General features: G+C 42.3%; 1 protein-coding gene and 1 long non-coding RNA gene across 7 annotated transcripts; one reads left to right on the plus strand and one right to left on the minus strand.

Moving 5' to 3' along the window:
- Positions 1-77,499: 77,499 nt before the first annotated feature.
- LOC137351729 (uncharacterized) lies at positions 77,500-105,937 on the minus strand. 4 transcript variants are annotated; one of them, XR_010969562.1, is made up of 4 exons: positions 105,230-105,937; positions 102,124-102,172; positions 101,588-102,020; positions 77,500-79,175 (listed from the first exon to the last, which is right to left on the minus strand). It is a non-coding gene; the product is annotated as an uncharacterized lncRNA (long non-coding RNA). The 4 variants fall into 4 exon arrangements; XR_010969563.1 differs by lacking the exon at positions 77,500-79,175 and adding an exon at positions 93,176-94,546; XR_010969564.1 differs by lacking the exon at positions 77,500-79,175 and adding an exon at positions 98,866-99,895.
- On the plus strand, positions 105,184-202,418 carry arid3a (AT-rich interactive domain 3A). 3 transcript variants are annotated; one of them, XR_010969560.1, is made up of 8 exons: positions 105,184-105,952; positions 158,087-158,159; positions 170,544-170,727; positions 172,211-172,455; positions 174,656-174,937; positions 188,243-188,332; positions 191,786-198,449; positions 201,267-202,418. XR_010969560.1 is itself a non-coding variant. In XM_068016471.1 (7 exons), the coding sequence occupies exons 1-7, from the start codon at positions 105,266-105,268 to the stop codon at positions 191,938-191,940; spliced, it is 1,716 nt and encodes a 571-aa protein (XP_067872572.1). In that variant the 5' UTR covers positions 105,184-105,265; the 3' UTR covers positions 191,941-202,418. The 3 variants fall into 3 exon arrangements, 2 of the variants coding, with proteins under 2 accessions (XP_067872572.1, XP_067872573.1); XM_068016471.1 differs by having other exon boundaries at positions 191,786-202,418; XM_068016472.1 differs by having other exon boundaries at positions 188,246-188,332; positions 191,786-202,418.
- Positions 202,419-230,131: the final 27,713 nt, after the last annotated feature.

Raw genomic sequence — 230,131 nt, forward strand, 5'->3', positions numbered from 1 at the left:
TTATCTTATATGTCTCTATCAAGTCACCTCTCCTCCTCCTTCTCTCCAACGAAAACAACCTCAAGTCCCTCAGCCTTTCCTCGTAAGACCTTCCCTCCATACCAGGCAACATCCTAGTAAATCTCCTCTGCACCCTTTCCATAGCTTCCACATCCTTCCTATAATGCGGTGACCAGAACTGCACGCAATACTCCAGGTGCGGTCTCACCAGAGTTTTGTACAGCTGCAGCATGACCTCGTGGCTCCGAAACTCGATCCCCCTACTAATAAAAGCTAACACACCATATGCCTTCTTAACAGCCCTATTAACCTGGGTAGCAACCTTCAGGGATTTATGCACCTGGACACCAAGATCTCTCTGTTCATCTACACTACCAAGAATCTTCCCATTAGCCCAGTACTCCGCATTCCTGTTACTCCTTCCAAAGTGAATCACCTCGCACTTTTCCGCATTAAACTCCATTTGCCATCTCTCAGCCCAGCTCTGCAGCCTATCTATGTCCCTCTGTACCCTACAACATCCTTCGGCACTATCCACAACTCCACCGACCTTAGTGTCATCCGCAAATTTACTAACCCACCCTTCTACACCCTCTTCCAGGTCATTTATAAAAATGACAAACAGCAGTGGCCCCAAAACAGATCCTTGCGGTACACCACTAGTAACTAAACTCCAGGATGAATATTTGCCATCAACCACCACCCTCTGTCTTCTTTCAGCTAGCCAATTTCTGATCCAAAGCTCTAAATCACCTTCAACCCCATACTTCCGTATTTTCTGCAATAGCCTACCATGGGGAACCTTATCAAACGCCTTACTGAAATCCATATACACCACATCCACTGCTTTACCCTCATCCACCTGTTTGGTCACCTTCTCGAAAAACTCAATAAGGTTTGTGAGGCACGACCTACCCGTCACAAAACCGTGCTGACTATCGCTAATGAACTTATTCTTTTCAAGATGATTATGAAAAAAAGATGAATGAAAAACAATGAGCAGCACTAGTGCTGAGATAAAGGGAAATCAAAGAAAAGTTGTGTCATTATACCTGAAGGTATTGGTGTCATATGACAATCATATTGTTAAGTATGTAATAAGTTTTCATTAATAGGTGATCTGTTACATATTACAATTATTTGTATTTTTAGTGGAGCAGGGAAAGAATGAATCAGGAACAGTCAAATTTAAAGAAATCAAAATATAGAATGGAAAATCTTATACCGTTTTGCAACATTGTGGACCTTCAATATTTGCCGAGTATATTTCACATGGCTTGGGACAGTTGTAATAAATAAGTATGAAATAGATGAGTGTCTTGTACATATATACATGGTCATGGGGGAACCAGAAAGCAACTCTTTCAGGGGTCTCCCAAACCTATGACGTACCCCTGTATACTGGATATGTCCATGACAGAAACACAAACCACAGTAGCAATGACGTCTACCCCAGCCCCAACCACTAGATCTTCGATGTGCAGGTAGCACAAAGCACTCCACAGAAAGCATCAGTGGAGTGCTTTGTTTGTGCTACAGATTCATACTGCCAATCCCCACACCCTCTTGAATAGATAATTCAAGAGGCAACTACAGAACGCAATGAGAAACAAAGTGGTGATAGCTTTGCAGGTAAAGAAGAAATAAGGAACTTCACAAATGAAATGCTTTTGAAGTGTACTCACTCCTGTGTACAGTAGAAAAGGTTTCCTTTTGTGTCAACATTTTGTGACCTTTCAAAGGGAGTAGTAAGAGCTGCAAGAAAAGACAAAGCATTTCTCCAGAGATGGTGTTAATGGCAGAATAATGAACAGCTCTGTCCAAAAGCAAAAACATGAAAAGCAAGTTTAAGACTGGTAAATGGTAAAAAAAAATTAAAATGCCCGTCATGGTCTGAAGTTGTTGAACTCAATGTTGAGTCCAGAGGGCTATAGAGTGCTTAATCAGAAGATGAGGTGCTGCTCCTCGAGCTTGCATTGAGCTTCACTGGAACACTGCGGCAGGCCGAGGACAGAGATGTGGGCATGAGAGCCGGATGGTGAATTAAAATGGCAAGCAACCATAAGGTCAGGGTCATGCTTTCGGACTGAGTGGAGGTGTTCTGCAAAGCGGTCACCCAATCTGCATTTGGTCTGCCCAATGTAGGGGAAACTGCATTGTGATCAGCAAATACAGTGTACAGTACTGGCTTAAACTTGTTTTTCATGTTTTTGCTTTCAGACAGAGCTGTTCATTCTTCTGCTATTAACACTCTCTCTGGACAAATGCCTTGTCTTTTACTACAGCTATTACTTCTCCCTTTGTCTTTTGTTCCTTGACATCTTTGTCATTTAATCTCTTCTAAATGGTGAGAGATTGCAGAGCTCTGAGATGCAGAGCGATCTGGGTGTCCTAGTGCACGAATCGCAAAAGGATTCAGGTATAGCATGTAATTAGGAAAGCTAATAGAATGTTATCGTTTATCGTGAGGGGAATTGAATACAAAAGTAGGAAGGTTATGTATGCTTCAGCTATACAGAGCATTGGTGAGACAACATCTGAAGTAATGTGTACAGTATTGGTCTACTTATTTAAGGAAGGATGTAAATGTGTTGGAGGCAGTACAGAGAGGTTTGCTAGACTAATACCAGGAATGGGTGGGCTGCCTTACGAGGAAAGATTGGACAGGCTAGGCTTGTATCTGCTGGAATTTAGAAGAGTAGGAGGCGACTTGATTGAAACATATAAGATCCCAAGGGGTCTTGACAGGGTGGATGTGGAAAGGATATTTCCCTTTATGGGAGAATCTAGAACTCGGGATCACTGTTTAAAAATAAGGGGTCGCCCATTTAAAACAGAGATGAGGAGAAATGTTTTCTCTCAGAGGATCGTGAGTCTTTGGAATTCTCTTTGTCACAAGGCGGTGGAAGCAGAGTCTTTGAATATTTTTAAGGGAGTGGTAGATAAATTCTTGATAAGCAAGGGGGTGAAAGGTTATCGGAGATAGGTGGAAATGTGGAGTTCAGCCATGAATTTATTGAATGGCAGAGCAGGCTGAAAGGGTCACATGGCCTACTCCTGCTCTTAATTCGTATGTGCTGTCCTCAGCCCTATCACAGACTGTCCCTTTTGTTCTTCTTCCACTCCCCGCTTTTCACTTGCTCAAAGCATATCTTTGTCTGTTCTGATGAAAGATCACAGACCTGAAACGTTAACTCTGTTTTTCTTGCCACAGATGCTGCCAAACCTGCTGTGTATTTCCAGCATCCGCAGTATTTTGCTTTTATTTATTTAGAGATACAGCACTGAAACAGGCCCTTCGGCCCACCAAGTCTGTGCCGACCAACAACCACCCATTTATACTAATCCTACATTAATCCCATATTCCCTACCACATGCCCACCATTCTCCTATCATCTACCTACACTAGGGGCAATTTACAATGGCCAATTTACCTATCAACCTGCAAGTTTTTGGCTGTGGGAGGAAACCGGAGTACCCAACGGAAACCCACGCAGTCACAGGGAAAAACTTGCAAACTCCACACAGGCAGGACCCAGAACTGAACCCAGGTCGCTGGAGCTGTGAGGCTGCGGTGCTAGCCACTGCGCCACTGTGTCGCCCTTTAGTTCCTTTTTTGTTATTCTTTCATGGACGTGGATATGAACATCACTGGCAAGGTGAACATTTATTGCTCATTCCTAATTGCCCTTGAGAAGGTGGTAGTGAGCTGCCTTCTGGAGCAGGTACACCCACAGTGCTATCAGGAAGGGTGTTCCAAGTTTTTGAACTAGCAACAATGAAGGAACAGTGATATTGTTCCAAGTCACGATGGTGTGTGACTTGGAGGGGAACTTGCAGGGTGTGGTGTTCCCATGCATCTGCTGTCCCTGTCCTTCCAGGTGGTAGGTTTGGAAGGTGCTGTCAAAGGAGGCTTGGTGAGTTGATGCAATGCATCTTGTGTATGGTACACACTGCTGCCACAGTGGTGGAGGGAGTGAATATTTAAGGTGGTAGATGGGGTGCCGATCACACAGACTGCTTTATCCTGGATGGTGTCAAGCTTCTTGAGTGATCTCTACCCATTGTATGTGCCAATTTTTGCACAGCAAGCTTCCACAGACAGCAGTGTGCTAATGACCACATCATCTGATTTAGTGATGTCGGTTGAGGATAACTATTGGCCAACACACCAGGGAGAACGCCCATGCTCTTCTTCAAATAGCGTCATGGGATCTTTTGCATCCACCTGAAAGGGCAGACAGGGCCTCAGTTTAACATCTCATCTGGAAGATAGCACCTCTGGCAGTGCAATACTGTACTGAAGTATCAGCATGAATGATGCGCTTATGAGTCTGAACTAGGACTTGAAACCATAGCCTTCTGTCTCAAAGGCAAGAGTGCTACCCACTGGACCCACAACTAACGTGATAGAATACTGTGTCCTTTTTATGAAGAGCTCTGTGCTCCGACGTGTTTATAAACAGAAAATCACTAGCTGTATTTAATCTCTGTGGATCTTGGTATATATTGTGTTGTGTACAATGATAGACATGAAGCATGTTTTTTATGTCAATCTTGAAAATATATTCATTAAATGTTTTGCTGCATAACATGATCTGGATGTTGAAATGGGTTTTAGATCTCTAATTGCATGTTCAGTCTATTCTACAGTGAAGTAAATTATGGCTCAAATAGAAAATGGCTTGTCATTTCTGACCTATACAGACCTGAAGGGTTCAAGATTGTTGTAAACTGTGCTGAGTTATCTGACCCAATTCAGGCTGGCAGTAGGATTCTATAAAAAGCCTTTGTGCCCTAAGCGAGGGAGTCCAGGCAGTGTTTCCTCTCCTGATCTCTGCCTATTGTTTGTGGATGTCAGATGGGGACAGAATCAGACAGAATCAAAATGGCTGGTGGCTAATAATGGTGTAACCAGGATAGAGTTCCAGAAAGGAACCATCCACAGGAGTTAGATAATGTATTAGATTATTGAGAAGTTTGATGCCCATTGTCTCAATTTCTTATAGAATCATAAGATTTTACAACACAGAAGGGGCCATTTGACCTATTGTGCATGTGCAAGCTCTTTGAACAAACTGTACAATTAGTCCCACTCCCCCAATCTTTCCCTATAACCATGCAAATTTTTCCTCCTCTTTCAAAACTTTGGTGTCGCCTGTGCTTAGATAATATTTCAAACATAGGCAAATAATCACATTGGCAGCATTGAATGATGGATATCTTTGATATGAGAAATCTGTGGCTGGAATGATTGTCTTTATGCCTAGAACCATAGAAAGATTACGGCACAGAAGGAGGCCATTCAGTCCATCGTGTCCGTGCCAGCCGTAAAAACAAGCCACCCAATCTAATCCCACTTTCCAGCAGCTGGTCCATAGCCTTACCGGTAACAGCACTTCAGGTGCATGTCCAGGTACCTTTCAAAAGAATTGAGGGTTTCTGCCTCCACCACCGTTCCTGGCAGTGAATTCCAGACACCTCTGGGTGAAAATGTTTTTCCTCATTTCCTCTCTAATCCTTCTACCAATCACCTTAAATCTGTGCCCCCTTGTAATTGACCTTTTTGCTAGGGGAAACAGGTCCTTCCTGTCTACTTTATCTAGGCCCCTCATAATTTTGTACACTTCAATTATGTCACCCCTCAGCCTCCTCTGTTCTAAAGAAAACAACCCTAGCCTATCCAATCTTTCCTTATAGCTGCAACTTTCAAACCCTGGCAACATTCTGGTAAATCTCCTCTGTACTCTCTCCAGAGCAATTATGTCCTTTCTGTAATGTGGTGACTAGAACTGTACGCAATACTCCACCTGTGGTCTAAGCAGTGTTTTATACAGTTCCAGCATTACATCCCTGCTTTTGTATTCTATACATCGGCCAATAAAGGAAAGCATTCTATATGCCTTCTTCACCGCTCTATCTACCTGTCCTGCCACCTTCAGGAACCTGTGGACATGCACTCCAAGGTCTCTCACTTCTTCTACCCCTTTCAATATCCTCCCGTATCCTGAAGTAACAATAATAGTATTACAGGAATAACAGCTTCAATCTGTTCTTTGTGAATGTTTTCCATTTTTCATGCAACAGTAAACAGCTTGTAAATCTTTACAATGAAAACTTCTTTTTGCACTGCTGTCGTTTGGCTCAATTAACTTTTCAAGTTCTGTCACTGTATTGTCATTTTGGATATCTGGGCTGTTACTTTCATTATTTATCAGTTCAATGATTTTGTTATTTTAAAGAAAAAAGTTGCACAATGTGAGAGGAACTTGGCTTTTAATTTGTTCAGTACATTTGTTCAGCCTTTAGAAGTTCATTTTAGGTGGTGAATAAAATCATATTATATCTGTTTTATCAATTATCTATGTTTATATATGTGCCATTGTTAACAACTTATCCACATCCATGCAGTGAAAAAATATATTTGTGATTTACGATTCCAAGGTTCACCCCACTAAATTAATACTAAAGGGCATTGTACTAGAATTATCTGTGCAATGGATAGAACATGGGCTCTCATAATGCAAGAAGTTCAAAGGGTAGCCACCGCCTTGTTTGCAGAATCTCCCATTTAAAAAAGTTAATAAGAGGTTAAAGTATTATCAATTTTTACCCTGCAATTGCCTCATGTAAGTATCTGACAAGTAAATACTTGTAAGTGAATAGAAATGGCAAATCCAAAAGCACTTTCCATTTCTGCCTGCAGTCCTCTTAACAGAACCATCGGAACTGTTTACTCATTCTCTTCTTGAGGTTCTGAAATGGAGAGAAAGCTTTCTACATCATGTGACACTATTCCAAGAGCCTAGAAATAACTGTTGGTGATTTAACAGTAGACTTAACACCATCAGAAAATATTCCTGTGTCCAGTATTTCAACTGAGTTGTTAACCTGTTTATTTTGAATGGGTTAACATCTCTGATAAAATAGCAGAGGAATTTTTTATGAATATGTTAGATTTTTGTTCACTAAGGATTAAGATTTTTATAATAGCCTAATAACAAACATATGGAACATCTTCACAAGATGACAAGTTACTGGTGAACAGGAAAGACCTTGTGGCCCATCTTGTTCATGCCAGCCAGAGCAACCCTAAATTTCGACATTACTCCATTTCTTAAATGATTCCAGAGTTTTTGTCTCCACCACTAAATTAACAATAAAGGGAACTGTGTAAATCAATATCTGTTTAAGAATGGAATTGAAAGTTATTAGTATAGGTATGGATGAACAAATATAGTATGAAACATTGGGCTGAATTTTGCCAGTGGCAAGCTTGGAGGCGGGCAGGTGTCAAGAAAATAGGGGAGAGCCGCATCAGGGCAGTTGCCTGCTGCATTCCTGCTGCTGGGGAACTTTCCCCGAGCAGGTTGGGAAGCAGCTGGAGGCAGGCAGTCAATTAACATTGTTAAGGCCCCAATTAGAACCAATTTTGCAGCCTTGCTGGCTTTTGCTGGTGGCTGAGTGCCACCTCCAACCATCCCGCCCCTGCCCCCCACCACCATCCACTGCATGTGGAGGCCACCAGCTCAATGCAGGCAGCCTCACTGCAGCAGGCCAGGGGAGGGGGCCATCAGAGCTGGAGGCTCCATGCTCCAATGACAGGCCACAGGCAGGAAAGGTCGCACCCACGGCCCAAATGATCCACCCAAGGGGTCTCCCCTCAGCTCAGAGGGGCCTATTGGCTTTGCCTCTCAAAATTTTTAATATAAATGTATGCTTCTGAGGGAGCCTCCATGTTGATTAGGCCACACCTGCAGTACTGCATACAATTCTAGCTGCCATATTATTAAAAAAAATGTAGAGGCACTGGAGAGGGTGCAAAAAAGATTTACAAAGGCGATACCAGAAATGCAGGGAATTGTCTATTAGGACAGGATGAACAGGCTGAGTCACTTTTCTCTTGGAAAAAGAAGGCTGAGAGGTTATCTAATCGAAGTCTTTAAAATTATAAAGGTTTTGATAGACACAGAGAGAATGGGCTGGATTCAGGGGTCCCGCCGCCATGCCCAAAGCGGGGGAGTGGGGGGGCGAACCTGCTTTGGCTTTTGTCAGCTTAATAGAGACAGCCACCCACCCACCCCCCCAAGAGCTGCTGGCCAATCGGAGGGGTGAGGGTTTGATGGTTGGTGAGGGCAGGTGGCGCTGTTGCCTTGAGGGTGACCATTGATGCTGGGGGTCCCCTCTGTGGGCTAATGATTGCCCAAAAAGGATGGCCCCTGCCCTGGAGCCTGCCAGGAGGCTTCCACGGTTTACCTGGTAGTCTCCCCACGTGGTGGAAAGCCCTCCCCCTCCACTGGTTAAATGCCATTGGAGGATGGAAGAAGCCTTTAATTGGCCAGGTGGCTCAATTGGTGGGAGGCAGTCTGCCACCTTTCACCCTGCTGGCAAGATGGCATGGCAGCAGAAAGATGACAGGCAAACCACCTGCTGTATTTCCGCGCCATCTTGCTAGCCTTCCTGCCTCCCAGCCCGCCCTGAAAGCACTGATAAAATCCAGCCCAATGTTTCCACTTGTGGGGAAGAGCATAACTAAAGGCCATCAATATAAGAGTCACCAAAAAATTAAATAGGGAATTCAGAAAAAAATTCTTTACCCAGAGAGTGATGAGAATATGGAACTTGCTACTACAGGGTGTGGTTGAAGTGAATCGTATGGATGCATTAAGGGGAGGATAGATAGGCATATGAGGGAGAAGGGAATAGAGAATTATGCTGATAGAATTAGATGAGGAAAAACAGGAGGGGTTTGTGGAGCACAAATGTTGACTGAGCTGAAGGGCCTGTTTCTGTGTTGTACATCTTATATAAAAATTATAAAGAAAGGAAGAACATGTACTTAAGTAGCACCTTTCACAACCTCAGGTTGCTCCAAAGTAATTTACAGCCAGTCAAATTGAATTTATTGGATTCATATTCTAGACATTTGCTTGTTTGCTGTTATGGTTAGGCATAGAACTTCATATTTTTGGAATTTTTCTGCGATTGGCTGCCTCCTTCAGGAGACTAGGTTGAATAGAATCCATAGCAGGATAAACTATACAGAGTCTCGGCAAGATATGAGCTTGATGGGTTGAATGGCCTCTTCTTGTTCCATACTTTTTTGCATTCTTTTGTATTTCCTGCCAGTGCCTAAAAAAAGAGGTTCATCCAAGGGTGCCAAAGGATTGAGTGGTTCGAGTTTGTTAACCACCTGTTAATATCGAATTGCAGGTGAAACAAAATCTATGGAAACAAGATTGGACATCAATGAATCATTAATTTGTGGATCATTGCCTAATGCAAGAACAACATTAGTTTCATAATATTTGGCTGTTTCCTTTTAGTATTCTGCAAGTTGTTCACGACCAAGTTGTGAAAGTGTTGATGGGACGGAAATTGAACTGTTGATGCTGTAAAATACTTTGCCTTTGACTTGATACCAATCATGGAAATCCTTGAGTTAAACCAATGGGTTTTAACTCCATAGGAGCTGACCTCCACTTCCTACTTAACACTCAATCATGATGTTCCAAACTCTAAACCTTCTTGGTTATATTTTATTTGATAGCACTTTGTGATCTTGATACCTGTCTCGGTTGTATTTCTCCATTGTATATCACTGAAGTTTGTGTATTTGAAAATGTCAAATAAAAATATATTGCATTAAAAAAATTGGCACATTTATCAATACAGCTTTGTAAGTCAGTTTCCCATTGAATTACATTACAGTGAAGTTTTTCAAAATTTCAGAATTGGTAGAGACAGGGAAGTGAAAACAGCTTTTTAAAAAATAATTTGCAGTACCAGCAGCTGCTTATGTAATCAAGGTGGTCAATGAGTTTATCATCAAGATAAGAAAACTAGTTTTAGCATAGCAAATATGGGGGCAAAACAGGTCGTGTTTTCCAGAGGTGCTATATTGATAGTCCCCAAAAGTACATACGAACATACGAATTAGGAGCAGGAGTAGGCCACTTGGCCCTTCGAGCCTACTCTGCCGTTCAATAAGTTCATGGCTGAACTGATTACTCCACATTTCCACCTACCCCCAATAACCTGCCACCCCCTTGCTTATCAAGAAGTTATCTACTCATGACCCTCTGAGAGAAAAAGATTCTTCTCATCTCTGTCTTAAATGGGCGACCCTTTATTTTTAAACAGTGACCCCTAGTTCTAGATTCTCCCACAAGGGGAAACATCCTTTCTACATCCACCCTGTCAAGACCCCTCAGGATCTTATATGTTTCAATCAAGTTGCCTCTTACTCTTCTAAATTCCAGCAGATACAAGCCTAGCCTGTCCAATCTTTCCTCGTCAGACAGCTCACCCATTCCAGGTATTAGTCAAGTAAACCTTCTCTGAACTGCCTCCAACACATTTACATCCCTCCTTAAATAAGGAGACCAGTACTGTACACAGTACTCCAGATGTTGTCTCACCAATGCTCTGTATAGCTGAAGCATAACCTCCCTACTTTTGTATTCAACTGCCCTTGCGATAAATGATAACATTCTATTAGCTTTCCTAATTACGTGCTGTACCTGCATACTAACCTTTTGTGATTCATGCACGAGGACACCCAGATCCCTCTGCATCTCAGAGCTCTGCAATCTCTCACCATTTAGATAATATGCTTCTTTTTTATTCTTCCTGCCAAAATAGACAAGTCCACACTTTCCCACATTATACTCCATTTGCCAGGTCTTTGCCCACTCACTCAACCTATCTATATCCTTTTGTAGCCCCCTTATGTCCTCTGCACAAGTTACTTTCCTACCTATCTTTGTGTCATCAGCAAATTTAGCAACCATACCTTCAGTCCCTTCATCTATGTCATTTATATAAATTGTAAAAAGTTGAGGCCCCAGCACAGATCCCTGTGGCACACCACTCGTTACATCTTGCCAACCAGAAAATGACCCATTTATGCCTATTCTTTGTTTCCTGTTAGCTAGCCAATCTTCTGTCCATGCCAATATGTTACCCCCATACCATGAGCTTTTATTTTCTGCAATAACCTTTGATGTGGCACCTTATCGAATGCCTTCTGGAAATCTAAGTACAATACTGGTTCTCCTTTATCCACAGCACATGTAACTCCCTCAAAGAACTCCAATAAATTGGTTAAACATGATTTCCCTTTCACAAAACCATGTTGACTCTGCCTGATTATCTTGAATTTTTCAAAGTGCCCTGCTATAACATCTTTAATAATAGCTTCTAACATTTTCCCTCAGACAGATGTTAAGCTAACTGGCCTGTCATTTCCTGCTTTCTGCCTCCCTCCCTTTTTGAATAAAAGAGATACATTCACTATTTTCCAATCTAACGGAACCTTCCCCGAATCTAGGGAATTTTGGAAAATTAAAACTAACGCATCAACTATCTCACTAGCCACTTCTTTTAAGAAGCTAGGATGAAGTCCATCAGGACCCAGTGACTTGTCAGCCCGCAGCTCCAATAATTTGTTCAGTACCACTTCCCTGGCGATTGTAATTTTCTTGAGTTCCTCCCTCCCTTCTGTTTCATGACTTATGGCTAATACTGGGATGTTACTTGTATCTTCAATAGTGAAGACTGATGCAAAATACTTGTTCAATTCATCTGCCCTCTCCTTATTATCCATTATTAATTCCCCAGACTCACTTTCTATAGGACCAAATTCTTACTATCTGTCTTTATATTTCTAGCTAGCTTTCTCTCGTACTCTAATTTTACCTTCCTTATTAATCTTTTAGTCATTTTTTGCTGTTTTTCATATTCTGTCCAATCTTCTGACCTGCCTCCCATCTTTGTGCAATTATAGGATTTTTCTTTACATTTGATACCATCTTTAACTGTTTTAGTTAACCACGGATGGTTAATCCCATCTCTGGAATTTTTCTTTCTCGTTGAAATGTATCTATTCTGTGTACTCTGAAATATCCCCTTAAATGTCTGCCACTGCATCTCTAATGACCTATCCCTTAACCTAATTTGCCAGTTCACTTTAGCTAGCTCTGCTTTCATGCCCTCATAATTAATTGCCCTTATTTAAGTTTAAAATACAAGTCTTGGACCCACTCTTCTCTCCCTCAAACTGGATGTAAAATTCAATCATATTATGATCACTGTTACCTAGGGGCGCCTTAGCTATGAGGTCATTAATTCATCCTATCTTGTTGCACAATACCAGGTCTAGTATAGCCTGCTCTCTGTTTGGCTCCAGAAGATATTGTTCCAAGAAATTATCCCAAACACATTCTGTGTACTCCTCATCTAGGCTACCTCTGCCCATCTGATTTTTCCACTCTAAATGTAGGTTACAATCCCCCATAATTATCGTTGTAGTTTTATGACAAGCTGTCATTATTTCTTCCTTTATATCCCGTCCTACAGTGTGGTTAATGTTAGATGGTCTGTACATCACTCCTACAAGTGACATCTTGCCTTTTTGATTTCTCATCTCTACCCAAACTGCTTCTACATCCTGGTTTCCTGAACTTAGGTCATCTCTTTCTATTGCATTAATACCATCATTAATTAACAGAGCTACCCCTCCACCTTTTCCTAGCTTCCTGTTCTTCCTAAATGCCATGTACCCTTCAATATTCAGGTCCCAATCTATGTCGTCCTGTAGCCATGTCTCTGTAACAGCTAACTGAGCGTACTTATTTATTTCTATTTGCGCTCTCAGTTCATCGGTTTTGTTTCAAATGCTGTGTGTATTCCGATACAGAGCCTTTAGTTTTGTACTTTTATTATTTTTGTAACCTTTAGCCTTATCTGTTGATTTACTTGGCAGGAAAAAAGACAGAAGTGTAATGAGAGAGCAAACTGTGTAACAGCCCCAACAACCAATTTTATCTGCAGCACCTGTGGAAGAGTCTGTCACTCTAGAATTGGCCTTTATAGCCACTCCAGGCGCTACTTCACAAACCACTGACCACCACCAGGCGCTTACCCATTGTCTCTCGAGACAAGGAGGCCAAAGATAAGATACTCTTAGATTTGTACGTTCTGTCCCTTCCTGTCACAGTCTGTTTATCATTTCCCATATTAATACCTTTCTCTCTTGCCTTGTCTCTACTCCTTGACTTACCATATCTTCCCAAATTTGATCCCTTGCCCCCACTGTCCAGTTTAAAACCCTCTCTACTTCCCTAGTTATGCGGCTTGCTTGTACACCGGCCCCAGCATGGTTCAGGTGTAGACCGTTCCAACGGTACAGCCACCACTTTCCCAGTATTGGTGCCAGTGCCCCACGAATGTGAACCCACTTCTACGCCAATCTTTGAGCCACGCATTGATTTTTCTAATCTTATTTACCCTATGCCAATTTGCACATGGCTCAGGTAATAATCCAGAGATTATTACCTTTGAGGTTCTGTTTCTTAATTCGGTGCCTAGTTCCTCAGACTGACTATGCAGAACCTCTTTCCTTGTCCTGCCTATGTCGTTGGTACTTACATGGACCATGACAACTGGATCCTCCCCCTCCTACTGTAAGTTCCTCTCCAGCCCTGAGCAGATGTCCTGAACCCTGGCAGGCAACATAGCCGTCTGCCCTCTTGCCCTCTGTGGCAGAGAACAGTGTCTGTACTGTCCCCTACTACCACTACATTTTTTTTTCTCCCTCCACTTGAATGGCTTCCGGTGCCATGGTCGGGTTGCTCATCCACCCTGCAGCCCCCACTCTCATCCAAACAAGTTGAAAGAACCTTGAACCTGTTGGACAATAGCAAAGGTGGAGGCTCCTGCACTCCTGCCCTCTGGATCCCCTTACCTGCCTTAGCTGCAGCCATACTCTCCTGTCCCTGACCACTGACCAAATCAGAAGATTCTATCCTAAGGGATGTGACCGCATCCTAGTGCAAAATGTCCAGGTAACTTTCCCCCTCCCTGATGCGTCGCAGTGTCTGCAGCTCGGACTCCAGTTCAATGACTCTGTGCTGAAGCACTTCGAGCCCCAAACACTTACTGCAGACATGTTTGCCCTGGATCACACTGGCATCCAGGAGCTCCCACATGCTGCAGCCGTGACACATCACCTGTCCTGCCATCCTTAATGTGTTTTAATTAACTACTTAATTATTTTATTCAGTTATTTATTTTATTTTCCTTTTCTTTATATGTTTTATTAAGCTTACCACTAGTTCCTTTACTATTTTAAATGTTAGGATTAGAATGGACCTTAATCACTTACCAGATACCAAACAGGCAGCTTCTTCCCAAACCAATCACCTACCTGCTTGCCTGTGATGTCACAGCCTACCGGGTACTCACCAAACAGCTCCTTCCACTGCACCAAAGCAAGAACCAAATACTGTATACTGACCCTGGCTGCTTTCTGTTTCCCTAATCTCTCTGTCAATTGTAAAGTCACTCAGATGTCACTTTTCGATTTTTCCCCTGCTCCTCTCCCACTCCTCCCACTGTGCTCCTCTCTCTCTCACTCTGTCTGTCTCCGGTTTCCAACTCTGGGCTTCTGCCGCACTTTTTAAACCTCTGCTCCCGCTGTGCTCCTCTCCCTCTCTCTCTGTCTGTCTCAATTGGCATTGGGATCACAGTGTGCGATTAACCTGCATCCATTGACTGAAATGCAGGCAGCACTAATGATTCCTCTGACTTCTGTTTGCTGTGTGTGACTGGTTTGTTGCACTGCGTGGTCCCTTTAAGAATGGCATGCGGCCACGGATGCACGCATCTTAAAGGGAATGTTGCCTGCACAGCACGTTCCTGATGCTGTGCAGTCATGCACCCAAGCAGTTTAGAAAGAACATTGGGCAGCTTGCCAACTTTGTGTTGCCTGATGTTTCAAATCAATACAGCATCCAGCCAGTACTAACCGTGCTGTTGATTAGTTAGACACCTGACCAGGGAGGCAATATTGTGAGTGGCTAACACCTGTTAAAGCTAGTCTGTACTGCTTAAAGCTAGCTTGCACCTTTTTAAAGGCAAGGTGCATTGTGGCTGGAGCAGGTGCTGGCAGTCATGCAGGAAGTGGTTCTGACCTGTGAAACATTAAATAATGGAACAGCTTGGAAGAAAGCGTGCTCCTAATTTTTCAGACACTGCGCTGGAGACTTTGGTGGAAGAGGTAATATGTAAGAGAGATGTCCTGTATCTGCAAGGGGCCAGGAGGTCCTCCAAAAACACTTGCAGAAGGCAGTGGGAACAGATAGCTGTGGAGGTCAATGTCAGGAATCAAGCTCCGTGGCCTTCGATGCAGTGCTGCAAGAAGTTCAATGATCTCACAAGTGGTCAAGGTCAGTGAATGCATCTTAAAATGTCACTAGCTGGAAGCTTACCAATTACATCGCTAGGCTCAGATGCTCCTCAATTTACCATATCCCCATTTCTCATCTTTTTTTTATTTGTTTGTGGAATGTGGATGTCGCTGGATAGGCCAGCATTTATTGCCCATCCCTAATTGCCCTTGAACTGAGTGGCTTGCTAGGCCATTTCAGAGGGCACTTTAAGAGTCAACTACGATGCTGTGGATCTGGAGTCACATGTAGGCCAGACCAGGTAAGGACAGCAGATTTCCTTCCCTAAAGGACATTAGTGAACCAGTTGGGTTTTTACGACAATCGACAATGGTTTCATGGTCACCATTAGACTAGCTTTTTAATTCCAGATTAATTGAATTCAAATTTCACCATCTGCCACAGTGGGATTTGAACCCATGTCCCCACAACACTAGCCTGGGTCTCTGGATTACTAGTCTATTGACATACCACTACGCCACCGCTTCCCCTCCTCCTACCAACAATCTCTATGAATCAGGACTCATACCTGACATTCATTTGTTACACTGCATGCTCACACGCTTAGCACTGCTGTAAGCCTCACAGCTACATCTCACAGCTTGCACACACTGCCAGCCATTCAACCATGACAGCCACATTAGCCGAATACTTCCCTCTCTCTTGCAGGACAAGGTAGCACACAAAACAAGGCAGCAGGAGCTAACAGAGGGGGGACAGACTCACTTGCATATCCTGACCCCCATGCTGGTCATTATTGGGATGCACATTCCTGAGGCCATGGCCATTGGAGGCATTGAAACCATCCAAGTTGATGGTATCCACATACTTAATTCTCCTTCTCACATCCCACCTCCCTCTCAACCCACACTTTCTTCTGATTCACAAGCTTCAGGTGGTAACGTAAGAACATGAGAAATAGGAGCAGGAGTAGACCATATGGCCCCTTGAGCCTGCTCCACCATTCAATATGATCATGGCTGATCTTCTGCCTCAGCTCCACTTTCCCGTTCACTCCCCCTATCCTTTGATTCTCTGGAAGATCCAAAATCTATCTATCCTAGCCTTGAATATACTCAATGATGGGGCATCCACAACTCTCTGGGGTAGACAATTCCAAAGATTCACATCCGTCTGAGTGAAGAAATTTCTCCTCATCTCAGAGCTAAATGATTGACCCCAACCTGAGGTTGTGCAACTGTTTTCTAGAATCCCCATCCAGGAGAAACAACTTCCCAGTGTCTACCCTGTCAAGCCCCTTCATAATCTTGTGTGTTTCAAGGATAATCTTTCATTCTTCAAAACTCCAGAGTATAGGCACAATTTACTCAGCCTCTAGTCATAGGACAACCCTCTCATCCCAGGAACCAATCTAGTGAGCCTTCACTGTACTGCCTCCAAGGCAAGTATATTCTTCCTTATACATAGAGACCAAAACTGTGCACAGTACTCCAGGTGTGGTGTCACCAAAGCCCTATATAATTGTAGCAAGACTTCCTTGTTTTTTTACTCCATTCTCCTTGCAATAAAGGCTAACGTGACATTTGCCTTCCTGATTACTTGCTGTACCTGCATGCTAACTTTCTGTGTTCCTTGTACAAGCTCACCCAAGTCTCTCTGAACATCAACATTTAGAAATTTCATGCTTTTCTATTCTTACTACCAAAGTGAATAACCTCACACTTTCACACATTGTATACCATCTGTCACCTTGTTTCTCCCTCACTTAACCTGTCTATATCTCTTTACAGCCTCTCTGTGTCCATCTCATAGCTTACATTCCATTCAAGATTTGTAATATCAACAAACTTGGTCTCTTTGTCTAAGTCATTAATATAGATCGTAAATAGCTGAGACCCCAGCACTGATCCTTGCAGCACTCCACTAGTTACAGCCGGCCAACTTGAAAATGCCCCATTTATCACTACTCTCTGCTTCCTGGCCATTAACCAATCCTCCATCCATGTTAATATAGTATCCCTAACTCCATGAGTCCTTATCTTGCGCATTAATCTTTTGTGTGGCACCTTATCGAATGCCTTTTGGAAATCCAAGTATTTTTGACTACTGGCTCCCCTTTATCTAACCTACCAATTACATCCTCAAAAACTCAAATAAATTTGTCAAACATGATTTCCCTTTCTCAAACCATCTTGACTCTGTCTGAATTCCTTAATAATAGATTCCAACATTTTCCCTGATAACTGACGTCAGGCTAACTGGCCTGTAGTTCCCTGTTTTCTCTCTCCTTTCTTGAATAGCAGTGTTACATTTGCTAAATTCCAATCTGCTGGGACCGTTCTAGAATCTAGAGAATTTTAGAAAATCATAACCAGTGCATCCACTATCACTGCAGCTATCTCTTTTAGAATCCTAAGATGTAGGCCATCAGGTCCTGGGGATTTGTCAGCTTTTAGTCCCTTAAGTTTCTCTAACAATTTTTCTCTGCTGATATTAATCCATTTAAATTCCCCATTCTTACTAGCCCCTCGGTTACCCTGTATTTCTGGTATGTAATGTGTGTCTTCTACTGCGAAGACAGGCGCAAAATATTTGTTCAACATCTCTGCCATTTCCTCATTCCCCATGATAATGTCACCCGTCTCTGCCTCTAAAGAACCAATGTTTACTTTATCTACTCTCCTTTTTACCTACTTGTTAAAGCTCTTACCATCCATTTTTATATTCCTGGCTAGTTTACTCATTTTATTTTTTCCCTTTTCGCCAACCTTTTGGTTGCCCTTTGCTGATTTCTAAAACTCCCAATCCTCAGGCTTACTACTATTCTTCACAACATAATAAACCTCCTCTTTTAATCTAATACTGTCCTTAAATTCCTAAGTAAGCCATGGGTGGATCTTTCTTGCCGAGTTTTTGTTTTTTAAAGGAAATGTATTTTTATGGAAATTTTGAATTATTTCTTTAAATGTTTCCCACTGTTTATTTACTACTATACCTTTTAGTCTAGTTACCAAATCATCCTAAGCCAGCTGTCCCCTCATACCTATGTAATTGGCTTTGTTTAAGTTTAAAGATTCTTATTTCGGACTGGAGTATGTCTCTCAAACTTAATATGGAATTCAATTGTATGATGATCACATTTTCCCAGAGGATCTTTTACAATGAGATTACTAATTAACCCTGCCTCACTACACAATTCAAGATCTAAAATAGCTTTGTCTCTAGTTGGTTCCATAATGTATTGCTCCAGGAAACTGTTGCAAAAGCATTCTACAAACTCATCTTCCAGTCTACCTTTGCCAATTTGATTTGTCCAGCCTATATTAAGATTTAAGTCCCCCATGATTATTACATGCCTTTGTTACAAGCTCCAATTATTTCTTTCTTAATGCTATCCAGTGTATAACTACTGTTGGTGGACCTATAAGTTACTCCCAGCAGCGTTTTCTGATTCTTGTTATTCCTAATCTCCACGCATACTGATTCTACTTCCTGGTCTTCTGAGCCAAGATACTTTCTTACTAATGTTCTTATGTTATCCTTTATTATTAGGGCTACTCTATTCCTTTCCCATTCTGTCTAGCATCTAAAAGACGCACTGCAGCAACTCGCTAAGGCTCCTTCAATGGCACCTTCCAAACCTGCAACTGCTACCACCTAAAAGACAAGGGCAGCAGATGTGCAGGAACACCACTGTCTGCAAGGTTACCTCCAAGTCACACACCATCCTGACTTGGAAATATATTGCCATTCCTTCACTGTCCCTGAGTCAAAATCCTGGAATTCCCTCCCTAACATCACTGTGGGGGTACCTACACCATATTATTACGGACAGGTGGTAAGACATGTGGGTGGTTCCCACTGTTCACCCTTCCAACTGACTGTAATCGTGTTTTGTTTAAAATGATGAGTTAGTCTGACTGTTTTACTTGCTAAATAAACAGACAGTGACAGGTTTTCTTGTAGGTTTAAAACAGAAGATTAACTATTCATTGAACAATATTCATTCCCTGAAATGTTCACAACACCCAGCCTGCATGTATTCACTTTCATATTCACTCTCAAGGGAAGATAGAATGAAGGTAAAGGGTACACATTCAAGGCGTGGTAGGTGTTCATGATTTATGGTAAACCTGTTGAATCTTCTAAGCCAGACAGTTTCTTTTAAAGATGCAGGCCTAGGTGTTTGTAGTCTTGAACTTGTTGAGGTGTTGTAGATTTCTGGTGGTTAAGATTTCAGACTGGAGGTGGTGGCCATTTTCAGTTCTCTGTTGCACCAAGCTGAAGTGTAGAATTAGCAGCAAGACTTCTTCTTGTTTAGGCAGGATCTTTTCACAGCGCCTGCCTGGATACCTTCTGTGATGTTGCTGTGATCTCTCCCTCTCTCTCCAGAGGGTTACCTTTTAAGGTCAAACATTCATCGAATTAAAGTCTCTGTTGGTATACATGGCCTTCTACCCTGGTGTGACCACATAATGGACCATGATGTGGATTCATGGATAAATATTAATATCTGGATGAGTATCATTCTGTTATGATGTGTCTACTTCACACCTTCTTTGTCTCAGAAGAAATCCATTCAATTCAGGAATATCTCTTGATGGTTTCAGGATGGGCGTACTCAACACCTCTTAATTTGGAATGTATCTTTTTGTCATTTTGAGACAGTGAGGCAATTTTTGAATATACAGGCCAGGTCATCCAACCTTTAGCAGCCATTTTGCAGCACATTGTTAACTTTTTAAAAAGAGAAGTCAATTTCAAAGAATCCACATTGAATAAAGTTCATATCTTAAAAGTAGGAATATGGTATGTCTTTACTGGGCATGACAACATGGGAACTGCAGTGGTTCAAGAAGGCAGCTCACTGCTTGCTTCTCAAGGGCACTTAGGGATGGGCAATAAATGCTGGCCTTGCCAGCGATGCCCACATCCCCTGAATTTTAAAAATGGGCAATAAGGGAATGCACAAGGGCGATTATTGACTTTTGCATGAAATATGGCATTTTATTCATATATTTGGTTTGGAATATTTATTTTGTGGTGGCAATTGTTTTTGAATTGTGGTCAAGTGGACGCATGATGGTCAGTGACAGGAAACTGATAAGTTAAGGGACTGTTGATGAACGGGGACTTGGTGTTTTAGTCAATGGTATCACACTTGAATGAGTTCTTCATTGTCAGCCCAGCCAGAAAGAGGCGATTTGGGTTGCATTCTCTCTTCCGCTTCCTCCTCTTTCTCCTCTTCTCATGTTCCTGCTCCTCCTCTGCCACTGCTTGCTATATAGCTGGTGACAAGGGCTATCCCCTCACAATGGTGGGGTTGTGCAGCATGCAACAGACCACCACGAACCTTGAAATCCACTCTACCAAATACTGTAGGGCTCCTCTAGAGCAGTTCAGGCAGCGGAAGCGTTGTTTCACCACACTAGTGGTCTGCTCTATCACATTTTGTGCAGCAGCATAGCTTTCATGGTATGCCGCTGCCCATGTGTGAATGGGTTGCGTACTGAAGTCATCATCCATGTTGTCAGCGGATAGCCCTTGCTTCCAACAGACAACCCTTATTGCCCAGTAGCCACCCTTTGGTTTGCCGTGGTGGCTCAAATGCAGCTGGCACAGCAGACTGCAACCAAATGAAAGCATCATAACTGTTGCCAAGATATCGAGCATTGACCTGCATGATTCACTGCCTATGGCCACACACCAGCTGGACATTAAGGGTGTGAAATCCCTTTCAGTTCCAGTATAGGGTAGAGTAGAGATGCAGTGCTCGCAAAGCCACTTGCGTGCAGTCAATGGCACCCTGCATCATGGGGAAGCCTGCAATCCTAGTGAAGTCAAGTGCTCATTCAATATGCTTCTTTCTGGCAAAGAGAAAGAAATGTAATTAACTTCCAATGAACAGAGAGAGTCAGTGACCTCCCTTATGTAACGATGGATGGCAAACTCTCAGATGTTTCAAATATCTCCAGCTCCAGCTTGGAAGGAGCCAGACACAGAGAAGTTCATTCTCACGGCTACCTTCACAGCCACTAGCAATGAAGTCCTTGCCCTGCTCTGAGGTTGCTGCTGTGGCCACAGCAGGTGGCAGATTTCAGTGAAGTTGTCCTTACTGAAGTGCAGATGTCGCAGTTGTTCATCGCTGTGGTTCGGGTAGAAGAATTGCTCCCTGAACAGCCTGAGCAGATATGGCCTCCTGCTGAGTGCCCTTCTCCTCATCTTCCTCTCTTCCAGCAGCTTGTTCTGCTCTGTGCTGCTTCTGCTCATTCTCCAAGTCATGCTGTATTCCAAGGAGAATGCCTACTTGTGCACCGATGTCTGTGAGCAACAGGTTTGTGCAGAAGCCTTGAAGTCGGTAAAAACTCCTTGAGCATCTGCCACACCAATCTGTACATTTTTGCAACTTTGAACAACTATAGAAAACATCAAATACTTGTAGAATTGAAACAACAGCCAGAAGAAATTAACCAGCCTGATGATCCATTTAAATAGCAATGATGGCAGGGTCCTTCCTGCTGTTGAACGTGTTCAGCTGTGCAAGGTTAAGAAAGGGTATTAGCTGGAGCTTTGAACTTCAAAATGGCAGCACTGGCATCAAATCAATATTGCACAAGGACTGACGTCATGATCTGCCGGCTCTGCATACTTCCAGCGGATGTTCACTTTGCATGGACTAACCCTCACTAATTTGGTATCCAGTACAACTCACCCTAAAAGTGTGCGTATGCATGCTGCGGATGCCATTTTGGTCCCCAAACAGCACCTGTAGTGCCCAAACAATGGGCTCTATTGATGCCAATTTCACATAAAAACAGAGGTTAGTGAGCCTGCCAAGACCCTATCCAAATGTAAAAAGACAGCAGAGCACAGATGCAATTCCGATTAACTGGTTGGAATATAAGTTCGGATATAAAAATATGATCAAAATATACAGAAAAATTCATCTTACTAGAGAGGTTATTGCAGAGAACCAAAAATGACCGTAGGGGTGTAATGTTCTTTAATTTAGATACAAAGTTAGAGATTTAAGATTAAAAAAATGAATGTTTACTTTTACCCATCATGATTACAATCATATTTTAATTTTGGTAACTTTTGTATTTTCTCAATTTTGACATCTAAATCCAATTTAGATGCAGCTGGAAGTTCCTCCCTCTTCTGTAAAAACTGGAAGTGATGTGGAGTCTTTGAATGGGAGAATTTTTGAGGTCCCCTTTTATGTGAACCGAATAAAAGTGATAATAATATAATTGTTTCCATTAATAAAGATCAGCGCCCATGATGGTAGTATGATCAGTTGGAACTCCAATGCAGAAAACAAAGATTGGTGAAGAATGGGTTCAAACCCATGTATGCCACTTGCTTAAATTCCCAATCTCAGCCTTGCTACTGTGTAGAGGTGATGAGTACCTTCACCTTAGTAACTTCAAAGCAGAATCTCTAGGCCTCCTATGGAGAATTCACTCAATGGGGCTAGAGAGGAACAGGAAATTCAGCATTATCTATTAAACGACCTCAGATGCCACTGAAAAGGAAAGTGGACCCTTAAAGGAAAGTGGCCAATTTAGAGAACAAAAAAAATTACTGAAGAAAAATAATGCAGAAAAGGATAAGCTGAACAACACTCTGGTTAGCCAGCAATTGGTGAAGACAGGGAAAAGAATTCCTGCCAATTATGGAGTGAAGCAAAAATCAAAAACCCACTCCCTGCTCAATTATAGTATCAGCCTTGGTTCAATGGTAGCACTTTTGCTTCTGAGTCAGAAGGTCATGGGTTCAAACCGTACTCCAGAAACGTGAGCCCATAACCTAGCTTAATATTTCAGTGTGGTATTGGGGTGCTGCACTGCTGGTGATGCTTTCAGATAAGATGTTGAACTGAGGCTCCATCTGCCTGTTCAGGTGGATGTAAAAGGTCCCATGAAAGTGTTCGAAGAAGATGGCCTGGCTAACATTTATCCCTTAATCAACGCCACTAAAAATAGATTAACTGATCATTTACCTAATTGCTGTCAGTGAGTCCTCACTGCATGGAAATTGGCTGGTTTGGCTATGTAACTGTCATAGGGAAAATGCTGGAATCTATTATTAATGAGGTCATTTAGAAAATTTCAATGCAATCAGGCAGAGTCAACATGGTTTTGTGAAAGGGAACTCGTGTTTGACTAATTTATTAGAGTTCTTTGAGGAAGTAACAAGCAACATGGATAAAGGGGATCCTGTTGATATGGTGTGCTTCGATTTCCAGAAGGCATTTGACAAGGTGCCATATCAAAGGTTGCTAAACAAAATAACAGCCCATGGTATAGGGGGTAGCATATCAGCATAGATAGAGGATTAGTTAGCTAACAGGAAACAGAGAGTAGGCATAAATGGGTCGTTTTCAGGTTGGTAAGCTGTAACTAGTGGAGTGCCACAGAGATCAGTGCTGGGGCCTCAACTATTTACAATCTATATCAATGACTTAGATGAAGGGACAGAATGTATGGTTGCTAAATTTGCTGATGACACAAAGATAGGTAAGAGAGTAAGTTGTGAAGAGGACATGAGGAGTCTGCAAAGGGATATAGATAGGTTAAGTGAGTGGGCAAAGATTTGGCAGATGGAGTATAATGTGAGAAAGTGTGAACTTGTCCACTTTGGCTGGAAAAATAGAAAAACGACATATTATTTAAGTGGAGAGAGATTGCAGAACTCTGAGATGCAGAGGGATCTGGGTGTCCTAGGACACAAAACACAAGAAGTTAGTATGTAGGTACAGCAAGTGATTAAGAAGGCAAATGCAATATTGTTCTTTATTGCAAGGGGAATGGAATATAAAAGTAGTACAGGGCATTGGTAAGATCACAGCTAGAGTATTTTCTACTGTTTTGGTCTCCTTACTTAAGAAAGGATATAATTGCATTGGAAGCAGTTCAGAGAAGGTTCACTCGACTGATTCCTGGGATGAGAGGGTTATCTGATGTGGAAAGGCTGGACAGGTTGGGTTTGTATTCATTGACGTTTAGAAGGATGAGAGGTGATCTTATTGAAATATTTAAGATCCTGAGGGGACTTGACAGGATTGTGGATGCTGAAAGGATGTTTCCCCTTGTGGGAGAGACTAAAACTATGGGGCACAGTTTAAAAATAAGGGGTCTCCCATTTAAGACAGAAATGCAGAGAATTTTTTTCTCTCAGAGGGTCATGAGTCTGTGGAACTCCCTTCCTCGGAGACCTGCGGAGGCAGGGCCGCTGAATGTTTTTAAGGCAGAGATAGACAGATTCTTGACAAATAAGGGAGTCAAAGGGTATTGGGGGTAGGCAGGAAAGTGGAGTTGAGTCCACAAACAGATCAGCCATAATTTTGTAGAATGACGGAGCCGGCTCGAGGGACCGAACAGCCTACTCCTGCTCCTAGTTCATATGTTCGTAACAACAGTGTCAATACTTCAAACGTGTTTCACTGGCTGTGAAATGCTTTGAGATAGCCTGAGGATGTGAAAGATGCTATGTAAATGCAAGTCCTTTCTGTTTCTATGCTCAAAATCGAGGTACTACTGCATGAAATAGTTGCAAGGAGGGTTGTCATGTTTGATACTGATGCACCTATATCTAGGGGAAAGCATTGTAACATGTGTGGCAGGAGGTAATGAGCAAAATCAATGCTGTGTACATTAGCCATAGGTCCTGGAAAGGTCTCTGCAAGGAAATGTCAATCAAGACAGAAATTGTCTTGGTAAGGCTATCCAACAGTGCCATTTGCCAGCAGTTTGACCAGGTATGTTTACCACAAAATATTGCCTGTCAACCTATTGAACATTTACTGGCAGTGCTTGCCAAGCTATCAGATAATTTTTTCTTTGCTTACCATGTGTGCCCATACTTCAGCAGGACACACATTCAAGCTGCAAATTACAACTGAAACTAACATCTTAAAAGGACACTATAATAGGTTCTAGAAGACACACATCATATTCTGTCTCCAAGAGGACGTACTGGTGTAAGAAAACTTGCAAGAGCATATACACTGATCGTTTATAAGGTACTAAATTTGGCTGCACTTTATTTCAACTGTTTTCATCGGCTTTTCTTCCGATGGTGGAAAAGTTAGGTATCAGAAGTCGAAGGATGGGCATCTATGCTGGTTGAGTTAGTGCAGAAGATAATGTTGGCAAAGATCTTGTTGAGCCACTTCATTGTGTACACATGGACAGGACTGCTAATGCTTGGGTGGCTCAGGCACTTCGATGATTTACTGGAGATATCTTCTTTGGCTACAGTAGGTTTCCTTCTTTTCCATCTGTTTCATTGTTGAGCTTTTCTGATTGGCAAAGTTGTTTTGCAGAGAATAGACAATAGGTAATCTTGGAGACACCTACAGGACTGTACTGTAATACAAGCAGGCATTTGTCCAGGGAAGTGAAGTTATGTTTCAAGGTGCCTACAATATAGTCCATCACGATCATGGTGGCAACATGGCCCTAAGAAGTGTAGAGGTTTATCTCCAGTGTCTTGGCCAATATTTATCCCTCAATCAACATCAGAAAAAAAGGTTATCTGGCCATTATCACATTACTGTTTGTGGGAGCTTGCTGTGCACAATTTGGCTGCTGTGTTTCATACATTACAACAGTGATTACACTTCAAAAGTACTTCATTGTCTGTAAAGTGCTTTGAGATGCCTGGTGGTCGTGAAAAGCACTACTTAAATGCAAGTCTTTCTTTTTATTGTATTGTCACTCAGCTGCTGTTCATGGTTGTTGTAATGATTTCATAAAACAGGGCTAAAGCCTTGGTCTCAAAGCGCCATTATTTAATTCTGCCTTCTCATTCAAATAGGCCTTATAGAGACAATTGTCTTAAAATGTAAGAATTACGATTCCTGCCTGGCAAGCAGGCGTTCACTTGCATGGTTCTGTGTTGCGAGTCACTGCTTGTCTGCACATTTATAACGTGGAATCCATTGAAGTTAATAAAGGGCATGGATTATGAGATGGGTTTTGAATGATCTAAATTTGTCTGCCTTTCATTAGCTATTTCATATGGGGGAACTGAGTGCAAAGGGCATTCTGTGCAAGATCAGGGAATCTGTCGAAGCCACACTTCAGTATCATTTACAAAAATTTATACATTAAAATAAACTTTAGATTGTCTGGAAGACAGTGATTGAATGATATGAATTGCTGCCTGATTTCCTAGCTCTCGCTCACTCATTCTGTGCCAACATAAATAACCCTAAGCAGAGCTACACTAAGAAAGCATGAAAAAAGAAACTGTCATTTATCTTAATCTATCTCCTTGTTTATACCAAAGGTGTATTTTATTCCTTCTTAGGCTTTCATTTCTCAACCAAAGTCTAAATTGTTGTTTTTTGGGAAAGAAAAAGTTGAAAAAGAACTTTAGATGCCAGAAGAGGTATTCCACCTCTACTTATATCCTCCAGTTGTCCTAAATTACTTTTTTGCTTATTGTTTTTACAAAATACAGGAGAAATACATTTAACAAGTGGTGGGAGTAAAATTATTGTTCTGAAAGGGGGTTGCAGTGATTGCGACATATGTTGGTTTGCACACTAAGGGTGGGATTTCCATTCCAGGGTCAGGACCCTGTTATCACGTTTCACTTCTGGGTCCCGGCTCCACACTGTGCCAGCCACGTACAATTTTAATTACAAAGGAGTTAATTTGCCCAGAATCCCTGCCAGTGGCAATAGAAAGCCTGAAAATCTGACCAAGAAGACATGGCTGGAGATGGCTCATGCAGTCAGCAGCAGAGGAGTGGTAAGGAGGAACTTGGTCCAGTGCAGGAAATGTTTCAATGACCTGGTTAGGTCTAACAAGGTGAGTCCAAAGATAAACCAAAATGGCATGCTTTCTGGTCAGCAGTCAGCAGGATGCCAAAGTGAAGGGCATTGTGAGGGTACATAGCGTTCTCCTGACCATAAGAGAGATGTGTGCATAGAATCATTGAAGACCCATAAGCGTATTTCATCATCTGAGCGCTATTGGACATTAGGCCACGGGGAAATCTGCAACATCCTATGCGAATGAAAAGCTGCAAGTGATAAGGGAGAGAGGCATTGTACCAAAGGTATCTCTTTTCACCTTGCAGGCTAAGCGGGAGAACAATGCCAGGGAGAGTGAGAGGACATGCTTGGATGGTTGGCTCCCCCAGCTCGCATCACTGGTGCATTTTGAGGAGCTGGCCCTTGATCTGGCCAGAATAGAAAGCCACTGCAATGTTGAAAACAGAGAAACAGGAGTCCAACATAGACAAGGTGAAAAGATCTCAACATCCAGGTTCAGGGGATACATGGCAATCCTCCCCATGCAATGAGCTGCCAATGCATAAGCTGTTATCTCAATATTTCATGCAGCTGAAGCAACTGTTGATTGTGCTGATTTCTCAACACTACTTTCTGTTATGTCTGCCACAGAGCCAGTTGCAGTAGTAAGGGGAATTAAGACACTGCCAACCTGTTCTGGAGGAGTCAGAAGCGGAAGACAGTTCAGAGCCTGCATAGTCACATCATTCTTGCACAATCTCCGCTAGCGCAGATACTCGCACCACATTGGGTCCTTGCACGTTATTAGAGATGGTGACAGAGGGTGAAGTGCACATCACTTCAGAGCAGGAGGATATGGGGAGGCAGAGTAGGCTGTGGCCAGTCCCCCTTGGAGGATGGAGGGCAAGCGCAGCACTGCTCAGCAGGGCAGAGATGCAAAGCCTAGGGAGTCATGAAACAGGCCTGGAGATGTGTGCCCACATGTCGGAGTTATCTGAAGTATTGAGAAGTCATGGGATGAGAATGGAGGAGTCCATTCATCTTGTGCTCCATGGTGTCTCAGTGCTTTGAGAGCATGAGCTCCTCCACTGAGAGAAAGGCCTACCTAATGGAGAGCCATATGCAGCATCACTCAGCGTGGATGCATGAACAGCACATTGACATGCACAGAATGTATGCCACAGTCTGTGGAATTGACTGGCCATGGCGCAAATGATGCAATGAAGCATGGAATGGATGCCAGCTGCGTTCCAGCTGGTGGTTCCCTCAAGCAATCAAGGGCACCGTGAAAGGGCTGAGGTGTTGACAGATGGTGATGAAGGGGCCACTCCTCACGGGGCTCTGACATCAATATCCACCACCATAGCCCCTCTGACGGACAAAGCCCTATGACAGAGGCTGCCCCTGCACTGATACCGATACAGCAGCCTTTGGAGGTGCCCTTCCACCCCCCAGAGGCATCTCAGTCCCAGACAGGCACTTGTGAGCAGTCTGCTTCCACCTCATCTTCAGGCACTCGTAGGAGTGGCCATGAGCACAGGCCATCACAAAGGGAATGTTACTTTAAGGGTCACTTGGGTGTTTCTGTTGTAAATAATATTAAACCGTAATTTGATAAAGCACTGTACACTTTGTTTCACTTGTGTGTTTTCATTTCATCATGGCTAAAGGCAGGGGAATGAAAATAAGGATTGGCAAAGCAATAAGTTGATGAAAAATGTATCAGGTGGAGACTCACAATGCTTGTGCCATTGGAAGATTGCTGACTTTTGTTCTTAACAGATGCTTAATCTCACTCAGACAAAGGAGAATCTCCTCTCCAAATTTCCTGCAGACTGAGTGTCACTCAGGTGAACTGCATCTGGATCAGAGTGGCCCGAGTATTGCTGCCATCCTCATAAATACTCAACCTCCTTTTTTAAATTTGGTCTTGGATGTGAGCAGCATTTATTGCCCCTAAACTGAGTGGCTTGCTAGGCCATTAAAGAATCAACCACATTGCTGTGGGTCTGGAGTCACATGTAGGCCAGACCAGGTAAGGATGGCAGATATCCTTCCCAAAAGGACATCAGTGAACCAGATGGGGTTTTATGATAATCCAGAAGTTTCACAATCATTATTAATGAGAATGACATTTTAATTCCAGATTATTAATTAAATAAATTTAAATTATACAAGCTGCTATGGTGGGATTTAAACATATGCCACCAGCTCTTTAGGCCTGGCCTCAGTCCACTAACATTACCACTATGCTACTGTCCCCTCTAACAACATTCTTACAAAGCATGGTGACTGTTCTCTAGTTCTCCCTCAGCCTCCTCCTCATCCTCAGCCTCCTCGTCCTCCGCTTCCTCTTCTGAGGAGCTGTGCCGTTCCAGCGCTTCTCCCTCTTCAAGGTCCACACCTTTCTCGAGAGCCAAGTTATGAAGTGCATAACAGACCAGCACAATGCATGAAACCCTTGAGCGTGTGTACTGGAGGGCACAGCATGCAAATTTCTGTTATTGCTTGTTGTGAGGTTCCCTGTTTGTACAAGCTTTAACCCCTTAACTACTGCTTCCACAATACATGGTGTTAACTGTTCAGGTTCTGGCACGTTGATAGTTCTTGTTTCTAGGGTGATAGTGGGTGATACATTGTTTTTTAGCCCCTGCGAGGCATCTGAGATTTCTTCCTGCTCCTTGTTCCTGCTGAGTTCTGACTCAATTGTTGGGTTTGATTAGTTTTGGATTTGGAACCTGATCGTGTGATTCTTCAGTGGGTAGATCCATCTTGACCTCAGTTTTTTGTTTTCTTGTGATTTTCCCTGTGGCACTTCAACTAGGTGAGGCATTTCCCTCACTCTTGGCTTTCCTGTTATGGAACGTAGAGTCATAGAGTTATACAGCACAGAAACAGACCCTTCGGCCCATCGTGTCTGTGCCGGCCATCAAGCATCTAACTATTCTAATCCCATTTTCCAGCATTTGGTCCGTAGCCTTGTATGCTATGGCGTTTCAAGTGCTCATCTAAATACTTCTTAAATGTTGTGAGGGTTCCTGCCTCTACCACCTTTTCAGGCAGTGCGTTCCAGATTCCAACCACTCTCTGGGTGAAATTTGTTTTCCTCAAATCCCCTCTAAACTTCCTGCCCCTGACCTTAAATCTATGCCCCCTGGTTATTGACACCTCAGCTAAGGGAAAAAGTTTCTTCCTATCTAACCTATCTATGCCCCTCATAATTTTGTATACCTTAATCATGTCCCCCTTCAGCCTTCTCTGCTCTAAGGAAAACAACCCTAGCCTTTTCAGTCTCTCTTCATAGCTGAAATGCTCCAGCCCAGGCAACATCCTGGTGAATCTCCTCTGCACCCTCTCCAGTGCAATCACCTCCTTCTTATAGTGTGATGCCCAGAACTGTACACAGTACTCCAGCTGTGGCCTAACTAGCGTTGTATACAGCTCCATCATAACCTCCCTGCTCTTATATTCTATGCCTCGGCTAATAAAGGCAAGTATCCCATATGCCTTCTAACCACCTTATCTACCTGTGCTGCTGCCTTCAGTGGTCTATGGACAAGTACACCAAGGTCCCTCTGATCCTCTGTACAGCCTATGGTCCTACCATCCATTGTATATTCCCTTGCCTTGTTAGTCCCCCCAAAAGGCATCACCTCACACTTCTCAGGATTAAATTCCATTTGCCACTGCTCCACCCATCTTACCAGCCCATCTATATCATCCTGTAATCTGCCTTCCTCCTCACTATTTACGACACCGCCAATTTTCGTGTCATCTGTGAACTTACTGATCATACCTCCTGTATTCACGTCTAAACCATTAATGTATACTACAAACAGCAAGGGTCCCAGCACCGATCCCTGTGGTACACCACTGGTCACAGGCTTTCACTTGCAAAAACAACCCTCCACCATCACATTCTGCCTCCTGCCACTAAGCCAATTTTGGAACTAATTTCCCAAATTGCCCTGGATCCCATGGGCTCTTACCTACTTAACCAATCTCCCATGTGGGACCTTATCAAAAGCCTTGTCCTTATTCAAATCTTGACAAAAGGTTTCAGCTAACCGTATCTTGGTTGCTTTTCCTTCAACTTTTGTGGCTTTTATCTTATCCTCTTTACATTTTTTGGCTGTATCTGGGCCCTTTTAAATTCTTCTGACTCTATCAAACGCTGACTCTCCCCCAACCCCATGGGATTTTTTGGGACTGCCCCAGCCCTCTGCAGCTGTACAAAGTTTTGTTTGCTCCGTTAGGTTTCTCTAGTCTCTGTGGACTGTTTTGGACCCTCTGAGTACAATACTGTGCTTCCTGCCAAGGCATTGTCCAGCAATACAGTGGCACAGTGGTTATCACTGCAGTCTCGCAGCTCCAGCAACCCGGGTTCAATTCTGGGTACTGCCTGTGCAGAGTTTGCAAATTCTCCCTGTGACTATGTGGGTTTCTGCCAGATGCTCTGGTTTCCTCCCACAGCCAAAAATTTGCAGATTGATAGGTAAATTGGCCACTGTAAATCACCCCTAGTGTAGGTAGGTGGTAAGAGAATTGTGGGGATGTGGTAGGGAATATGGGATTAATGTAGGATTAGTGTAAATGGGTGGTTGTTGGTTGGCACAGACTTGGTGGGCTGAAGGGCCTGTTTCAGTGCTGTATCTCTAAAAAAAAATAGGTCTACCCCTGCATGGGTAAGCTCAGAATGATTCCAACTTTCACTAACTCAGTTATCCCAGTTACCAACTGACTCTGCAGGTAAATTTTAACTAAGGGAACCTTCAAGCATATGCCAGTAAGCCCTTTTACTAATACTGTGGTATTTGTTATGATCTCCGGTGGCATTTCTGTCAGTTTGGTTGCCAGTAGGGTTTGAAAACAACTGGTATCCAAGGATGGTTATCTCCTTGTCTGGTGCCTGGGACATAAAAAGAGCATTTTTCCTTTGTGCGAAAATTTCTGATATGCGCTCTGCTCTTGAGTGATATTAGAACACAGGTTTACCACTTTCAAAGCCACAGACATGGGCTTGACTGCAGCACCTCCTGCTGGTTTTTGGCATACAACAATTGGCCTTGACATGCCCAGGTTTGTCACACTGGAACCATGTTGGGCAGATCCCTACTGTTTTATCACCAGGGTTCCTTCTTTTAAAGGTTGGAGACTGATCAGGTTTTCCTTCCCTACTCTCCTTTTCTCTCCAGCCCATTTCCGCTTTTTCTGCATCCCTGTTTTCTCTCCTTAACTTGTAAGATTTACTGGACCCAAATTTATTCATGGTTAGGGATTTGTGCATTAATTCATGACCATCAGCCATTTTAGCTGCTTCCCTTACTCTTGTGACTCTTTGTTCTTCAATATGGGTTCTTATACTACTTGGAAGGCTATTTTTAAATTCTTCCAGCAACATCACTTCTCCCAAATTTTTGTATGAGGGTTCTAGCTTGAGAGATTGTATCCCGCGATCAAAAGCCATATGTTTAATTCTTTTGAATTCAATGTAAGTCTGTGTGGGTCTTTTCTGGGTGTGTCGGAATTTCTGTCTATATACTTCCAGTACTACTTCATATGCATTTAGAATTGCAGTTTTAGTTTGTTCATAATCAGAGGAACCTTCTTCTGATAACAGGGAAAAAGCTTCAAGAGCCCTACCCATGAACTCGCCTTATAAGAGGACAGTCCAAAATTCTTTCAGCCATTTTAGTCTGGTAGCTATTTTCTCAAAGGCTGTGTTTGCTGACAACACAACCACTAGGTGGCACTGCACTGGCACATGCGCAAATGCAGCCTGTTCCACTAAAATGTCACAGTCTGCTATGTTCAGGCAGCTGCCAGGACTAAAGATGGCATTGCTCAAATAATCACACAAAGGCAATTTAAACCCATGGCAGCACACAATGGCCGGAGAGACTGGGCGGGAGGGGTGGGGGGGCGGAGCGAGCGGGTGGGCGGATGGGGTGCGTAGAGATCGAGCTGGCGGGTGGAGGGTGGAGAGAGCAAGCGGGGGGGGGGTGGGGAGAGAGCGAGCGGGGGAGGAAGAGAGCGTGCAGGCGGGGGGAGAGACTGAGCCGGGGGGGAGGAAACGGGAATAAAACGGCCAGAGAGACCGGGAGTGGGGGGAAGCAGGGAACGAGTGGCTGGAGAGAGTGGGTGGGGGGGAACAGGGAGAGAGCAGGCGGGGGGGGCAGCGGAGAGAGAGCGGGTGGGTGGGGGGAGTGGGGAGAGAGCGGGCGGGGGGAGAGAGTGGGTGGGTTGGGGGGGGGAGGAGAGCGCACCTGCACCCTCCCCACCAAGATCTTCGGCCGCTCTCTCCCCGCTTCCCCGCATTACACGATGATGTCAACTGTGCATGCACCAACCAGTCCTGGCAATAGGGAACGCAGCGCACGCGCAGAGAGCAGGAGCCCGTTCGCGCATGTGCGCAGCTTGGCGCAGTCTGATGACGTTAGCGGCCGGCTGCGTTGTCAAGAATCACTTTGTTTCTCAAATGGGATAAAATATGACTCAACCTCATCCTCATTAAATTTTGGCACCAGTCTTGAGTGTCTCAGCACATCAAAGTTTTGCTCTGAATTGGGGATAAGGTTTGAGTGGCTGGTAGCATTTCCATTTTGGGTTTGCAGTCTCTGTAACTCAAACTTTCTGGATCCTTCCTCTCTTTGCATCTCTCTTTCCTCTTTTTCCTTCTGAAACTGCATCTCTTTCCTTTTCAACTGAAACTCTTTTCCCTCTTTTTCCCTTTGAAGCTGAAACTCTCTTGCTTCCTTTTTCATCTGTAACTGATTCTAGATAGAATTATTTTTTCTGATTCTGATTTTAGACTTTCTTCTTCTAGTTCAGGGATAGGTTTAAAATGGTTGGCTAGATTTTTCACCAGTTCAGGTTTTTTTGCTTTTTGTCTGAAAGAGATTCCCATCTCTGTAGTTAAACTTTTAAAATTTTCAACACTTCATTTGTTTAACTTATCATGGGATATCTCTCCCAGCTCTACAAACTCCTTAGCATTAAATGTGACCATCTCTTTTATTTCTAGCACTATAGAGAAAAAAACAGAAGAATACAAGAAAACTTGTTTGTTTATTTTTCCACAAAGTTAGAAGTCAATTTTCCTCCCGTTTTCCAAATTTCTCGTTTATCTGGTGATTCAGATCCTGGCTTTGAGCCCCCAATTTGTTACGACCACATGGTGCAACATGGGTGGTTCCCACTGTTTAACTCCCCACCTGGCTGCAGCAAGTGTATTTTTATTAGAGTTTAGACCCTTGGTGTTTTATTTTTCAAATAAACAGACGATGACAGGTTTTCTTGTAGGTTTTAAAAAACAATAAAACAATTGTCTATTGATCAATATGCCTTTCTTAAAATTGTCACAACACACACACACACACACACACACACGCGCGCGCGAAGAGACAGCTGGAGAAGAGAAAAAAGGAAGGTGACTTTTAGTGGGGGGAGGTCATGGTAAAACTATTGAATTCTCATGGAAATCAAGCTCTCAATGGGTACAGGCCTGAGATGATTGTTGAATATTCAGTTGAAGATGGTGGGTCACTTGTAGTTCTCACTGCTGTATAATATAGATGTAGGATTCTACAGCAGACCATGTGCCTTCTGGCTTGGCTGGAACTCAAGCTGTGAGGATGTTGCTTCTCTGTCTTTGCATCTCTCTCTCTGGCTGTCTTTTTTTAAGGTAAACTGTGTCACCTCTCACCTCCTGGTAGGAGACATTCTCATCTCTTCCCTATGGTGATCGCACAATGACCCAGGGCGTGGCTACTTCACACCTTCTTTGTTTCAGAAAGAGACATTCAATTCTGGAATTTTTTAGGATGGATGCAGTTGACACCTCTTAGCTTTGAAGATTTGTCATTTGTCTTTGTCAGACAGTTTGAATACACAAAAGGCCCATTCCTTTTTTCTTTAGTGGCCATTTTGGACCATTGTTTTTTTCTAACTAAAGGTTAATTTTTTTGAAAGAAAAAGTCAGTTTTTTATAACTCTTCAGAGTTAATTCATAATTTATAACATCAGACTTCCGGTGTGCATGACAGGTGCAATCAGTGATCCCTGCGACGAAGGCAAATCCCACTGCCCTTTGAGCTTGAGTGCTGCCATCCACCTTGAATTCAATGTGATCGCCTGCCTCTCAAACAAAGCATCTGTTAGCTCTGTGATGTAATGATGTGTTGCTGCCTGCAAGATGCCACCAATGTCTGCTGCTGCTTCTTGGAAGGAACTGGTTGCAAAATGTTGCAAGGCCATGGTGTCATCGATCGTACCTGTCACGCACACCAGAAGTCTGATGATATAAGTTATGTACTAACTCTGAAGAGTTATGAAAAACTGACTTCGCCTTTTAAAAAATTAACCTTCATTTTAAAAAATGAACAATGGTCCAAAATGGCCACCAAAGAAAAAGGATGGGCCTTTTATGTATTCAAACTGTCTGACAAAGACAAAGGACAAATCTTCAAAGCTAAGAGGTGTCAATTGCATCCATCCTAAAAACATTCCAGAACCGGGGAAGGTCATGGCAACAGTTCCTGCGATCCCTCGGATGATCCTCAACGAGGGCACACGTCAGCAACCATCTGCCTGGACAGCCGCAGCCTTTTGCAGCACTGATGCTCCAAGATGTCCAGGTAGCTTCTCCTTTGGCATTAGACCCTCTGATGAGGATATCACCTTTGTTGCTTTCTTGACCTTCATTCCTGACCCTGCACCCTATTGCCCAGGAGTCTGCCTCTGCTCCTGCAGATGCTGCTCCTCATCACTAGTCATTCCTATCTCAAGTAGCTTAATCCTATTTCCTCTTATGTCCTTCCTTGCTTTCGACTGGAAAATGCAGTCTTCCTGAACTCCCCCCACCCCCATGAACTCATGAGGCCCATAAGCAGAAGGACCCGTTTCCCCACCCCACCCCCCCCCAAACAAACGTGAATCCCCCAAAATGCCCTTGTCAAGAGTGAAGAGATATGACAGATAATTCTCCTGACAGTGCAACTGGTTGCCTGTGGATGAGGGCCTTTTCTGAGCCTTCCCTCTTCAATGGAGCCTTTTGTTGCTGTCCTGTAGTTCGAACTGGATCCTCACATTGTTTGTGCCATCTCCTCCCTGTTGTGGTTCAGACCCTGCATAGAACCCATGCCTTAAAAAGAAAATTGAAACTGGCCTCTAACGAGCTGTCAACAAACTTGTTAAGAGTCTTAACTGGCCATTTATCGATCTTGGGCAGGTTGCCTCCTCTGTCTCTCGGGAGAGCCTTTTAAACTTTGAATGTGTCGGTTTCGCTTCGGGAAACCGACGTACTGACCCAAGGGGTGGGTTTAAGCGACTGCCTGCCCCTTTCCTGCCCTCTTATTAAAATAAAATCCCACCCTATATCTGGTATAAATACTGTTTTAAGTACTACAAAATACTGATACAATTGTCACCAACAACCTTACCACCAAGAAAAATAATCTTATTGGAACTAAAATGAAAGCAGCTTCATGCATATTAAATAGGATACAGAATGGAATCTGTATCAAGGATGTAATATATCTTTTGAGTCGAGACAGATTTTTTAAACTTTCATTTATCTGAAACTCAGGAGGCAAAGATATGTTTATTTTACGTTCATTAAACTGATATACAGTGGGATATCTAGTTGTAATTATGCTAGGAAACAAGAGGTCAATTGATAAACATGCTGCCAAATATGGAATTGAGCCAAAATGACCAGGATACTTTTAGACTTGAACTTACGTCTGTGCTGAATTAGTAGGATTGTGATAGGGTCGGTAAAATTGCTTAGCACCCCTGGGCTAGAAAGAAAAGAGATCACCTACACTTTGTTTCTCATCATTAACCAGTGATGTCTGTTGGAAAGTGGGCATGTTAGGCATTGGACAAGAAAAATTTAATCTGCATTTACTTCCCCCATGAGGAATCTTCTTCTGACATCCAAGTGTGTATTTTCTGATCGCTGTTATTTTAATGCCAATATTAATCCACTTAAAATTAATAGGTTATGCCAGTATTAAAATAATGCCACTCGGAAAACCTAGGCTTCACTGCATGACACTAGAGGATGTGCATTACCTGTAGAATTGTACCTCAGCATGAGTAGACATATTCAAGAAATGGGAAAAATTGGATAGGGAACAGGAAACAACAAAAAGAAAAAAACTGGCGGGACTAATTTATGGGTAAGTATACACCATTCAGTGCAGCTATCCTTGAATTCAGTTTTCAATTTTTTTCTGTGTGGGACAGCCTCTGCAAATACTGGCAAACTTCCAGATACTTGTTCTCCTAACTTCCAAAAGTCAATGTCAGGTACCCAAAGGAAAACATTGCTATGATTGCAGAAAATGTTTTTTTTTTAATTGGTGTACTGGTATATGGAAAGAAAAAACTGATCCTGCTATGTTAATGTGAAAACATACAAAAATTTAATCCAGATGGACAGAAATCAAATGACCTAACGGTCCACCAGGATCCCCTTGCAGACTCTTTATGCTCTGGAGATTTCAGTTTGAAAATATATTCTTTAACGATTGCAATAGAATTTTATCTTCATTTGGAGGCTGTTGCAATTTATCTAACCACCAAATCTTATTTTACATCTCAGAAAGTGAGGTTTACAAAATATCTGGGCTATGTTGTCATCCTATTTGCAAAATTACGATGTCTACATGAATGTACTCAAGAGGTATTGTATATATTCAGTTCCAGTTATATAAATTGGGATGAATTTGTCCACGGTTTTACACTGACCTGAAAATCATTTTTATACAATAGCTTGCATATATATAAAACATATTTATTGTAGTAAAATATCCCAAGGTGCTTCACAGGAGAATTATCAAATAAATTTTGACACTGAGCCACATATGCAAATATTAGGGCAGGTGACCAAAAGCTTGGTCAAAGAGGTAGGTTTTAAGGAGTGTCAGGTTCTGATGAAAGATCACTGACCTGAAACGTTAACTCTGCTGCACAGATGCTGCCAGACCTGCTGCAAATTTCCAGCACTTTTTTGTTTTTATTTCAGATTTCCAGCATCTGCATTATTTTGCTTGTATATCGTAATCTATTGCTGCATGTGCGATTGCAACAATTGCCTATCTTGATTACTTCACTTAAATTTAAAAGTTTATAAAGAGTGGTACAGTGGCTAGCACTGCAGCCTCACAGCTCCAGTGATCCAGGTTTGGATCTGGGTACTGTCTGTGTGGAGTTTGCAAGTTCTCCCTGTGACTGCATGGGTTTCCTCCGGGTGCTCTGGTTTCCTCCCACATGCCAAAGACTTGTGGGTTGATAGGTAAAGTGGCCATTGTAAATAATTGTCCCTAGTGTAGGTAGGTGGTAGGAGAATTGAGGGAAGGTGGGGATGTGAGAGGGGAAAATGGGATTAATGTAGGATTAGTATAAATGGGTGGCATGGACTTGTTGGGCCAAAGGGCCTGTTTCAGTGCTGTATCTCTCTATGACTATAACTGAGAGAATCTTACAAAAATAGATAGTCATAGAGTCCTTTACAGCACAGAAAGCCATTCAGCCCATCGAGTCCATGCTGGCTCTCCACAGAGCTATGCTGTCAGTCCCACTCCCTGGCTTGATCCCTGTAGTCCTGCAAGTCTATTTCTCTCAGGTGGCCATCCAGCTTCCTCTTGAAGTCATTGATCATCTCTGCTTCCACCACTCCTTATGGGTAGGGAGTTCCATGTCATTACCACCCACTGTGTAAAAAAGTGCCTCCTCATATTCCCCTGCATCTTTTGCCCAAAACTTTCAATCTGTGTCCCCTAGTCCTTGTACCATTTGTTAAAGAGAACAGCTTTTCCTTGTCTAACTTATCTAAGCCTGTTATTATTTTGTACACTTCTTTTAAATCTCCCCTTAATCTCCTTTGTTCTAAGGAGAACAAACCCAGCTTTTCCAACCTAACCTTGTAACTAAAATGTCCCAGCCCGGGAACCATTCTGGTGAATTTCCTCTGTACCCTCTCAAGGGCCCTCACATCCTTCCTAAAGTGTGGTGACCAGAACTGGCTGCAGTCCTCCAGTTTGGGCCTAACCAGAGCTTTATAAAGGTTCAGCATAATTTCCCTGCTTTTGTACTCAATGCCTCTATTTATAAAGCCCAAAATCCCATATGTTTTAATAACCACTCTCTCAATATGTCCTGCCACTTTCAAAGATCAATGCACATGCACCCCCAGGTCCCTCTGTTCCTGCACACTCTTTAGAACAGTGCCATGAAGTATATATTGCCTCTCCATATTCCTTCTGCCAAAATGCATCACCTCACACTTGTCAGCATGAAATTCCATCTGCCACCTCTCTGCCCATTTTGCTAGCCTATCTATGATCTAGGATGTGTGAAGTTGAACTATTTAATTTTTATGTAATGATCTTACTAAAAATAGGTTTTTTAAATATACAATTGTAACATTCAGCAAAAGTGACCCTTTGTTTTTTGTTTTACTTTGACAATCAAAAGATGTCTGAAATCGTATTTTTGAATGGATTTAGATTGCAACTTTAGTTTCACTCCAAAATGGTTTCTACTTCATAATGATAAAGATTCAGTATAATGCTGGAATCAGATAGAGAGCTGCCTCCAGAGGGGAGCGGTGCAAAACTTCTATTGGCTGTGGCTCAGTTGGTAGCAATCTTGCTTCTGAGTTAGAAAGTAGTCGGGTCAAGTCCCACAGATCTTAAATGTAAAAATCTACACTGCCACTTCAATGCAGTACTAAGGGAAGGCTGTCTTTCACATGATACATTAAACCAAGGCTCTGTTTGCCCTTTCAGGTGGATGTAAAAGATGTTACTTTGGACACAAGCAGGAGAGGTATCCCTGGTGCCCTGGCCAATATTTATCCCTCAATCAACATCACAAAAAACAAAATTAACTAGTCATTATCACATTGCTGTTTGTGGGAGCTTGCTGTGTGCAAATTAGCTGCTGTGCTTCCTACATTATGAGTAACCACATTTCAAAACAACTTCATTGGCTGTAAAGTGCTTTGTGAGATCCTGTGGTTGTAAAAGAGACTATATAAATGTAAGTCTTTCTTTTCTTTAAGAAGAGCCAATCTCATATCACTTGGGTTTGACACTGTATGGAGTATAACTCCAGTACAATGTCAAACCTTGGTATTTTAGAAGCTTATCCAGAATGTTTAAATTCAATCCAATGAATGTAAAATTTAACAGCTGAGATGGGAGCTCTACACATAGGCTCGAAAGAAATGAATGGTATATATCCCAGAGCGCTGAGAGAGGGTAGGGAGGAGATTTGTGATTTATTGACAATCGTTATGAGTCAATGGACACTGGGGATGTACCAATAGATTGGAAACAATAATGTAGTACCTAAATTTAAAAAGGGTGACAAAATAGACAAATGCCACTACAGACCCATTAGTCTTACTCCCATTCCATGTAAAGAAATGGAATTAATTATCAGGAGTAAGCTTGAGGATCATCTGCGTAACAGTAATCTAGTTCACAGCACTCAGCATGAATTCAGAAGGGAAGATCCTGCACTGATCAATCTCTTTGCTTATGTACAAGAGTAGCAAGAAAGCATAATCTGATAACATGTTCACAGGGTGACAGTTAAGGCTGGGAACTCGGATATTTGCTGAATATAAAAATCCTTGGTGAATTGGTGCAGTAATAATTATTTTGTACTAGGAACTAAAGCTACTGTTTAGAAGTGATTTACAGGTCAGTGATAACCTATGGAGAAGTCTTTTTCCTTCCTCATCCAAATTTGAAATTATTTATAGAATTACCTCCCAGTGGACTGTATTAAGCCCTATAATGTGGTGTACCTTGGCATCCAAAAGACTTTTGATAAAGTCCCACACTACCAATTTATATGTTTAATTAGTGAGGATTCATGGTAAATTCCAGGAATAGATAAGAAACTGGTCGATAGCTACAAACAAGTATTCATTAGATGTGTTATGTCAGAGCGGGGGACATACTGAGTAGGGTTTCTCAAGGTTGCATGCTTGCGCCACTACTGCTTCTAATTTACACAAATTACCTGGTTTCAGAAAGTTGATGTGAAGAAGTCAAATTGACAAATGACAACAAACCAGAATCGGCATTTGAATAGGAATAGGCAGCTCATAAATTACAGTATGGGTTGGCAGGATATGTACATAGGCAAAAAATGCTGACAAGTGTAAAATGCTGCACGTAGGAAAGGAAAATAGATGGCACATGCACTCCATGAATCCCAGGAGTCTTGGTAGACGTGGCACTAAACATATCCAACCAAAATAAAGCAGCAATCAACAAAGGCAATAGGATGTTGAACTATATAACTAAATCAGTAGAATATGTCAGAGGAGGTAATAATCAATATATTAATATAATATAATAAAAATAAAATACTGCAGATGCTGGAAATCTGAAATAAAAACAAGAAATTCTGGAAATACTCAGCAGGTCTGGCAATAATCAAACTGTATTGTGATATGGTCAAGCCGCACCTTGAATCCTGTGTCCGCTTATGGTCGTCAAGAAACAAAGGAAACATTCAAATGCTGGAGGTGGTGCAGAGAAGAGCTACAAATCTGATTTAAAGTGATTTAAATGAGTTATGAATAAAGACAGGAGAAACTTCAGCTTTTCAATTTAGAAAAGAGGTGTCGAAGAAGCGATCTCATAGATTGTTAAGATTGTTAAAATTTATAAGATTATTAACCCAGAATATTACTTCAAACTGTGGGAGTAGAACCAGGGGACTGTCAAGCTTACGGAGGGAATAGTGATGAAATATAAAATGAACTGGAGGAATTATGAAATAAAAGTAAACTGTTGAACTAAACTACAAGAAAATGGGCACTTTGATACCTGGCAACATGGAGGGAGAGGTCAGGTGATCCCTGCCTGTAAATGTTTGTCTGTTGCAGACAGGACCAATATTAATGTCTGTGTCACGGAACAGTATTTATTGTCTCCTTGGATTGAAACAGTGTGCCTTTAAGATTCTGTTAAAAACAGTGTACCTTTAAGACAGAGAGAGAAGTTTTAGATTTCTGAGAACAGTGTACCACAGCTGCATTTGTTACCGAGGCAGCAGCAGGAACATGAAGAGGATACATGGTGCAATGTTTCAATTTAACCCTGTGGAAAAAACAGCTAAAACCAGTTTTAAGAGACACCAGCAAAGTGTGCTTACTGGAAGAAAGAGCTGTCTATTTCTCTCAGCAAAAATTCTACAATGAGCTACAGGCCTTGTTAATTGCCTAAGGAGGGAAAAACTCTTTGAAGAGACCATTTGTATTGCTGGAGGCAGCAAAATTCATTTTCTTTACTTCCAATCCAAGAAGTCTTTGCTTCAAGATTGAATCTCTCTTGACCGATTGCGTTTTTTTTGGAATTTGCAGTAAAGTTTTGACTGAGAGACTATCAGTTTTTAAAATCCAAATGGACCCATTGCTAAACTCCTTGTTTAAAGAACTGTTTGATGCCTGCTACTGCCAAAGTGTTTGAATCCCTATTAGTTAAAGGACTGTTTCATCAAATCTGCATGGAGACATCGAGTGGCATTTGATTATTTTTACACTATCAGGAACGTAACCCTCAAAGACTAACAACCCAGTTATTTATTTATTAAGAAACAGCTAATTTTTAAAAACATCACTCATTTTTTTAAAAGAGTGTGTGTGAATGTGGGAGTTAGGTTAAAAATAAGAAGCTTTAAGGTCTTTAAACATAGGTTTATCTTAATAGTGTTTAAGATTTAGTTTTAATAAATAGTTAATTTGTTGTTGTCTAAGGATACCTGGCTTGGTCTGTTTTATTCTGGAGGTTACTAGAGTATTTTGTTTGGCTGTTTTCCGGTTCTGTGGGCAAACTTTAATAATATGCTGCATTCTGTGGAGTGATGGGACTCAATTGATAGTGCGTTGCTCCCACATAGTTCGTAACATATTAGATTGGGCGTCTCGTCCAGGATAAGATTAATTGGAGGAGTCCATTTGGAATCACATTAATTGCTCATCTCTGGGATAATATGTAAATTGGGATCTTGCATCTGGCATCATATTAATTGCTCTCATGTCCAGGATCAATTTAATTGGGGCGCTCGATTGTGTGGATCCAAATGCCAATTATGAAACAAAATAAAAGGAACAAGGTTTCTTGTGCAATAAGGTACAGTCAATACCATTGGAATGGCATTAGCAGTTGCAGCAGAGTTTCTGGGAAAGGAGAATGTGTCCCTCAGTGACTTGACAACTTTAACTAAGAATAAATTAAAAGAATTGGCAGCACAATTGGGGTTAGAATTGAAACCAGGTGCTAAAAAAGCAGAATAACTGACAAAATAGACCAAAATTTAAAATTAGAAGAAGACAAAGAACAAGAAGGTATTAAGTCAGAGAGTGTTTTTTTTTTATTCGTTCATGGGATATGGGCGTCGCTGACAAAGCCAGCATTTATTGCCCATCCTTAATTGCCCTAGAGAAGGTGGTGATGAGCTGCCTTCTTGAACTGCTGTTTTGTCTTCGATGGTGTCGAGCTTCTTGAGTGTTGTTGGAGCTGCACCCATCCAGGCAAGTGGAGTGTAATCCATCACACTCCTGACCTGTGCGCGCTGCAAGATTCCTAGCCTCTGTCCTGCTCTTATAGCCACAGTATTTATATGGCTATTCCAGTTCAGTTTCTGGTCAATGGTAACCCCCAGGATGTTGACAGTGGGGGATTCAGTGATCGTAATGCCATTGAATGTCAAGGGGAGATGGTTAGATTCTCTCGTGTTGGAGATGGTTATTGCCTGGCAACCGTGTGGCACGGATGTTACTTGCCACATCAGTCCAAGCCTGGATATTGTCCAGGTCTTGCTGCATTTCTACATGGACTGCTTCAGTATCTGAGGAGTCGTGAATGGTGCTGAACATGGTGCAATCATCAGCAAACATTCCCACCTCTGACCTTATGATTGAAGGAAGGTCATTGATGAAGCAGCTGAAGATGGTTGGGCCGAGGACACTCCTGCAGTGATGTCCTGGAGCTGAGATGATTGACCTCCAACAACCACAACCATCTTCCTTTGCGCTAGGTACAGATCCAACCAGTGGAGAGTTTTCCCCCTGATTCCCATTGACTCCAGTTTTGCTGGAGCTCCTTGATGCCATACTCGGTCAAATGCTGCCATGTTGTCAAGGGCAGTCACTCTCACCTCACCTCTGGAGTTCAGTTCTTTTGTCCATATTTGAACCAGGATGTAATGAGGTCAGGAGCTGAGTGACCCTGGCGGAAGCCACAGAGAGAGAGAGAGAACAGCGGGAGCAGAGCTTTGAAAAGCGCGCCAAGAAATTGGAAGCCACAGAGAGAGAGAGAGAACAGAGGGAGCAGAGCTTTGAAAAGCGCGCCAAGAAATCGGAAGCCACAGAGAGAGAGAGAGAACAGCGGGAGCAGAGCTTTGAAAAGCGCGCCAAGAAATCGGAAGCCACAGAGAGAGAGACTGCTGGGTAAGTGAGGTAACATATTTGGGCGGTTGCTTTACCCGAAACACTACTTGGGTAGTGTCTCCCACCCATCCTCCTCCTCTAACCGAAAAAACAAGTTCTGTCCGTCGGATTGCTAAGCTAACAAGTTTTGACTTTTTTTTTTGGTTTTCAGTAGATTTGTTGGGAATTTAGAATAGTGGGAATGGAGGTTAAGGCAGTTGAATGTTCCTCCTGCAGAATGTGGGAGGTAAGGGTCGCCAAGAGTGTCCCTGCTGACTGCATCTGCGGGAAGTGCACCCAACTCCAGCTCCTCGAGAACCGCGTTAGAGAACTGGAGCTGGAGCTGGATGAACTTCGGAGGGGGTTATTGAGAGGAGTTCTAGGGAGGTAGTCACACCTCAGGTAAAAGAAGTAGGTAGATGGGTTACCGTCAGGGGAAGGAGAGGGAACCAGCAGGCAGTGCAGGGAGCCCCTGTGACCGTTTCCCTCAACAACAGGTATACCGTTTTGGATACTGTTGGGGGGGACGACTTACCAGGGGTAAGCAATGGGGTACAGGTCTCTGGCACAGAGTCTGTCCCTGTTGCTCAGAAGGGAAGGGGGAAGAGGAGCAGAGCATTAGTCATTGGGGACTCCATAGTTAGGGGAACAGATAGGAGGTTCTGTGGGAACGAGAGAGACTCACGGTTGGTGTGTTGCCTCCCAGGTGCCAGGGTTCGTGATGTTTCGGATAGTGTTTTTGGGATCCTTAAGGGGGAGGGGGAGCAGCCCCAAGTCATGGTCCACATAGGCACTAACGACATAGGTAGGGAGAGAGATGGGGATTTAAGGCAGAAATTCAGGGAGCTAGGGTGGAAGCTTAGAGCGAGAACAAACAGAGTTGTTATCTCTGGGTTGTTGCCCGTGCCACGTGATAGCGAAGCGAGGAATAGGGAGACAGAGGAGTTGAACACGTGGCTGCAGGGATGGTGTAGGAGGGAGGGTTTTGGTTTCCTGGATAATTGGGGCTCTTTCTGGGGTAGGTGGGACCTCTACAAACAGGATGGTCTTCACCTGAACCAGAGGGGTACCAATATCCTGGGGGGGAGATTTGCTAGTGCTCTTCGGGGGGGTTTAAACTAATTCAGCAGGGGAATGGGAACCTAAATTGTAGTTCCAGTGTACAGGATGTTGAGAGTAGTGAGGTCAGGGATAAGGTTACAAGGACGCAAGAGGGCACTGGCAAGCAAGAACTTGGTTTAAAGTGTGTCTACTTCAACGCCAGGAGCATCCGGAATAAGGTGGGTAAGCTTGCAGCATGGGTTGGTACCTGGGATCTCGATGTTGTGGCCAGTTCGGAGACATGGGTAGAGCAGGGACAAGAATGGATGTTGCAGGTTCCGGGATTTAGATGTTTCAGTAAGAACCGAGAAGACTGGTAAAAGAGGGGCGTGGTGTGGCATTGTTAATCAAGGAGAGTATTACGGCGGCAGAAAGGACGTTTGAGGACTCGTCTACTGAGGTAGTATGGGCCAAGGTTAGAAACAGGAGAGGAGAGGTCACCCTGTTGGGAGTTTTCTATAGACCTCCGAATAGTTCCAGAGATGTAGAGGAAAGGATAGCGAAGATGATTCTCGACAGGAGCGAGAGTAACAGGGTAGTTGTTATGGGGGACTTTAACTTTCCAAATATTGACTGGAAATACTATAGTTCGAGTACTTTAGATGGGTTAGTTTTTGTCCAGTGTGTGAAGGAGGGTTTTCTGACACAGTATGTAGACAGGCCAACCAGGGGCGATGCCACATTGGATTTGGTACTGGGTAATGAACCCGGCCAGGTGTTAGATTTAGATGTAGGTGAGCACTTTGGTGATAGTGATCACAATTCGGTTAGGTCTACCTTAGCGATGGGCAGGGACAGGTATATACCGCAGGGCAAGAATTATAGCTGGGGGAAAGGAAATTATGATGCGATTAGGCAAGATTTAGGATGCGTAGGATGGGGAAGGAAACTGCAGGGGATGGGCACAATCGAAATGTGGAGCTTATTCAAGGAGCAGCTACTGCGTGTCCTTGATAAGTATGTACCTGTGAGGCAGGGAGGAAGTTGTCGAGCGAGGGAGCCGTGGTTTACTAAAGAAGTTGAAGCGCTTGTCAAGAGGAAGAAGAAGGCTTATGTTAGGATGAGACGTGAAGGCTCAGTTAGGGCGCTTGAGAGTTACAAGCTGGCCAGGAAGGATCAAAAGGGAGAGCTTGGAAGAGCGAGGAGAGGACACGAGAAGTCATTGGCGGATAGGATCAAGGAAAACCCTAAGGCTTTCTATAGATATATCAGGAATAAAAGAATGACTAGAGTTAGATTAGGGCCAATCAAGGATAGTAGTGGGAAGTTGTGTGTGGAATCAGGGGAGATAGGGGAAGCGTTAAATGAATATTTTTCGTCAGTATTTACAGTAGAGAAAGAAAATGTTGTCGAGGAGAATACTGAGATACAGACTACTAGGCTAGATGGGATTGAGGTTCACAAGGAGAAGGTGTTAGCAATTTTGGAAAGTGTGAAAATAGATAAGTCCCCTGGGCCAGATGGGATTTATCCTAGGATTCTCTGGGAAGCCAGGGAGGAGATTGCAGAGCCTTTGTCCTTGATCTTTATGTCGTCATTGTCGACAGGAACAGTGCCGGAAGACTGGAGGATAGCAAATGTTGTCCCCTTGTTCAAGAAGGGGAGTAGAGACAGCCCTGGTAATTATAGACCTGTGAGCCTTACTTCGGTTGTGGGTAAAATGTTGGAAAAGGTTATAAGAGATAGGATTTATAATCATCTTGAAAAGAATAAGTTCATTAGCGATAGTCAGCACGGTTTTGTGACGGGTAGGTCGTGCCTCACAAACCTTATTGAGTTTTTTGAGAAGGTGACCAAACAGGTGGATGAGGGTAAAGCCGTGGATGTGGTGTATATGGATTTCAGTAAGGCGTTTGATAAGGTTCCCCACGGTAGGCTATTGCAGAAAATACGGAAGTATGGGATTGAAGGTGATTTAGTGCTTTGGATCAGAAATTGGCTAGCTGAAAGAAGACAGAGGGTGGTGGTTGATGGCAAATGTTCATCCTGGAGTTTAGTTACTAGTGGTGTACCGCAAGGCTCTGTTTTGGGGCCACTGCTGTTTGTCATTTTTATAAATGACCTGGATGAGGGTGTAGAAGGGTGGGTTAGTAAATTTGCGGATGACACGAAGGTCGGTGGAGTTGTGGATAGAGCTGAAGGATGTTGTAGGTTACAGAGGGACATAGATAGGCTGCAGAGCTGGGCTGAGAGATGGCAAATGGAGTTTAATGCGGAAAAGTGTGAGGTGATTCACTTTGGAAGGAGTAACAGGAATGCAGAGTACTGGGCTAATGGGAAGATTCTTGGTGGTGTAGGTGAACAGAGAGATCTTGGTGTCCAGGTACATAAATCCCTGAAAGTTGCCACCCAGGTTAATAGGGCTGTTAAGAAGGCATATGGTGTGTTAGCTTTTATTAGTAGGGGGATCGAGTTTTGGAGCCACGAGGTCATGCTGCAGCTGTACAAAACTCTGGTGCGGCTGCACCTGGAGTATTGCGTGCAGTTCTGGTCACCGCATTATAGGAAGGATGTGGAAGCTTTGGAAAGGGTGCAGAGGAAATTTACTCGGATGTTGCCTGGTATGGAGGGAAGGTCTTACGAGGAAAGGCTGAGGGACTTGAGGTTGTTTTCGTTAGAGAGAAGGAGGAGGAGAGGTGACTTAATAGAGACATATCAGATAATCAGAGGGTTAGATAGGGTGGATAGTGAGAGTCTTTTTCCTCGGATGGTGATGGCAAACACGAGGGGACATAGCTTCAAGTTGAGGGGTGATAGATATAGGACAGATGTGAGAGGTAGTTTCTTTACTCAGAGAGTAGTAAGGGCGTGGAACGCCCTGCCTGCAGCAGTAGTAGATTCGCCAACTTTAAGGGCATTTAAGTGGTCATTGGATAGACATATGGATGAAAATGGAATAGTTTAGGTCAGATGGTTTCACAGGTCGGCGCAACATCGAGGGCCGAAGGGCCTGTACTGCGCTGTAATGTTCTATGTTCTATAACCCAAACTGAGCGTCACAAAGCAGGTTATTGCTGAGCACTGTCAATGACACCTCCATCACTTTACTGATGATTGAGAGTAGACTGATGGGGCGGTAATGGGTTGGTTTTGTCCTGCTTTTTGTGTACAGGACATACCTGGGCAATTTTCCTCATTGCCAGGTAGATGCCAGTGTTGTAGCTGTACTGGAACAGCTTGGCTAGGGGCGCGGCAAACTCTGGAGCACATGTCCTCAGTATTATTGCTGGAATGTTGTCAAGGTCCATAGCCTATGCAGTATCCAGTGCCTTAATCATTTCTTGATATCACGTGGAGTGAATCAAATTGGCTGAAGTCTGGCAGCTATGATGCTGTTGACTTCAGGAGGAGGCCGAGATGGATCATCCACTCGGCACTTTTGGCTAAAGATTGTTGCAAATGCTTCAGCCCTATCTTTTGCACTGATGTACCGGGCTCCCCCATCATTGAGGATGGGGATATTTGTGGAGCCACCTCCTCCTGTCAGTTGTTTAATTGTCCACCACCATTCATGACTGGATGTGGCAAGACTGCAGAGTTTGGATCAGATCTGTTGGTTATAGGATCGCTTAGCTCTGTCTATCACATGCTGCTTCTGCTGTTTGGCATGCAGGTAGTCCTGGTTTGTAGTCTCACCAGGTTCACACCTCATTTTGAGGTATGCCTGGTGCTACTCCTGGCATGCCTTCCTGCACTCTTCATTGAACCAGGGTTGATCCCCTGGTAGTGGTAGAATGGGAAATATGCTGGGACATGAGGTTACAGATTGTAGTTGAATACAATTCTGCTGCTGCTGATAGCCCACAGCGCCTCATGGATGCCCAGTTTTGCATTGCTAGATTTGTTCTAAATCTATCCCATTTAGCACGGTGATATAGTGCCACACAACACAATGGAGGGTATTCTCAATGTGAAGACAGGACTTTGTCTCCACACGGACTGTGTGGTGGTCACTCCTACCAATACTGTCATGGACAGATGCATCTGCGGCAAAAAGATTGGTGAGGATGAGGTCAAGTAGGTTTTTCCCTCTTGTTTGTTCCTTCACCAGCTGCCGCAGGCCCAGTCTCGCAGCTCGGTCAGTAATGGTGCTACCGGCCACTCTTGGTAATGGACATTGAAGTCCCCCACCCAGAGTACATTATATGCCCTTGCTGCGCTCAGTGCTTCCTCCAAGTGCTGTCCAACATGGAGGAGTACTGATTCATCAGCTGAGGGGGGGGGGGGGGGGAGCATAGGTGGTAATCAGCAGGAGGTTTCCTTGTCCCTGTTTGACCTGATGCCATGAGACTTCATGGGGTTGTCGGTGCCTAGATCGATGCCGGTGGTCCATCTAGTTTCATTCCTTATTGACTTTGTAGCGGCTTGATATAACTGAATGGCTTGCTAGGCCATTTCAGAGGGCCACTGTAGGTCTGGAGTCAGATGTAGGCCAGACAAGGTAAGGACAGCCAATTTCCTTCCCCTAAATGACATTAGTGAACCAGATGGGTTTTTAACAAAAATTAACACTGACACCATCATTAGACTAGCTTTTAATTCCAGATTTATTAATTGAATTCAAATTCCACTTTCTGCAATGGTGGGGTTTAAACCCATGTCCTCAGAATAATAGCCGTGGTCTCCATTCCAGTCACAATTCCACTACACCACCACCTCCCCTTAATGATGCAGTGATATTGGCTAAGATTCAGTTAGAAATGAAAAAACTTGAGGCTCAAAAAGAATTAAGAAAACTTGAACTGGAAAAAGAGGAAAGGGAGGAAGAGAGAGCATTTCAGAGTGAAAGAGAAGAATTTGAATTTAGGTTAAGAGAGATGGAACTAAGACATAGAAACATAGAAAATAGGAGCAGGAGTAGGCCATTCGTCTCTTCGGGCCTGCTCCGCCATTCAAAAAATATCATGGCTGATCGTCTAATTCAGTACCCTGTTCCTGCTTTCCCCCCATATCCCTTGATCCTTTGGCATTAAGAAATATATTTATCTCCTTCTTGAATATATTTAATGACTTGGCCTCCACTGCCTTCTGCAGTAGAGAATTCCACAGGTTCACCAGCCTCTGAGTGAAGAAATTTCTCCTCATCTCGGTTCTAAATGGCATACCCCATATCCTGAGACTGTGACCCCTGGTTCTGGACTCCCCAGCCATCAGAAACATCTTCCCTGCATCCAGCCTGTCTAGACAAAGGGGTAGTATAGACTCCAGGGAAAATTCGGGTCAGGAAGAATCTAGATTCAGCCCAGGACTCAGCAAAAAGCTCTTTAAATTTATACAAGCTCTCCCTAAGTTTGAAGAAAGGGATATGGAGGCATTTTTCATATCTTTTGAAGAAATAGCCAAACAGATGAAATGGCCAAAGGAAAGCTGGACACTGCTTATGCAAAGCAGGTTCATAGGCAGAGCTCATGAAGTTTATGCCATGCTTCCTGAAGAGGCTTCTGCAGATTATGAGATGGTAAAAAAGGCAATTCTCGCTGCATATGAGTTAGTCCCTGAAGTTTACCATCAGAAGTTTCAGAACTTACAGAGATTGACTGGGCAGATGTATGTAGAATTTGAGAGGGTGAAGCAAATTAATTTTGACCATTGGGTGCGGGCATTAAAGATGGAAACCACGTATGAAAACCTTCGAGAATTGATTCTCTTGGAAGAGTTTAAAAATTTAATTCCTTCAGTAGTGAGAACTCATGTAGATAACCTGAAAGTTTTAAAAGCTAGGCAAGCAGCGGAAATTCCTGATGGTTTTAAGCTTGTGAATAAGCCAAAACCTTTTGTCTGTCACCCCCCATAAACCCAAGAAGGATAGAAAGTGGGAGAGTGAAAGGAAGGCAAGTAGCCAGGGACAAGAAGGAACAGCTGGGAATGCCCCAGGATCACTTCCTCAGGTCAGAAAGGAAGGTGCTGAAGGTAGGAGTGAGGTTTGCAAGCCGAAGTGTTATCATTGCCACAAAATGGGTCATCTTTGTTCAGAATGCTGGAACTTGCGAGATAAACCCATTGGACTTGTTGGGGTACGCAAAGCTAATGCAGGGGAAAAGACTCTGACTAAGAGAGTATAGCAGACCAGGCTATAGCTTTAAAGGCAGCTGTAAAACCAGATACAAAAACTAAACTGAGAGTAGAGGTTAAGAATAAGAACAAAGAACAGTACAGCACAGGAACAGGCCATTCGGCCCTCCAAGCCTGCGCCGATCTTGATGCCTGCCTAAACTAAAACCTTCTGCACTTCCGGGGTTCATATCCCTCTATTCCCACCCTATTCATGTATTTGTCAAGATGTCTCTTAAACGTCTCTATGGTACCTGCTTCCACCACCTCCTCCGCCAACAAGTTCCAGGCACTCACCACCCTCTGTGTGAAGAACGTGCCCCGCACATCCCCTCTAAACTTTGCCCCTCTCACCTTAAACCTATGTTCCCTAGTAACTGACTCTTCCACCCTGGGAAAAAGCTTCTGACTATCCACTCTGTCCATGCCGCTTATAACTTTGTAAACCTCTATCATGTCGCCCCTCCACCTTCATCGTTCCAGTGAAAACAATCCGAGTTTATCCAACCTCTCCTCATAGCTAATGCCCTCCTGACCAGGCAACATCCTGGTAAACCTCTTCTGTACCCTCTCCAAAGCCTCCATGTCCTTCTGGTATACCCAAAGATATCCAAAATTTATAATGAATTTTTGTCAAAAGGGAAAGTAACTCCATATCCTTTAAGTGAAGCAGGAAAACCTATCATTATACTCAGGGATACAGGAGCAACCCAAACAATCTTCCTGGGGAAAGATATAAGGTTTCCAACAGAGAGTGCCTTGAATGCTAAAGTTTTAGTTAATGGAATTGGCGGGGAGTATATACCTGTACCTTTATATAAAGTACACCTAGAGAGTGACTTAATATCTGGGATGGTAACTGTAGGATTCGCCAGAGCTGGCGGGCAGCCATAAAGACAGGGCTAAATTGTGGCGAGTCGAAGAGACTTAGTAGTTGGCAGGAAAAAAGACAGAGGCGCAAGGGGAGAGCCAACTGTGCAACAGCCCCAACAAACAAATTTCTCTGCAGCACCTGTGGAAGAGCCTGTCACTCCAGAATTGGCCTTTATAGCCACTCCAGGCGCTGCTTCACAAACCACTGACCACCTCCAGGCGCGTATCCATTGTCTCTCGAGATAAGGAGGCCCAAAAGAAAAGAAAGAACTGTAGGAGTTGTCCACGGTTTGCCAGTAGAGGGAATTGATTACTCCTAGGAAATGATTTGGCCGGATCAAAAGTATCAGTTTCTCCTATAATTACAGAAGAACCAAGTGAAGTTCGGGAAACGAAACAAATACATGAACAAGTTCCGGAATATTTTCTGCCTGTATAGTCACCCAAGCAATGGCTAAACAGGATCCATTGTCAGAGGCAAAAGTGGCACTACAAACAGATAGCCAAGTACTTGAAACCTTATTTGGGGAATTAGATCATCCAAAGGAGAATGTTTAACAGATCTTCTATAATTGCAGCACAGCAAGCTGATCCAGAGTTATACCGAATAGCACAGACAGCTCTGACAGAAGCTGAGGCGAAAGGAGTTCCAGAAGGCTATTATATGGAAGACAGAGTTTTGAGGAGGAAATGGCCTCATAGATCTGTGGATGAAGACTGGACAGTTGTTGAACAGATAGTGGTCCCACCTAAATATCGCCAGGGATTATTAAGGTTAGCACATGACATTCCTTTTGCAGAGCACAGGGGATTTCGGAAGACCAAATCACGTATAAGACAACATTATTACTGGCCAGGCCTTACAAAGGACATAATGCAGTTTTGTAGGGCTCAGGAACACCTTAAAGCATCCCAATCCAATATGAAAAAATGGACAGACAAGATTGCAAAAACCTGCAATTTTCAACCAGGGGATGAAGTATTGGTGTTGTTACCCATACAGGGAGAACCCTTAAAAGCATGGTTCAGTGGCCCAAATAGAGTGTTCAAAAGAGTGGGTAAGGTAGATTACTTGATTGACACCCCTGATCACTGGAAGAAGAACCAGTTGTATCACATCAATATGTGAAAGCAATATTATTGCAGGGAAGGGGATAAGCCAGTACAAGTATGTCAGGTAATGGGGGCTGTTGAGAAGGAAAAGGACAGTGAGGATGAGGCAGAAGGAGGCTTAGACAATTCTCAGAATGAACCTCCAACTATCAGTTTAGCGAATACAGAATGGCTAGGAAAATTGGACAATATGCTTTTGCACTTAGAGGCAAAACAATGTGAAGACCTAACCAGGCTTTTCACAACATTCCAAAGAGTCTGTAGGGATAAGCCAGGATATATAATCTTAGCCACACATGATGTAGGTATAGGTGGAACCGTTCCATTAAAACAACATCCTTGATGCTTAAGTCCTGACAGACAGGCCCAAGTAAAAGCAGAAATCCAATGCGTGCTGGAAGGCAGCTTAGTTGAGCCTAGTCAGAGCAGCTGGAATTCACCAGTGGTCTTGATGCCTAAACCTAGTGAGTCGGCCCAACTATGCATAGACTACAGAAAAGTCAATGTGGTAACGATGGCAGATTCCTACCCAGTTTCTCATTTAGAAGACTGTATCGACAGAGCGAGCAATGCTAGGTTTCTTACCAAGATCAACTTGTTAAAGGGATACTGGCAAGTTCCTTTGATTCCTCAAGCCAAAGATATATCAGCTTTTGTAACACCTGATGGTCTTTATCAGTGCTAGGTGATGCCATTCGGGTTAAAAAATGCCCCAGCCACTTTTCAAAGATTAATGAATCAGGTGGTAGCCAGTGTTCTCAATGTGTAGTGTATCTCAATGATGTACTAATATACAGTAACACTCGGCAAGAACACTTAAACTATCTAGAAATTGTGTTTAAAAAGTTACAAGCAGTGAACTTAGTGATAAATCTGGAAAAAAGTGAATTTGGAAAAATAAGAGTAATTTACCTCTGACACATAGTGGGGCAAGGACAGGTATTACCAAAAATGGCAAAGGTACAAGCCGTAGTAGGGTTCCCTATCCCTAAATCTAAATGGGAAATAATGAGGTTTTTAGGGATGCACAGTTTTTATAGGACATTTGTACGGAACTTTAGTATTGTGGCTGCTCCATTAACCGATTTGTTACATATCAAGAAAAACAAAGTAGCATGGTCAGATGAATGCCAGTCAGCTTTTGAAAAGCTAAAGGCAATCTTAACTAATGAACCAGTGTTGGCTGCTCCAAATTTTGCTAAACCCGTTAAAATAGTGATCGATGCTAGCGACCTGGGGGTTGGTGCAGTCCTATTGTAGGATGACGAATTGGGCATAGAGAAGCCAGTAGGGTAGTTTCAAGAAAACTAAATTGCCATCAAAAAAAGTATTCCACTGTGGAAAAAGAAACAGTAGGACTTTTGTTGGCTCTCAAACATTTCGAAGTATATGTCCGCCAAGACTATAAAGAAATACTAATATACACTGACCATAACCCATTAACATTTGTGGAAAAATTGAAAAGTGAAATGCTAGAATATTTAGATGGAGTTTGTTGTTACAACCTTATCATTTGAAAATTGTACATATTTCAGGGAAAAACAATGTTCTCGCCAACACTTTGTCATGAATTTAACCATGTTATGTTGTATGAATAGCGATGGTACAAAGAAAATGCTGTAAATTATCATTAGAGTGAATGGGTGCATGAATGTGGAAAATGTTGAGTTTTTTTTTCCAGTTTCTTTTTTTTTGCATTGTAATGAAATGCATTTTAAGAATGGCGTTGCATTTCACCAAGGGCGGAGGTGTCATGGAACTGTATTTATTTTCTCCTCAGATTGAAACAGTGTGCCTTTAAGACTGTTAAAAACAGTGTACCTTTAAGATAGAGAGAGAAGTTTTAGATTTCTGAGAACAGTGTGCAACAGCTGTATTTGTTACCTAGGCAACAGCAGGAGAGTGAAGAGGTCACATGGTGTAATGTTTCAATTTAACTCTGTGGAAAAATAAGCTAAAACCAGTTTTGAGAGACACCAGCAAAGCATGCTTACTGGAGGAAAGAGCTGTCTATTTCTCTCAGCAAAAATTCTACAGAGAGCTACAGGCCTTATTAATTGCCGAAGGAGGAAAAAACCCTTTGAAGAGACTGTTTGTATTGCTGGAGATAGCAAAATTCCTTTTCTTTACTTCCAATCCAAGAAGTCTTTGCTTCAAGATTGAATCTCTCTCGACTGATTGTGTTTTTTGGAACTCGCAGTACAGTTTTGACTGAGAGACTGTCAGTTTTTAAAATCCAAGTGGACCCATTGCTATGCTCCTCATTTAATGAACTGTTTAATGCCTGCTGCAGCTGAAGTGTTTGAATGCTTGAATCTATTGAAGGACTGTTTCATCAAATCCACGTGGAGACTTTGAGTGGCATTTGATTATTTTTACACTAGGTACTTCACCCATCAGGAACATAACCCACAAAGACTAACAACCCTGTTATTTATTTATTCTTAAGAAACAGCTATTTTTTTAAAACATCACTCTTTTTTAAAAAAAAACGTTTAACCATTGATTTTTGAGTGTATGTGTGATTGAGGGAGTTAGGTTAAAAATAAGAAGTTATAAGGTCTTTAGACATTGGTTTATCTTAATAGTGTTTAGGATTTAGTTTTAATAAATAGTTAATTTGTTGCTGTCTAAAGATACTTAGTTTTGTCTGTTTTATTCTCGGGGTTACTGGAGTATTTAATTTGGCTGTTTTCCGTTTGGGTGGGAAAACTAATAATATGCTGCGACCTGTGGAGTGATGGGACTGAATTGACAGTGTGCTGCTCCCGCCTCAGTCATAACCATCTGGAATCAGCTTGAGGAGGCACATTGACACGTAAAACAGCTCATTCCATGCTAACGACTCCTATCATCAGAGATTGGGCTAGCAAAGGCTTTTGCAGACAGACTGACTCTGAAGCCAAGGCCAAGATAATAGGTGTGAAATAACACCTAGTTATCAAAATGGACCACATTCGGATGCCATTATGTAACAATGGTCCCCACATCTTCAGACATTGTATGGACACCCCAGGGGAGAGCATCTTGTGTCACATGACTGAAACCAAAACCCGATGTTTTTACCTTAAAAGAAGTAACTTCACTGAGAGAGGGACAGAAAGCCATTCCAGCCAGAGAAGCTGTGAGATCGATTCAGCTAAGCAAGGAGCCTGCCAGCACTATCTTTCAACTACAGAGGCAGAGAGATTGCAAGGTGACCTTGAAAGTTCCCCATCTGAGAAATTGAACCAGGACTTCCACCATCAACCTCAGCCTGAGTTTTAACCAAAGGAGTCTGTGACACTTCATCAATTCCAAGACAATGAACATTCAGGCTGCAATGCTGTTAAAAATTCCTCCTGAAAATCAAGAAGGTTTCAAAGTTCAACAATCGAACTCTAATTGCATGCTACCCTCTACTCTCTAACTTTTCTGGTGTATATGAATGTGTGAGTGGGTGCGATTGCAAGCATTTTCGGATATTATTTTAAACCTACGAGAAAACCTGTCATTTGTCTGTTTATTTGACCCTTAAACACTCCGGGACTAAACCATTACTTTAAAAACACTACCTGCAGTCAGCTGAGAGGTGAAAGTGGAAGCCACCCACACATTTCTCATCTGTCTGTAACAGATTGGAGGTCTTCAGCCAAGACTTCTTCCACTCCTCGTCCTTCTCTGATGAGCAAGGAGGTCCAAGTAAGCCTTGAAAGGGAGGAGAAGAGGCTGTCATCCACATCTGGGGGCTCCCCTCAGGGAGCTCTGAGTGCGAACACTGACTTCTCAGTCCTTCCACCAGTGAGCCTAGCCCCAGCAGGTGCGACACCTGAGGAGAGACCTGCACCAATGCAGGACATTCTTAGGCAGCCTGGGCCTTCCAGGCCTCAGGCAGCCAGAGGATGTAGGCGCACTTGCAAACACTTTAAGAAAACCACCTAGACACACTTTGGGATTCACAGGTGTAGATAATAAGTAATGTCATCATCAATTAAAAATTCTTTTGTACAAATAATTAGCTATCATTGTTTGAATGCCATGTGCCATTATGCCTTAATTGTAAGTTGCCTACTTCTCTCTTCCCCCTTAGCGCCATGCCAATGTGACCACAGCCCTCAGTAACAAGCCAAAGTGACCATAGCCCTCATTAACATTTGCTCTATCTTGAACACTAGCGCGCATTGCAACTAGTCGCAAGTCAAGGAACACAAATGGAATGCAGGCAACACAATTCATGCCTGAAGATGCATCTTTATTACATTCGCAGTGAGTGGACATCAGGGTGGCTGGAAATAGATAATTATGAGGTTGTCTTTTACGCGTCTTTCAATCTGTCTGGCCTCCAGCACTGTGTCTTCAACATCCATTGCTACTGACCCCTCTCTGCATCCTCCTTGTTGGTGGATGAGTGCTGCTCAGACATCTCATCATCATGCTGGGCCTCCCCCATCTGCAGTGCTAGACTGTGCAGAGCAGAGCAGACCACCACAATACGTGAGACCAGATTGATCGAGGCAGCGGAACCTCATCTTCAGTAGCCCAATGGCCTGCTCAATGGTCGCTCAGGTGGAGCCGTGCCAATTGTTGTGCCTCTCCTCCGCTACATTGCAAGAGTTCCTCACAGGTGTAAGAAGCCAAGTCTTCAATGAATACCCCTTGTCCCTGAGAATCCATCCCTGAGGGCAAGCTGGGGACCTGAAAAGTTGCGGCACCTGGGACTACTGAAGTATGTAAACATCGTGGTTGTTTCCTGCGAAGGGGGTACAAACCTGCAGGAAACGCTTTTGCTGGTCACAGACCAGTTGAACGTTGATTGAATGGTAGCCCTTCCTGTTGATGAAGGTGGCTGGCTGTTTTGGTGGAGTCTTGATGGCAACAAGTGTGCAATCTGTCACAATCTGCACCTGGGGAAATCCAGCGATGGCCCGAGCACGATTGTTCGCTTGGCTTGACTTTCAGGGTCAGTCCGGCAGTGCGCATAGTCACCGGCCCTCTTGAATACGGCATTAGTCACCTCCTGATGCAGCAAAAGGCTGCTGCCTGTGAGACCCCACACATGCCCCTGGTGGATCCCTGGAAAGATCCAGACGCGTAGCAGTTTAGGGTCAGAGTGATCTTCAGAGATGGGATGATCCCCAAATCCCACAGGTCGCAATTCTTGCTGCAGCAAGGTGCATAAGTTGGTGATGACCTCCTTGGAGAGCCGTAACCTTTGTTGACAATGGCACTCAGACATTTGGAGGTAGCTGATATGAGTCCAGTGCACTCTCTGGTGAACGTGGGCCCTTCTTGGCTGGCAAGCTGCTTTTGCTCTCATCGTGGAGCTTTACGGAGAGGCGCAGCTGTCTCTTGGCCCTCCCTCCGTCGGAGGCATTGATGTCCAAAAATACAGGGTGTATGAGACCCATGCAAGGTGACCCGTCAGCCCGCAGATCACTGTCAATGCAGAGACGACCCTGCCTTGGCAACTGAGCTTTTGACAATTCTCTTGGCAGAGTCCCTGATGGACCTCAGAGTCCAATCTTGCTGACGGCCCATCCTCTGTTTCGAAATGCAGCAAGACCTGGGCACCATTCAGGCTTGGTTTGATAAGTAGCAAGTAACATTCCCACCACACAAGTGCCAGACAATGACCATCTCCAACAAAAGACAATCTAACCATCTCCCCTTGACCTTCAATGGCATCGCTGAATTCCCCCATCATCAACATCCTGGGGATTTATCATTGACCAGAAACTTAACTGGACCAGCCATATAAATACTGTGGCTACAAGAGCAGGTCAGAGGCTGGGAATTCTGCAGTGAGTAACTCACCTCCTAACTCCCCAAAGCATGCCCACCATTAACAACGTACAAGTTAGGAGTGCGATGGGATACTCTCCACTTGCCTGGATGAGTGCAGCTCCAATAACTCTTATAAGCTCAACACCATCCAGACAAAGCAGTCCATTTGATTGTCACCCCATTCACCAGCTTAAACATTCATTCCCTCCGCCACCGGCACACAGTGACAGCAGTGTGTAATACAAGATGCACTGCAACGTATTGCCAAGCCTCCTTTGACAGCGCCTTCCAAACCTGCGACTTCTGCCACCTAGAAGGGCAAAGGCAGCAGATGTATTGGAACACCACTACCTGCAAGTTCCCCTCCAAGTCACACATCATCCTGACTTGGATCTGTATCACCGTTCCTTCACTGTTGCTGGGACAAAAACCTGGAACTGCCCTCCTAACAGCATTGTGGGTGTACCTACACCAGACAGATTGCAGCTGTTCAAGAAGGTGTCCCACCATCACCTTCTCAAGGGCAATTAGAGATGGGGAACAAATGCTGGCTTGCCAGTAACACTTACATCCCATGAAAGAATAAAACAAAAAAATTAGATGTGACTAGTTAATCTGTTTTAGTGATATTGGTTGAGGGATAAATATCTAGAAAAGAAACAACCAGCTCTGCTTAAACTAGTACAATTGGATCTTCTATGACCACCTGAACAGGATGATGGGGTCTCAATTTAATATCTTAACTGGTTGTTATTTCCAGTTGATATTTATCCCTTTATGGCAAGTGATGGTATGGATGTGTAGTTGGAAGCTCATATCAGGGTGAACAATGACACCAAGGTTGCGAACCGTCTGGTTCAGCTTGGCTAGTTGTCAGGGAGAGGATGGAGATGGTAGCTAGGGAATGAAGTTTGTGGCAGGGACCGGAACAATGACTTCTGTCTTCCCAATATTTAATTGGAGAAAATTTCTGCTCATCCAGTACTAGTCAAAAAAGGGGCGGGGACATTGAAATATGAAGTGGGTCATCTTGAACTTGAGAATGAGGAAATGGTGAAGATGCTGAATAAGTATTTTGCATCAATTTTACAGAAGAAAGTAAAAATAGAATCATAGGAGTACCTTCGGCAGGATGTTAAAGAGAGGCAGCTGGAGATAAGAGTTCAAAGAGCTCAGTAATAAAATAGGACTAAAAATATAAGTGTCACAGAACCAGGTGGCCTGCATCCTAGCAACTGTGTTAAAGGATTAGAGGGTAGAAAATGTTATGCCCCTGTCCAAGAACGGAAAGAGGGATAAACCAGGAAATTGATTATCGTAACAAGGTTTAATTTTAAACACACCGTGTTTTTTTAACTCCCCCTTGGTGAATCCTTGTTCACTTCTTTCCAATTATAAGGCAATGAAACCAGCACAAACAAACTTTCACAAGTTTAAAGAAGAAAAGTTGAAATTTATTAAACTTAAACTCTAATTTGGTTAACGCCTATGGATACACGACGTGCCCACGCTAGCATGCATATGCAATACACACGTGCAAATAGAGACAGAAAAGAGCAGAAGAAAAATAAAGTGGAAAAGCTTGAGATAATATCTGAAGAGTTGTTGTTATGGTTCTTCAAGCTCATTGTAGAGTCCTTGATTGTAGGTAGATCTTGCTTTTCGTTGGGGCCCAGTATTCTTCTTAAATCTTGTTCGCAATCGGACACTTTTCTCTCTTGGGGTTCATGTGTCTTCAGTGTATTCAGAGGCTTGTGAGAAAGAGATGGGGGCAGACAGGAGAGATCTTCTCAGTCCAGGAGCAAACAGACACTCTGCCTTCAAACTCTCTGTGGCCAGTTCAAAAGAAAACCCTGGAACATCCAGGTAGGCATGTGACCAGCTGAACTAACCAGACCTGGCCCTTGTAGATTGTATCCTCCTTAGCAGGCCCTAGAATGCACTTGCTCACCTTCAATGTCTGTTAGTCTGTAAATGTTCTTTTCCAGCCACGGCTGATCTTTTTAATAAGTCATTTCCTCGCTCCAACAACAGTTAAATGTTCATGACAAAATTGATGTGCCTCATTCTTGGCAGGTGGGGGCCTTGTATGACAGTCTTAACTCGGTTGTGTGTAACCTTCTATATTCCATTGTTATGGATAGGTGGATAGGGGTGTGGGTGGTTTCCACTGTTCTGTCTCCGAACTGACCGCAATTGGGTTTTGCTAAACTGTTGCGTTAGCCCGAGTGTCTTTTGCATCAAATAAACAGACAAATGACAGGTTTTCTTGTTGGTAAAAAAAAAATGATTTATTTTCACACAATTCCTGAAATGGTTGCACCCTCACCCACACAAGAAACGGGTAAGATGTAGTTCAAAGTGAGGTAAGTGTTTGTGGTTTATGGTAAGCCTGTTATATCTTCACAGGATAACAGTCTCTTTTAAAGGTGCAGGCCTGGGTGTTTGTAATCTTGAATTTGTTGAGGTGTTGTAGATTTCTGGTGGTTAAGGCTTCAGACTGGAGGTGGTGGTCACTTTAAATTCTCTGCTGCAGCAAGTTGAAGTGTAGAATTAGCAACAGGGCATCTTCCTTGTTTGGCTGGATCTCTTGCACAGCTCTGACTGGAGTGCTTTCTGAAGGTGTTGGCTTGATCTCCCTTCTCTCTACAGAGGTCTATCTTTTTTAAGGTAAAAATCCATCACATTAGAGTTTTAATTAGGAGACACATGGCCATATCCCCTGATGTGACCACACAATGGACCAAGATGTGGTGACCATGGTTTTTGATAGATGTCTGAATGAGGACCATTCTGTTAACATGGTGCTATTGCACACTTTTGTGTTATTGGTGTGCGCTGTGAGTCTATCTGTCTCCAGAATCCTTTGTTAGTTCATTCATGTCACTAAGAGTCATTAATATGCAATAGTGCTCTTTTCAATTTCAACGGGATTCTCCCCAGAGTTATTTCAGATGAGGTTAGTGAATTCCATCCTTGTAAACAGGTTTGTTGATTTCTAGTCAAGGAGGGGTCCCATGACCACTACTCCATTTTGACTGTAGTACATGTGTCCATGTTCTTGTGGTTTTGTTTAACGGTTGACTTTTTAAGTTCATAATTCTTCCATTTCATTGTTTATTTTATCACAGCTCCTTCTGTGCATGACACCTTCCCACAAAAGGGAAAAAATGAAATTCCTTGGCATTTCATTGTTGTCTTTTTTTTTTGTTTTCTCTCAGAAAGAAGGGAAGTAAAATATAGGTTAGCACACATGTACACATTCATCCCATGCATTCCTCAAGCTTCCAGTCATGACTTCTGTACAGCCTTTTAGGGTGCACACTGTTTTATATTCTGGACCAGGCATCTGCTATAATGTTGTTCTTCCCCTGTATATGTACAATTTTCAGGTTGAATGGCTGGAAGAACAAGCTCCATTGCAACAAATCCTTTTACACTTTTCTTCAACAAGTCAGTTAAAGGTGCAGCTATGGTGCTGAAATGTGGAACAAATTTTCAGTAAAACCCACACATTCCCAGGAAACACATTATTTCCCTCTTTGTTTTGGGAATGGGAAAGTCTATCAGGGCTTGCATTTTTGCTGCCCTTGGCAACACTCAACCTTGGCCTATGATGTGACCTTAATAGGTTACTTTAGCTTTAGCAAACTCGCTCTTTGCTAGACTGGCCACTAGGTGAGCTCTCTGTAATCCTCTAAAGAGTTCCCTTAGATGGTTCAGGTGGTCTTCCCAGGTATAACTGTAAACTAACAGGTCATCCAGGTAGACAACACAGTTGTTTAAACCAGCTACTACCTGGTTTATGGCCTTTGCAAAGTTGCTGGGGCATTCTTTAAACCAAATGGCATTACTTTACATTGGTATAAGCCATCGGGGGTGGCAAATGTTGAAATTTCTTTTGCTTGGATAGTCATGGGGATTTGCCAACATCCTTTCAATAAGTCAATTTTACTAATATCAGTGGAGCTTCCTACACGGTCAATGCAGTCCTCAATATGGGGGATTGGATTTGAGTTTGCTCAGTTTACTACATTAATTTTGTGGTAATCAATGCAAAGACTGGGTGATCCATCAGGTTTGTGTACCGATACAATAGAGGAGCTCCAGCTGCTTTGGCTGGGTTCAATTAAATTGTTGTCCAGCATTTATTTGATTTCTATGCGAACCTGAGCCAATTTATCAGGGCTCAGTCTGTATGGGTGTTGTTTTATTGGTAGGGTCTCTCCTATATCTACATTGTGTATTCTTAGGAATATATGATCCTGTTTGTTCCTGTAAATTTCCTTGAACTCCCTAAGCAGTGGTGCTAGGTCCTGTCTCTGTTGGCCAGAGAGGTAGCTGAATATGACATCTAGTCTGCATAATATTTCTGCATCTTCTAATTTTATGGTGGTGGGGGGGGAGGGGGGTTAAATTTGAGAGTTTTATGGGTTCTCCTCCTCACTTAGTTCATCTTCACTAGGGCTGTCTTCCTCTATTGCACTTACTGTGTGGCATAAAGACCTATTACCCAACCCGAACACGACGGGACCTGACGACACATGTCGGGTTCGGGTTCGGGTCGGGTCGCTCATCCGGGTCCAGCTTTTGGGCTCGGGTCGGGTCGGGCCAGGTCCAGGTCGGGCCAGGACTGGGTCGGGCAGGGTCCAGGTCAGACACACACAGCAAGAATTGCATTTTGCTTTACTGGTAAGTGTTAAAAGTAAAAATACAACTGAGCTGCGAGTCCGGGACGTCAAGGAGGGAAACTCTGAGTCTGTGCAGTGAGTGAGTGAGCATCATGTCATCACGCTCATGCTGCAGCTTCATGCAGATTCGAAGTTGCAAGGTAGGTAAAGGGAACATTCCAGTGGTCGGATCGGATCGGGTAGGGTGCTGGAAAAAATGGAGGGACTCGGGCCGGGTCGGGTTCGGGTTAGGTTTTTTTTTGTGACCTGAGCAGGCCTTTAGTTAGGCATACACTTACTGGTCTATCTGGTTCCTTGCTGTGGTATTGTTTTAGCATACTGAAGTGACACAATCCTTGCTTTTTTCTCCGGTCTGGGGTCAAGTAATCCACTTCATTCTCCTAAGTATGAGTATGGGCTTGCTTGCCTCACTCGAGGAGTATGGGGTCACCTTTCCTTGGGATACAAAATCCTGGTAACTTTCAGGGATTTTGTTAAATTTTCCCGCACTCACAGCAGTAGGTTTACTGGTCTTACTTCCACAGTTAAAACCACAGCCTGCTCTGCTGTGCTTTCCATCAGGGCCCCTACTCCTGCACTGCTCTGGTGTGCCCTGATTAATCCTACAGGTTTTCCCCATAACTTCCAACAGTCAGCTTGAAGGTGATCTGCCTTGTTACAGTGGAAACACACAGGTCTTCGGGTGGTCACTCCTGCTCTCAGCACCGTCATTTTTGGCTTGAGGAGGGCCCCTGTATGTCCAGCTTTCCATTCTTGCACATGGCTGTTTGGGCTCCTGCCACCCTCCCACCTTTCATCCTTTTCGGGTTAGTGCGGGTGACTCAGGAAGGATTTCCCTTGGGGTAAGGGCTTGTGCACAAGGGTAAATTCATCAGCCAGAATTGCGGCCAGCTTGGTTCTTTGAAACTTTTGTTTCTCTATGTGGGTTTTAATAGAAAGGGGAAATTAGTTTTTAAACTCCTCGAGAAAGACCACTTTTCTGAGGTTTTCCTATGTGGGCTGTAACTTAGGTGCCCATGTGCACCGGTCAAAAGCAAACTGCTAACTCTTTCAAATTCAAGGTAATTTTGGTCAGGTTGCTTCTGGAGGATTCAGAATTTCTGGTTGTACGCTACTAGTACTAGCTCATATGCCCCCAGGATAGCATTTTTAGTCATCTCATAATCTGATGAACGTTCATCTGACAACACTGAATAAACATTATGGGCTTTTCCTGTTAGCTTGCTTTGTAATTTCATTTCAGCTGTCTTACAAGCTTTTCAAAATTGACGGAAAATGCTTCTACATCCCCCTCATTAAACCTTGGACTCAACTGGGAGAACTTTAAGAGCTCTGTACACGGTCCTGAGCTAGGGGCAGCTTCCTCACTAGCTGTGCCTTCACTGGGTGTCCTGGGTCTTCCCTAGTCAATTCAAGCTGCCTTAACTCTCTTTCCTCCTTCTCCTTCTGAAAAGCTGCTTCCTTTCCCCTTTCTTGACACTCTCTCTGCTTTCTCTCTCTCTGGAATTCTAATTCTAGTCTCCTCTGTTCTAATTGTATTTTTGCTAACAGTACCTTGTCTGTTTCTGACTTTAACCCTGTTTCTGAATCTTCAAGTTCAAGTGAAAAATGGTTAGCCACAAGTCTTAGGATTTCGGATTTCTTAGCTTTTGAACGGAAAGTAATCCCTAACTGTCCAGCTACATTCCTCAACTCTTCAATAGGTAGGGTCTTTAACCTGTCCAAAGTTACATCACTCTGGCTTAGGAAAGTACTGGCCTAGAATATGGACATGTTAGTATTCTAGCAGTGAAACACAAGAAAACCTGTATTGAAGGTTTTAAATTTTTTACTACGGATCAATTTGGTTTCCCACTTCCAATTTCTCATTTGTCATTGGGTTACAATCCCGGAGTATAGCCGTCAAATTTCTGTTATGGCCAGGTGAGGAGACGGTCGCAGTTGCCCCTCTGCCCTTCCTCTTACTTGACAGCAACAGGGTTTATTCCTTTTCTAAACAGTGGGTTGTGCCTACCACCTCAGTAAGTGTTTTACATTTTTCCTTTAATATGATCATGAAAGAACCAATCGGACAGGTTTTCTTGAGTTTAAACAAGAAAGAGGTGAGTTTATTATACTTAACAATGTAAACCCGATCTAAAGGTAATAAAAAATACGCAACACATTCACGCACACATTCACACAAGAATCATACACACACAAAGAGATTACAGACTGGAAAGTAGGTTTTGTGGTTGGATTAAAGTCCAGAATAAATGAAAATTAAATACAGTCTGTGAGGTTGCATGATTCTGTGGTCTTCAGGCTGAGGGTGTATTCTTGAAGTCTTCGGCTGGTCAAAGTGCAGTTTGTAGCTGGTCCGTTTGGCTCAGGGTTTTCTTTGAGGCACACTTGTAGGCAGCTCTCTTCCCCTGGTCTCGAGCAATATGTAGGCTTGCAGGGTCTACAATCACAGATGGTTTCCAAACTGTTTTTTTCTGGAGAGAAAGACGGAGGCACACAGCCTTTCTGCTGCTGCAGTCTCAGTTACTGCTTGTATCTTTGTTCCAGGAAGCTCCCAGCTTTTCCAGAGATGGACAGAAAGTCACATGACTGCCTCAGTGTATTCTCTGGAACCTTCTGATGAGATATAAGTTCAGAATTGGCACACAGGCCCCAGGATGCCAGTATTTACACTTGGAGGGGTTTGCTCTTTCAAAGTCAATGTGTCAGGATTACCTTAAATGCTGTGTTAATGGAGCAATCCTAGGTAATTCAATTACTTAGAGCAAGCCATTGTTCTGGGTCCAGGCCCCTCAGACTTCTGTCTCCTGTCGGAGGCCTTGGACTGTGAAAGGTATTTCAGATGTAAATTGCGGTGGCCATCTTGGCTTAACTGTAGGATTTTTTCCAATAAAAGTTTAATGTAAGTTTACAACCGATGAATTAATATTTTTCATTTGGCATATCATGTTTTCTTGACAATGCACTACTTCTTGGAATGTTCGGATCATGAAATTAGTTCCTTGATCGTACTGAATTTCTTTGGGCAAGCCATATCATGTGCAAAATTGGGTCAGCCCCTCGACTACGGCTTTGCCAGTGATATTCCTGAAGTGTATGGCTTCTGGGAATTGGGTGGCCATATCCATGATGGTTAAGAGGTATTGACAACCTGTCCTAGTTTTGAGTAGAGGTCCCATGCAATTGATTAGAACTCTACTGAAAGATTCCTCAACAGCAGGAATGGGGATCAGTGGAGCAGGTTTTTTTGTAGGTTGTGGTTTCCCAACAACCTGACAGGTATGGCAGGTCTTGTACATATAGTAAAAACACACATAGCAAAAACACATAAGAACTTAATTAAAACAAAGGGGCCAGTAACACAACAATGAACAGTGTATTGAAGGGAGGATGGGTAAAAGAGGCCACAGCACACAGATGGCCAAGGAGTTGTAGATATGATTAGATTAGATTAGATTAGAGATACAGCACTGAAACAGGCCCTTCGGCCCACCGAGTCTGTGCCGAACATCAACCACCCATTTATACTAATCCTACACTAATCCCATATTCCTACCAAACATCCCCATCTGTTCCTATATTTCCCTACCACCTACCTATACTAGTGACAATTTATAATGGCCAATTTACCTATCAACCTGCAAGTCTTTTGGCTTGTGGGAGGAAACCGGAGCACCCGGAGAAAACCCACGCAGACACAGGGAGAACTTGCAAACTCCACACAGGCAGTACCAGGAATCGAACCCGGGTCCCTGGAGCTGTGAGGCTGCGGTGCTAACCACTGCGCCACTGTGCCGCTAATATGATTATAGAAAAGGTATTGAGGAGGATCCCAGAAACTAGGAGTCATCATGGACACCAGATATGATTAAACTGCTAATAGATAATGGGAAACCGTGAAGTTTTGAACAGGTTCTCACTGAGCCAAATAAGGAATTATCATTATGTCATTATACCAAACCCCGATGAGAAGTAAGAGGGGCGGGTCTTAGAAACAAGATTTAACCCCTGACTGAAACTCAGGAAGGTACGAGAACCCCAGGGAAGAACACTCGAGATGATATCCTGAGCCAGGGGCTCAGAGAACAGCCGCAAGTCCAAGACTGATCACCTCGTGTCTTGACGGGTAGTATACGGTACAAGTAGTGAGAGCTTGTACTTTGATGAGTTTTGATACTGTACAAGTAGTGAGAGCTTGTACCTTGATGAGTTTTGATACTGTACAAGTAGTGAGAGCTTGTACTTGATTTAGTGTGTGAATAAAATATTGAGATACCTTTCACCAATCGGATTCCGTGGATTCTTTAAGAGTAGAGTGCGTGTTAGGCACAACATAATTGATGCCCAAACAGGGACTCGGTTGTAGTGCTATTTTCAAGTTATTTTGAATAGCCTCGCTGAGTTTGAGCTAAATTATAAACGAAGTCTGACGGATTGGATTGGTGAACCTTTGAGTAATTATGGCCCTGGCCAGGCCAGAGTGGGAGTTGGAACTCCAGAAATATTTGAAGGGCAAGTGGCCCTCGTGGATAAAGTTTGCAGTTAAACAGTACACGGGCCAGGGGTCCGTTGGGGTACAGCATTGGGAGGATGCGCATACCCACCAAGCCAAATGGGCGCCTAAGTTAGTGAAAGCCATTGCTGAGTGGCATGATAGGGCCCTGAAGGCAGAGTCAGTTAGTTCAGAACAGGTAGTGCATTTAATCCAATTCCAGTCTCAGGCCGAAAAGGCCGAGTATAGTCGCAGTAAGGCTGAGAGGGAAGCGGACAAGGCGAAGGAACAGCTCACAGGAGTGGAACAGAAATGCTCTGACTTACAGACCGCAATGACGGTTCTGCACCGCTTACAGAAGGAGCAGGTATACCAGTCAGCGGATCATATCAAATGTCAGGAGGAGACAAGTAAACTACAGTCTCAACTCTCAGCACAGAGGGGCATAAGATGCACTTTGCGGATAGGGAGGATGATGACAATGACGATTTTAATCGGGCCAACTTGGCAGATAAGGCCAGAGGGCTCCATGACTAAGTTAATGGCAGAGTGACATAAAAAGACTATATTTTAGTGAAATTTCAAGTGAGTAAAAATAGGCTACTGTGTCTTTTGATTCGAATGTGTGAATGTTGGAAGCTTCCATGTATGAAATTAATGTCCTTGCAATTTGCAGCCTGTGTTCTGTGGAACTGAAAGTCGTTAACTCTTTGTTGTCTGACTTTGATGTTGAAAGAATGAGTCTGTTACCTTTTCTATTTTTACACGTGTATATTTTGTGGGAACCTTGAGTCATGTTTTGGTTGTGAATTAGTTGAACCTGTGTGTTCCTTGGCATTGGGACAGGGAATTTGACGGAGATTTTGGTACTTTGAATTCATAACCCATTACAGGAATCAATTTTCTAAGTTGTTTGGAATTGAATGAGTGTGAAGAGTGATTGTTGAGTGTATTCATTTCAATTTAAGATTGTGCACCCAGTAATGGGATATAAAATTGAATTATATTCTAAGTTAAAGTATTATTTTTATTTTAAAAGTCGGTTTTGCAACTGTGAAAAGGCAATGAACAGTTTTCTAAGAGATAAGCTTCAGCCTTGAAGGTCTGAAGATGTTTGGCAGAAATCCAATTTGAAGTTTAAAACATTGCTTTAATTGGAGTTCCAGTTTAAAATCTGTTCTAGTTTTTTTGGAGTTTAAATTAAAGACATGTTTTACTGACTGTTTTAAGTAGCAAATGACAGGAATTGGATATTGGTTTAAGGGAGAGATGGATAAACAAAGGAGATATAGGAAAGATGCTGTCTGTTTAAAGTTTGTTTAAGAAGCTGGTGTTAAATCTTTTGTTTTAAGAATGTTAAATAACTTTTTCTTTAGTTTTTGGTTTTATTACAGTCATTTGAAAAGGCGCTTGAAGAAAGAACAAGAAAAATGACATAATTTACCTATCTTTAAAAAAAAGCACATGCTATTCTGTTCTGTGTGCAGTTAATAAGTATTATAAGTTAATAAGTCTGAGTTAAGTTTATATTATTAAGATTAACTAACCTGTTAAGTTGAAAAACAGGAAATTTCATTTGTGGCCACAATGAACTTTCAAGTTTATTATGTCAAGTTTTGGAGGAGTCTTCAGTTCCGGACATAAGACGCGTTCATATAACATTGGCAGTTTTGATTTTTAAATATTTATTGCAGCAAATTGGAATTTGGAATCATCTTTGTTATAAAAAATCCTTGGATTAGAAACCTCTTACACAAGATGCTAAAAGTTTGAAAACAATTGCAGTTTAATCTAAAATGCTGTCTTTCCTGATGGAGATGCTTTCCTTTGAAGCTGATAAAGTTACTAATGATTTTGTTGTTTTCAAACCCTAAGGATACCAAAAGGATTGAAAAAAAGTTTAAAATGGAGTGTAGTTCTTTTCGATCAGAAAATAAGGTAACGTAAAGTGACGCAGCTGAGAATGTTTTGCTCCGCCCCCTTGGAGACAAACAAAGAAATTAACCCTGCTGCAGCTATCGCCTTTCCATTTAATCCCCCACACAATTTTTGCATTGCTGAGAGTAAATTTATGTATATTGGACATTATTAAATCTTAAATTTCTAAATTGACAGGTATAATTGGACAAATTAACCCATTGGGCTCAGGGGCACAGCCACAATGGATTCTTTCTTTTTTTTAAGCAGGTGATGGCAGGTTCCAAGGCCACATGAGAACTGATGCAACAGCAAGAGATCCAGCAGCTTGAAGAATTTAAGAACTTAATTGCAGACATCAAATGTCACAGCATCTTTATCAATGAGACAAAGTGCTTGAGAAGGAGAGATAGTTGCAAGCACTTCTGTCTTTAATGTAAAAAATGCAATACAACCAAGTCTGGGCATAAGAAATTGGAATCGATAAACACAATTTAATTGATATGAGTGATTATTTAAAGCACTCCAAGGGAAATTTATCTGATATTTAAGAGGACAATCAAAGTTTTAAAAAAAACAGTTTAAGTGGTTTACTGTGTTGGACATTAGCAATGGATTCTGGTCCATACCACTGGCACAAGAGTGTCAATATAAATTTGCGTTTACGTTTCAGGGACAACAGTACACCTGGACGTGTCTCCCCAGGGATTTCATAATAGTCCCTCGATATTCCACCTTCTTCCAGAAAGTCGGAGTGAAAGTTAAGCCTAAAAAGGCACAGATAATGTAGGAAAAGGTTTCCTATTTGGGAATAGTAATAACACAGGGAAAGCATGAGATAGAGCAGATGCAAATACAGACGATTCTCAAACTCCCCCTACCGCAAGATATTAAAGCCCAAAGATCATTTTTGGGCCTTGTTGGGTATCACAGGAATCTTACTGATGGATTTGCCTTAAAGCCAGCCCCTTTATATAATCTCATGAAAAAAAAACTACTATGTGCCTGGCGGATAATTTCATCTGCTGAGTATTTCCAGCATTTCTTGTTTTTATTTCAGATTTCCAGCATCCGCAGTATTTTGCTTTTATTTTAGTGGACAATTTAATCTACCAGGTGTGTCAGGTTTTGACAGCAAAGGCCCTCAAGGGACCTTTTGTGTCAAAATCATTGGTGGGTATACAAGGGAAGGAGCCAGCAATCAAACCAGCACTCAAAATTTTTTTTGTTGACGGTTCCTCTACAGGGGAGGACGGGATTAGGCAGACAGGGTGTGGATTACATGTGCAGGAGGATGGAAGTCCCAGACTCAGGGACGAATTGCGGTGGGCCTTTCTTGTAAATGTTACTATCGGACAGTGGGTATGTATCGAATGCCCAAAAGGAACCCACCTGGGGGGCCCTCCTGAGTTCCCTGTATGGCAGTGTGATGATAAAGACTGTAAAAACCGATCAATATGTGTGAAACCACAAAACGATAGGGGCTATTGGCTCTATTGTGTTGGGGAAAATAAAAAAGGACAGTTCCAGGTTGTGAGATTAAACGGACAAGAAGCACCAACCTCCACGGTTACCCCCACATCCAAATTACCGACGAGTAAGGTTACGACCCAGCAGCCACAAGTGACTGATCTCCTTTGCCCTGCCTTAACTGCAGGACCAGAAAATGGACTTGTGATAATAAAAACTAATAAAACTGTATATGATAATATACAGCTTGAGTTGGTACCGGTAATATTGAATATCTCAGACATCCAGCTACCTGACTGGTGCCCTGAGAATACCCGAGAGTTGTACAAGGTACTACTATAACAATTGCTGAGACAGGAATTTGGTAATGAGGTAATAATAAACTGAAAGAAACGTAAACGTACTTTAGTGAATAATGCAGCCACAGTCTTTAATACGGGAACTTCAATTGTCAATACTATAGATTTGGAAAGCGTGGACCAGAAGGTTAGGACTCTCAGCCAGCTAGTAAAGGATATTTTGAAAGAGGAAAAAAGGCACAGAGTGGTGTAGCTAAAGTAGGACAGGATTTGACGAATGCATTGACAGGACTGGTGAGAGTACTGGAAGGTCGTGCTCACACTATTAATGATATAATAGAAAAGGTAAAGGAGGTCCACGACATTTCAAATAATGGAAGTGTTTGTAGTACTTATGGTTCGTGGATGTTAGAACAAATGAAGGAAAATTTGAGGCAAATTGATGCGGGTCAGGTACCAGTTTGGATCAATGACACCCAGTTGGAGTACTTAGCTAGTCACACAAATGATAAAATTACCAGGTGAGAAAACTTGTTAAGGTATGGAAAGGTCAGGAGTGTGTAAGTACAGGATCTATGAGTATTGGAGTAGTATTGGGGATAACTTATCCGAGAGATAAGTTAGGGATGCAATTATACAAGGTAGAAAATATAGGGGTGATAAGGGGAAAAGATTACATAAAATACCATGATATTTTACCCTATGTTGTGGAAATTGGAAAAGAGGAAGTTGGAACAACATTCTGAGTGTAGTCTGGAAAACCAGGTGGTCATATGTCCTCACCCTATTTATAAAACAGCAGAATCAAAATGTGGATTTAATGCCACTGTAAATTGACCCATGGAGACTAGGAAAGCATTGTCAGGGCTAACCCATGTGGCCTATATGGGAAAGGGGAGATATTGTTTAACCACTACGGCGAAGGAGTACCAGCATGGATATAACCGGACTTGTCTGTTGAGCAACAGTACGTTTTGCTTCAACCCACAAATACCAACCAGAAGGGAAGATGGAGTTGGTAGACATTCATAAACAAAAGACAGAAATGATAACTGTGACAGAAAGTATTGAGGAGGACTTGACAAATTACCTCCGGGAATACGAATATACTATTCAGCCAATGCCCACGCGCTTGGGTAAAGAGAGCCAGCAGCTAGAATCCATTGCTGTAGTGTACTACAATCTGGAACAACAGTCAATGAAGCTACAAGATGAGATTGATGAGATAAACGATTCTACCTGGTGGGATGACTTATGGAACTAGGGGTCAAATGTGCAGATACACCCCCGGTTTAGAATTATCTCCCATGTCCTGATAGTGGTTTTGGGTGTCAAGGTGATATATGTGACATACTTAATTTGGAAACTTAAGAAATTAATTAGACAATGAGAGAGGATGTAGGAACACAGGCTGGACATTTACCCGAAAGGCAATCAGTATTCGAACTTGCTTTATAAAAGGATAGACAATTAGTTATGCCATAAAAGGGTAATTGTATAACCTATTCATATATACTTAAAATGAATTAATGAATGATCAACATACTCTAAGAATGAAATTGCGACTGTGCTATGTTCGCACAATTGATTGATTGTAATAGTGATTTTTAAATTGTGCTTTCTTCAATATTACACTGCTTATGCTTTTGCTTTGAAAATTAAATTGTAAATGCACAAGTGTATTACCTAAGAGACATGAGAGTGTGATCTCTTGGGCATAGCCCTGCAGGATCAAAGGGGGGACTGTAGGCCCAGTAAAACAGCATATAGCAAAAACACAGAAGAACTTAATTAAAACAAAGGGGCCAGTAACACAACAATGAACAGTGTATTGAAGGGAGGATGGGTAAAAGAGGCCACAGCACACAGATGGCCAAGGAGTTGTAGATATGATTATAGAAAAGGTATTGAGGAGGATCCCAGAAACTAGGAGTCGTCATGGATACCAGATATGATTAAACTCATAATAGATAATGGGAAACCGTGAAGTTTTGAACAGGTTCTCACTGAGCCAAATAAGGAATTATCATTATGTCATTATACCAGACCCCTATGAGAAGTAAGAGGGGCGAGTCTTAGAAACAAGATTTAACCCGACTGAAACTGAGGAAGGTACGAGAACCCCGGGAAAGAACACGCGAGAAGATACCCTGAGCCAGGGAATCAGTGAACAGAAGAGCAGTCGCAGGTCCGAGACTGATCACCTTGTGTCTTGACGGGTAGTATATATACTATACAAGTAGTGAGAGCTTGTACTTTGATGAGTTTTGATACTGTACAAGTAGTGAGAGCTTGTACTTGATGATTTAGTGTGTGAATAAAATATTGAGACACCTTTCACCAATCGGATTCCGTGGATTCTTTAAGAGTAGAGTGCGTGTTAGGCACAACATCCTCAAAAGCATGAACAGGGATCAGTGGAGCAGGGTTTTTTGTAGGTTGTGGTTTCCCAACAACCTGACAGGTATGGCAGGTCTTGCAAAAGTTAACCACATCTTTGTGGATTTGTGGCTAATAAAAATGTCAGCTTATCTGGGCCTGGGTCTTTCTGATACTCATGTGCCCAGCCATAGGGATTTCATGGGTAATTCTCAAAATTTCCCTATGATATTTAGGGGAACTATGATTTGGTGAAATTCTGTCCACTCCTCCGCTGCAGGTTGCTGTGGGGTTTCCATTTTCTCATTAGGATTTCATTTTAAAATAGCAGCACTCAGGCAGTTTCTCTTCCTTTGCCTCAGAATAGGCTATCAGTGCTACCCTTTATAAAACAGGGTCTGTCTGCTGGGCTTCAATTAAGGAGGGTCTGTTCTATACCTCCCCTAGATCTCAAAAAGAAATTTCAGCCAATTAGACCTTGGGGTCATCTGACTGAATTATTGGCTCAGCCTGCTCTGTTGGAGCTTGCTTAGCCATGGACCAGGTTACTACACAGGCAGCCGATTCCAGGGACTTCCTCCTGTATTTTCTCTGTCTCTCTGGCCTTATTTGACTGTTCTAAGACCACTGGAGTTGCTACCACTTTATCTCCAGCCAAAGCACTGCCTAACAGCAAGTCTATTCCGGCCACAGGCAACCCCTACTGTAATTGGTCCAGATACAAAGTCACACTGCAGGTGGACCCGATACAATGGTACTGACATGTATCCTCCTTCGATGCCTCTTACCAGAACCTTTGCCTTGAGCGAACTCTCTGGTGGAAAGGTTATGCCTTTACCAAGCATTGAGGATTAAGTGGCCTCTGTATCTTGGAATAGGACGATGGATTTGCCTGTCTCATTAGAGGGATATGGGGACACATTTCCCTTTGAAACAAAATCCTGATAACCTTCAGGGATCTTTTCTATTTCTGCCTCAGATAAGGTGGTATTCTTTGAGGGGTCCATTACTGTGGTTAGGGTCACAGGCTTGTCTGCCTTGTTGCCTACTTGGACAACCTTTTCTAGGCTAGCCTTGTGAACGCCTACAAAATCGATGGGTTTCCCTTTTAACTTCCAGCAGTTGGCTTTTACATGTACTGTTTTGCTGCAATGGGAACACCACTGGTCTGTGGAAAGCATTCCTGCCATCTGCACTTTCTTTGTTTACTGCTGGAGGGCTTCTTGCATTCTAACTTTTGGTTCTCTTTTCACTAACGCCCCATCTTTTATCATTATCCCTGTCCTTCCTGACCTCTGGGGATTATTATGGAAGAGTTTTAACTAACAAAAGGATTTATGAGTAAGCTCATAATTGTCTGCCACTGCAACTGCTTCTCTTACTTTTGTAATTCTTTGTTCTTCAATATGAGTCTTTATGTTCAGCAGAATGCTATTTTTAAATTCTTCTAGTAAAATCACTTCTCTCAAATTTTCATATCAGATCTAATTTAAGAGATCAGATCCAGCGACTGAAAGCCATAGGTTTAATTCTTTCAAATTCGATAAAGATTTGGGCAGGTGTTTTCCTAGCGTTTCCAAACTGTTGCTGATAGGCTTCAGGAACTAACCCGTATGCATTTAATATTGTAGTTTTTGTCTGTTCATAATTGAGGGAGCTTTCTGCTGATAACAGACTAAGCTTCGCGAGCTCTACCCACCAATTTTCTTTGCAAGAGAAGGGTCAAATATTATTTTGGCCAGTTTAGCCAGTTAGCTATTATCTCATAGGAGATAAAATAGGACTGGACCTCTTTCTCATTAAATTTTGGCATTAACCATGAGTGTCTCAATACATCAAAGTTTTACTCTCAATTGGGGATAAGGTTTGAGTGGCTTGTGGCATTATCACCTGGTGCTTGAAACCTTTCTAACTCAATCTTCTTTGCCTCTTCCTCTCTGCAATAGTATTTCCTCTCATTTCAACTGAAACTCTCTTTCCTTTTGAAGCTGAAACACTTTCCTCTTTTTCCTTTTGCATTTCCAATTTTTGCAACCTTTCCATTTGAATCTTAGCTAGCATAATTTTATCCATTTCAGGTTCCATGCTTGTTTCTTCTAGTTCAGGTGCAAGATTAAAATGGCGAGCTAATTTCTTCACTATTTCAGGATTTGTTGTTTTTTTGTTTGAAAGTGACTCTCATCTGGGCGGCTATAGCTTTTAAATTTTCAATATTTAATTGATTTAACTTACATGGGATATGCCCCCCTGCTCTACAAACAACTCAGTAAACTTTTTCCCTTAGCAGAGGTGTCAATAACTAAGGGGCATAGATTTAAGGTAAGGGGCAGGAGGTTTAGAGAGGATTTGAGGAAAAATGTTTTCACCCAGAGGATGGTTGGAATCTGGAACATACTGCCTGAAGGGGTGGTAGAGGCAGGAACTCTCACAACGTTTAAGAAGTATTTAGATGAGCACTTGAAATGCCACAGCATACAAGGCTACGGGCCAAGTGCTGGAAAATGGGATTAGAATGGATAGGTGCTTGATGGCTGGTATGGACACAATGGGCTGAAGGGCCTGTTTCTGTGCTGTATGACTCTATGTCTTTTTGTTTCTAGCACTGTAGAGAAAAGAATGATACGAGAAAAGCTGTTGGTTCAATTATCCACAGTTTTAGAGGTCAATTTTCCTCCAGTTTCCAAATCGCTCATTTAATCAGATTGTTCAAAAAAATCTTGGCTTCAAGCCCCCATTTTGTTACAGACAGGTGAAAAGAGGTGTGGGTGGTTCCCACTGTTCAGCTCCCAACTGACTGCAATTGTGTTTTGTTAAATTTTTGTATTAGCCCCTGAGTGTCGTTTGGGTCAAATAAACAGACAAATGGCTGGTTTTCTTGTAGGTAAAAAAAAACTTTTATTTTCACAAATTCTCAAAATGGTCACAACCTCACCCACACACATTCACTAACACACACATACACAAGAATAGATAGAGAGAAAAGGGTAGAATGTATTTCAAAGTGAGGTAGGTGTTCGTGTTTTATGGTGAACCTGTTGCACCTTCTCTTTTAAAGGTGCAGGCCTGGGTGTTTGTAATCTTGAATTTATTGAGGTGTTGTAGATTTCTGGTGGTTAAGACTTCAGACTGGAGGTGGTGGTCACTTCAACTTGCTGCAGCAGAGAACTTAAAGTGCAGAATTAGCAACAGGGCTTCTTCCTTGTTTGGCTGGATATCTTGCACAGCCTCTGACTGGAGTACTTTCTGAAGGTGTTGGCTTGATCTCCCTTCATTCTACAGAGGTCTATTTTTTTTAAAGGTAAAAATCCATCACATTAGAGTTTAATTAGGAGACACAATACCCTCTCCCCTGGTCTGACCACACAATGGACCAGGATGCAGAGACCTTGGCTATCGATAGATGTCTGAATGAGGACCATTCTATTCACACAGTGCTATTTCACAGCTATTCAATTTAGGTTTGCGTTGTGAGTCCATCTGTCTCCAGAATCCTTTGTTAGTTCATTCATGTCACCAAGAGTCATTAATATGCAATAGTGCTCTTTTCAATTTCAACAGGATTCTCCCTAGAGTTATTTCAGATGAGGTTAGTGAGTTCCATCCTTGTAGACAGGTTTGTTGATTCCCAGTACAGGAGGGGTCACATGACCACTACTCCATTTTGACTGTGGTACAAGTGTCCATGTTTTTGTGGTTTTGTTTAACAGTTGACTTTTTAATTCATAATTCTTCCATTTCATTGTTTATTTCATCACGGTTCCTTCCATGCATGGCACCTTAATATGGGATGAAATTAGTGAATCCTTAAAAATGCATGGTCCAATCAGAAATAACATGGATTTTTAAGAGGCAGGTTGTGCATGACTAATTTATTTATTTTTTGGAGAAAAGCAAAGAGTATGTTATATATATATATGCATTTTCAGAAAATGTTTGGTATCCTTCCATCTATAAAAGATGAAGGACATGCAGCAAACAATCCATTTAGCTGGGGTGGCTTCTATTGGTGCACCTTTGCTGATGGCTGTGAAGGACAATCCTTGAGAGGCAGGTTCTGCCACAAGTGCTGCACATGAAGCTGTCAAGTGATGCTGTGAGTTGTTGTTTTTGACATTGGCACCCGTTGCCAAGCTGCTGTAGCAACTGGTCATCGTGGTAGTACACACCAATCCACAGGATGTGTCGCCATTTCCGTCTTTCGCCAGTTAGTGACTCCCAAGTTCAATAGTCGGCATTTGAGGTCTTCATGTCACGTTTGCAAGCATCCTCAAAGCAAAGCTTCGGACACCTCACTGGTGGTCTGGCTCCAGCTACCTCACCATCCAGAAGATCCTTGGATATGCGACCGTCTTCCATCCTGTGGACGTGTCCGATCCACTGAAGCTGCCTCTGTTCAATTATTGCCAACACACCTGGGAGCTCTGCCTTTTAGAGGACTGCTACATTTGTGATTTTGTCCTACCAGGATATACCCATAATGTGCTGCAGACAGTGAAGATGGAGATTATTGAGGACACGATGTGTTTTTGTCTTCGCTTTCAGCCTTGATGGTTTGTAGAGCTTGCCATTTGCCCTCGTGTGTAAGTAGGCGCCTTCCATATCTGCAAGGAAGGCAAAGGTCAGGAGCATGGAGAAGAAGATGCCAAACATAATAAGATAGCACATTATGAAAACAAAGGCAAGTGGGTTTAAAAGAAATGTAGCCACATAGATAGGGGAATGCCTAGAAGACAAAAACAAAGCTGAGGGGCAAATGGATTTTTTTTGGATTGGCGGGCTGTGGATAGGAGTATAGAACTTGTACAGGGGCTCTTTTCTTTCCATTTAAGGTACAAGAGGAATTATATTAAAATTTGCTGATGATACAAACTGAAGTGCAATGCTAACTGTGAAAAAGAATGTAGGAGCATTCAGAAGAACATAGGTTGGTGGACTGGGCAGACAGTTGACAGGTACAGTACAGGGTATTAGTACATTTTGGGGGAAAGGAACAATGAAAAGCAGCATATAGTAAATGATAAGACTTTTAACAGAATAGAAGAAGAGGGATCTAATGGTTCAGATGTATAAAAGTGGTGGCACAGAAATCAGCTGAGATGCTGGATTTGACACGTGGGATATTCATCATAAACTATATTCAACTCGTGTGAAACATTAATTAGACAGGTAGAGGTACTGCAGGCAGTTCTGGCCATTCCATTATAAGATGGACACTACAGCAATGGTAAGTAAACAGTGAAGTTTGATTACAGTGATATCAGGAATGAGAGGTTATCATTATGAAAAAGGATTAATAATGATTAAAGGTTTTTTCCAATGGAGAAAGGGGCTATGAAAGCTTGGAGTGAAGTTGTTTCCATTAGTTGTGAATCAGTAGCAAACTGACATAGACTGACAATTTTCACTAAAAGAATGAAAGGGGACATTGTAAATGAACATTCACATGGGTTATTAGAACCTGAAATGCTATATCATGCAGCTATTGACACAGAGACTATGATCTCATTTAAAAAGGAATTGGAAAGTACTTGAAAAAGAATGATAAAAGGATACAGCAAAGGGGTAGAGAAATATGATTAAAGTGGACAGCCCCAACAAAAGAGCTAGCATCAGGGATGGCAGAATGGCATGCTGCAAATTCTATGATAGTGATATGATTGCCCTCAATCTAGCTTGTGGTGGTTGCAATGCATTAATGGCTTACAATCTACATTTGATAAAATGCCGCGCAGCTAAGAGAGATACCATGATACTGTGATGCAACAGTAGATTGTGATATCTAAACTCTATAATAATCATGCAGCCTTTGTCCCAGAATTGTGAACTATGATAGTTGAGCAGAAAAGGGTTCAGAAATGAACTGTAGTAAGGTTTTTTCTTTTAAAGAAAGAAAATATATCAAGAAAACTTAACAGAATTAAAAACAATAAGAATTAATGTAACAAATTGATAACTTTTAAAACATAATTACAATAACAATTTATATTGCATGTTCCTACTGGCAGTTAACCACTGAAACCAGAGTTTTATCTACATTTACAGGCAGTGGCAGTTTAATTAACCACAAAACTACAACTTGCATTTCGGAGGAGAAGGCTTACAAAATGTCAGAGATAGCACTCGGGCTATTTCATCATATTACATAAAGATATTATAACGGCTAGAAGGATGTGGCAGGTCATTTATATGTAATAAATTCAGCCTAATCAATCTAACTTAATCATAGGGGTCACTTGTCTGTGAGATTAATTTCTAAATAGTCGCTTTGGTGACTAATACACAAACGCATTACTGCATTTACAACAGATTGCTGTTTCTTGATATTGCACTAATAGACTTTTTTTTCATTTACTGGCATAATTTGTTGTTAAGTCACTTTGTGATTTCTGCTTTATGATAACTTGTTTGCCAAGGGAAATAACATGGCCTAGTAACAATCAATTAACTCCATTACCACGTATAAATTCATTAACTTTTATAACTGACACTGTGATATAAGAAATTAGCCAAACAGAAGTGGCATGAATAATGATATTGTACCCCATTCTAGTTTGCTTGTTTTAGTTAACTTATTCTGTTTGAAATTCATTCTAAATATTCATTTAGATATATTTATTATCAGCATATTCTTGATAAACCTGCTTCATATTTGTGACATTATGCATCATAAACTGCTGTTCCAAATCATGCAATGTGAAAGTTTTTGAACTGATCATACCAAGGATTTGTGAGGGAAACTAAACGAATAATAGTGACAATATATACTTTGGCAGATTTTGCTGTGGCAGTCTATCTAACAGTGTCTGCCGTCAATGAGACTGGCACTGGACATTTAGGTATTCAAATTATTGTGCGGCAGGTTTTTGAAAGTATGAACTGACAATGTTGCAGGGGGAAACAGAGTATCTGGGGCTTGAGTGAAAAGGCCAGGCAACTTTGTATCTTATTACCAATCAGACTGAAGGATTGAGAATCAACAGTACAAGAACAGAGAAGGAAGTGTGAAATAGAGTAGGTGAATTCAGTGTTAATCAGGTATGCAAAGAGAAATAAAGGAAGGAAGGAAAAATTGGATTGAGAGAGAAAAAGAGACAGAAAGGAACAGATTTTAAAAAAGTTAAAAGTTAACCTCCAACAATTAATATCAGAAGCAATGAGACTCCACGCTTGTCAATTAAAAAAACTTGCATTTATGTAGCACCTTTCATGACCACAGGATGTTCCAAAGCACTTTACAGCCAATGAAGTACTTTTGAAGTACAGTCATTGTTGTAATGTAGGGAATGCAACAGCTAATTTGCACATAGCAAGCTCCCACAAACAGCAACAGGATAATGTCCAGAAAATCTGTTTTTGGGATGTCGATTAAGGGATAAATATTGGCCAGTACACCAGGGATAACACTCCTGCTCTTCCTCCAAATTGTGTCATGGGACCTTTTAGAGTTTAGTTCACATCACCCTTGCAAATACAGCACCTTCATTCAATTCAATGGTGAGGCAGACAGCAAGATGCTATCTTCATGAAGTTAATGGCAGAGGGCAAAATTCAGACAGTGTTAACTGTGCATCTACCCCTCGTATGAAATTGCTGTACCATTTGCACGTAAATAATGATGACTCCATTAGCCTCACCATTATTTTGAGAGCAAATTCTGACTCATTATAATACTTACTTTCATTCTCATTTTCACAATAATTTATTTAGCAGTGTTGCACTGTTATGGCCAAGTTTGAAAAATATAATGTGGAATTTTTGTTTGATTATCTTTGTGAGTCAGGAAGAAATTATGCAGCACATTCCCTCATGAGATTAAGCATGGATACCATGATAAGGTAGATTATAAAAGAGCAAAGTACTGTGGATGCTAGAAATCTGGAAGAAAAATAGAAAATGCTAGAAATACTCAGCAGGTCTGGCAGCATCTGTGGAGAGAGAAACAGAATTAACGTTTCAGGTTGATGACCCTTCATCCGAACTCTGTGGAAACAAGAGGGTAGGGTTGAGGTTTCAGGTTAATGAGGCTTCTGCAAAAAGTCATGAAATTTAATCCTACCTTCCTCTCACCACAAATGTTGCCTAAAATCATAGAATGTTTAAGGCACAGAAAGAGGCCACTTGGCCCATTGTGTCTGCGCTGGCCAAAAAACAATCCTATTCTAATCTCACCTTCCAGCATTTGGTCTGTAGCTCTGCAGATTACAGCACTTGAGGTGCATATCTAGACTCCTTCTGAATGAGTTGAGGGTCTCTGCCTCAACTACTCTTTCAGGCAGTGAGTTCCAGACTCCCACCACCCTCTGGGTGAAAACGTTTCTCCTCATCTCCCCTCTAATTTTTCTACCAATCACTTTAAATCTATGCCCTTCATCACTGACCTCTCTGCTAAGATGAATAGACGCTTCACCTCCACTCTGTCCAGGCCCCTCAAAATTTTGTACATTTCAATCAGATCTCCCCTCGGCCTTCTCTGTTCCAAGGAGAACGACTCCCGCCTATCCAATCTTTCCTCATAGCTGCATTTTTCCAGTCCTGGCAACATCCTTGTAAATCTCCTCTGTACCCTCTCTAGTGCAATTACATCCTTTCTGTAATGAGTTGACCAGAACTGCACACGGTACTCAAGTTGTGGCCTAACCAATGAGTGATACAGTTCCAGCATAACCTCCCTACTCTTGTATTCTACACTTCGGCTAATAAAGAAAAGGATTCCATATGCCTTCTTAACCACCTTATCAACCTGTCCTGCTACTTACAGGGATCTATGGACATTCACTCCAAGGTCGCTCACTTTTTCTACACTTCTCATTATTTTCCCATTAATCGTGTATTCCTTTGCCTTGTTTGACCACCCCAAATGCATCACTTCACACTTCTCCAAGTTGAATTCCATTTGCCACTTTTCCGTCCATCTGACCAATATCTTCCTGCAGCCTGCAGCTATCCTCCTCACTATCTACCACATGGCCAATCTTTGTGTCATCTGGAAACTTCTTGATCATGCTCCCTACATTTACATCCAAATCGTTAATATATACCACAAAAAGCAGGGGACCTAGTACTGAGTCCTGCGGAACGCCACTGGAAACAGCCCTCTAGTTGCTAAAAAACCTGTCAACAATTACCCTTTGTTTCCTGCCACTAAGCCAATTTTGTATCCACCTTGCTGCATTTCCCTGGATCCCATGGGATTTTATTTTTTTTAATCAGTCTGCCATGTGGAACCTTGTCAAAAGCCTTGCTAAAATCCATGTAGACCACATCAACTGCACTACCCTCATCTATCTTCCTTGTTACCTCTTCAAAAAATTTCATCAAGTTGGTCAAACAAGATCTTCCCTTAACAAATCCATGCTGACTATCCTTGATTAATCCATGCCTTTCTAAGTGACAGTTTATTCGGTCTCTCAGAATTGATTCCAATAATTTGCCCACTACTGAGGTTAGACTGACTGGCCTGTAGTTATTCACTCCCTTTTTAAACAGAGGTACAAGTTCTCCAGTCCTCCGGCACCACACCTGTATCCAGTGAGGACTGGAAAATGATGGTTAGACCTTCTGCTATTTCCTCTCTTGCTTTTTTTAAACAGCCTAGGATACACTTCATCTGGCCCTGGTGATTTATCAACTTTCAAGGATGCTAATCCCATTAATACTTACTCTCTCCCTTTGTTTATCACATTTAATACTTCACATTCTTCCTCCTGAACTACAATATCTGCATCGTCCCCCTCTTTTGTGAAGAGATGCAAAGTATTCATTAAGAACACCAGCAACATCTTTCACCTCTACACATGGGTTACCTTTTTGGTCTTTTATGGGCCCTACTCTCTCCTTAGGTATCCTCCAACTCTTAATGTATTGATAAAACATCTTTGGATTCACCTTGATTTTGCTTGCCAATATTCTTTCATGCCCTCTCTTTGCTTTCCTAATTTCCTTTTTGATTTCACCCCTCCATTTTCTATACTTCTCTCGGCATTCTGTAGTATTGAGTTCTCGGTGTCGGACATAAGCTTTCCTTTTCTGCCTTATCTTACCCTGTAGGCTCCGTGACATCCATGGGGCTCTAGATTTGGCCGTCTCACCCTTTTTCTTTGTGGGAACATGTTTACTCTGAACCCCTTGAATCTCCCCTTTGAATGCCTCCCACTGCTCCCACACTGATTTACCTTCAAGTAGCTGTTTCCAGTCCACTTTCACTAAATCAGTCCTCAGTTTAGTAAACACTACAGCCTGCCGGACTGAACATTGAGTTCAATAGTTTCAGAGCATGACAGCCCCCCACTTTACTTTCATTTTTAGTTATTTTTTCTTCCTTTTTTTTGCATTCCTTTTTACATTTTTTGCATTTATTTCATTTCATCTTAGTTTGTTCAGTTTGCTTACCCACTGTTTTTTTCAGGTTGTTTTTCTTCAGGTTTGCACTTGCTGATGTTCTATATTCAGTATATTCACACCTAATCTGTACTAATGCTTTGTCTTTCAAAACACCATTAACATATTGTTTGCCTTTGCTCCGTGACCTTTTGGTCAGCTATGTGGCCTGGTCCAATCTGCACCTTCTCCTTTGTTATCTCTTGCCCAACCCCCACCTCACTTGTTTATAATCTGTGACTTTTCTAATATTTGTCAGTTCCGAAGAAGGGTCACTGACCCGAAACGTTAACTCTGCTTCTCTTTCCACAGATGCTGCCAGACCTGCTGAGTGAATCCAGCATTTCTTGTTTTTGTCTCAGTTTAGTAAAATTGGCTTTGCCCCAATTGAGAACTCTAACTCCTGTTCTATCTCTGTCCTTTTCCATAATTATGTTAAAACTGACTGAATTATGATCACTACCACCAAAATGCTCTCCCACTGCCGCTCCTTCCACCTGCCCATCTTCATTTTCTAAAACTAAGTTTAAAACTGCGCCCGCTCTTGTTGGACTTGCGATATACTGGGCAAAAATCTTCTCCTGAATGCACCTCAAGAATTCTGCTCCCTCAATTCCTTTCACACTAAAACTATCCCAGTTAATATTGGGGTAGTTAAAATCCCCTATTACTACCCTATTGTTCTTGCATTTCTCAGAGATTTGCCTACATATCTGCTCTTCTATCTCCCTCTGACTGTTTGGGGGTCTATAGTACACTCCCAGAAATGTGATTGCCCCTTTTTTGATCCCTAGCTCAATCCATATGGCCTCATTTGATGAATCTTCCAACATATCATCCCTCCTCACAGCTGTAATAGTTTCTTTGACCAAAATTGCCACTCCCCCTCCTTTCATGTCCCCCTCCATATTACGTCTGAAAATCCTGTAACCAGGAATGTTGAGCTGCCATTGCTGTCCCTCCTTAAGCCATGTTTCTGTAATAGCTGATATCATACTGCCACGTGTCTATCTGTGCCCTCAGCTCACCTGCTTCATTTGCTATACTCCTTGGATTGAAATAGATACCCTTGAGCACTGCCAAACTGTTTTTTTATTTTCTAACCCTATTTTCCTCTGTCTTCCAGACTCATCTATTAATTTTCAGCCTTCCATTTTAACTTTGTCCCACCTGAGTCTACCCTCAGGACCCCATCTCCTTGCCAAACTAGTTTATATCCTCCCCAACAGCACTAGCAAAATGTCCCGCAAAGGAACTCAGTCCCGGCTCTGTTCAGGTGCAACCTGTCCGGCCTGTACAGGTCCCATCTCCCCCAGAGCCAGTGCCAATGTCTCAGGAATCTGAAGCCCTCCCTCCTGCATCATCATTCCAGCCATGCATTCATCTGTCTTATCCTGTTTCTATACTCACTTACGCATGGCACTGGGAGTAATCCGGAGATTACTACTTTTGAGGTCCTACTTGCCAATTTCTTACCTAGTTCCCTAAATTCTGACTGCAAGACACATCCCTCTTTCTACCTGTCATTGGTTCCGATGTGGACCACGACTGCTGGCTGTTCATCCTCTCACTTCAGGATGCTCTGCAGTCGCTCAGTGACATCCTTGACCCTGGCACCAGGGAGGCAACACACCATCCTGGATTCACATCTGCAGCACAGAAACGCCTGTCTGCTCCCCTGATTATTGCATCACCTATCACTATGGCTCTTCCAGTCTTCCCTGTACCCCCCTGTGCAGCTGAGCCACCCGTGGTGCCATGGACTTGGCTCTGGCTGCACTTTCCAAGTGAAGATTCACTTTCCTCCATATTCAGAACTGAATACCAGTTGGAGGGGTCTTCTGCACTACCTTCCTGATTCTATTTGACTGTCTGGTGGTCACCCATTCCCTCTCTCCCTGCATACTCTTAAGCTGTGGGGTGACCACATCCATAAACATGCCTATTCTGCTGAGATTTTACATCATTTTCTGTTTTTATTATAAAGGACACAAACAGCTTGATTTCATAATTAGATAGCATAGAACGCTACACAATTTTTGTGCTACCTGCATCATTGATGCATGTTAAAATAACATTTCAAAGTAGACTAGTTGGTTTAATAATTTGAAATTTGGTAATTCACTTCTAAAAAAATGAGTTCAAATACAGCTGACTGAATGAAATTCTTTTTCTGATGGTTGCAGAGATACTGCATGAAATCGTTTCAACCCAGATCCCAATGGTTAGGAGTCTACACTAATATGCTACCCATAATTTGGCAGAAAATTGGAAGTCTGGCTCAAAGAAGTCACAAAAATAGGTAGGATGAGAAAAAGAAAAATTCACTCTAGTGCATTTGGGAGGTGTTTGTCTCAAGTTGATTTTGAAACCGAATGCTATGTTATTTCCTAAATTGGGAGTGTTTGACATGGGGACTGGGTATGAAAAATGTAAAAGAGTTCCATTCCTAATTGTGATAAGCACAAAACTCATTGCCCCCTTCAAAAATCTCTCAGTTCCATCTAGTCAAACATTGCAAGTCTGATTTTAGTCTCTGGTGTCTCTGCAGAGTTGGTCAGGATGCTTAAAAAGCAAACAATACAAATGCTAATGGTATTCCAAAGACCTGTTCAATCATCTTATCAGTACGCCAAGGTAGGATACCCCACCTTGATTCAGCTACATAGGCCATGACCTGTATCCTTGCCTCTGCACATTCTAACAGTATCCTGAAATCTAATTTTTTACTATTACAGAGCAAGGAAAGCTTTGCTGCACTTTCCTTTTGCATTGCTATTCATCCTGACAATTCCTTCCATCTACTGGAACAGCATGATACTTATTCCTTTAATAGTATAATCTGTGGGCAACAGGCAGACATGTGTGGAGATGGTAAAGGTCCCCAAACCAATGTCAATAATTCAACTTTTTGCAGGAGGAGATTACTCATGACAAGAGGCAGACAAACTGAACAGGAGGAGGACCCTCAACCTCGATCCTTTGACACTTTTCAAAAAGTTCAAGATAGAAAATTTGGAGGTAGCAGGAAATGGGATAGCAGAAGGCATAGTCTCAACTGATAGATTGTGTACAACCTTTCTTGTTCTTTCTTTAACTATTTATTCAATCAGTGCATCACTCACCAAACCAGAAATTGATTCCTTCTTAAGCATTGTGTGGAAAGAAAAGTTTCTATAAAACCTTTAGCCTAATTCTTGTTCCTGTTTACTTTCTCTAGGTATGTCACATGATTTTCACACACTATTCATTTTAACCCTGTCAAGCACCAGCTATACACCCCACTAAAGTTAAACAATGGGCAGGCTTTTACCTGGGCTTCAGGGCTCTGCCGTCTGGATGAAATGGGGGTCCTGGGTCTGCACTTGCTAACAGCAGGACTGGGGGAGGGGAGGGGAGGGGGGTACCTCTGCCATGCGGGGAGGACGCCTTGCAACACAAAGCACCCTCCTTGGAGACTTGGTGGGCCTCCTCCATGGGAAATCTGTGGCTCGTGGAGGGCCCCCACCGGGAACAAATTTACCCCCGGGACCCTCCTCCCCCAGATCACGACCACCCCTCCCAAACCCCTCCTAATTGGCCGCCTTCAGGCTCGCCATCCAATTAAGTATGGCGGGTGGGGTCCTGATGCTGCCAGCCCAATCAGAGGGCCGGCAGCTCTACAGCCTCACCAAGAGAGGTGGGATGTGCTGAGGCAGCTCAGGGATCGAGAAGGTGTTTCAACATGGAGGCACCTTGGAGATGTAAGTATAAAATTCTCTATCCGGGGCCCCCTCTGTGGAGCATGGAGTCTCCAGCTTTGATGTAACCCCCGCACAGTCACAGAGAGGCTGCCTCCAAGAAACTGGTAGCCTCCCCACCCGATTGGGGGCTATTCTGGTAACTGAAACTGCCAGCGGCCAAGGAAAATGGCCCCTAATAGGGGTCTTAATTAATTAAATTGGCTGGCTATCTTCGTTTGTCTGTTGGGAAACTTTCCCAGTGGTGGGAATCCATTGAGGAGCTGTCCCAATGTGGCTATCTGGCACACCCCCACCTCCCAGCCCGCACCTCGGGGCTGGGAAAATCCTACCCAATAAGTTTGATGGGAGTGCACTGGGTGATTCATTATATACAAGTGAGTAAGAGCACGCAATAGTAGCACAAAAAGAAAAGCAACCTGTTGACTGGAAGACCGCCTCATGTCTATTCTTTGTTATTATTATTGGCTATTACTCGCAGGCAAGGTTGATTGCCTTCAGTGAGTCCGAAGATGGCTCTGTTGAGGCCAATTCGAGATCTGCATACTTTATTGCACGTAGGGCATTTGTTGTCATGTGGGATGTCTGGTTGTGTATTATTAATTCAGGTCATGGCTTGTTCTTTTTGCTGCTCCCGCTTTTCATCTTCATTTTGTCATCATTGGGTCTCAAAATGCAGGGACCCTTCCCACAGACTCTGCCTCCATCTGGTTCGGTCCAGGGTGATAGTCTCCCACGAGCTGATGTAATTGTTGCATTTCTTCATGTTGGCTTTCAGCACATCCTTAAAGCACTTCTTTTGTCCTCCTCTAGTGTGTCTGCCCTGACTGAGCAGGGATAAGACGACCTGCTCTGGAAGCCTGGTATCTTACATCTGAACTATATGACCAATCCAACTAAGCTGATGGTGGATAATCATAGCCTCGATGCTTGTGGTGCCTGCTCGTGAGAGGGGACTGATGTTGGTGCACCTGTCCTCCCATTTGATATGTAGGGTCTTCTGCAGGCAGCGCTGATGAAATGACTCCAGTGCTTTGAGGTGCCTCCTGTACATTGTCCATGTTTCAGCCCCATACTGTACGGTAGGGATCATGACCACATGGTAGACCATGAGCTTGGTTTCAGTTTTGATATAACGATCTTCAAACACTCGCTACCTCAGGTGGCCAAAGGCTGCACCAGCAGATTTTAGGCGATGCTGGATTTCTTTGTCAATGTCAGCCTTCTGTGAAAGATAACTTCCAAGATACTGGAAGTGTTCCACATGGACACACCCGCAAGTGAACACCCGGAGCATCGCACTGTGTTTGTCACCAGATAACTCCAGCGATATGACATTGACATTGCCACTCTGAGCGAGACCGGAAAGATGGAGAGGGGCAGTTCAAGAAACACAGAGGTAGCTATACTTTTTTCTGGAAGGGAAAATGAGAAGAACGCAGAATTCATAGAGTTGGATTTGCCATCAAGAATGAACTTGTCAACCAGCTTCATGAGTTCCCTCTTGGAAACAATGAGCACCTCATGACTCTTCGTCTCAAGCTGGCAAGGAGCCAATACACAGTGATCAGTGCATATGCCCCAACTTTAGACGATGAAACCAAGGAAGATTTCTATCCCAAAATTGACCAAGCTCTCTGGAAAATGTGGGACTATCCTTTGTAAGGTGGACATGGAAGAAATCTCAAAAGTCAAGCTTTTGAACATGAAAGATTGTTGCAAACATTGGAGAGTGTGCCTATGAACTTTCAGTACATGGCAGATAGTGTGGGGGTGGGGAGTTGGTCCATAATTCGAGTATACAGGGTTCTGATATACAGGATAGCAATCTGACATGGCCATTTGCAGTAGAGTGTCCCATTACAGAGCCTGTAATGGCAATCTTAGCATCTCAGGGATTCTTATACTGTTACTATGCAAGCCTTGGGCTTAACTGTCACCTACTCCTTTAACAGGCTAGGAGATTGCATCGATTGGAGCTTCATTAATCTCAATGTCTCATTGGGTCAGTTCTCATGCAAATCAGTGATCACGCTAAGACAACAGCAAGGGCATGGAATGGGCATGGATGATGTCCCTGTCTCTTAGCATGACAACATCTCTGCATTCTTTTACTTCCCCTCTCATTCAATAGCTGCATGTGCCAGAAAATGCACAGTGCTAAGTTGGCTTTTGCCTACAGCTGGGCTGTCTCAGTCCAATGCTTATGACGATTGCCGACCACCACCATCACAAATGCCTTTGACATTGGGATAACATGTCGAAACATGCTTAGGAGTAGAGTACAACAAACTTTAGAGGGAAATACTGGGATGACAAACAGTAACAAGAAACAAAGGTAGGAAATAAAACTATAGCATTTCATTTGCATTACTTCCAGAGTGTTTCTATAATATTATTGCATATTGCAATATCAGGTAAGAGAAATGATCTGCTTAACAGTTGGGAAGCAGAAGGCCCATAGAGACTCCAAATAGTGTTATCCTGTGTCTTTCATGTCTATTGAATATTAGATAAAACTAAAATAATTAAATTACCAAAGGAACAATTCAGGTAAATGCCTATCAGTGATGTTACTTATTCGATTTGCCTCCTTCTTCAACTTAATGATTTTTCTGTTTACATTACTTACTCTTCCAACGTGCAGATAAATGTTTTCAGCCCTTATTAGAATCCCTCCACTATGGTTCATTCTTAACAAGTAGAATGAGAAGTAATGAACTCCCACAGATGTCAGCAATGATGCTAAAAAAAACTATTGATAAAATGTCAATTTTGTATTGTGATTGGGAGCCCAGCATTTTACTGCTAGGAATTCTTGATGATCCCAGAATAGTTTTTAGTTCATCTTTATAGAAAATATAGGCTTTTACATGAAATATGATCATTCTGAAAATAATGTTCAATTGCCATGATGCACTACTAATCTACATGTATATTTTATAAATACGATATAGCAGATAATTGTGATTCAATGATACAGTGATAAAGGGTCAGGAGATTATGTTTTCTAAAGATTTTTCCCTCTGAATAATAATTGTGTAGTATGATAAAATCATGAAAGATAATCAGGAGCGGATTTAAGCTTGCTTTATCTAATCATTTGCCACAAAGACAAAGATAGTTATATTTTGAGGAGAATGAATGATATTCAGCAATATTATGATGAACAAAATGACTTGGTAACTTTTATAATGACTATATCCACATTTGATATTGTGACACTCTATTAGCAGTTAACTACAGTGCTCAGACCTTTATCAGAATTTGCAGGCAGTTATTTCTTATCTAGCCACCAAACATTTTGCATATCAAATGATAACGTTTATGAAATATCAATGATGTCTTTTGATCCAAATACTAGGGTCATCATCCTTGGTAGAGCTCTTATAATGTTTACCAGAAACATTCAAATTCCTTGTAAATAATAAAATGAATTCCTAAGCTTAATGTTTGTATGATCTTGCATTTTAGATTTGGTATCAAGTTTATTGCATTTGCAAAAAAGCCTTTGTCAACTTGTATATTGTTCTTTATATTTACCACATAACCTGCCCTTAACTGTCATCTTGCTATTCCAGTAATCAGATAACACTTTTTGGCATAATATGTGTTATTAAACTCAGGAAGTAATCTCATTTCCACATTTAAAGTCACGTGGCAAATGAAACTTACAAGAAATGACTCTGTAGCTTGGTAATTGTACGCTATTAAGGTATTTATTAATTTTAGATATATTTAATCATAAGTTAAAAATTATTTAATTTGTGACAGATAAAGATGGTGCAGTACAGAACTTACAACTAAGAAAGTTCTAATACACTCAATGTCCAAGTTTGATTTGGTCATTCCGGCCCTATATGTCACAAACTTTAAAGCTCCCAAGTCCCTGCTAATTAACCAATTTCAGACAGGGTGGTGGTGGTGGTGGAAATGGCTTCAATAACCGGAAGCTAGGAAGGGAAAAAACAGTCCATGTATCCTCTTCCTAATCATCTTAGTTTACAGCAATACTGTCCCTGAGCACCCGCGATATTACATGCTGGGGCTCATTTAAATAGAGGGGGCGGAGCAGCCACCTCCCGGTGATGTAGAGGGGACGACCTCTGTGTCTCCGGCAATGGCGGCCGGCGACACCGAGCAGACGACGGCGCCATTTTTAAAGAGCTTTAAGTCCTCACAGATAAGTTTAATTTTTAAAGGGTACATATGAACAATTTTTAATACATTTAAAAATAAGTGATGGAGGCCCATCCCCAACCACCTCCCCCACCAGGGGAATGACCATCACATACTGTTCATCAACCTCGCCTGGAAAGACTTCAATGAAATGACCATCAGTTGAATGGTCAAATACCCAAACTTCCCCCCCAACCTTCAATCTTTTACCCTTCAACCCCTTCCCACCATCCCCACATCCAACAAAAATGGATTTCCCCGCTCCTCCACCCCTCCCACCCTGAAAAGTTTATTCCTCCCCCCTTCCTACCAGGTTCTCACCCAGAACTCCATACAGAGTTCCGAAGGCTCGCAGAGCACGAACGGCAGCTGTAATATCGGAGTGGGGCGGCCGCTGCCTGCAGGTAAGTTTATTTAAATAAATTAAATGTTCATCTACATATGCATCCTCATCATCAGAGGATGAGTCCTGCTCATGTCTCTCCTCACCCTGCAAGGCCTCCCCCCATTCAGTGTGTAGTTGTGCAGAGCACAGCAGACAGCAACGATGCGAGATACCCTTTCCGGCTCATACTGCAGTGCACCACCCGATCTATCCAGGCAGCAGAATTGCATTTTCAGCATGCTGATTGCCAGCTCAATGGCGGCTCTGGTAGCTCCATGGGTGGCGTTGCATCTCTCTTCAGCAGCAGTGGTGGGATGTCTCACTGGTTTTCTGTTCGTGAACGGGTTGGCACGTGACGACTGCCCGTTCTACATAATACGCGGAAGTGTGGAGCCAGAGGCAGCGGGATGCACAAAATTGCAGAGATAAGCAGGGTTTTACATATTCTAATTGGGGTGCTGCCAAGCGGCGGCGGGCCCTTCTCGATGTCGTGGATCAAGGCAGGCCTCTCCTTGTAGCATTTTACCGGCCCCCGCGCCGCAACCCGTGGCGTTGTGGGGCCGGTAAAATTCAGCCCTTAGTCTGTCATGATCTGGAAGGACATTCTTCGATTTGTTGAGGTGTCCCAAAGTCGAATCGTTAAATGCCACTCAAAGTCTTTCCAGGCGTGGTTGATGAACAGTATGTGATGGGTAGACATTCCACAAACTTCAACAGTAGAAGGCTTCACATAGGTCTTCCATCAGGGGTGCAGCAACAAGGATCTTCGTAGGTCTTACAGCAGCAGTGTAGCAGTAAAAGGTTTCTTCCAATATTCAGGATTTCTTAAACCCAGGAGGCAATAGTACAGCTTGTTGCATGGAGTCTTCAGAGACAGGAGGCAATAGGAATCTGCCACATTTGAAATACAATTTCTTCTCAAGAGATGCAGGATTCCTTTACAGAGATGTAATACTTTTTCTGGGTCTTCTTCTGATCTTCAGGAAGGTCAAAATCAAATTTAAAATGCCTGCTTTTTGTCCAAACTCATGGCTTTTTAAAGTTCAAAACTGAATCCAAAACTTTCCTGGCATGGGTCACGTGCCCAGTCATAAATTCTTTCTTGTCATAACAGAGGGTAGCTCTGAGGTCAACCCCCTGCTGGTTTCTTTGCAATTACCTGCATTCCAGTCCTTGTTTACTAGTCTAGCTTCTGTTGAACATCCTTTCAAAACATCCATTAAGTTCAACTATTTGCAGGTGTTTCAATGTCCATGGAAATCCTTTTTCCAGTTTTTAAAAACACAGAATCCTAAGTTATAATACAAAAAAAAAATCCTTGTTACACTATAAACACTCCTAAGCCAATATATAGTTCCTGTGGTTCAGCACCATATTCCAGATAGCTCCTACCCGGCTTCTGTACAACTGGAGCATCACTTCCTCACTTTTGTTTTAGTTTTAGAGATACAGCACTGAAACAGGCCCTTCGGCCCACCGAGTCTGTGCCGACCATCAACCACCCATTTATACTAATCCTACACTAATTCCATATTCCTACCACATCCCCACCTGTCCCTATATTTCCCTACCACCTACCTATACTAGGAGCAATTTATAATGGCCAATTAACCTATCAACCTGCAAGTCTTTTGGCATGTGGGAGGAAACCGGAGCACCCGGAGGAAACCCACGCAGACACAGGGAGAACTTGCAAACTCCACACTGGCAGTATCCAGAATTGAACCCGGGTCGCTGGAGCTGTGAGGCTGCGGTGCTAACCACTGCGCCGCCCCTGTATTGCAACCCACTTGAGATAAAGGCTAAAAATCTGTATCCAGGTCTCCGCTTTTCAAATCTATTTCAATGATTGGCTTACGGAATAGAGATGTGCATCCAAGTTTGCAGGTGGCACTGTTAGGAGACACAAGTTGTATAAACGGAAGCATGAAGTTACAAAGGGACAGAGACAGACTTCGGTGACTGGGCAAAACTATGGCAGATGGAATTCAATGTGGGGAAGTGTAAAGTCACCCACTTTCAATCAAACTTTTTGTCTTTTGGTGCCTGTATGCTAACTTTTAGTGATTTGTGTACATGGATATCCAAATCCCTTTGCTCCTCCATAGTTTCTAGTCTTTCACCATTAAGTAAATACTCCAATTTGTCTTTCTTTGGTCCAATATAGATGACTTTATGTTTTTCCACATTGCATTCCATCTGCCCTAGGATATAAAAAGAAATAAATTCAATAGTAGTGATCAGAGGCTGCCTCATTTGAGAGTTTCACAAGCTTGGAATTTTAGAACAGCATAATAAAAGTACTTCATTTTTGTGCTGGCTTCTTTTAAAATTATTTGTTCATGGGATGTGGATGTCATTGGCAAGGCCAGCATTTATTACCCATCCCTTGTATGTCTACATATACATATATATAAACTAAATTAAAAATCTGATGTATGCATGCGCTTCCTGCCAACTTTTCCATTATGAATTCCAATGCCTACAATAATAATGGAAACTTTCAATGCACACTTATCATGCTATAATTACACCCTCTCCCTCCTCTTAAAGAGTAGCACTGACACTACTGACTGTATTTACCGTGACAGTTTACATTATCATCCTCCAATATAAATATAGACATAGCAATTTATCATGCAAATAAAAAATTAAGGACAAAATATACGAATTATAGCTTCACACCCTGTCCAAATCTCCACTGTCCTCTAACTGCACTTCACTTGAATAATACACTTGGTCTCGTGCATGTACCTATATAGTAACTCAGAGTTTACATAAAAAGTAGTTGAAACCAAAATTTATTAAAACACCCAGGAGTAATTGGAGATAATGTACTTAAAATGTAAATGAAGATTGTAACATATCAGCACCTGGTCAAACACTATAATAACCCTGTTGAACAAACACTAGGGGCTGATTTGTAACAGCGGGCCGCTGCCGAGTCCCCGCGATATTACAAGCGGGTGCTTATTAGCGTCACTGTGACATGCTGCCCCCCCAATATTACGTGAGGAGAGGCGGGACATCCGGTGCAGTGAGGGACCTTTTGACAGCTGTGCAGCAGGTGCTGGGCCCTAGTTAAAGGGCCCCAGCACCTGTTTCCTGACAGCTGTCAAATAAATACCTCAACTGCTGAAGAGTGGGGCTGCTGTCAATCCGACAAAAAGGCAGAAAGTGCTGGAGAAACTCAGTAGGTCAGGCAGCATCTGTGGAGAGAAAAGCAGAGTTAACTTTCAGGTCTGTGACCTTCTGTGTTTCCCCAGCACTTTCTGCTTTGCTGCTACATACTTACCTTGCTGTGTCCCAGTGTCCTGTGAATTTGCGATCTCTTTTTCTACTCAACTGTTACATTGCTTCTTGTAGGCATGCCGCACCTGGGTGGATAATCTTAGTTTTGCACATTCCAGGAAATGGGACTTAAATGTACCATAAAAGGCAAATACACAACAAAAATAAAACTATAATTGAAGAATATTTACATATCATGAGCTTCTAATCATCTGACTGTGAAAAGCAGCAGACTAATATGCATTTGGAATCTGTATTCATTTCTCTGCTGTTATGTGAAAAGACAGGTAACTGCTATTAAACGAGCTTTGTTAAAAAAAAAGGAAAATATGTTCATATTCTAGCTGCATTGCCAACTAGAAATATTTCACCAATAACTGTGATCAGCTGCTGCGGAAGCAAAGTGTTGGTGAACATGTGTCGGTGAACATGTGTCGATGTGGAATAGTTGAAAAACCATGACAACAGCACAGATTTCTTCACTAGTCCTGCATTGGTTTTCAAACATGTGCAAGACAAACCTTGCAGCCAGAAGTTCGAGCAGTTACACGGTGGAGTCACCTTTGCATTTAAAGGACCACACCAAAAGCCGAGGATGGCAGAGGGGTACTCTAGGGTGGCCCCAAAGTTCAAAGAAGCCTCCTTGGTCACTCTCCTCCAGGCTGTGCGGGCAAGGCGGGAGGTCCTTTTCACCAGCGATGGTAAGAAGAGGCCCTCCTGTCTGAACAAGGGAGCCTGGCTGGAGATGGCAGAGGCGGTGAGTAGTCGTGGGACCATCCGGCGTCAAAGGGTCCAATGCGGGAAGAGGATGAATGAGCACTCCCCCAGACAGCCGGGGCCCTATAGGGCCTCATGCGCACAGGGTACTACTGCCAAAATCATCCACAGCCAAAGGGCAATCATGTCAGCAGCCTTCCTAAAATCAGGTTGCTAGCGCAGAAGTGGCACCGCATAGGAGCATCCGCAAGCATTTCCAAAAAGCATTGTGACACAAATGGGTCAGCATGGATGACACAACAATGCAGAAAGGCCAAAAACAAAATTGTCTTCACTAACATCTGTGTTGCTTTTACTGTGTGAATGAAGTGTGCCAGCATGTACCAATCGTGGCCCCTCCCATTACATCATTGACCTTTCAGAACTGCCAATTTATGGAATAACATCATTGCCATGCCAGTATCACTCATGTGCATCTCCATGAATGCAGTAATATGGACAATGGCTCAGTATTCTGCTGCCAGTAATGGTGGACACAAAGATGTTGCAGATGGGGACTGCTGCACAACAGGTGAATGAGTGTGCTGTGTGGCTTGCAGAGCTCACGGTGGTTCCTATGGCATGGAGGACCTTTGATCAGTGAGGTGCTGCCATTCATCCCTAGCTCGCTGCTCACGCTGCATGCGACGCCTGGATGCTCTCCGTCTTCCTATACGCCTTTCCTGCTGTAAGTCCTCAGCATCCTCATCTTCCGAGGATGAGTCCTGCTCATGTCTCTCCTCATCCTGCAAGACCTCCCCCCTATTCAGTGTGTAGTTGTGCAGAGCACGGCAGACAGCAACGATGCGAGCTACCCTTTCCAGCTCATACTGCAGGGCATCACCCGATCTATCCAGGCAGCAGAATCGCATTTTCAGCATGCCGACTGCCAGCTCAATGGTGGCTCTTGTAGCTCCATGGATGGCATTGTATCTCTCTTCTGCAGCAGTGGTGGGGTGTATCACTGGTTTTCTGTTCGTGAACGGGATGGCACGTGACGGCCGCCTGTTCTACACAATATGCGCAAGTGTGGAGTGAGAGACGGCGGTGGCAGGCATAATCTGCCGAAGTAGCGTTTTACATATTTTAATTGGGGTGCTGCCGCCGAGTGGTGGGGGAGGCCATACCGAGGTCCCCCTGCCACCGGTAATATGCGACGGGCCCTTCTCAACGTCACGGGTCGAGGCAGGCCTCTCCCTGCAGAATTTTACTGGCCCCCATGCCGCGACCTGTGGTGTCGAGGGGCCAGTAAAATTCAGTTCCACTTTGGCTATCTATGGAAATTAGTCCCTGTAATAGTGTATTTTAATTATAGTTAACTATTTAGAAAGTCGGTGTCATTGCCATATGTCAAAATGATATTGTTACTTTTATATTTGACTTAATGGCCAAAATTAATGGGCAATTCTTCAAAGGGAAAAACATCCTTAAAGCAGGACTCTGTCTACAGTTCATTTCTGAGTGTTTTGGAAGAGCTTGATAATGAAAGTCTGTGTTATGTATATCACACAAGGGAGATCTCATAAATCCAAAAGATATTGCTATTTTGAGTTTATTGGATTGTTTGTCTCATGACTGTTTCAATTGAAGGAAGAGTGGCTAATGATGATTATCAGGATATTATGTATAACAATATTATGCTGTATTTTTAGTATTGCACAGTTACTATTGATTTTTGCATTTATTTAATAAATACTACAGTGATTTGGGGGTAAATAAATAATACAGTTTGTCTCAAGTGTGATTTTTCTGCAATTGAATCGATGTAGTTGAGACCTTTGCTGCACTTCAAAAAAACTTCATTGGCTGTAAAGTGCTTTGAGACATCTGGTGGTCATGAAAGGTGCTATATAAATCCAACTCTTTCCTTTTTTCTTTGTAAATTTCAATGCAGTTATTGAAAAATAGGGAATTGTAAATCCTAACTAAATTGCACACTTCAACAGGACAAGGGGTATGTTTCATTTGTGAGATGTTGGTACAACTGTTGAAAGACAAACAATACTAAAAAGGCTGAACTATAGCAGAAGGGAAGAATGAGAAACACAAGAGACTGGATTTTTGTTCCCAGGTGCAGATTTGGAGACCACCTCCAGGAACCCTGTCCAATTAAGGGCAGCAGGTGGGCTCCACAGCCCGGAGATCCAATTGGAACGCCCGAGGCGCTGGGTGGTCAGGAACCCTCCACAGGTTGGCCTGCAGCCGCAGATGTGGCCTTCTGGCAATTGCGGGGGCGGTGGGGAGGGGGGTGGGTGGGGGGAGATGTGGGTATTAAATGAGGCATCGCTGGTCCCCCAGTCTGCCACCTAGAGGCTGCCTCCATCCATCAGCCGGGCTTCAGACTCAGCAGGGGGAAAATTCCAGACAGCGTCTGAAATGTGCTCTCAATTGGCACTTAATTGGCTATCTGCCCCTGGTGGACAGATAGCCATAACTCTCCCCAAAGCAGTTCCATGAAAATATGCCAGAGGCAGGAGCATGCTGGCAGACTGGCACGCCAGCTGATAGCGCAGAATTGTCAACACGCCTGCCTCTAATCCCGTCTCCGCTACACCATGAACATTCATCCCAAGGTGCTCTGCAATTCCATGACCTGTGAAAGAATGACATAGAATAGAGGTTAATAGTTGATGGTGGGATAATCTCAGTGGTCCTTTCTATAAATATCCTTACGACTACCATAACATTAAGAGTTAACAATTATTGGACAGAAAATAGGGTGACACTTTAATTTTGTGCCCCTTTCATTATTTGTTCCTCTCTTGAAGGTATGGATTTATGCTGTGGCGTGGTTGACAAATGCTGGCTACTCTACTTTTCCAAAGTGGCTACTCTTTATTGGTGAGGTTAGACAGTGAGTTTTAGAGGCATTACAGCTGAGCTCATCTAATGCCCACACATTTGCACCTAACAACACATCAGTAGATAGCATTGATTATCCCAACACCACTACACCCCTCATAACACAGGTACACTGAGGTCACTTGTAGCATCTCCATTGGTGTCTTGGCTGAGATTAAATACAGTCTACTTATCAAATCAAAATCACAATTCAAATTTTATACTTCAATGTTTTAAGCATTTAATACCAACTCACTGTGTTATTTACATTGCTTAATATAAATTGTTTCATAATTCATTTTTTAGTACAAGGGATGATTTTGCATTATCATGAGTAGACTCAACTTAGCACAGACCAAGGTTGGGATAAATGGATGCCTATGATTTCCCCAAATAGCGAGTTCCTAGTCTCTGTAAGGAACAGATAATACAGGGAGGTCACTTTTGCGCAACATCTACCAGGTCCGACTACACTTCTTCACACCCTACCTCCTGTAAGGACTCAATTCCATTCTCCCAGTTTCTCCGTCTCCGGCGCATCTGCTCTGATGATGCTACCTTCCATGACGGTGCTTCTGATATGCCCTCCTTTTTCCTCAACCGAGGATTTCCCCCCACTGTAGTTGACAGGGCCCTCAACCGTGTCCGCCCCATTCCCCGCACCTCTACCCTCACCCCTTCCCCTCCCTCCCAGAACCGTGACAGGGTTCCCCTTGTCCTCACTTTTCATCCCACCAGCCTCCATATCCAAAGGATCATCCTCCGCCATTTTCGCCACCTCCAGCGTGATGCCACTACCAGTCACATCTTCCCCTCCCTTCCCCTGTCAGCATTCCGAAGGGATCGTTCCCTCCGCGACACCCTGGTCCACTCCTCCATTACCCCCACCACCTCGACCCCGTCCCAGGGCACCTTCCCCTGCAATCGCAGGAGGTGTAATACCTGCCCATTTACCTCCTCTCTCCTCACTATCCCAGGCCCCAAACACTCCTTTCAGGTGAAGCAGCGATTTACTTGTACTTCTTTCAATGTAGTATACTGTATTCGCTGCTCACAGTGTGGTCTCCTCTACATTGGGGAGACCAAGCGCAGACTGGGTGACCGCTTTGCGGAACATCTCCGCTCAGTCCGCAAGCAGGACCCTGAGCTTCCGGTTGCTTGCCATTTCAACACTCCCCCCTGCTCACATCTCTGTCCTGGGATTGCTGCAGTGTTCCAGTGAACATCAACGCAAGCTCGAGGAACAGCATCTCATCTACCGATTAGGCACACAACAGCCTGCCGGACTGAACATGGAGTTCAATAATTTCAGAGCATGACAGCCCCCCATTTTACTTTCATTTTTAGTTATTTTTTCTTCCTTTTTTTTACATTCCTTTTTAAATTTTTTACAATCTTTTTTTGCATTTATTTCATTTCATCTTAGTTTGTTCAGTTTGCTTACCCACTGTTTTTTTCAGGTTGTTTTTCTTCAGGTTTGCACTTGCTGCTGTTCAATATTCAGTGTATTCACACCTAATCTGCTTTGTCTTTCAACACACCATTAACATATTGTTTGCCTTTTCTCCGTGACCTTTTGGTCAGCTATGTGGCCTGGTCCAATCTGCACCTTCTCCTTTGTTATCTCTTGCCCCACCCCCACCTCACTTGTTTATAATCTGTGGCTTTTCTAATATTTGTCAGTTCCGAAGAAGGGTCACTGACCCGAAACTTTAACTCTGCTTCTCTTTCCACAGATGCTGCCAGACCTGCTGAGTGATTCCAGCATTTCTTGTTTTTGTTTCAGATTTCCAGCATCCGCAGTATTTTGCTTTTACTTTCTACAGGAGCATTTGTTGAAGTCTGGGAGCAATTCGACAGCCTGTTTGTCTTGAGAGCTAAACAGGGAATGTGAAAACAATATAAAAAGCTCTTTAACAAAAAGAAATATCAATGAACATTTAGTCATTAAGTGAATATTATGTCCAACTTCAGCTTCACCTTTTTTCCTCTTTAATTCCTTTCCTTCACTGCTGTCATGCACCTTTATCTGGGGAGAGAGAACAACCTTGGTCACTCAATAATTCTGTCCATCAGTCACAAACACTGCAAGCCTTTCAAGATCACAGTGCTCCGCTGCTGTACAGTCTGCCACCTAATGACCTAACAATTGTTGACATTTTCCCAACAAGGGCTGGTCATTAGATTGCAAGACCGAAATTCATGACTCTTTGACTTCCAGTACCATAGTCTTAAACATTGACATTGAAAGAGTTAATCTAATGGTTATTTCCTTGATGTTTCATCATTTTTTTTTATAGAGATACAGCACTGAAACAGGCCATTCGGCCCACCAAGTATGTGCCGACCAACAACCACCCATTTAGCTTAATGGTTCAAGATATTAACTTTCTGTTGATAACTACATTGCTTCAGGCAAGGTAGGAAGTAAGGATCTGATAATTATTAATAATTCTTTGTTAATTCTTCCACAATTTTACAGTACCAATAAAATTGTTTGTTTTATTGTGCCATAATACATCTGGCACAATGTTAACAGATTATTTTGCAGAACATGAGGCAGCATTTCAGATATTTTTGCTTCTCAAATATTTTTTCCTCCTTTTCCTGAAGGTGCTGACTGATGCTGTGGTTCTATTGGTGCTGTTGCTGTCTGATACTTTATCAAATTGCTCATTCTTCATGTGAAACCTGACAGTGGGTTTTGCCACAATATTTGATTGCCTAGCTCAGATGTGAAAAAGTTTAAACAGACTGACATGTCAGCAGTGTGGGGTTCATAGAAAATAAACAACTTATGTGTTACATGTCCAATGTCCCACCCTAGAGACTTGAATCCCATAATCTCGACTGACAATTACAGCAAACTGCTAATGGAGTGCTGCACTGTTGGAGGTGCCATCTTTTGGATGAAATGTTGAACTGAGGCCCAGTCTGCCCTCGCAGGTGGACATGAAAAAGTGATTTGTGGGAAGGCTCAGTTCTTTGAAAGGGTTAGAGTTGTCAAAATATTATATGCTATTAATGCTGCCATTGTGACTGCTGGAAAGTTTATTCTATTTGCTGTAGTGGAAGATTTTTCTGTGCTATGCTTTTTTCAATTGAACTGTTCTTTTCAACCTTAAGTAACTTTGTGTGTGAAGTGGGATTATGGTGTCATTTGCACTTGGTGATATAATTGCATAGAGAATTGATAAACTTTAACAGTGTGTTGCCTTTATTTTACATGATGCAATCATACTCTAATATATGATGGTCCCATGATACACAGATTTATGTTGAGAAAAATTGGAATTGAAATGTTTGTGATAAAGATTTGTCACATCGGTTCATACTTCATGCTCAATGTTCCTGTGTGGTTGATTTCTATAAAGTATTTTCTATGGCTATATTAGGTTCATTCATATTTCATGTGTGTTGGCCAAATATTATCAACTAATGCCTAGAAGAAACAGATGACTTTTGACATTTTAGATTGATCATTGTTTTTGGATGAGATAACACAACTATTCTACTGAGGAGGAAAGTATTTGGCTTTCCTTGATTACTTGGTTGCCCAGTGGATTTATATAGTGCCTTTCACAACCTAAGGACATCCCAAAGTGCTTTACATCCAATGAAGTATTTTTGAAGTATTGTAATGCAAGTTCCCACAAACAGCAACGTGATAATGACCAGATAATTTATCTTTCTTTTAGTGATGTTTAGTGATTGAGGGATAGATATCGGCCAGGACACGGGGATAACTCCCCTGCCCTTCTTTGAAATAGTGTCATGGGATCCTTTACGTCCACCTGAAAGAGCAAACCAGGTTTCTGTTTAACATTTCATCCAAAAGACAGCACCTCCAACTAAAGCATCAGCCTAGATTTTTGTGCTCAAGACTCTGGAGTGGGACTTGAACTCACAACCTTCTAACTTAGAGGTGAAAGTGCTGCTCACTGAGTTATGGCTGACACAAATTTGGTCTTATTATCCCTGGGCAGGCCTCGATTGTTTTCGATCCTGAATGCTATCTAATCCACACCTTCCCTGGGAAAGTGTGTGTTTGGGTGTACATGCTGAGGACAAAATCGGGTTCAGCTGCAATTCCACCACATCCAACAGCTTGCCAACATTCAACTAATAGAAACTGGTCTTTGCTTGTAGTGCGAAAATGGACAATAGCAAATTGGCAGCCCATTTTACACCACCTCCGATTTTCTTTTCAGTGGAGTCAATGGAAAACAAAATCAGACATACTGAAAAATAGGCTGCAGATTCACTATCACCTGTTTCCACATTGCTGGCGAAGACCAATTTTACTCCCAATGTCTTGCTCCATACATGACCATTTGGGTAAAGTACCAGAGGGTGTGTGTGGAACTGTTCACTGCTCCAGCAGGAATCAGCACATCAGTCAAAAGGGAAAATGGCCAAAAAAAGAGAAATTGTAAACTCAAGATGTGACAAAGGTTATTTTTTTCTGGAGTAAAAACAGGAAATATATAATCCTTAGAAGTCCAAAAAGAGAAGACAGGTTAAATATCCTTTGCCTTCTTTCCTTGTTTTGATAAAGAATCTCTACTTGAAATATTAACTTATCTTTTATGTTGACATACATAATTCCCTACACTTCTGCTTTCATTTTATTTTTCACCAGTTGCAGTTTTTTTCTTATTTATTTTTCTGTTGTGTATAATTTGTGTTGTTTACTGCTTTCAAGGTTATGTGATACAGGCAATCATCTCAAGAAGCAGAATTATATACCTTTTCCCAAGAGACTTTTTGAATTCCTTGCCACCCAGCCAATTAGAAAAAAAATCAGCTAACATTTATCTCTACCACGGATGTGAAATGTTGTCTTACAACATTACTTCTAACGGCTTTTTTCCGCCTCGGGGGCCGTTGAACACCTGAATGCCAATCTATACGAAAAGTTGCGGAATCTCTCTGACCCCCCTACCACCCCTCCCCCTTCCAGTTGTTGAGACTCTTAAAAGTATTGACTGAGTCTTTCTATCAGTCATCGTCGCCAGTTGATTATTGCTCCTTATTCATCATCCCCTCACAAACTGCCCAACAGAGCGAAAGCAAGGCTACTCACCAGCGACCAGAGAGGGGGCGAGGGGCTGAGGAAGCCATGAAGTTGCAGGCGGTGATGGAAAACCTGCAGAGGCAGCAGCGTGCGCGGCTCGAGCTCGAGGCCCGGCAGCAGCATCACCAGCACGAGCAGCAGTCCCCGAGCGCGCGGCTCCAGCTCCAGGCCCGACAACAGCAGCAACAAATTCAAATGGAGCCCCGCAGACCAACGGCTGAGGCTTCCATCGACAACAAGGTCCTAGCAAATGCGCAGCAGCAGATTGCTGCACAGCAAACCGCTGCACTGGCCGCCATGAGAGCAGCGGCGGCTGCCGCAGGGGCTGACGCTTCGGCCCAACGCGGCGGCGAAGACGACGAAGAGGAATTGGGTATGGAACGAGGCGACAGCCCGAGGCTTTCCGAAAGCAGCGAGGCCCTGTCTGGGGGAGAAGAGATGGAACGGGGAGAGGAGGAACAGGAGGTGGCGGAGCAGCGTTATGCCGATCCTTTAGGGTCTGAGGAAGACATGGCTGCTGAGGATGAGGGAGAAGAGGAAGAATTTGAGGACGAGATGACCGAGGAAGGGGGCAGCGGAGTAAAGGAAGTGCGGGGGGTGGACCACTGCGGTGAGGTGCATCGTCTGCCCGGGCAGCGGCGCCCTGTAACTGGGCTCCCTTACCAGCCACACCCGCAGATGCAGCAAGTCCAGGATCAGGCCGAGTGGACGTATGAGGAGCAGTTTAAACAGGTATTTACAAGACTTATAAAATGTACATATTTGGAAAATTATTGTATTTTCTTAGGTTGCATCATACGATTAAAGTCTTAAATGTACGTGTATATTCCAAAAGAGAATGCAATGTTATTTTGTTAAAATTTAGATTTTTGCATTAATAAAATGATCTGAAGATCGGTTTAATTTTGAATTTAACCATACAAATATGCTGTGGTTCTTTAAATGTTGAAAGGTGGGGGAGGGAGACTAGGAGGAGTTGGTAATTGACGTATGTCCCCAGATCCAATGTGTTATGCTTCTGCAATAAATGCATACAGGACTACATCCAGTATGTAATCCCTAGATGCCATTTGTTAATATACTGGACAGTAAACTGCATTCTTCCCTTTGTGTGTTTGAAAGATATTTTGGACAAATAATCAGCGCAAAGAATTTGATTTGCAGAAACTTGTGACAGTTAATATTTGTACTGAGTTGCTGAGGTGAAAGTTGATACCTTTGCAAATAATTATGTTTTAATATTTGTCATGCAGGGGCTCAATTAATATTGGAAAAAATGTTTGCAAGTAATTTGGGCGGCACAATGGCGCAGTGGTTAGCACCGCAGCCTCACAGTTCCAGTGACCCGGGTTCAGTTTTGGGTACTGCCTGTGCGGAGTTTGCAAGTTCTCCCTGTGACTGTGTGGGTTTCCGCCGAGTGCTCCGGTTTCCTCCCACAGCCAAAGACTTGCAGGTTGATAGGTAAATTGGCCATTGTAAAGTGCCCCTAGTGTAGGTAGGTGGTAGGAGAATGATGGGGATGTGGTAGGGAATATGGGATTAATATAGGATTAGTATAAATGGGTGGTTGTTGGTCGGCACAGACTTGGTGGGCCGAATGGCCTGTTTGAGTGCTGTATCTCTAAATAAAAATAAATAAATTAGCAGATATGCACATGCATGATTACCATCACTTTTAAAAATATGTTTTTTCTTAGTTTTACAAGCTGAATTAATAATGGATAATAAGGAGATGGCAGATGAATTGAACAGATATTTTGCATCAGTCTTCACTATTGAGGATACAAGTAATATCCCAGTATTAGCTGTAAGTCAGGAAATGGAAGGGAGGGAGGAACTCAAGAAAATTACAAACACCAGGGAAGTGGTACTGAACAAATTGTTAGCGCTGCGGGCTGACAAGTCCCCAAGTTCTGATGGACTTCATCTTAGCGTCTTAAAAGAAGTGGCTAGTGAGATAGTTGATGCATTGGTTTTAATTTTCCAAAATTCCCTAGATTTGAGGAAGGTTCCGTTAGATTGGAAAATAGCGAATGTAACTCCTTTATTCAAAAAGGGAGGGAGACAGAAAGCAGGAAACGACAGGCCAGTTAGCTTAACATCTACCTTAGGGAAAATGTTAGAAGCTATTATTAAAGACATTATAGCAGGGCATTTGGAAAAAATCAAGGTAATCAGGCAGAGTCAACATGGTTTTGTGAAAGGGAAATCATGTTTAACCAATTTGTTGGAGTTCTTTGAGGGAGTTACATGTGCTGTGGATAAAGGGGAACTGGTGGGTGTATTGTACTTAGATTTCCAGAAGGCATTTGATAAGGTGCCACATCAAACGTTATTGCAGAAAATAAAAGCTCATGGTGTGGGGGGTAACATATTGGCATGGATAGAAGATTGGTTAGCTAACAGGAAACAGAGAGTAGGCATAAATGGGTCATTTTCTGATTGGCAAGATGTAACGAGTGGTGTGCCACAGGGATCTGTGCTGGGGCCTCAACTTTTTACAATTTATATAAATGACATAGATGAAGGGATTGAAGGTATGGTTGTTAAATTTGCTGATGACACAAAGGTAGGTAGGAAAGTAACTTGTGAAGAGGACATAAGGAGGCCAAAAAGGGATATAGATAGGTTCAGTGAGTGGCAAAGACCTGGCAAATAGAGTATAATGTGGGAAAGTGTGAAGTTGTCCATTTTGGCAGGAAGAATAAAAAAGAAGCATATTATATAAATGGTGAGAGATTGTAGAGCCCTGAGATGCAGAGGGATCTGGGTGTCCTGGTGCATGAATCGCAAAAGGTTAGTATGCAGGTACAGCATGTAATTAGGAAAGTTATCGTTTATCGTGAGGGGAATTAAATACAAAAGTAGGGAGATTATGCTTCAGCTATACAGAGCATTGGTGAGACCACATCTGGAGTACTGTGTACAGTACTGGTCTCCTTATTTAAGGAAGGATGTGAATGCATTGGAGGCAGTACAGAGAAGGTTTACTAGACTAATACCTGGAATGGGTGGGCTGTCCTACGAGGAAAGATTGGCCAGGCTAGGCTTGTATCCGCTGGAATTTAGAAAAGTATGAGTCGATTTGATTGAAACATAAAAGATATTGAGGGGTCGTGACAGGGTGGATGTGGAAAGGATGTTGCCCCTTGTGGGAGATTCTAGAACTAGGGGTCACTGTTTAAAAATAGGCTGCGTTTGCTGACAATGTAACCACTAGGTGGCGTAGTACTTACACATGCACGAATGCAGGCTCTTCAACTGGAACGTCAGTGTCTGCAACTTTCAAACAGCTGCCATGATTAAAGATAGCGCTGCTCAATTTATCACAGGAAATGCTTATAGCTAGATCGTTCTAGCAAACTAACCTTATATTAAGTTGGATGGAAGCCCAGTAATATGCTACTGTGTAGTTATAGGATATTAATCCTCAGATTCATTTAATATTCCAGTAATCCTATGAAATACAAAAGGAATATTATGATTTAATTTCCATTGGAAGATAGCGAATTGGCACCCGGATCAATGGAGAAGAAAATTGGGCAGAGTATAAAATGTGCTGCCAATTCGTTGTGATTTGTTTATATGACTGACCAGGACTGATTTCACCCGAACGCAGCTACTAGCTCCCGCCCCACTGGCCGCTCCCCCTCCTCCCCACCCCGCCTCAGCTGCTCGCTCCAGACCTCGCTGCTCCCCCTCACTCCCCCACCCGATTATTTCCCGCTCTCCAGCCGCTTGCTCCCCACTTCCTCCCCACTCCAGCCGCTAGTTACAGGCTGCGCCGCTTCCCTCCTCTTGGCCACTCGCTCCCACGTTTGATCAGTCTCCGCACGCCACCCGAAAAAGCCAGGGGTGGCGGGGCGACGTAGGAGCAAGTGGCCGAGAGGAGGGAAGTGGTGTGGCCTGGAGTAGCGGCTGGAGGGAGGGCGGGGAAGCGGGGAGTGAGTGACCAGAGAGCGGGTTGGGGCGAAGCGAGGAGTGGGGAATAATCGGCCAGGGGAGTTGGGGGTGGGTGCAGCGAGGTCTGGAGCGAGCGGCTAAGGCTTGGAGCAAGTTGCCGAGGGGGGAGAGCGGCCAGTGGGGTGGGAACGAATAGAGTTGGGGGGAGTGAGTGATCGGGATCGAGCGCTAGCCTCAAAGTCTCCAATTCAGCCCCTCCTTCCAGCCAAGTGGGGGAGCTGGATGCCCGATGATGCTTTATTGTGCATGTGCGAAAATGGATCTGGCATGGATAAGCGACGATGTTGGCGTTGCGCGGTGACATCATCCCGCACATGCGCCACTTAGTCCTGGCAAGATATAGCTGCGCATATGCGCAGCTTGGTGCACTCTGATGACGTCAGTGGGCCGCTGCGTTGTCAGGAATCACTTTGTTAAAAATAAGGGTTGCCCATTTAAGACCGAAATGAGGAGAAATTTGCTTCTCTGAGGGTCGTGGGTCTTTGGAATTCTCTTCCTCAAAAGGCAGTGGAAGCAGAGTCTTTGAATATTTTTAAGGCAGAGGTAGGTAGATTTTTGATGAGCAAGGGGGTGGAAGGTTATCGGAGGTAGGTGAAAATGTGGAGTAATCAGTTTAGCCATGAATTTATTGAATGGTGGAGCAGGCTCGAAGGACCAAGTGGCCTACTTCTGCTTCTAATTCGTATGTTCGTATGAAGATTTATTCATAAGTTCCAATATATAGTTTATGTAACTGAGGTGATTTGATTAATGTATTCCACTTAAGTCACTTGATTAGTGCAACCTTCTGTCATTGAGTTTACCTCTTAACTAAACCAAAACAAATCTTTCCTGGGTGCAGCTCTAACTGAAAAGTGCTATATGTTGATCAGTTTTGTCTTGGTTAAAATTGTTTATTAAAAAGTATTTTCTTGATATGTTGAGTTATGAATATTGTATCACTTAGGTAATTTAAAAAGTTGAAGCATAATGTAATTTTAGCTTCTGCATACTGTATGAAATTTCAAAAGCAGTTGTTTTGTGGCAAAAGATCAAAAGTTGAGTTTGCCAGGTTTTTTTTGGAAACCATCCAAACCATTTAGTGGTTTATATATTTGGCACCATTTAAGCAAATGTTATGGAATAAATTTGTTGAGGTTTAGGAGATTATGTTAATGGCTGCAGCAAGAATGTAAATACAGGGTGGACCCTTGCCAAATATTCAAGACAGTTTGCCCTGTTCTATAGCTAAAGTCATAAACCTAGAGTCGCTGAACTTCTTAAGCCAAAAGTTATCTGCGATTCTGGTACAATTTCAACAAGAGCTTTTAAGTTAAAATGTTACATTTTGTATGTGTAATTCTGGGTAATCATTACGAACCCAGGCAGTCTACGATTTGTACTGTGGTGTATCTAATGACATGTTTTGTGATGTCTACTTTTCCATATAACTACTATGATTATGAATGGAGATCAGAATGTTGGTTAAAAGTAGTTGTATAACTGAGATTTAGAAAGAGAATTGATGAATTGTGATTTAATACATAAAGTATTTGAAGTAGTGCTTCAAACTTGAAATTTTAACACCAGGAATTTGAACTTTTGATTTGAATTTATTCACTGTCAAATTTGTTTTGTTATTTCAGTCTGGTGTCAGGACAGTGTAAATGAAAATCAACAGGTGTATCGATTTTAAATTGTGGCTATCAATATAACAGTATTGTGGAATGTTGGTGTATTTGTATATGCTTTTTTCCCTTCCTAATGAACTTCCAGACAGGCTTAGAAACTGGTTGCCTGTCATTGCATTATTTAAGGCAGGAGGGAGGAAGAAATCAGGAACAACAGACCTGTCAGTTTAATGTCAGTTATAGGGAAGTTACTTGAATCTATCATTAGGGACAGAGTAACTGAGTATTTGAACAAGTATGAGCTGATCAAAGCGAGCCAGCATGGATTTGTGATGGGTAGCTCATATCTAACTAATCTAGTTGAATTCAAAGAATATGGATCAAAGATGGGTAAATGGATTTGAGGTACAGATCAGCCATGAGCTAATTAAATGACAGAACAGACTCGGGGAGGCTAAATGGCCTATTCTTATATTCCTTGAAACTAGCGGGCCTGATTTTAAAAATAGACTTATAAGCACATTTATAAGAAAATTAAAACATTAATTTGGACAACTGTCAGGTAAATAACTTTATTTTTGAAGTTGGATATAAGGCATGGTGGCAGTTTGAGACGTTGTTGATGCTCTGCAGCCACTATTCATAGTATCACACGGGTTTTAGGAGTGAGAATTGCCATTTAGCTTCTGGGGAAGTGGTGGAAGCAGGTGCCATAGAGACGTTTAAGAGGCATCTTGACAAATACATGAATAGGATGGGAATAGAGGGATACGGACCCTGGAAGTGCAGAAGGTTTTAGTTTAGGCAGGCATCAAGATCGGCGCAGGCTTGGAGGGCCTGTTTCTGTGCTGTACTGTTCTTTGTTCTTTGTTAATTAATTCACCCAGGAAGAAGCTACAGTTCTCCTAATTGTTTCCAGGGTTTTTGCTTCTACCACTGATCAAAATGTTGATCATGTGAAGGATGTCTTGACAATAGTCCTAAATTTACTTACTGCTAATTCACACCTATGTCCTCTTGACCTACTCTCAGTTTAATTTGTAGTATTCCAATTTAACTTTTTCATTCCATTAGCTATTTTAGAGATCTCTATAAAGTCACCTATTTTCCAGGTTGGTAAGCCCATGTCTCTTAGGTTTGAACAAGGAGGGAAAACTGACATGAGGGATTAATCTCTTCTTTGTACTGCTCTAGTGTTTGAATGTCTCTCTTGTTTTTTAGTGACCAGAGCTGGACACAATACTTAAGCTGTGTTCGGACCAGAACGCTGTACAGTTTGATAATTTCCTCTGACTTGTATTCTATTGTTTTAACTATGTCGCTCAGATTCTATTAGCTTTGTTGATCATACATAGTTATTTCAACACTAATCATGAGTAGCGATTTCTCCTTCAATGTGAGGTACATTCCATTTGTTTGCATTGAATTTAATTTGCATGGTTCTACCCACTCACGTTTTGTTTTACTTATTCCAGTGACTGGTCAAATTTGCAAAGGACAATTTACATTGTGCTTTTTGAGTCCAAATTAAAAATACTACTGCTTCCAGCATTGAGCCTTTGCACAACATGACTCTTCTACCCTTTAGACAATGTCTAATCCATTTCCAAATGTTACCCTCAAATCCACAACTTGGAGCATCAAAGTAACCTTTCATGTGGAACTTTATCAAATGAATTTTCAGAAATCTAGGCACACAAATGTTGTAAGGCAGTCCACTTAAGTTGTTACTTCCTCAAAGAAATCAAGGGGGTTGGATAGGCATTGTCTTCCCCTTTTAAAGTTGTCTGCTGCGAGATTCTCGCACAGTGTCTTAAATTTACTCCTGATAATTGATTTCACTAATTTTCACAAAATTGAAGTGAGACTAATTCATTTGTGGTCATCTTTGCCTATTTTGCACTTTTTGAATATGGGCGCCATAGCCTGCTTCCAGTTTACTATCGACTCCCCAGTGTTGATTCCCTCGTAATTTTGTGACTCACAAGTCTCCCTACTGTCTTCCAGCACTTTGAATAAACACTACCAAACCCTGGTGATTTATTTGTTTTAAGCCCTTTCAGCTCTAGAACTTTAATTTATATTGAAGTCATGAATTTTGTCTTGGTATTTTAGGAGAGGGCATATTGTTCATGTTTCCCTTCTGAATGCTTTGAAGAAGCAATCATTCAATATATGATTATTTCATGCTCACTATTAAATTTTAAATGTGTTCCATCTTTTAATGCCCTCTTTAACAGCCCTTATGCTTTTGTAATTCTCAAAAAAGTGTTATGTTTTGCCTCCGTGGCTATGATTTTTTTTTCAGATCACCTTGCTCCTCTGATCAGCCTTATGACATGCCTCTTATGCCACAGTGAACCTATTCTTCAAGATTTGTAGAGGCCATTTTACCTCTTTATTTCATTTTTAATTTATTGGTTAATCCATATTTAGGATCAAGTTTGCTTATCCAATATGTTCAGCATTATTCCTTTTCTAAAGATGTTACATTTGTCTTTTACTGAAATGTTGATGAGCAACCCTCTCCAATCCATTTGCTTTAGTTGTCTCTCTCCCTATTTTTTTTGAATTCAGCCCTTTTAAATTGTTTTTTTAACTCCTGATCTTTGCTATATCTGAATCATGGATCATGTTATATTTGATCATTGTGGTTGCTGTCCCCAGGGTTAGTACAACTTTCATTTCCTGTGCATTATTCATCTCTGGACAGTGTGCCTGTGCAAATTGGCTGTCACATTTCCTACATTACAGTAATGACTACACCTTTTAACTTAGTTAGCTTTGGGATGTCCTGAGAGAGTGCAGTATAAATGCAAGTCATCTTACATTGCAAACCAAAAAAGACAGACTCGTGCTGCACCTTTCTCTTTCAGCCAGATTTGGAATTGCATCCTGGTTTAGTCATGTCTATCTTTGTGCTCTCTGTCATAAGAATATTATCAGACCTAGCATCTTGATCAGTCTGAAGCATAATCTTTATCTCTACTTGAAACTTCTGTAAATCCTAAATTAAATATGCTAAGCATACTTTGTCAAAAAGAAACATAGGCTGGTGTAATGTTAACTGTCTCTATCAAGTTCTGTGAATCTTCCTTTCCCACCTCTTCATTCCTGTTTAGTACAACTTCCAGCTCTTAAAAAGAAATATGAACTTTTTGGTTCACTTTCTTTTCAAACTTTAAGATCGTTACTGGTAAAAACCTCCCTGCATTGCTCCATTTTGTTCAACTATTAAGCCTGATATCAAGTTTTATTCTTCCCCTTTTAAAAAAAAACTCTTGGCTGTATGCCTCCCGTGATCTATGCCATGTCTTCATTCTCTCTTACCATTCCTTCTCTTTGCAAGTTTGTTTGTGAATACCCAATTCCTAAGAAAGCTGATCCCTCTTACACTTCCATGGAAGTGTCCTATTGGATTTACGTCAATATTTCCTAAATTATTCATCACTTTGCAAGTTATGGCTTAATTTCTGATTGCTAGTATGGTTTGGGATATAGTTGTTTTTCACTGGTGATCTTGTTACCTATATTAATTATTCTATTCTTGAATATTTCAGGGAATTGTCTGCGATCACTGGATATTTTCAAAAATCTCTGACAGAGTACAGCGCTGTATATTTCTAAACAAATTGCCATTGTTAACCAGTCAACTTGGGACGATATGTTCACAAGCAAAGTTCCATTTATTCAAAGTATACTTTAACCAATGTAAAGTACTTTCAACCAAGCAAGCTTAGTCGGGGAAACAGTATCTCTTGTAACAATTCTTTTCAGGTTGACTCATTCCTGTTACGGTATGCTGATTGTTGTGTACAAGTTATTAAAGTTGCCCTTTTATGGCATGTCCAGCATGACCTGATTGTGCCTAGTGCACATTCGAGTTTCCATTTTTCAGCTACAATGTACATGATACAGTGTTCCTATTCAAATGAATGAAGCTGACTAAAATTTCAGTCATCCGGTGATTCGCTATTCAACTTGAAGTAAAAAAGTTCTTTTTCCTTTTCTGAGGTCTCCAGACCATTCTTTGCTTGCATTTTAACAAGGTTAGAAACATGCAGTACCATATATGGATGTTTTCAAAGTTCAGAGAATAAAGTGGAATTTGCCTTTCAGTATTGACAATTGGAAGGAGAATTGAATATTTTGTCAACATTTCTGTGTTGTTTATTCTATTGGTGTCCGTATTCCATACTTTAACCCTCTTCACCCATGTCATAATACCAAAGCTATATTCAGGGTTTTGTAACTTCCTCTCAAACTGCTCTGTGTTGGAATTGAGGCTAATCCTGAAACTGTTTCCATTTACTTGGAAGCTGTTTCCTCAGTCTTTTTCAAATCAATGACATCCTTCACTCATTCAACCCTACCCACCTTTTCTGGTATTGATTCATTAGCTTCCTTCAGGTTGCTCCTCAGTGCTCAAAACATCTAGTCCTTTCAAAGTGTAGTGACTGAATCTTTACCCTTTGAACCTCTTTCTTACTGTTAATGGGCCAGTGAAAATCTTGTTCCTCTCAGTTGTTTAAATATACAATTTCTTCATGTCTCTTTTAAATCTGACAGATACCATTTCTTACCTTTGATTCTACCCTTAGTCCTTTGTTGTTTATATTCGTTTGTGGGATGTGAGCCTCACTGGCAAGGCCAGCATTTATTGGCCATCCCTTATTGCCATTGAGAAGGAGATGGTTAGCTGCCTCCTTGAACCGCTGCAGTCCATGTGGTCCCTTCCACAATGCAGTTAGGGAGTGTGTTCCAGGATTTTGACTCCGCAACAGTGAAAGAGCGCACTATAGTTCCAGGTCAGAATGATGTGTGTCTTGGAGGGAAACTTGCAGGTGGTGGTGTTCCCATGTTTCTGCTGTCCTTGTGCTTTTAGGTGGTAGAGGTCATGGGTTTTATTGAAATGCACAATTTTATTTTAGTTCTATCTAGGAGACATCGCTGCCACTGTGCACTGGTGGTGGAGGGAGTGAATGTTTAAGACGGTGGATGGGGCACTGATCAAGCGGACTACTTTGACTTTGTTGGTATTGAGCTTCTTGAGTTGTTGGAGCTGCACTCATCCAGGCAAGTGGAGAGTATTCCATCAACACTCCTGACTAGTGCCTTGTAGATGGTGGATAGGATCTGGGGAGTAAGCAGGTGAGTTACTCACTGCAGAATTCCCAACTTCTGATCTGCTCTTGTAGCCACAGTATTTTGTATGGCTGTGCCAGTTAAGTTTCTAGTCAGTGGTAACCCGCAGGATTTTGATGGTGGGTGATTCGGCGATGGTAATGCCATTAAATGTCAAGGGCAGGTGTTTAGCTTTTCTCTTGTTGGAGGTGGTCATTGCCTGGCACTTGGGTGGCACAAATGTTACTTGCTGCACATCGGCTCAAGTCTGAATGTTGCGCAGGTCTTGCTACACATGGAAACAGACTGCTTCAGTATTTGAGGAGTTGCGAATGGTATAGAACACTGTAATTATCAGCAAACGTCCCTGTTTCTGTTGGAGGGAAGATCATTGATGAAGCAGCTGAAGGGGCGGCGCAGTGGTTAGCACCGCAGCCTCACAGCTCCAGGGACCCGGGTTCAATTCTGGGTACTGCCTGTGCGGAGTTTACAAGTTCTCCCTGGGACTGCGTGGGTTTTCGCCGGGTGCTCCGGTTTCCTCCCACAGCCAAAGACTTGCAGGTGATAGGTAAATTGGCCATTGTAAATTGCCCCTAGTGTGGGTAGGTAGTAGGGAATATGGGATTACTGTAGGGTTAGTATAAATGGGTGGTTGTTGGTCAGCACAGACTCGGTGGGCCGAAGGGCCTGTTTCAGAGCTGTATCTCTAAATAAAATATAGTTGAGCCTCGGACACTACCCTGAGGAACTCCTGCAGCAATTTCCTGGGTCTGAGGTGATTGGCCTCCAACAACCACAACCATCTTCATTTGTGCTAGGTATGACTCCAGCCAGTGGAGAGTTTTCTCCTGATTCCCATTGACTTCATTTTGGCTGGAGCTCCTTGATGCCACACTTGGTCAACTGCTGTCTTTATGTCCAGGGCAGTCACTCTCACTTCACCTCTGGAATTCAGCTCGTTTGTCAGTGTTTGGACCAAGCTTGTAATGAGGTCTGGAGCCGAGTGGCCCTGGCAGAACTCAAACTGAGCATCAATGAGCAGGTTATTGCTGACTAAGTGCCACTTGCTAGCACTGTCGTCTTCTGTCAATATTTGTGGCCTCTATCTCCTCTGACATATGCAACTCTGACAGCTCCTTGAACCATATGGCCAAAGCTCCTGCCAGTTAGCTTTATTTGCTTTTTTGTGCAACAACTCTTAAATCTTTATATGTCTTAATTCTATCCAGCATTTAAATATCATAACTGGGATCTTTCTCATATTCCTGGTTCGGATAAAATTAAATAAAACTGACAACCCCTTTTTACATATCCATTTCATGATTTTGCTCATGGTGTTGGATGACGCTATATTCTGTTAGGTTAGGGCATCATAGTGTGCGGTGCACAAAGTCATGTTCTGTTACTAAGGATAAACTGTTTTCCTTTAAGATCACAAAAATCTGAACATTGAGTGACGTTTTCACTTGCATTGTTCTTCAGGTTGCAGATCAGAACCCAGCTGTGATTGTGAGGATTGATTAAAAAGCTACAGATATTTTGACTCAATAAAATGCTGTCTTTTCCCAGGGAATTTGTCAAGACATTACAGCATTTTGGTTGTCCCCACCAAAGTGTGATGCAAATATTTGCATATGTCACCTAAAATATGAATCCTAGAATAGTACAGCACAAAGGTGGCCATTTGGCTCAAGTCTACACCAACTCTTTCAATGAACAATCCAGTTAGTCCTGCTCTTTCCCCTTATCCTTCAAGTGATCATCCAATTCCCTTTTGAAGGCTACTGTTAAATCTCTATCCACCACACTGTCAGGCAGTGCATTCCAAATCCTAACCGCCTGTTTTTTTTAAAATGTGTTTCTAGATATCATGGACAACTGAGGCTGAACTAGTGTTTCATATAGGTTTAGCAAAACTTCATGGCTTTTGTACTCTGCCTCAATTTATAAATTTGGGCGGCACAGTGGCGCAGTGGTTAGCACCGCAGCCTCACAGCTCCAGCGACCCGGGTTCAATTCTGGGTACTGCCTGTGTGGAGTTTGCAAGTTCTCCCTGTGTCTGCGTGGGTTTCCTCCGGGTGCTCCGGTTTCCTCCCACATGCCAAAAGACTTGCAGGTTGATAGGTAAATTGGCCATTATAAATTGCCCCTAGTATAGGTAGGTGGTAGGGAAATATAGGGACAGGCGGGGATGTGGTAGAAATATGGGATTAGTATAAATGGGTGGTTGATGGTCGGCACTGACTCGGTTGGCCGAAGGGCCTGTTTCAGTGCTGTATCTCTAGACTAGACTAGACTAGAAAGCGCAGGAGCCCATAATAAATATGCTTTATTAACTTAAAAGCAAAATACTGCGGATGCTGGAAATCTGAAATAAAAACAAGAAATGCTGGAACCACTCAGCAGGTCTGGCAGCATCTTTGGAAAGAGAAGCAGAGTTAACGTTTCGGGTCAGTGACCCTTCTTCGGAACTGTTTTTATGCTTTATTAACTGCTTTGTTCACCGCTCTGATCATTCTTAAGATGCGTTATGTATTCAAAGGCCCCAGAAGTAGAATGCCAAAAAAGAAATTCTAATTGCTGCAGACAATCCAAAGAAATATTCAAAAGTCTGTCAAATGAATCAGAACTTCAGCAGTTTACCTTTAAACACTTCAACCTTGATCAGCAGTCCTTGCTAAGTGCACCTTCTATAAACTGGCATTAATTTAGAAAGTACATGAGAATGTTAAAGTGACACATTGTTAATTGTACATTAATTAAGAGATTAATTGTGTACAGGTGGTGGGCATTAATTGGGGACTCAGCCTGCTCCTATATATATGAGCACAGGTGAAATTGGGTTGGAGGTGCACAATAATTGCTGTAAATAAAAGATTATAAGTGTAGACCTAGCTCCAGTGTTCTATCCTTCACTGCCTGGCTATCGAGTTTTAACAGAAATCGTGTCTGCTATTTGCAGGGGGCACTATTGAGAGAGCGCTTTTTCAGCCTGCCTTCAGAAGTGTCTGAATATGAGATTGTTCAAATGGAATAGCAACCAAGTAGATTCAGGGGCCACTTGTTATGATCCCAGTGAAGATCACAAACCAAAAGAACCCAATCCAATTTAGGAAAAAAAAAAGATTTCACTAATATAAATTTTACTTTAACACTCAAACCAAAACCAACAAAAATTAAACATGAACTAACAGTTAAATCATGGCCGATATATAGCTTAAAGATTACACATTAATTATCAGATGCACCAAAGATAGTTCTCAAGTCTTTTGGGTAGTCCTCTCAGCAAAGGTAGCATCAATTACAGTTACAAAGTTCTTCAGGCCTTTGAACTTTTCAAGTAGATCTCCAGATCCTGTCTTCCAAGATTTCCATTCGATAGCCGTACCCCTGCAATTGTAACTCCACCAAAACTGCGCACCTTTCTGGAACTTCCGTGGTTTTTCTCAACAGTCCTGGTGTTGCCTTAAGTAACTCTTTAAGTTACTGAAAACAGCTATGGCAACCTATATTTGCCAAGGGCCAGCTCCCAGAAAACAGGTTCCAATTACAGCAGCTTGTCTCTTTTTAAACACCAGCTCGCTGTTTTTCTTCCACGCACTGCAGAGTGATTTTGTAAAATGAAATCTGAGCTCCAGTCACATATCTCTGTTCACACCTCTGATCATAGGACTGTTCATTTTAACTGGTTCTAACCAGTCCTGGCTTCCTCAGAACTCTGAAGCTTTCCGTTTCCTTTTCCAGTAAATGACTGTCCCAGGAAAAATACAACTTTGAACACTGAATTCAATGCACCTGGCACTTTATTTTTTGAAAAAGGCGAAAGCCAGCTGCAAGTATGCTTTGTGTTTTGTGAAAAGAAGACTTTGAGAGTTGAGAAGGACTCTGCAGTGGATGGAAAATCAGCCAGATTGTTTTAAAGAGACAGGCTGAGAGCTGCAAGTTTCTGGGCTTCTAGAGAATCAGACTACAAAACAGCTAGTTGAAACAGCTTGGCTGCCAGCAAAGAAGCCTGGGCTGAGGGCTAACCATTAGTAAATAACTTACAGCAGTTCTGTTCCTTGACTAAAAAGTTAACAGTGAAATCATGCCATCAGGACGGTAGGCGGCAAGATCGAGATGGTTCAAGAGGCGACAAGACCGAACCATTAAAGGGAAAATTGCATCACTTGCTATCGACGGGACCTCAATATTTCGGTGTTTGCATTCTGGAGGATAGAACTTGAAGAACTACTTGAGAAAGATCCTGATTTTTGTTGGACTGTGTGACTGTTCAGCGCTATCTTGCTGATGAGACTATTCTGAAGATTTTGTTGCATCTGTAATGAACGTGTAACCTTTTAAGATATATATATATATATATATATATATATATATATATATATTCTTTCTTTTGGGCCTCCTTATCTCGAGAGACAATGGATACGCGCCTGGAGGTGGTCAGTGGTTTGTGAAGCAGCGCCTGGAGTGGCTATAAAGGCCCAATTCTGGAGTGACAGGCTCTTCCACAGGTGCTGCAGAGAAATTTGTTTGTTGGGGCTGTTGCACAGTTGGCTCTCCCCTTGCGCCTCTGTCTTTTTTCCTGCCAACTACTAAGTCTCTTCGACTCGCCACAATTTAGCCCTGTCTTTATGGCTGCCTGCCAGCTCTGGCGAATGCTGGCAACTGACTCCCACGACTTGTGATCAATGTCACACGATTTCATGTCGCGTTTGCAGACGTCTTTATAACGGAGACATGGACAGCCGGTGGGTCTGATACCAGTGGCGAGCTCGCTGTACAATGTGTCTTTGGGGATCCTGCCATCTTCCATGCGGCTCACATGGCCAAGCCATCTCAAGCGCCGCTGACTCAGTAGTGTGTATAAGCTGGGGGTGTTGGCCGCTTCAAGGACTTCTGTGTTGGAGATATAGTCCTGCCACCTGATGCCAAGTATTCTCCGAAGGCAGCGAAGATGGAATGAATTGAGACGTCGCTCTTGGCTGGCATACGTTGTCCAGGCATACGTTATAAATATATATATATATATATATATATATATATATAAATATAAAATATAGGCCAGTATTTAACTGTTAGTTCATGTTTAATTTATGTTGATTTTGGTTTGTGTTAGAGTAAAAAGAATTATATGAAAATCTTGTCCATTTGTTTTCCTAAATTTGGGTCAGTCGGTGGATTTGATTCTTTTCATTTGTTGGTTGTCTCCACGGGGATCATAACTGTCATTTTGACATGCACTAAATTTCCCAGCATTTATGCTTCCCGTACATTGTTTAAGCTCAAACTGTGCTTTTCTGCAAAAACTACTCGCGTGCATGCATGATTTTTGTATTTGATAATGAATTTCCAGTGGAACTTGGGGTGCACTGCTGTAAGGACAGGAACATTATACCATATAAAACACAATATGTTATTCTGCTGCTAGAGTGTAGGTGTGTATCCCTTCAAGGCTGTAAAATCTATCTGCTATTACATAAACACTGGATGAGTTTGCACAGATACCAGTAAGAATGCAGACATCCTGTGCTGGCTTGGGTATTTGGGTTCGGAAAAGTTTTTAATTTTTTTACTATATTCTTTGTGTGACACAGACGTTTAAGTGGGATGGATAGAAAATCTGAGACAGACCATTTTTATAATAATTGCAGATAAATATAGCTTTAATTTCTTTACCCCCATATTTACTACTCCTCTGAAATTTCCTCCATTTTTATTCTGAGCTTGAAATTTCCTGTCTTGTATCCTCTTCATCTTCATTGCATAACCCCATGTTAAAATCAAGACGCTGATCTCATTTCGCGCCCCCCCCCCCCCCCCCCCGCCAGAATCTCTCTGTAATTCCTTACTATTCTCATTATTTCCTTAGTCCACTCAGATTATTAATAAGTGTTGGACGTCAATGATTGAGTTCATGGATAGCTTTCCTTGCTCCAAAGATCTCATAGAACCAATTACCTGCTTTGACTCAAACCATCACATTAACCAAAAACACTTCAAATTAAATTCATCACTATACCAGCAATCTTCAATGCTGCTTCTGGGCATTTTCTCAGTGATTTTCCACTAGATAAATTATGGGCATACCTCAAAAGCATGTAGATAGTACTTTAAAAGACAACTTTCATGTGTGTATATATATATATTTTTTTTTATTCATTCATGGAATGTGGGCGTCGCTGGCTAGGCCAGCATTTATTGCCCATCCCTAATTGTCCTTGAGAAGGTGGTGGTGAGCTGCCTTCTTGAACCGCTGCAGTCCATGTGAGGTAGATATACTGACAGTGCTGTTAGGAAGGGAGTTCCAGGATTTTGACCCAGTGACAGTGAAGTAATGGCAATATAGTTCCAAGTCAGGATGGTGTGTGACGTGGAGGGGATCTTGCAGGTGGTGGTGTTCCCATGCATTTGCTGCCCTTGTCCTTGTAGTTGGTAGAGGTCGTGGGTTTGGAAGGTGCTGTTGAAGGAGCCTCGGTGCGTTGCTGCAATGCGTCTTGTAGATGGTACACACTGCTGCCACTGTGCGTCAGTGGTGGAAGGAGTGGATGTTTGTGGATGGGATGCCAGTCTAGCGGGCTGCTTTGTCCTGGATGGTGTTGAGCTTCTTGAGTGTTGGAGCTGCACCCATCCAGGCAAGTGGAGAGTATTCCATCACACTCCTGATCTGTGCCTTGGAGATGTTGGACAGGTTTTGGGGAGTCAGAAGATGAGTTATTCGCCACAGGATTCCTAGCCTCTGACCTGCTCTTGTAGCCACGGTATTTATATGGCTTCTCCAGTTCAGTTTCTGGTCAATGGTAACCCCTAGGATGTTGATAGTGGGGGATTCAGCGATGTTAATGCCATTGAATGTCAAGGGGAGATGGTTCATAAGATCATAAGAACTAGGAGCAGGAGTAGGCCGTCCGGCCCCTCGAGCTTGCTCCGCCATTCAATAAGATCATGGCTGATCTTTTCGTGGACTCCGATCCACTTACCCGCGCTCTCACCGTATCCCTTAATTCCTTTATTGTTCAAAAAGATATCTACCTTAGCTTTAAAAACGTTTACTGAAGAAGAATCAACTACTTCACTGGGCAAGGAATTCCATAGATTAACAACCCTCTGGGTGAAGAAATTCCTCCTTAATTCAGTCTTAAATCTGCTCCCTCTAATCTTGAGGCTATGCCCTCTTGTCCTAGCTTCACCTGCCAGTGGAAACATCCTCTCTACTTGTATCTTATCTATTCCCTTCATAATTTTATATGTTTCTAGAAGATCCCCCCTCATTCTTCTGAATTCCAATGAATATAATCCCAATCTACATAGTCTCTCCTCATAAGCCAACCCCCTCAACTCCGGAATCAACCTAGTGAACCTCCTCTGCACCCTCTCCAGTGCCAGTACATCCTTTCTCAAGTAAGGAGACCAAAACTGCACACAGTCCTCCAGGTGCGGCCTCACCAGTACCATATACAGCTGCAACATAACCTCTCTGCTTTTAAACTCAATCCCTTTAACAATGAAGGACAAAATTCCATTTGCCTTCCTAATTACTTGCTGTACCTGCAGACCAACCTTCTGCGATTCATGCACAAGGACACCCAGGTCCCTCTGCATAGCAGCATGCTGCAACTTTTTACCATTCAAGTAATAATCCTTTTTACTGTTATTCCTACCGAAATGAATGACTTCACCTTTATTAACATTGTATTCCATCTGCCAGACCTTTGCCCACTCACTCAATGTATCTATGTTCCTCTGCAAAGTTTCACAGTCATCTGCACACTTTGCTCTGCCACTCATCTTAGTGTCATCTGCAAACTTTGACACCCTACACGTGGTCCCCAACTCCAAATCATCTATATAAATTGTAAATAATTGCGGTCCCAACACCGATCCCTGAGGCACACCACTAGTGACTGATTGCCAACCAGAATAGCACTCATTTATCCCCACTCTCTGCTTCCTGTTAGTCAACCAATCCACTATCCATGCTAATACTTTACCCCTAACGTCATGCATCCTTATCTTATGCAGCAGCCTCTTGTGCAGCACCTTGTCGAAGGCCTTTTGGAAATCTAGGTACACCACATCCACTGGGTCCCCATTGTCCACCTTGCTCGTAATGTCATCATAGAATTCCAAAAGATTTGTCAAGCATGACCTGCCCTTCATGAACCCATGCTGCGTCTGCCCAACGGGACAATTTCTATCGAGATGCCCTGCGATTTCTTCCTTGATAATAGACTCAAGCATCTTCCCCACTACAGAGGTTAAGCTAACCAGTCTATAATTCCCCATCTTTTGTCTACCTCCCTTTTTAAACAGTGGCGTCACATCTGCTGTTTTCCAATCTGCTGGGACTACCCCAGAGTCCAGCGAATTTTGGAAAATTACCGTCAGTGCACCTGCTATTTCTCCCGCCATCTCTTTTAGTACCCTGGGATGCATTCCATGGTTAGATTCTCTCTTGTTGGAGATGGTCATTGCCTGGCACTTGTGGTGCGAATGTTACTTGCCACTTATCAACCCAAGCCTGGATATTGTCCAGGTCTTGCTGCATTTCTACACGGACTGCTTCAGTGTTTGAGGAGTGGCGAATGATGCTGAACATTGTGCAATCATCAGCGACCATCCCCACTTCTGACCTTATGATTGAAGGAAGGTCATTGATGAAGCAGCTGAAGATGTTGGGCCTAGGACACTTCCCTGAGGAACTCCTGCAGTGATGTCCTGGAGCTCAGATGATTGACCTCCAACAACCACAATCATATTCCTTTGCGTTAGGTATGACTCCAACCAGCGGAGGGTTTTCCCCCTGATTCCCATTGACTCCAGTTTTGCTAGGGGTCCTTGATGCCATATCAACGGCAGTCATTCTCACCTCACCTCTTGAGTACAACTCTTTTGTCCATGTTTGAACCAAGGCTGTATTGAGGTCAGGAGCTGAGTGGCCCTGGCGGAACCAAAACTGAGTGTCACTGAGCAGGTTATTGCTAAGCAACTGCTGCTTGATGCCACTGTTGATGACCCCTTCCATCAATTTACTGATGATTGAGAGTAGACTGATGGGGCGGTAATTGGCCAGGTTGGACTTGTCATGCTTTTTATGTACAGGACATACCTGGGCAATTTTCCACATTGCCGGGTAGATGCCAGTTTTGTGGCTGTACTGGAACAGCTTGGCTAGGGACGTGGCAAGTTCTGGAGCACAGGTCTTCAGTACTATTTCTGGAATATTGTCAGGGCCCATAGCCTTTGCAGAATCCAGTGCCTTCAGTCTTCTCTTGATATCACGCGGAGTGAATCGAAATGGCTGAGGTCTGGCATCTGTGATGCTGGGGACTTCAGGAGGATGCCAAGATGGATTATCAACTCGGCATTTCTGGCTGAAGATTGTTGCAAATGCTTCAGCCTTATCTTTCGCGCTGATGTGCTGGATTCCCCCATCATTGTGGATGGGGATATTTGTGGAGCCACCTCCTCCAGTATAAAGCACCTTTCACAACCTCCGGACAACCCAAAGTGTTTAACAGCCAATGAAGCACTTTTGAAATGTAATGATTGTTGTAATGAAGGAAATGCAGTACCCAATTTGTGCACAACAAATTCCCCACAAACAGCAATGTGGTAATGACCAGACAACCTGTATTTTGTAATGATTGAGGGATAAATATTGGTCAGGACACTGGGGATAACTCCCCTGCTCTTCTTTGAAATAGTGCCATGGGATCTTTTATATCCACCTTTAGAGGTAGAAAGGCCCTCAGTTTAACATCTCATTCAAAAGATGGCACCTCCAACACTGCAGCACTCCCTTGGTACTGCACCAAGATAGATTTTTGTGCTCATGTCTCTGGAGTGGGACTTGAACCTACAGCCTTCTGACTCCGGTGAGAGTGCCACTAATTGAGCCGCAGCTGAAGAAGAATGTTCTTTTTCTTCCTCATTGATGAAAAAGGAATAAAAAAACTCTCTTCGACTGACCTGAAAATTATGTTGTGTTGAACCCTGAAAAATTGTTAATTCTGTTTAGTACAATTGATTATGCATGTGTTTGTTATTATATCAGGACATGCGTTATCTCATGTTTATAAAAGAAAAATACAGCAGTAACTTCATAAGTTACAAAGTTGTAATTATAATTGATAACAATAACAGCAAATCTTCCTGCAAGCTGGAGAAAATGACCTGAGGATTGCTTTGTGGAAATAAAAAAACTTGCATTTACATAGTGCCTTTAAAATGGGGTTAGGGAGCACCATGTGATTTCAGAGAATATAAAACCACTGAAAGAAACACTTTCTTAGCTGTTTTTTTTCCAATTAAGTGGGGCGATATCTTTTGTCTAAAGTTAAACAAATGAGGAACGACGTCAATTAGAATTGCACAAAAATGGCTTGAGTGTCCAGTTAATTATGACATTCAAATTAAGTACCAGCATTAAAAATGACAAAACTCAATGAATATATGTTACCACCATATTATCATTTACAAAATAGCTTTTAAAAAGTGTGAAGTGTTCTATGAACAGATGGCATACCTCTTAATACTCTAGTTTTCCCCATTTTTAAACACAATTTTCTGCTAACTGTTGCAATAAAGTGCTCAATATCTGGCTTTCTGTTGACATTACTATGCCCAGAGCTTTTTGAACATTTGCTAAATCTAACATTGTGTAATTCCAGAAATGTTCACTGCTCTATTTGTTTACAGTGGATCGAGTTAATACATCTTTGTACATTGAAATATATGTGCAAGCATTGCCTCAGTCACTGGTCTTTTATTCTGTCCAGTCAAAATGGGGAAAGTGAAAAGAACTGAACTCGCTCCAGACAAATGTACCTACCTATTTTCATGTTTAAAAGACTTGTTACCTACTCACTGTTCTCAGCAAGCTTTTATGATGCAAAGTGAGCATGAATCAACTTCCATGTGTAGTTGATTAATCCTGACCAGGTGAATGCATGTATTTGAACTTTTTCTTTTGTCTTTCTGGGGTTCTTGACCATGGAACCTTGAGCACCACGTATATTAATTTTAAATCGATGCCTGTATTAATTTTCATATATCTCAATGGTGTCTACTAACTGGTCTGGATGTTCTAAAATAGGATTATTCCAGCAATGAGACGACAGACAAAGAACAAGTGTTTCTAAACCTCCAGGCTTGCAAAAATGAAACATAACAAAACCAGTAAGCATAAGTTGAATTGAATTGCTTGGTCTTTGTGGACTAGATTGTCAGAGCTTGAGGGCTAAAAATGGCTCATGGACTGTAGTTTAGACACCCCTGCTTACACAGCTTGCACTATATTTTTTGAACTGTATTGGTTACTGCAAATCGACTACTGTCAAGAAAAGAAAGATACGGGGCCAAGCCACATATTAGATGACACCAAAGATAAATCAGAAAATAATGATTACGTGATGCTGTGTTTGGGTTTCAAAAGCTTGACGATTATTGAAGGAAAGATTGTAGATATGTGTGCAATTTAGTTTTGGATATTTTGGGTGTGCTTTGAGTGTACTGTCATCAGCAAACAGAAATTTGCAAGTGAGCTTCTTGCAGACCATGGTTGAACTATGCTGCCTGCTCAGTTTGAAGAGCTTCCCAGATGTACCAAATCTAATGGGGACCTTCACATTCCAATCTTTTGTAACAACATTTATTACTACTGAAAGGCTTGTTGCAAGAACACAGACCTGCTTGATCTCATTAGAGATATTAAATGCTTTGAAAAAGGCAGAATCTGCACATCTGTCCAAATGTTCATGGACCTAAAGGTCCACTACGAGGATACGCTGACAGTGTAAAGGTCCACAGATGGCTCCTAGGTGCCTGAAATATTAAAAATTAAAGCGGTTTCACTGTGTCACAAATACATTGGCAAAACATTAAAGTACCTTGGTTTAAATTTTATTTCTACTATGTTGTTGGCAGTATGATAAATAAGCCTAGTGAGAACCCTGATCAATAAAAGATTGACGGGAACATGGACTTTGTGGGATGGTGTGCCTTTTATGTCTGAGTTTTTGGATTTGTGATTAAAATCTACAGAAGCAGCTGTTCTTTTAGCATGTTCATACAAACAGTATGGATACAAATCAACCTTTATTTAAACTTTTATATTTTATATATTTTTAATAAATATTGGGAGGCTTGACAATGTACTGCACTGTGAAGAACCTACTTTTATGACTGGATTGGCTGAGCAAGAAAACAGCTGGCACCTTCTGCGGAAGCCAGTGGAGAAAGATGACATGTATAATTTAGTCCATGGATGGACAGAAGTATGTTAAAGCAGGGGGATTAAGTTTCCAGAGTTCACAGTACTTGTTTGTGAAAGAGCTTGGCGAACAATTGTCTTTGTTTTCTCTCAAATGTGCAAACATGCTTAATTTCCTCTCCTCAAAGAATTATAATGAGGGTTTAGCTGTAAGAATGATTGACTTTCTTCAGCTTTATCATCCTGTGGAAAATTAAATGGGGAAATTGACTGCTGGCTAATTTTAAAATTAATGTAATTTTGTTCTACAAAAGCTTTTGCAGGGCTCGTATGTGGTATTATTTGAACAATATGATAGTATTATTGTTAGTTATTTATATAAGTATCCTTTTAGTTCATAATGCAGTGAAGATCATGTGATTATAGGTTAAAGGTTTACTTCCTTAGCTATGAGGAGAGGTTGGAAAAACCCGGATTGTTTTCACTGGAACGACGGAGATGGAGGGGCGACATGATAGAGGTTTACAAAGTTATGAGCGGCATGGACAGAGTGGATAGTCAGAAGCTTTTTCCCAGGGTGGAAGAGTCAGTTACTAGGGGACATGTGTTTAAGGTGTGAGGGGCAAAGTTTAGAGAGGATGTGCGAGGCAAGTTTTTTACAGAGGGTGGTGCGTGCTTGGAACTTGCTTACTTGCTTACAGGGGAGGTGGTGGAAGCAGATACGATAGCGACGTTTGAGACATCTTGACAAATACATGAATAGGAAGGGAATAGAGGGATATGGGCCCCGGAAGTGCAGAAGGTTTTAGTTTAGGCAGGCATCAAGATCGGCGCAGGCTTGGAGGGCCAAATGGCCTGTTCCTGTGCTGTACTGTTCTTTGTTCCCTGCCCCTATTAGTATTTTAGGTGACCAATTTGAAGAAAGCAACAAGCAAGATGGCAGAGAGTGTTGCATGAAGTTGCAAAATTTGAGGATCCTATATCAGAGATGGATATGTTCAAATCAGTAAATTTTTCTTATGTTCTTTCATGCTGCTGGCATATACATAGCAGGACTAATCATGTTTAGGTAGGGAATTGGAGTTCTGGGGAGCGAAGTTTGAAGGGCCTGGCCAGACTAAAGTCAATAGATCTTTCGTAGTTGTTGAGAAAATGCTGTGGGGATCTGAAGCAGCAGAATAAGTGTTGCTATTAGGGTTATGATGCTGAATTGAGGGTTGGTCAGATTCTATGATTCTGTTATGCGGAAACAAGTTATGCACTGAAGGAGATAATGAGGGTTTGAAGGTCCAGCATTCTGTTTTGAAAATTGCTCTTACACGGCGTGTTCAAAGTTCTTTCTAGTTACCTAATAGATTCACTAAAGTAATGTAAAATTAGATAATCAGTATTTTGTCACTAATACGTATTCTTGTGTATGGTGATGTCACTGTTGCTCCTCCCTTAAAAATAATTTTGCATGTAGTGGTTTAATATAACAGTGGTTTGATAGGCTATTTTATAGGGCAATAAAAGTAGACCACATTTTGGTGTGGGACTGGAATCACATAGGTCAGACCATATAAAGACAGCAGATTTCTTCCCTAAATATTAGTGAAACAGTTAGGTTTTTATGACCATCCAATGGCTTTGTTTCACTATAATCGTAGTATTTTTCTTCTGTGGGAACAGAATAAAGAATTTTACTGTTTGTGTTTTAATAGAAGCTGTATATTATAATGCAATAAAATGAGGAGAGACTGGCATAATGGTAATGTCACTGGACTAGTAATCCAGAGGCCCAGGCTAATGCCCTGGGGACACTGGTTCAAATTCCACCACGGCAGCTGGTGGAACTTAAATTCAATTAATTAGAAAATCTTGTATTGAATTCTAGTCTCAGTATTGATGCCGTGAAGCTATTGTCGATTGTCGTCAAAACCCATCTGGTTCACTAATGTTTAGTGAAGGAAATCTGCTGTCCTTATCTGGTCTGGCCTACATGTGACTCCAGTCCCACAGCAATGTGGTTGACTCTTAACTGAAATGGCCTAGCAACCCATTTAGTTGTCGAGGGCAATTGGGGATAGGCAACAAATGCTGGCTTTGCCAGTGACAACCACATTCCATGAAAGAATACATTAAAAAAAAAGTTAAAGTTAAAATGTAACTTTTCATATCTTTATATAAATCTATTATCTCTGAAGTTATTCATGTTTGACCTATTGGGGTTTAGTCAACTTTCACAAAACATCACATCTGAAAGGAAAGATAAATCATTCTGAACTACATGTTATTTGAAATTACACAGTGTATTAGGGTTAAGGCACCCTCTTGAATAAGACTAAATGTACTTAAAACAATGAAAAAAGCAATATCACAAAAGCAAAATACTGCAGATGCTGGAAATCGGAAATAAAAACAAGAAATGCTGGAAATGCTCAGCAGGTCTGGCAGCATCTGTGGCGAGAGAAGCCGAGTTAAAGTTTCAGGTCCGTGACCCTTCATCAGAACTGGCAAAGGTTAGAAATGTAATAGGTTTTAAGCAAATAAAGCGGGGTGGGGCAAGAGATAACGAAAGTGAAGGTGTTGATAGGACAGGGTCACAGAGAATAACTGACCAGTAGGTCATGGAGCAAAAGCAAACGGTATGTTAATGTTGTGCTGAAAGACGAAGCGTTGGTGCAGAGAGGATGTTACTTGACAGAAAAATGAACAGCCCTGGCCCAAAGCACAAACATGAAAAAAAACAGTGGGCAGGCACATGGTAAGAAAAACGAATGATGAAACAAACTAAAATAAGATAAAAAGAAAGAAGAAAAAATAAAAAATAACTGAAAATAAAAAGGGAGGGTGGGGGTGCAGTCATGCTCTGAAATTATTGACCTCAATGTTCAGTCTGGCAGGCTGTAGTGTGCCTATTGGTAAATGAGATACTGTTTCTCGAGATAGCGTTGATGTTCATTGGAACACTGCAACAAGCCCAGCACAGATATGTGGGGACGGAGAGGGGGTAGTGTTGAAATGGTAAGCAACCGGAAGCTCGGGGTCATGCTTTCGGACTGAGCGGAGGTGTTCCGCAAAGCGGTCACCCAATCTGCGTTTGGTCTCCCCCATGTAGAGGAGACCACATTGTGAGCAGCGAATACAGTATACTAAATTGAAAGAAGTATAAGTAAATTGCTGTTTCACCTGAAAGGAGTGTTTGGGGCCTTGGATAGTGAGGCGAGAGGAGGTAAAAGTGAAGGTGTTACACCTCCTGTGCTTGCATGGGAAGGGGATGAGGTGTTGGGGGCAATGGAGAAGTGGACCAGGGTGTCATGGAGGGAAAAAAGCAATATACCTTGTAGGAAGGAGATTCATGTGTACTAAAATGTTAACTTTTTTACATTAGCCTATTAAGTTCCTGCTATAGGCTCTGTTAACCTATTCTTGTATTTTGTCTTGTAAAGGGTGAGCAGCTGACAGGAAAGAATAATTGTGGTTCAGGGTAGGTTAAATGCAAATTAATTCTTCCGTTGATTTTTGTCTCTTCTGCAGTGCATTAGCATCATCATTACAGCATAGATGCTTGGGTTGTGTTGACATGACAGCAAAAGGAATTCTTACTTTAGTTTAAGTTCCACTCTCATGCTTTTCTACTGATAAGATTGCCCCTAAACAACTGACCAGTAAGTAAGTAGAATATATTAAAATGCTAACCATTGCTGTGGCCTTAGCAGACCACACACCAACTGGGAGTCTTCTGTCAGTGACACTCACAGCTGGTTTCTAGGATATGCATGAGAGCAGGTAGTGACAAATTATTTTGATTACCCCAACTGTATGCTGCTGTGAATTGATGCTTCAATGCACAGTGCCAAATACAGTTTCTAATAATCCATCCATGTTTGTGAAAGGGCTGATTCTTTAGAATTTACCACATGGTAGATTCCCTTAAAGAAATCCAAATTATTCACTTTAGCAGGACAATTTTTTAACTTGAAATTGGTCTACCATGGAAAATCACCTTAAGTGTTGTGGATAATCCTTTTCTGTGTGACCATCAGTTTCGCTATAAAAATTTACATTGCTTAAGCAAGCTTAGTATCAATCCCCACAGAAGGCAATGAAGTAGAAACATGTAGGGCAAAAATTACCTTTTATAAGCACATAATTACTTGTAGAGTTATCTGTTAAAAGTTATCTAGAACTTAATATGTTGAGAATACAGTTCCAGTCTTGCGCGAGCCATGTTTTAATCCTATATATATTATGTACCGTTTCTAAGCCGTCTTGGATAAGATTTTCTCCCAACTTCCCATTACAGTTATTGTTTTGTAAAACTGAAGAGAATAGCCACCAAATTGCATGCACCAACTCTTCATTGCATTCTACTCGAAACGTTTTCATGGTGAGGTTACTAATGTGCTAAATACATCTTACATTCAGATTTTTAAATATTTCCATCAAATGAACGGGACTTATTTTAACTTCTAGGGGGAATAGAAGTTCTGTAGTGCAACTGTGTCCTTCAATAACTGAACAGTTGGTTAACCCTATGAACAGCTTCCAGTCTTTCAAATTGAAACTTGATGAAACAGTGTGACTAGATATGGACGAAAAAGAACCTCCCTGCAGGCCATTAATAGGGTATTTGTATAATGTAAAAGCAAAGATTCTATTTATGGAATTGTGACTGATTTCATAGAAACCACAGTGTGATATTGCACAGCTGCTGAATTGATATTTTTAAAAATCTATTCTAGAAGATTGATATAGTTGATTTGGTGTCTGATTACTTCAGTGTGATATAGGCCACAGATCCTACTTTTTGCAGGTAGAGTATATCAGGAAGTAGTGGCAAATCTTTTTTTGGTATGCTTTCTAATTACATTTTCATCTCATGAATCCTCCTCCTGGGAGAAGGGCTGACCAATGTCTGAATTAGAATTATCTGTGGCTGCTATGAGTGTTTTACTTACAGGAGTGTGCGCTTTTGGTGAGACTGTACGGCCAATCATAGTTTCTTTTCCTTCTTTCCTTCATTTAAAAAGAACTTCCTTTTTTTTTTAAAACCCTTTTACTTCCCCTCAAGCCTGTTCCATATTTAAGTCATACAGACATATGAATTAGGAGAAGAAGTCGGCCATTCGGCCTACTTCTAACCTGCTCCGCCATTCAGTAAGATCATGGCTGATCTGTTTGTGTCTCAAATGCCACATTCCCATCTACCCCTGATAACCTTTGATTCCCTTGCCTAACAAGAATCCATCTACCTCTGCCTTAAAAATATTCAATGACCCTGCCTCCACCATCTTCTGAGGCAGAGAGTTCCAAAGTCGCACAACCCTCAGAGAAAAAATTTCTCCTCATCTCTATCCTAAAAGGGAGACCCCTAATTTTAAAACAGTGCCCCCTAGTTCTGGACTCGCCCACAAGAGGAACCATCCTTTCCACATCCACCTTGTCAAGACCATTCAGGAGCTTATAAACTTCAATCAAGTCTCCCCTCACTGTTCTAAACTTCAGTGAAAACAAGCTCAGTCTGTCCAACCTTTCCTCATAAGGATAACCTGCTCATTCCAGGTATCAATTTAATAAATTACCTCTGAACCGCCTCCAATGCATTCACATCCATTCTTAAATAAGGAGACCAAATCTGCGCACACTATTCGAGATGTGGTCTCACCAATGCCCTGTATAACTGAAGCATAACATCCTTTTATTTTCAATTCCTCTCGTAATAAAGGATAGCATTCCATTAACCACCTTTATTACTTGCTGTACCTGTATACTAACCTTTTGTGACTCATGCACTAGAACACCTAGATCCCTCTGCACCTTGGAATTCTGCAGTCGTTCTCCATTTAAGTAATATTCAGCTTTTTTACTCTTCCTGCCAAAGTGAACAACTTCACATTTTCCCACATTATATTCCATCTGCCAGATTTTTGTCCACTCACTCAACGTACTTATATCGGTCTGCAACCCCCTTATGTCCTCTTCACGACATACTTGCTACCTATCTTTGTGTCATAGAGTCGTACAGCATAGAAACAGGCCCTTCGGCCCACCGCGTCCATGCCAACCACAATGTCTATCTATACTAATCCCGCCTGCCTGCAGTAATTCCATATCCCTCTATGCCTTGCTCATTCAAGTACCTGTCCAGATGCCTCTTAAATGTTGCTACTGTTCCTGACTGCACCACCCCCTCTGGTAGCTCATTCCAGATACCCACTATTCTTTGTGTGGAAAAATTTACCCCTTTGATCCCCTTTAAACCTCCTCTCTCTCACCTTAAATCTATGCCGTCTAGTTTTAGTCACCCCTATCATAGGAAACAGACTCTGGCTATCTACCCTAATCTATGCCTCTCATAATTTTATATACCTCTATCATGTCCCCTCTTAGCCTCCTTCGCTCCAGGGAAAACAGACTCAGCCTATCCAATCTCTCTTTATAACACAAGCCCTCCAAACCAGGCAACATCCTTGTGAATCTTTTCTGCACCCTCTCTAGCTTAATCACATCTTTCCTGTAGTGCGGAGACCAGAACTGCACACAGTACTCCAAGTCCGGCATAACCAACGTTATGTACAACTGTAACATGACACCCCAACTCTTGTACTCAATGCCTCATCCGATGAAGGCAAGCATGCCATACGCCTTCTTCACCACCCTGTCGACCTGTGTTGCCATTTTAAGGGAACTATGTAGTTGCACCCCAAGGTCTCTCTGCTCAACAACACTCCCCAGGGCCCTGCCATTCACTGTATATGTCCTGCCCTGTTTTAACTTCCCAAAATGCATCACTTCGCACTTGTCTGCATTAAATTCCATTTGCCAATCCCTTGCCCGCTTTTCCAGTTCATCTATATCCTGTTGTAACCTTAGACAACCTTCTTCACTGTCCACTATACCACCAATTTTGGTGTCATTTGCAAACTTACTAATCATGCCCCCTACATTCTCATCCAAGTCATTAGTATATATGACAAATAACAGAGGGCCCAGCACCGATCCCTGTGGCACACCACTGGTCACCGGCCTCCAATCTGAAAAACAACCCTCCACTACCACCCTCTGCCTCCTATCGCAAAGCCAATTTTGTATCCAATTGGCTAGCTCACCCTGGATCCCATGTGTTCAAACCTGCAGGACCTTGTCAAAGGCCTTGCTAAAGTCCATGTAGACAACGTCCATCGCCCTGCCCTCGTCAATCCTCTTGGTCACCTCCTCAAAAAACTCAATCAAATTCGTGAGACATGATTTCCCACGCACAAAGCCATGTTGACTATCTCTAATCAGACCTTGCGTTTCCAAATGCATATAAATCCTGTCTCTCAAAATCCCTTCCAATAACTTTCCCATCACTGATGTAAGGCTCACCAGCCTGTAGTTCCCTGGCTTATCCCTGCTGCCCTTCTTAAATAAAAGCACAACATTAGCTATCCTCCAGTCTTCCGGTACCTGACCCATGGCTAACGATGATACAAAAATCTCTGCCAGGGCCGCAGCAATCTCCTCCCTTGCTTCCCATAGCATCCTTGGGTACACCTGTCCACCTTAATGCGCTTCAAAACCTCCAACACCACCTCCTTTGTAATGTTGATGTGCTCCAGGATATCGCTGTTCCCTCCCTTGAACTCACTAACTTCCATGACCACCTCCACGGTAAATACAGACGAGAAATATTCATTTAAGACCTCGCCCATTTCCCGTGGCTCCACACATAGTTTACCACGCGATCCTTAAGGGGACCGACTCTCTCCCTAGCTACCCTTTTACTCTTAATATACTTATAGAATCTTTTAGGATTCTCCTTTATCTTATCTGCCAGGGAAATCTCATGGCCCCTTTTCGCCCTCCTAATTTCCTTCTTAAGTGTACTCCTACATCCCTTATACTCCTCGAGGAACTCGCTTGATCCCAGCTGCTTATACCTGACATATGCCTCCTTCTTTGTCCTGACCAGAGCCTCAATATCCTTCGTCAGCCAAGGTTCCCTAAACTTGCCAGCCTTACCCTTCAATCTAACAGGAACATGCCGGCCCTGAACTCTTCCTATCTCACTTTTAAAAGCCTCCCACTTGCCAGACGTCCCTTTACCTGTAAACAGCCTCTCCCAATCAACTTTTGAGGGTTCCTGTCTGATGCCATGGAAATTAGCCTTCCCCCAATTTAGGACTTCAACTTGAGGACGAGTCCTATCCTTTTCCATAACTATCTTGAAGCTAATAGAGTTATGGTCACTGGTCCCAAAGTGCTCCCCCACTGACACATCAACCACCTGCCCAGCCTCATTTCCTAAGAGGAGGTCGAGTGTAGCCTCTTCTCTAGTAGGGTCATCCACATACTGCTTCAGAAAACTATCCTGGACACACTTAACAAATTCTTCCCCATCTGATCCCTTAGCACTAAGGCAGTCCCAGTCAATATTAGGGAAGTTAAAATCACCTACTATTACAACCCTATAATTCCTACACCTATCTGTGATTTCCCTACATATATGCTCCTCCAATTCCCTCTGACTGTTGGGGGGGCCTATAGTATAATCCCATCAAAGTGATCACCCCTTTCTTATTTCTAAGTTCTACCCATATGGCCTCGCTGGACGTTCCCCCCCCAGGTACTGCTGTGATGTCCTCCTTGATCAATAGTGCAACTCCCCCTCCTCTCTTACCTCCACCTCTGTCACGCCAGAAGCATAGGTACCCCGGAACATTGAGCTGCCAGTCCTGCCCATCCCTCAACCACGTTTCCGTAATGGCTATAATATCACAATCCCATGTACCGATCCATGCTCTGAGTTCATCTGCCTTACCTGTAAGGCTTCTTGCATTAAAGTAAATGCAGTTTAGCCTACCAGACCTTCCACGCTCCCTGTCCTGCCCCTGCCCGGCCTGCCTACTGGACTTACTTGCTTTAACCTCTACATTTGCCTCAACTATCTCATCGGAGAGACTACTACTTTGGGTCCCACCCCCCTGCCAGATTAGTTTAAACCCTCCCGAGTAGTACTAGCAAACCTCCCCGCAAGGATATTGGTCCCCTTCCAGTTCAGATGCAACCCGTCCCTCTTGTACAGGTCACCTCTGCACCAGAAGAGATCCTAATGGTACAAGTAGCTGAAGCCCTCCCACCGACAGCAGCTCTTCAGCCACGCATTCATTTGCCTTATCCTCCTATTCCTACCCTCACTAGCACGTGGCACAGGGAGTAATCCTGAGATTACAACCCTAGAGGTCCTGCTTTTTGACCTTCTGCCTATATTCACCTTGTAGGACTTCATCTCTCTTCCTGCCTATGTCGTTAGTACCAATATGGACCACGACCTCTGGCTGCTCACCCTCCCCTTTCAGAATGCCCTGTGCCTGCTCAGAGACATCCTTGACCCTGGCACCAGGGAGACAACACACCATCCTGGATTCTCACTCGCGATCACAGAAACGCCTATCTGTGCCTCTGACTACAGAGTCCCCTATCACTACCGCTCACCTACACTTTGACTTTCCCTGCTGTACAACAGAGCCAGTCGTGGTGCCATTGACCTGGTGGCTGCTGCTGCTGCTTTCCCCTGAGAGGCCATCCCCCCAACTATATTCAAAACAGCATACTTGTTATTGAGGGGAATAGCCACAGGGGACTCCTGCACTACTTGCCTGTCCCTCCTGGCGGCACCCATCTATCTGGCTGAACCTGCGGTGTGACCACCTCCCTGAAACTCCTGTCTATGATACTTTCTGACTCCTGTATGCTCCTCAGTGAGTCCAACTGCCGCTCCAACCGATCCATGCAATCTGAAAGGAGCTGCAGCTGGACACACTTCCTGCAAACGTAGTCGTCAGGGACATTTGACTTCTCCCTGATTTCTCACATTTCACAGGAGGAGCATACTACCCCAATGACTGCCATTTCCATCCCTCGCGTTACTTCTGGCTTAAAAGAAAGAAAGACAGAAATTGGGAATTTAAAAAAACTAAGCCTTACCTGGTCAATACTCACCCTCCTCACCGAAGCCCGACATACACCAGAGCCCGCACTTTGACCTTACCAGCAGCACTGCGACCTCTCGGCCCTTCCCAAAGGTGAATTCGGATTTTACCTCGGGGAAGAAGCCACTGTCAATGCTGATGTCGATGTGAGTCGCTCACTCTGGGAATCTCCAACTCGGGGCTCCGCCAATCCCGGGCCTGTAACCAGTCCTCAGACCTACACTCCCGCCCCGTGCCTCTGCAATGTCCCCGGGTGTGCAGCACCAGGCTAATCTCCCACTGCAGCCCCGCGCTGTGTCCCGGCTGGGGCGGGTAGGCTTCTCCATGGGCCCCGGCGATTGCTGCTGTTGGTGTAGCCCGACTACCTGCTGTCTGCAGGTAGTCCAGTGCCGGCTCCCCGATGCTGATGGTAGTGTCAGTGTGGGAAGCCTCTCCGCTACGCCAGGGACCAGAGCCTGGAGACGGCACTGGGGCTGCTCCGAGTTGTGGACAATCCCAAATTTCTTGTCATCTACAAATTTAGCTACCATGCCATCACTCCCTTCATCTGAGTCATTGAAATGAATTGTAAAAAGTTGAGGCCCCAGCACAGACCCCTGCGGGACTCCACTCGTCACATCCTGCCACTCCGAAAAGGACCTAGTTATGCATATTCTCTGTTTTCTGCCAGAGAGCCAATCTTCTATCCATGCTAACATGTTACCCCCTACACCATGAGCTCCTACTTTGCGCAATAACCTTTTATGTGGCACCTTGTCAGTTACCTACTGGAAATCCAAGCACAGCATGTCAACAGACTCCCCTTTATCCACAGCACATAGTACAATTCAGAGAACTCCAATAAATTGGTTAAACATGATTTCCCTTTCACAAAACCATGCTGACTACTCCCAATTCCCTTGAGTTTTTCTAAGTGCACAGCTATAGCTTCCTTAATGATCAATTATAATACCTTCATGACAGATGTCAAGTTAACTGGTCTATAGTTACCTGTTTTCTGTCTCTCCGCCCCCCCCCCCCCCCGCCACTTCTTGAATAGAGGGGTTATATTTGCTACTTTCCAGTCTGATGGAACCTTTCTAGAATCTAGCGAATTTTGAAAAATTAACACCAATGCACCTACTACCTCATGAGCCACCTCTTTTAAGACCCTAGGATGAAGCCAGATCATGGCAGTCTGTATTTTAACTCCACTGCCTTGGCTGTATATCATTTTTAAACTCTTGTCTATGCATGAAGAAATGTTTTCTAACTTCTTTCCTAATTGGCCTGGCTCTGATTTTTAATTTTATGTCCTTTTTGTCCTAGACTCACCCACCAACAGAGAATGTTGCTCTGTATTTACCATATCAATTCATTTCAGAATCCTGAAACTTCAATCAAATCACCCCTTAACCTTCTTTGTTCCAGGGAATACAAGCCTAGTTTATGTAATCTCTCCACATAACTTAACACTTGGAGCCCTGATAACATTCTGGTGAATCTGTGCAGCGCCCAGAACTGTACACATTGCTCCAGATGTTGTCTAATCAGGGCTTTGCATAGCTGTCGTAAAACTTCCTCCCCTTTTATATTTTGACCATCTCTAATTATAAAAGCTAACATTTCATTAATCGTTTTGATTTTCCTTTTTGTACCTGACTACTACATTCTAGTGATCTGTATACATGGACCCCATAATCTCTTTGGACCTCCGCTGTTCCTAGTTTTTCACCATTTGAATGATACTCTGATCTATCTTTTTCTGGTGTTACGGACAGGTAGGAACTGATAAGATGGTTCCCTCTTTTTCACCTCTCAACTGACCAAAGACAGTATTTTTTTTTAAATGTTTCATCCCTTGAGCGTTTTAATGGCCAGAAAACAGACAAATGACAGGTTTTCTCGTAAGCTTAAAAGAAAGATACATGTTTATTATACAATACCAGAAAGCGTATGCAACTTCACTCACGCATACAGATACACACACACAAGAAAAGATAGAGATTAAAAGATAACATGCATTTACGTCTGGTGGTTTAATAATGTCCTCTGTTTAACTTGCGTTTCCCCAGGCTGAAGATTTAGAATGGTGCAGACCTGTATTCTTTTCCTTTGTTCACTGAAAAAAGGGTTGGGAGGTTTAGGACGATGGATGTGCTGCTGCAGACTGCTTTTGTTATAGGGTGCGTTTGCAGACAGTGCAGCCACTAGGTGGCGCAGTACTGGCACAAGCGCAAATGCAGTCTCAGCGACTGAAATGTCATTGTCTGCGACATGTCAGCAGCTGCCAGTAATAAAAATGGCAAATTTGTCACAAAAAACAAATTGTACCCAAACCCCCTCAATGGCTGCAATCGCCACCTCCATCCCATCCTCAACAGTACCCCACTCCCTCCTACCCTCGAGCTTCTCTTCGCTGCTCCCTCCCGCACCTGTCTGCTCATCACTCTCTATCTGCGTCAGCTCGTTCCCCACCACTTCTCCAGGCAGCATGGCGGGGAGTGATCAGCTGAGGTGGGGAGGGGGGGAAGCAGCCAGCGAGTGGCTGAAGCGGCGAGGTGGGGAGCGATTGGCGGGGAGGGTTGGGGGGGTGAAGCAGTGAGGAATTGGGTGGCCGTGTTCATGATAGTCAAAAGATGTTGAAAACCTATCCTAGTTCTAGGTAAAAATTTCACATAATCTACCAGAACTCTGCTGAAGGGTGCTTCAAAAGTAGGGATGGATATTAGTGGGATGGGCTTCATTTGCAGTCTGTGGTTTCCCAACAGCCTGGCAAGTATGGCAGGTCCTACAAAATGTAACCACATCTTGGTGGAGATGAGGCTAATAAAAGTGCTGGCTTTTCTGAGCTTGGGCCTTTTGGATAACCACGTGCCCAGACATTGGGATTTCATGGGTAATCCTCAGGATATTGGTGGGGGAACTTAAAATTTGGTAGACTTCTGTCCACAGCTCTCATTACTACCCTGTTTTTTTAAGTAATAGCATTCGGGAACTCCTCTGCCTCAGAACAGGCAGTCAGTGCTTTTTTTTTTAAAGTCAGGGCTTGTCTGCTGAGCCTCAGTCAAGAAGGACTTGCTAAATACCTCCTCTTCTAAATCCCCCCCCAAAAAAGTTTGTCAGCTAGACCTCTGGGCCATCTGTCAGAATTACTGGTTCAGCTCTTTCTCTAGCGGAGCTCGCTAAGCCATGGATCTAATCACTACACAGTCAAGGAATATTCCAGAGACTTCTCCTGCAACTGTGTTGTCTCCCTGGCCTCGTATGGCTTGTTTAAGACGATCAGGGAGGCTATCACTCTACCCCAGCCAAATCATTGCCCAACAGCAAATTTATTCCAGCCACAGGCAGACTGTAACAGTTCCAGAGGCTTGGTCGCACACTAAGTGGACCTGATATCGGGCTAGGGGTATGTACCCGCCTTCAGTGCCTTTTACCAGAACCTTTGCATTCACAGAGCTCGCTGGTGGGAAGGTCATGCCTTTACCCAGCATTTAAGATTGAGTGGCCCCTGTACTCCTGATCAGGACAGTTGACTTGCTCGCCTCATTAGTGGGGGAATGGGGTCAACTTTCCCTTAAAGAAGACATCCTGGTAACCCTCAGTGGCTTTGTCAGTTTCTACCGCACCCCAAGATAACTTTTCCTGTTCTACACCACTTTGGCATCGAACGTGGCCATGTCTTAAATGTTTTAGCATAGTAAAAATAATGTGAGAAAGCCTGCTGATTTTTTTTTTCAACTTACAATCAATTTACCTCCTGTCCAATTAACTTGTTTAATCAAAGTTTTCAAATCCCCGATGACGAGTCCCCAATCTGTTACGGTCAGGTGGGAAATGATAGGGATGGGTTCCCCTTTTTCACCTCTTGATCGAAGGCAATGCTTTTTTTTTAATGTTTTATCCCCGAGCGTTTTAATGGTCAACAAACAGACAAATGGCAGGTTTTCTTGTAATTTTAAAAGAAAGATAAATGTGTTTATTATACAACACCGGAAAATGTATGCAACTTCACCCACTCTCTCACACATACAGATACATGCACAAGAAAAGATAGAGATTAAAAGATTATGCGCATTTAGGTCTAATCATTAAAAAGTGTCCTCTGTTTAACTTGCATTTCCCCAGGGTGAAGACTTGGAATGGTGCTTGAATTCTTTTCCCTTGTTCGCTGAAGAAAGACTTGGGAGGTTTAGGAAGACTGATGTGCTGCTGCAGACTGCTTTTGTTATATTCGAGCCAAGGGTCGCTGGTGAAGTCTTGGTGTGATTTCTTGGGTAGGAAGTTCAAGGCCAAACTCCAGCTGCTGTCTACATGTAGTTCAAAGTTGGTGTTCTTAGACAGGGTCCTTCCTCTTCGATAGCATAGATGGATCTCTTTTCTGGCTCTGTCTGCCCAGAATATGTGTCTCATTAAAACTCTTATCAGAAGCCTGGTTTCTGTCAGAAGTGAGTTTCTCTCACGCTCTCATAAATGGTGTCTGATGGTGAGGCCATTGTTAGAGTATGCGGTCTGAATGTCACTCGTCTTCATTCCATATTGATAAAGTGGAGTTTTTCACACCCATTCTCGAGTTTGAATTTGGAGTCACCAAGTCTGCAATGCCATTGTTAACCCAATTCGTTGGAGAGAAGTAGCTGTTAACACAAAATGGGTTGTTTACATTTAATGCCTTCTCCAAGGCTTGCCCAGACATGAAGATTGGCTCAGGGTTCTTGCAGTTTCCATGTGTATGAGCAGTACGGGATAAGGTCATTTGACCTCTCAGCTCCATTTTGTTTCGTAGGAAAAGTGTCTGTTCTGGGTTTGTTTCATAAGTTCATTATATAGTTCATAATTTCTTCTTGCATGAGTGTGACACTGATCCAAAATGGATGACATCATGCTTACCTGCGTTGGAATCTATCTGCTACAGTTTTTCCCTCTCATCTAAGCTATCAATGTCTCTTTGTAATTTTATGCATGCCTCTACACTACTTACTATATATATCACCAATCTGTGCAAGGCAGAAATATTTGGATAATAAAAGTAAAATACTGCAGATGCTGAAAATCTGAAATAAAAACAAGAAATGCTGGAAATACTCAGCAGATCTGGCAGCATCGGTGGAGCGAGAAGCAGAATTAACGTTTCAGGTCAGTGACTCTTCGTCAGAACTGGCAAAGGTTAGAAATGTAATGGGTTTTAAGCAAATAAAGCGGGGGTGAGGCAAGAGATAACAAAAGTGAAGGTGTTGGTAGGACAGGGTCACTGAGAATAGCTGACCAGAAGGTCATGGAGCAAAGGAAAACGGTATGTTAATGGTGTGCTGAAAGGCAAAAGCATTAGTGCAGAGAGGCTGTTAATTGACAGAAAAATGAACAGCCCTGGCCCAAAGCACAAACATGAAAAAAAAAGTGGGTAGGCACATGGTAAAAAAAGAATCATGAAACAAACTAAAATAAATAAACAAAAAATAATAAAAAAGAAATAATAACTAAAAATAAAAAGTGGGGCCCGTCATGCTCTGAAATTATTGACCACAATGTTCAGTCTGGCAGGCTGTAGTGTGCCTAATCATTAAAAGAGATGCTGTTCCTCGAGTTTGTGTTGATGTTCACTGGAACACTGCAGCAAGCCCAGCACAGATATGAGAGCAGGGGGGTGTGTTGAAATGGCAAGCAACCGAAAGCTCGGGGTCATGCTTTCGGACTGAGCGGAAGTGTTCCGCAAAGCGGTCACGCAATCTGCGTTTGGTCTCCCCAGTGTAGAGGAGACCACATTGTGAGCAGTGAATATAGTATACTAAATTGAAAGAAGTACAAGCAAATTGCTGCTTCACCTGAAAGGAGTGTTTGGGGCCTTGGATAGTGAGGGGAGAGGAAGTAAAAGTGCAGGTATTACACCTCCTGCGATTGCATGGGAAGGTGTCGTGAGAAGGGGATGAGGTGTTGGGGTAATGGAGGAGTGGACCAGGGTGTTGTGGAGGGAGCGATCCCTTCAGAATGCTGACAGGAGGGGAAGATGCTTTTGATAGTGGCATCATGTTGGACATGGCGGAAATGGCGGAGGATGATCCTTTGGATGTGGAGGCTGGTGGGGTGGAAAGTGAGGACAACGGGAACCCTGTCGCGATTCTCAGAGGGAGGGGAAGGGGTGAGGGTAGAGGTGCGGGAAATGGGCCGGACACTGTTGAGGGCCCTGTCAACCACAGTGGGGGTGTGGGGGGGAAATCCTCGGTTGAGGAAAAAGGAAGACATTGTCGTGGAAGGGTGTGTCATATTTGGAGCTGTCAAGGATTGCTTTCTGACACGAAATGCTGGGGAAAGTACAAGAGAAAATATTAATTGGATTTAATTTTTTTGGTTCTTTTGAGATCCTGAGATGATATCTGGTCTCCCAACTGAGCATTAATGATTGTTGTATTCTCAGATTTCAGTCGGTTAGTTAAATTACTGCTGTAGATAATTTAATATTAGTACCAGATTTCAGGAACTCTTGATTTGATTTTCAAATGTCAGGGAAGATTTGGAAAAGGTATTTTGGGATATGCTGCTAGGTGGAAGTAACTGGAATACAGGGGGATAAAATAGAGAATATTTAAATCTAATGTTTGAGCAGAAAAATGTGTTAATTCCGCCAAAGGACATTGCATGGTAAAGTGAATCCTAAATGACTTAACAGGGATATTTCACCAAATATTACGGAATAACCATCAAGTTGCAACAAGTATAAGATACACTTGAGGATGCCTAAAACTCTATTAGAAAAGACATAAAGACCAGAAAAAATTATTGTGGATATGGGTGGTAGTATGCTAAATCTTTTTCCCAGTTATATCAAAAGCTAGAAATTGATTAAAGACTGTAGTGGGCCTTTGAGAGATTTAACAAGGAAGATTAGGTTTGAGGACCAGAATATGGTTGAATTGCAACCTGTTTTCAGATTTAAAGGTGATACTGGTGCTAGTGCTGCTGGGATAAGGGTGCCCCTAAAATTGATTCTATAGAAATAAATGTGGAAATGATTTTAGCTGGGATTAAGGTACTCTAATCTGATTGAGCTGTTAGGCATTATACCATTTACCCAAAATGGCCATAAGGCTCAAATGTTTAATAGCTCTAATGTTTAATAGCTCTTTGAGGTCTGGATTAGTTCCAGTAGACTGGAGAAAAGTTCATGTGAGAAACATTTTAAGAAAAGTGGAACTGCACAAGTATAGGCCCAATAATTTGATGTTGGTTGTAGGGAAGATACTGGAAGGTATTTTAAGGCATGAGATTTATGCTCACCTGGAAATGCCCATAGTCATTAGAGAATTGAAATGTGTTTTAGGAACTGGAGGCCTTGCTTGATCAAACTGATTGAGTTCTTTAAAGAAGTGCCCAAATTAGTGGGAGGGAGCTGTCTGTCAATGTCTAGTCACTTGATTTCCAGAAAGCTTTTGATACAGTGCCATGTCTTTATCAAATCTTGGATAAGATATCATTGTGTGGGATTGGTGGTCAGATTTTACCTTAATTTTCCGAGTGTAACGTGCATTTTTTCCTCTAAAAATTTATCCGGAAGTTAGGGTGCGTATTATACATAGTAACAAATCAAAACTTTTTTTGCAGCTGGTATTTATAAACTCAATTTTTGAAAGAAATGGTCAAGAAGCTACCAGTAAGTTTTGAGTTTTTTCACATTTATTTACATGTACAAAAGCCTTGAAATGCATTGGCTGAATCGCTGTCCTCATAGTTTACACAGCTGCTCCTACTGCCTCCTACTTGTCTCTCTCATCATCGTAAATGGCATCACTGCAGATATCGTCGTCTTCGTAGAGCATGTCGTCTTCTGAGCATTTGTGAGACAACACTTCTTGAAGCCGCGCTGGATCAAGGATGGATCACTGGCATCTCGCGCTTTTTTGATCCATTGGACAATGAGCTAAAGGTCTGGTTTCTTCTTGCCCAAGGGTGTAAATGCATGTACTCCAGATTAGAGCCACTTGTTCCACTTTTGGTGCATCTGCTGTTTAAATGGTCGGTTGCAGCTGACATCCGTCACTAGCAACTGGCTTGTCATGTTCCCAGGAATAATGACAAGATTTGTGCAATTATCATCTGGATACCCTTGATGCATGACATTCGATGACGCCTAAAAATGTTGAGCACCAACATACGATGTTCCCAAGAGGGGGACATTGCACCACATGCTATGTAGCCAGTCTTTGGTCAAACTTTCATCTATCCAACCTGTTCATGGACAGTCCACACCTTTTGGCCATGTGATGCTCTTTGGGGGAGTATTTTGTTTTAAGATAATATATGGCAGTATCTTTGTCCCACTTCCATATACCCCAAGCATGGTAGTGAAACGGTTCTTGTCATTGCCAGTTGATCTTAAGATTTTTATTCTCCTTTAAAAGCCATGGTTTGACTGAACAGAAGGCCAAATGTGGGGGGTGTCTGATCCATGTTGGCAGTGTGGGATGCACTATAATGGTGGTGCTTTTGCAGAGTTGTAATATAATGTTGGCACTCACATAGCTTGTCTTCAAAATCATCAGACATACGTTGTGCGATTGAAGTGTGTCAACAGATGGATGTGTCATGCCTTCGCATGAAAAGTTGGCACCTTTTGGAAATGCTTCAAAGGTGCTCTTTGGATCCAAATATTTTGAGATATAAAGGGCGGCACAGTGGCGCAGTGGTTAGCACCGCAGCCTCACAGCTCCAGCGACCCGGGTTCAGATCTGGGTGCTGCCTGTGTGGAGGTTGCAAGTTCCCCTATGACCGTGTGGGTTTCCGCTGGGTGCTCCGGTTTCCTCCCACAGCCAAAGACTTGCAGGTTGATAGGTAAATTGGCCATTGTAAATTGCCCCTAGTGTAGGTAGGTGGTGGGAGAATGGTGGGGATGTGGTAGGGAATATGGGAATAATGTAGGATTAGTATAAATGGGTGGTTGTTGGTCGGCACAGACTCGGTGGGCCGAAGGGCCTGTTTCAGTGCTGTATCTCTAAATAAATAAATAATAAATTCTAAGACTAATTTCTGCAGTGCTGACTACACATCCACTTGCTCGACATTAGTAAATATGTTCCAGAAGTTGTTGCTCGAGCTGCGGATGCTGAGCCTTTTCTTCCACATCCAGAAGCCTTGGGTTGCTTGCTTAGGACTTTTGCTTGTCCTTTGGGTTTCGCCAAAGTCTTAACGTTTGCTCGTTAACATCGGAATTCCCATGCTACCGCTCCGTTACCATAGTTTTCAGCAACTTTTATCACAAGCCTGAAAGCTGCGTGTAACTTGTTCTCTTCTCTGCCATGTTAGCAGTTTGTATGAAGAATCCCACCTTATGTACGTCACATGCTACGTTCGATTGTAAACAAATGGGAGCCGGCCACTTAGCAAACTAGGGTAGAAACGGACCTTTTAGATAATGGCTCTCATTCTGGGTATTTATATTTCAATATAGAATAACTTGGCCTTATTACTGTATTTGATTGTGGGGTGAACAAAAATGAAAACATTAAAACTCATTTCTTCCTGGCCATTTCAACAAAGCACATTCCGCTAAGAATTTTTTTTTTTAAAAAGGAGGGGAAAAAATACAACAAAGAGAGCAAAAGACAGAGCAGAGAATAATTTTGAATTTAAAAAAATAAGCAAAGTAAGCGGTGGCATTTTACATTTTTTACTGTGTCTTTTTATATAGATGCAAAAGCATTCTTTGTTAATTTAGGATCAAAACCTTTAGCTTAGTCAGTTTTGGTCAGTAAAAGGCCATTTTGACCACAGCATTGCAAAAGTCTAAATGCGTATTATATATGGCGATAAGGCAATTTTGACTTTTCGTCCCTGAATGTCTAGGTGCGTATAATAATTGGGGTGTATTATATTTGGAAAATTATAGTATACGGGATTGGAAATTGTTTACAATCCAGCAGGCAGAAGGTCATTATTAATAGGAGTAGATCTCCATGGAGAAGGTTATAAATAGAGTTTTGTAAGGCTTCATTTCAATACCGTTGTTCTATTAATGAAAAATAATTTGAGTGGATTAATGGGTCAGAATTTTTCATTGGTCTGGAGGCCCTGCCCACTGGCCAAAAAGTCGGGTGTGAACTTGTCTCCGCCGGGCCTAAGGAGCCATGCCTGGATTTTATGTTCCCTAGGCCCTTAATTGCAAGGGTACCGGGTAGAGGTTACAAAACAGAAGAGGAACCTGGGTCATAGATCATAAATCATTGAAAGTCTGTAAGCAATGTGGTGAAGGTATATAGGGTTTTAAATCTTATTACTGGGACAGTAAAATGAAGACTATTATACTTAGTCCATATGAAGCTTTGGCATATTGGGCTGAATTTTACGCCGCCCCAGTGGGTCAGATGGGGGCAGCGTAAAATTGAGCGGGAGGCTCCGTAAGGCCTACCCGCCCTGCTTCCGCCTCCGGCCAAGATTACATTGTCAGGCGGGGGGTAGAAAACAGCCCGCATCTGCCCGAGGCCAATCAAGGCCCTTAAGTGGCCACTTAACGGCCCTTGCCCGCCTCCACGGGTATTTTACCCGTTGCAAGCGGGCGTGCTGGGGACATGAAAGGCCGCCCAGCGATAGCTGCCGGCTAATCCGCACCCCGGGGGGAGGGGGGGGCGGTGTGCATGGCAGTCAGGCACAGGGTGCCCGATTGAGGGCTGCCCCTGCCTCCCAACCCTCCCCCGCCTCCCAACTTACCCCCGCCTCCCAACCTACCCCCGGGACCCATGATTCCCCCCTCCCTCCAAATGACCACTCCAGCCTCACCAAGGAAGGACCGATCCCCCTGGTGAGGCAGCCCCAACCTACCTTACGTCCTGGATCCATGATGTCAGCTGGGCTGCAGTCCCAGCAGTGGCCACCGCTCCCAGTGGTGCTGCTGGGACTAAGAGCTGCGGGCCCGCTGATTGGCCGGCAGCTCACTGAGGCGGGACCCCCTCCCTCAAGTGGGTGGAAGTCCTGCCTCGGAACAAATTAAAGCCTGGGGACCCGTAAAATATGGGACGGATCCCCGGGCTAGGTGGAAGTGGGTTCGCCACTGACTTCCACGTCGGTGGCGAATTCCCGTCTGCCTAAGGTAAAATCCAGCCCATTGTGTCCAGTATTGATCCCTATAAAAGGTAGGTGATGCAGAGGCCTTGGAGAAAGTGGAGAGGTGGGCAACCAAAATTATACCTGGTCTTAGTTATGAGGGTAGGTTTGATGAGTTAGCTAATTTCATTGGAGAAATACAGGCTTAGAGGAGATACGATTTAGGGTTTTTAAAATGATTAAGGAGCGAGATTCTGTCTAGTTGTGATAGCTTATTTGAGATGGATGGGGATCTGAGAACTCTAGAGCCTGTATATAAAACAATAGAGCAATTAATTTAAAATCAGTGTTGGGGAAGTCAGTGGGGAACATTGTTATGGATGCTATGCATGATTATCCAGGACATGTGGGGCACCCAATAAAACTTTCTTTGACAAACCTGATCCAGTTTGTTTTGAAGAAATCCCTAGAACAACAGGCGAGGAAAATCTAGTATAGATGGCATCTCTTGGATTTCTAAAAAGCCTTTGACAAGGTGCATCATGAGGACTTGACTAAGTTTAGATCCCATGACCTGAAGAGTGAGGTGGCAAGATGGATCGCAAATTGGCTAATAGTTGTAATCAAAGGGTGGTTTTAAAATTATTAAGGGCATTGGTAACATGCAAGTAGAGAGATTGTTTTGAGGTGATGGGTCTGGGTCAAATTAGGAGTTATCCATTTAAACTGAGAAAGCAGGGAGTGAGGTTGCATATTCTGAAGTTTTACTTGCGTTGATTGAACAGGATTTTGGAGCTGGTAGTAAGGAGTGAATTTTTATGGTGCTTCAAGAAGGTGTTAGACCTGTATTTGAAAAATGACGCATCATGGCAGAAGGAGGGTAAAACAGAATATTCTTATTTGGGTCCTCCTGGGTTTTGTATGATGGAAGGGCCAAAGAGAAATTTTTGAAAAGAATTCCTAAGGAGTTTTGGTGGGGTGGGGGGTGGGGGAAGAGTAGATAAATAAGAATGATTCCAACAAAAAAAAGTGAATCGATCTTGCCGGACAGGCTTTTCTCATCCTAGATATATATATATAATCATTACATAACATAACAAAATTTGTAAGCTGAGTTAGGTTAGTCATAAAGGAACTATTTCTTTTCACAGAGGCATTGTCCTCTGCAACAAATTAAAGAAACGTACAGGTTCTTTGTAGTCCTTAAAGATCTTTTTGGGGTAGTTAGGAGATACACCTCCTGAAGCTTGCTTAATTTGTATTTATTGGTCATAGAGGAAATTCCTCAAGTTTTTCCTAGTGGCCAGTGTATTTTTTTCTCCCTGTTTTTATCTTTTTGCAATGTCTGGCTGGCTGACAGTGGTCAACAATGAGTTGCATTGTTCGCCAATGGGTTGGAGGAAGGGTGGGACTTGTGACGGGACTCACAGCAACTGCCTAATTAGACTTTGCTGTAAAATAAACCGTGCACTACAGCAAACAATCTAAACAGCCTATTTAAAAAGGAGCTCTACAAACTACAGCAAAGTTTAACTATAAAAGCAGTTATTTCTCCAGCAAAATGCAGTGAATGTAGGATAGTTACATCCAAATTGTGTGTAAAATAAATCCCAGTCACTTGTAGCACTAGAGTTTCCAGATGTGATTGATGTAGGAATTAACCAATCATCTCCATTCTGGCTGGAACTAGTGATGTCATTTTGTGCAGACTTTTTTGCCAATCCCAGTTGTATTCCATTACTAAGTCAGGGGTGTTGATGGTATGTGAGGCTGCTCTGTGTCCGGATGGAATGTGCTTGATGGACCTGATGGTCTTTTTCTGCCATTCTTTTTCACGTATGTTTATGTGTGAATGTTGGGCAAGGAGAGGTTTGGACACAACTTTGATGTTTAGTTCGGAGAATAGCTTGTCAACACGCATTGCTTTGACTTGCAGCTCACTTACATGTGGTGAAACTACCCCAACATAAGATCATGAATTATTTTCTTTCACTTTGTCCATTCATTTAGTCACAGGATGCGGGCATTGCTGGCAAGATTAGCATTTATGGCCCATCCCTAGTTGCTGTTGAGAAGGTGGTGGTGAGCGGCCTACTTCAACCGCTGCAGTCTTGTGGTGGAGGTGCTCCTACAGTGCTGTTAGATAGGAAGTTCCAGGATTTTTAACCCAGCGACAATGAAGGAATGTCCATATATTTCCAAGTCAGCATGGCGTGTGACTTGGAGGAGAACTTGGAGGTGGTGTTCCCATGTGTGTGTTGTGTTTGTCCTTCGAGGTGGTGGGGGTCACTGGTTTGGGCGATGCTGTCGAAGAATTCTTGGCTGGTTGTTGCCGTGTATCTTTGTAGATGGTACACAGTGCAGAACTGTTGCACTGTTGGTGGAGGGAGTTAATGTTTAAGCTGGTGGTTGGGGTGCTGATCAAGTGGGCTGCTTTGTCCTGGATAGTGTCGAGCTTCTCTAGTGTTGTTGGAGCTACACTCATCCAGGCTAGTGGAGAGTATTCCATCACACTCCTGACTTATGCTTTGTAGATGGTGAAAAGGCTTTGGGGAGTCAGGAAGTGAGTCACAATACCAAGTCTCTGATCTACTTTTATAGCCATGGTATTTATGTGGCTGGTGCAATTAAGTTTCTGGTTAGTGGTGACTGCTGGGATGTTGGTGGGAATTCGGTGATGGTAATGTCAGGAGGAGATGATTGAACTTTCTCTTGATGGAGCTTGTCATTACCTGGCACTTGTGTGGTTTAAATGTTACTTGCCACTCATCAGCCCAGCCTGGATGTTGTCCGGGTCTTGCTGGACTTGGGCATGGACTGCTTCATTATCTGAGGAACTGTGAATGGAATTGAATAGTCAGCAATCATCAGCGAACATTTCCACTTCTGACCTTATGTTGGAGGGAAGCTTGTTGATGAAGCATCTGCAGATGGTTTTACTGTGTTGCATATGGAGCTAAAAAGATTGCTTCTATCAATTGTAAAATTTTCATTGCACGAATGATACTGTTTATATCCTAGAAATACACATGTACTGCTTTGAAATCCTTACACGTCTGTGTGCATAATTAAGTATTTCTGCAACTTTACTGCATGCGTGCACGTTACAGTAGCATTATTGATCTTGCTGAAGTGAATATGCCCCGTATTGTGCTGTGTAAGTGAGGCGAATGAAAGGAAAGTAGAGTTGCTGTATTTCTATAAGGATGCAATAGTTCCAGTGTGTTGTCCCAAGGATGGCAGTGCTGTACTTGGGTTTACAGCATTTTTTTGCCCTTGCACTCCGAGACTGAGATGCCAGTCTTTGCTGTGGAAAGACACTAATTTTTGTTTAAGTTTGACATAGGGAGGCTGCTCCAGCTATTGCACACCTTTAGTGATGGTAATAGAGAATTATTAGTAGAGGCACAGAGCAGATTGCTGACTGCTATTTTATGTAGTACATAGAATGGGTGACTTCTGGATGAAGGGAGAAAATCATGCCATTGGGAGAGAATGAGGGATCAACTTACTGCTTTAGTTTTGTGCCTATTACAATTTATATGCTAATCATTTCATTTTGGTTTTTGATGTAAATACGATGGCAGATGACATCTGTAGGCTATTTTTAGAACTAAAATTTTCATCTTTTGAACTAAGATCTTATTATCTGGTCAGGGGGTTTTGGGCATTACAAAAATAGCAGAAAATATTGATTTTTAAGATTATTTGTTTTTTATAATGAGTATCATACTGCGGACATTCACTGGAGTGTGTTTGGTGTTTTTTGCAACTGAGTAATCTCATTTTATTTTTAGTTTTATGTTTGTCTCTAGACATATATAAGTTGACTTACAAAAGTTGAATCTAATTAATGAACCTTATTCCACAGTACGCTTATATAAACTAACATTCAGATTTTTATGGGAAGGAAGATATTTCAAAACATTGTTGTATAGCATAAGTTTTTAGTCTTTTTTTTTTAAAGTTATGCCTAAAGTGTATATACACATGGCAAATGATTGATAATGACCCAAAATGAAGTTGAACTGACAAGGAACATTGCCAATTCACAAGGTTCCCTGCTGTTTTTTTCCCTTTTACACAAGGTGCAAACTCCTCTGAATTTACAAACATATGTTTATCTGAAAAAGTATCAAACACCTTTTTGTGTAAAGATCACTTGACATGCGGATGGAGGGGAAGGAAATGATGTGGGATGATGGGGTAGACTGTCCACAGATATGTTCATGTTATGCTGTAATTAAATATAGGACATATGCCATACATATGAAAATATTGTACCTGAAGAAGGCTTTTCAAGATACCATGTAGTTGGTGACTTTTCTTAGAATTGGCAGGTAGACTCTCTCAACTGCTCACCGTTGCAAGCATGGCATAGTGTCAGGGCATGTTTATCCTTCTAATTCCCAAATTGATGAGTACCTGATCCCTGTTGGGGAGGCACCAAGCGGAGATGAACAGAGAGGGGAAAAGAAAATGAAAGTTTAGCCAACTCGAGGCCTGTTGCACTTTTCCTACCAAACTACAGCTTTGCTTATTTGGTAGCACTCTTGCCTCTGATTCAGAAGCTTGTAGGTTTAAGCCACCTTCCAGGATTTGAGCACATAATCTTAGCTGGCAGATCAATGCTGTATTGAGGGAATGCTGCGATGTTGGAGATATTGGACTGGATTTTGCCGTTGGTGAATGAATAGTGCCCGCCATTCAGTACACTTACACTTGGCCACAGACTTTCTAATAGGATTTTTGCACTGGAATTTGCTGTGATTGGAATTTGATGCAGCACCCTCTACAGGTGATCTGGGATCTATGAGGACAGGACAAGCAGCTGTGTATCTCTTTAACCAGTCAGATTGAAGAATTGTTAACTGAGCAGCACAGAGTCTGGACCAGGAAGTGTCAGAGTATTTAATTCAATAACAAACCATGTACAGAAAATGGGATAGAAAGGTCAAGAATGATGGGGTTAAGAGAGAAAGATAAAAGAGACAAAAAGTGATTTTTAAAAAATCTTTTAAATCTCCAACAATAATTAAGATCTACAGGCATAAGACTCCACACATGATAATTTCCAGTGTCAGTGAGGTTGTTTGGCAGTAATAAAGACTTAGTTCTGCTGCTAAAAATTTCCTTATACTGGAATGGATTTTTTTTTCTGACATTTTTAGTGGGTACAGCAGCTTCATGCTGTTCCAAGTTTTTCCACTGTTGAGTCTCTCGGCAAGATACTGGTATAGCAATGCTTCTGGGGGAGCAGGCCGACTCTGATAGCAACCTCTTGATTTCCACTTTTAACTGTGCATGTGTAGTCGCCCAAAGTTGCTGTCCAGTTTACACTGTCATGATTGTAAGTGCTCGTAGCCTCGCTTTTATTGTTACTGAAAAATCTGGGCCCTTGTCTTTCTGCTGAGATGTTAGACCAAGGTCCTGACTTACTGTTTGGGAGAAACTTTGGTTCAATGTCCTGGTCAACGTCACTCCTTCAATCACCACCACCAGAAATACATTAACTAACAAGTTATTCATCTTGCTTACCGTTTGTGGGACTTTTCTGTTTGCAGGTTGGCTGTTGCATTACAGTACCTGCACTTCTAAAACAGTTCATTGGTTTTGTTCATAGTGTCTTATCACTACAAGAGTTTCCTGCACTGTCTCTACTAGAGTCCTCTTTCCACCCCAGAATATGTTCACTAATTTCCCTTCTTCGCTTTTTCTGTCTGGTGACAGGGTGACCACCTCTTACAATGTGCATTCTTGAAGTCCTTCCTCTTCCAGTATGATGCAGAGTGTCTCGAACTGTTGCTCATGTTGTGCAACTTCAGCTCGAGCACATGCACTGGTGCCTTAAAACAGTTGTCAGTAATAAATCGCTCATACAATAAAGTATTCCACGGGACTTTGTCTATAGCAGATGCAACTTGACTGCTGGACTTTTGAATATCCTAGTACAAATAAAGTGGGTGAGCATTTAAAATGTAGGTTTTTAATCCAAAAACTGATTTCCAGATGACAACGTTTTGTCAATTGATGCTGTGATAAGAGACGATCAGTGCTGTTCCAAAGCTTCTGCAACAAATTCACATCAAGTAAATGTTGTAAGATTTTTATTTGAAATTTTCGTATCAGCCATGAAACCTATTGGCCTGTGGGTTTTTTAACAGCAAGCTTTGACCCACTTGAGCTGAAGTTGCACAGTATGAGCAACAGTTCAAGACACTCTGCAGTATACTGGAAGAGGAAGGACTTCAAGAATGCACATTGTAAGAGGTAGTCACCCTGTCACTAGAGAGAAAAAGTGAGGAAGGGAAATTAGTGACCATATTCTGGGGTGGAAAGATGATCTGGTAGAGACAGTGCAGGAAACTCTTGTAGCCTGAAGATATCTGATAGGTATACAGTGCTTCACAAATGCTACCACAAATGAAGTTAGTGACTCAGGAGGAAATCATAAATGATGCCATGACCCTGTGGGCCAAGTGGTTATCTAGGGGGAAAATGCTTACATTGAGAAAAGACAAGTGATATTTATGATGGATTATGTCAGTAAGAATTAAATAACCATTTCTGCAGCTGCGTTCGAGAAGCCGGAATAGTCTTGGGGAAGATTCTGGGAAGGGTGGGATGAGCAAGCTGTGTGTATTAGTTTTAATAAAACATATGATACAGTACCATATTACAAACATGAAGTTACATGGGATTAAAGGCCATGTTATTGCAGTACAAGAAGGATTTTGGAGTTCAAGTGTAGAGTTGCCTATGAGGCAGCAACCAAAGTGGAAGAATAAATGGTTACTATCCACATCCTGCAGAACTAGTGGACCCCAGGGATCTATGCTGAAATGTCATTTCTTTTCAGTTTATATAAATGATTTGGACAGGCAGAAGAGAAATTATTTCAGAGTTTGCTGATACCAAATTGGGGGACATGGTAAACTGAAGCATGCCAGAGATTTCAGGAGGGCATAAAGCAGGTTGGAGTGGAAGGTCAGTTGACAGATACAGTTTATTGCAGGGAACTGTGAAGTGATACATTTTGAAGAATAAGAACTGTTGAAAGGAAGTCAAAGAACAGAGAGGTCCGAGAGTGCTGATATATAGATCTTTAAAGCGTGACTCAAAATAGAAAAGGCACCAAAAAGCAGATGGAGTCCTGGGTTTTATAGATTAGAAGTATTGAATTTAGAAAGCAGGAAGTGATGTAGAAATTATACAATAGGCTTATACACCTGGGAGTGTGTGCAGTTCTTGGCACCCCAATATAAGTAAGATATTGGGTAAATAAGGGCAGCGCAGTGGTTAGCACCGCAGCCTCACAGCTCCAGCAACCTGGGTTTGGTCCTGGGTGCTGCCTGTGCGGAGTTTGCAAGTTCTCCCTGTGACCGCGTGGGTTTCCGCCAGGTGCTCCGGTTTCCTCCCACAGCCAAAGGCTTTCAGGTTGATAGGTAAATTGGCCATTGTAAATTGCCCCTAGTGTAGGTAGGTGGTGGGGATGTGGTAGGGAATATGGGATTAATGTAGGATTAGTATAAAGGGTGGTTGTTGGTCGGCACAGACTCGGTGAGCAGAAGGGCCTGTTTCAGTGCTGTATCTCTCTATGACTCTATATTGAGCCTTCTAAAAGATATAGCAGAGAATCAGTGGTATCTAGCAGAGATAGTTCAAAATTATGATAGGCTTTGAGAGATAAATATTGAAAGTTTTTTTTCCACTGGTTAATAAATGGTTATCAAGGAGGCAGAGGCTTTGATTGTTTTATGGGGATGGAATGGGGAGATCCATCTGAGCCCAATAGCAGGCTGTGCACCTGAAGAGTTTGGAGAAGCAAAGGACTCATTTAAGTAAGAGTCCGGGGTCCCTCCCGATCCCTGGTGAGATTCACCACCTGGCCAGTGGGTGGAGATGGAATTTGATGGCAGGAGACTGCATTGGGGACCTATAGGATGATCCCCAGAGGTCAGTGGGAGATGGAGTTACAGGGCAATTGGAGTATGGCGGGTGTGCTCCTGTGTGATCAGTGGAAGGCTGGGAATGGGGGTTTCCTGGAGATTGGGGTGGGTGGGAAGGCCAAGGCTGGGGAGGCTCAAAGGCTCCTTGCTCTAACAGAAATAATGGTTGCAGACTTGCCTTGGCCTCTTCTAGCCAGTCAGCACATCCTGCTGGCTGCACACAGCGCAGGACTTCCCACTACCTACAAGTGAATATTATGCGGATGTCATCAAACTGCAACTTTTGCATATCGACATTGACATTTATAGGTCTCCGCCTGTCTTTAACAGGAGGCTTGCCGTGGCTTGATTCGCTGCAGTTAATATTGCACACATTGGTGATGATGTTTGCACTTTTATTATTTTAGTCCCTAACCTAATCCTTTCTTGCGTGTCCAGGTGTGGGTGGTAGTGGAGGGAGGTAAAATGAAGGCAATAGATTCACGATTATCACTAGATACATGAAATAAGAAGTTAGAAGAAATTGTTTTCAGAGAGTTATTCGAATGTACAGTGCTTTACCCCAAGTGGTTATGAATGAAGAGACTATAATATATAAAGTGGAATTTGGATGTTTGAAAAGGAAGAATATAAATTGTGAGGAAAGGATGGAGAAATATGGATTAGATTAAATGGTTGTAGTTGAGCGAGCAGCAGTACAAGTCACAGTGGTGGAATAACCTCATGACTTGTAAATTTGATGATTCTGTTTCACTGACCAGCGCAAGTGAATATCATTGCTTGTAAAGATCAGTATCCACAGTATGTGTGGAAGAATTTCATGTTCTTATTCAGTGTGTGTGCATGTTACTTTCTGTTGCTCGCTGACTAAGTCTTTTTAAGAGGCTGCTGGTCGAGTACAAGTAATATTATGTTTTGTTTTTAAATATCCAAATGCATGCTGGAGGCTATCTTTACTCAACCTGCTAGGACTTGGATCACGTAAATGAGGTAACTTGTCTATTTGTCATTTTCAAGTACTACATTGTGCTCTTTTTCAGCTCTACGAGCTAGACAGTGATCCAAGAAGGAAAGAATTTTTGGATGACCTTTTCAGTTTCATGCAGAAGAGAGGTAAAGGTGTCAATTGTTCCCTGTTTTCCCTTCTCTCCTAAAGCCACTGACTCCTATTGGTTGTTGGCAACCTGCTAATAACTTGTTTTCTTTCTTTGTGTGAGAGCCCACCCAGTAAGTACTGGCAGGCTATTCAACTATAGTTGGGTGGGAGGGGGAAGCGGGGGTGGTGGGAGTAGATAGAAATTACAGCTACATGGATTGTGTCCTTATGCAGTGCATGCAGGTGGAATTTTAACGCAAACCTTTGCATCTGGGACAATGGTTACTCTTTTTGTCTTTGTTCTTTGTTTTCCTTCTCTAAGCCCTGGGAAGCTGAGGCCAATTGTAGCACCACTACAACGGTTTTGGCTGAAATTGAGTCATGCTCAAACTAGGGATTAAATCAAGGTATCAATTTTAAACAGTTTATTCAGCATAGTTAAATGACATTTTGAAAACTGTTGATATCTGAAATGTTTAGCTTAAAACCTACATGACATACTGATTAAAATGCTTCATCGTGTAAGCTTAATCATGTGATAAGAATTCCCAAATATTACTGTTGTATTTTTTCAGTCAACTTTCCTTTTGGAAACAAAAACGGTATTTGAGGTGATCCTTAAACCTTGATGGTTTAATAACTCTCTTTAATGCAGGTAACTTAGATTATGTAACATGATTGCAGTAGTAATTTATTTTTGAAAAAAACCCATACCTATTAGCTTTATTTTCATCAGATTGGTTATAAAAATGCTGAAAGCAATCTCTTTATAAAGTAACCTTGTTTTGACACTCTGTCCCTTCCCTTTCAAAACTCTGCAACCTAGACAGAGCTGCTTTTATGTTTTTAATTTGGATTTAGAGAGCCCCAGCATCCATGAGCCAATTCCTCGTATTTATGCTATTAAATCTGTTTTTTGTAGCCTGGTGGCAAATTTATTAAACTCAGTTTTACCTGGGTCTACAAGTATGCTAGTACGCTGCTGCTGATGGATTAAACAACATTGACACCCACAAAATTCATGGATATCAATTTCAAATTCAAAGAATACATCAGCAGCTAGAATCTGCTGTAAAGATATTACACCAAGTCTAGCAAAATGTTAAAATGCCTAGAATAGCTTAGTAAGAAGATAAAATTTCACAATTTCAAAGTTCTGTTGTGAAATCTGGCAGATTGAATCTGTCTGTCTGTTTGTGTTACCTTATGCACCATACTTCTAGCTTCAGGACTTGACCTTGCACATTTACTGCCCTCTACTCTTGAGATTAGAAATCTTTTCATAACTTATTTTTACAACAGTGTAGGGAAAATTTCTAACCAAAATCTAATTGATATTAAGATTTTGTGGCAGTAGTCAATTCATGGCATTTGATGCAGCCTTTATAACATTCGCATTTGTGGCAGGATTTGTTTTAACAGTTATTAATGCTATTAGATCTTCTTTGTTAGAATCTTATGTATTTTTTTTTAGTAAAATATTTCATCTTACTTTCCTCAATTTTGAAATTGCAATACCTTTGCCTACAGCCATTAGAAAATCTGATTAACAGTCTTCAATTGTTAATCCCAAAATGAGCAGTGGGGTGTGCTTTTCAGGATTAATGGAAACCAACATATCCAAAGCTGAAGAACTATAACTTGTGCAAACTAATTGAAGCTCTAAACAGTTGCGACCCATAGTTGTCTTATAATTTTAATTTTCTTGATGTATAGATAAAATCTAAACAGTTATTTCCTAGGTGAGATTATGTCCCATATGACAACTTTTGAAAATTGTAACTTTAAATGTGTGATTGTCAGTGTCCTTGGTAACTACTTTTTGGATTTTACTTTTGCCACATGTTAAATTTTTAATTAGAAACCAACCCACCCTTTGTGGGGTGGGCTTGGGGAGAAACAAAAAACTGAAATACAACAGCAAATGTGGGAAAAATACAACAGATCAGTGAGAATTTGTAATGAGAAAAGATCGTTTACAATGCTTTGGGTATGTACTCTTCATTGAAACTGAAGATTGAAAAATAATTGAAAAATCTATCTTTCTTAAGGTGTAGTATTTTCTGATCATATGCAGATCGTAATTTGTTATATTTGCTATAATTTAACATTTGAAAAGGCTTCCACTCTTGATCAGTGTCCAGTAACCCCTGTTGGAATTGTGAATGAGTTAGCAGTTATCCAGTAGGATTTGTTTTAGATGTTCAAATAGCCCATCAACATTGACTATCTAGGCTTACCCTTGAAAATGTCCTCTTGTTTGAGGGAGTAGAGGCTTGGCTGTACCCATGGGGCTATACTCAAGCAAGATTCAACATTTTCAGAACGGAGAAGAAGAGGGGGAAAGTGCATGTCCTATGTCTTGCACTGCTTTGTTAACATGTGGAGTGTAAGAAATGGATTTAAAAAAAAGTTATTTCCATTGTTGATGTTTTGAATTGTTTCTATTGTTTTGCTAAGCATCGGTTTTGAGACATTTAATTGCGTAATGTAGACACAGAGACAAAGGAAGATGATTGTGGTTGTTGGAGGCCAATCATCTCAGCCCCAAGACATGCTGTAGGAATTCCTCAGGGTAGTGTCTGAAGCCCAACCACCTTCAGTCATTTCATCAATGCTCCACCATAAGGTCAGAAATGTGGCTGTTTGCTGATTATTGCAGTGCTCAGTACCATTTGTGACTCCTCAAATACTGAAAAAGTCCATGCCCACATGCAGCAAGATCTGGACAACATTCAGGCTTGGACTGATAAGTGGCAAGTAACGTTCGCATCACACAAATGCCAGGCAATGACCATATCCAACAAGAGAGAATCTAATCAGCTCCCCATGACATTCAAATGATGTTACCGTCATTGAATCCCCTATCATCAACATCGTGGGGGTTACTATTGACCAAAAACTTAACTGGACCAGCTGGGCAGCGTGGAGTGCACCTCCTGTGCAATATGAGGTTTCAGGGACACTTCCAGTGTCCAGGGCGAACACGTGTGCAGGAAGTGTCTCCGGCTGCAGCTACTCGAAATCTGTGTTTCAGATCTGGAGCAGCAACTAGGGACACCGTGGAGCATCTGCGAGGCTGATATCATGGATAGCACGTACAGGGAGGTGGTCACACCGCATGTAAAGACTGCTCAGGCAGGAAAGGAATGGGTGACGGCCAGGCAGAGTAGAAGAACTAGGCAGGTAGTGCAGGAGTCCCCTGGGCCCAACTCTCCCCCTCAGATTTTCCGCTTTGAATACTGGTGGCTCAGCTGAACAGGGGGGGGATGAAAAAGAGTGGGAGAGCTATAGTGATAGGGGATTCTATTGTAAGGGGTACAGATAGGCGCTTCTGTGGCTGCAAACGTGACTCCAGAATGGTATGTTGCTTCCCTGGTGCTCGGGTCAAGGATGTCGCGGAGCGGCTGCAGGACATTCTGAAGGGGGAGGGTGAACGTCAGAGGTCGTGGTTCACATTGGTACCAACGACATAGGTAGAAAGAGGGATGAGGTCCTGCAACAAGAATTTAGGGAGCTAGGTAGCAGATTAAACGGCAGGACCAAGAGGTTGTAATCTCTGGATTACTGCTGGTGCCACGTGCTAGTGAATGTAAGAATAGGAGGATAGAGCAGATGAATGCGTGGCTGAAAAGATGGTGCAGGAGGGAGTGCTTTAGTTTACTGGATCACTGGGTCTGTTTCTGGCAAGTTTTTGCAAATCGGACGGGTTGCAGCTGAACCGGAATGGGACCAACTTCCTTGCAAGGAGGTTTGCTGGTGCTGTTGGGGTTTGGGGGGGGGTGTTTAAATTAATTTGGCAGGGGGATGGGATACAGAGTGGAGGTACAGTTGGGGGGGTGATGCACAGTCAAATATAGAAGAGAAACAGTGGTGGCAGTGGGGCGGCGCAGTGGTTAGCACCACAGCCTCACAGCTCCAGCGACCCGGTTTCAGTTCTGGGTACTGCCTGTGCGGAGTTTGCAAGTTCTCCCTGTGACCGCGTAGGTTTCCGCCGGGTGCTCTGGTTTTCTCCCACAGCCAAAAGACTTGCAGGTTGTTAGGTAAATTGGCCATTGTAAATTGCCCCTAGTGTAGGTAGGTGGTAGGAGAATGATGGGGATGTGGTAGGGAATATGGGATTAATGTAGGATAGGTATAAATGGGTGGTTGTTGGTCTGCACAACTCGGTGGGCCGAAGGGCCTGTTTCAGTGCTGTATCTCTAAATAAAAAAAGAAACTAAGTTGGTCTGGAAGGCAGAGCAAATATAGACCTGTTAAGTCACAAGTGAATAATGCAAGGCTGGATTGCATTTATTTTAATGCAAGGAGTCTTGCAAGTAAGGCAGGTGAATTGAGGGCGTCGATTAACACATGGCAATATGATATTATTGCTATCACAGACATAGTTGAGGGAAGGGCAGGACTGGCAGCTCAGTATTCCACGGTATAGAATCTTCAGAAGTGACGGGGTGGGGGTTGTAAAAGAAGTGGTGGCATTGCACTATTGATCAAGGAGTCAAATACTGCAGTAAGGAGGGATGATATCTTAAAAGGTTCCTCAAATGAGGCCACATGAGTAGAATTTAAAAACAAAAAGGGGGCAATCACTTTGCTGGGAGTGTACTACAGGCCTCCAAACAGTCAGGGAGAGATAGAGGAGCAGATATGTAGACAAATCTCAGAGAGGTGTAAAAATAATAGGGGATTTCAACTTCCCCAATATTAACTGGCATAGTCTTAGTGCAAAAGGCTTAAAGGGGGCAGAATTCTTATAGTGCATACAGGAGAGCTTTTTGAGCCAGCACGTAGAAGGTCCTCCAAGAGAAGGGGCGTTACTGGATCTATTCTTAGGGAATGAAGTCGGACAAGTGGTAGAAGTGTCAGTGGGGGAGCATTTCGGGGATAGTAACCATAACTGTAAGATTTAAGGTAGTTATGGAAAAGGACAAAGATGGACCAGAAATAAAAGTACTGAATTGGGGGAAGGCCGATTTCAAAATGATTAAGGGGGATCTGGCCAAAGTGGACTGGGAGCAGCTACTTGTAGGAAAGTCTACATCAGACTAGTGGGAGTCATTCAAAACGGAAATAGAGTTCAGGGCCAACATGTTCCCGTAAAGGTGAAGGGTAGGACCAACAAATCCAGGGAACCCTGGATGTCAAGGGATATAGAGGATTGGATAAGGGGAAAAAAAGGAGGCTTATGGCAGATTCAGAGGGCTGAAAACAGCGGAGGCCTTAGAGGAGTATAGAAAATGTAGGGAGGCGCTTAAAAAAATTATTTAGGAGAGCGAAGAGGGGGTATGAAGAAACACTGGCAGGCAAGATGAAGGAAAATCCCAAGGCGTTTTATAAGTATATTAAGGGCAAGAGGATAACCAGGGAAAGAGTAGGGCCCATTAGGGACCAAAGTGGGCAATCTGTGTGTGGAGCTGTAGGTGAGATTTTAAATGATTACTTTTCATCTGTGTTCACTATGGAGAAGGACGATGTAGGTGTCGAGATCAGGGAGGGGGATTGTGATATACTTGAACAAGTTAGCATTGAAAGGGAGGAGGTATTAGCGGTTTTAGTGGGCTTAAAAGTGGATAAATTCCCAGTCCCAGATGAGATGTATCCCAGGCTGTTATGTGAGGCAAGGAAGGAGATTGCAGGGGTTCTGACACAAATTTTCAAATTCTCTCTGGCCACAGGAGAGGTGACAGAGGACTGGAGGACATCAAATTTGGTACCATTATTCAAGAAGGGTTGCAGGGATAAACCAGGTAATTACAGGCCAGTGAGTCTATTGTAGGGAAACTATTGGAAAAAGTTCTGAGGGATAGGATTAATCTCCATTTGGAGAGGCAGGAATTAATCAAGGATAGTCAGTATGGCTTTGTTGTGGGGAGATTATGGGTAGGCAGTGGCGTAGTGGTATTATCACTGGACTAGTAACCCAGAGACCCAGGGTATTTCTCTGGGGACATGGGTTCGAATCCCACCACAGCAGAAGGTGGAACTTGAATTTAATTAATAAATCTGGAATTAAATCTAGTCTAATGATGGCCATGAAATCATTGTCGATTGTTGTAAAAACCCATCTGGTTCACTAATGTCCTTTAGGGAAGGAAATCTGCTGTCCTTACCTGGTCTGGCCTACATGTGACTCCAGACCCACATCAATGTGGTTAACTCTTACATGCCCTCTGAAATGGCCGGGCAAGCCACGCAGTTGTACCTAACCACTACGAAGTCAATAAAAAGGAATGAAACCGGACGAACCACCCGGCATCGACCTAGGCACCAGAAACGACAACGGCAAACCCAGCCCAGTCGACCTTGCAAAGTCCGCCTTACTAACATCTGGGGGCTTGTGCCAAAGTTGGGAGAGCTGTCCCACAGACTAGTCAAGCAACAGCCTGACATAGTCATACTCACGGAATCATACCTTACAGACAATGTCCCAGACGCTGCCATCACCATCCCCGGGTATGTCCTGTCCCACCGGCAGGACAGACCCAGCAGAGGTGATGGCACAGTGGTATACAGTAGGGAGGGAGTTACCCTGGGAGTCCTCAACATCGACTCCGGACCCCATGAAGTCTCATGGCATCAGGTCAAACATGGGCAAGGTAACCTCCTACTGATTACCACCTACCGCCCTCCCTCAGTTGATGACTCAGTACTCCTCCATGTTGAACACCACTTGGAGGAAACACTGAGGGTGGCAAGGGCACAAAATGTACTCTGGGTGGGGGACTTCAATGTCCATCACCGAGTGGCTCGGTAGCACCACTACTGACCGAGCCCTAAAGGACATAGCTGCTAGACTGGGTCTGCGGCAGGTGGTGAGGGAACCAACACAAGGGAAAAACATACTTGACCTCTTCCTCACCAATCTGCCTGCCGCAGATGCTTCTGTCGATGACAGTATTGGTAGGAGTGACCACTGTACAGTCGTTGTGGAGACTAAGTCCCGCCTTCACATTGAGGATACCGTCCATCGTGTTGTGTGGCACTATCACTGTGCTAAATGGGATAGATTTCGAACAGATCAAGCAATGCAAAACTGGGCATCCATGAGGTGCTGTGGGCCATCCGCAGCAGCAGAATTGTACTCAACCACAATCTGTAACCTCATGGCCCGGCATATCCCCCACTCTACCATTACCATCAAGTCAGGAGACCAACCTTGGTTCAATGAAGAGTGCAGGAGGGCATGCCAGGAGCAGCACCAGGCATATCTCAAAATGAGGTGTCAACCTGGTGAAGCTACAACACAGGACTAGCTGCGTGCCAAACTGCGTACGCAGCATGCAATAGACAGAGCTAAACGTTCCCATAACCAACGGGTCAGATCTAAGCTCTGCAGTCCTGCCACAGCCAGTCGTGAATGGTGATGGACAATTAAACAACTAACTGGAGGAGGTGGCTTCACAAATATCCCCATCCTCAATGATCGGGGAGCCCAGCACATCAGTGCGAAAGATAAGGCTGAAGTATTTGCAACAATCTTCAGCCAGAAGTGCCGAATTGATGATCCATCTCGGCCTCCTCCTGATGCCCCCATCATCAGATCCCAGACTTCAGCCAATTCGATTCACTCCGTGTGATATCAAGAAACGACTGAAGGCACTGGATACTGCAAAAGCTATGGGCCCTGACAATATTCCGGCAATAGTACTGAAGACCTGTGCTCCAGAACTTGCCGCGCCCTTAGCCAAGCTGTTCCAGTACAGCTACAACACTGGCATCTACCCTGCAATTTGGAAAATTGCCCAGGTATGTCCTGCACACAAAAAGCAGGACAAGTCCAACCCGGCCAATTACCGCCCCATCAGCCTACTCTCAATCATCAGTAAAGTGATGGAAGGTGTCATCAACAGTGCCATCAAGTGGCACTTGCTTCGCAATAACCTGCTCAGTGACGCTCAGTTTGGGTTCCGCCAGGGCCACTCAGCTTCTGACCTCATTACAGCCTTGGTTCAAACATGGACAAAAGAGCTGAACTCAAGAGGTGAGGTGAGAGTGACTGCCCTTGACATCAAGGCAGCATTTGACCGAGTATGGCATCAAGGAGCCCTAGCAAAACTGGAGTCAATGGGAATTGGGGGAAAACCCTCTGCTGGTTGGAGTCGTACCTAGCGCAAAGGAAGATGGTTGTGGTTGTTGGAGGTCAATCATCTGAGCTCCGGGACATCACTGCAGGAGTTCCTCAGGGTAGTTTCCTAGGCCCAACCATCTTCAGCTGCTTCATCAATGACCTTCCTTCAATCATAAGGTCAGAAGTGGGGATGTTCACTGATGATTGCACAATGTTCAGCACCATTTGCAACTCCTCAGATACTGAAGCAGTCCGTGTAGAAATGCAGCAAGACCTGGATAATATCCAGGCTTGGGCTGATAAATGGCAAGTAACATTCGTGCCACACAAGTGCCAGGCAATGACCGTCTCCAACAAGAGAGAATCTAACCATCTCCCCTTGACATTCAACGGCATTACCATCGCTGAATCCCCCACTATCAATATCCTAGGGGCTACCACTGACCAGAAACTGAACTGGAGTAGCCATATAAATACCGTGGCTACAAGAGCAGGTCAGAGGCTAGGAATCCTGAGGCGAGTAACTCACCTCCTGACTCCCCAAAGCCTGTCCAACATCTCCAAGGCACAAGTCAGGAGTGTGATGGAATACTCTCCACTTGCCTGGATGGGTGCAGCTCCAACAACACTCAAGAAGCTCGACACCATCCAGGACAAAGCAGCCCGCTTGATTGGCAACCCATCTACAAACATTCACTCCCTCCACCACTGACGCACAGTGGCAGCAGTGTGTACCATCTACAAGATGCACTGCAGCAATGCACCAAGGCTCCTTAGACAGCACCTTCCAAACCCGCGACCTCTACCAACTAGAAGGACAAGGGCAGCAAATGCATGGGAACACCACCACCTGCAAGTTCCCCTCCAAGTCACACACCATCCTGACTTGGAACTATATCGCCGTTCCTTCACTGTCGCTGGGTCAAAATCCTGGAACTCCCTTCCTAACAGCACTGTGTGTATACCTACCTCAAATGGACTGCAGATTTTCATGAAGGCAGCTCACCACCGCCTACTCAAGGGCAATTAGGGATGGGCAATAAATGCTGGCCTAGCCAGCGACGCCCACATCCCTGAATGAATAAAAAAAATGTGATTGAATTTTTCGAGGAGGTGACTAGGTGCGTAGATCAGGGTAAAGCAGTTGATTTGTCTACATGGACCTCAGTAAGGCTTTTGATAAGGTTCCGATTGGGAGATTAGTCAAGAAGGTAAGAGCCCATGGGATCCAGGTCATTTTGGCAAATTGGATCCAAAATTGGCTTAGTGGCAGGAAGTCGAGGGTTGTTTTTGCGATTTAGAAGCCTGTGACCAGTGGTATACTGCAGGGATCGGTGCTGGGACCCTTGCTGTTCGTAGTGTACACCATTGATTTAGACATGAATATAGGAGGTATGATCAGTAAGTTCGCAGATGACACGAAAATTGGTGGTGTTGTAAATAGTGAGGAGGAAAGCCTTAGATTACAGGATGATATAGATGGACTGGTAAGATGGGCAGAGCAAATGGAATTTAATCCTGAGAATTGTGAGGTGATGAATTTTGGGAGGACTAACAAGGCAAGGGAATATACAATGGAAGGTAGGACCCTAGGAAGTGCAGAGGGTCAGAGGGACCTTGGTGTACTTATCCATAGATCACTGAAGGCAGCAGCCTGAAGGTAGATGAGGTGGTTAGGAAGGCATATGGGATACTTGCCTTTATTAGCCAAGGCATAGAATATAGGAGCAGGGAGGTTATGTAGGAGCTGTATACAACGCTGGTTAGGCCACAGCTGGAGTACCATGTAGAGTTCTGGTCACCACACTACAGGAAGGATGTGATTTCACTGGAGAGGGTGCAGAGGATATTCACCAGGATGTTGCCTGAGCTGGAGCATTTCAACTATGAAGAGAGACTGGATAGGCTAGGGTTGTTTTACTTCGAGCAGAGAAGGCTGAGGGGAGACCTGATTGAGTTAAACGAAATTATGAGGGGCATAGATAGGACAGATAGGAAGAAACCTTTTCCCTTAGCAGAGGAGTCAATAACCAGGGGGCATAGATTTAAGGTAAGGGGCAGGAGGTTTAGAGGGGATTTGAGGAAACAAATTTTCACCCAGAGGGTGGTTGGAATCTGGAACACACTGCCTGAAGGTGAGAGGCAGGAACCCTCACAACATTTAAGAAGTATTTAGATGAGCACTTGAAACGGCATAGCATACAAGGCTACGGGCCAAGTGCTGGAAAATTGGATTAGAGTAGATAGGTGCTTGATGGCCAGCTTGGACACAATGGGCCAAAGGGCCTGTTTCTATGCTGTATAACTCTGAGGCTGCATGATCAAGTTAGAGGCTGGAAATTCTGCAGCGAATAACTTACCGCCTGGCCACCATCTACAGGAGTGTGATGGAATATTCTCCACTTGCTGGGTCTGTGCATTTTCAACAACACTCAAGCTTGACACCATTCAGGACAAAGCAGCCCACTTGAATAGCACCCCATCCACCACCTTAAACATTCATTCCGCTACCACTAGTGCACCTAGGGTGCAGTGTGTACCATCGACAAGATGCACTGCAGCAATTCGCCTAGCCTCCTTCAACAGCACCTTCCAAACCTGTGACCTCAACCACTGAGAACAGGGGTGTCCAACCTTTTTGCATGGAATGGCCACATTACAATTTTTGTCCTGCACTGGGGGCTGGGAAGAAAATTTCAGGACGATAATAGCTTTGAAAATTTATCTTACCATTGATCAAAACAACAAATGTGCATTTTTGTGAAGAAGCTTGAAATGAGAAGACTAATCTATTGATTTTTCGCATCACGATGTAGAACAATGATTTAGTGACATACCTGGCATTGTTTTTGCTTGCATAAGAAGTCTGCACCCGCACACTTGATGTTGTGATGTGGAGGATTCAGGATAGATCTGCATCTATCAGGAGTGACGTTGATCGATCTCACTCTTGCGCTCTCTTACCCCACTCCCACCCCCCGCACCCCAGCATCTACCTCTCATACCCATCTCTTTCTCTCCCCGTCCCCTTCTCTGCCTCTCTCCCCGTCCCCTTCTTTGCCTCTCTCCCCGTCCCCTCCTCTGCATCCATCCCCTCTGCGTCCCTCCCCTACCCCGCCCTCTGCGTCCCACCAACCAACCCCACGTCTCCCCGCCCTCTGCAGTGCCCTCTGTGCCGCCTCCCCCGCCAGCGCCCACTCACCACCCCCCGACTCTGTGACTCTCACCCCAGGGATACACATGCCCGCACTTGCGCCCCCCCCCCCCCCTGTCACTCGCGCCCCCCCCTTCCTCTCTGTCGCTGTCTACTCCTTGTTCCCAGTTTTCTGTCTGAGGACAGAAACCACGCAGCAAGGAGGAACAGCCGGGTACTGTTTACATCCGCGAGCTGGATGGAAACATTTGGTGGGCCGGATTCTGGCCCACGGGCTGTATGTTGGACAATATGATCCAGAAGGACAAGGGATGCAGGTGCATGGGAACGCCACCACCTTCAAGTTCCATTTTAAGACTTACACCATCCTGACTCGGAACTGTATCACCATTTCTTCATGGTGGCTGCCTCTCCGCTGGGCACAGCCATGTTTTGTGGGAGCAGGGTACTGACAAACCTGTAGCTGCCCACCAAGGGCCTGACATTTTGGCAGCACTGGCTAATATACCTCAACAGTTATTACTAAAACAGATTCCCCTGGTCATTTATTGCATTGCTGTTTGTGGGACCTTTCTGTGCACAAATTGACTACAACATTTCTCCATATTACAACAGTTATCAGACTTTTAAAAAGTAACTTAATTTGCTGTGTATTAGTTTGGGATGTTCTCAAGTCACTGGGTCAGAATCCTGGAACCTCCTAAAAGCACTGTGGGTGTACCTATACCACATGGACTGCAAAGGTTCAGAAGGCAGCTCCTTCTCTAGCGTAATTAGAGATGGGCAGCAAATGCTGGACTTGCCAGTGATGTTTACATTCCATGAATGAATTTTTTTTAAAAAGGGGGCATAGAAAGTTGTGACAGCAAATTAGATTTAATGGGTTTGAAAAATCAACTGAAAATGCAATTCACTTCATTATTTAATGAGAGATAATATGGACAAATGCCAATTGTAGTGAATCCAAGTGCAGTCAGAATGGAGTAGAGTCCTTCCTACATGCACTTTTTATAAATTGGGAATACATATTCGGATTAGAATGACTGATGTAAATGAGTTGGGATGGCACAGTTTAATGAATGTAAAATAAATAAACTTGATGAATTAGGAAGACTTTTGTTGTGGGTCATATGATTTTTATTTCATTGAACTATTATCAAATATGCCTCTTGTTTTTAGGGACTCCAGTCAATCGGATTCCCATAATGGCGAAGCAAGTTCTGGACCTCTATATGCTCTATGCGTTGGTCACTGAGAAGGGGGGCCTAGTGGAAGTCATTAATAAGAAGCTTTGGAGGGAAATTACTAAAGGCCTCAACCTACCCACCTCTATCACAAGTGCTGCCTTTACGCTCAGAACTCAGTGAGTTAAAAATGAAGGTTTAAAATGGTGAAATTTGCTGGAACAGCTGGATGCAGTTTTAAAACTTGGCAACCAACAAGATTATGTCTATTAGTAAATGGAAATGTCTTGTATTATTTCATCACTGTTCTCAAATTATCAGTAACCTTTACTATAATGGGCAGCTCTCCAACTGCAATACTGGGCAGGTGACTTGGGCCCAGTCCTCCGTCGTCTTCTGGATGAGATGTTGAGGCCTCATTTGCCCCCTTGGCTGGATATAAAAGTTCCATGAAATTATTTGAAGGAAAACAGGGGCATTCTCCCTGTGTCCTGGCCAGTATTCCTCAACGGTTATTACTAAAACAGATTAACCTGGTCATTTATCGCATTGCTGTTTGTGGGACCTTTCTGTGCACAAATTGACTACAGCATTTCTCTATATTACAACAGTGATCAGACTTTAAAAAGTAACTTAATTTGCTGTGAATTAGTTTGGGATGTCCTCAAGTTGTGAAAGGCATTATTTAAATGCAAGTTTGTTCTTTATAAATTTGTATTTTTTACATATTGAATCAGAATTGTAAAATATTGGGTTAAAATGTATTCATATTATTTCTACTTATTTTATTCATTGCTCTGTAGCAGGTTCTTCTTGAAGACCACTGTTAGTGATGAACTAGAATAGGAAAAATATTTTGGTGGCTCTTAGTTTTATGTTTATGATGTCCAAATAGAGGCTGTTTTTAACTAAATTCCATACAGTAGAAACCCAATTCATCTTGTATAAACTGGCACAGCAGCTGATCCGGAACTGTTGGACTCCACGAAACCACACTTATTTGCTGGGTTTTCTGTGACTCCAGAGGTCACATTTCTACTGTACACACATTTGAGGATATAACAACATCTCTCTGGATTTCCTCCCTCAAAATGACATGCACAGGTGATGTAATCATAGCTGCCTGCTTGCATTGGTAAAAATGAACCTGAGAGTGCAGTATAATTGGATTATTGGAGTACTTTGTGCATGCTTGTGTGGCACCCTCACTACAATATCCAGCCATTTACTGAGAGTTCTTCTCGCAACCAGGCATGCCAAATATTCCTCAATAGGAGTGGCAATTACATTTTAAAATATACTGTAAAGCTGGTTTCTTTCACTTGGCTTTATTCTCATGATCAAATGATAATTTGTTTCAGTGATATAATCTTTCCAGCAAGCAGATATAATGTGTGAAAATTAAAAAGTGCAAAATTTTTCCTAAGTTGCCCATGTGAGAATTTTAGCTCAATTATCTATAATCTGCTTTAATGTCTATCACTTATGAAAACAGGCATAGCTCCATGCTTAAATATGTTTGTAATTGGTGTAGCTGTTGCTGATTATAAATGCTATTCCTGAGAATTGCCTGATATTGACAACTGTACCCAGATGTTGGCTCTTCCACAATTGTGAATGTAATGTTCAGATACAACATAACTTGTGCCTTCATTTTTGCAGATATATGAAATATCTCTATCCATATGAATGTGAGAAGAGAGGTCTGAGCTCTCCTAATGAATTGCAGGTTGCTATCGAAAGCAATCGACGAGAGGGTCGAAGACACAGCTTTGGATCTACTCTTTATAGCTACTCTCCTAGTGGAGCATCTTCAGTGCTATCCTCTACCAAATTGCAAGTGCCTACACTAAGTCTAACAACAACTAATGGCAGCCCTATAAGCCAGCTAGTAAAAATAAAGAAAGGTATTTAATTAGATTTTGTGTATGATTTACAAGAATTAGCACTTCTAAGATTGGACCCATTGCAAATTTGTGTTTAAATTAGTTTTTGAAAGATACTATTGTACTGATGCACTGCAACTTCTTAATTACATACACAGAATTACATAGAATGTTTGCTTCATTCAGCCCAACAGGTCTGTGAAAATGTTTATGCTCCCACTTATGTTTCTGATCAGCAAACTCTGTTTTGCCACATGGAAAATGTTCCACCCTTCAATTATGAATGAAATTTAGTTTCTTTCCAATATATTCAGATTGATTTTTATTTTTCTTCCTCTTACTGTCATTTTTCGTCCCTATCCCTCCCCTCCTGTTGACTTCTTACTGGAGTGTGTTTCCGCCAACACGCGCCACCATTTGGTACCTCCATTGAATAGTCATTTTCTATGTGTGAGTGCATGATGGCAAGTTCTGCAGGTTTCTCACACTCATCCTCCTCCAACGTCTCTCCTCCATTGTCCAGCTGAGCGGAATTGCCCTCGCTTGGTTCCATTCTTACTGTCAAATTGTAGGCAAAGAATCATCGACAATGTCTTCTCCTTCCATTCCTGTAGTTACCTCTGAAGTCCCCGAAGGATCTATCCTAGCCCCCCTTCTGTTTCACATCTACATGCTACCCCTCAGAGATATCAGCTGAAAACGCATCAGGCTCCACATGTGTCAATGACACTGAGCTCTGTCTCACCACCAACTCTTTGGATAATTCCACTGCCTCTGATATGTCTCTCTGCTTTACTGACATCCAGTATTAGATGAGCAGAAATTTCCTCCAATGAAATATTGGGAAGATTGAAGCCATTGTCTTTTGTCCTTCCCACAAACACTGTTCCCTCACCACTGTTTACATCACTGGCAATTATCTTAGGCTGAGTAGAATATTTTGCAACCTTGCTGTTGCGTTTCACCTCTGCGATTCGACATATCCACGCCGTCACCGAGATTGCCTATTTTCACTTCCATGACATTGCTTGACTCTGACCCTGCCTCAACTCATCTGCTGATGAGTTACCTCTAGACATAACTATTCCACTGCTGTCCTACATTACAAAAGTGACTATACTTCACAAGTACTTAATTGATTGTAAAGTGCTTTGGGATGTCTTGTGGTCGTCAAAGGCGTTTTTCCCTGGCTGACTGCCCATCTTTCACCCTATATAAACATTAGCTCATTCAAAACTCTGCTGTCCATATCTTAACTTACTCTAAATCTCATTCACCCATTACCCATGCTTGCTGAACTTCTCTGGCTCTCAGTCTTTAATTTTAACATCCTCATCCTTGTTTGCAAATCCCTCTGTGGCCTCAACCCTCCCTATCTCTGTAACCTTCTCCATTCCTACAAGCCTTCAAAATCTCTTCACTTGTCCAATTCTGGCCTCTTGCACAGCCCTGATTTTAATCACTCCACCACTGGTAGCTGTGCTTTCAGTTGCCTTAGCCCTCACCTCTCAGCGCCTCTACCTCTCTTCGTTTAAGATGTTTCTTGAGGCCTACCTCTTTGATCAAGCTTTTTCTTATCTGTCCTCACTGTTTTTATTGATATTATTCTTGCGTGCCTTGGCCATTTTACTATGTTAAATATGCTATGTAAATGTAAGTTTTTTTCAGTCATAGAGAAAATTACACAAGCCAATTATAGCTTCACCTGACAACACATGCATATTTCTAGCAGAGAAACACTAAATAATAGTTAGGAGTGGCAACTTGAGCCAAGTTTTTCCCCTCCCCAGCCCAAGGGCATTGAGGCTAATTGTAACACCCCTACTGCCACTAGTTAATTCTTTGACCAGGGTCTAAGGCTTGGACCTTCCCAGTTTGTACAATCCAGTTACTTAAGTAGATAAATTCAGTGGTTCATCAGGGATCCCTAATATGGTTAGATTTTGACTAAACTGTAAGTGACTTTTGCTCATAACATTGGATTTGTGTTCTTTAGTTTTTTTTTAAATGCTGCAAAATTTGGACTGTGCGAAAATGGTTGACAATTAGCACTGTGCAAAAAAAAGTCATGGGCTCAACAAAAAAGGCAAATTATTTGAAATTCCTTTTTTCTTCTCTTAAAGGCCTCAAACACTTCTATTACACTTTTTGATTAATTTCTACACTTAATCAATTTATGGATGCTGTGGTCTCATTTTGATGTGTGTCATTTGTTTTGCAGAGGAAGATTCAATTATTCCACTAACATTGGGGAGTAGACTCCCTATCTCACTGACTGGTCATCAGGTAGTGGCAGCGCAGGCTGCTGCAGCTCAGGCTGCAGCAGCTGCACAAGCGACGGCATTAGATCAGCTGAGAGGGAAACTGGAGTCCGGAGAGCCTCCGGAGAAGAAGGTGGTAATTGGGGTGGATGAGCAGCAGCGGCTGATGCAGCGTGCTATTCAGCAGAATCTACTTGCCATGACAGCCCAGATACCAATGAACATCAGAATCAACAGTCAAGGTATAATGAGCATCATGAGATATTCTTATTGCGTGAATGTTGTGATCATTGGGTGATTCCATATACATTACAATCCCTCTTATTGTGTTTTTATGTAAATGTGCTTCTTTGATCTTTGATCTTTGTGGCCTTGACATCTTAGTCCTCTGACGACCTCCTTGGCAGTTGGGTATGTGCAGTACTAAAGGTACTATCTGTTGTGATTAATGGGAACACTCGAGTGTAGAGCTAAGCTTTACTTAAAGGGAAAGAAACTGGCAGCAAAGTACCTTATGTTCAAAATACTCCTGTTTTATAGAGGGGGAAAAAATCTACTTGCAAGAATTTTTTTTTAAATCATGTTCTGAACTGGTGTGAAGTACACCAGGATGGCTATCCTATGTTGCCATGCACCTTGGAGCAACAGCATTGGAAATAGCAGTGGCTATATCTTTAAATTAGTCTGAGCTGATATGGACACTGAATTCTATGCATCTCAAGCTGCAAACATTGTCTTCTGGGGTGAGGTGTCTCTGGATCAGCACTTAGGGTGGCCAAGTATTGTAGCCCTTGTCATTTCAACTGGCAACTCTCTAGAATACATGGATGCACTTTTTGTTGGGCTGTTGCTGAGAAGACTTGTGGGCAGGAGACTTGACTGATAGGTTTCCCATCAGCTCAGAAAATCGACATTTTCAAAATTCTTGTAAGCATTTCTTTTTTCTCGAAAATGGAGGATTGTTTTGAACAATAACTACTTCTTTTATTCTTTCACTGGATGTGGGCGTCGCTGGCTAGGCCAGCATTTGTTGTCCATCCCTAATTGCCCTTGAAAAGGTGGTGGTGAGAGGCCTTCTTGAACCACTGCAGTCCATGTGGTGTAGGTACATCCACAGTGCTGTTATGAAGGGAGTTTCAGAACTTTGATCCAGCGACAATGAAGGAACGCAGATTATTTCCAAGTCTAGCTAGTGTGTGGCTTGGAGGGGAACCTAGAGGTGGTGGTGTTCCAATGCAACTGCAGCCCTTCTAGGTGCTAGAGGTTGCACGTTTGGAAGGTGCTGTCGAAGGAGCCTTGGTGAGTTGCTGCAGTGCATCTTGTAGATGGTACATATTGCTGCCACTGTATGTCGGAGCTGGAGGGAGTGAATGGTGAAGATGGTGGATGGGGTACCAATCAAGTGGGCTGCTTTGTCCTGGATGGCGTCGAGCTTCTTGAATATTGTTGGACCTGCTATCGTCCAAGCAAGTGGAGGTATTCCGTCAACACTCCTGACTTGTGCCCTATAGATGGTGGATGGGCTTTGGAGAGTTAGGAGGTGAGTTACTCGCCACAGAATTCCCAGCCTCTGACCTGCTCTTGTAGTCACAGTACTTACATGGCTGGTCCAGTTCAGTTTCTGGTCAATGATAACCCCCAGGATGTTGATAGTGGGGGATACAGCGATAGTAATACCATTGAATGTCAAGGGGAGATGGTTGGATTCTCTGTTGTTGATGGCCATTGTGTGGCATGAATGTAACTTGCCACTTATCAGCCTGACTTTTTTCTTTAATGAATAAGAAGATTGTGGGTCTTTGTAATGAGGGCAGTAATCATTACATTTGTCATAACTTGTCTCCTTGGTGTTTGAAACAGGGAAATTTTTATGATATCTATTTTTGTAACACTCAGTGATAATGTTCCCACCTGAGTCAGAAGGTTGGGGATTCAAGCTGCATTCCAGAACTTGGGCACAGAATCTTTGCTAACAATGTGGCACTGAAAGAATGTTGAATTGTCAGAGGTGTTGGCTTTTGTTGAACTGAAATCCTGCTGTTGAATGTAAAAAATGCTATGGTGTAATCCAAAGAAAACAAGGAATTTTTCCTATGGCCTGGTCAACAGTCATCCCTTAACCAGTACCAAAAAGGGATTAAATGTTAATTATCAGTTGCTGTTTGGGGGACCTTGCTGTTCACACACCTGCTGCCACATTTCCCGACTAACAACAGTCACTACTTTTCTGGAAAAAACTAGTTAATTGGCTGTAAAGCACATAAAAGCATCTTTGGGAGGTGGAAGTTATAGAAGTGCAAGTTTTTTTCCTTGTTGCCGCAAATAACTCGGATATATTTAATTTAATTTTTGAACAAACTTAAGTGAATTCATCTTCCACTTGAATATGCATGTTCTGAAATCTGCTGATATTCCATTTTGCACATTAAACACGATTTTTTAAAAAGTGAAATGGGCTGCTCTTTCTTTTTTCTTTCTTTTGGGCCTCCTTATCTCGAGAGACAATGGATACACGCCTGGAGGTGGTCAGTGGTTTGTGAAGCAGCGCCTGGAGTGGCGATAAAGGCCAATTCTAGAGTGACAGGCTCTTCCACAGGTGCTGCAGAGAAATTTGTTTGTCGGGGCTGTTGCACAGTTGGCTCTCCCCTTGCGCCTCTGTCTTTTTTCCTGCCAACTACTAAGTCTCTTCGACTCGCCACATTTTAGCCCCGTCTTTATGGCTGCCCGCCAGCTCTGACGAACGCTGGCAACTGACTCCCACGACTTGTGATCAATGTCACAGGATTTCATGTCGCGTTTGCAGACGTCTTTATAGCGGAGACGTGGACGGCCGGTGGGTCTGATACCAGTGGCGAGCTTGCTGTACAATGTGTCTTTGAGGATCCATGCGGCTCACAGGGCCAAGCCATCTCAAGCGCCGCTGACTCAGTAGTGTGTACAAGCTGGGGATGTTGGCCGCCTCGAGGACTTCTGTGTTGGAGATACGATCCTGCCACCTGATGCCAAGTATTCTCCGGCGGCAGCGAAGATGGAATGAATTGAGACGTCGCTCTTGGCTGGCATACGTTGTCCAGGCCTCGCTGCCATAAAGGTACTGAGGACACAGGCCTGATACACTCGGACTTTTGTGTTCCGTGTCAGTGCGCCATTTTCTCACACTCTCTTGGCCAGTCTGGACATAGCAGTGGAAGCCTTACCCATGCGCTTGTTGATTTCTGCATCTAGAGACAGGTTACTGGTGATAGTTGAGCCTAGGTAGGTGAACTCTTGAACCACTTCCAGAGCGTGGTCGCCAATATTGATGGATGGAGCATTACTGACAATATAGATAGATTCTTCCTGTGAAACAAACAAATCAGGCAGCTTCAAGGTTCAAACCTTGGTCTGTGCTAAGCTAGCTGATCTCAACTGGGTTCGTAGAGGAACTGTTACAACTGGCTTGCAGGAGAAGAATTAGCAGCTGTCTCACTCCTGATTACTAGCTAGTGACTGCTCCCCTTCCCCAGCCCCCCGGTCCCTCACTTCTAATTTTAGATTTCTAGCATTTCTCTTTACATGCAGGTGCAGCAAGCAATAAGGAAGGCAGATGGCATGTTGGTCTTCATTGGAAGGGATTTTGAGTACATGAGTAAAAAAGTTATGTTGCAATTGTATAGAGCCTTGGTGAGACCGCACCTGGAGTACTGTGTAAAGTTTTGATCTCCTTACCCAAGGAAGGATATATTTTCCATAGAAGGAGTGCAATGAAGGTTCACCAAACTAATCCCTAGGATGGCAGATTTTGTCTTATGAAGAGAGATTGAGGAAACTGGGTCTGTAATCTCTGGAGTTTAGAAGAATGAGAGGTGATCTCATTGAAACATAAAAAATTCTTACAGGGCGTGACAGGGTGGATGTAGATAGGATGTTTCCTCTGGCTGGTGAGTCTCGAACCAGGGGACATAGTCTCAGAATAAGGGGTAGGCCATTTAAAACTGAGATGAGAAGGAATTTTTTCACTCAGAGGGTGGTGAATCTTTGAATTTCTTTACCCCTTTGTTCTTTGTTCAGAGGGCTGTGAAAGCTCGATCATTGAGTATGTTCAAGACAGAAATTGATAGATATCTGGATACTAATGACAGCAAGGGATATGGGGATAGCGCAGGAAAGTGGCGTTGAGGTAGATGATCAGCCATGATCTAAGTGAATGGTGGAGCCTTGAATGGCAGAACAGGCTCAATGGGCTGAATAGTCTACTCCTGCTCCTATGTGTCCTTGGGTAATTTTCAGCCGATTTCTGGTTTACGGAGTGTCTTCTACATTTATTTGAACACCCAGCAGAGAATTTGTATATTTTCTACCAATAGATTTTTCAGTAGAGCAATGGAGAAGTACATTTTCTTAAGACTTACGCTCAGGTTTTTCGGAGTTTTAAAAAGCAGTTCCCGGCATCTGTCATCTTGTACTACCATTTTCCCACAATTGTTAGTCATGAATAGCTAAATAAATTTTTTTGGGGGCCAAACCTAACCTTTAATAAAGGGCACTAAGGATTCTTGTTTATTACCATTTGGAAATGTTAATATAGTAAGAATATTTATCGCTTCAGTTCATTAGTTGCAGTGGGGGAGTGCATTGGAGTTGACCATTAGACCTCGAAGGCTGCGTCACAGAATATAAATGTGTGTACAATTAATAATCTCTCTGCTGATTCCCAATCTGAGTCATACCAAGATAGTTGTTAAGCTATTGTACTTCCTTCTACAGGAAGAGAAATTAGGTTATGGCTGGAAGTCCTTATTTATCTACTGATGAATAGAGGCATGAGAGAGCAGTCCTCTGGCCGCCACCTTGGTAGCTGAGATGTCAAAGCCACAAGGATCGAAGATGGCGATAGCTTACAAGAAGCACATTTACATAAAAACACAAGAAGAGGGATTGTAATAATGTATATGGAATCACGCAGTCATCACAACAAATTGCAGTTGTAATTTGACATAATAAAACATCCCAATATACTTGAGATGAAAATTCCAGGATACCATGTAGCGCTGGGAGATGGTTTAGGAATGGTAACCAAAGGCATGATGAAATAGAGGCAGGTTTTCAGGGGGACTTTTTGAAGTAGGGTTGTGGGAGCTAGTTAAAGAGGTAGAAAGGGGAGTGGTTTAGCAGAGACGTTGGAGCATGGGGCTAATAATGGAGAGACAGGGTAATGCAGAGGAGTCCATAGAGTATAGGTGTATCTTGGAACAAAGACCTGAAGAAGATTGTAGATTTAGGAAAAGGTAGGAGGGACGTAATGAAAGCAAGAATTTTGTGCATTGGAAGTTAAGGAGGTAGTGAAGGTTGAGTAAGATGGATTGAGGGTTGGAAGGTGGTGTCAGGAAAAATCCTATTTAATTTCATCAGTTGGCAACCTACTTAGACTTTTAATGGAAAAAATCCAACAAGTTAACTTTTTTAAAAAAAACTAGCAGCCAAGATGACCACCGCAATTTACATTTGAAACACCAGGCGATTGAACTGGAGACAAAATGTCTAACAAGAAGCCCAGCCAGGACAATGGCTTGCTCCAAGTGATTGAGTTACCTAGAACGGCTTTACTAGCATGGCCATCAAGGCCATTCCCACCCATTGACTTTGAAAGAACCAACCACCCCCCCCCCCCCCCACCCCCGGAGTGCGAATGGACCTCCTGGGGCTTGTAAAACCTTGAATTTCATTAGAAAGTTCCAGAAAAACCTCATTAGAAACAAAGGGGATTGATAGACCCATGTGACTGCCTGCTCATCTCTGAAGAAACTAGAGCTTTGTGAAACAGACAGCAGACAGGCAGTAACTGAGGGTACAGCAGCGAAGATGTCAGCTACTCCCCAGTATGTCTCTGTCTCTCTCTCTTCCCGCATCCCCCCCCACAGAAAATATCAAGAAAAGAACCGTCTGTGACTGGGGAACCACCCCCACCTCCCGCCAAGCTACAGACCGCTAGCAGACCGCTACAGCCAGCAACCAGGGGAAGAGAATCAACTACCAATTCTGCCTTCAGGAAAGCTCTGAGCAAAGCAAGCCAACTAAAGTGCCCTTTGACCAGCGAGGACTTCAAGAATACTGCTTCAGCCAAGGACTACTGGAGTTATAGACTGTATTTAAGTTACATTTACTCTGGACTTTAATCCAGCCACAAAATCTGTTTCCCTCTGTAATCTATTTATGTGTGTATGTGATTCTTGTGTGAATGTGTAGTGTATTTTTAAATCGGGTTAGAGTGTTAGGTATAATGAACTTGCCTCTTTCTTGTTTAAACTCAAGAAAACCTGTCCGATTGGTTCTTTTGCCATCACATTAGAGGAAAAAGGTAAAACACTCACTGAGATGGTAAGCACAGCCACTGTTTTAAAAAGGAATAAACCCTGTTGCAGTAAAATGAAGAAGGGCGAAAGGGGAGCCTGAGACCCTCTCCTCACTTGGCTGTAACAGAAATTTGGGGGCTATCCTCTGGGATCGTAACCTAACAACAAATGGGAAATTGGAAGTGGGAAAAAAACTGATACCTATCAAATTTTTTTTTTAAACTTCAGTGCAGGTTCTCTTGTGGTTTTTACTGCTAGAATACTAACATGTGTACGTCCGAGGCCGGTACCTTCCAAACCAGGCTGAAGTAACTTGGGATAACTGTTGAAGAGTTGAGGAATGTAGCTGGGCAGTTTGGGATTACTTTCCGTGCAAAAGCTAAGAAATCTGAAATCCTAAGTCTTTTCACTTGAACCTTAAGATTTAGAAACCGGGTTGGAGTCAGAAACAGACAGGGTAATGCTAGCAAAAATACAATTAGAGCAGAGGAAACTCGAATTGGAATTAGAGAGGGAAGAAGAAAGGGAAAAAGAGAGAATTTTCCAGAAGGAGGAAGAGGAAAGAGAGCTAAGGGGGCTTGAATTAACTAGGTAGTGACACCCTAGCCCCAGTGAAAGCATGGCTAGTGAGGAAGCAATCCCTAGCTCGGGGCCATGTGCTGAGCTCTTAACGTTCTCCCAGTTGATTCCTAAGTTCAATGAGGGAGATGTGGAAGCATTTTTGTCACTTTTGAAAAGCTTGCAAGACAGCTGAAATGGTTGGCTGAGAATTAGATCCTGTTGTTACAAAGCAAGCTAACAGGAAAAACCCATGAGGTTTATTCGCTGTTGCCAGATGAAAGTTCATCGGATTATGAGTTGACTAAAAACGCTGTCCTCGGGGCATATGATCTAGTACCTGAAGCGTACTGCCAGAAATTCCAAACCCTCCGGAAGCAGCCTGACCAAACTTATCTCAAGTTTGAAAGAGTTAAGAAGCTTGCTTTTGACCAGTGGCTAAGGGCACTTAAAGTACAGCCCACATATGAAAACCTCAGAGAGGTGATTCTTCTCGAGGAATTTAAAAACTCACTTCCCCTTTCTATTAAAATCCACTTAGAGGAACAAAAGGTTCACAGAGCCAGGCAGGTGGCAGTTCTGGCTGATGAATTTTCTCTCATACCCAAGTCCATACCCCAAGATAACCTCTTCCCTAGTTATCCCCATAAACCTGAAAAAGATAAAAGGTGGGAAGGTGATAAGCGCCTGAGCAGACTTGGGTGAGAAATGAAAGCTGGAAACACAGGGGGCCCTTCTCAAGCCAAAAAGATGGTTCTGAGGGCAGGAGTGAGACCAGAAGACCTGTGTATTTCCACTGTAACAAGGCAGCTCACCTCCGGGCTAACTGCTGGAAATTATGGGGAAAATATTTAGGATTAATCGGGGCACACCAGACCAATGCAGGAGAAGGGGCCCTGATGGAAAGCACAGTAGAATAAGCTGTGCCGTTAACTGCAACAGTAAGACCCAGTAAACATGGGTGTGGGAAAGTTTAACAAAATCCTTCAAGGATTTTTGTCAGGACTTTGTATCCCAAGGGAGAGTAACCCCTTACCCCTCGAGTGAGCCAAGCAAGCTCATCGTCATACTCAGGGATACAGGGGCCACCAGATCCCTTCTGCTGGAAAAAGGCATAACCTTTCCCCCAGAGAGTGCAGTGGATACGAGGGTGTTAGTGAATGGTATCGGAGGGAGGTCTATTCCCGTACCTTTATATTGAGTGCACTTTGTGTGCGACCTAGTTTCGGGACCAGTGACCATGGGGATTGCCCCTAGTTTGCCTGTGGATGGGGTTGCCCTGCACCTGGGTAATGATCTGGCGGGGACGAAGGTGATAGCTTTCCCAGTAGTGGTAGAGAGACCAAAAGGGGTCAGAGAGACGGGGCAGGTGCAGGAGACGGTCGCAGCATTTCCCCTGACTGTGTGGTGACTTGGGCCACGGCCAAATGAGCTCCATCAGAAGAGGCTGAACTGGTACTGCAGACAGATGACACTACTGTCTGGTTGTCTGAACCCTTCTGTGGGAAGTTAGAGGGCCCAAAGAATGGGTTAAACAGATCTTCCCTGAGGGAAGATTTGAGGCTCAGCAAGCCAACCCAATATTAAAGAAGTTAGCACAGATTGCCCAAATTGAAACTGAAGTGTAGGGAGTCCCTGAGTGCTACTATTTGAAGAATGGGGTGCTGATGAGGAAGTAGAGACTTCCTCACAGACCTGCAGACAAAAAGTGGACAGTGGCTCACCAAATAGTGGTGCCGCCGAGGTACCGTAACGAAATATTAAGAATGGTGCACAAACTTCCAATGGCTGGACATCTCTGTGTAGGAAGAACCAAAGCCTGCATAAGACAGCATTTTGACTGGCCAAAACTCCACAAAGATGTAAAACTTGCCACACATGCCAGATTATTGGGAAGCCCCAACCTGCAGTAAAACCTGCACCCCAATTCCCATACTGGCTTTTGGGGAACTCTACAGCAGAGTGCTGGTGGATTGTGTGGGACCCCTGCCAAAAACTAAAGAGGACAGACAAGCACAGGTCTGCCAGACAGTTGGGGAGGAAGGGGACAAAAAGGGCAATGAGGACATGTTAAAGGAGGCCCGGAGAATTCCCAAATGGAACCCTCTGCTGTCCAGTTAGCCAACCCTGAAATGTTTGAAAAATTCAACCCCACACCCTCCTACATAAATGCAGGCCAAAGAATTCCTTATGAAGGCTGCTACCAGCATTTACAGAAACCTACAGGGACAAGGAAAGTTCTCAAAGGCAAATCAACAGAGAGTGATGCCTCCCCTAGTCGAAGTGTTGCAGGGAGTGCAGTAGTGAAAGCTGGACAGATACCTGTGAGCAGGAATGTCCCAGAGGATATGGGGGTGATTAGCAAAGAGACCCTCCTCACAGTAAAGAGAAAAGGGAAACAAAATGCCCTTAAGTGAACAGCACTTCTATGACTCACTAGAAAACTAAAAGTGTGGTCAGGGTGGCTCTACCCACTGAAGAGCCCAATGATCAGGGCCCAAACCCAAAGTTAATCAAACCCAACAATTTCAATTCAGACTCCAGCAAGAACAAGGGCCCGGAGGAAATTTCAGACACCTTACAGGGGCTTAAAACCAATTTATTACCCACTACCATTACAGGGAGAAAAATTTTCAAGGTACTGGAACCTGAATGGTTAAAACCACATGTCGCAAAAACAGCAGCTGAGGAGTTAAAGCTTGCACATACAGGAGAACTTGCCTGAACAACTGGAAATTTGCAGACCACAAGCTTCCCCAGCAACCACATGTTTGTTGAGATGCGCATCCCCAGGGTATCACAAATTCATACCAAAAAAAAAAGGAAATTAAATTGGCATTGCTGTTGCAGAGAAAAAATAGCTGCGACGATTCTAAGATTCATGAGTGAATGAGAATGAATGTATTTTTTCCTGTTTTTCTTTTCCACCCCTTTAATGAAAGGCGGCGTTTGCTGACAACGTCACCACGAGGTGGTGGTGCAACGGCACATGCGCAAATGCAGCCTGTGCCACTAAAACGTCATAGTCTGTGACATCAGGCAGCTGCCAGGATTAAAGATGGCACTGCTCAAATAATCACACGATGGCAACCTAAACACATGGCAGCACACAATGGCCGGAGGGGAGGGAGCGAGCAGGCGGGCGGATGGGTGAGCCAGCGGTTGGGGGGGTGGGTGCTGCGGTGAGCGGGGGGCCGGGGCCGGTGAGTGAGCGGGCAGGGGGCTGTGAACGAGCAGGCGGGGGTTGGGAGCGGGTGGGGGGAAGGAGGAGAGCGCACCCGCTACCAGCAAGGTCTTCGGCCGCGCTCTCCCGGCTCCCCAGACCTCTGCTGTCTCCGGCCTGGATCCCCCCACCGTCTGCCCGCGTTACACAATGACGTCATCTGTGCATGCGCCAACCCCATCTGTCGCGTTAACTATGACGTCATCTGCGCATGCGCCAACTAGTCCTGGCAATGCGGAACACAGTGCATGCGCAGAGGGTAGGAACCAATCTGCGCATGTGCGCTGATTGGCGCAGTCGGATGATGTAAACTGCCGGCTGCATTGTCAATAATCACTTTGTTAATGAAATGCTCCCATCGTCGCATTTCATTCTGCTTGGTACAAAGGTGTCAGGAAAAGCTCTATTGACATATTAATTTCATCAGTTGGCAACTTACCTTAGACTTTTAATGGAAAAAATCCTACAAGTTAACTTTTAAGGAAACTAGCAGCCAAGATGGCCACTGCAATTTACATTTGAAACACCAGGAGATTAAGCTGGAGACAAAAAATCTAACAACAAGCCCAGCCAGGACAATGGTTCACTCTAAGTGTTGGAACTACCTAGAATGGCTTTATTAGCACAGCCGTCAAGGCCATTCCCCCTCATTTACTTTGAAGGAGCCAACTCCTCTAAGTGTGAATGGACCTCTTGGGTCATGTAGAGCCTTGAATTTCATTAGAAGATTCCAGAAAAACCTCATTAGAAACAAAGGGTATTGATAGAACCATGTAACTGCCTGCTCATCTATGAAGAAACTCTAGTTTTGTGACGCAGACAGACATTAACTGAGGGTACAGCAGCGAAGATGGCAGCTGCTCCCCGGTCTGTCTCTCTCTCTCTCTCTTCTCCCCCTCCTCAGAAAATATCAAGAAAAGAACCGTCTGTGACTGGGGAAGCCCCGCACACACACCCCCCCCCCCCCCCCCCCCCAAGCCTACAGACCGCTACAGCCAGCAACCAGGGGAAGAGAATCAACTACCAATTCTGCCTTCAGGAAAACTCTGAGCAAAGCAAGCCAACCAAAGTGCCCTTTGACCAGCAAGGACTTCAAGAATGCAGCTTCAGCCGAGGGCCACTGGATTTACAGACTGTATTTAAGTTACATTTATTCTGGACTTTAATCCAATCGCCAAATCTATTTCCCTCTGTAATCTATTTGTGTATATGATTCTCGTGTGAACATGTAGCGTATTTTTAAATCGGGTTAGAGTGTTAAGAATAATAAACCTGTCTCTTGTCTAAACTCAAGAAAACCTGTCCGATTGGTTCTTTTGCAATCATTTTAGAGGAAAAAGGTAGAACACTCACTGAGATGGTAAGCACAGCCACTGCTTTAAAAAGGAATAAACCCTGTTGCGGTCAAACAAGAGGAAGGGTTCAAGGGGAGCCTGAGACCCTCTCCTCACTTGGCTGTAACAGTGGACAGTGGAGTTTTGGATGAGTTGCAAATATAACTCAGGAGATGAGGAAGTGGTGTGTTGGCGTATTCACGTCTGAATGTAGCAAAGGTAAGGATAAAGGCTTTAGAGGCAGGAGGCGGATTTGAAGTTAAGCTGGTGGTCAACCAGGACAGTGAGGTTCTGTACCATCGAACACAGTCTAAGTGGCAGACAGCAAGAATGAGGAAGCTAGGAGCTACGATGTGGCGCTTTTGGCAGGAATCAAACATAATTACTTTTTAAATTTTGTGTTGAATTGAGTTTTTGCTTATCCTGAAGTTAATGTCATTTGTGTAATTTGATATCAAATGGTGGTGATTTGAGAAGTTAAAGGTAGTGGTAGGGAAGTTAGAGCCAGGGTGTTGTGAAAGATGATTAAGCATAGGAATGATGTTGAGGGTCAATGGAGTGACATGAAAAGAGGACTGCCTAGGTTGGAGCCTTGGTTACATCCGAGGTAACTCTGAGGGACAGAGGAGAAGCCATTGAAGGAAAGGACAGGCAGGAGTGGAATAAAACACAGTTGATCACTCCAATAATGGTAATACTATGGAAGTGGGTCAGGGAAGAAAAAAAGACTTACATTTCACTTTCACAATCATTTATGTCCCAAAGTGCTTCACAGCCAATGAAGTACTTTTGAAGTGTAGTCACTGTTGTAATGTAGGAAACGTGGCAATTTGCACATGGCAAGCTCCCGCAAACAGTGATATGATAATGACCAGATAAACTGTTTTTGTGATGTTGATTGAGGGATAAATATTGGATAGGACACTGGGGATAGCTGTTAATTGTATATTAATTGTGTTTAATTATATGCAGGTGGTGGGCATTAAATGGGGATTCACTTGTGCTCCTATAAATAGGAACAGACTGAAACTGAGATTGTTGGGTTAGGAGGTGCATATTTTGTAATATGTATCTCTGAAAATTAAAGTTTATAAAAGTGTGCAAAGATTGGCTCCAGGTCATTCTTACAATGCTGAACTTTCTGGAGTAGAACAATAACTTCTCTTTTCCTCCTCAAAATAGTGCAATGGGATCTTTTGCATCAACCTTTAGAGGGTAGACAGGGCCTCAGGTTACCATCTCATCTGAAAGACAGCACCACTGGAATACCAGCTAGATTTTAGTGTTCAAGTCCTAGAGTGGGACTTGAACCCAAGAGGCAAGAGTGCCACCAACTGAGTCATGGCTGACACAAAGGCAGAAGACCATAAAAGAGGTTGGACTGTGTTGAATACTGTAGAGTTATCCAGGAGGACAGAGGGGAGTGCATCACAATCACTAAAAGGAAGGAAGGACATGCATTTATATAGTATCGTTCATGTCATTAGGACATTCCAAGTGCTTCAGCTTATGCATTACTTTTTGAAGTGTAGTCATTGTTTATTTTGTGTGGAAATTTGTGTACAAGGTCCCACAAACAGCAGATGGATTAAATAGAGTTAATCTGTTTCTGGCTGTGGAGATTGAGGGATAAATATCAGCCAGGACACTGGGAGAGCTCTGCTGCTCTTTGAATAGTACAATGGCATCTTTTACATCCACCTGAACAAGCAGAGAGGGGCTCTGTTTAATGTTTCATCTGAAAAACTACACCTCTAACAATGCAGCATTCCTTGTGTAACAACTCAGATAGCCAGGTAGTAAAGGATAGAACTTTATAAACTTAGAAACTTTTATTTATTTATCGTGCACCTCCAACCAACAATCCCTCTTTAAACCTGCTCTTATATTTGAGCACAGGTGAGTGGCCAATTAATGCCCACCACCTGAATACAATTAAGTACCCAATTGATTCGCATTGCACTGAAAGTTTTCATGTAGATTTTGTGCCGAAGACCTGGGACATTAATGTATTTTGATCCAGCACCATCTTCAGTTATGGCAGGTCATTGTATCCATTTTTCATGATGAATTGTTGACATTGCTCTGTTTGTTTCCCAGCAGACCGCCAGGAATCAGCATTGAACCTTACCACAAATGGCATGAGCAGTATCAGTATGTCAGTGGAGATCAATGGGGTTGTTTACACAGGTGAATCTGAAGTTTCCTGTAGAAAACGAGGCATGTCAAGTGCAATTTGTGAAATAGTGTCGAAAAAAATTGCTGGATTTCCTTTCTGTATCATAAAAAAAATGATGTATTATATTTCATGGAGTATCCCAGTATAAGCTGCAAATTAGTTTTCAATAACCTTAAAACAAAGCATCTTGGGGAATGAAAATTGGAGATCAAGTCAACCAATGTCCTTTACATTTCCGGACTATCGAGGACAGAATTCTGGGGCCCGATAACTGATCTTTGAGTTAGGAATAATGCAGGATGACTTGCCTACAGAAATACTGTATGTCACAGTTGTTGAATGTGTAATTTTCACAATTATCAACTCTCAAGACCTAACGGTTTGTGGTGATAAACATCCTTTTATTATTTTGAAGAGTTTTGTCTCCTCTTGGTATTATTATAATTATTGAGTTCAGCAACACTTCTTCAGAAAGCAAGAAACAGGTGCAGGAGTAGGCCATTCGGCCCTTCGCGTCTGCTCCGCCATTCAATAAGATCATGGCTGATATGATTGTGGCCTCAACTCTACTTTCCTGTCTGTCCCCCATAACCCTTGACTCCCGTGTTAATCAAAAATTTATCCAACTCAGCCTTGAATATATTCAATGACCCAGCCTCCACTGCTCTCTGGGGAAGAGAATTCCACTGACTAACAAACCTCAGAGAAAAAGTTTCGCCTCGTTTCAGACTTAATTGAGACACCCCTAATTTTTAAACTGTGTCCTAGTTCTAGACTCTCCCACAAGGGGAAGCATCTGCTCAGCATCCACCCTGTCAGGTCCCCTCAGGAACTTACATGTTTAAATAAGATCAGTCCTCATTCTGCTAAATTCCAATGGGTATAAGCCCAACTTGCTCAATCTTTCCTCATAAGATATCCCCTTTGTCCCAGGAATCAGTCAAGTGAAACTTCTCTGAACTGCTTCTAATGCAGTTATATCCTTTTCTGAAGTAAGGTGACCAAAACTGTACACAGTACTCCAGATGCAGTCTCACTAAGACCCTGTACAGTTGTAGCAACACTTACCTACTTATATACTCTATTCCCCTTGCAATAAACACCAACATTCCATTTGCCTTCCTAATCACTTGCTGTACCTACATGCTAACTTTTTGTGATTTCTGTACCATAGAGTTCTGCAGTCTCTCTCCATTTAAATAATATACTGCTTTTTTATTCTTCCTGCCAAAGTGGACAACCTCACATTTTTCCACATTATACTCCATCTGCCAAATCTTTGCCCACTCACTTTAAACTGTCTAAATCCATTTGTAGACTCTTTATTTCCTCTTGGCAGCTTACTTTCCTACCCATCTTTGTGTCATCAGCAAATTTAGCTACCATACATTCGGTCCCTTATTCCAAGTCATTGATATAGATTGTAAATAGTTGAGGCCCCAGCATTGATCCGTGTGGCACTCCACTGGTTACAGCTTGCCAATCTGAAAAAGACCCATTTATCCCTACTGTCTGTTTCGTGTTAGCTAACCAATCCTCTATCCACCCCCAACACCAGGAGCTCTAATTTTGTGTTGGAACCTTTGATGTGACACCTTATCAAATGTCTTTTGGAAATCCAAGTACACCACATCTACAGGTTCCCCTTTATCCACCTTGCTTGTTACTTCCTTGAAGAACTCTAATAAATTAGTCAAACACGATTTCCCTTTCAAACAATCAAACACAGTCAACATGGTTTCATTATGATTTTCTAAATGACCTGCTAGTACCTCCTTAATAATGGATTCTAGCATTTTCCCTATGACAGATGTTAGGCTAACTGGAATGTACTTTCCTGCTTTCTGTCTCCCTCCTTCCTTGAATAGAGGATAACATAGGAATTAGTGTGAGCTGTGGTGAGTCATAAATGCTGTAATCTCAGTTTTGCATTGCAAAGGCTGTTACATAGCACAGCATTTGACCTAACACCTAAGCCGGTGTTTATGCTCCACACGAGGCACTTCCCACTCTATTTACTTCATCACACCCTATCAACATATTATCTTATTCCTTTCTCCCGCATACTTAACTAGCTTCCCCTTAAATGCATTTACGCTTTTCACCTCAATCACTCCATATGGTAGTGAGTTTCACATTCTCAGCACTAAGTTTCTTCAGAATTCCTTACAGGATTTATGTTTCTATCTTATATTTACGGCCCCTAGGTTTAGACAGCTTCACTAGTGGAAACATCTCTACGTCTACTCTACTGAATCCCTTCATAATCTTAAAGACCTCTATCAGGTCACATCTCCATCTTTTTTTGTAAGAGAAAAGAGCACCAGCCTGTTCAGTCTCTCCTGGTAGTTGTACCATCTTAGTTCTAGTATTACTTGCACTTTCTCTGGTGCTTCTGTAGCCTTGTGTAAGACCAGAACTGTGCACAGTGCTCTCAAGTATTGTCTAACCACAGTTCTATATAAGTTTAAAATAAATTCTCTGCTTTTAAAATTCTGTTCCTCTAGAAATGAATCCAGTACTTTGTTTGCACATTGTATAACTTTGTTAACCTGCATTTTACTGATTTTTGTATCTGTAGCCTGAGATCTCTTTGCGTCTCTACCCTATTTAGAGTCTTATTTTCCAAGAAATAGGTGGCCTCCTTATTCCTCCTACCAAAGTTCATCACCTCACACTTGTCTATATTGAAATTAATTTGCCATTTACATGCTAATTCAGCAGGTTTGTTAATGTTGTCATGCATTTTGTCATAGACCTCATAATTAACTGTATCCCCCAATTTGGTGTCATCCAAAAATGTTCTTTTTGCGCTTCTGATCCAAAGTCTAAATCATTCATGTTAATTATGATCAACAGTGGTCTCAGCACCAATCCCTGCGGAACACTTCTTCCCACCTTCCACCAGTCTGACTAACTACCTTTAACCATACTCTTCTTATCTGCTTTGTAGCCAGTTAGCCATTCATTCTGCTACCTGTCCCCTGACTCCACATAGTCCCCTGAGTGTAGTCATGAGTCTGTCTATATCGAAGGCCTTTTGAAAGTTCAGTTATATCACACCAGCTGCATTACCCTTTCAATCATTTCTGAGAATTTGTTCCATAATTGCCAAAGAAATTACATACAAAATTGAAGATTTTTTTATTTTCCACCCAAAGTATTTTGTGAAGTGCATCAGCAGTTACAGCTATGTTTCTCATGATGTTGGAGCGTCTCCCCTTTCCTGAACTTGTTGGCACTAGAACTAGTTGTAAGCAGACAAATTACATTCTCCAGTGCCTCTTCAATGCTGTTGAGACAGCCACTGGAATGTGTGTATGGCTGGCCCATTGGTGATTGTATCTCTGACTGAAATATTCATTGCAATCGAGTTACAAACCTGTCGGCAATTTCCAGATTTTTAAAAATGGCACGTTTAGTTATACACGTTAAAGGATATTTTACCTTTTTTTTTTAAATAGGTGTTCTGTTTGGTCAAGGACCTGGAGTATCTGGTGTATCCAGCGCCAAAGGAAATAACAGCAAAAATAACAATTCCCAAGGCACACCTGGTCTGTCTGTACCTCGTACATCTACCTCCTCATCATCACATACTTCAAACAACTCTTCACCGTGAGGCTGCAGCTATAACAATGCCAACTTCTTGAGCACAGTGCATCACCGCCAAACACTTTAAAAGGGGTTCTCAGGCTTTTAACTCTCAAGGAAAATAACTTTTAATCACCAGAGGTTTCATTAGAATGGCTAAAACTGAGGGCCAACAGTTAAGCATAATGCATCTCTGCTTATAAACTTTCTTGGGTTACTGAATGAGATCCAGGAGCAGCTATGTACTACTAATACCTCAAGCATTTACATAATCTTTAATCAAGATTTATCATTGGTTACATTTTTCTTTTCAGCCAAATTCAGCATTTAAAGAATATATATGTAATTCCATGATGTGCTATTTTAATTGAGATTAATAAGTGAATATTGATATTTTTGAAGGAAAAGACAATTTCAACTACATCAGCAGTATTGCTTATTACTTTTCGGTGTATTCAGTTACTGCCGAACAAAAAGGGGATAAGCTATTTCAATGTTTATCCATTTATATAGATCATTCTTATACATGTAACAATACACACTTTTACAGCTGTTCAATGTATTTATTATATACAGTACTCTTAATATATTTTACTTAATTTCACAACACAGGACTCTAATACAGTGGAGCTATCTTCAGATCAATTTTTTAATGGAAAATATAATTGGATCTTAAAGAGGCATTCCATTCTAATCAAAGTCCGGACTATTGTAAATAGCAATTTTGGAAAAAAATGGTAAAATTTTAAACAGTGCTGCTCTTGTAGTGTCTCCTTTAGTTCTGATGGTATATGTTTGCACAAGTCTCCAAAGTGCTTACATTTCTCTCTTAAATGCACCACTTTGAGTACTAATTCAGCAGTGCTGGGATTGCAAATTGCTTCATGTTATGTGCTAGGAGTTGATGCACTACCCATTAAATTTCCTTGAAATAGCAAAGAATTATCTCACATTTTTGGCTTGACATCCAGAGATATTAGTGTATCAGTTTTTTTTTAAATTGCATTTTGATGAAGCCAGGATGGAATTCTGCGAACTAATCTCCCTAAAGCTTTGCTATGACAATGAAGGGGAAAACTCATTGAGCTTACCATCTGTCACTAAATATTTGTGGTTTTGTTTTTGTAAATGCAATGCTGTTAACTATTTTCGAAATGTGCTAAGGTATGGATAACAGCATTGTTGGTTATTAAATCACTTTGTTGATTGCGAGACATACCTCAGCTGAAGCATTAGCAGAGCAATAAACATCCATTTTGCTTATAACTTTAGAAGTGTATGAAGACTTGTAAGTCACAAAAACAACATTGACTTTACAAGTTAAAATCTTAAGTGTTCATGAATGGTATTGGATTTGCTTGGCATTGATTTTTAGTGAGCTCCACTGCATTTACTGTAGTATTTAATGTGGCATTTGAAGTAAAATATTTTATACAGAATCAGCTTTGTGTTCATACTGTGAAAATTACATTTTTAGAATTGTAGGCCAGTGCATTACCATGGAAGCAGATGTTGTATAGAAAAACTATTCTGCTTGAAGTTATATAAAGTATATATCTAACTATAGATATATATCTATATGTATCTATCCTAGGATTCTGAGGTTATTATTGCAATGACAGTGAAAACCTGTCTCATGCAAGTGTTATATGTTCTTTAATAGGATGCAGTTCAAGTTCAGTATTGTATTTGTAGATTTTCAACCAAGTGCTTTTCTTCCACTGCCTCAAAGCAATTGTTTGTTGAACAGCAAGTTTTCCTTTTTCCATCTATTTACACTTACACTACGGTTTATTCCTGTCAGTAACCAAATGTGATCCTATATTGCCTGCATCATGCCTTTTAGTATGCTAGAGATAGCATGCCAACATGCTGAAATTAATTTTGTACCATCACACTGAAATTAATGAAAAGCAAATATTCCTGGAGACATTTACTTCTGATGCAGGTTATTGGGTTTTACTTGATGGGTTGGGGAGGTGATGGGGTGAAGTCATAACCTGGAATTATTAAAAGCTGGTATCAGCTTCTTGAAGAAACCATTCCCATTGAAATAAATAGAAAAGGAAGCAATTAGTTGTAGCATACTGCAATGCTGATAGACTGCTCTATTAAAATGTGCTTTATTACCAATATGGTTTCCTACATTTTAGAGGCAGTATTTCATTGTCTTTTCCTACTTCTGACTATTAGAAGTCAAATAATCTTTCTAAGATGTAATGCAAGTAATGTTTATTTTACAGTCATTGGTGATAGTTATACTGTGCAAATACTTGAAATCAATTTAAAGATTGGAAAGGAAGAAATGGCTTTGCAATAAGACTGACTGTTTTGAGGTTGCTGCATAATCTAAAATATTTAGACAAATCATATCACTGAGGCAAGTTTTACCTGTAAGTATAACTAATCCTACACATGGAGTTTGATTTTTTTTTTAAATTCCTCCCCCCCCTCTGCCTCCACATTCTGCCAGTTTTCTCCCCCTACCCTCCTCCTTTTCTGAATGCCTTGTCTCCTTGTTAGGATATGGTTTGATAGGTAACTGTTGTTCTGAGGCACCAGTATATAGCCAGTATTGGCAGACTATTGGACTGTAGTGAGCATCATAGCGAAACCTGACCCAATCCTTCCAGCAGGAGTTGCTGGCTAGTGATCAGTAATGTAAATGCTGACCAACTCTAACCTAGAGCACTGAAGCCAGTTGTAATTGAGCAGGTTGTGATGGTTCTTTAAGTTTTTACTTTGAATTGTTTTTTTTTAAAGTCAATGTTTCTTGACTAGTCTGTACGCAAGACTGGTAAAGAAAGAACTTGCATTTATATAGCGCGTTTCACATCCTAGGCTGTCCCACAGCACTTCATTGTCAGCAAATTATTTTTGAAACTTAAGTCAATGTGACAGCTAATTTATACATATTAAGGTCCTGAAAACAGAAATAAGTTTTTATTCATTCAGAGGATGTGGGCATCTCTGACACGGTCAACATTTTTTGCCCTTCCCTAATTGGTTTGATGATGAATGGTGGTGAGCTACTACCTTGAATACAAGTGAGTGGCTTACTAGGCCACTTAAGAGGGGCAGTTAAGAGTCAACCATATTGTTGTATGTCTCGAGTCACATATAGGCCAGTCTGGGTTAGGACACCAAATTTCTTTCCCTAAAAGACATTAGTGAACAAGATGGATTTTTATAACAATCCAGTAGTTTTATATTCACCATTACAGATAACAGATTTTGTTTTTATTTCAGATTTATTTAATTAAATTTAAATTCCACATATCTCTGGATCGTTAGTCCAGGCCTCTGGATTACTAGTCCGCTAATCTAACCATTATGCTACCCTATCCCTAAGATGAATGATCAGTTAATCTCTTTGGTAGTAGTTGAAGGAAGAATGTTGTCCAGGACACTGGGAGAACTCCTCGATTTTAAAATAGTGCTATGGGATTTTTTTAATCTTCATATGAACAAGTGGACAGGCCTCAGTTTAATAACGCACCGATAAACGGCACGTCTGACAATGCAGCACCTCTTCAGTACTGCACAGAAATGTCAGTTAAATTGTTTGCTCAAGTCCTAAAATGGTGTTTGAACCAGACCCTTATGATTATTCAACTATTCAGTATTTCAGTCAACGCTTGTTTTGTTTCTCGGTATCAATTTGCAGCTAGAGTAATGCCAGATATTTATGAAATAAGGAGATACTAAACAATGGTCACAGTGGTGATGACTCAGATTAATGGGTGTTCTTAAGGTAGTTGGCTAATTTTCTTAAATGTTTTCAACATTCATTACGACCACACTTAAAGCAGGTTATAGTACGCCATAAAAGTTAGATTATTTTACTTCCTGTATTATTTTCTCAGATTGATGTAAGTAATGTTAAATTTATTGATAATGCTGTTTTTGAGATGTAGAGATATGTATCTTCATAAATTGTCTTTTTACTCTGGCACTAAAATTAGATGCAGATAACTACCTCATTATCCTTCTAAGATTATCAGATTCTATTTGGGAGTAAAAAGAATTCACTGAATGCGTTACTAACTTGCCAGAAAGGATGAGCCTGGACAATTTGTTTTGCCCCAGTGGAGCTGCTTTTGGGTTTATTGGGGTGAGGGAGTTGGAAGGAGGGAGTAAAGGATCGCAGTGAGGCCAGGACCTTGTCTGCCCTTGGGATCTTGGCCTTTTTACATTGCAACAAGATAGCAGTAGGAAATAATCTCTTTAAATATGCAATTTCCTGTCTCTCATAATAAAGCTTTGCTACTCTCTGCTTTCATTGCAGTGATAAAATGATAATTTATGTTCAGAGATAATAGCGCAGGGAGGTTATATTGGCTTTTTAAAAAAAAAATCGATATGTTGTTGTTGACCCAGTGACCTAAGCCTTTTGGGGGATGGGATGGATACTAAGTTGTTGCTGGTAAATGTGGTTCTTCTTTACATATGGTGGCAAGCTGTGCCAAATTGATTTTCTTTTTTTGTAATCCTGTGCTTGTACGGCATATCAGAAATAGTGATAAATTAGTAAACTGAATTGTATCTCTATCTTTGCCTAGTGTAGTGATCTGCAATTATGACACTATTAACCCTGATTCTGCTATTGGATTTAATAAATTACATACAATTTGTGCTGTATATTCTATGTAATTTGATCTCTGTCTTTGCTTAGTTGATATGTGTAGTGAGCTGTACTTTCGACAATTTTAGACATGATTCTGCTATTGGGTTTAATAGGTTTATATTGGTTTCGGTCAACCATTCCAGGGAATGAAACTTAATTCAACACATATCTACTTGCTAGTTGATTAGCCAATCTTCAATATTTGCTCCAACCTTTTATTTGATATGCCAACAAGTCTGATTTATTTGTTGGGTTATGTTTACCACTTCCAACATTTAGAAATAAAAAAAAACTTCAACTGCATATCTTGAGGAAGGTTTGTTGTGGTTGCTGTGCTAGTGATATTGTAAATGTAATGGGAAAATTCCTTCTGATCGCTATATTTAATGAAATTGCTCATGTTTGATTTTGCTAGAAATAGTAGTTAGAGGAAACTTTACTTCTAGTTATAATGTTAACAGTGATTAGAGGAAATCTTTCCCTTTGCTATCAGAAACTAGCTGCTTGTAGACTGTATAACTGATAACTAAAAAGTGAAAGATGCATAAGGGACTTTGTGCCTTACACAAAATATATCCTTTCTACCTGAATATTGTCATTTAAATATTACAAATAAACATGAGCAGGCTTCAGATTAATAGGTTCAAAATCAGCCTTTAAAACGTTTGCAGCTAACAGCTGTCAATCTTACAAGTCCAAAACCAAATAGCTGCTACTTTGTCAAGAGCTTTAAACATCAAAAATTAAAAAGCAAGCTGTATTGTGAAAACTGTCTCCACTGTATTCAAGTAATGCAAAAAAAATTGTCACATGTGCAAGTTACATAAAATTAGTTTAATGCAAAAAAAAAATCAGAATATGAGGAATTGACTTCTAAATAATAGGCATTTCTAAAATGAGAGGGTAGATTTCAAGTTCTTTTTAGTGAAAATATGGTTACTTCAAAAGGTTATGACCATTTTAATAACTAATATTATAAGCACTTTCATCTATACCCTTCTTTTGCTTTTGATATTTCCCTTTGTTCAAAAGTGCCCTGCACTGCATGTTCACAGGACAGAATTTATATTCTGTTTAAACATTCAAGAATATAATATGGTAATGGAATTATTACTAAGACTCCTTGATGGGAATGTGAACCATGTGTTGTAGTACCAAGCAATACACACCAGAAGGTTAGTTCTACCTGGGTGACATTTGGTGCCGTACAATTTGGCTTTACTGCCCCTGAACTAGGCTGGTGAAAAAATCAGCACGTGTTAAAGATATAAGCAGGGGGGTGGAAAATTATTGTTAGAAACTATTAGTATGTATACCCTCTAGATATAAGCCACATGAAATTGCTAATCCTGTACCACTCAAATGACTGCAATATGGATCCAGTAATTAACATAATCCTTGTGACTTTAGAAATTGAAGTATTGCCCATATGCAAAATCCTACCAGTTTCTAGAGCTGTCTGGTTAAAAATCTATGGTATACTCATCTGAACTTCAGGAAGCTTCGTCATATTAGTTGAGTATGTAAATGGCATTAGCAGGGCCGTTCAGACCAGAAATATTTGAGTAACTGGTATCTTAGTAGAATTTTTGAACAATTGTTAGAAATGTTAACAATTGTTTTTGGGAATTAGTTAAGGGCACCACCCAGTTATAGCACTAGGCCATGAAGACCAGTGGGTCCATTTTTGTGCCAGGTTGCTAGATCTCAATTGGCACAGAGTAAGGATACTACAGTTGGCACAAGCACCCTAACTCTAGGTAGGGGGGAAAAAACTCAGCTAAGATTTTTACTTCTGATTGTGTTTGATTTCTGTTGAAAAGTGCCATGTATGTTTACATTAGGTGAGGAAAGGATTGGGGTACCAAAAGGCTGCCAATGCCTGTGAAACCATATCCCAGCGAGAAAAGGTGAGGAAGATCCTTTGTTAGCTACTGCATTTTTTTCCTATAACTTCCATTTTTATTTGTAGCTGATCTCTTTAGAGTTGAGGATGATTAGCCACTGGTGTGTAGCTTTTAAACCCTGATTTGTGGGAGCTCTATACACGAATCACAAGCCATTGCTTATTGGAATACACCCAAGCATAAAATTGTTTAAAGAGCTGTCGGATGTAATGAGCATTGGTCATCTCTGTAAATCAATGCACTTTGCAGATCGAAAGCATTCCACATTAATTTGGACAGAAACATTCAGAATAAATTGCTCCAAGTTAAAACTATACTTTCAAATGATTGACTTTAGGCTTCTCCAAGCACTGTTTTAGTTTGCCCTTTTGGGGATCACAGGCATTTTAGCACAGGAGGAATAAAATTATAATCTAATTAAATACAGCTTGCATAACATGTTTAATGAACTTTTTTTTACTGAACATACTTTCTTTTATTGGAGGTCCTTTTCTGCTTTCAAAATACGAACCACGTTAACATTTTTATTAATTTATAAATTAAATTCCTTTTGCAAATGATAAACTTGGGCAAAGCTAACAATCTCAGCAAATTCTGAAAACTATAGTGCAAGTAAACTACTTTTTTTTTAAAAAAGTGCTCAGGGTTCAGGTGTGTAATTGTTTTGTAAAACTATATACAAAACAATTGTCTGCGCACATTAGTGCACCGGTACTTAGGAATCTCTACTTCCAAGAGTTGGCAACAGGAACAACTTATTTATTTATGTATTTTTATTTAAGTGACCTTAAAGCCCAGTGCATTGGGATCCTGAATCTTGCATATTGTTGACTTCAGTGGCAATGGAAAGTTAATTGTTGAACAGTGAGTGAGGAAGATTAATGTATCAGAGTTTCTTTTACCATTAGCACAATATATTCTATGGATGTCAGCTGTTTTTAAAGGGACACAATTTTTAAAAAAATTACATGGTAGTTTTGGAATCCACAGTTAATGTGAATGGGAACATGAATCAGCCTTACAGATTGAAGTTTGCTGTTGATTTTTTTTCCTTTTAAACTTTGCACAGTAATGGGTGAATTAAAATTCTGATTGCAGGTTACTGCAATCTTAAAGTGGATGATGATACAGGACTGGATGTCTACTTTGGCTTTTAAAGGAACATTTGACTGAGACAACTTAAACATGGATTTGCACTTCCAGTCTTTTATGAGCATTTGGTAGTAAAATTATGCTCTGATAGTACCATTTGTTTGCCTAAAATTGGTAACCTGTAATCAGCCAATCCACTATAGTCAAAAGATTAAGATTGGAGTAATCAGTTTATTCAGATCAGTAAATCTGGTACCTGCAGAGGTCTGTTTAGCAGATTGATTGATTTGTAACCCTGTAATGCATGACCACTGTAGTGATGTGAAGCAGGTACCAATAAAAATATGCTGGCATTTTGGCCAATTGTAGCCTGAATTACATTGGCAGTAGATAGAAAATTAAGTTCAAAGTGAGTTAGAGCCCCTTAAAGTCCAAACCAATGGGCCAGGCAGCCTAACCTTTTTTTATTGTATGCTTTATTGAATGTTGTTACAATCCTCTGAAAATATGATATGAATCCTAATCTTTTTGTATGAAATGTATTTTTAATATTGAGTTACAGGTACTGTTTAACATACCTCACCGATAAAGTGATCAATGTGTTCTTGCCAAACAGTTGCAATTACTTTCCTTTATATACTTGTCCATTATGTGAATAATTCTAATATCTTTGCTCACTAATTCTTCAGATTCACTTACTGTGAATATAATTCCTTAGGACTGAAAATATTGGCAACAAATTGTGGAAAATTGTTATGGGGTTCTAGTGGAGGTAGTAAATGGATTTCAGTTGGCATTAGAAAATATCTAATGGCAGGAGTTAGTTGTAGAAGATGTAGTTACAAGTTAAAAACTGAAGTTGCATTCACTGCATTACGCTTTTGGCTTCAAATCAGTGTAAAGTGAAATTAGTAATGTAAAATAATTTGCAGTGATTAGCGTCCAGTCTTATAAGTGGACTTAAATATATGTTTAAAAACCAAGTTTAACTTTTTTTAAATGTTTTTTATTTTTAAACCCTTTGGCAGTAGCTATTACCCATTAATGAGAACTATAAAGATAAAAAGGAAAAACTGCAAGTACTATAAATCTAAAATAAATAGTAAATTACTAGAAATACAAGAGGTCCGTCTATCAGAGTGAAGTCTGAGAAAGGGTCTAAAGTTGAAACGTGTGCATGTGTGTATTTTTCCTCACTCTTTATAGATTTTCTGCATTGCCAACATTTTGTCAATTATAAATTTCCTCTTTTTCTATCCATTTACATAGGCTGGACATGTAAGCCCCTCAGATGTACTGTGAGGGCTGTGTATAATAAGTTGACACAAGTCTACATATAGTGACTATATTCAACCCTAAACAACAAATTAGTAAAAACCTATCTGTCGGTAAAGATGACCTTGGGTCAATCCCCAGAGCTGGTCATCATGGGCTTTATGGGGATCTGGATACATCTAAATGAACTCTGCCATCAAACAATGCTTGAAATGTTTACCTGTACTGTATGAAGCAGTTTTACATCTTTGAACTATAGTATAAGTGAATCATGTGTGAATTATTTTAATTGCTATCAAAATATAAACCCAGTTGCTTGAATGGTTTCTTGCACTCTGAAGAAATGCCATTACTCCAATTTGAATGGTTTCTTAAAAGTTTTTCTTTATTTTGATCATTGGGTTCAAATATTGAAAATATAGTTTTTGACTTTCACAATTTCTTCATTTGTAGAATTTTTCATAATACTATCATCTGCCAAAAGTTTTTTAAGGATGACGATTGCTGTATACCAAAGACATAATTGAACACACACTTTAAAGAAAGCAAAAGCACTATGGAACGTACTGCTTTGATAGTCAACTTTTCCTTGCTGTGTACAAGCTAATAATTAGGCTATGCTGATAGAATTAGAATGAATAATAACTAATAAATATATACTTTTGTCTCGATGTGCTGTTTACAATCTAGTACTGTCTATTAGAGGCTAGATTGTGATTCTCAGGGGTTTTTGAAAACATTAACTGCTGTATATCTTCCAATGATTGTAGAAATCAAATATTTACTCTTAACTTGTAACTTGTGAAGACCTATCTTACCTCATGTCCCTTTTTCCCCATTTTTGTTTCATATTTTGCCCTATTTGTGGGAGTTTATTTTATTGACTAGGAAAATGAGAAATGCCAGTTAAAGTTAACTGGCAGCCTTTAAACTGGTATGAAAAAGAATTTAGGATAGATAGTTCTGGTTGATGAACTACTACTGTCACAGGTGTGAGAGTTCTGATGAAAGGTCATCAACTTGAAACATTAACTCTGTTTCTTTCTCTTCGGAGATGCTGCCAGACTTGCTGAGTATTTCCAGCATTTTCTGCTTTTAATTTAAGAAGGGTCTGTTCCATCTTACAAATGCAAATTGAGGAATTATGAAAAAAAAAGTAAAGTGATAAAGGAAGCATATTAATGTAGATCTTTTATTCCCTGTGATGAAGATGTGAAGACAGAAATGAAGAATAAGCTCCCACAAATAAAGCTACCAGTTTTTCTTTGTTCTGTGATAGTTTCTTTGGCTTTTATTTTAAATGTTGACATATTGAATATTATGTATCTGTTTTAAAATGTCACTTATTCTAATGGGTTAGAACAGGAAATATATTTCTCAACTCAGGAAAACCACTTCTTCAACTTATGCAAAGCTTCAACTATAAAAATGTGATTTCTCCCTTACCTCCACTCCCTTGTTTTGCATTCACATTTCTCAATTGTACTGTTATGTGACTGATCGCTAGTGGTTTACATTTTATAACAACTTGTATTTAACCCTCTGTACATTTAAAAGGATAAAAATTAAAACATAAAATTTGACAATATTGATAATAAACTAAAAGTTCTGACTTCTGTTTTCATCCTCTGCCTATTTGTGCAAATGTGTCCTGGTGTAGCATAATGAAACATAGTCAGATGTGACAATCTGAAGTACCTGATCTCAGAATTAAATTGTTAATGAAAACTAAATGTGTTCAAGACCATGCACCTACTTGTATTTTACCACAGATATTTTTTGATTTTATACCTTTATGCAAGTGACATAGCCATAGAATTCACATGATAACATTATTGTGATACTCTTGCTACTGATTTTACCTCTCCTTTCAGAGCTCCTAACTAAACCTGGACAAAAATACTTTTTAGCAGAACCACACCAACATGTTAAAATGAAGTGAAATGTTTTTCCCCATTTCTTTTTGATAGGATTATGTTTCATGCTTTTTTTCTCTCTCTATTTTCTGTTAATTTTCTCCTTTCCTTTTCTCTTTTGAATCTGCTTTCTGTTGGTGTGGTTGTTTCTATGGATGCCAGGTGTTCTAACTCTGATTGTGTCCATTCTTCAGTAAATGCCAGCAACCTAATTAACTGTAGGGAGTGTCATAGGCAAGCCTGAACCTGCTGTCAAGCAGCATCACGCTTCATTACCTGAAGTGGTAATCCTGGTTTATTTTCTCTTGTTTGTAATCTGGGGGTAGAGACTGCTACTCTTGTCAAAGCTGAGATCTTGCTAAGTCAGCATTGACTAGGAAGAGAACCTGGGACCTCATTGCCTTCACCAACTGAGCCAAAGCTACAGCCCATTTTTAAGAAAGTTTGTTTTTGTAATGTTATGGTGTATATTGTCATGTATATGAATATATATCAGAATTCTATTCCTCCCCTGCCCCCATCCCCAGGAGTAGGTGGTTTACAGTGAGTTACTTTCATGGGCTGTGATAGCATCCAGATGGGCATGCTTAATACAATGGATGTGGACAATGAGTGCCCGTGGTTCACGGCTGAGCATAGGCCTAGTCCAATCCTCACCCTGCATTCCAAAACCATCCCTTCCAGCAATGATTGCTCGACTTCTCACCAGCAAGGAGGTTGAAACCATACTGTTAGTGGGGTTGCCAGCAGCGCAGGTGGAAAATTTGGGCATATGCCCACAATTTTCCGACCCTTTAATTGGAATATCATAGCATGCACCTGAATTCCTCTTCTGTGCTGCTGTTGGGCAAAGCTCTTTTGCCAGTATGAACTTGCAAAATTTATACTTCAGATCGAAACTCCAGTGCTGAGACCAACTGAACCGGCACAGATGAGGGAGTAAATAGGGAATACCGTACTGTGTAAGACACATCACCTGCATTTACCCAGTGAGCCATCTGCGGATGTTATATTTTGATGATTTTGCGGTCAGCAGTGAAGCGACGGCACGTGCCAGTAACCTTGAAGTGCCAACTTGCCTAACGTGATGGTCGGGGTGAGAATTTCACTTGCAAGAAAGGGATAAGCCTCAGCATAGCTCAGCAGCACTCTCAACAGGTGAAAGGAAAATCACGTGATTGAATAGAAGCCACGCCCACAGAATCTCAAAACTAATTACTGCAGAATCTGCCATTCATGTTTTTAAAAAATTGGAACAAAATATTGTCAGATAAATGAGCAGAATCATTTTTTTAAAAACATACAAATTCCGACTTTATAAAAATATGCTTAAATGTATCAGAATAATGTTTTAAAAGTCTTTACATCATTTTAAAAGATCAGATCTTTTCCACAGCCGTTTTGAAAGTTGTGGTGTCGTCATTGGCGTGGGATTTTTAATTATTTGCGAAGTGAGGCGGCTCTTTCCGCTTGTAAACACCAACCCTAAAATGTAACGGAAATACTTTTTCCTTAAGTGGGTAGTCAGCAAAAGTTTGGCAGGTAGCATTTCTTCCCTTTTAATCTTGAGGTCACGAGTACAATATCAAAACCTCCAAAACACCACAGAATAGCCCAACGCAGCTTCCAGGTTTATGAGCTGTGCGCGCATTGCTCAGCTTTCTAATAGCTTCGCTGTCATTGGCGTAGCAAAATCCGGGCCACTAGCTTGCAACTGGAGTAGGGAAAGATTGATGTATGCTTTGTTGTACATACGCAGTTATATGATGTAAAATGGCCAGAATAGTTGTGTTAGCTTAAATTTATCACAAAAATGTTCAAGGATAAAATCATGTACGACAAAGTAAAATAAGGTATTCCGTTATGATTTAGATCTAGATATACAGCACTGAAACAGGCCCTTCGGCCCACCGAGTCTGTGCTGACCATTAACCGCCCATTTATACTAATCCGACACTAATCCCATATTCCTATCACATCCTCATGTGTCCCTATATTTCTCTACTAGTGACAATTTTTATAATGGCCAATTTACCTATCAACCTGCAGGTCTTTTGGCTGTAGGAGGAAACCGGAGCACCCGGAGGCAACCCACGCAAACACGGAGAACTTGCAAACTCCACACAGGCAGTACCCAGAATTGAACCCGGGTCACTGGAGCTGTGAAGCTGCGGTGCTAACCACTGCGCCACCCCTTTTAACTCCTGGACCTTTTAACTCATTTATAGCATATTTCACAACTGCAGTATTTGAGACTGCCCACTCAAGTGCACAGTTTGGGGAAATGCAATGTATAAAATAACAGGTGCAATAAACCGCCCAATGGGAGGTTTCAAAACTGATCTTTGTGTCACAGTTACAAATGAAGTATGTAAAATCATGGGGTATTAATAGAATGTGAAAATTTAGATCTGCAGGTTGTTTAAAATAATTCTAAATTAAGTGGACATATGCTCTCACCCAGAAGGGTTGAAGTCCAATCTTCAATTACATTGGTCATTTTAAAATGGATAATGACTTTTTATAAGGGTATATGTGCTCCTGGCTTCGATTATAAATAACATAAGCAAGCCAAGCATTACTGGTAACCCTAGTTGACCAGTTGGGTGTTGGATTAGACTCCCACCCCCCACCCCTCATGGAATTGACGGCCTTGCAAAACAGAAATATGAGGAGCGAGCGGCTTAAAATTAAGCTTTGATCAAATGATCGATTCACATTTTCCAGAGCTGCTACTTATGAATAAGTTCTCCAAAAATGTGCTTTCTTTGTGAAACCTTGCACAATAACAATAGATTCTGACTAATTGTATATAGAACTCGAGTTTTTTTCATATACAGAATACAGATACTTTGTACATGAAGTGAAAGTGCAAAAACAACATAGTCCTTTTTGCTCAATCTTCAATTTTCCTCACGCATAATTATAGCTACCTAATTAAAGCAGCAGTTGAAGAGCAACATCTCTTCCTCCTCCAGCCCCCTAAACCACCTCCCTGACCCCAGTCACAGAAAAAGTAAATCTATCCAAATGACCCAACAAGGCAGTTTTATTTATTTTCCCAATTTTTTGCCCTCGTGAAAGCGTAGGCTCCTTCTGGGCGACAGTTCCACGGGTGCTGGATGCCTTCTGGAACCCTGATGAATTGGCAGCTCATAAGAGTCAGAAGCATATTTAACTGCAGAGTATACAGCTGTGCTATGTCTACACTTAAGCACTTTGCAGAATGTGTTATGGTATAATAACAGCAAAAACCTTGTCTAATTTCGTCCTCCGCCCTACCTGAAGAGCTCTGGGACCAACTGTAGTGCTCCATCTAATGTAGCACAGACCGAGGATCAACTAATGACTTTCCTTTAGTATCATAATATAGTGAATTTACCCACTAAGTCATTGTGGAGGTGTAAGGAAAAGTTTTCATTTAATCAGTTCAGCTATTTGCTTACACTGGGAATGACACAAGACTGCAAGTAGAGGAAAAGCTGAAGAAAGGGAATGAAATTTAGAGAAAGAATGGGTTTTATGAAGGAAAATAAAATCCCAACACAGCATTGTGCTTTGATGATACAAAATTGATGGACCTTGGAGATATGAAGCACTTCCCTGCAACACATCACTGTGATAGGTTAGTGAACAGGAAATAGCTGTAAACATTCAGCTGCTGTCTACTTCTAAACAAATGCTTGGTTACAGAGGGGTGGGTCCTTTTAAGAACTAGTCAGCCTTCATTCCTCAGATATGTAGGCCTGAGTCCATTACAATATCCAAAGGTTAAGGGTGGCTGACTCATGACCTTAGAAACAGGAAAGGTGAGATTAGCCCAAAAAATAATCCTGCTGACCGAAATAGATTGATTCAAATGTTGATTTTGTTTGCAACGGTAAGATATATGCAATCAAGGGGACTAAAAACAGTGCCCAGTCTTTTGCTCGCTGCAAGTGCAAACTCATTAAATATAATACTGATGTTGTATTCCTTTAATTCTTTGATACCCAGCAATGCAGTTTTATTGAAAGTTTTTTTATAAAGTCATGATGTGGTTGAACAATTTTCTGTGCCGTGACCAGCAGGCCTTGAGGCTAGGGACTGGCCCCTTTGTATTTACTAAACCCTTGCAAAAATTCTTCTTCTCCGAAGTGAATTTCCAGTTCAGCATGTAAGAGCTGTATCTTCTTGCTGAAAGATATGTAATAGTTTGGAACAGCCATTACTATTAATCATATGTGATATAAACGTGCTCTGATTGCCAACAATTGTTTAATTGCTACTAAAAGTAAATTATGGTGATGGATTATTGAATATACATTAAACCCTCTGTCAGCTGCAGGTTACGTTTACAATTATAGTACATCATTCAAAGCAAGAGACTGGGGAGATTACTGAGTCAAAAGGTCAGAAGGGTTAATTTAACTACTGAACATAAAACAAAGTAACTTCAACTGTAGCATTGTGTGACAGGATCTGGATTAGGAGCTTTCCAGAAAAGGATGACATTGTAAAGCTTCTGTGAAAATAAAGGTACGATCCTGAGCATTATTCACCAGCATGATTTATAAAGAAATCAATTCAGGAGCATCCAGTGAGCATAAAGGCAATCAAATCCAACATGGGTTCAGAAAGGCATGTTATTACTAACTTGTTTTTTTTTAAAAACTCATCCCAAGGGTATAATTGAGTTAGCGGGTGAATGTCATTATTACACGTCAGACAGGTTTATAGTTAGGGACCCCTGATGGTTCAGTGACTTATTGCACAATCCAGGGTTATGTTGAGCCCCACACACCTAAAAGGCTTCAAATATTACATCTACTTTCTGCATATTCTTACTTCTTCCTCCATCATCACAGTTAAAATTAAGGCTCATCAATCAGTCTTTTTTATTGAATTCTTTCCCAGTCAGAACTGAGTTATTCAGTCTCAGCCAGGATGACAGTGGGAGAGCTACAGCACGTGGAGGACATCTCAAGTAATCAATGGTAGGTGGGTTAACTAGGATGTGTAATAATAGTCACCTTGGCTTCCTAAAGTTTGCTTGAAAGTCGTTGCGGATCGGAGAGGAAATTTTTTCTAAATTGGCCTAAGTTTGTTTGTTGTGCCTCAGGAGATTGTGTGACTCCAGAAAGGGAGTCAGAGTTGATGGTGCTTGTTGGTTGCACGATGTTGGAATGGACAGGCTTGATGAAGCACCTGGTATTTTTGTGTCATTTTTTTATGTTTGTAATTAGCTTCAATGGGTCTAGGATAGGGAGGAGTGGGGTTCTGCCAGGGTAGCAACTTCTGTTCATAATTCAATGTATCCTGTTGTAAGTACATGTGTATGGATGTTGAGTAAGAACAGGATTGAGCTTGGTTGTGATACCTTCCATAACCAAATACTCATTATCCAGGCTCATACAGGAAGACTGCCTTGTTCATAAGCTACTGACAAGTGGACTGGTTTCTGTGGAACTGTATGTCAGCTTAAGCCAATCCTTTCAGTGCTGTAACCTAAATAGTTTCTACTGATCACTGCTGATACAAATTTATGAGAACAGATATAGGTTTATCACAACGACTATATGGCAGCTTAAAAAACAAAAAATAGTCAAACTTGGGCTTATTACCAAGGGTTAAGAACTGAAAGCTACAGGTTTTGGTTTGTAGTTGTCATCCATCATAGACAAATACTTCTGAAAATTATATCTATTAGTTAATTTCCACTGCCACAGAATCATCAAATAGTATAGCACAGAAAGAAGCCATTCAACCCTTGCCTCAGCGCTGGCTCTTTTGAAGAGCAGTCCAGTTAGTTCCACTTCTGGCTCTTTCCCCGTATTCTTGCAATTTTATCTCCTTCAAGTATTTATCCAATTCTCTTAAAAACTACTTTGAATCTGTTTCCACCACTTTATCAGGCAGTGCATTCCACATCATAACCATTCGTGTAAAAAATAGTCTTTCCTTAGGATTTGCGAGTTAGGATATGGGCAGCAGAATTTTGAATGAACTCAAATTTATGGCGGGCAGAAAAAGGGAGGCTGGTCAGGAGAGTATTGGAATAGTGCAGTCTAGAGATAACAAAGACATGGATGAGGGTTTCAGCAGCACTTGAGCTATAGCTGGATGCAGTTGGATGATGTTACAGAGGTAGAAGTAGGCGTTTTTTGTGATGCAGTGGATATGTGGTTGGAAGCTGATCTCGGGGTCAAATATGACACCGAGGTTGCGAACAGATCTGAGCCATAGACAGTGGCCATGGAGAGGGATACTGTTGGTATCTAGGGAACCGAGTTTGTGGCGAGGACCAAAGACATTGGCTTCAGTCTTCCTCATATTTAGTTGGGGGGAATTTCTGCTCATCCAGTACTGGATGTCAGACAAGCAATGTGACAAATCAAAGATGGTTGGTAGCAGGGAGAGAATCAAGAAAGGTGATAGGTAGTGCCAGTATACATGTTGGAGCAGACATGTTTTTGGATGATGTCACTGAGGGGCAGCATATAGATGAGAAATAGGAGGAAGGGTGGAACTTTGGGGGACTCCAGAGGTAATGGTGTCGGAGCAGGAAGAGAAGCCATTACAGGTGATTTCTCCGGCTATGTCTGGGTAAATAAAAATAAAATTAGGTAAGGGCAGTTCCACCCAGTTTATGAAAAAAATATATAACTTGGGAAAGCAAGATGAGTGATGGAATCTGTTTTTAAAAAAAATAAAATGGCACAGCAATGCCTTATTGGCTGAACCATGCAATTAGATCAAAGACTGCAGAAAGCAAAATACTACAGATGCTGAAAATTGCCCACAGTAAGTCCGGGAATATTGTCACTCTCACTTGCCGGGGGTTGTGGGTGGAGGGGGGGTGGTGCGGGGGAGAGGATTTGGAGGGAAACTGGCACAAAGGCTCTTTTAACAAAAAACTGAAGCCTGATTTGCAAGATGTACTTATACAACACCTCTAATCAAAAAAATGTCTAAGGCATTTTACAGGCATAATCAAAAAACAAAGGTGCTGAGTCAATAAAATAGATTTTAGGAAGGATGACCAAAATTTTCACCAAAGATGGATTTTAGGAAGACAGGGAGGTGGAAGGGTTTTATTTGGGAAGGGGAGGAATTCCAGAACATGGAGTTCAGGCAGATGAAGGCACAGCTGCCAATGATGGGATAAAGGGAGGAGCAGATGCACAATAGGACAGGCTCAGAGAAATAGGAAGTTTGTGGGGTTGAGGTTTTAAGGCTGGAGGAGGTTACAGACATAGGAATGGATAAAGCCATGAAGTAATTTAAACATGAGAATTATAAATTTGAGGTGTCAAGGAACTGGGAGTTAATGTAGGTTCCAAGTAAGCAGAGCTTAGTAAGCACAGGCAATAGGCAGCAGAGCTTTAGATGGGCTGAAATTTATGAAGAGAGGAATAACAGCACTTGAAAGACTGAAAGGGTGGATGATGGCATCAGCAGCACATGGGCTAAGATAAGGGCAGTTATAGCAGTGGCAGGGTCTTTTTGAGGGAAAGAATAGGGGGCCGGAATCCAGCTTGGGAGTCAAATAGGAAGTTGAGGTAACGAACAGCATAGTTCAGCCTGAGACAGTGGCTGGGAAGAGAATAGAATCAGCAGCAAGGTTGTGGAACTTATGGCAGGCGCCAAAATTGATAGCTTTAGTCTTCACAGAATTTAACTGCAAGAACTTGTGGCTTATCCAACACTGGTTGTTGAAGAATAGTCTAAAATAGGCAGTATAGAGCTTGAGAGAGATAGTGGAAAGGTAGAGCTCGGTGTCATTATTGTTGTTACGACCGAGGTGGGAGGAGTGCACTGTCTTTTCTAGTTCCACTTCTTCATAAGTCACAACATATATTTAAATATTTACCCAGTTACTGATGTGGTCAATCATATACTCTACTCTTTGTCCCAGAATAAATTAAATTACACCAACCAGGTTCCTTTGATAATAAACTGATAATTTTGTTGTTTATTAAACAAGACTTATCCAGTACCAAAGCAAAGCATTAACACAGTTTGAAATATGAAAGTTCTGTTTTTAAATTCCACACACACACAAAATACAGAAATTCTCTATGCAGAGTTCTGTTACAAAGAAGAATACTTCATCAAATTCGTACTAATTCTTGAAGAAAAGAAACCATATGGAAGGAAGCCAGTTGTCCCTTTTGGTCTGGTATCCAGGTATATGGAGACGGGTCACTGGGATCTTTTCAGAAGCAATTCGTTCTGGAGAGGTCAAGAAATCATCTGGTGGGCATTCCGGAACATGTGGCATCAGGAGCTTCAGCCAACACACACTTGAATCACAGGGTTTTCCCAAAGACAGGACGAAAGAGGAGCTGATACACTGGCCTTCTCAGGGTCTCTTAGAGAGGTGCAAGCAAAATGAGCTGGGGTTTCTTTTTCCTTGGCAGGCAAAACACCAACTGTCTTCAAAACAGTAAAACAGTTCACACCCAACTGAACTGTAAACAATATCCTAACCCCAAACAGAAAGTCAACCTCCTGACCACCATAAGCCTTGGCATATGGCTGCTCTGTAAACATCTTCCCCAGGTCACCAAGGTTTCTGTTTATTGAGCTTAAAGCAGATGATTTCCAGCAAAGGTTGTTTTCAAACAACATTTGTATCCTTTCAGTGAATTATCAACAACAAAACAAAGTCCAACATTTATAAAATCTTCAGCCTTCCAATGAATCCATCTCCACAATTTGAATCCTCAAAAAAAAACTTTAAAAATATAGAATCACCTTCATATGTGGGAAATGACTTCATTTGTATGGATGATACCACCAAGGGACAGCATATAAATATAGAAGGGAGGACAGTGGTTAAGGGTAGATTCTTGAGTGAGTTGAGTGAAGATAATGGTGCAGGCTTGGGAGGAGAACCTGTTGCTGGAGATGCTCTGGCTATGATCATATTAGTAAGAGTGGAACCAAGCGATGCAGTTCCACTCAGCTAGATGACAGAGGAAGCATTAGAGGAGGGTGGTGTTAAAGGCTACAGGGAGACCAACATGGATACGCTCTCAGAGGATGTCATTTATAACTTTGGTTAGAGCTAGTTTGGTGCTGTGGCAAGGGCAGAAATCTAATTAGAGAGATTAAACAGGGAGTTATTTGAAAGATGGACACAATTGGTAGGGAACAACATGATCAAGAACTTTGAGAACAAAGGAGATTGGAGCTGGGTGGTAGTGTGTAAGGACAGAGGTTTTGAGTTGGTATTTGAGATAGTGGTGACATTGGTTTTAAAAGAGAGGGGAGCTACTTGCAATGATTTGAAGTTGGAGCCCAATGATGCAGACACCTGTGGTATAAAACAGCTTTGTTTCACTGCAGAATCAGGGACCATTGGCAAGCGAGCATGGCTAATGTAGGTTAACATAACTAATCTCATTGAGTTAATTAAAAATATAAGTTATTTGACTGGCCTATTTTGTGGTTGAAGTTTAAAACAAAATCAGAACTAGGTAAAGTTCTGTAGCTGAACTGCAGTGGCTTTGGCTATTCCAAAATACTCTCCTATTGTGGGGGTAGATTAGGGCTTTAGATGTGGCATCTGTGCTCAAAATAATCTTCATAAACTGAAGCCTCTTTCTGGTTTTTGACGGTGATATGGTGTTTATAAAGGCCCAATAGTGCCACATTCTACAAATACCAGTAACTTTTTTATGCAGAATAGGCCACAAATTGGCAGAGAGGGTAGTGGCGCATGACAATGGCCAAAAGACAATTGGGAGGAGGAGTCAAAATGAGGAGAATGGGCCATTGACCAATTAACCCTCAGGAGAGTAAAAAACAGTGGCCAGAGAAGCATCGGTTCAAAAGGGGCCGTGGCAAATATGAAATACTGAGCTTAAGGCAAGAAAAAAGTGTGTTCTGAACCATGTACTGTGATGCTCCAGGTACTTAGATGAAATAGTTTAATGATGGAATGGAGGAGAACATGCCAGGAGAAGCACCAGGCATACCTAAGAATGAGGTGCCCAGTCTGGATGAAGCTACAGCACAGGATTACGTGCACGCTAAACAGCGGAAGCAAATTGCAGTGGAGCAAAGCGATTCCACAACCAACGGATCCCATAAAAACTCTGTAGTCCTTCCACATCCAGTCGTGAATAGTGGCAGACAATTAACCAACTAAAGGAGAAGGTTCTGCAAACATCCCCATCTTCAATGATGGGGAACCCAGCAAGTCAGTGCAAAAGATAAAGCTGAAACATTTGCAATGTCTTCAGCCAGAAGTGGTGAGTGAATGATTTCAGCCTTCTCCTGAGGTTCCCAGCATCACATGCCAGTCTTCAGTCAATTTGATTCACTCCATGTGATATCAAGAAATGGCTGAGTGCACTGGATACGGCAAAGGCTATCTCAGCTGTAGCACTGAAAACTTGTGCTCCAGAACTAGCCAAGCCCCTTAGCCAAGCTGTTCCTGTATGGCTACAACACTGGCGCGTACCGACAATGTGGAAAATTGCCCAGCTATCCAATCCGGCCAATTACCACCCCATCAGTTTCCTCTCAATCATCAGCAAAGTGATGGAAGGTGTCATTGACAGTGCTATTAAGTGGCACTTAGCAATTACCTGCTCACCGATGCTCAGTTTGGAGTCCACTAGGGTCACTAGGTTACAGAATTTTTACAGTCTTGGTCCAAACATGGACAAAAGAGCTGAATTCCAGAGGAAAAATTGAAGTCAATGGGAATTAGTGGGAAAACTCTCACTGGTTAGAGTCATACCCCGCACAAAGGAAGATGATTGTGGTTGTTGGAGGTCAATCATCTCAGGCCAATGACATCATTGCAGGAGTTCCTGAGGGCAGTGTCTGAGGCCCAACCATCTTCATCTGCTTCATAAATGACTTTCCTTCTATCATAAGGTCAAGTGGGGATGTTCACTGATGATTGCACAGTGTTCAGTATCGTTTGTTACTCCTCAGATACTGAAACAGTCTGTGCCTGCATGCAGCAAGACCTAGCTAACATTCAAACTTGGGCTGATCAGTGGCAAGTAACATTCATGCCACACAAGTGCCAGGCAATGACCACTTCCAACAAAAGAAAATCTAACCATCCCCTCTTGACATTCAATGGCAATACCATCACTGAATCTCCTACCATCAATATCCTGGAGGTACCATTGACTAGAAACTTCATTGGATCACCCATTTAAAATACTGTGGCTACAAGAACAGATTAGACATTGCGAATTCTGCAGTAAGTAACTCACGTGTTGACTCCCTGAAGCCTGTCCACCAAGGCACAAGGCTGGAGTGTGATGGAGTACTCTCCATTTGCTTGGATGAATCCAGTTCCAACAACACTCTAGAAGCTCGACACCATCCAGGGCAAAACAGCCTGCTTGATCAGCACCCCATCCATCACCTTAAATATTCACTCCCTCTACCGATGTGCAGTGGCAGCAGTGTGTACCATCTACAAGATGCACTGTAGCAACACTGGAAGCCTCCTTCCAAACCTGTGACCTCCTCTTCCTAGGAAGACAAGGACAAATAGGTACATGGGAATACCACCATCACCTGCAAGCTCCCCACAAGCCACACACCATCCAATCTTGGAACAATATTATGTTGCCATTTCTTCACTGTCACTGGGTCAAAATTTCCTTCCCCAACAGCACTGTGGTGGACCTACATGGTATGAACTGCAGTGGTTCAAGAAGGCTGCTCACCACCACCTTCTCTAGGGCAATTAGCAATGGGCAACAAATGGTGACCTTACCAATGATGCTTATATCCATGAATGATTTTTTTTTTAAAAGGAAGAATGCAAGGGCAGAAACAGAGTCTCTATCACTACCATTGTAAAAGAGTGGGTTAAAGATGGCCAGCTTATTGCCTGACCCCTTGCCCTCCACAGCAACTTAAAAAACATATGTCGAGTAAGTCTGTAGTTTCTCAGTGAGTTATCAACAACTTACATTTATATAGCACTTTTAATGAAGTAAAATATTGTTTGTCACCACAATCTGTCATCTTATGACCTGGCATATCCCTCACTCTCCCATTACCATCATGCTAGGGGATCAATCCCATGAAGTCTCATGGCTTCAGGACAAACATGGAAACCTCCTGATTACCACCTACCGCCCTCCCTCAGCTGATGAATCAATACTCCTCCATGTTGAAAAACACTTGGAACATAACGTAAAAAATAAGAGCAGGGGTAGGCCATTCGGCCAGTTAAGCCTGCTCTGCCATTCAATAAGATCATGGCTGATCTGATTGTGGCCTTAACTCCACTTTCCAGCTTCCACCCCCCCTCCACCCCCCACATAAACCTTGACTCCCTTGTAGATCAAAAATCTGTCTACCTCAACCTTGAATATATTCGATGACACAGCCTAAACTGCTTTCTGGGGTAGAGAATTCCAAAGATTAACGACCCTATGAGAGAAGAAATTCCTCCTCGTCTCGTCTTAAATGGAAGACTCCTTATTTTGAAACTGTGCACCCTATTTCTAGATTCTCCCACAAAGGGAAACATCCTCTCAGCATCTACCCGTCAAGCCCCCTCAGAATCTTATGTTTCAATAAGATCACCTCTCATTCTTCTAAACTCCAATGAGTATAGGCCCAACCTGCTCAACCTTTTTTTTCCCAAAATATACTTTATTCATAAAATTTGTAAAATAAAAAATACATTACAAAACAATTCAAATTGGACATTTCAGAAAGTGCAATAGAGATCAGATTCTTTTGATACAGAACATGAGCTGCCTCACAACTCTTGCCATTCCATTTTATATACAACGTACATTTGCATTACATAGCAAAAACATTTCTTGGTGCATACAGCCCAAGGGGATTTACACGGGTTCAAGCCCCTTGATATACTAGGGCAGGAGGACCTTATACAGTGGCCTTTCCCACTGAGCCTTTGCGACGGCTGCCCCAAGCTTTAGTGCATCCCTCTGCACGTAGTTCTGTCACTTGGAATGTGCCAGTCTGAAACACTCGGTCGTGGACAACACTTTGCACTGGAAAACCAGCAAGTTTTGGGCAGACCAAAGAGCGATTTTCACCGAATTGATGGTCCTCCAGCAGCAATTGATCCTTATCTCGGTGCCCGTCCCAGAGAATAGCCCATAGAGCACAGAGTCCTGCATTACGGAGCTGCTCGGGATGAACCTCAACAAAAACCACTGCATCTCTTTCACGCCTGCTTTCCAAAGGCACATTCCAGAAGGAGGTGGATGACAGTCTGTTTCCCCACCGTAGCTGCCTTGAGGGCAGCATGTGGAGGCGGTGAGACTCTGGGCGTACAGGAAGGATCTGATGAGGAGGGCCTTTCTCACCGCCAGCCAAGCTATGTCTCGGTGCTTGTTTGAAAGTTCTGCCAAATGAGTTTGACAGTCTGCTCAGGGAACCATCATCCAGGATCCGCCATCTTCTTTTCCCGCAGGGACTCAAGGATGTTTTGTGCAGAACACTGTCTGATGGACTTATGGTCAAAGGTGTTTTTCTGCACAAACCTTTCCATGAAGGATAGGTGGTACGGCACGGTCCAACTGTATGGAGCGTTCTGCAGCAACGTGGCCAGACCCATCCTTTGCAACACCAGTGATAAATAGAACCTCAGCACGTAGTGACACTTGGTGTTTATGTACCGGGTGTCTATGCATAGCCTAATGCAGCCGCAGACAAATGTGGCCATCAGGATGAGGGTGACACAAAAACAAGAAATGCTGGAATCACTCAGCAGGTCTGGCAGCATCTGTGGAAAGAGAAGCAGAGTTAACGTTTCGGGTCAGTGACCCTTCTTCGGAACTGACAAATATTAGAAAAGTCACAGATTATAAGCAAGTAAGGTGGGGGTGGGGCAAGAGATAACAAAGGAGAAGGTGCAGATTGGACCTGGCCACATAGCTGACCAAAAGGTCACGGAGCAAAGGCAAACAATATGTTAATGGTGTGTTGAAAGACAAAGCATTAGTACAGATTAGGTGTGAATACACTGAATATTGAACAGCAGCAAGTGCAAACCTGAAAAAAAACCTGAAAAAAACAGTGGGTAAGCAAACTGAACAAACTAAGATGAAATGAAATAAATGCAAAAAAAGATAGTAAAAAATGTAAAAATGAATGTAAAAAAAAGGATGAGGGTGACGTTGGGTATGTTTTCTTCCCCATTTGCTAGAGGTTTGAACATCATGTCCCTGTGGACACGGTCCATTTTTGATCTCCTGATAAAGCAGAAGATGGCTCAGATGATCGCCATGGCACGGGAGTGGGGTCTGAGTAAGACCTGCGGCATGTACTGCAACACTGAGAGCACCTTGCACCTGATGACCAGGTTCTTACCCACAATGGAGACGGAGCACCGCTCTCACATGACAAGTTTTCGTTTCACCATGCCTGCTCACTCCTTCCAGTTTTTGGCGCACACCCCGGCCCCTCCGAACCTTATCCTCAGCACCTTCAGGTAGTCTGACCCAACATTGAAGGGGACAAAGGATCGGTCGGCCAAATTCCCAAAGAATGTGGCCTCGCTCTTGCTGCAATTTCCTTTGGCTCCCGAGGCCAGTTCGAACTGGTCGCAGATGCTCATTTGACTGCAAACTGACAGCGGATCCAAGCAGAAGACGGTGACATCGTCCATATACAGGAAGGCTTTGACCTGAGTGCCTCCGCTGTTTGGGATTGTCACCCACTTATGCCCATATCCTTCCTGATGGATTCAGCAAAAGGTTTGATACAGCAAACAAACAAGACAGTATTGAACCTTTTGCTGAATCCAACCTGCTCAATTTTTTTTTCCAAACCTTTCCTCATAAGACAACCCCTTCATCCCTGGAATCAGACTAGTAAACCTTCTCTGAACTGCTTCCAATGCAAGTATGTCCCTCCCTAAATAAGTTGTCCAAAATTGTACACAGTACTCTAGGGCAGTCTCACCAATGCCCTGTACAGTTGTAGCAAGACTTCCCTACTTTAATACTCCATGTCTCTTGCAATAAAGATCAGCATTCCATTTGCCTTCCTAATTACTTGCCATACCTGCATGCTAATATTTTGTGATTCATGTACAAGGACACCCAGATCCCTCTGTACTGCAGCATTCTTACAGTCTCTCTCCATTTCAATAATATTCTGCTTTATCTATTCTTCCTGCCGAAGTTTTCCCACATTATACTCCATCTGCCAAATTTTGCCCACTCACTTAACCCATTTATATCCCTTTGCAGACTCCACGTCCTCCTCACAACTTGATTTCCTACCTATCTTTGCATCGTCAGCAAATTTGGCTACAATACGCTCGGTCCCTTCATATAAGTCATTAATATTGATTGTAATGAGGCCCCATCGCTGAACCCTGTGGCACTCCACTGGTTACAATTTGCCAAACTGAAAATGACCCATTAATCCCGACTCTGTTTCCTGTTAGTTAGCCAATCCACTATCTGTGCTAATATATTACCCCCAACACCATGAACTCTTGTGTAGTAACCTTATGTGTGGCACCTTATCGAATGCCTTTTGGAAATCCAAATACACATCTACCGGTTCCCCTTTATCTACCCTGCTTGTTACATCTTCGAAGAACTCTAATAAATTTGTCAAACACCATTTTCCTTTCATACAATCAAGCAGAGTCAGTGTGGTTTTATTATGATTTTCTAAATGTCCTGCTACTACTTCCTTAAAGGATTCCTGCATTTTTCCAATGACAGATGTTAGGCTAACTGGCCTATAGTTTCCTGCTTTCGATCTCCCTCCTTTCTTGAATTTGCAGTTTTCCAATCCACTGGGCCCTTTCCAAAATCTGGGGAATTTTGGAAGATTACAATGAATGCATTCACCATCTCTGCAACCACTTAAGACCCTAGGATGCAGGCCATCAGGTCCAAGGGACTTGTCAACCTTTATTCCCATTAGTTTTCCTAGTACGTTTTCTCTAGTGATAGTGATTGTTTTAAGTGCCTCCCTCCCTTTTGACCTTTGATTTTCTGCTATTCTTGAGATACTTTTTGTGTCTTGTACTGTGAAAATAGATACAAAATACTTGCTCAAAGTCCATGTCCTTGTTTCCCATTATTAATTCCCCAGTCTCATCCTCTAAGGGACCAACGCTTACTTTAGCTACTCTCTCTTCCTTTTACATACTTGGTAAAAGCCTTTACTGTCTGTTTTTATATTTCTTGCTAATTTACTCAAACTCTAATTTCTTCCTTTTTTTTTTAGTCATTCTTTGCTAGTTTCTAAAATTTTCCCAATCTTCTGGCCAACCACTAATCTTCGTAACATTGTGCTATCATTTCATCCATCTTGTTAAGAATGCTGCGTGCATTCAGCAAAAGAGCTTTTAATTCTGTCTTTTTACCACTTTTCCCTACTCTGACTTTGTTGGCCCTTGAACTCGTATTTTTGTATGCTCTGTCCCTTCCTGTCACACTCCAGTTATCATTACTTGTATCACTACCCTGCATTATTGCCTTGTCCGTTCTTGTTAAGTTTTTAAATCTTCCCTCATGTGAACCCCCACCCACTATTTAGGGCTGTAAAGAGGGGTTTAAACCAGTTATATGATTTGCCAGGACACTGGTCCCAGCACAGTTCAGCTAAAGGCTGTCCCAACAGTGCAGTTCCGTCTTTCCCCAGTGCCCCATGAATCGAAACGCATTTCTCCCACACCAATCTTTGAGTCACACATTGAACTTTCTGATATTATTTACTCTGTGCCAATATTCTCGGGGGTCAGGTAACGAATGGATTATATCAAAGCTTTTCTGTCCTGCCACATCCAATTATGAATGGGGGTGGACAATTAAACAACTAACAGGAGCAGGAAGCTCTATGAACATCCCCATCCTCAATGATGGTGGAGTCAAGTGTATGAGTGCAAAAGACAAGGCTGAAGTATTTACAATCATCTTCAACCAGAAGTGCCAAGTGGATGATCTATCTCAGCCACCTCCTGAGGTCCTCACCACTGCAGAAGACCGTCTTTAGCCAATTCAATTCACTCCACGTGATAATAAGAAATGGCTGAGTGCACTGGATACAGCAAAGGCTAGGACCCTGACAACACCCCAGCGTTACCACTAAAGACATGCTCCACAACGAGCCACACCTCTAGCCAAGTTGTTCCAGTACAGCTGAAACATTAATTTCTACCTGAAAAAGTGGAAAATTGCCCAGGTATGACCAGTCCACAAAAAGAAGGACAAATCAAATCCAACCAATTACCACCCCATCAGTCTACTCTCAATCATCAGCAAAGTGATAGAAGATATTGTCAACAGTGCTATCAAGTGGCACTTGCTTAATAACAACCTGCTCACAGATGCTGAGTTTGGTTCTGCCAGGGGCATTTGGCTCCAGATCTAGTTATGGCCTTGGTCCAAACATGGACAAAGAGCTTAATTTCAGAGGTGAGGTGAGAGTATCTGCCCTGCATCAAGGAGCCCTAGTAAAATTGAAGTCAATGAGAATCACTGGCTGGAATCATACCTAACACAAAGGTTGTGATTGTTGGAGGCTGGAGGCCAATCATCTCAGCTGCAGGAGTTCCTCAGGGCAGTGTCCTCAGCTCAACCATCTTCAGCTGCTTCATCAATGACTTTCCCTCCATCATTAGGTCAGATGTGGGGATGTTTGCTGATGATTGCGCTAAGTTCAGTACCATTCGCGACTCCTCAGATACTGAAGCAGCCCGTGTCCATATGCAGCAAGACCTGGACTACATTCAGACTTGGGTTGATAAGTGGCAACTAACATTCACGCCACACAAGTGCCAGGCAATGACCATCTCCAGAGGCTAGGAATTCTGCGGCGAGTAACTCACTTCCAGATTCCCCAGAGCCTCCACTAACTACAGGGCACAAGTCAGGAGTGTGATGGAACACTCTCCACTTGCCTGGATCGGTGCAGCTCAAACAACACTTAAGAAACTTGAAACCATCCAGGACAAAGCAGCCCGCTTGAGTGGCACCCCATCCACCACCTTATTGCACCAAGGAATCGTACAAGAGTAGGGAAATTTGATAATAGAACAAACTTAAAGGCGTTGTATCTGAATGCACGAAGCATTCGGAATAAAATTAATGAGTTAACAGCGCAAATAGAGACGAATGGGTATGATTTAGTGGCAATTACTACGACGTGGTTGCAGGGAAACCAGGTTTGGAATTGAATATCCAAGGGTACTCAGTATTTCGGTAGGATAGGCAGGAAGGAAAAGGAGGTGGTGTAGCTTTATTAGTAAAGGAAGAGATCAGTGCTGTAGTGAGAAATGATATCGGCACTAGAGATCAAGGCGTAGAATCAGTCTGGGTAGGAATAAGAAATAGCAAGGGAGAAATAACAGCGGTTCAAGAAGGCAGCTCACCACCACCTTCTCAAGGGCAATTAGGGATGGGCAATAAATGCTGGCATAGACAGTGACGCCCACATCCCATGAATGAACAAAAAAAAAATCGCTGGTGGGAGTAATCTATTGGTCCCCAAACAGTAATTATTCAGTGGGGCACAATATAAATCAGGAAATACCGGTGGCTTGTAAGAAAGGTACGGCAATAATCATGCGTGATTTGAATATGCATATAGACTGGATTAATCAAATTGGCAAGGGTAGCCTCGAGGGAGAGTTCATTGAATGTATTAGAGATTGTTTATTGGAGCAATATGTTGTAGAACCAACCAGGGAGCAGGCTGTTCTAGATTTGCTATTATGTAATGAGGTGGGATTAATTAATGATCTCATAGCTAAGGATCCTCTAGGGAAGAGTGATCATAGCATGCTAGAATTTCAAATTCAGTTTGAGGGCGAGAAACTGGAATCCCACACTAGCGTTCTGGAGTTAAACAAAGGTAATTACATCTGAATGAGGACAGATTTGGCCCTAGTGGACTGGGCAGGACAGTTGATGAGCAGTGGCAGATGTTTAAGGAGATATTCAATTACTCCCAACTATAATATATTCCAGAGAAGAAGAAAGATTGTAAGGGGGGAAAAAAACATCCATGGCTAAGCAAGGAAGTTAAAGATAACATAAAGACAAAAACTAAGGCATACCATATTGCAAAGGCCAGTGGCAGGCTGGAAGATTGGGAAACTTTTAAAGATCAACAAAGGGTGACTAAAAAGGTAATAAAAAGAGCAAAGGTAAAATATGAAAGAAAAATAGCGCAAAATATAAAAACGGATAGCAAAAGCTATAAGTATATAAAAGGGAAGAGAGTAGCTAAAGTGAATGTTGGTCCCTTTGGAGGATGTGACTGGGGAGTTAATACTGGGGAACACAGAAATGGCAGAGACACTAAATCAGTATTTTGCCTCAGTTTTCACGGTGGAGGACACTAGTACCATCCCAATAGTAACATGTAATGCAGAGGTTATAGAAAGGTAGGAACTTAGAACAATCATCATCACTAGGGAAAAAATACTGAGCAAACTATTGGGATTGAAGGCAGACAAGTCCCCAGGGCCTGATGGCCTACATCCTAGGGTCTTAAAGGAAGTAGCAGCGGAGATAGTGGATCCATTGGTTATAATATTCCAAAATTCCCTGGATGCAGGGAATTGGAAAAATGCTAATATAATGCCCTTATTCAAAAAGGGAGGGAGGCAGAAAGTAGGAAACTGTAGACCAGTTAGTTTAACATCTGTCGTTGGGAAATTGTTGGAATCCATTATTAAGGAAGTAATAACAGGACATTTAGAAAGTCAAAATACAATCCATCAGAGTCAGCATGGTTTTATGAAGGATAAATCGTGTTTGACTAATTTGCTAGAGTTCTTTGAAGATGTAACAAGTAAAGTGGATAATGGGGATCCTGTAGATGTAGTATATCTGGACTTCCAGAAGGCATTTGATAAGGTGCCGCACAAAAGGTTAATACACAAGGTAAGATCACATGGGGTTAGGGGCAATTTATTAGCTTGGATAGAGGATTGGCTAACCAACAGAAAACAGAGAGTCGGAATAAATGGGTCCTTTTCTGGTTGGCAAGATGTAACTAGTGGGGTGCCACTAGGTTTGGTCCTTGGGCCCCAACTATTTACAATCTATATTAATGACTTGGATGCAGGGATAGAAAGGTACGAAAGCCAAACATCTCCAACACAGAAGTCCTTGAAGCGGCCAACACCCCCAGCTTATACACACTACTGAGTCAGCGGCGCTTGAGATGGCTTGGCCATGTGAGCCGCATGGAAGATGGCAGGATCCCCAAAGACACATTGTACAGCGAGCTCGCCACTGGTATCAGACCCACCGGCCGTCCATGTCTCCGTTATAAAGACGTCTGCAAACGCGACATGAAATCGTGTGACATTGATCACAAGTCGTGGGAGTCAGTTGCCAGCATTCGCCAGAGCTGGCGGGCAGCCATAAAGACAGGGCTAAATTGTGGCGAGTCGAAGAGACTTAGTAGTTGGCGGGAAAAAAGACAGAGGCGCAAGGGGAGAGCCAACTGTGCAACAGCCCCAACAAACAAATTTCTCTGCAGCACCTGTGGAAGAGCCTGTCACTCCAGAATTGGCCTTTATAGCCACTCCAGGCGCTGCTTCACAAACCACTGACCACCTCCAGGCGCGTATCCATTGTCTCTCGAGATAAGGAGGCCCAAAAGAAAAAAAAAGAAAGAAGATGTAACTAGTGGGGTGCCACTAGGTTTGGTCCTTGGGCCCCAACTATTTACAATCTATATTAATGACTTGGATGCAGGGATAGAAAGGTATGAAAGCCAAATTTGCAGATGGCACTAAAATAGGTGGGATAGTGAGTTGCAATAAAGAAATAAGAAATTTACAAATGGATATGGATAGGTTAGGTGAATGGGCCAAAATTTGGCAGATGGAGTTTAACGTGGATAAGTGTTTTGGTTGGAAGAATAGAAAGGCAAATTATTATCTAAATGGAGAGAAACCTCAGAGTGCTTCGGTGCAGAGGGATCTGGGTTTCCTTGTGCATGAATCGCAGAAAACTAGTATGCAGGTGCAGCAGGTAATAAGGAAGGCAAATGGAATTTTGGCATTTACTGCTAAAGGAATAGAGTATAAAAGTAGGGAAGTGCTGTACAAGGCATTGGTGAGACCGCACCTAGAGTATAGCGTACAGTTTTGGTCCCCTTGCTTGAGGAGAGATGTAGTTGCATTGGAGGCAGTTCAGAGGAGGTTCACTAGATTGATTCCAGAGATGAGGGGTTTGTCTTATGAAGAGAGATTGAGCAGTTTAGGCCTTTACTCTACTCTCTAGAGTTTAGAAGAATGAGAGGAGATCTAATTGACGTATATAAGGGGATTGACAAAGTAGACGTAGAGCAGATGTTTCCTCTGGTGGGGCAATCTAGAACGAGAGGTCATAGTTTTAGGATAAGGGGTAGCAGATTTAAAACAGAGATGAGGAGAAATTACTTCTCTCAAAGGGTCGTGAGTCTGTGGAATTCACTACCCCAGAGTGCGGTGGATGCCGGGACATTGAGTAAATTTAAGGAGGAGATAGACAGATTTTTAATTCGTAATGGGTTGAAGGATTATGGAGAACGGGCAAGAAAGTGGAGTTGAGGCTGATCGTACTGAATGGCAGAGCAGGCTTGAGGGGCACAATTGCCTACTCCTCCTATTTCTTATGTTATGTTCTTATGTTCTTAAACATTCACTCCCTCCACCACCAGCGCACTGTGGCTACATGTGTACCATCTACAAGAAACATTGGAGCAACTCACCAAGCCTTCAACAGCATCTTCCAAACCTATGACCTCTACTGCCTGAAAGAACAAGGGCAGCAGGTGCATAGAACACCGCCCATATAGACGGCAGTGGTTCAAGAAGGTGGTTGACCATCTTCTCAAGGGCATTTAGGGAGTGGCAATAAATATTTGTCTTGCTAGCAATGCCCACATCCCTTGAACAAATATAGAAAAAGCATCCAAAGGCACGTTACAGGAGTATTATCAAACAGAACTTGACACCATGTAACATAAGGATATATTAGGACAGGTGATCAAAACCTTGGTCAAAGAGGTAAATTTGAAGGAGCATCTTAAAGGAGGAGAGGTAGAGAGGCATAGAAGCTTAGGGAGAGAAGTCAAAAGCTTAGGCAGCAAAAGGCATGGCCTCCAATGGTGCAGCCATTAAAATGGGAATGAACGAAAGGTCCAAATTGGAGGAATGCAGAGATCTTGGAGGGCTGTAGAGGCTGGGGGGTTGGGGGCGAATGTTCAAGCCAAAGTTGATCATTAAGAGGCAAAATAAAAGGACGTTAAAAAAAAAGCTACAACAAAGCCTCAAAACTTACTTTGGTTACAGTACTTACCTTTACCAAGATAGAGAATGAACATCAAGAAGTTACATTAAAGGTGCTATATAAATGTAATAAAACATCCCAAGGTGCTTCACAGGACCATTATAAAACAAATTTGACACCGAGTCCCAGAAGAAGATATTAGGGCAGACAGCCAAAACCAAAAGCTTGGTCAAAGAGGAAGGTTTTAAGTAACGCCTTAAAGGAGGAAACAGAGATAGAGAGACAGAGTGTTTTAGGGAGGAAAGTCCAGAGCTTTGGGCCTCGGCAGCTAAAGGCATAGCCACCAATAGGGGAGCAATTAAAATCAGGAATGTTCAGGAGGCCAGAATTAGAGGAGCACAGATTTCTTAGCGGGTTGTGGGGCTATAGGAGATTACAGAGATAGGGAGAAGTTAGGCCGTGGAGGGATTTGGAAAACAAGGATAAGAATTTTAAAATCGAGGCGTCACTTAACCGGGTGCCTGTGTAAATTAGCGAGTACAGGATTGATGGGTGAATGGGATTTGGTGTGGGTTAGGACCTGGGTAGCAGTGTTTTGGTTGACCTCAAGTTTACAGTAGAAGGTGGGAGGCCAGTCAGGAGTGTATTGGAATAGTCCAGTCTAGAGATAACAAAGGATGAGAGTTTCAGCAGCAGATGAGCTGAGGCAGGAGCTGAGCTGTGCGGTGTTACACATGTGGAAATAGGTGGTCTTAGTGATATGTGATCGGAAGCTCATCTTGCTGTCAAATATGACACCAAGACTGCAACAGTCTGGTTCAGCCCCTGACAGCTGCCAGGGAGTGGGGTGGTGTTGATGGCTAAGGACCAAAAACAATGGCTTATGTTTTCCCAATATCTCGTTAGAGGAAATTCCTGCTCATCTCATACTGGATGTTGGACAGTCAGATAATTTAGGGGCAGTACAGGGGTCAAGAGAGATGGTGGTGAGGTAAAGCTGGGTGTTGTCAGCATACCTGAAGGACTAAAAGAGTGTTCTCTACAGAAGCACCCAGTGTTTGGAGCATTGAACTGCATGAATGCTGAGATGTTTATTTAACCATACAAGTAGGGCCATGCTTAATTCACGACTGTGAAAAATGCATCACGGACTGTAAAATCTCGGGTCTTCCATGAAATCAGCCATTTTGTGAACTTTGCACATTTTAGCGATTGACACAAGGTTCATCTCGCTGATTGCTGGACAAGTTGTGAACATTGTGCGTTTTTGTGATTGATACAAGGTTCACCTCGCTGATTGCTGGGCATGTTGTGAATTTTGTCTTTCAGTGATTGACACGGGGCTCAAATCGTTGATTGGTAGATGAGGGAGAGCTTCCTGTGCAGTTTTGAGAGAAGCAGTCTCAAGTATTAGCAGACAAGTGAGACTACCAGAATGAGCAAATCAAAAACGGCTACAACCATTACTGCAGCACATTGAGTGAAAGAATTTGGAATCCAAATTCTGCATGCCGATGGTGGAATACTGTTTTGTACAAGCTGCAATGTTTCGTTGAATCACACACGGCTAGCAACGGTTTAGCGCCACTTTCAGTTCGAAAGCCATTGCAGCAGAGAGTATCCGACACTGCACTACTGGAAAACTAACATGCAGAAAAATAAGCAACGATTTCATCTCTTTTTAAGAAGTCAACAAAGAACTCAGAAAATCATCAGTTGGTTACGATGGAACTTGATGCTTTTGCAAGCGCCAACAAACCATTGGAACAACTTGATCACCCAATGCTGCGGGTATTCATTCAAACATAATGTGCAAAATGGAGGTTGCCTGCCAAGTGCAAATAAATTACCAAATGAATATTTTTGCGACACATTGTGAGGAGATGAAATCTCAGATTAACGCATGTGAGTCTTTTGCAATTATTTGTGATAAGTCCACTGATGAGCAAGACAACTATGTGCTGCACGTTTATGTCTGGTAAGGTCGAAGATGTACAGTCAGGAAAGCTAACAACAGTGCTCACAGACTGCGTCCACTTAGAAGCTGTTAACAGAATGCACTGCCTGAGAGTGTGGTGGAGGCAGGTTCACTTGAGGCATTCAAGAGGGAATTGGATTGTTATCTAAAAAGGAAGAATGTGCAGGGCTATGGGGAGAAGGTGGGAGTGGCACTGGTTGAATGGCGCCTTCGGAGAGCCAGTGCAGACACGACGAGCCAAACGGCCTCTTTCTATGCTGTAACAATTCTGTGATTCAGAATTACAGCACAGTTTCCCAAGCAAAAATCAAAACCATTTCAAAATATGGTGCAGATTTCAACAAAGTGTCTGCTTTCATTAGTGACAATGCAACTTACACAACAAAATCTTTCAAATCTGTGCTCGAAGGTGTACTGGCTAATGCTGTCCATATTACACGTTATGCACATATAATTTCTCTTGTCAGTGAGCTGTGGAAAAGCGAGTTTGGTAAAATGGAAAAACTGGTCAGCTACATTGAAAAGATCTTCAAACACTGCCCAAGACATAGGAACATAGGAGCAGGAGTAGGCCATTCAGCCCTTCCAGCCTGCTCTGCCATTTTAGATCATGGCTGATCGTCTACCTCAACGCCATATTCCCGCACTAACCCCATATCCCTTGATGTCATTAGCAACTAGAAATCTATTGATCTGTGTCTTGAACTTACTCAGTGACTGAGCTTCCACCATCCTCTGGGGCAGAGAATTCCAAAGATTCACCACCTTCTGAGCGAAGAAGTTCCTCCTCATCTCAGTCCTAAATGGCTTGCCCTTTATTCTGAGATTGTGCCCCTGGTCCTAGACCCCACAGCCAGGGGAAACATCCTTTCTGCATCTACCCTGTCTTTCCCTTTAAGAATTTTGTAAGTTTCTATGAGATCGCCTCTCATTCTTCTAAACACAAGAGAATACAGATCCAGTCTCCTCAATCTCTCCTCATAGGACAATCCCACCATCCCAGGAGTCAGTCTGGTGAACCTCTGCTGCACTCACTCTATGGCAAGTATATCGTTCCTCAGGTAAGGGGACCAGAACTGCACACAATGTTTCAGGTGCGGCCTCACCAATGCTCTATACAATTGAAGCAAAACGTCTTTGCTCCTGTACTCAAATCCTCTTATGATAAAGGCCAACATACTGTTTGCCTTCCTAATTGCTTGCTGCACCTGCATGCTAGTTTTCAATGACTTATGAACAAGGACACCTAGGTCCCTTTGGACATCAACGCTTTCCAATCTCTCACCATTTAAGAAATACTCTGCACCTCTGTTCCTCCTACCAAAGTGGATAACCTCACACATATCCACAGCTCCAGGGACCCGGGTTCGATTCTGGGTACTGCCTGTGCGGAGTTTGCAAGTTCTCCCTGTGTCTGCGTGGGTTTCCTCCGGGTGCTCCGGTTTCCTCCCACATGCCAAAGACTTGCAGGTTGATAGGTTAATTGGCCATTATAAATTGCCCCTAGTATAGGTAGGTGGTAGGGAAATATATAGGGACAGGTGGGGATGTGATAGGAATATGGGATTAGTGTAGGATTAGTATAAATGGGTGGTTGATGGTCGGCACAGACTCGGTGGGCCAAAGGGCCTGTTTCAGTGCTTGTATCTCTAAACTAAACATTATATTCCATCTGCCATATTCTTGCCCACTCACTCAGCCTGTCTCAATCTCCTTGAAGAGGCTCTTTGCATCCTCCTCACAACTCATATTTCCACCAAGTTTTATGTCATCCGCAAACTTGGAAATATTACAATTGGTCCTCGCATCCAAATCATCTGGGGCACAAGCACTGATCCTTGCGCTACCCCACTGGTCACAGCCTGCCAACCTGAGAATGACCTATTTATTCCTACTCTCTGTTTTCTGCCTGCTACCCAATCCTCAATCCATGTTAGTATATTACCCCCAATCCTATGTGTTTTAATTTTGCTTAGTAGCCTTCTATGTGGGACTTTATCAATAGCCTTCTGAAAGTCCAAATACACAATATACTTTATCAAAAGCCTTCTGAAAGTCCATATACACCATATCCACTGGTTCCCCCTTATCCACTCTGCTAGTAAAATCCTCAAAAAACTCTAACAAGTTTGTCGAACATGAATTCCCCATCATAAATCCATGTTGACACTGCTCAATCAGACCATTATTTTCTAAGTGTCCAGTAATCACATCCTTTATAATAGATTCTAGTATTTTCCCTACTATCGATGTCAGGCTAACAGGTCTGTTGTTCACCGTTTTCTCTCGCCCTCCTTTCTTAAACAGTGGGGTTATATTTGCATAAGCAACACATTGCGAATGCAGCTGAAATGGCTGAAATTGGGAAACAAAATATCACCCTTCCTCCAGAGCCAGTAATTGCATGTTGGAATTCTTGGTTTTGGGCAGTACAGTATCATGAAGCTCACCTGAAATAGTACTCAGATTTTATCTCAGAAGAGCTCACAAGTTTTAACAGACATTGTAACCCTTCTAAACGATGCTCAGCTTAATGAGGAGGTTCAATTTGTTGCCAAGAATGCTACACAACTGATGGATTTAATCACTTGATTTGAATCACAACATGACACAATTCACAAAGCTTATAGTAAAGTAATGGATGTACTGTTCTGGGCTAAAACACAGTCAAACAAACAACACTCTGATGATGCAGTATTAAATGCCTGTGCTCAATAGGCGTTTGCTTGCATGGCAAAAAACTCAAACAATATTACTGCTGCGGGAATAGGCAAGTTGGCGAAAAAAAGCAGCTCAGAGGTTTTGACAGCGTTCCTGAAAGCTGTGCGTATCTTTGACCCTGCACAAATGCACCTTTGAAGATGGGATTTTAACTCATTTAATGTGATTCCTGGCTTTGACAAGAACTGTAGGCTGGAGATTCCTGCTTATAAAAGCATTGCAAATGAAGGAGATTGTACTTTGCCTGTGCTGCAGTTTTAGAACTCAGTGGAATGCAGCATCACGCACCTTGCAAGGCTAGCACGGCACTGTCTGACAATTCCAACAAACTCTATGGACACGGAAAGAGCTATGTCTAAACACAGACAGTTGTTCACAGCACAGAGACAGGGAATGAAGAGACAGTTGCAGTTTGCTCCATGCTCACATTCAACTACTGACTTCAGTGGGCCTGACCTTATCTCAAAGCTGTTCTACTCCGCAGTTTCATTTCAT

Source organism: Heterodontus francisci, chromosome 36 (assembly GCF_036365525.1).
Source record: "Heterodontus francisci isolate sHetFra1 chromosome 36, sHetFra1.hap1, whole genome shotgun sequence".
Classification (NCBI taxonomy): Eukaryota; Metazoa; Chordata; class Chondrichthyes; order Heterodontiformes; family Heterodontidae; genus Heterodontus; species Heterodontus francisci.

What these genes read in the sequence shown, in the direction of transcription:
- arid3a (XM_068016471.1), top strand. Translation starts at nt 105,266, where the DNA reads ATGAAGTTGCAGGCGGTGATGGAAAACCTGCAGAGGCAGCAGCGTGCG. An exon ending in ATGAGGAGCAGTTTAAACAG is followed by an intron (nt 105,953 to 158,086) that starts GTATTTACAAGA and finishes GCTCTTTTTCAG; the next exon opens with CTCTACGAGCTAGACAGTGA. An exon ending in GCTAGTAAAAATAAAGAAAG is followed by an intron (nt 172,456 to 174,655) that starts GTATTTAATTAG and finishes TTTGTTTTGCAG; the next exon opens with AGGAAGATTCAATTATTCCA.